This window comes from Anomalospiza imberbis, chromosome 5 (assembly GCF_031753505.1).
Source record: "Anomalospiza imberbis isolate Cuckoo-Finch-1a 21T00152 chromosome 5, ASM3175350v1, whole genome shotgun sequence".
Taxonomy (NCBI): domain Eukaryota; kingdom Metazoa; phylum Chordata; class Aves; order Passeriformes; family Viduidae; genus Anomalospiza; species Anomalospiza imberbis.
In genome coordinates, this window is record NC_089685.1 from 62403469 (window position 1) to 62674749 (window position 271281).

The 271281-nt window shown below is 49.0% G+C and overlaps 19 protein-coding genes and 1 long non-coding RNA gene across 31 annotated transcripts; 11 read left to right on the plus strand and 9 right to left on the minus strand.

The window, feature by feature from the left end:
• The first annotated feature begins 6245 nt into the window (after positions 1-6245).
• On the plus strand, positions 6246-13844 carry CSDC2 (cold shock domain containing C2). Of its 2 annotated transcripts, none has more exons than XM_068191385.1 (4): positions 6246-6459; positions 12630-12895; positions 13142-13264; positions 13522-13844. In XM_068191385.1, the coding sequence occupies exons 2-4, from the start codon at positions 12720-12722 to the stop codon at positions 13682-13684; spliced, it is 462 nt and encodes a 153-aa protein (XP_068047486.1). In that variant the 5' UTR covers positions 6246-6459; positions 12630-12719; the 3' UTR covers positions 13685-13844. The 2 variants fall into 2 exon arrangements, with proteins under 2 accessions (XP_068047486.1, XP_068047487.1); XM_068191386.1 differs by having other exon boundaries at positions 6292-6459; positions 12613-12895.
• Positions 13845-18413: 4569 nt separating this feature from the next.
• PMM1 (phosphomannomutase 1) lies at positions 18414-27007 on the minus strand. The gene is made up of 8 exons (XM_068191383.1): positions 26874-27007; positions 26660-26777; positions 25709-25785; positions 25450-25541; positions 23151-23250; positions 22275-22350; positions 19462-19577; positions 18414-18680 (listed from the first exon to the last, which is right to left on the minus strand). The coding sequence occupies exons 1-8, from the start codon at positions 26940-26942 to the stop codon at positions 18558-18560; spliced, it is 771 nt and encodes a 256-aa protein (XP_068047484.1). The 5' UTR covers positions 26943-27007; the 3' UTR covers positions 18414-18557.
• Positions 27008-32844: 5837 nt separating this feature from the next.
• On the minus strand, positions 32845-46417 carry DESI1 (desumoylating isopeptidase 1). The gene is made up of 6 exons (XM_068191384.1): positions 46129-46417; positions 37075-37096; positions 36094-36163; positions 35341-35450; positions 34465-34587; positions 32845-33296 (listed from the first exon to the last, which is right to left on the minus strand). Exons 1-6 carry the CDS (start codon positions 46400-46402, stop codon positions 33203-33205), a joined length of 693 nt encoding a protein of 230 aa, XP_068047485.1. The 5' UTR covers positions 46403-46417; the 3' UTR covers positions 32845-33202.
• A 620-nt stretch (positions 46418-47037) lies between these two features.
• On the plus strand, positions 47038-60220 carry XRCC6 (X-ray repair cross complementing 6). Of its 2 annotated transcripts, XM_068191402.1 has the most exons (12): positions 47038-47180; positions 47293-47402; positions 47505-47643; positions 49940-50194; positions 51063-51246; positions 52581-52767; positions 54001-54169; positions 55321-55482; positions 56383-56512; positions 57239-57339; positions 58855-58968; positions 59734-60220. In XM_068191402.1, exons 1-12 carry the CDS (start codon positions 47093-47095, stop codon positions 59928-59930), a joined length of 1836 nt encoding a protein of 611 aa, XP_068047503.1. In that variant the 5' UTR covers positions 47038-47092; the 3' UTR covers positions 59931-60220. The 2 variants fall into 2 exon arrangements, with proteins under 2 accessions (XP_068047503.1, XP_068047504.1); XM_068191403.1 differs by lacking the exon at positions 49940-50194.
• A 2984-nt stretch (positions 60221-63204) lies between these two features.
• Positions 63205-65091, minus strand: SNU13 (small nuclear ribonucleoprotein 13). Its single transcript, XM_068191427.1, has 3 exons — positions 64964-65091; positions 64053-64173; positions 63205-63488 (listed from the first exon to the last, which is right to left on the minus strand). Exons 1-3 carry the CDS (start codon positions 64964-64966, stop codon positions 63226-63228), a joined length of 387 nt encoding a protein of 128 aa, XP_068047528.1. The 5' UTR covers positions 64967-65091; the 3' UTR covers positions 63205-63225.
• A 7-nt stretch (positions 65092-65098) lies between these two features.
• On the plus strand, positions 65099-103980 carry MEI1 (meiotic double-stranded break formation protein 1). The gene is made up of 31 exons (XM_068191432.1): positions 65099-65223; positions 65477-65600; positions 68900-68950; positions 70747-70820; positions 71590-71695; positions 72247-72450; positions 73631-73761; positions 74250-74364; positions 75158-75274; positions 75789-75888; positions 78698-78832; positions 79365-79479; positions 80990-81108; positions 82118-82259; positions 83659-83770; positions 84417-84477; positions 85721-85818; positions 86495-86669; positions 86773-86920; positions 87477-87749; positions 90664-90829; positions 92835-92939; positions 94639-94749; positions 95311-95492; positions 97842-97923; positions 98379-98584; positions 99293-99374; positions 101377-101483; positions 102301-102432; positions 102600-102709; positions 103800-103980. The coding sequence occupies exons 1-31, from the start codon at positions 65116-65118 to the stop codon at positions 103843-103845; spliced, it is 3837 nt and encodes a 1278-aa protein (XP_068047533.1). The 5' UTR covers positions 65099-65115; the 3' UTR covers positions 103846-103980.
• CCDC134 (coiled-coil domain containing 134) lies at positions 103390-111454 on the plus strand. 3 transcript variants are annotated; one of them, XM_068191418.1, is made up of 7 exons: positions 103390-103443; positions 108484-108601; positions 109394-109515; positions 109722-109806; positions 110041-110222; positions 110465-110536; positions 110905-111454. In XM_068191418.1, the coding sequence occupies exons 1-7, from the start codon at positions 103405-103407 to the stop codon at positions 111028-111030; spliced, it is 744 nt and encodes a 247-aa protein (XP_068047519.1). In that variant the 5' UTR covers positions 103390-103404; the 3' UTR covers positions 111031-111454. The 3 variants fall into 3 exon arrangements, with proteins under 3 accessions (XP_068047519.1, XP_068047520.1, XP_068047522.1); XM_068191419.1 differs by lacking the exon at positions 103390-103443 and adding an exon at positions 104407-104484; XM_068191421.1 differs by lacking the exon at positions 103390-103443 and adding an exon at positions 105097-105121.
• A 1174-nt stretch (positions 111455-112628) lies between these two features.
• SREBF2 (sterol regulatory element binding transcription factor 2) lies at positions 112629-137547 on the plus strand. The gene is made up of 19 exons (XM_068191391.1): positions 112629-112820; positions 117094-117480; positions 118396-118568; positions 119695-119835; positions 121614-121835; positions 122940-123054; positions 123248-123429; positions 124199-124391; positions 125324-125505; positions 126185-126458; positions 126756-126925; positions 127144-127312; positions 127880-128000; positions 129515-129624; positions 130918-131050; positions 131560-131728; positions 132880-133065; positions 133949-134060; positions 134693-137547. Exons 1-19 carry the CDS (start codon positions 112739-112741, stop codon positions 134911-134913), a joined length of 3342 nt encoding a protein of 1113 aa, XP_068047492.1. The 5' UTR covers positions 112629-112738; the 3' UTR covers positions 134914-137547.
• A 1018-nt stretch (positions 137548-138565) lies between these two features.
• Positions 138566-148042, minus strand: SHISA8 (shisa family member 8). Its single transcript, XM_068191404.1, has 4 exons — positions 147047-148042; positions 139726-139850; positions 139480-139620; positions 138566-138956 (listed from the first exon to the last, which is right to left on the minus strand). The coding sequence occupies exons 1-4, from the start codon at positions 147592-147594 to the stop codon at positions 138643-138645; spliced, it is 1128 nt and encodes a 375-aa protein (XP_068047505.1). The 5' UTR covers positions 147595-148042; the 3' UTR covers positions 138566-138642.
• Positions 148043-167677: 19635 nt separating this feature from the next.
• Positions 167678-172509, minus strand: TNFRSF13C (TNF receptor superfamily member 13C). 2 transcript variants are annotated; one of them, XM_068191389.1, is made up of 3 exons: positions 172208-172509; positions 171636-171794; positions 167678-170076 (listed from the first exon to the last, which is right to left on the minus strand). In XM_068191389.1, the coding sequence occupies exons 1-3, from the start codon at positions 172350-172352 to the stop codon at positions 169763-169765; spliced, it is 618 nt and encodes a 205-aa protein (XP_068047490.1). In that variant the 5' UTR covers positions 172353-172509; the 3' UTR covers positions 167678-169762. The 2 variants fall into 2 exon arrangements, with proteins under 2 accessions (XP_068047490.1, XP_068047488.1); XM_068191387.1 differs by having other exon boundaries at positions 171636-171797; positions 172208-172500.
• Positions 171060-175639, plus strand: LOC137474638 (uncharacterized). Its single transcript, XR_010999441.1, has 2 exons — positions 171060-171763; positions 175300-175639. It is a non-coding gene; the product is annotated as an uncharacterized lncRNA (long non-coding RNA).
• Positions 175640-185202: 9563 nt separating this feature from the next.
• Positions 185203-191460, minus strand: CENPM (centromere protein M). Its single transcript, XM_068191426.1, has 6 exons — positions 191328-191460; positions 191055-191134; positions 188449-188547; positions 187323-187402; positions 186242-186333; positions 185203-185493 (listed from the first exon to the last, which is right to left on the minus strand). The coding sequence occupies exons 1-6, from the start codon at positions 191382-191384 to the stop codon at positions 185368-185370; spliced, it is 534 nt and encodes a 177-aa protein (XP_068047527.1). The 5' UTR covers positions 191385-191460; the 3' UTR covers positions 185203-185367.
• Positions 191461-198057: 6597 nt separating this feature from the next.
• Positions 198058-202608, plus strand: SMIM45 (small integral membrane protein 45). The gene is made up of 3 exons (XM_068191431.1): positions 198058-198600; positions 201112-201184; positions 201718-202608. Exon 3 carries the CDS (start codon positions 201720-201722, stop codon positions 201924-201926), a length of 207 nt encoding a protein of 68 aa, XP_068047532.1. The 5' UTR covers positions 198058-198600; positions 201112-201184; positions 201718-201719; the 3' UTR covers positions 201927-202608.
• Positions 202609-204239: 1631 nt separating this feature from the next.
• SEPTIN3 (septin 3) lies at positions 204240-218709 on the plus strand. Of its 7 annotated transcripts, none has more exons than XM_068191411.1 (10): positions 204240-204400; positions 212978-213169; positions 213419-213547; positions 214276-214357; positions 214714-214851; positions 215216-215333; positions 215785-215880; positions 216709-216808; positions 217290-217341; positions 218570-218709. In XM_068191411.1, the coding sequence occupies exons 2-10, from the start codon at positions 213007-213009 to the stop codon at positions 218703-218705; spliced, it is 1014 nt and encodes a 337-aa protein (XP_068047512.1). In that variant the 5' UTR covers positions 204240-204400; positions 212978-213006; the 3' UTR covers positions 218706-218709. The 7 variants fall into 7 exon arrangements, with proteins under 7 accessions (XP_068047512.1, XP_068047511.1, XP_068047508.1 ...); XM_068191410.1 differs by lacking the exon at positions 204240-204400 and adding an exon at positions 205197-205385; XM_068191407.1 differs by lacking the exon at positions 204240-204400 and adding an exon at positions 206084-206213 and having other exon boundaries at positions 216712-216808.
• Positions 218710-221878: 3169 nt separating this feature from the next.
• WBP2NL (WBP2 N-terminal like) lies at positions 221879-231734 on the plus strand. Its single transcript, XM_068191422.1, has 8 exons — positions 221879-222025; positions 224993-225101; positions 225646-225781; positions 227228-227320; positions 228114-228332; positions 228736-228855; positions 229191-229267; positions 230150-231734. Exons 1-8 carry the CDS (start codon positions 221967-221969, stop codon positions 230195-230197), a joined length of 861 nt encoding a protein of 286 aa, XP_068047523.1. The 5' UTR covers positions 221879-221966; the 3' UTR covers positions 230198-231734.
• A 667-nt stretch (positions 231735-232401) lies between these two features.
• On the minus strand, positions 232402-237484 carry NAGA (alpha-N-acetylgalactosaminidase). Its single transcript, XM_068191423.1, has 8 exons — positions 237306-237484; positions 236766-236940; positions 236445-236622; positions 236072-236166; positions 235235-235396; positions 234561-234758; positions 234201-234344; positions 232402-233941 (listed from the first exon to the last, which is right to left on the minus strand). The coding sequence occupies exons 1-8, from the start codon at positions 237467-237469 to the stop codon at positions 233759-233761; spliced, it is 1299 nt and encodes a 432-aa protein (XP_068047524.1). The 5' UTR covers positions 237470-237484; the 3' UTR covers positions 232402-233758.
• Positions 237485-238049: 565 nt separating this feature from the next.
• PHETA2 (PH domain containing endocytic trafficking adaptor 2) lies at positions 238050-242118 on the plus strand. The gene is made up of 3 exons (XM_068191390.1): positions 238050-238079; positions 239017-239113; positions 239656-242118. Exon 3 carries the CDS (start codon positions 239664-239666, stop codon positions 240471-240473), a length of 810 nt encoding a protein of 269 aa, XP_068047491.1. The 5' UTR covers positions 238050-238079; positions 239017-239113; positions 239656-239663; the 3' UTR covers positions 240474-242118.
• Positions 242119-245468: 3350 nt separating this feature from the next.
• Positions 245469-248207, plus strand: SMDT1 (single-pass membrane protein with aspartate rich tail 1). The gene is made up of 3 exons (XM_068191430.1): positions 245469-245683; positions 246419-246559; positions 247924-248207. Exons 1-2 carry the CDS (start codon positions 245528-245530, stop codon positions 246554-246556), a joined length of 294 nt encoding a protein of 97 aa, XP_068047531.1. The 5' UTR covers positions 245469-245527; the 3' UTR covers positions 246557-246559; positions 247924-248207.
• A 1231-nt stretch (positions 248208-249438) lies between these two features.
• NDUFA6 (NADH:ubiquinone oxidoreductase subunit A6) lies at positions 249439-252062 on the minus strand. Its single transcript, XM_068191428.1, has 3 exons — positions 251895-252062; positions 251590-251705; positions 249439-250384 (listed from the first exon to the last, which is right to left on the minus strand). The coding sequence occupies exons 1-3, from the start codon at positions 252019-252021 to the stop codon at positions 250253-250255; spliced, it is 375 nt and encodes a 124-aa protein (XP_068047529.1). The 5' UTR covers positions 252022-252062; the 3' UTR covers positions 249439-250252.
• Positions 252063-253623: 1561 nt separating this feature from the next.
• CYP2D6 (cytochrome P450 family 2 subfamily D member 6) lies at positions 253624-262593 on the minus strand. The gene is made up of 9 exons (XM_068191433.1): positions 262185-262593; positions 259686-259857; positions 258839-258991; positions 258075-258235; positions 257782-257955; positions 255869-256010; positions 255118-255305; positions 253971-254112; positions 253624-253837 (listed from the first exon to the last, which is right to left on the minus strand). Exons 1-9 carry the CDS (start codon positions 262395-262397, stop codon positions 253659-253661), a joined length of 1524 nt encoding a protein of 507 aa, XP_068047534.1. The 5' UTR covers positions 262398-262593; the 3' UTR covers positions 253624-253658.
• Positions 262594-271281: the final 8688 nt, after the last annotated feature.

Sequence of the window (271281 nt, forward strand, 5' to 3'; positions counted from 1 at the left end):
GGACAATTAAAGAGACAATAACAGCAAAAAGTTACAGCCCGGGCTGGGTACCTCTCTCTGGACAAAAGTGAGCCAGGAGAAGGACCCCGATAAAAGAGAATTCCCTCCTTAAGAGGGGTAACCTGTTGCATACACAAATCACTTCATGAATATGCATATTTTTATTTAAAACAAGAAATTCGTCCGGTACTTGTTGAGGAATTCCTGTTAATCCCAGGCGCCTTGAAGTCTAAATCGAGTTTGGAGAAGTTCGGTTTTTTGTTGATAAAGAAAGCCATAAATTCCTTTCCTCTGGAAGATTTAGGGGTTTTTGTAATTGTTATCTCTGTGTGCAGAATTTCTTGATTATCTTCTCCTTCTCTTGAGCAAAAAGAATACCACACACACATATTTTCTATTTTAACTACTAAAGCTTAATTTCAATTACAAAACTACATTTACTATATTATTAAAATGTTACTACAGCATAACTTTCCAACCTAGCATAATACATATAGTAAATATCTGTGTAGAGCCATATAATATGCATTTTTCACATGGGCCAACCTCCCTGCTCAAGCAGGGTTGATAAATAACACAGAGAATAGAAATTTTCAGAGAATTTTCAATCTTCTGCGTGTCCTATGTAGATAAAGAATGCCTGCTTTCTAATGCTTCCGATTGTGTTGTGTTATAAACGCCAGTCACTTGGTTTTTTAAATTTTAGAAGTTTAATAATAATAAAATAGTTATAAAAATAGTAATGCAATTAGAGTAATGAAAATTTAGAGTTAGGACAATTACAAGACAATAAAAAGCAAAGAATTACGGACGTCCGGATGCTCTCGGGCACTTAAGCCCGATAAGCATGCCTTGTGAACAAAGGAATAACCTTTAAAAGCAGTAGCCTGTTGCATATTCATACATCTCATACATGATGCATAAATTGCTTGCAAATTAAGAACTTTTCTGGTTTTTGTCAACTTCTTCCCCTTAATCCTGGTGGTTCCATAAAGACGGAGGGAAGGTGGAAGAATGTTTGTCTTTTCCGATAAGGAGGCAGTAATTCTTTATGGGCCCCCATCATTGTCATCTCTGTGTGAAGAGTTTCTTCATTATCTCATCTCTTGCTTGAGCTAGTAAAAAAAACCCCACATACATAGGTTCTATTTTAACTACAAAACTACATTTACCATACGATTAAAATGTTAATACAGCACTTCTAATCAATATAACATAATACATACAGTATTCAATTTAATATTTGCGAAAAGCCAATCATAAAATATGCATTTTTCACATGTTGGAAAGTGTTTTCCAGCCATTTTGGTATGGTGTTCATCCCAAAGCACGTGGCACAGGATTGCATCCAGAGGGTTCCTGCGCTCTCTCTCCAGTGAGGGACACTCCACAGCCTCTCTGGGCAATCTGTTCCAGTGGCCGGGCACCTGCACAGTGAAACCGTCCTTCTTCGCGCGCGGGTGGAACTTCTTGTGCACCTGTTTCTGCCCCGCTGCTTGCTGCGCTATTGCTTGGCACCGCCGGGAAGAGCCTGGCTCCGACCTCTTGGCGCCCTTCATGTACTGATACACAGCGAAGAGGGCCCCTCGCAGTCTTCCCAAGCCTGAACAGGCCCAGCTCCCTCAGCCTTTCCTCGGAAGAAAGGAGCTCCAGTCCCCCGATTATCCTCGTTGCCTTCTGCTGGACCCGCTGCAGGAGCTCCATGTCTCTCTTGCACTCAGGAGCCCAAAGATGAAAGTCTCTGCCAATTCTTCAGCTGTTTGCCCACATCTCCAGCAAACCTGGGTGGGTTTATAATCCTCTTTGCACCTGGAAGTCCCTCACAGCTGTGTTTGCCCAATGCTTAGGTCAAGGTTCTTTTCAGGGACAAACTGCCACCATACAGAGCTGGAATAATTTGTGAGTGTTAATTGCCAAAGAGAAACCAACCCCCATTGTAGAATTTTTGAGGCCTCAGTGTGTTCTGCAGTGAGGGAATCAGTGTGAGGGAGAAGCAGCACGAGGGATGGCAGAAAACAAGGGGGTGTGCTAATGTCTAAGGTTTGTCAGGGAAAATGAAAGGAGGTTGTTTGAAGTGTGCTTAAAAAAAGATCCGCCAGGAAAACCAAACATCCCTGGCTGACGGTGAAAACTGCACTGTCAGCATCACGGCTTTGATGCTAGGGCTAAGTGTGTCACCCCCCACGCTCCCCAGCAGCGCGTGGTGGGACAGTAACGAGCAGTTTAGGTAAGAAATCATTAAATGTCGAGCTCTCTGGGAAAGGGAGGGGGAAACAAGGTTGGAAATACCCTGGTTAGGCCTCATTAAGAAGGTACCTGTCTTGGATAAGGAAGTGTTGATTTCTTCTCAATTACTCTGTTTCATCAGGGTCTATTAGATTGTGGGGATGTTGTTTTTTTTTAAATAAACGTGGCCGGTCTGCCCATGTTTGGCATGTTAGTATTAAATTGTGGGCCCAGAAACAAGATTTCCCATGTCACCTGGGAAGAGCAGCATTTTTCTTGGAGCAGCATCTACTGTCTCAGCAAGGAGCTTTGCTGCTAGCACAGCAGACACCACTCTATCAGAACACCTCAACCCAAATCCCCAGTGTTTCTTGTTTTTCTTGTCCTACTTCAGGGAGCTTTACAAAGGCTCCTTTCTCCTGCACTCCAGTCACGGCTGTGCTAATCTCAGCACAGCACAGTTTTGCTGGCACACATGCTGCATCCCTTGCTGTTCTGTCCTGGCCTCATGTAGGTCTGGCAATGCAAGGTTTGACCTTTACCTAGTCCAGCTTTTGCAGGTGTCTGTAGCTACTTTGCTCAGAAGAGCAAATTGTTCTCAAGCCTGTCCTGAGAGCAGGGGAAGAAATAGCTTTGGTATCGTACAAGGAGAGAGAACTTAGGCACTGTTAGTTTTGGCAAGGTGATCACTCTGGATGCTTGTATAAGAACTGCAGGGTTAAGTAGGGGCATGAGCTCAGGGAATAGTAGACGGAAATACCTGGGAGAATATGGGAGATGGAGAGAAGTGGATTTGGACAGAGTTATATCATGCTTCTATCAGTATATCATGCTTCTATATCAGCATTTCTAACCCATTCTTGAGCTAATATTTTCCATGCTTCCAATAGCCGTGCCCCATTGGAGGCTTTTGGGTGCCCAATACAAAGCAGTCACATCTCCCTTTAGCCTTATCCGAAGCCCCCCAAAAACAGCTGTGTGGGCAGCAGGTCTGCAAGGCCTTGCTTCATGCTGTCTTGGGTCCTATGAGTGAGGTCTTTCATGTGCTACGAAGTGCTTGACAGCAAGCAAGATGTGCAGAATCTCTCTGCTATATCAGTTCTGTGATTGCCAACAAGGACTGAATGCTGTGGGCCATTCCTCAGTAAGGACAATAACATTCCTCTTCTCTGTGCAGCTGTGTGTTTTGCTGAAACTTGCAGGTACTTTGATTTCATGCTGGGGAAACTGAATTGAAATGTGTGCAGAGAAAGCTGGTGATGGCAGTTGGATGAGCTTCACTGCCTCTGGTACCAGGCTACAATCACCCCAGAGCCGAGTCGGGATGTCAGTGTTTCACCCTCCACCAGTAACATCCCAGGCTGTGGAAAATGATTTCCAGTCTCACTTTCTCACTTTCTTCAGGTAGCCCCTCCCCAATCCCAAGTGGTGCATGCCTGGGCTGTCTACACATGACAGATGTTGCTCTGTTCCCACCAAGGTTTTCTCCCTGGAGGAATTCCATATTTCGTAAGTGCTGTCTTCAATGTAGAAATATAAACAAAAGCCAACTTATGCTCTGTAAAATATGGTAATGGTAGTGCTCAGAGTTACACCATATTTATTGTTGCTGCTGAAGTGTCTTGCTGTTGGAGATGATGTGAACAGCTTTGTTTTGCTGAGTTGTCTCCTCCCAGTAGTACTGACATGGTGAATACCCAGAAATCCACAATGCCTGTACATACCCTTTTACACAAAGCCATAACGCCTCTAGACTCTCTCTCAGCAGTATTGGAGCTTTTCCAGTATTTCAGAGCATGGTTCTCAGTTGCTGGGTTGGTTTGTTTTTGTTTTTGGTTTTTTTTTTTAAGCTTTAGCTGCTGGAATCCAGGGGTTGCAGAAGAGCTTTTCTGTCCCTCAGAGAAAATACCAGACATTTCTCATTCTCTTGATTGTACCGGAAAACTGGAAAATAATATTTGAAGTTACCTGAAGGATTGGAACCTTTGACAAAAATGAAAGGAGACCCCAAATTACTTGGTTTAAGATCTCCTCTGTCCCCACATGCCCATGGCTCTTGGAGAAAACTGGCTCAGGGATGCTAGGGGAGGTGAGTGGTAATTTGCATCTCAACAGTTCTAGCCCTTCTTTGATTGACTCCAAAGGAATTATATATCTTCTCACATAAAAAGTCCTCCTCGCTCCTGCCTTTGTTTCCATCTCTGCAGGCATCTCTGGCACCCCCACTCCCACTCTCTGTTTGATCAAAGCTTCCCCTCTTCTCCTTTTATCATTTTAAAGCATGCCTGCTTTAGACTCTCTGCCTTCTCCGCTGCAGCACATGCCCAGAGTCACCTTGCGGCCAAATGTACTTCAAGTTCCTGTGCATTTTCCATCAGGAGCCTTTATGTGGGAGAGCCAAAGTTGTCCCTCAAGAAAGGAGAAGCCATGTCAGGAGAAACTCAGAGGGGAGACTGAGAGCTGGCTGGGGCCTCCTCCCCTTCTTTTGCAAAGTTCTGAAGAGTAGACTGGAGAGGTAAGACTTGTGGTGTCTGTAGGGTATGAATGTGGCTCCTCTTCTGTCCTGGAAAAGTACTTGAAAAGCCACAAAGAGAGCGTGATGGACAATGGCAGAACCCACTGGGACTTGAGTTTCAGTGCTTCTTGGTGGCCTTGCCATGGGCTGTTCTCTTCTGCTCATAGAGCTTTTTTCTGCATTATAATTCATTGACAGGAGAGAGACAAGTGCTTTGTGATCTCATCCCTCTGTCAAAGCCCTTGGGACAGCCCCATATCAACACTCAGGACTGGAATGGATGGATGGATGGATGGAGGGATGGATGGATGGATGGATATAGCCAGGTGGAGCAGTTGTAACCCTCTCTCCTGACTCTGTGCCATGCCTCATGGTTCCCACACAACTTGTGCACCACCGTGCAGCCCTGAGGGTTGTTTCTGGAACAGGTCTATTTGGCATAACCATGTTCAGCTACTTAGAATGTATCAAGGAAAGAGTTTAAGGAAACAAAAGCAACCCGCAGCCACCCCATGTCACAGGATGCCCATAACAGCTCCCTGCAGCACTGATACTGCACCATGGTTGTTTGGGGTTGTTGTAAATTTTATTCCAGGATTACAGAGATTTGCTTGGTAAAGTGCTGATATTGACTGCCTTTCTACTCCAAATGAGGCTGTGGTATCATCTAAATCCCCCCTGAGTTATGCCTAACCAGCCTGTTCATACCAGCCTCCAGTGATGGAGACCCTGATGCTTGGCCAGGCAATCTACTTGAGTAATTAACTGTCTGTTCTGTTAGAAAGTGTTTCCTAATGTCTAACATCAATCTTACTCTTTGTAATTTAAACCCCATTACTGCTCGCCCTATTCCCCAATGGAATCAGCAAACGATTCTGCCCTTGTCCCACTGCCCTACACCCCGACTGAAAAAGTCTCAGGCCAATTTAGGGCACGGCCTCTGCCCGCAGAGGTGGCTCCCCTCAACACGGTCAGACAAGCACAGGGGAAAAGAGAAAGGAAAGATCTTTTGGCACAGTGCACTGACAGAAATGAGACCCTTAGAAAGCACCCGGGTTTGTGATTGCTCGCTGTGAGCCCGGAGGGAATGGGGCAGTAACATGGGTTTGTGGCATGTGACTCCTGTTCTCTCCTGCTGCACCGGCGGTGACTGTAGTACCCAGGGGTGCTTGGGCAGGCAGGAAGAGAGGCTGCAGGCACCAGTGAGACTTGGGGTGACAGGGGACAGATTTCACCCATTGTGAGGGACCCTGTCTGCATCCCTGCCTGCAGTGCACCCCACCTTGCTGTCCCTACAGCCTGTGGGGCTGCCCCACTGCGTCCGGCTGTGCCACCGATGTGCGTCACTTTGCGCAACCGGGGCGATGCAGCCCCCCGGGGCCGACCCTCGTCACCTCCGGCCCCCCATACAGACTTTCTCCTTTAAGCCTAGCTAGCTCAGAAATGACCAGGCTGATCCCTCCCACCTGCCCGCTCCCCCTGGCCCGGCCCTGACGTCAGGGAAGGCGTGCGGATGCGTGTGTGTTCGAGGCGCACATCATCCACACATCAGATAGCGCAGCTCCATCAGCCGGCAGGCAGCCAGCCGAGAAAGCCCCCCGGAGCCGGGCTGCAGGCGAGACCGCTGCTCCTCGCAAGGTAGCGGAGGAGCGTCCGGCCCCTCCGAGCACCGATGCTCTGCAGAGCGCAGCTCCAGGGAGCCCGTCGCTGCTAAGGAGGTGAGTAAGGGGAGGCACAATGGGCATGCAGCGCGCCAGGGCTATTGTATCTGGAGATTGGACTTCGCGGACCACCTTTTTCTTTGAAACCTGCTTTTTCCTTTTGACGGTGGAGAGGTGCGAGGATGAAGCGAGACTTCCCTCCGGTTTGGTTATTCCCCACCAGCCTCAGGAACAATAACTCCCCTGGGGGTGGCGGCGGCAATGTTGCACGTCTGCTTTAGCTTGGGGGCAAATAATCCAGGGCTTTGCCACGGAGGGCTGAGCTCAACTGGGATCCAGCTCTCGGATTGCCGGGTGAGCGGGAGGCAATTTGTGAAAAATCTGACTTATTAAAGTAGGCTGATAGTGATAGGGGCTGGAATTGGGATTTCTTTGGACTGGCTGCACTGTTCCTGCCGATGGCAAGTTAGATCCACAAAGGAGGAAGGAAGGACACAGACGAAGATGTCTGTGCCATGTCTTTGAACAGATGATATGCTAATTAAAAAAATAAAAACCATCAAAAGAAAGTAAACAAATCTCACAAATTTCGTATTTGGGAGTGATGATTATGCATACGTGCTTAAAAGGTAAATCAAGCCTCCATGATGGTTTCTCCCTTTGCTTCTCCTTTGCATTTGTCAGCCTGCTTGCTTTCCCTCATGGCCTCTCTGAGAGCTGGGCAGCCCAGCCCTGACTAAGGGAGCTTTTTATAATCAATCCATAAAGGTGACATTCATATTTTAGCGCTAAGCAGGCTGTATCGTAGGTGAGACTATCTCAGCAAAGATCTCTGGAGTTGGGAGTGTGATTGGCTTAGCTGGGGAGGCGATGCTGTCAGTGTGCATTGCCCAAAAACTGCCTAGTTTTATTTTTCCTATAGTAATTTGTCTCATCAAAGGGGTTTGTAATAAGCAGGGTAGGTGAGAAAATTGCTTTGCTTGGTATTTTAACTCTTAACATGATCTGGTGACCAAAAACGGGAGACGGGGGAGCTGAGAGGCTTTCATTAGCATCAGACAGAGACAGCATTTATAAAAAACTGCCAGACACCAAGGCTGTGAGCCTTCTCCGAGGAAGGAAGGATGGAGAAACATAGCCCAGCCAGCGTTGCAGCGGCCCTGCTCGCAGAAACCCCTGCCTGGAGCCATCGTGGTTCCCCAGCTGGTTCCTGCCCTTCATGGCAGCCCCCTGGGATCTCTGCTGGCCACCGTGTTGTTGTTGGGTCCCTCGGCAGGTGAATATGCCCAGCAGCCAAAAAATTGGATATTTCGTTTTGCATTGATCTCTGGGGACACGCTCGTGTCTGGAGGGGTGTAGTTCTTCTCTGTTTTAGCCTGTGTCTAGACAAGCTAAGTCTGGGGGGGGGCATCAGCCTCCCCAAGAATGGCAGCGGGCCAGAGCATTGCTTTCTGTGCTCCACGGGGTGAGGAGATGGCTGCTGGCAGCTGGCTGTGGAGACGGGGTGTCTTTTTGACAGAGACCTTTTTTTTCTACTGGAGCAGGTTTAGAGGGGTAGTAAACCTGACTCCTGAACTGAGGGCACTGGCAGTCACAAGGGATGGAGGAAACGTGATGGAGAGTGGCATGGAAGAGCCCGTGCAGGAGATTGCTGCAAAAGGCAGCAGAGGGAAAATAACCCCCAGCTCCTTGGCTGGGCCGGGGGAAGCACTGGCACTCGGGAGAGCCGAGTGTGGTGGCAGGCAGCATCCGAGCTGGGGATTTACAAAGAGAAGCGGCGCCGTGAAAGGGAATTACCCATAAAGGCGACGGTCTGGCCAGCCGAGGGGTCACGTCCAGAGCCGGAGCGTGAGGGCCGCCAGCAAAGCGGCCACCCATCCGCCAATCCATCCTGGGCATCCCGGGGGCTCCAGCGGATGGCAAGGAGCACAAAGAAACGCCGCACGGGAGGGCCGACTCTCCGAGGGCGATTAAGCTAATTAAATATGTATTCCCCCGCCCGGGGAGGGAGCGTGAGGGGTTTTTTTTTCCGCTGCCACTAATGAACGGGGAGTGGCAGACAGAGACTGCTGCCTCTTCAAAAGGCTCTTTCCCCCCTTCTAGGGGGCCTTGAAAGGCTGTTTAGTTAAACAAGGTCACAGCCAGCACCCAAGTCAATGTGTTTGGCTTTAAAGAAGGGGAGAGAGACAGTGATTTTATTTGATAAACCGCAGACCTTTCAGTCGCTGCTGATGAATGGGGTACTTGGATCTCGAGATAAAAGCTGATGTGTCTAGTGCCTGTCTGCCTTAATTGGCCTGGGTTTCCTGCCTCCGCCTGCAAGGGCTCCTGACTGTCAGCTCCGCTTGTTCAGGAGCCTAGCCTCCAAAAAATATGAAAGCAAAGCTGATTTCTGCTGCCAAAGAAGACCCTGTCACCAGAGGGCTCTGGGGTTTGGCTTTGAGATTTTTTTTTGGGGGGGGGAGGAGAGAAGGTGGACTGGGAAGGAGGTGTTTTTTATAAAGAGCATCCTTTCAGGAAGCCCTGGGCTTGCAGCCACTTGCCTCCTTGCCTCGGAGGACTGTCACCCCAGGAGACCCTCGGAGCAAAGCCACCAAGAGGAGACACGGAGGAGCGAGGTGGAGGTCCAGCACTGGCAGTGGAGGGTGGTTACTCTCGAAAGGCTTCCCATGCCCCGCGGCAGAGCCGGGCTGCTGCACTCTCTCCACTTGCTTCCTCAAGTGACCCGGATTTCGTCTCTGCACTGTATACATGCGTGGGGTGGACAGAGTGTCGTGGGGTGGTGTCAGCCAGGCCGGGAGAGACCTGAGGTGGGAAGAGATGCTCTCATCCTCAGCAGAGATTACTGTGACCACAGGAGATTGAGGAGAGGGTGAAAATGTCTATCGTGCTGAGGTACTCCCTCCTTGTCTCCTGCTGGGGCTGCATTGTGGAGAAATGACTGGGGAGAGGATGGTGGGGTGGAGAGCAGGGAGGGAAGGAGGACAGCAGAGGTTTTCCCTGATGTGCGCCTGGGCAGGGAGGGGAGGAGACAATGGGGAAGATATGCTTGTGTCCCCACTCTTCTTTCAGCCTGCTTTTGCCCTGAGTTTAGTTTCCTCCGTCCCTTTGTTTGCAGCAGGGATTTAAATGAAGTGGGAGGTAGGATACAGCCCTGGAGTCCCCCATGTGCCAAAGCTCCTACGCCGCCTCAGCTTCACCAGCACTGCCAAAGCCAAGAATTCAGCTGCTGGGCACCAAGGCTGACCAACAAATCTGGGATGCTTGATCCACATCCTGAAGAGGGAATGACTGCTGCTGGCTGAGTGAGATGGCCTTGGCCTGGCTCCAGGACAGGGATCTCTGCTCCAGCCCCTTCTCCCAGCAGGAGATAGAGCAGGCAGCTCCGTGAAATGTCCAGGCAGTGCATCTGCTAAGGATGGGGATCCTACAGCCTTGCTGTGCCCTGTCCCAGTGTTTATCCCAGTGAGCTGCCACCCTACACTAGTGCTGCCCTCCAACATCCCCATGGGCCATCCAGAGAGCCCTCAGGGTGCCTGTGGGGGAATGCATCTCACTTTTTCTCCCACAAGGAGCAAGCTCAGCTCCTGGGGGCAAACAGCAGCCCAGGAGGGCACCCTCTGCTGCTCCCTCAGCTCTCAGGAGCAGACTGCCTGCCTCCGCAGCAGTGCCCAGCATTCTCTCATTCTTCACCATCATTCGTCCCCCAAAACAGGGAGCCTTCCAGGGCACCTGGGCCTGGGCTGGTCCCACAGGTGAACCTGGGGCAAACCCATTCTTGATTGCTACTTCACCAGTGCACACTGTTTTGTCCCTGCAAGCTCCCCCTCCTGCACGCTCCCTTATTTTAATTTTGCCTCTGGGAAACTTCCATTTTTCCAGCCCCTTGTGGATGCCAACCAACTCCTTCAGCATACTAATAGTTTGGTCCAAGCATCCCTATTCAGGTTAAATACCCTCCATTGTCCCTAAACTGGTGGGGGGATGGAAAGGCCTCCTCTGTCAGAGAAAGCCGCACAGAGGAGGTGCACCATGGTGAGGCCATTTTCATAGTGACAGCCTCATGATGTAGCAGAGAACTGAGGACCATTTCCCTCAAATCATCCCACTCCTCCAATCCTAACACCTCCTGGGAAGGTGACAAACCCTGCAGAAATGCATGGGGATCACACCACTTTTTGCTGCCCTAAAGTGGCCAGACTGCTCACCAGCACAGGCAGGGTGGTCAAATGGGGGCACAGATGGGAGCTGTGAAGCAGTTTGGTATCTGGTCTGGCTTTGGGGTGTCTCGCTTGAATGCTCCCTGAGCCTTGGTGAGCTCCTTAGGCATGGAGGAAGGAGATGTGAGCCTGAGAATGGGAATAGGAGAAGGAGATGCTGAGCCAGGGTTTGGGGGAAATAGATGCTGAACCTGGGCATGGAAGCAGAAGCTGAGCAGCCCCTGTGTGGGGTGGAATGGGAGCAAAGGCAGATGTGCTCGCTCCAGTTGCTGCATGGAGGAGAGGAGCCATTGAAGCACAAGAAGGGGTTTGGTGTGGGGGTTGGTGGGGAGCCAGCAAAGGGAAAGACGGTTTGGAGGGGTTTGCAGCCACAACTGAAGTTGTCTCAGAGGGCTGGAGGAACGTGGTGGCTTCTGCCTTGGAGTAGGACTCTAGTGTGGCCCTTACTGCCTGGGCCTGGGGGTGAAGCTCTGCAGGGCTGAGCAGGGCTGAGAGGGGGTAGCTGTTAGGAAGCTGAGGCCCATATGGGCAGCATCCCATGGCAGAATCCAAGCTGGACTGGCAGCCGTGGGGGCCCAGTGGCAGGCACAGCTCCTGGCAGAGGAAGAAGGTGAAGGTGGGTGAGGGGAACAGGAATTGCCTGGTCCCTCCTTGACACTTCAGCTGCTCTAGAAATCTTTTCCCATGTCCTTGGTGCCTGCTAATTTCAGAGTGGAGGTGACCCCCTTTTGCGCATCCCCCCAGGGCCTTCGTGTCTCAAAAGGCCATGGTGAGTCAGAAAAGAAATTAAATATTCTCTGTGTTTCCTGTTTCCTGGTGTGTGCAGGTGTTGTCCCAAAAGATGCTGCATGCCCCAGTGGGGTGGAAAAGGGCTAATGGGGTTGCTGGGGAAGGGGATGGGATACATGGAATATTGGGCTGCTCAGCTCCAGGTGATGGAAACTCCTGAGCCTGAGGAGCAATGGAAATGGATGAGCCCCCACCCAGTGCACCCAAAGAGAGGTGCCCTCAAGCAACCACTGGTGTGGGGCACGCTGGGACAGAGGCACCAGCGTCAGATGCAGCAGCTGATTGGAATAAAAATCAATAGAGCAAGAGCAAGGCCTTTCTGAGCAAGTGGCAGCAGTGCTGATCACACATCAGAGCATCTGGGAGACTTAAAAATGCACAGCCCCTCCCATTTCATGCTGGGGTGCTTCAGCAAGGACAAGAGTGTCCACAATTGTGATTGCTCCGTCTGCAGGGTTTCTGTACCTTAGGGCTTTAACTCCTTGAGAATGGCATGATGCCTTCAGAAGCTGGAGCCTGATGATGGCAGCAGTAGGAGGTTGTGCTTGTGTAGTGGCTGGACTGAGGTGCCTGAGGGGCATGAGGGTTGCTGGCAGCCTCATTACAGTCTCCTGGTGTTCTTTCTTTCTGTAGGAATGTGCCTGGATGGACAGCAGCTGCTGGCTGGGGTTGGGGTTGTGTCCTAATTCCAGTGGGGCTGAAGCAACCTCCTGTGCTGAGAAGACCTCAGACCTCTGACCTTGATGTACTGACCTGTTGTCTCAGCCTTTTTTCTTCACTTTTAAAATCAGAAATCTCAGGATGGGGCAAGTTCTCAGGGTCTGGGACTGGAGGCCCAGGCACGCTGGCACTGCATGGGCATCCTTCCCAAAATGGTCCCTGCCTGTGGCAGCCCATGCTCCATGCTTCTTTTTTCCAGGGTGTGCTTTTTAGTGACTTCATCTCAAATATGTGGGATTATCCTGGCAATTGAAAGGTTGAACAAACCAGGTTTTTCCCTTGGGATTGATTTTCTGGAACATCCCAGGTGACTCCAAGCTGGGACAGGCTTCCTGGGGCAATTCCCAGTGCTGGGGGCTGGTGTCCAACACTGAAGGCTGGCAGCATGTGGGAGCTCCCTGCTCCCACAAATGGGAGCCGAGGGACAATTCCTGGCAGCAAATTGTGCCAAAAGCCTCACAGAAGGCCCTGTAACCCCCAGCCCCTTTTGCTCCCCAGGTCATCAGCAGTAGGCCCACACGCCTGGGCATCATTTCTCCTGCTGCCCACCCGCCCGATCCCAAAACGGAGGAGCCCACCGACCCCACCATGTCATCGGACCCCAGCGCCCCACCAGCAGTGCCACCCCTGCACTCCCCCAAGTCGCCGGTGTGGCCCACCTTCCCCTTCCAGCGGGAGGGTAGCCGCATCTGGGAGCGGAGCAACCTCCTGCTACGGGACCTGCCCAGCCCCCTCCCCACCAAGAGGACCAGGACCTACTCTGCGTAAGTACCTGGCAGGTTTGGGAATGTCCACTTGAGCCATGGTCACCTGCAGTGCCTGCAGAACCCTTTGCACCTGGTGCACTTTGCCACCGGGGTGCCCAGCATCGCTGCACACCCCTGCCCAGGGTGCTGTGGGGGAGTACCATGCACTCAGCCTGGAACTGTCGTGTTCATAGCAAAAATCTCTCCCTGTGCCTCCACCTGGGCAAGTGCCACCAGTGAAAATTCTTCATTTTCCTCCTGTAGGACAGCGCGTGCCTCTGCTGGCCCCATCTTCAAGGGCGTCTGCAAGCAGTTCTCTCGCTCCCAGGGCCACGGGTTTATCACCCCAGAGAATGGCACTGAGGACATTTTCGTGCATGTGTCTGAGTAAGTCCCAGGACTGTGCAGTGCTGCAAGACCCCAGGGAAGCCATGCCATCAGCATGGAGCTGGAGACCTGTGGGCTGGGGTCTCCATGGGGTGGACATGGGTCTCTGCTTGTCCTGTACCCTCCGTCACCAGTGGGTTTTCTTTTCCAAGGCACAACTGGTGGGTCAGGTGCCTTCCTTCATTCTGGGTAGTTTGGGGCAGGGGTCCATCTCTTGGCTGCACTAGCACCACTACCTCTCCTTTCCTCTCCTGCAGCATCGAGGGAGAGTACGTCCCAGTGGAGGGGGATGAGGTGACGTACAAGGTCTGCCCCATTCCTCCCAAGAACCAGAAGTTCCAGGCAGTGGAGGTGGTCCTCACCAACCTGGCGCCTCACACGAAGCACGAGACATGGTCTGGCCAGATCATCGGCTCCTAGGCGCCCAGGGGGGCCGCCAGCCACTCAGCCCCACGGAGCAAGCCTGCCCAGCCGCTCACAAGGGGTGTGGGGGGAGCCGAGGCGGTGGCGGGGCTGGGGCTGCCCCCAAACATGCAGGCGTTTGCGTTCAGTGTCTTTTATAAGGTTATGGTTTCCTTTCTCTGTGTGTGTTTGTAAGTGTCTGTCGAGGGGGACAGGGGAAGCAGAGCCCTCCCTGACTATCCCCCAGCTCCAGGGGCAGCACCGAGCCCCATGTTCCATTCCTTGCTCCGGAGGCCATGGGGAATAGAGGAACCAGTCCTATGCCCCAGCCCTCCAGCTCTACTGGGCTGAAGCAGGTGCTGAGAGCAGGAGGGGGTGGGGAGAGGCTGGGTGGCTCAGCTCACCCTCCTGAACTCCACTCTGGTAATATGGGCACCCCACTCAGTCCACAGTGGGACAGCAGCAGTGGGACATGCCCTGGTGCAGGGACAAAACAGGGTGCTGTGGGGTGGCATATCACTGTGCGGGGTCTGGGTGGCTGAGACCCATCCCCATTGCTGGCAGCTCACAGCACCCACCTGAGCCACATCCCTCCATCACAAGATCTCAGGTCAGCGGTGCCACGGGGAGGTGACTGGTTTACAGAAAGCAAAAATTTGATTTTAAGAGACAGACAGGTGCTGGCAGGTCACCCGGGACACTCGCTGCTGTGCCTGAGGGGCTGCACCTGGGCATGGGGCACTTGGCACCTCTGTGCTCCCCGCTGCTGCTAGGCAGTAATGCACTTTTCTTGGCTCAGTGCTGACATGGTTTTGGGGAGACAGACACTTTCTCCTCCTTCTCTTGCCCCCCGGCCCCCTGGGGACCCCCTTCCCACGCGTGTATGTGTGTGTGTGTGTGTGCATGTCTGTAGCTTGCTGGGGCGGTGAGGGGCTGAGGGGTCTGAGCAGCCTAAGCAATGGGGCGAGCACAGCCACCTCCTCCCCAGCCCCTCGGTGTAGGCAGGGTCTTGTATACAAAGCACAAACTTTGGTTTTGGTCTTTTCTGCCATACCCTGGCCAGGTGGGCTCCCACAGCCCCAGGGAGGGACAGGGCAGAGGGCACTGGGACAGGGACAACATGCACTGGGCTGCTCTTGAGCTCAGCCCAGGGAAACACTGCTCATGCTCCAGGAATTACCAGCATCTTAAGGGGTTCAAAGCAGGGTTGGGGACAGTGGGGTGCCACCGGATCCCCCCGGAGCAGGGCAGGAGGGGATAGGCAGCTCCTAGAACACCATGCCAGCAGGAGCTGCTGGCACTGCTGGTGCTCAGCATGGATGGAAAGGGGTGTTTGCCACCTTTTTCGCTGCCTCTGTTGGCGACAGGGCTAAGTGGGGAAAGGAGCAGAGCAAGTCTGGTGCCACGCAGGACAGCTGGGCCCTGTGGATTTGGGAGGACCATCCATGCTGGTGTGGGGATTACCCCAGGACCCTCCAGCCCATCTCACTGCCAACCCAAAGCCTGGCTCTCCCAGAGGCTGTGGCAACTCTGGCTCAGGCTCCAGGCATCCCCAGGACATGCAGTCAGCTTGGCCAAGGCAAACTGCTGGATTTTTTTTTTTTTTTTGAAATAAACTAAAACCCTAGACTTGTTGGTGTTTTTACAAACTCTGGTGTGGTTCCCGCCTGTCTTGACCATGTGTCAACCTTTGTAACATTGGCAATAAACCATTAAAAGTGACTTTCCCATGAGCCCTGCCCATCCCGGCTCTTTGTCCTGTGTGCATGTGTCACAGTGACTCTCTCAGATAAAGTACCTGGAGCACCCAGGAATTTATCCAGACATCAGAAAGGACTCACCCACAGTATGTCCCTGAGGGGGCTGGAGATGCTCCACACTGTGGGCCTGGGACAGGAGGCTGCTGCTCACTCTGAGGGGTGACCAGGAGTGGGGCTGGTCCCCCATTGCTGTGGGGACTTTGAAGTGTGCCTTGCATGTTGTCTGGCTGCCTTTCACCCAGCACAGCCCAGCATAAAGCACACACTGCCTCCAGCTGCTGCGTGTTGTGGCTTTAATAGGACTGATTTTAATTTTTTCATATACATATCTACGTATTTAAATATATTTCTCATTTAACAGTTGTCATCAGCCAGACAGGAGCTGCCCATCTCACACTGATACGGATCCATACACCAAGACAGTCCCAGGCGTGGGGCCTGCCACGTCTGCTTGCTCACATCCTTGGGAGAAACCCCCACTTACGCTGTGGGCACTCACCATGAGAGGAGCATCATGGCAAAGGGGTCTCAGGGACAGGCAGGAAATGCCTTTCACTTCAAAGGTGCAAGTCACCTCAGTCCCCAAGGCCACCAGAGTGTCCCACACTGTCAGGGCCAGACCCTGCTCTTCACTCATCACCAAGCTCACTAGAGGTCCTGCTGGCTATGAATAGACTCACAGGAAAAATAAACTCCCCAAGACTCACACATAACCTGATCCACAGTGAAACAGAGAGGAAGGAATCACAAAACACAATTCCTCCATGAAGGTTGCAGTGGAGGGCCGAAACACGTGACCTGTGAAAAGGGTATCCTGCAAACAAGCTTCTCCAACAGGTCCTCTTCTCCCACACAGAAATCATCCCTGGGTAGAAAGAGGAATTTGTGGATTTGCTGAGGATTTCTGGATGCTGGGCAGACTGCTGTGCTCATGCAAATGTGCTGCATCAGAGATCTGATGTGTTGTAGCTAAGAGGTGCAGTCAGGTGAAGGAGACAGCACCTCACCAGCACTGGTCATGCAGTATCCCTGCTCCTGTGGCCAGGCAGCAGTGCCAAGGGCCACCAGGGACTCTGCCCATGGCAATGTGGGAGCCATGCCCTGGGTCTAAAAGCACCAGTGTCTTTCGCCTGACGAGGATGGTGGTGCCTTGCCTAGGTGGTGGTAGCCAGCTGAGAAACTCCTCTCTGCAGTCCAGCTGCCAGTGGAAAATGGAGAGCCACGATGAGGAAACTAGGAACAGGGGAGAGAAAACGGGACCAAGAGATGGGGCAGTGCCATAACCAGCAGGGATGGGGTGAGAAAGTTTCCTGGAGAACAATGAGGGAGGGTTTGCAGAAACCTCCAACATTCTCCAAGTCCACAAACACCAGATCTGTGTACCTTGGGGAGCTACAAGCAGGACATCTCCAGGGAGGGGATCCCTGAACTCCTTTTGAGCACCAAGTTGTGACAAGTGTCACCATTGTGGCCACACACCACAATGCCACTGCTGGGAATAAAAGGACAATGTGAGGGAGAAGGTCAAAGGCTGAAGGAGAGATGTGGGTTTGCAACCCACAAAGATCCAGGGAGAGGAACAGGACATAGGACAATTGCACTGGACATCCTGTCTCCCTAAAGGTGAGCTTGTAAACTGGGTGTGTGGGATGAGATGGGGGGAAGAGCAAGCTTGGAGGGCACTGCTGAGCAGGTATGTCCAGTAGCTCTATGAAGCAGGTGTTTCAGGTCAACTGATGTTGACCCCTGCTTAAAATGCCGCTGGCAGCAGGATGGAAAGCTGAGCACTGGGGAGGGAAGAGGACTTGGTCTGTTATGAATGCCCTGGGTAAGGTTTTATAAGGACACATTTCTCTTATGAGGACTGTGGGAGCTGGGACTGTTTAGTCCAGAGAAGAGACGACTGCGGGAGGATCTCATTAATGCATATAAACATCTCAAAGGCAGATGCCAAGAGGATGGTGCCAGATTCTCTCTGGTGGTGCCTACCGACAGGATGATGAGCAATGGCCATAAACTAAAACACGAGGCTCCACTTCAACGTGAGGAAGAACTTCTTTACATTGAGGGTGGCAGAGCACTGGAACAGGCTGCCCAGGGAGAGTGGGGAGTCTCCCTTTCTGAAGACATTCAAAACCCACCTGGACACATTCCCGTCACCTGCTCAAGGTGACCCTGCCTTGGCAGGAGGGTTGGACTAGATGATTTCCAGAGGACCCTTGCAACCCTAACAATTCTGTGATTCTGTGATGCCCAGTGGATACATTAGTGGGAAGACCACTGGAAATCCTTCTACCCCAAACTGTTCCATAGCATGAAGTGCCAGGATTCTCCAGCTGTGCCATGCAAGGTCTGACTTGAAAACAGGGAATAATATAGAAAATAAACCCTAGGTGTTTTTTGTAAGCTAAAGAGAAGAATTGGTTTCTTTATGCACCTGAGCAAAGCTCAGAGCAGCAGCTCAGCCATGTTAAAGCTTTTGTTCCCAGGTCATCTGCAGGGAGGGACTGGCACACTGTGGCACTGATGGGAAGGACACGGGGACCTCTCCATTAGAAAGCACAACAGTGCAACAAAGCTGGGATCTCAGCTACTCCTTCCTACCACAGGCTTGGAGCAAACAGCCTTCCTGGCCTCCTGCCTCAGAGCAGTTCTGGTGAATGCCTTGAGCCTCAGCAGCCCCAGCCTCTCTGGCCAAAGTGCAAGGGGGAGAGGAAGGTGAGCCACACGTTCCCTCGTGCACAAGTGTTACGAGAAAGTGCGTGGAAAAGGAGAGAAGAGCAGAGGAGAGGAGAGGGAGTGCAGGATGTACATGCACTCACTCTTTGGCCCTTTCAAATGCTTTCTGACCACAAAAGCATCTGCATCACTGCCCACCACAGCTGAACTGTCAAGAGAGAAGTTTCCCTGGAGGCGACGAGGGTCTGGTGACCCCCAGACACACACGGGGAACACTGAGGGGCTGCTCAGCCAAGGCCCCCTCCTGCCACCCACCCACACTCACGTGTTACATCCTGACCAGTTCTGTCAAGTGTTTTTTTGGTCTACCCTGAGCAGATTCCTCAAATGAAGGTGCTTTTCCTGGTGAGGGGAGGGAGTGGGACTGGGGCAGGGCTGCAGGAACTGGGCAGTCAGCACTCATTTGCTCTTTCTGGAAAGAAGATTTCACGGCATCGCTGGACTGTGTCCTGGGGGGACTGGACACTGTGTCCTACAGTGCGGGGATCATCATAGATTTCATAATCGTTCCCTCCCTGCAGGGGAATAGAAAATAGTGACAGCATTAGCAGGGTCTTGCCAGAACAACCTCATCCATGAATCCACATTTTGCTCTGTCCCATGGGAAGCTGGGCTGGGAGCCAGAGGCTGGGCAGGCAGGGACTTGGTGGGCAGGGGCAGGCAAAGCTTTGCTGGCCCATGGGGGCAGAAGAGGCTGGGCTGGGAGCTCTGCTCCCTCCCTCTTGTCTCCCTCTTCAGTGCCAGGGGAGGACCATAGAAAAGATGGGAAAGGTCCCAGATCGGCAAAGCTTGTCCAGGAGCCTGGGTTAACCCCTGCCCTGCCTGTGGAGGGGCTAGCAGAAGGTGGGATGGGCACATTTGGGGAGCAGGGGCTGCCAGCATCTGGGAAGAGCTGAGTGGATTACCAAGCTTACCTACAGCAGTAAGGAAGCATCATCCTCCACTGCTCTAAAGGGAAAGTGAAGCTAATCCTGCTGTTGAGGAGTCCTCTCCTAAGTGCTGGGGGCTTGTGTTCAGGGTCATGCAGGCCACAGCAGTGGCTGCTGCCCTCCTGAGGCTGCTGGGGCAAGGGAAGCAATGCGGAGGTGGACCTGCTTTCCAGCATAGTGAATCCAGGGTGATTTCCTCACGAGCCAGCAGAGCCATCACGAGAGCATCGCAAACCCACAGCACAGGGCAGCATCTTCCCCCCTCACACCACTAAAGGTCTGTGTTGGCACCAGTGGGACCATGGGACCCATGACGGAGCAGCAGGAGAGAAAGCAGCCAAGTGTGGGGAGAGTGGGGCGTACTCACGGGGGTTGTCTCGTTCCCAAAGAAGTGGATGGTGTCAAATCTCTCGTCATCGAGCACATTGAGGCAGTAGCGCTTGTCCCAGCCCTCTGGGAAGACGTCAAAGCTGATCATGCCACCTGCCAGGAGAAGAGAGGGCATCAGGCAATGTTGCGGGGAGCTGGACGTCTGGGGAGAGCCCCCACCCCAAAGAGCAGCCATAAACACCAGCTCTGCCTTGGTGTTCCTCTTGGCACATGGCTAGGGTAGTGGCAGAGGCTGTTCCTATGGCAACAGGCTGCAGTGACATCAGCATGGCTGGGGTGACATTAGCACAGCTTCCCTGAAGGCAAGCAGGAACCAGAGGGTTCTTCTCACAAAAGGCATCTTTTGGGGGGAGATTTTGGGTCACGCCTTGCAGATATCACCAGCACGTTCTGTGTCCCAACAGGGGACTATGACCTTGGAGACCGGCACCAAACTCTCTCCTAGGCTCCTGCTAGACATCACTGGCCCTTCTAAAACCACTCTTCTGATGCTCCTTAACTGTGCAGGGACTGGGGTCTCCTGCATGCTCTCTCTGCACACTGATCAAGGACCAAGGACCTTGCCATGGAGGTACCACCAACCCGCTGACATAATCAGGGCACGACCCTGACCTGTGACCTCTTGAGACAAGAGTTTAGTGAGGGTTGCCAACATCTGGAGAGGCACCAAGTCACATGTGACCAACATACAGTGGCAAGGGAGCTTTCCCAGAGAACATGTATATGGACATGGACACCCACAGCCACCAAGGGTTAACAAACTTCCCAGCCCTTGCTCTTACACCAGGCAGAATTTACCCCAGCACTTTGCTGCTTTTTGGGGGTGCTTGGAGGCAGCACCTTCCCCATCCTCTCAAGTGCCACACTGTGTCCAAAGGCTGCAGAGAGACCCTTGTCCCAGCACAAAGACAGGAGACATGCTCTTCCCAAAATAAAGCCTGCAACTTAGGGCACATGTATGCTTAGGTCTCAGTCAGAGCCAGAGGTACAGGGATTTCAGCCGGTATGTGTGACCTCCTGCCAGTCAGCTTGTCTTCTCCAGGCAACCTACTGGAATATCCATGAGAAATCCTGGAGTTTCACACTCTCCTTAAATGATAATCCTACCTCTCTAAGGAAGAGAGTGAGTAGACAGATAATCACAGGGTCAGTTCCTGCTGAAGAAGAGGCACTGATACCCCAGGTTGCTCAAACATGCAAGTCCTGATGCCATGCACCTTCCCTTCCCAGCTGTTTGCAGTGTCCCTGTTGGTTTGGGGATCCTGAACCAAGCCCCCTTGGAGCCTGAGAAGATGGGGATGGAGCCTATATATCCACCTTGCAGCAGAGAAACTGGACAGGGCACTGTGATAAGGATGGGAGCAAGTGCCCTATGAGCTCAGGGGAGGCTTGCAGCAGGATCCAGCAACAGAGCAGGAGTTAAACTTGGTGACATCCTCTTTTTTTGCATCCAAAGCCATTTACCTGTGAAAACCACTGCTTTTCATTGCATTCTAGCCCTCAAAACAGAGCTGGGCAGCAGGAAGGGGCTCCTGACGTCAGCTGGAGCAGGTAAGAAATCAAAGGGTATTGAGGTGGTGTGAACCAGACAGCACTGTTACTCCCCTAGGTAGAGCAGGGACCTAGGGGTCTGCAGGGAGACCTCCCACCACCTCTGGGCCTTGAATCCTCCACAGCCAGAAGGCACATGGAGCCAGCCTGGCAGAAGAGTTAAGTTTCTGCGTGCCCTTTTTTCAGATGCTTGACCTGAGACACCCCACATTTTCTTTGTGGAAGAGCGAGGGGCCCACAGCTCCCCTTCATGTTTTTATACAACAGGCCTGGGCTCTTTGTGGCAGCTTCCCAAAGCCCAAGGAGAAAGGCCCATTGTCCAGCTCTCACACCCCGTGCCTGAGGGCACACAGCAGCAGGGACCTTGTCTTTCTCTGCTCTGACAAACGGTGTGTGCCAGTGCTGTGGGGAGCGCAGGATGCCTCTGGCAGGATGCTGAAGGCAAGCGAAGGCTCTGAGAGAAAAGCTCCTGGAGGATCAGAGGGCCTGGGGTGTCACCCACTGCCTCAGCCTCACCACCCCCTTGCCCTTTGGCTGGGCTGCCACATGGAACCTTCTTATCTCACACCCCTGAAGAGGATCCTCTTCCAGCATCACCCCCACAACTTACACACCCTCACATTTTTCTCCCTGTCCTGGCCAGACACCCGGGATTGCTCAAGCCCCTCCTTCAGCTCTGTACCTTTGGTAAGCTGGCTGTCAGAACCATCCCAAGAAGCGGCCCTACAAAAAAAAGCCCATGGCAGGGAGCTGCAATCTCCCTCCTTGTCAGCTCTCCCTCCAGGAAGAAAGATGTTTCCCTTGCAGCTAACTGTCACAAGAAAACCCCAGAGCCAAGACATGCATTAGTCTCCTGTCCCATTCCTAGAGAAGAGTGTTTGTGCCTGGGGCTGTGCTGGCTGCTCTCCTGCTGATGTTTGAGCCAGAACAGATCCATTGGGCAGCAGTGGGCTCCACTAGCTGAGATTAAGGCAGGGATAATGTCACAGGATGGAAACCTGTCTGTCTGGCCGATTCCCAGGGAGGGAAGCCTGCAGCACGGCTTATTCTCTGCATGGATGCAGACGTCATGGATGCAAACGTGACTCCCCTGTGGCAGCTCTCCAGGACTAAAATCCACTTCTGTTCTTCCCAGGGTTTCCAGACACTCAGAGGGAACAGCTGGGGTTCCTGCTCCCTTTCACAGAATTTTATGGGAAACATGATAAAGGCAAAGCCAAGGAAGCCCTCCCTGCTCACCTCGAGAGAAACGCAAGCCTTTGCCAGCAAATTCCCTCTGCAAGGCTGCCACAAACTTCTCCCGTATCCGCTCTTTCTGTGGAGGATAAGGAGGAAAGGGAAGAAAAGAGGGTTGGAATAATGAGATGTTGACAATCTCTCAGAAACCAGCATAACCTGTCTGCTGGGCAACTCTGCTCCCTCCCCACCTGCACTGGGCCCCGGTGCCATGCCATTTAGCCAGCTTCCACCAGTCCTGCCCAGTGTTCAAGCAGGCCACCAGCTCACTCCACCAGGAGGAGCAGATCCCAGATCTTCCTTGGCAATGAAATGCAACTGCTTCAGTTTCCCACAGCCCAGTTCATAACCCAAAGCCTTCAGTTTTGCTTAAAAAGTCTTGCAAAGACCAGCTGGTCCCTCAACCCCAAGAAAGCTTCCCCAGGCAGAAACTGGTATGAGCATGGGCCAAATCTTCTAGAGACCTGCCCAGCAGATCTGCCATGGCCCTCCCAATTTGGAAAGCCCATTAGTTCCAGCTCTGTTTGGGCTGGGGAAGTGGGAGAGAGAATACAGCTGCTGGACCATCTTTGGACACTGTAAATGAGGAAACACGCTGTTAATAACTGCCTCATTCCCTGGGGCTCTCCCACAGCACAGGGGATCCTGCTGGCCACCCCCTTGCATTGGTGCTCCCTAATGAAATCAAGTTTCTTCCATTCATCTGTATCTTCCCTTGGGCTTCCTGGCTCCCAGTCCTGCCTCCCCCTTGTTGCATATGCACAGCTTGAAGCTGAACCTCCCTTCTACTTGGGAAGGGTGGGGAGGACGTAAGACCTGAGATCTGGGGTCGTGCAAAACCAGCCAAGGGGAGGATGAGCCCAGGTCTGGCCCTTGTACCTTGTCCAGCTCGGAGAACTCAATTCGCTCCTCTGGAGTGCAGCTCCGACCAATGGGGGAGATGTTCAACATTCCATTGCGAAACTCAATGAAGGTCCCTCTGTGGGTGGGCAAAGGCACAAGGTTACTGGGGCAGGGAGAGAAAAACAACCTTTCCAGGAGAATGGCTGCTTAGTGAGGCTCTGCAAGAACATGCAGGAGGAGAGAAGCCATGCCCACTCCTGAGTGCTTCACAACAGGCACCGATCAGGCACCAACAACTGCTTAAGGTCCCAGGGAGCTCCAAGTTTTATAAAAAGAGACTGTGGGAGAAGAGAAATAAACAGTCCCTCTGTGCCCTGGGGATAGGCTGGAAGCAACGAGCTTAGGGGAGATGACAGATAACATTTTCTCATGTTGTGATAACTGCAAGGACAGCTATTGCCTGGCCTGGACCAGCTGCCTGATGAGGCTGTGGCACCTCTACCCCATGAGGCTCTTAAGAAATGCTGTGTGGGCTGGGTGAAGCTGGCAGTACCTTGGGGCAGTGGGATGGCCCAGGTCATTAACTCCAGCAGCAGGCTGAGGAGCAATCAGGGCCTCCTCAAGGGACACAAATCAGGGTCTTTGTATCTCCCTCCTGACCCCTGCACCTTTGACTGCAGCTCTTATCTAAGCCTGCACAGACAGGATCCAGTTCCTGCTTGCCACCCTCACCTTGTGCTGGGGTCACTTCTCGGCCACTTCCTCAGTGGGGTGGTTGAAAGCACTGAGCTGGCAGAAAACTGCTCCTTTCTTTTGTCTCTGGTAAAAACCCAGCTACTTCTGTTTGCTTATCGAGGGGTCAGACAGCTACACTAGCACTGGTGGGGCAGAAACAACAGGGGATGGCAGCCCTGCCAGTGTGAAAATTCATTGAAATTCTTGTGCTGGAGAGGGAGATCCCCTCCTGTGTCCAGCTGAAGACCCCTGAGCTTATTGTCCCTCCCAGCCCTGCCTGCTCTTTCTCTGTGATAAAGTGCTTACCACCCTGAGTCTGGAGGAAAAGCTCTCCCCCTCCTCTTTGGGGGAGAGGAACACAGTGAGGAACATCATGGAATGGACACACAGGCAGCCATGCCTGCAGCATCTCTGCGGCACCGTGGGTTTGGTGGCTCATACCCCAGGCCAGGACTCACGAGATGTGGGTTAAAGTCCTTGCTTTGCTAGAAATCCCATAAGGCTAAATCCACAGAGCTACTTGTGAGCTGAAACGCCACCAAGGCTGTTGGGTAACCAGACAGCAATGAGGCAACCAAACAGCCTTGGGGGTTCTGGGTCCCAGCCCGTGCTTTCCGGGGCCTGTTCTGCCAGCAGTCCTGTTGCAAGGAGCCACCCTAGCCCCCATCACTGGTCCTTGTACTGCCACATGGTGACTCATATCAAACAACTAATCTGGATCACAGTTTAGCAACTTCTACCAGATTAATTTCACCTGCTTGTGTTCACTGTACAAACACAGGGGGAGAGCAGGAAAAAAATCAGCCATGGCAAGGAGAGGGCAGAGCTGCTGCTCCCAAAAGCCCTGGGTGGCTCACGTGTTCTTGAAACTGTGGTCTGAGGTGAGGTTTGACCCTGCAACCCGTCTGGTTTAACTGCAGGCTGCCTCTGAAAAAGGCCCTCCTGCTCCCCCCTTCCACCTCCATGCCATCAGTTCTTGCTCTCTCTTTCTGTGCTAACAGAGTGAGCTGATCCAGTGGAAGACTACCTTCTCTTGTCCTGGTAGTGGCCTGGTCTTCCTTCAGCAGAGGTGTACCAACCTAGCTCACCCTCTGGCTGCTGGATCTCAAGGGGAAGAGCAGAGAGGAACACAGGGTAGGGAGCAGAGCAGGGCCAGCCAGCAGCACTGGGTTAGAAACAGTGTGAAAACGTGTGCTCAGGGGCTGGACTTCCCATCTTAAGATCCATTGTTTGCCTGCTTGGAAACATATCCTACCAGTGAAGCCTGATGCCCTGACCAGTAACAAGCTGGTACCATTGTCCTAAATGAGATACACACGGTGGTTGCACCCTGCTTCCCAGGGAGGAAAATTCAAGGGGCAAAAGAGCAGGCATTATGCTAAAACATAGCGCAGACTCTTCAGAGCAAACACACTCCTCCGTTATTTGACCAAGGTGCCCAGCTCAGGGAGACAGTGATCCTACACAGTGCCTCTGGATGCTAAGATAAAACCTGAAGCAAGACAAGCTCTGTAGATCAGCTCTTTTTAGGAGAGATCTGGAGCTCAGCTCCAGAGAAATCAGTGTAATGACTTGTACTTGTATATGCTTGAGCCATTACCGTTTCTTGGGCAGCTTCAGCAGCGCCATATAGTTGAGACAGAAGTTGATCAGATCCTGCAGCAGCTCCTCCCCCAAGTGGTCCTGAATGGCCTGCAGAAAGAGAAGGACAAGTGACGATGCTTGACTTCCCATGAAGCCCACCTGGAAGAGGTATCAACTGGGGAGAAGAAGCTGCTCATCTGCCTGGGTAGGGCAGGCGCTGCTCCCCACGGTGCACAGGGCAGGAGAGCCATGGCTGCAAAGGGAGCTGAACTTACCTGTTTGGAGACCAGCTGCCCATTCTTGTATTGCACTGTGCCGTTCTCTGCGAAGACGTAGTCAAACTTATTAATAACTAAGAGGGGAAGAAAAAAAGAGGAAACATTACTACTGCCAGGGAAAAGGGGCAAAAGGGACTGGGATCAGGACTGAGTGAGCCATCTTCTTGCTTCCTTAGTACTGTGCTTTCCACAGCTCCTGTGCTCTGCAAAGGGCCACTGGCCATCCTACGCTCATTGCTTTCCGCAAAGTGGATGAGGAGATTATCTTCTGCTCACGGGTGGGGAGGTGACGCATGCAGGGGGAAACAACCTGACTGAGGTCACGGGCTGAATCAGTTGCAGGACGAAGATAAAGGCTCACAAATGTTTGGCTTTCAACTACATAGGCGCTACTCCACTCTCTGCTGTGCCCTCCCCACTGCCAGGCTGCTGGGGTGGTGTGGTTACTGGTTATCTAACTCCAGCTGCCCCTGAAACCCAGACACGCAGCACTGGCGACTCAGCAATCCTCAGCCGGGAATTTCTCGGCCTCCCTCCACTAACGAAGTGGGAGGCAGAGCTTGGAGCCCAGTGGCGCTCGTCATCCATGCCGGAGAAGGAGAACACGGTGGGGGAGGCAGGCGCTGCCCCCTTGCCCTCCCACTCCTTACTCTACCCCATGCGCCCACTGGAACGTGACGAGGAACCCGCGGGGACCCCGCCGCGGAGCAGCAGGCAGGCGAAAATTGCCGGTGAGGCGTGAAGCTGTCAGAGCTCTGAGGCAGCTCGTACAAAACTGACGCTGGAGCCGGCAGCGTGGATTGGAGCATCCCCGCCTGCCCTCCACAGACCGGGGGAGGGAGCCAAGCAGCAGCTCCCGTCTGGGCACGGCCAGCCACCCCAAGGGCAGCCTTGGGGTTGGATTTAGGGCACAGGTGACCCCCGGGAGACCTCGTCCGCCGCGCTCACCTTCGTCCCCTTCCCCCAGCTGCTCGGCTATCTTGGCATAGTCGGAGCCTCCCACCACGCCGATGTGCACCCTCTCCCGCAGCTCCCGCAGGAACGCGTCCACCTCCGGCTCGATTTTCTGGCGGGGAAGCAGCGGGTGAGGCCGCAGCCGGCGGGACGAGCTCCGCCTCGCTGGCCTCGCCCCCCAGAGCCCCGCGCCCCCGCGCCTCGCTACCTGCCGGGCCGGCGTCAGGGTCCCGTCCACGTCGAAGAGACAGAGCACCCGACCCCGCGCCGCCGCCATCCCGCCCGGGCTCTGCGGGCGGGGGGCGGGACCGCGGGAGCTGATGGCGGCCGCCCGCCCTCCGGGGCCGCACGGGCGGGACGTGCCGCGGTGCCGGGCACCCCTCGTCTGCTTCCCCGCGTCTCCATGGCCCTTACAAGGATACACTAAGGCGCGCGTCTTGAACAGCTTCCCCGCTTCGGCTGCTAAAGCGTTTTAGAGCCTGGAGTTTGGGGGAGGGTGCATGTGTGGAGCGTCTCTTCACACTCGCTGTGGCTACTGCAGTGCCCCCCGGAATTGAGGGGCTGTGCGTCTGCACGGTGCTACCTGGTAACTTCAGCTCCTCTGAGGGCTCCTCTGTCCTAGTGAAGGGGACGGGAGCAGCACGCACTTTCCTATTCAGTACCTTTCCTAGTCATTGCTTTTCCAATGGGATGCTGTTAATATTTTCACTGGGGAAGCGAAGATACCCTCTGCACAAAGCCAGTAGCTTTTGCTTTGACCTGCATTTGCCCCACGAGTCATTTAGGATTTAATTAGACCATCTGCCCAGATCATATTCATACGGTGCTGTATTATGCTGGCCTGATGCAGACAGCCGGCTCCATACCCCTCCTCCTCCTCTCCCCACCCCCTGAACTCCATCTCTTAGAATAATTCCTGAATTATTTTCCTAAATCAAAACTAGCCTATGTGGAACATCCATTGCTTTCTGCTCAAAAGTTAGCTTGCATTCTCTCCCCCAACAGTGCTCACTGAGCTGAGCTAGACTGGAACTAGGGAGAGATTTATTCTTCTATTACGTCTCTTTGGTTTTTGCCTCTGTATGATTTGCCCCAGGATATTATGGAACCCCTTTTCCCGCTTCTCTACCAGATTCCTCTCAAAAGGAAGCATTCAGGTGGCTTCACAGATTCTGTTTTTTTCTCTTTCGTGGTTTGTGATTTTCCTGCTCCCGCTCAGTGGCAGGGGTATGTACAGAAACAATGTTAATAATTCACCTCTGTGCCATTACCTCCCAAAATATCCTTAGCTACTTTCTGGGGGGAGACATTCGTTGAGTCCATCAGGACAGCTATTTCCATATTGTTTCTATGAGCTGCCCCACAACACAGCGAGTCAGGAAGTCTTGGATGGATATTACATGTGTTACTCACCCCAGCACTGATATTTCTGTAGAATCTGGATCAGACCCTGGTTATGGGCTACCACCTCTGGAAAGGTGGACTCTTTTCTCAGATGCAGGGAAGCTCCCAGAACAGTTTCTTAGCACCCAGCTACTTTGTATGCAGTTGGGTGCATACAAAGTTTTGAGTTGAGTTTAGGGTTATGCTCATTTATAGGACTTGTCGAGGTGTGGTTACACATTTATCATCAGTTTATGTGTGGACACTTACTCCAGAATAGGAATCCATCCAAGTGTGCCTACCATGGCATGCCGACGGGTGAGTAGAGATGCCTTCCTGGATTTGGGTGCTTGAGTGCCAGAAGCCAAGGAACTGTTCTTCCATGCAGCACAGCCGTGAGCTAACGCCCAGAACTCTCAAAGGACAGCTGTGGAGTCAGACACACCGTAACCTCCTGGGGTTTCAGGAATGCAAACCTTTATTTTTCATAAACCATGACATGGTATGAGGAGGACACTTCCCATATCTGGGTGGAAGCAGTATGGAGTTAGAAAACCAATTGTAGCAGCACTGGGTTCTGCTGTAGCCCAAGCTTCTCCATGGTCTTGTCTCCTGGCTGCTCCTACCTGCAGCTTTCTTGTCTGGGAGAGATCTCCCTCATGCCTCTTGCACTGACATTACTATGTGCATCCCAGGAGCGGGAGCTGCTTTCCCCAGGCTCAGGTGCATCCCTGTGCTGCAAGGCAGCAGTGCCACCTCGGGGCACTTTCCAGAATTGGGAGGTCTGCTAAAATAATGGGACAGCGTTCACATTTTCACACTCCTGCAGTACTATCGGGTTTATGCTACCCAGGAGAACTTCCTGAAACATGAATTATCTGCTGTGCTTTCTCAGCTTGTCATGCTGCTTTAGGGAGTCTCTTCATGTCCAAATGCCTCTCCCAGGAAGCATCTTGTCAGCCATTTGCTATCAGCTGATGAGGACCTGGGACAATCTGGTTTCCCTGGCAGCATAAATGTGCCTTGTGCTGAAGTGCACAGCTGTCCACAGCTGTGGCTGTTCCCTCAGCCGGGATAGCTCTGAGAACAGGGCCACCATGGCTGTTCTGGTTATTTAATACTTTGCACTCCAACCACTCCTGATACATTCACTTGATTTCCACTCAGATAGCCAGCAGCTGTTGTCAGGAATAAAATCTCTTTTACCAGCAGGAAAGGCCAGGAAATTTTGTTTGAAGTTTAGAAGGCAAGCAACTGTGAGCACTGGCTTACGCTCTGTCTAGAGCTGCCGTTAAGGTCAAGTTTTCCTTTTAGTTTTAAAATTTAATAAAAAAAACCCCAAAAAACCAGTTTCCAGGTATTTTCTGTGGGGCCAGTATGGGGCTTGGTAGCAAACCAGCACCACATCTGAAGAACACAGCCAAAATAACCACAATCACACATCTCTGTTACAATCCCCTTCTGTTACAAGAGCTCTTCTGTACTGCGCTGATACAGACTGTTACACAAAGAGCAAACTGTGTGGTTTATCATTTGGATGCCAACAATAAGCACACAGAAGGATGAACCAAGCAGAATGAATTTCTTCCCCAGAGGGAGATATTTTAGGCAGTGCTATATAATCCTCCCCAATATCCCCTCTGGAGCTCCAGAGGAACCCAGTCATGAAGTCTACTTCTTACTCTACTGCTTTTTTCTGTTTTTTTTTCTCTTTTGAAAGTAGCATCAAGGCAGTCAGGAAAATGCTTTTTTTCCATGTTAAAACTCTGTTTGGCCTCTTCTTCAAAAGCAGACATTAGACATTTCATACTTGTAGACTTAGATGACCAAGGATTGAACAAAACCTGTCCTGACATAACATCTTCATTCACCTCATCCAAGCTGTGTCAAGCTGCAGGAGTATGGTTTCAAGTACCAGGGTACTTACAGAAGAAAAGATTCCCCAGACTTAAATAAGGGTATTGCCTTTGGCCGGTTCGAACAAAAGACAGATGCCACCACTACTTTCAGTAGCAGCACCTGGCACAAACTGCTTGGACAATTTCTCATGCTGCACTTCCCAGGTGGGACCAGAGTGAAGATAATGACTTCTGATCAACTGCACTGGCTGGGCAGCTGTGTGGGCACATGCATTCAATCAGAAAAATGTGTTGTATTTATTTTTATTGTAATAGAAAAAAACCCACAAGTAAATCAAAACATCACTTTCCGCCAAAAGACATTATTAACATTTTCTAAATGGCATGGGGAAACCTCAGCAATACAAGACAGAATAGTAAGTGTGGCCAAAAGGGTTCTGTTCCCTTTCAGGATTTCAGTTTCCCTGCCTCTTTGTCCATCAGCTGACTGAAGTTCATCACCTATATACATTTACATACACTTCTCAGTCTAGTTTGTTTTCAGCTGGGTGGAACGTTGAGGGCACCGTCCTGCAATTTACACATAACAAACTTTGGAGAAAACAGGTTTCCTAAGAGTCCTACAGGGTACAGGGGTCTCATTACCCAGTAAGACCAAACAAAGAGGATTCTCTCTTACAGTTCTTTTACCACGAAACACAAGAATAGGTCCCAAGCCCAGGAGCTCTTTGACTATTGCAAACAACATACGGCTGAGTGAAATTTTACCCAGTGAGCTTAAAGAAGGAGCATTATCTCTGCAAAGGGCTCTGCTCAGGAGGGGAAAAGGCAGATTGCAAAATGCATGAGGTGAATGTCTTCCTCTTCTTTCCTGCCCCAAGAGGATGCAAAAAGTCCTGAAGTAGGCAGCCAAGCAGCAACTAGGCTCAGGACATCCAAAGTGGTGGACATAAAGGGCATATCCTCATTGTTTAAGTGTGTAGAGCAGAAACCATGGCACCAGTGCTTCCATCACAGGCAGCTGTGCCTGAAGTGGTAGTTTGCTGAAAGGCAAGCATGCACAGCTGCGCTGCTTGCAGGTACCAAATGAGCACACCAGGATGTTGGGCTGCACTGTGTCAGCTTGAGTGTACCTGCTCAACTGAGGAAGCTCCAAGATCTCTAACGTGATCTATAGCATTTTGTGGCACAGTCGTGTGTGTATTAAGATGAAAGGCTGGTTACTCTTTACAAACATGTATAGAAGACTGGAGATAATACATACACTAGACAGGAAAACTAAGCTATGGCTTAGCAAAACCAAACACCAATCCTTCCTCCAGGAGCATCAAAAGGCATTCATAACTGACTTTCATAGACCATTCTCTGTAAACAGGTCATTTGGAGGGGAAAGACTGAAAGCTTTTGTATAAAGCCATCTGCAGGAACTGCTACAGTTATCTCCAAGTCCAGTCCATCAAATGAAATGCTTAAGGAGAAGCTGATGGCACAAGCTGAGAAGGAAAAGGAAAAGAAGCATCTGGGCTGCAGGGACCACTGCTGTGCACTGAGAGCAGGTAAACATGAAACAGCAGAATGGCCTGATAGTACCCTATTCCCAACTGTGCACTGGCTCCACAAGGTGCAGGACAACAGAGTATTAGACAGTGACAAAACTGCAGTTTTCCTCTATTCCAACCCTTCAAAAATATGAACTGTTATAGTCCACACAGAGTAACAGTGTGAGAAATTTATCAATCTGCATTATTCTGGGAGAAAGAACCCAGCAGAGGAAAGACATCTCCTTTAGGTATATAAGAAGTTTCCAGTGCAAGAAGTTTGAGATGCAGGACTGAACTTGCAGCAATACTTTTCACAACAAAGCACTGGACAAAGAGCTGTACATTTGCATAGATGCTTTTCTGGCAGCATCTGGGATGTGCAATCCCCACTTACAGAGCATCAGCAGTGTTCTGGGGTTTGTCTGATGTCTTTCTTATATTCCTTCCTAAATGTAACTGCTACAAAATTGTTCAGGAAAATAGTGTATATATATACATGAAAAGAAAACATTGTGCCTATTTTTACATTCTCCTGTTCTTTCCCACTGCAAGTAAATGCAAAGCTCTAAAAATCTTAAACTAGAAGATGCAGTATTGCTAGAATCAAAGGTTAATCTAAGCACAGGACTGCTTCTGCATGTAACCCAGGAAACTCAGTTGTTCCACACAAAAGCTTAATTTTATTCTTCCTCATTTTCTTTACATTAGGGGAGACCTAGCACTTTTTTCTCTTAAGGAGAGCCCTGATGTGTTTGACTACTTTAGAAAGGGCAGCACTTTGTTGGAACTCCGACTGTGTCTGCAATTAGATATTGAAGGCAGATTTGGTCCAACTGGTATTATCATGTAGTTGCCATGCTACTCCTGCCTTACTGTACCGTAACTCTGGCTTTGCAAGGGAAAAAAAAAAAACAAAAAACAAGAAAACAGTTCTTATGCATTAACAAGGTTCTGTCTATCTGCCGATAAGCTTACGTGTGAGAAAAGGAAACATTTCACTTCATTTTATTTTCGCCTGAAATTTGTCTCTACCACTTCTGCTCATGAGATTCTCTTCTTTCAGCTGGTTCTTTCCCATAACTCTTGGATCTTGCATTACAAGGCTCTTGGTAACCTTCAGCTCCGGTTCCCTCCCACCACAGCAAGTCCCACTGAATTTCAGCTTCTGAGTGTGACACTGACACATGGTTCAGCTTCATCACCTTTCCCATACACCTGTGCCACTGCAAATATTCTGATCAGATGAGTTCAGCTCTTCCCTTGAGCAAATGTCAGTGAAATATGCAGACTAATCCTGGGACACCTTCACTTCCTAGGCTACCAATACTTGCTCTGTTTTTTTTTGCTAGACTTCAGCAAATACCCCCATAATAGAGGCAGTGATAAGACAGAGATGCAAGTCTGCAAGGGATGGCCAGGACATCCCCTTATTTACTTCAAGTTGTGTAATGGGCTGTTGAATGCTCATGGAATGAATTTCCACTTACCAGCACAGGAGTTACATAGAAAGTGTCAGCCTACTTGGACAAGAAAGCCTTTATAAATTAGTATAATGCTATTAGAAATTATGGCAATATTTTTGGTAGCATTGTCTTACATGCACCCTGATAAATTCTCTCCCCAGGAAATTTTAAAACTTGTCTTTTAACTTCTTTAGAGTTAATTCTCATGAGAAATTATAAAATAGAAATCTGGTAGATTCATGTTTAAAAAGGAAGACGCCTGGTGAGGCTGGACACACTGGGTCACTCCTGTTAGCTCTGTCCATTATGTCTGCTGAAGGTATTTCCTCCAGGTGGTTGGATCTGGATGGAGTCCAGGAGGGGCCTTAAAGCTTGTCCAAAAGGTCTGAGAAGGTAAAGAAATAAACATCTCAAATAGTTTACTTGGTTGACAACTCCCATTTACCACTGAAGTGCACTCACTTCCTAGAGCACAGTCAAACCAACATTCTAGAAGCAAATTTGAAGAAAAGGCTTCTACTACAAACTAAAGCAAACTAATTTAACACATTAGTTTACTGTTCAATAACTAAGAAACTTAAACAAGATTTTATATCATATAATCATCAGATAAGGTAGTTCTGAGTCCTAACATGCCTAGACTGCTAATGTAACACTGTCTGAAACCAGCTCTCAGTAATTCATTCTACTTAAATGTGCAAACAATATCCCTCTTATGCAACTGCAGTGTTCCATTAAGTACATCAATATTGAGGCCTGCCAAAAGAATAGCCTCTAGCTTACTTAAAAGACAATGGTTCAACACTCTCAGAATAATTTCTGTTGCAATCTGTAGCACCTGGCTTGTCTTTCAGTAAGACTCACTCTGTTACAGACTTTATCTGATTTTCAGAGATCTGAAGTGTTAAGTGTCCAGGGTAGAAGACCCATGTCTCACAAATAATGTGCTATACTACTGTTATAGAAGTAAGACCTAAATGATGGAGCTCACATCATCCTACTTGGGATCCTCACTAGCTGAGAGTTAAAAAAAAAACCCAAACAAAAACAACATCTGAATTATCAAGCAGGAAATTCTTCATTTCCTTTTTTTCATATCCTCTTTTTCCACTCAATCCTAGCTTTAAAACTGCAGCATTAATTTAAAATTGTATCTCCCCTGCCTCTTCACAAGCAAACTGACACCTCTGCAATTATGGTGCTTAGAGAAATTACTTTTAACAGATACTGGTTGTCTAAGAGGGGAAAAAAAACCCTTGTACTGTTTTCTGAAACTTTCTAAGCTTGTCTGGTCACATATAAGAGACCATCACAAAATAGCTAGTTTAAGTTAAAGGCAGAAAAACATCCTTCTCCTCTCTTCTTTGGAACACCAGTGCCAGTTAGCACTTGTCATACAGTGTTGCAAGTGTTGATGTAAAGACAATTGCATCCTCTCCTTAATCTTATGCTGGTTCTCAGATAGATCCATCAGAAACTGGTACTGCTGGCTCTGTCAAATGTTTAAGCATTAGCATGAAGCAGCTACAGAGAGGAGGGGCATCCATACTCACGTGGCAAGAACTTCAGATGGAAGGTCAGTGATATAGGAAGGGATTTTTTTTCCTGTCAGAAATTGTGCCACTTCATTACTGAAGGTGTTGCAGTTATGTTCAAAGAGGTTATAAGACTCTCCTCTGTGCCACAGAAAAGAAATTGAAACAAAAAAACCCACAAATTCAGCAATAAATCATACAAGCAGAAAAAAAAAACTTATACCCTTAATGAAGAACGTCTTACATTAGCACTTCCACCCTCCACCCCAAAGAATTCTAAGGCAAATAGGTAAAATACAGACATCGATGCACCCTTAAATTCAATTGAATCAGAGTGGAAAATGACATCTCTCCACATCCCTGACTTTAATGTAACCATTTTTGGAAGAATAGGTGAGGTTAGGTTTCTTCAATTAAAACCACGGTAGCAGTAATGAGAAATCACAGGAATTATTGACTCTGAAAGACAGCCAGAACACTAAATGTTGTGGTTTCCTACTCTTGTAAGAAGCAGAGTAGACTCTTTTAACAGTCAAGACCTCGCTTCTACTCATGTGAAAATTGGCAGCTTTACTACAGTGACTACCTATGACTCACAGGGCAAACTGCTATTTACTGAGAGATTTCATTTTCCCTGATGATTCTCTCAAAAACATTTCAGGCATTATTCAATTTTACAAAAAAACAGTGCTAAAGACTTCCCAGAAGAATGCTTTCCCAGCCTAGAAGGTAGCTCCTTGTGTGTACTGGTGCATCAGTCCAGTCCATATTTGAAGAGGACCAAATGAGAGAGTAAGCAGACAGAAGCTCTGTGGGCTGGATTGGTTTTGTAATACCTTCCTCCATTCTGCACCTTTTTGATATACAGGTTTTCCAGTACAGGCTGCTACTTACCGGAATGCAGATTCCCCCAGAGAGGAAAGGTATTCCAGAAAAATTTCTTCAGTGACTTCAGTGTTCCCCAGATCAACAACTGTGTCCGGAGGGCCAAGAAGTGTCCCTCCCTGTAAAAATGAACAGCCAGAAGATACTGTCAAATGATCAGGCTGAATTCTCTTGGAGGACTCTATTGAATAAAGCTACTCTGGTTCATTCAGGCACAAAAGAAGGAACTTTTGGTATGTTTATCAAGCAAAAAGCCCTGCTGGCCTCCCTTGTTTTGCACTCAAGAGAACAAGAAGGAACACGAAACTTCCATTTCAGCTGGTAAATTTGGCTCTTTGGGCTGAAAGCTTTAAGCTATGGCAAAATTCTGCTTTAGAAGCATGGCCCATCCATTTAACCTCTCTAAGAACAGAAAGGTCTGAGAAAACATCATGGTTTGGGGCTCTTTTTCACTCTTAAAAAGTCTGCATGTAACACTTAATGATACAGAATTGGACAAGGTGTCACTCTGGCAAAGCAGTTGCAAAAGGTGTTCTGGATAGATAGACTGTACCAGAAGAAGCAACCCCCAACCTGGATTGAGTTGGGCTTAAACCCACTGTCCATGCTCCCTTTACCCTCAGTACCCTGGGAAACCATGAAAAGCAGCTGGCTTCAGCATCTGTCTGAATTTAGAAGTCTTTTGCTGCTTTTCTAAAAGACAGTAACACAAGCAATTCTGATCAGGTAACCTTACAAAAAATTATCAGAGTATTAACTTACAGGTGCACAGCTGGAGATACCTCCACTGCCATAGAAAAATTCATCCTTATGGACTATTATGGAGGTGTGCCTGCCACAGAGAACAAAAAAAAAAAATTGAAATAAAGGAAAAAAGTAAATAGCCTAGCACATAAATAACTGATAAATTTATGAGCTCAAGGGCATAATGAAGGGAATAACTGAAAGAAAAGGTCAGTGTATTTCTGTGAGTGGGAACAGGATTTGCTGGGACATGAATGGATATGGAAGCAATGATTATCAAGCCTACTGTAATTCTGTAAGCAGTTAGGAAAGAACAGGTTTAGGTAAGAGCCCAGGCATGAACCTCTCTCAGCATACGGGCTGAGGGTGAGGTCAGCCCTCAGAGACAGAATTAGCCCTCCTACCACACTGACAGAGACATTTCACTGGCTGAGAAGCTGGTCAGACAGTCACTGGAGATGGATCAGAGGAGAGGAAAATGGATAGACAAGGGTTTAGGGGTTTTCTTACCTCTAAAAAAAACCCTACACAAGCGCTCTTTGTGTGATATCAAAATTCTTGGTATGCATTATAGAAAATTAAGAGTTTTTTTTGTGACTGAATGTAGATACTGCTCTTATATGACAGAAGACTTGATCCTGTAATACCTTCTTCCCACCTACTCTTTTACTATCATGTTTAGTCATGGCAGGAATTATAAGACAAAGTGCTTGGGACGAGGACACCATCTTACCCTTGAAAAAGTACACAGTTGCACAAAAACCCAGCTACTAACAATGCCATTTTCCATGGGGTCCACTGAGCTTGAACAGAGTGGTTTAAATGGCACCTGACTGTACCTCATATTACTGCCAATCTATATTCAGGAACAAAAAGTGCCTTGGTCTCTCTTCCATCACAAAATGTTCTTAAGCTCTGAAGGATATGTAACTGCATATTGAAAATACTTCCTACATCAGTGTTTTACCCACATAATGCAATTTAAATCTAGTCACTTACCAGATGCCATCCAGCTGTTTCCCTGTATGCAGAGAAAAGAAGAGTTATTAGCAATGTATTTTCCAGATTTCAGCCTACTTTCCGTCAGTCACTCAGGAACCATGCTTATTATTTCACCATGACAGCAACACCAAAGACTTAATCCAGAGTTGCTTCTAAAAAATCCAGAATATCTTCCAAATTAACTACTCAAACCACACATCCTTTGTACCTCTTCCCTCCTGGCAGGCAGAGCTAGCAATGCCATCCTATCCTGCTGGTGCTTACCAGCAGGATAGGATGGCATTTCTTAGGTGTTTTTCTACAGACCAAGAAAGAAAATATTTTCCTAAAATAAGAGTCTTCAATCAGGAGCAGAAGAGTTGAATTTGACAGATCTCATAACTGCAGGCAGCTAGCTAGCAGAATGTATTCAGTTCTCTTTTTCAGTAACTGATGAGAGGTCTGACTTAAACATATGACCAGTGGTGGTAGCCTCTATAATGTATTCCACCATTTCCTCCTTTCCTTCCCTCCCCCTGCCCTTAAAAATGAGTTTAAGTGGGAATGGAGGTAGAAAAGTACAGCACTGAAATTTACACAAGTTACAAAGCTGTGTGTTTTCCAGAACACAGCAGCGAAGACTTGCTTCAGGCACCACTACACTGATAATATAATTGGGTCTCAGAGAAAAGGTCCCTTTTAAAATGTGTTTCCACTTCCCTAGAAGCAGGAGACCTAAACCTCTCTGTTGTTCATGGCAGGACCTCAAGATTAAACTTCTTTCTAAAAGGTCATCAGCTTTTACTGACCTAGGCTCAATTATTTTATCTATCATAAATGAAAGGCTTGGTCCCTGGTATCCTCCCTTTGGGAGCTTGTAGGGAGCCAGTGCATGTTGTGGGAGATGTGCTATAATTTTATTTCCTGAACAAGGTGCATAACCCCCAAAAAACAGATTTAGAACAGAAAAACTGCGTGCATACCAACATTTGGTACTCTCCGAACCCAAGCGCTAGTCCGAGTATTCCTCTGCCACAAGAAAAAGCAAAACATTTTTTTCCACTCAGGACTGAAGCAAAATAGGTACCTGCTTCAGCAAGGGTCATGGAAGAGCAGAGGCAAGGAAAAGGCTGTTGTGACCATAGAGACATCAGCTGAAGTGAGCACACTTTGTTTTGAAGTAGGTGGACTGATCTGTCACTCCTGTGGGTCACAGCCAGGTAGCAACCACATTCCCTGTCAACCCATCGCACAGAAACGTAGGCTTGGAGTAGGATGAAGGCCAAGAGAGAGTGAGTGGCAATAATGACAGAACCAGAACACTGTGTCGCAGTATCTTAGAAGCATCTGCTGGCCCTTTGGCATGTCTCACTGCTGTGCTTCATGATCCTTTGGCCTTTGTTCCACATGCTCCCCATGAGAGGTTTCACCTCACACTCTATAGAGCCGCAAGCTCTGCAGCCCACTGGCCCTGCAGGCTCAGCACCACAGGTAGCACTGGCCTCCAGTTGGCTCGACCCTTTGGCTTTGCCCAGTTAGCGTTCTGTCTATCTGTTAACTAATTATTACACATTTGCTCATGATAAATAACTTTTTCACTAGAAATGTGAACTTTATGCTTCAGACCAGAGAAACAAACCATTTCAAAGGCAGCACGTATTAGAATTGAGCCTGTTCTTTGCATGCTAAATTGAAAGAGAACATCTTAGTATTTACTTTCACACACACCTGCAGCAAACAATAACAAAAGACTTTCCAGAGAGTTCCCACTTTGTACCTAGATTCTGTATGCAGGTGAAAGAGCTACGGTAGATACTGACAATGTCACGGATACTGCCAGGACCTGCTCGTGCAATTACAGCACCTACCTGAAAAGATCACTGCAGCAAAGGCTACACAATGGGCTGCTCTAGCAAGGCTGCAGCCCACAGCTCAAGGGAAGTGACTCTGTCCTCCAGTTTGACACTTGTGAGATGACATCTAGAGTGCTGTGTCCACTTTTGGATCCCCACAATATAAAAGATACTGACATGCCAGGCTGGAGCACTTACTGTACTGAAGAAGAGCTGAGAAAACTGGTGTGTTCATCCTCAAGAAGAGAAAGCCAAGAGTCTGTATTCCTGCCTACAAGTACTCAACAGGTATGGATGAAAGGGGACCCTTGCTCTACTCAGATATGCACAGTGAAAGGCAACAGGTGCTAGCTGGAAAATGGGAAATTCACAATTCAGTAGGAAGCAGGGAAAACATTTATCATGAAGGTGGTCAAACACTGGAGCAGGAGTCCAGAAAGCATATGGGATTTCAGTCCTTGAAGATACTTAGAACTCTGCTGTCCAGGGCCCTGAAGAATTTGCTCTTGTTGGCTCTACCTTAAGCAGGACTTTTAGAGGTCACTTTTCACCAAAGTAATTTTCTGACTGTACATACAAAACCCAAGGAGAATTCAGGAACTGAACTTTGCTTTGGACTGCAGTCCAATCTTTACTGCTACTCATGAAGTCTGTAGCAGTCCAAAGGCAGCAACTGCTAGGGCAGTAACAGAACAGGTTTTGGCAAGTGAAGCTGCCTATCTTCACAAGGCAGGTCTGTCTGCTGCTGCTCAGCTCAGTCAGTTTGTGCCAACACTGATTTGAAAATCTTAATGATGCTGCAGATCCACTATTTTTTCTTGGCTCCTAGAAGTCGTTAACCAAGCTGGCATTGTGGAAAACACACACCAGATCTGCAGCACTGCTGACAATAAGGCATCTGTGGTAGCTCTCCAGGCTGCTGCAGACAAAATATAATCCCTTTCTTCCACTGATGGACTGTTTCTGGTAAGAGGCAGTGCAGTGACAACACTGCTGGGGGAATCCCATGCCTAAGAAACCTGCCATTATTGGCCACAAATGCATCACTCAGAGACATCCAAGACTGAGAACCTTTGCTAAGCTGCTGCAGTACCCCATGCTTCACAGCCGGCTGTTGTCATTTCAACTCAAACTGAGCCACAGAGGAATAAATCAATGGCCACCAGTTTCTGAGGAACGCAGGCAGCTCCCTTTCCTGCTGCTCAGCAAGAATCTCAGTGTTGCTTGTCTGTCATGTAAGAGGTTATGTACAGACAGTCATGGACACAATCATCTTCCTCCTGAAGTTTTGCCTCTGATGGGGACCTTCCTCTATGACTCTTCTTGCCCTTTCTCCCAGACTCAGACACTGCACAGAACAGGTGACAGCTCACCACCACTGCCACCCCTGATAAGCTCAAGTAGAGCAATCAGGGCAGCCTGCACTAAGGAGTTATGTTTTGCCTTCTGCTCGGCATTGCTCACTACACAGAAAATATTTTGCCCAGAGCCTCTGAAGGCTTGATACACACAAGAGCCCCAACAGCATGACCAAGTAAGACTACAGCATTGCTGTGAGTGCTAAGACACAAGTTGTATTCAGGCCTTGCAGCAACACTTTCCAATAAAGCTGCTTCTGGCAGCACTGTCCAGCTTGAAAGCCAGAAGCCTACCATGAACCTCCCCAAATAATCCTAGAGCGCAACAGAGCTGACATCCCATAGTCAATTGAGTGGACTGTAAGAAGGGATTGCAAATACTATCCAGGATACTGGCAGGTATCATCATGTTTCCTGTTCTTTCACTCCTTGCCCAACACTCCAAACTCCTGTGGTCACTGAAATGTGGGAAGAATGGTGTGCTGGTACAGCCACCAAAACCAAGCCATTTACTCATAACCTGAGGCTGTCTATATACTATATAGAGATTCTCCAGGAATTTCCATCGGAGATGCAAAAGCCCTTGCAGCATTAAATTGCAGGCATTACACTTCACTCAGTATCTACAGTAAAGCTAATCCAAAGGATGCACATGCTCATAATGCAGAACAGGAATGTCCTGATGGGATGATGCTCTTTTGGACCCTTACTGTATCTGAAGGGAGGGTTATCAAGAGGATGGATACAGGACCTTCTCAGTGGTGACAAGCAATAGGACCAGAGGCAATGGGCAGAAATTGATGCACAGGAAGAGCCACCTGAACATGAGGAGAACTTCTTTACTGTACAGGTGATGATGACACACTGGAATCATTGCCCAAAGAGGTTGTGGAGTTTCTCTCACTGAAGATACTCAGGAACCATCTGGACACAATCCTGTGTAATGTGCCTGAGATGACCCTCCCTGTGCAGGGAGGTTGGACCAGATAACCCACTGTGGTCCCTTCAAACCTTACCTCTACTGTGATTTTGTTACCCAGGCAAAACAGGGAAACATCAAGATGCTAACTAGTTTAAATATTTCAAGGGTCAGGGGCTGTTGAACAGGAAAGGTCATTGCAAATTTAGACGTACACATTCAATCACACAACATTTACTGCAAATGGCCAGGCTATCAGGTATCAACTCTCCCAGAGAAACTGCCCATGTGCCAGCTCAGCCTGAAGTAAATGTGAAGCAAATCAGCTTAGTTTGATCTGCATCCATTCCAAACTAATGCAAGTCAAGGTACCTTGTTTTTGTCAGAGACCGTGGACATGAAAAGCTACCGTATTATATTTGTGAGAGTTTAGGGGGATGGCCTGTCAGTCTTTGGAAACATGATCACCATGGTTTTTGAGTGGTTTTTTGCTTGTTTTTGTTTGGGGATGGTTTTGTTTGTTTATTTAATTTTTATTTTTCCCTTGATGATGTGCTTCTGTGGTTCTTTCCTGAAAGTACTCACTAGAACCTGGGGGGAGATGCCAGTTCAGCATAAATCTGTGTGCCTAAGCATCTCAAAGATTCGATTTGTTTCAGTAAGGCAGAGTATCATCTAGCAAGTAAACAAGTTTTTATATTTGCTGTTTTATTTTCTTTACAACATTCATAGCTCAAATACTTTAATGGTGTTTACATGAGCCAGAAACCTATGAGAAAAATAGAACATAAACAATTCCAGGACCCTCAGCTTAGTCACAGGAACATGGAGAATGAAGTAGTTAGGTTCCTCTAAAATCAATTCAGGAGACTGCAATTGTTTAGACAGAGGAGTATTTTGAAAGAAGAAGCAAGCCCATATAATTTTAGAATACAATCAAAGTGGATTACTTCCATGCTTAGATTTTTCTGGAAGGCCAAGCACAAGGGAGATTAGATGCTCACCAATCTTTTTTATCATCACAGTAATTTATTAATCTTGAGGGCCAAACAATGTTGATTATTCCTGTGCATTGTAAATATCAAATGAAAGTGGCATTTGTATATTAATCTAAATTATTATACTGAAGGGCAGAAGAGTTCTGAGACATAAGGGAAGGAACTGTCTGTGCAGATGGGCACTTAGTTTACCCCATGCAGAGTTTAGTCCATCCAACCCTCAGTGCAAGATCTACGCCTGTTTTTGAACTGTAAAGAAAAAATAGGAAGCTCAGTATTAACTGAGCTTTAACAAGGTATCTATGCTCTGCAATGGATATGCAAACTCCAGAAGACCATAAAAGACTCGAAAAAAAGCAGCGAACTGGTCTTCTGTGGAATCGGAAGTAATACAATTTGGTCAACGAAAATGGGCGTTTCTAGCAGTGCACTGCTTTGCATATTGTTGTAATTTCCCTAGGACAATCCATTAAGATTCCTGCCTTTTTTGAATTGAAAATTTCTCTAATTAGGCAAGCACTTAGTCAAGCACTTTCTTGTGTGTGCTACCCAGCGTGCTCAACCAAAGCAAAAAAACCCAAAAAAAACCCAAAAAAACAAAAAACCACCTAACGGAGAGGGAGGAGCCTGCTTCAATTCCCTTCTCCTTGAGGTGCCTAGAGAGGCCCAGAAGTAGGCTATACTGGGGGAGGGTAATGCACACCATTTTCATGAAATCCCCAGCAAATGCTGGGAGCAAAGAGCTGATAGAATATCATGCTGAAGCAATTCAAAACTGCTCAGAACAGATGGAGCAGAAGCAGAGAAATGTGCTGGCCTGGGAAAACGGAACCAAGCAGAAGGCACCTCCTTTCAGCAGTTACCTTTCGCTCCAATTCCCTCTGGGCTGTTAAGTCCCTCCAGCTGAATGCACCACTTAAAAATTTCAACCAAAACTTACTCCCAGTCCACTCAACGTTAATTTATACTACACTGAGCCAAAGCTACCGTGGTTAACCAAGCTCCCAGCTCACTCTGTGAGTCACAAAAGCAATAACCTCAGTTACAAGACAGGAGAACTTTGAGCTGGTAGATATATTTCTTTAAGCCTATGATGCAATAGGATTTTAATCTTCCTTAAAGACTTCTCTTCCTTTGGACGTGTATTTCAAAATCAGCACTGCAAGCTGAACTATTCTGTTTTTCCTCTTTACCCTCCGCAGAATCAGGTGGATTATGTTTTCTGTCTTGGCAACAGAAATCTTACTGCATTCAGGTCAACATTTCTTATTATTGTAATATGTATTTGAACAGACAAATGCAGTCACAGACTGAGAGTGGGGGAGAGAAGAGCAACAGCAGCTATTGAGAAGATGCAATGTAAAGCAACATAAAAATTAAATGTGCTGCTTCTGATACCAAAGGCGACTGACCTACAATTTTTGGTCATGTATACTTCAGAACAGAAAGAGTCACTAAATTAAAGAAAGCTTACAGAAATGTAAGAAGAATAAAAGCAGTCTGGGTATAAAAAGAGTAAACTTCCCAAGAAAAACAAAGACTGTCCAAGGGACAAGACTCCCTGAAGGCTGTGCTGACATAGTCCGCAGTACCTCTGGACCCTATAGCACAACAGAAGACACAGCACAGTGAGGCTGTCGCAGTGGTCAGTCTCCTAGGACAGGATTCATCCCCCTTTGGCCAGGGGACCCGAGCTGCTGTTTTCAAGCCTAACAGAAATTGTTTTAAGCACAATCAATTACTGTATTTATTTTTTTCTTTCTAAAACAATGTATTTCGATTTAGGCAATATTACCGGATTATCACTCAAAGCAAAAGCACCTTTTCAAACTTGGCATTGATGAAAAGAATACTCTTAAGTAGAGATGCCAAGCGTAAATCCTTTAAGAAATGCCTTCCTCTTTAATTTCTGTGACTTTCCCTGATAACCTACAGTTTATGAACATCACTAAGGAAAGAATTGATATTGACCAACTGAGAGTTGATATACAGAGAAATAAAAAGAGGTTTTTTGTTGTTCTTCAGGGAAAAAAGGGTCTATGCATGAGGTAAGAGGAGTGTTCTCTCGATCACTTGGCTCCTGGGGAGGTTTCCAAAATCATCTGAAACAGAGCTGAGTGTGAATGCACAGAAGACACAACTTGAAGGAAGGAAGGAAGGAAGGAAGGAAGGAAGGAAGGAAGGAAGGAAGGAAGGAAGGAAGGAAGGAAGAATGATTTGTTTTATGGACAATCATGTCACAGGATCCACACAATCTCAAATGTTCTGCAGTCTGCACTGTCACTGTGACCACGCGGGCCTATTTGGCCACATTCCATTAACACATCTGAACACAGTTACCAGCGAGCAGCACTTCCCCTACTACCCAGAAGTGTTCAGGTTTTTAAGCTTTCCTTTTCACTGCTCAGATTCCCAAAATTTACAACCTAACTATATATAACAAGCACAAAGTTTTCAAGTTGTTGTCTGAATAGATTAGAAAGCATCAAAATTAAATCATGCTATGTATTTTTATGTGGAAATTCAGAAAGCTACAAGATCCCAAGACTGACTTTGTAGGTAAGAAGGGAGCTAAAAACGCCTTTGCTTGATCTATGTGAAGATTGGCATGGAGATGATTATAGTGGCAACCTATCTCTATTACAGTCTTTGCCTGGACTAATACTTTGAAATAAGAGTAGTTAAATTCTACTCAACTCAAACACAGGTAAATCATGCACCCATGTAATCTCAAGATTTATAACTCTTAGCACATGATAAAACATGGCTATTTCACCTGATAGGTGAACAGCTACTTCCCTAAGGGCTACAACAGAAGCAATTCTGACCACATAAAAAGTTTTGAGGTTATCCAGTGCAGGAAACACACATCTCCCGAAGTGGTTGCTGCTAAATGACTAACAGAACACAACACACGTGATCTCTGTACTATTTTATTCTCAACTTTGCAAACCTATCATTGACCTGCATGAAACCTCAGACTAAGAATTGTTTGGACTTTGATTTTAAGCTTGCAGAAAATCAGAGAATCTCCTCGTAGGGCAGATGAGCAAAGTGACTGCCAACAAACTGTAAAACAAGATTACACAAAGCCATCTGTTCAGACACTGAGTCTGTTGAGAAGTCTCATCCCACACAGACTGCTGGTCTGACACAGGTCAGAATCTACTCATAACAGGTATAAATCACTCTCTTGTTGCATTCCTAATTCATGCTTCCAAAACTTTAAGCAAAACCTGTTTCCTTTCCATCCCAAGTTTCGGGTTCGGTTGGAAACGCACACAATCTCGACGAGACATACAGCAGACTTCTACAAACTCTGTGAAGGAGAGGGAGGATGGCTGCACATCACCAGCCCAGCCCCCGACCTCGCCACAACATGGAGCCGTTCGAACTCCATAACCTTGTAAACAGCAGGCGCCTTTCTTCAGCTCAGCTTTCCGGCCGCGGCACCACAGCAGCCGGGGAGTCGGGAGCTGAGCTGTCCCTCCCTTCAGGGGCCAAGGAACACTTTGAATGTGCCGTTAGTAAATACCACCCGCGCAGCGGCAACGGGCGGGTGGGGAAAAGAGGCTGGACTCGGAGCAGCTGGATCTGCCGCACTGACAAAGCTCGTCCCGAAGACAGCGGCGTCAGGAATGCCGCAGCCAAACCCCGCTGTGTGCCTAAGCACCGAGCCCCCGAGGCAAGCCCCGCACATCCCAAGCCGCGCTGCACCCGCCGGACGCCGCCGGCGCCCGGCGCGCCCTCAGGGAGCCTTCCCCGGCGGGCCGCTCCCTCAGGAGAACCATACCGGGCGGGGATCGCCACCCTCGGGGCAGGAGGCGGCGACTTCGGCCCCGTTTTCCGGCGCGGCAAAGCCGGGCCCCGGTGGTCGGTGGCGGAACGCCATCCCCCGGAAGGCGGCGGCCGGGGCGCCCCCGGGTCCCCCGCCGTGCTCTTACCCAGCATGAGGTGGCTGAGGCGCCGGGCCATGCCCTTGGACAGGTCGTACACATAGAGCTTCACGGGGTGCAAAGCCAGCGGCTCCTCCATGGGGGCGCGGGCGCGGCCGCCGGGCGGCAGCCGGAGCCCCTGCAGACTAGACTGAACGGCCCTTCCCTCCGGGAGATGGAGGGGAACGGGAAGAAAGGGCGGCCCCGGTGCCGGTCCCCAGCGCAGCGGCACCAGCCGTGAGGTGACAGACGGGGAGGAAGCGGCGACGCTGCCCAGGCGCATGCGCGGCCGCTGCGCGCCTGCCGGGCCGCCCCGTCACTGCGCGACAGCGCCGGGAGCGGAGCCACAGTTGGGGGCGGGGACGGACAAGGCCCGCGGTCATTGGCTGAGGCTCGGAGCCGCGAGGAGCTCGTGAGAGGCTCCCGCCCTTCGCCGCCCCGCTGCAGCCAATCCGCGCGGGAAGGAAGGGGCGGTTGTCCCGGGAGGGGCGGGGCGCGGCGCAGTTCCGCTCTCGCCATTGGTCAGAGTTGTTGCGGGGGCGGGGCGATCCGGCGAGGGCCTTGGCTGAGCGTGAGCGGGGCCGTGCGGGCCGGGCGCTGCGGCCGGCGCGGCACCCCCGAGCCCCTCCGGCACCGGCACCGGCACCGGCACCCCCGAGCCTCACCGGCACCGGCACCCCCGAGCCCCTCCGGCACCGGCACCCCCGAGCCCCTCCGGCACCGGCACCGGCACCCCCGAGCCCCTCCGGCACCGGCACCGGCACCCCCGAGCCCCTCCGGCACCGGCAGCGGCACCCCCGAGCCCCTCCGGCACCGGCAGCGGCACCCCCGAGCCTCTCCGGCAGCGGCACCCCCGAGCCCCTCCGGCACCGGCAGCGGCACCCCCGAGCCCCTCCGGCACCCCCGAGCCCCTCCGGCACCCCCGAGCCCCTCCGGCACCCCCGAGCTCCTCCGGCACCGGCACCCCCGAGCCATGGCGGGGTGGGGGTCGTTCTACCGGGGCGAGGGGCTGCAGGAGGAGGAGGAGCAGCAGGAAGAGGAGGAAGGGTCGGACGCGGTCGGTAAGGTTCCTCCGCCCCCTCACGGAGGGCAGATCGGGGCCCACTGCCTGCTTTCCAGGCTCCACGGGCGGCGAAGGGGCCGGTGCTAAAAGTGTTTCCCCCCGTTCCGTAGCGGACCAGAGGGTTTCGGGCCGGGACAGCCTCATCTTCTTGGTGGATGCCTCCAAGGCCATGTTCGAGTCCGACGGAGAGGCAGAGACTCCTTTCGACATGACCATCCAGGTAGGGATGGATAAACTGCTAATGGCTAAGGCAAGACGTTCACACACGCTCCTTTCTGAAAACTATTTTCTTGTAATTTTGACCTGGGTGCGTTTTTTTCAGTGCATCCGGAGTGTGTATACCAGCAAAATTATCAGCAGTGACAGGGACCTGTTAAGTGTTGTGTTCTATGGTACAGAAAACAACAAGAATTCGGCAGATTTCAAGCACATTTATGTTCTCCAGGAGCTGGACAATCCAGGTAAAGGGGTATGAAGGTTGTGTAAAAAGAGGGAGTAAGGAAATTGGTGTACTAGCATTGTCAATAATTCATCTCTATAAAATCAGAGAGCTATCAGATAAGTTCTTCTTACTGAAATCTACTGTTGGCGGTGGGGATAGATTTAGATATTTATTGAATGCTTAGAAAATTTATGAGAACCTAGCGTTTTCTCTTAGTGTTGGTTCAGATCCTTTTCTATGCCTTTTCTTATATTTTAATGTGGTGGCTTCACTTGCTGTCTGCTAAACCATAGAGTATCTCATCAGAACTCTTGAATGTCCATCAGAGAAGTGTGTATCCGTGTTAAGGCACCGTGGATTCCAGCTGATGGAGAATATCACTGAATGGCTGAGATTGGATTTTGGAGGTCATCTTGTCCAGCCCTCCTGTTCAAGCACTGTCAGCAGGAACAGGTGGTTCAATATGGTAGCCCGTTTGGAGTGTTCCAGCTCTTATTTCCATAATAAGTTCTGCAATTCTTGAATTTTGCTCTTTCATTTTCTTAAGAGTGCATACCATCTGCTTGATAATAAGTGCTGGTTGCTGAATTGGAAAGGCAGTAGAAGTGCAAAGAATACATGCTAGTGGTGACAGATTGTCTGACAGTTGAGAGTTTTCTGGGGGAATTTTGTCTACAACTTTTCATAGCAGCCTTTATCTCTGATGATGTTTGATTTCATTTTCTTTAGTAGGGGTTGCTGGTTTAACGACACAGGGGCTTCTCCTGAAATAATTGCATCTTGTCCTATTTTCAGAATTTATTACAATAGAGACCTGATAGGACTGTCTTAGGTTCTTCTCCCTTTTCTGGCAGACAGTGCCTTATAGGTCTTGATTTTTTTCATTTTCCTCTTTCTTCCCTGCTTGTCCTTTCTCCCATGTTAGAGGCAGTAGCCTTGCCATGAGGATAAAAACAGCACAGGTGAAAGGTGGGTGTTCTGATGCCTTGTGAGGCTGCCTGGAACAGAGGCTAGATGGTGTTAAAGGAATAAAGTAGGTATTTATTAAAAGGCCTTCAAAGTATACAGCTGGGGCAGTACAAGAGCCTGGCTGTGGCTCCACCCAAGATGGATGCCTGATCACGAGGTTTCACACTTTTATGAGTTTTGGTCCATTTACAAATTGGGGTCAATTGTCCAATTTCAGCTTCAGGTTACCAAGTCCCATCCTCCTGGATGGCTCTCCTCAGTTTGCTGTTGCTCACAATTTTTGGGCCTGAAGCTGCAGTAGTGTCCTTGGTTCTCAGGCTGGAAAGGATTGTTTTGTCTACCTGCCCTGTGAAGAGAACTTGCTAACACTTTATATGAAAGTACCAATGTAGTACAGAAGCTAGAAAATATGAAAGCTAAAACTTAAGGCATCAGTTCAAAAGGAGCATAATTGTGTATTTGCTGCTCCTGGAGAGCAGTCCTAGGGATAAGGAAGAGATGCTATAGGTGATTATTATGGAGTACGTAATTATGAACATTTACATTCAAGGACAGATGAGGAGATGAAAATAAAATAGTAGAGGGAGAGGAAAACATTTTCAAATGAAATTTTGTAAGTGCTATAGAGCTTAAGTGAAGGACAAAGGAAGAAGCTCTGCAGAATGTAGTGGCTGAAAAATGAAAGCTTGTCTCCCACTGTAATGAGGTGAAAACAGAACCTGCTGTTAAACAGGTGGGAAAAGGAGTCCTAGCTGGGTTGAAGTAATCCTCAGAGCTGCAACAAGGCTGTGGACACCTGACCTGAATGTTGCTGTTCTCAGCGTGGTGATGTGTGGGCTTCATCTCACCTCTGTGTGGATTCTCTCTGATACGAGGGGCGAGGAAGGAGGAGGAGGAGCTCTCCACCTTCCCAGCATGCTGTGGAGATGCAGGATGCATTTCAGACTCCTCTCTTTTCTGTAGTGGTGCAGCAGTCTGCTGGGCCTCTGCAGCAGGTGCAGTTTGCTGCCTTTGCTGCTGAGCACTTGGCATTCAGTGCAGGAGGTTTGCAATACTTTGATCCCTGTCATTTTCCCTTCCCCACAGAAAGAGCCCATATTGGTGCCAGGGCATTTTGTGTCCTCTTGCCCTAGCAAGTGCTTTCTGTGCTAACTGGCTTGTGATATTGCAGATGTTAGGGCGTGCTGGACAATTTTGTCAGCCAGGTGTTGGAAGGACGCTGCCACAGCGGTACTTGGGAGCATTCCTTGGATGTCAGCTGCAAGGGACCCCCGGTACATACTTAGAAGAGCTCGTGGTACTTCTGTCAGTATTTCTAACGCCTGTGAATGCTGTTGCCCCTCCAGGTGCGAAGCGTGTTCTAGAGCTGGACCAATACAGGGGAGACGAAGGACGGGCACTTTTCCGGGAGACCTTTGGCCACAGCGCTGACTATTCCCTGGGTGAAGCGCTCTGGGCCTGCTCGAACCTCTTCAGTGACGTCCGAGTCAGGCTGAGCCATAAGAGGATCATGCTCTTCACCAACGAGGATGACCCTCATGCCAACGACAGTGCTAAAGCCAAGCTGGCCAGGACCAGAGCTGGTGATCTGAGAGATACAGGTCATTATTTCCACTTTTAATTTTAGACACAATAAACGTGGTGAATCTTTGCAGCAGATGTTACCTGCATTGCTGGTTTGTGATGGAAAAAGATGTAAAATCATCAGAACTGGGGAATGTTCCTGAAAGTTTCTAAACCAGAAATTTAGTATCTAATCTAAATTAGAATTTAAGTTTTCTGATCTGGTATCCAGTAGCTAGCACTTGTTTTCTAGGATCACCTTCTAGTTTGATAGCATAAATGGGGACATGACAGGGCCAAGAACATAAACTTTTTTTTGTTATTGTACCATTTTTCAGGAAGGGAATAATAACACCAAGTTAACACAAAAAGAAAACTACTTTAATGGTTCCATTTTGAATTAGCTGAAGGACATCAGCCCGAGTTGAGAGAGTAGATAGCATTAGCTCATCTGTGTAGCTGAGGTAACCAGTGTTTTTGGAATTCAGGAGATGTCCTGGATCTAGAAGCTGTGAGGCTTCCTTAATCCATTAGCCCCTGTAACTAAACGAAAGGGGTTTTCTGAATTTGTACTCCCCTCTATGCCTGAGGTAAGATTATATTTTATAGGAGCTTATCAGAGCCATTTCATATTCAATGCTGTCCAGATTCTTAATTAGAGAGGAAACATTTTCTATTCAGCATTGTTTTGACTGAAGTTAAAGAATGTGTTTTGCCTCTTGCCCTAGAATCGCCCCTTTCTCCCGAATATTTCACATCTGGTACAGATGACAATTTGGAGCTTATTCTCACTTAAATTATTTGTGTAGATAGAGAAATCTGAGAGTGCAGAGATACGTGCTGATGCACGTATCAAAGAAAAAAGCAGTTTCTTATCCTGCTCTTTATCTCTTCCATTGTTTCTAGGTATCATCTTGGACTTGATGCACTTGAAGAAGCCTGGAGGGTTTGATGTCTCTCTGTTCTACAGGGATATTATAAATGTAGCAGAGGATGAGGACCTTGGGATCCATTCTAAAGAGTCAGAGAAACTGGAACATCTCATGAAGAAAGTACGAGCAAAGGAGACAAAGAAACGGGCTTTAGTCAGGTTTGTGCCTACTTATGATACATCATTCAGCAGGGGCACCTGATGTTATTTTCAGACTTGATCTCATTTTCCTCTTCTGGAATGATTGGTCTTTAAAGGCATCGGGACTTACATTCCTCAATCTTAATTCTTTAGTCCAAGATTGGTGTTTCTTCTGTAGCTTCCAAGGATATTTGTGGATGAGAAGAGCAGAGTGGACCTCTTTTTTCTTCTGTGTGATGTATCCTGTATTGAGCTTGGCCAGAAATTATAATTTGTTAAAAAAATTACATAATTGCCAAGTACTTACCTAAAAAGCTGCAACATAAAAAATTGTTTATAGTGAAATCTGATTGAAATTAGGCTTTTCTTGCCAATATTAACGTTAAAAAAAAACATTTGAATGTGAATGCTAGGTATTTTTTCCTGTTATTAATAGTTATATGTTGCCAGTCTGTCTAGGTACTTGGCATGGATTCACTCAGCCTTGATATTTCTAATCTCCTACTAAAAGATTAGAGATACTTAAGAGAGATTACAGGGATCTTGACAAAGCAGATAGGAAGTATTTTTGGAACCACATGCTCCGTAACAGTTGTTTTTTTAGGAAGTGAGTTCATAGCAGAATGGTGTGGAAGCACAGTAAGGGAATGATCTTCACGACCTAATGTTTTTTTTTTCCAATAAATATTTATAAAGTATCCCAACCAGAGCTGTTGTCACTGGCATTCTTGCTTTTACTTGCAGCTTTATTTTCTTTTCTGGCAATGTTCCTCAAGTTTTCTAATAGCTGGGGAGGAAGAATCCCATACCAGTGATACCTTTTACAAGAGAGGAAGTAGCATTTGTAGTAACTCACTGTTCTGCTCTCATAATTTGATGATTACTTCTAGTTTTAAACTTTTGCATCTATTTTTTTTCTCTACTGATTTATATTTTTTCTTAAATCTTGGTATTGTTTGTCTTAGTGGTTTTTTTGGGGGAGAATTTTGCCTTCTGTGCAAACAGCTGTGAGAATTCATGGACATTACAATAAGCATAATTGGAGTACCCAAATGGGGACTTGTCCTGTGCTCTGTTTGAGCATAGCTGCCCTTCAGTGAAAAAAAGGTCAAAGAAATATGGTAAATTACTTGTGTTTAGATAACTTTTTGATGAGAAATGATGATGTTGCAAGAATATTTTTATTGAAGTGAGATTATGACTCAAGTGATAGTATGTTTCCAAAGATATATGTGATTTTGGGGGAGGAGAACAGGAGAAGGTCAAAGGAAATAACTTACATGAGGAGGTGATTTTCTTCTGCAGAAGTGATTTTTCAGCAATCTCAAGTCTGTATCTGCTTTTTTACACAGGCTAAATCTGCATCTGGGCAAAGATGTGGCGCTTTCTGTTGGTGTTTACAACCTTATTCAAAAAGCTTATAAACCACTTCCAGTGAAGCTTTATCGGGAAACGAACGAACCAGTTAAAATCAAAACAAGGATGTTTAGTGGAAAAACAGGCAGCTTGCTCCTGTCCAGTGACACTAAAAGGGCTCAGGTAACATATTGATTATGTGCCTGCTTTTTCTTGTCTCTGTGATGTGTGAGGGAGATGCCAATTCCCTTGCTGCTTTTGTTTGTATTGCACTTTCGGGATGAGCTACAGAAATATTTGCATCTCTATGCACCTGGGGACAGGCTGGTTGTGTTGTGAGCTCTGCAGGGTGAGAATGGGTTGTCACCCTGGCTTGACTGCCATAGGAAGGCATAGCTGCTGTTGGGAATGCTGTCAGGAACACAGGTCATTTCTTTCTGTAAGGCAGGATGAGGTTGTCAGAGCCTGACCTTGAGTGACCCTCTGCCGTTGCTGCTGCTGTCAACTTTTGATTCCTTAGGAACAGATTTGGTCCATTTTGTTAAACATACAAGTGTGAATCACAGCAGAGTTGGAGCTATTTTCCAAACAAAAGACATGTTACCTTTGGAGGTTTTTGTAGAAATTTTTCTTTGTTTTGCCTTCCTGCTTGATAGTTTGGCTGATGTGAATTGAGTGTCACATCGTGATCAGGCACAGCTTTATTTCAGAACAGGTTATGTAGTTGCTAGGTATACTGTCACAAGTGTGCTTTGTGTCTTCTTCCATGTTAATAGCTCTTAAAAGTTGTTGTCTTAAAATGAAGTATTTAGTCTATTTATAGTGGATATTATTTTCTTGAAATAAAGTATAGAAGATAAACAGAAAGCTGAGCATTAAACCCTGATGTCTACCTTCAGCTGGACTATAATAGGGTTTTGATTTTGTGATGCATGAATAGTGCTACAGAAACATTGTTTCTCAGTCTCTGTTTCTGTCAGGAGCAGGTAGCTGACACATATCTGCTGAAATAAGTTTATAATTGGACAGGACCTCTGAAAAAGTCTGGTACAACCCAGCCCAGAGCAAGACTCACAAAACCAGATCAGGTTGTTCAGGGCTTTTTTGGGACAGCTCTGAAGAACTCCAGAGTTGAGATGTGACAGCCTCTCTGTATCAGGGCTTAGCCATTTTCTTAGAAAAGTGCATTTTGCTTATGTTCAGGTAGAACTTCCCTTGGGATAATGGTCACAGACTGTCACTTGCCATTTCATTGTGCACTACTCGTGAGGGTTTACACTGTCTTGTCTATAACCTTCTTTAAAGTGGTGGAACAGAGCAATTGCATCCTCTTCCTGCACTTCCTGCCCTGTCCTGCCTCCTGTTCCTCTTTTTTTCAATGCTGGCAGCCCTGTCATCTGCTCTTCCCTCGTTTAGACATATGGAAACCGTCAGATTGTGCTGGAGAAAGAGGAGACGGAAGAATTAAAACAGTTTGATTCTCCAGGTCTGTTTCTGATTGGCTTCAAACCACTTTCAATGCTAAAACAGCACCACCATATCAGGCGCTCCCAGTTCATCTATCCTGAGGAGTCCCTGGTGAGAGGTAAGCAAAGATGGCAAGAGAAGATTTATCACCTTGCATTAGTGTAACCTGCTGATTCATTGTGTGTTTGAGTGAGGATCATTGAGTGTAAAAGCTTTGTCTAACTTAAAAACTTGCTAATGTTAAGAAGAACTGTATTAACTTTTATTGCCCCTCTCAGTTGCAGATATTTCTTGTTTTCTTCTATAGCAGAACAGCCAATTGTGCTTCATGTTTATCCATCATGACAAAGCAGCAAATTTAACCATGCAGATGTAGTCACAAAGTATTTGCTTTAGCCATTCATGAAAGTGAAGGATCCTAGTACCTGACAAGAAGGTAAAGATGATTTGAAAAGCCCAAACAAAACCAAGCAACAACAACAACAAAAAAGAAAAACCTAAATCCCAAACCAGGGGAGATAATTGCTGGTTTTAAGTCCATATCAGCTAGGAGTGGAAACATGATACTCAGGAAGTATAGTTGAATTAACAGCGCTTTATAGGCTTGTAAAGAGAGAAGGCAAGGACATTTAGAACTGCTACTTTTTGCCTTTTTATAGGTATACATACGTATGTTCATCTAGAAATATATCCCAATCTGCAGTAGTAAGAAAAAACCTTTAGCTCCTCGGTCTAGCAGTGGATAAAGAGGGCTGAGTTATGACCAAAGGCTTTGCAGTGTCTGACGAAAGAAGAACCCTAATGCTTGCTTCTCTAACTGCAGTTTCCTGGCTCAACCACATTATTTGTATGTCAGTCTTTCCCTGACCACCGTGTCTGGTGAAATATACCTGAGACAAACATGTGTCTCAGGAAGAGTACTGAAGTCTGAATTCTTAGTGTGTTACTTCCACAAAAGGTCTGTGATCTGCTTCTATTATGATGTCCCACCACACAAAACTAGACTTTGTAGAAAAAATTTCACAGTATTTGGTTGCTCAGATGGTAGTGATTTCACTTCTTCCACCAGAGCTCTCACTGCTGGTCAGGAGAGACTCTCTAACATCGTCCATTTTGAGTCTTCTCCCTTCCAAAATCTGCTTTTTACCTCCACAATAATGGAAGCATTTTGAAGAAGTCACAGATTTTGAAACCTGTGATATGTAGGCTTATATTCCAGAACAAAGGAGCAAAGCTGTCAGTCTGACCAATCCAGTGTTTCCTTTGCAGGGAGTACAACGCTGTTTAATGCCCTATTGATAAAGTGCTTGGAGAGGGCAATGATGATGCTGTGCAGATACACCCCTCGCCGGAACGTCCCTCCTCGCTTTGTGGCCCTGGTTCCCCAGGAGGAAGAGCTGGATGAGCAGAAAGTGCAGATAGCCCCTCCAGGTATGGGAAGAGATGCCACCTTTCCTTGTAGGATTGCATGTAGTCAGTGTAATGGCGTCCTGTATTGAGGGAAAATATTTGTAGTGCAACCCTCCCTTAAAACTAGGGAAAATGCTTTCCAACGTTCCTTTTCTTCAGTTTTGTCAGTGTAAGCATCTGATGTTGAATCTATTTGTAAAGCCCCAGTCGCATCAGTGCTTGCTCAGGTATGACCTGGCTAGAGTGTTTTCCCTGCCTTCTGCCTCTTTTTAGCAGATTCAAATAACTGATATAGAAATGAAAAGCCTTTTTTCATGTTTGAAGACTAGACAGAATGTCTTTTCTTGAATTATGTTGTATCCTTGAATAGATTGTAAAGTATTAAATAATCTCACATAAAGTGAGCCTCATGCCATGTCAGACGAGTGGGGAATGATTAGGGAGCAGATTCTTGCTGTTTTGCATTTTCTCACTTTAAGTGCAAAAACATCCTCTGGGAGAATGTAAAGTTGGGAAGTAACAGTGCTTGTGTACTAAGTAATGTATTTCAGAATAATGTGTCAGAATAACTTAATTTTCAAAGAAATCTTTTTCAAGCGCAGCCCCAGTAAGAGGTGGGAGAGATGGACTAGTTGATGTCCTGCATATAAAGCAAGTAATTGGTATCCAACTCATAGCTATGAATTTAGTCTGAATGTCTTTCACAAAGCCAATAGAGATGTTGGTTACAAACACTGAGATTGGGATTGAGCGTCGTGCTGTAGGCACTTGGAACTATAAGGGATTGCTGTTGTTAACAACAAAACACGAAGTTAGTTTGGAGTCATCAGACCTCAATAATAACCATCTTAGTTTTTCTATAAATTATTTTGAGACCATGCTTCTGTGTAACTGTTGTCTTCCTCCCTCTCTTCTGTATAGGTTTCCACATGATTTTTCTACCCTACGCAGATGACAAACGTAATGTTGATTTTACAGAAAATGTGCCAGCCAGCCAAGAGCAGGTAGACAAAATGAAGGAAATAATTCAGAAGCTGCGGTTCAAATACAGGTACCTGGAGATAAATAGGGTGCAGGGGGTGGCATGGGGAAGAATGCACAACCATTGCTCGCTCCGTTGCACATGTTGTTCAGTTGTGGTGTTCCTGAGATCAGATTTTCATGTATTTTGATAGAAATTGCTTCTCTTTGCAGTAGCTTTGTCCAAACTTTATTCTTAATCATTCTGGATACCCAGGCACCACAATGCTTTATGTAGCACGTTCTGGAGTTCTTTGTAGAATTGCTCTTGTTCTCCGGGCTGTTGTCGTTTGTTGCAGAGGTATCACATTTTATTGTGGTTCTGCCACTCTACAGCAGATCACACCCAGATCATTTAAATTAGAGCACTTTAGAAAGAAGAGTTAGGCCTTTTTTCATTATAAATAAATAAATAATAATGCAATAAATGCTATGAAGTACTTTCATGGGAGATTTTTTTCCTAGATAGGTGGAAGCCACCATAACTGTACATAAAGTATAATACCACTATCTCCTTTTGCTTCATACAGCTTTCTGACTCTCAGACAGCATTCTGATGTGGGTGCTGCGTGACAGGAACTATCCTGTCATGCAGGATTCAGCAGGTAAACTGCAAAGAGGAAAAGCAGTTCTGATGAGATGCATTGTTGTGTGGGAAAGAGCGAAGTTTTATTCTGACATAAGTTGGTGGTAGATCTTAAGTGTTTTGTCTGTCTTCTTGGCAGCATGCATTGACATTTTGGGGGGTTCTTGACAGGGCTGACAGCTTTGAGAACCCAGTTTTGCAGCAGCACTTCAGGAATTTGGAGGCTTTGGCGCTGGATATGACGGAACCAGAACAAGCTGAGGATCTTACAAGTGAGAGCTATTGGCGGGTGTGAAGGGAGGCAGGGTAGGGGACTCGTGACTCTGTTATAAATATGTGCTACTACAAACCCTAATGTATTTTAAGAAATATTTCAATTGTGTGGAGTTTCACTATGTAGGATTCTGGATGTGTCCCTTCTGAAATACTGAAACCTTATTTTCTATTGCTGTCACTTTTAAGGTAAAGGAAAAAAATGCTCATTTTACCATCCAAAATTAAAATTGAATCACCTCTTTCCTATGGTGAGAAATGTTTTCTCTGAAATTCCTCTCTTCAAGATTCTCATTAATATTTCAGTGTGATAAATGGGCCAAATGAAGAGAATTATTCTGCTGGGGGCAGTGCTGCCACCTGCTGACTGGGAGATTTTATGTGTCGGTGCCTTGTGTAACCACAGAGTGCGTCAGGAGCGAAGGGACCGCAGTGGGTCATGGGGTCCAGCCCCCCTGCTCAAGCAGGGTTATCCTACAGCACATTGCACAGCATAAGTTCCAGGTAGTTCTGCAATTATTTCTCCTGCGAGGGATACTCTGCAGCCTCTGTGGGTGACCTGTTTCAGTGCTCAGTCACCTTCCCAGTAAAGTTCTTCCTCATGTTCAGATGGCTCTTCCTGTGCTTCAGTTTCTGCTCATTGCCTCTTGTCCTGTTTCTTGGCACCACTGGGAGCCTGGCACTATACTCTTGACACCCTCCCTTCAGATACTTAGATGAGGTTCCCCTCTCTGTCATCTCTTCCGGAGGCTGAACAGTTCCTTCAGACTTTCCTCATAAGGAAGCTGTTCCACTCCTTTAATCATCTTTGTTGTCCTCTGCTGGACCCATTCCAGGAGCTCCATATCTCTCTTGTATTAGGGAGCCCAGAACCTGGACACGGCATTCCAGATGTCCAAACTCTTGATATTACCAAGAGCTGTAAATTTCTCATTTGGGAGTATCGTAACACAAGTATTTGCATTTTTGCATGCTTGCAGGACACTTGTGGACTAGTTATTACAGAAGCACCGTTGTGTCTGGTGATGTTGTGGAAAAATAGTCAGACTTGTTAGCACCAATGCAGCTTTAGGAGGCAGGTGTTCTTTATTACAGTACTGGATGCATGAGGGGATATTTCCACCAAAATCGTGCATCTCTAGAACAGAAAAAGCTGTTTATATAGGTTTTCTCAGAAGAAACATACACGTGGGTAATCATTTCCCCAAAATCATTAACATGTGTCCCGGTGGTCTCTCTGGTGGTTGTAGTGCTTGATGAACTGGTGTTACATCCCAATACAGAGTGAAGTTGGCATACCTAAGCTAGTTCATATTTTGTGAGTCCCTTCTTGGTGAATATTTAACATGATCCTACAAAATATTGTGTGGTTCCATACACTAGTGGTTTTGTAGAATGAGCATTGTATTTTTACCACCAGGTGAGCTGATAGTTCATCTGGCAATAGGGATGGCCTTGTAGATTTCCTTGTGATCACACTGTTTCTGAGAAGGCAAATTTTTATCTTTTGCCAGTGCCAAAGTCTGAACAGATGAGCCACAGGCTGGGCAACCTGGTGGACGAGTTTAAGCAGCTGGTTTATCCCCCTGACTACAATCCTGATGGGAAGGCTGTAAAGCGAAAACAAGGTAAGTAATGGTGGTGCAAACACAGAATATAATGTCTTTATTCTGTTTAGAAGCTTCTGTGTTTTCAGTTTGTCTCATAGTTTAAAGAAGCTGCTAGTGCAGCAACTGCCGATCTCCACAATGAGGTACTACATCCAGTATTGATTCTTAGAGAGTAGAGAATATTGGTATCCAGTTGGAGAGTTGCTGGTGTGACAAACTGCAGAGTGAAGTATAGGAAGTAATGTGGGTAAATGACTGCAGAATATATATGTATTATATATGTACCATTTTAGCAACTTTCTGTTCTACAACAGAATAGTAAAATCACACTTTCAGTTTGTGTTGGTGAGACTTCTATACATGGACTGTTTAGCAAGTCCAAGATGGGCATCTTAAGGGCTAAATGTGTAAGCAATGCTGAAGTCCACGTGTAATTTGGGAGTCTATGAAATACTGCATAAAATGAGTGTCAGTTAGCTGAGCTCCCTGTGGAATCATTGCATTCTGCTGTCTCAACGAGAATTCCTTAAGTTTCATTTGGAGGCTGATGTTTGCATCAGAACACAAAGTTTCATACTTGAGTTAAGATCACTCCTATCAATGAAATACTGCATGAGTTACATGGTGGTGCCTGTTTGTTAAAAGAAAACATGAAAACTAGGTCTGCGAGTATGTAGCTGGTAGAGCACCATGTGCTAATGGCCATTAACTATGGTGGGTATAAGAAACATTGATGTCTTTCTAATTTTTTAAATCCTTGTGATCTAAAATGTATCTTTCTAGCTTCTGATGATCAAACTGAGAAGAGGCCCAAGGTAGAAGTCTCAAAAGATGAGCTGTGGAATCATGTCCAGAAGGGCACTCTGGGCAAGCTCACTGTACCTGTCCTGAAGGATGCATGTAGGTTTTTGGAGCTGAGGTGTGGAAGCAAGAAGCAGGAGCTCGTGGATGCTTTAACCAAATACTTTAATGAGTGCTAAGCTGGAGAGGAAGGCCCTGGTTTACTTCTGTCTGCTTAGAATCTTGATTGTCTTAAGTGGGTGCTGTGTCTATTGAATCTTGCTAGGGAAGAGATGGCAACTAAATGTTGCTCTGTCTAGCAGTGGAGAAACTTTTTACTTTGTTGTGAAACATCTCTGCAAAGTTGGATTCTGTTGACAGAAGCTAAAGGCAGAATTAAATTGCTTGTGAACTCAGGTCACCCACTGCACATGGACAGAGTTGTGCCTTTCTGGTTTCTTAATAAAAGCTTGGACCTTTTCCTTTGCAACACTGACTATGCTGTCTCTGCGTCATAAAGATAGCAGAATTCAGTTCAGGGTAAGGAAACACAATGATCTGTGTTAATGGCACCACATGAATTCAAGCAGCAGATTGAGTCTGTGTCGTAACAGAGGGTATAAATATGTATTATTCTCCAAAACTGCCAGTATCAGTACTAGTAATCAAACTGGGTTCTTTTCTGCCATCACTGTTACAAATACTACCAGCAGATCTTAAAAGAAAAAAAAAATCATTATTGGGAAGTAATATCCAATCCCTTGGGCAAAAAGCGGGCACTTAACAAATCTGCACACACAAGTCTTCCATTTTTAAATGGTAATAGCAGAAGCTGCTTTAAAAATGGAAAACAAATTGTGTTCCCTGGAAGGCTGCAAGCATTTATCCCAATTAAATTACTGAGATGGCATAGAGGTTTTCCACCTTTCTAAGTAAATATGAGTCAGACTATTGTGCAGGCTTCTGTACTCAAATATGTGCTTTTAAAATAGAATAGCAAGGTATGGAGAGAGCCCTTGTTACATAGAGTATTTTTACTTTCTTAGTCATACTTATGAAGGCTGCAGCTGGGTGTTTTGGGTTATAGACTTCCATCCCTGGCATGGCCCACCTGTCATGCAGTGCAAGATGACTAAAACCAATAAAGAGTTATTGCTTTTGCTTTAGGAAATTACTAATTGTTTAGTGAAAATCTTAACTTTCTACGGGACACAAACACTGGATACCTGAGGTGTCCATTTCAGTCTGCATAGTGTTTTTAGTGTCCAGAGCTTCCTGTGTGTGGCTCACCAACTGTCCTCTGACCAGTCTGTAGTGTGGCACGTGTGGAGCCAGCTGTGACCACCCTTCTGGCACTGTGCCTGTCCTAGCTGTGCCAGCACGCTGCTCACTTCTACCTCCACAATTCCTCCAGAGAGCAGCTAGCCTGCACTGAGCTCTGCAGTACTGAAACTACATTACCTGTTATACTTCCAGTCAGCCTGGATTAGTTATTTTTAATAAAGATTTGCCTAAGCACTCAATCTATTTTGCCCTTGGGCAAGGAAGTTACTGTAAATGCTTGTCTTAGCAAGGCTTGAAGAGTGGAATAGTGAGGCTATCGTGTCTGTAATTCTCTGAATTGAATTCTGCAAATACCCTTGTTAATTTCTCTCTTGGCTTGCTAACCCTCAGGCACACTATGTTCCAGGCTTTGGATGATTGTGGCATGTTTGTTCTAGGTTATTTAGATCTGCCTCCTGTTTTTTCTGTTTTTTTGTTTTTTTTTTGTTTTTTTTTTTGTTCTTTTTAATAGCAGGCTATCACATTAAGCAGAAGTTTAAAAGGGCTGGTGATGGAGTGCTTCAGAGCAGAAAAAGACAGTTTTGCTTGCTCAAGTATCCTTTATTTCTGCTCCTTGTGTGCTTTCTCTTACATCATCAGTCTTGGTACAACAGGGCAAATCCTTGGCAAAGCTGTAGTTCTAATGTAGTTCTACACACAACTAGCTCAACAGTCAGCATCAGTAGAAGGGAACAGGAGCCCTTCTAAACCTCATACAAATAAAAGGATTCTGAAGTATTTGTATCAAGTTCACCTCAGCAAGGATTGCTGGTATCAGCCATTTACAAAAATAGACAAACATGATGTCTTAAATTTTTCATGAGCTCACTTCATCTGCTTGGGATGTACTTATGAAAGGTATGAAGTTAGTGCTTCTGTGGAAACATTACAGGAGAATTTATTTTCCATTCTGCTGTTGCACCTAATGGAGTTTCCATGCTATTTTGCTTTGGCATCTGGCATTAGAAAACAAATTTGATATTCCAACACAGGGGTTTAAACTTAACCAATCAGAGCAGAAGTGCATTTATTATACAATATGTATTTAACTACAACTAGGTCCATAAAACCACCACTAATCCAGACTGCTGTTGGTGCTCCATGTTCTTTTTCCAGGACATGACATAATACAGCATTCTCTTCTTGAGACACACATTAATTTATCTGAAAAATTACTTGTTCTCTGTTTCCTTGGCCATGACTTAAAAGGGTTCATCTTCAGTCAGGTGACTAGAGTGCAGTAGTAGCTAAAAAGCATGGCACTTTTTATAATTAACAGCCAGATGTAGGGTACTCGTCATCCACAACAGGCTGCTCTCTGCCCTGTGTTTTGTACTTCACTTCTCTAGGAATCCCAACCTCAGTGGTAACAGTCCATGCAAAGGAAACTGAAGAACTAATTACTGCACTGCAATAGCCTTTAGGCAACCTGTGAGCAGTTTAGCTTTACAAGCAGAAACACTCCAGAGAGTTGCAAACACTTCACCAAGGGAATGACAATTCTATTTAGCTTTGCAGCATTTTTATTTCTTCTTAAAAAGTCAGTATTTAAAAATAATCCAGTTAAGAGAGTTCCCCTTGTCTACTGCCACAAGTTTTCTGCTCCCAGTGCATCTCTTACAGAAGAAGTCTCTTGTCTGGTTTCAAGACCAAGGGCTGTGCTGATCTCCCTCCATCTGCTGCTACACAGTAGCTGCTGCCTACCTTACATCTGCCTGTGCTGCTCCATCACTGACTCCAGCAGCCTGAACACAGGGAACCTTTTCCTCAGTAGCCTAAACCATTCAGAAACAGAGCTACTTATACCTGCTGGAGGCTCAAGCTTAGCAACACAGAGAAAGCTGACGGGTGGGTTAAAAAAGCCCTGAGCAGGCAGACAGGAAGACAAGAGGGGGACTTTTTTTTCTGTCCTTCTTTTAAACATAAAACAGGAAACACAGTTGTACAGTCACTTTTCAAGAAGTAATAGTATGAGAATGAATGTGTTGGAGTGGAATAACAGAAAAGCGGGGGGATAGGAGGCGGAAACACTAAGAATTAAGCCATTATTAAACAAAAATGTGGCATTTTGAAATGAAACATTGATATCAAAACTATCATCTCAACTGAAGCTAAACATTAATTTCCCCTAAGTTGCACTTTCCTATTTCACACACACACACTCATGGGCACTTAGACCAACAGTCTTTCTATAGCTTGCTGTACAGACTGGATCTGAGGCTTTAGCTGTGATCCCTCCTTGATGGTGATGGAGCAGGCGATGACAGGCCGGGAAACGCCGCATGCCCGGCCCAGGGCTTGCTTGGAGCGCACAAACACGTAAGGTACGTTCTTGTCCTCGCAGAGAAGAGGGAGGTGCAGGATGATCTCCAAGGGCTCCGCATCTGCTGCCATCACAATGAACTCTGCTATCCCTCTGTTCAGTGTTTTGGTGGCTGTAAAAGAAACTCGAGTCAGTCTAGGTCTTTCTGGAAAGCACATCTAATGTAAAACGACTTCAGGAGATGCTGAAAGTGGCATCAGTGGGAAGAAGATCTAGTATATGGGGCTTGAGTTTTAAGAGATTACTGAATTTATATCCTTAGGAATTGTGGGTTTTTAACAAGTTTGACTATGTGAAGTCTCAAGCAAGTGTGAAGGGAGGTTGTGAGCAGGTTGCACTAGAGTTACCTTCAAACCGAAATCTTTTATGGTTCTGAACTGGTTAGGCATCTGGTAAGCCTACTGCCACACCAATGACACATGCATGATTACAAACCAAGCACCAGGAACGGTTTGGGAATCTACCAGAATTGCATATAAATGTCAAAAAGATTACAGTTTAGTTCTGTCCCTGAATATTGTTAAAACAGGAGGAAGAGAAAGGAGACACACACCTGCAATAGCCAGATCTATATAAAATGAGTGATTCACAGCTACAGAGAAAAGACAATGTCTACCCATGGCATCTCTCAAAATCCTTGTGACTTGTAGCACACTTTTCAACATACAAGTCTCACCTTCATTGGCTCCCTTGCGTAGCTGCTTATAGTTGCAGGATTGCTGCACAAGATCCAGCAGCGTTTTGGTGAGCTGTGCATCAGCCAGTGGGTAAGCTTTGGGATTCACTTCTGCCTCACTCTAAAGGAAAAAGTAGAGAATATTACAATAGGAGCAAAGGAGGCTTTGATCCGATCAACACTGCTCAGGCATCATGTCCACCACATACACCGATTTCTGAAGTCGTGTCTAATCTGCTCTGCCCATACAGAAGAAACACCATTGCATTTTACTCCTAAAAGAGTAAGGATTCTTCTTGTATCAAAGTAAAGGGGAAAGTAAGAAAGATATGCTTTACATCAAAGTAAAGAGTGTATCTACTCACAATCTACACCTTACAAACCTGCAGCAGTGCACTTATGGGGCAGTCTTCGGGCGTTTTATACCACAAAGACTAGACAAAATGAAACACTTCAGTGCACCTTAACAGTGCAAATTACCCGACTAACAGATGTTTTGAAGAAATCACCAGAAGAGCACGCATCGGGGTTATTTCTGCAAACCACAAGTAACAAGCGTTAACACGGGCAGCGGGGTGGCACAGCAGCGAGGTCACAAGCGGTGTTAGCGACTGGCGCTGGCCGAACCGCGGCCTCTCCGGCTCCCAGCACGGCGTGGGGGTCACCCCAGACACCCGGTCCCCCATTATCGGGTGAGCCCAGGACCGCCAGCCCCCCGGGCCTCCCGCCCCGCAAGCGGGGCACCCCCGCCCGCCCGCACGGCCTCCACGTGCTGCCCGCCGCGCAGCCGGAGGGCGGCCTCCCTCTGTCCCGGGCTGGTAGGAGTAGGCAGGAGGAAGAAGAGTAAGAAGAGGAGAAGAAGGAAGAGGAGGAGGAGGAGGAGGAGGAGACCGGGGCCCGACGCCACTCACCATGGCCGCGGCGCGGTCGCTGCTGTCGGCCCGAGCGCGCCGTGAGGGAAGAGGCGGGAGCGCCGCTGCGGCCGCCGGAAGGGAGGCGGTGCCGGGGCGGAGCCGCCAGCACCGCGGGGCGCGGAGCCGCACGGCAGCCCCGGCGGCGGCCGATGGCGGCGGTGCCGTGCGGCGGTCACGGGCCGCGCTGGGCGCTGCCGCTCCGCCCGCCGCTCTGCCTCGCCTGCGCCGTGGAGACCCTGGGCGACGGCAGCGCCTCGGTGCGCAGCGCCTGCCCCGCCGTCCCTTCCCGTGCGCGGCTGGGCCGCGGAGCCCCCTCCCAGCGGACCCCGCCCCGCCGGCTGGGCTTCTGCTCTGCGGCGCTCAGTTCGGGTCCGGGTGCCGAGGCGGCAGGGCTGGCCGAGGGCCACACCGGCCGGGCCCCGGAGCCTAGTGGCCCTTTTGCGCTCAGGGTGGTGGGAGCAGCGCGGGGCTCGGGCCAGGGCCTGACGGGCTGCTGTGTTTGATCCCTAGCTGGTGCGCAGGAAGCATGTCCTGTCCCGTCTCCAGGATGCCCTGGCCTGGCAGACGCTGCCAGTCGTCCAGCTGCTGGCCCCAGACGAAAGGGTGTGCATGCATTTGATAGGAACTCTCTTTGGTAAGAGCTTTGCTGAGGCCTGGTGCAGCAGCGGGGAAGAGGTGGTTACCTTTTGTTGAATACATGTGAAGCTTCCCCACATTTGAAGCCAAAAAAAAAGAGCAAAAGAACATTGAGGTGCCTACCTCCATCCTTCCGCGGTTCTGTTGTGTAATTACTCCCTGCAGAAAACTGCCTGTCGCTGATTTAGAATAGGTTTATTAATTTTCTCTTTCCCCAAGGTGCAGGCTTGGCATGTTCATAAAGCTCTTACGATATTTCAAAGTATCTTGATGTATCTCTAAAGTCCTTCTGGAGAATAGGGAGTGCCTGATATTTTGCTTTTCCCTGAATGCTCTTCATTCTGGTCTCATGCCTCCGGAGTTATATGGAGATTCATACAGAAATTAAAGTGTGAGCTTAAAAAGGTGTTGCAGGATTTAATATTGAATGTGCAAACCACAAATCTATGTAGTAGGATTTTTTTACACCATCACTTTACATTTGTAGAAGTCTTTGTGGCTGTACAATTAAAACCTGCTTTCTGCTGAGTCAGCCTCAGCAAAATAGTGTTCAGCAGGATGTCAGAGAGTGTCTTTCCAGTAAGTCTCTGTGATCTTGAACTTCTCTTGGTGGTTTCTGTTTGCATAGCAGGGAAATGTCTTTGAAATGTCTAAAATCTTGATGGAGAAGAAATAATGGAATTGAAAGACAGAGAGTAGAAATAAGAGTGCCTTCAAAGTACAAATACACCAGATTCCTTCAATTCCACCATCTCATTTGCACATCACAGATAATTCTTGTTCTTTGGGGAAAAGTAACCTACAAGACCCTATCCCTGCCTTGACACACTGAATTGTTCAAATAGTTGATTGCCCATAAATTGTGTTGGGCATGTTTTGGAAGCAGCTTTGATAGAAACATAACTTTATGCAGTTTTTATTATTTTAATTGCACAATTTTTTTAATAGTGTGTGCACACATAATCCTTCAGAGTAGTGGAAAAAGTGGTGATTGTGGTCTATTGAACCCTGCACTGGCTGGTCCTAACACAAAATACCTCAGAAGACAGGGATGCTGTGCTTGCATTTCAATGCTCTTGTCTGCTTTAATAATTCTCTAAGAAGAAAATTCTCTTTAAGATTGGGTAGTTTGAGGACAGCTTTGGGTTGTACTGTGTGGGAGGATGGATTGTAGGAGAATAGAGGTACTGCTGAAGGCAATCTTACCCCTGAGGAGCTGCAGCTGTACTAATTACCAAAGAGCAGGAACAGCCTTGCCTTCAATAGGTCACAGCTGTGTCCATAAGGATGAGTGTTATAAAAGAATGGGTTAGGGGCTTGAGAAAGCATTGGAGTCAGTCTGCTGTGAGGAGTAAGGGTCAGGTTAGTATGTGCTGCTGGGGACAGAAAGGGTCAGGTGTGTGTGTTAGGGCCAGGAAGGGTTAGTATGTGCTGCTGGGGACAGAAAGGGTCAGGTGTGTGTGTTAGGGACAGAAAGGGTCAGGTGTGTGTGTTAGGGACAGGAAGGGTCATGTTAGTATGTGCTGCTGGGGACAGAAAGGGTCAGGTGTGTGTGTTAGGGACAGGAAGGGTCAGGTTAGTATGTGCTGCTGGGGACAGAAAGGGTCAGGTGTGTGTGTTAGGGACAGAAAGGGTTAGTATGTGCTGCTGGGGACAGAAAGGGTCAGGTGTGTGTGTTAGGGACAGGAAGGGTTAGTATGTGCTGCTGGGGACAGAAAGGGTCAGGTGTGTGTGTTAGGGACAGGAAGGGTTAGTATGTGCTGCTGGGGACAGAAAGGGTCAGGTGTGTGTGTTAGGGACAGGAAGGGTCATGTTAGTATGTGCTGCTGGGGACAGAAAGGGTCAGGTGTGTGTGTTAGGGACAGGAAGAAGTCAGGCAGCCTTGTGGAAGAAAGAGAAAAGGAGTCAGTGTTGTGAGGAGCTGCCCGTGAGCACTCACAGAGAGAAGGTAAGAAAGTCTTACAGTAAGATAATAAACTAACAGTGACAGTCAGTTCCCATCCACCATGGGTTGGAACAGTGACAGTCAGTTCCCATCCACCATGGGTTGGTGCCAAGCACCGATGCCAACAATTGGTGGCCCATATGGGGATGGATCCTGATAGTACTGTACTTGGCCTAACTCTTAGAGCAGTTGGAATCCCAGTCTAAGCATGAGGCTACAAACACTGACATGTTTATTTTCAGTAGAGCTTCGATGAATCAAGGATCACTTGGTGCACTTAAGAGTGCAAGGGGGACCTCCCCAGAATTTTGAGCAGTGCTGTGAAGGATGTATTAATAGTGAGTTCAGGAAAATAGATTTGGAGAGGGAATATTGGAATAAGCACAGGCAGAAAAAAGAGTGTTAAGAGAAGTGGAGTGTTACTTATGAAGTGGTGTGTTTCAGATAAGCCTGAATTTCATGCAGTTGATATTGTAATGTTCAGTAATGCTGTGTATAAATTTTTTCTAAAGAGTTACTAAGGATTGGGCAGATGAGGCATGAAATAAGTAACTTTTTCACTTGTCATTACATTGCTTTAGTTGGTCAAAATTCTGAGACATCATGGAGCCTTCAGAGGGGAGGTAGTTTGATTGGATGTATTGGAACAAGTGATTTAGTGTGGCAGAAGTGGGGGTCCAAACCATATGCCTGATGTTATAGGTTGGAAGGGGGTGGGAGGTGGAGTTTCTTGTTTGCTGGGGTGTAGTAGAGTGAGACAGTGCTTTATTTCGATATATCTAGTCTTGTATTCTCATTCTAAAATTAACTCATGAAGTGATGCCTTCAGGTTCAATTTAATGTTGTAATCGTTTCCAGATGATTTAAACATGGTGTTCAGGTTTGGTTTCAGGGTTTTCAGTACTGTGGAGGGAGAAGACTGTTCATAGTAACTGGTAAGAATGGAGGACACAAAGAACAAAACTCCCAGCTGGGCTTTGACTTCCGTCATTCCGGGGTGTTGTTTCAGCTGTGTAATACTGGATACACCCAGTGAGATGTGGTGCTGGCAGCAGTTACATATTCCCTGCCATAGGTGGAGCCATTGACTTCAACTATAATGCGCATAAAAAATTTGTAAGAGAACCGAGTGTCTCGTGTCCCTGTGTCCTGCTTATGGAGGCACCTTCTGCAATACTCCTGGACAGTATCCACCCTTGTCTGACAAAGTTAGGCTCGTGTTATGTGAAGCAGAGAGAACACAACAGTTCGCAAAAAAAAAAAAAATCAACTAATTTTAACAAGAACGAATTACAGCACTGGTGATCAGAAGCAGGAGTGAGTTCCATGACATGTTGTGGTTTGTCTTGTAGGGATGTTGCATTCTGTGGAAGACAGCAGTGCCCTGAACCTACTAGTTGAAGGTGAGAGACAAATGCCACATCTCAGTTACTGGTAGTTTGTGAAGGGGTGAATCTGTCTTGTCTGATACCTATAGTGAGATGCTCAGCTTTGACACAGCTTCAGTGGGGATGACCATCACTATCCATGTAAAAAAAAAAAAAAAAAAAAAAAAGTGGTCTCCTCCAATACTGGGGGGCAGGGGAGTGCATGCATCTTTAAATATTTAACATTTCTCTGACATGTTCTGTGTGTGTTATGAGTTTAATATCAGATGGGTGACAGTGCCTCAACTTAGGCATCTTTGGACCTGACCAAATTGTCAAAGCAAATGGAAGTCTATGGGACCTACTGCTTTCTGTATAGGCTGTAGATTCCTCTTCCTGAGCAGTCTCTCATTTAAAGCTGAAGGAAATGTCTGCAGGGCTGACAAAGGAATCTCTGCAGTCCACTTAACCCTGGGCACCTCTGCTGAGTCTAGAGATATCAGCAGTGCAATGATGCATTTCATGACAAGCCATGAAAGAGCTATTACAAACTTCTTCCAGCAGGATTTTAGTTTCCAGGCACTTGCTTGAAATGGGGTTGAAAAATGGAGAAGTATTTGTCATGTTACTAGTCTGTTGAGAGATGGATGCTCTCTAACAGAGCAATTTTAAATTAGGGTTGCCCAAGTCTTGAAAGTGTTCTAAGTTTCTGAGAGTTTGGGGCAAGAAAGGGCTATTAAACCATCTGTAAATTACGTCTCAGACATGCTTCTGCCGAGATGCATAGCTCTGTAGCTGAAGCAGGTCTAGTAATGCCTTGGACAAACCAAGAAATGGTGAACGCAAAAGGCTCTGGTATTTTTTTTTTTAGAATGCTTTCCTAGGATACAAATCAAAAGTGTAGGTTTTCCAAATGAGTCATGCCATGACAGCAAGCTGAATTGAAGACAGCCTTATGTGTGCACAGTGTCTCAGTGAAGGGGCTCTTGCCAAAATTTTATCAGCTGAACATTCATGTGCCACTTCTAGAAGTACTGGAAGAGGAACTTTGCTTCCTGCAACTGGCCTGCTGGTGTATGTGTGGAGGCACAGGCAGCCTGCCAGCAGCAGGCAACTCCCTTGTGATTTTGTTAGGGGAACCCCAGGTGATGTGTTGCCAGTGCCTGGAAAACATAATTTCTTGCTGATTCTTCTTATTAGTACAGAGCTGGCAGAGTTCTTACAGTAATAACAGCACTTGCTTGGGGCTGAGGAGGTGAACAGCACCACTCGGTGACTGGTGCCTTGCTTTCTGGTAAGGTGTATGGGACATCGGCAGTGGGGAGGAATGGCTGATAGACTCCACTTATCTTAGGGACAGTAGCAGCTGAAGGAGGAACTCTTGAGTGTGAATCTAAGGATCCTCAGCAGTTTCAGTTCTGATCTCTTCTTCGGAAGGATGCATTTTGAAAGGCCACTTTTCATACAGCAGGAAGCCTGGTCTATTCAATTACCATAATTTTGAATGCTTTTAAGCTAGTTTTTTTTTCCCCCTTCCTTTCCTGATTCCTTATGTTTACTTCCTGTCCTGAGGCTCAGTTTGTTGCGTGCACCTCATTTCCATGCATGGTTTGTAGTGCAGCTGAAGCAGGATTGCTGGAATGAGGCTTGAGAGCTTGAGCTGGGCTATCAGAAGTAATAGTGCTGGGAATGCTGCTGTAACCCTGCTCTCTCAGCATGTCTCTGCTCATTTCATTTCTAAGCTCTCTGCTCACTGGTCTGCTAAAGCCCCATGGAAGATGGATTGTGAGTTCTCTTTTGTGTATGTTACTGATCCTGTTTTTTCTGCCTAGTTCTGGTGAGGCTTGTTGTGGAGCTGAAGTCAGAACAGTACTTATACTTCATTTTGGATGAAAGTCAGAAGGAGGTCAGTGAAGATGAGTTCTCTTCCCCTTCCTTCCAGTCTTTCAGAGGTTGAGGAATGAGTGGCTCTGCAAGACTGGGATGTAGTAGTGGGATCACAGAATCACTGAATGGTTTGGGTTGGAAGGAACCTTAATAATCATCTAATTCCAAGCCTCCTGGCATGGGCAGGGACACCTTCCACTAGACCAGGTTGCTCAAAACCCCATCCAACCTGACCTTGGATGTCCTAATGCCAGTTCCCCACCTGTGATGTTGGCAGTGTTAGTTTTTACCGTGGAGTTTTTATATTGTTCTCATGATACCTTGCAGCCATAGGGCTTCATGATATTCTTATGAAGCTGTGTGGTTTCCTCAGATACTTTTTTTTTTTCCTACTTTAATTTCAGTTATATGAGGAGCTTTCCTAGCCTGTGCTATGGGCTCTCACTCTCTTCGTTCCTAAGTTTATAATGGTCCCAAGGGGTACAAAAAAAGGGAAGTAGCAAAAGTGGTGAGAAATTAATCTGCTCATGTAAGAGGTGGAGGGGGAAAGAGGAAAAGGAATAACAAGCAAGCAATTCCTTGAATTCATTTCAAGACATTTTGGAGACTTAGTGTGGTATTTGGGATTTTCCTGTGGTTTATCTCAAGTGGTGAAGAGGGCCCATCTTTGGAAAAGATCCTGTTCTGGAAGATGATGCATCACCGAGAACTTGCTGGTTTGGGTGCATTTCTGCTTTTGGACCGTGTTCTCATCAGTGAAACATTGTCCTTTTCTGTCTCCTCTACAGCTGTGTAAAGCAACTACCATGAGAAGCAGCTTGCCCACGTTTTCTCTCTTGGGCAAGCTGGCAGATGCCATCCCAGGCTTTGCTGAAATACTGGTGGTAAAGCACAGTGAGTAGTATGTCATGTCCCACTGTCACCCACTGATGGGTGGTATTCGCAGCCCTAGTATGCATGCATGCATGCATGCACTCCCCTGTCCCCCAGACGAGTTCATGAAGGTCATGCAAGAAGCCTGTCCAGAAGTCAGAGTGGCATTCAGACCTCCTGGGATACAGGTCAGAACCTTCATAGCAGCTTGTTACCATGCTTTTAGCCAGGCAAAAGCAGCCTCTGTGAGCTGGGGTTGTGGGTCTGCCTCACAGGCAACATACGTTTGGGTTTTTTTATCTTGATCCAGTGCTTGGGGGTCTGGTGAGCCAGCTGAACTGTTTGTGGAGGGAGCGGGGATGATGTATCTTCATATGGTGAACAGTGGGCTTTGCTAGCTGTGTATTACTGTACTTCTGCTCAGAGAGACAGATAGTGCTGAGTACATCACCTGATGGTAGCATTCATTGACCTGCATACACCAGTCTGTCCAGTAGGCTTTTGAAAGTTTTCAAGGGAAAGAGGTTGGTGCTTTTAAAATGTCAGTGAATGTTTGCTGTTCCTGTTCCTAGATAATTTAGTGGATCATCTGCTGATGGGCTTGACATACCCAAATGAAGGTATAAAGGCTGCTGTCTGCTACTTGTATGGCAAGCTGTACTCCTCTCCTGTTGGCACAGAACGGCTCTCGGGACACTTTGAAGAAAGGCTGTGTGGTGTCTTCTTGAATACTCTGGGGTGTGCACAGACAAAGGAGCTGCAGATTAATTGTTTGGGTAAGACATTGCTGAGAGAAAGTGCAAGGGAAGGCTTAGAATGAGGAAGAAATCCTTGGCTGATTTAGATGATCTAATGTGGGTTGTTCCATGGAGGATTTTTATGCTGGTTGTCCAAAGCCATCAGTCCTTTCTGTTGCTCCAGTGAAGTGGCCCAGACCTGCTGCTGAGCACCCCCAGGCCCTGTTGTTCTCTGATGCCTCACATTTGCCCAGCACTGACTAATCTTAAGTCTCTTCCAAGCTTATGCTATGGCCTGATTATCTCTCAAAATGTCTGAATGCAAATACTGTGCATGGGCAGGTGGGTTTTGTAGAGCAGTGGGATAGAGTGTAAAAAATACAGTCTTTAGATATGGAGCATCATGTTAATTAGATATAGAGTTAATGTGGAACAGGCACTTTCTTGCAGTTATCCTTCCAACTACATGTTTCAGCTGTTGCTGGGGAGCACAATTTCAGCCTTTCTGACATCACTTGTTTGTAAACCACCCAGGGAATTCATTTTTCTAGAAGGAGGCAAGCAGGAACTGGATTGCTCCTCAGCTTATCTACTCAACTACTAGAAATAGATTATTATTCCTTTGAAAGTAGAATTCTGTAGCTCAGATGATACCCCTGTGAATTTGTACTGATGATTTTTATCATTACCTGTAGCAGTGATCTATACTGTTGTGCTGAGGGAGTTTTTTTGAAGTGTGGGTATCCTTTAGCTGAACACAGCTGTGTCTGTAAGAGCCTGTGAAAATAGAAGGGAAAGATAAATGCTTGTTCTCTAGGAGGTGTTCTAGAGAAAATGTCTTGTCATCGGGGGTAACTGACTGCTTGGAGAAGAATGCAGGTCAAGAGCTCTCCCAAGGAACAGTTTAAGGTGTGGTTACTAACAGAAGATAATGCAAGTAGGGAGCTCCTGAGATGCACCCATGTACATATGCAACTCTGAGAAGGAACAGAGAGCAGATCAGACCAGCAAAGCGTATCAGCAGCAAGGGGTTGCAAGACATGGGGGTCATGGCAGTATGTGGGGACACAGTGGGAAGAAGCTCCCTAAATTGGAGGTCAGGCCCTCCAGGAGAGGGGTTGAAGTTGACAACAAGTCTTAGTCTGTAAATAGTTGTGTGTTAATATAATGCTCACTGTGCTGCTCAGTATGGTGCTCATTCTTGCTCTTCCTTTTGCAGGTTTGCTAAAGGAGCTGTTGAAATCTGACCATTTTGTATCTGTTTTTATGAATAATTTAAAGACAGAGGAGGAGTCTGAGAACCCTGACTTCTTAGAAGGGGAAAATCCACTGCCACTTGTTCTCAAAAAGGTGATTGCTGAAGTAGTGGTGAATTGTTGGTACACATAAATAATTTGCTGGCCTGTAATGAACCTTTATCTAAGGCACTGTATATATAAAAAACCAGAGTGTTCTGTTACCAGCACCAGCAATAGAGGCTGCACTGAGAAATGGGGATACCTCTGTTCATCACCTTCTTGTTCATTCCTGCATCCTGGAATGGGAAAAATTTTACTCCTGGCCTTACTCACTTACACTTGAGGTCTGATACAGCAGATGCAGCACCAGCATGACTAAACCTGGGGGCAGAACTATTCTTACTCATGATCTACTCTGTTGTAGTTCTCATGTGCTTTTTTGAGTCTCTTTGGTTCAGTGTTTTATCTTACCTTAGCAGGTTTAATCTGTGAAATAAATGCCGAGAGACCTTAATTTTTTTTAAATTTTAAAAAGTAGAACAAGCTGTTTCATACTCACAGTTGACTTCCTTTCTCCTTTTGACTTTTACTTCCCAACAGCTCTTGTTGACCAGAGATGAGATGTTACAGGCAGCAAGTTCTCACTGTATGGCTGCAGTGCTGGTTCACTCTCCTAGCAGATATGCTCCTGCTTTTATCCATGCAGATGTCCCAGGTGAACAAATGCAGTAGCATCTTATTTTTCATTCCCTGGTATCAAAGCTGCCCCTGGCTGTTTAGTTTAGGAGCCAGGCTGGCTCCATGAAATCCACTGGTGGCATAATGTGGTGGCCATTTTATACCAGGTGATTTTAGGAGTAGAAGGGGAGAGTATGTTTTCAAGTGAAAGCTTAGAAGCTGGTGTCACCAGGCAGAATGGAGTTTCCACAGAGAGAATTTGGCCAAGTACTTGAGGTCAAGGTCCTTCTTGCAGGACCTTAGATACAAGTTTAAACAAACTGGGTTCCATCTCATTCCACTAAATATTGTATGTTTGCTCCGATTTTGGTCTAGGATTTAGCTTTAGAATGCACCTATGGGAGATGGTTTGTTATTTCTCTGTAATCCCAAAAGACAGAAATACTTTCCTGATATAAATTCTTTGGGAGATGTAGAAGTCATGAGGAAAAAAAGGTCACTGCATCATTGGTAAAGCTTGCTTTGTGGCTTTTCATTTGTGCCAAAGGCTAGATCCACAATTCAGCTCCTTCCTACTGAGTTTGTGCTGAGAAAATGCCTGCCCATGGGTCTCTTCTCTCCAGTCACCTCTTTTTGAAGACTAGCATACCCCTGAGCATCTACTGTGTTCTCCATTCCTGCCATTTCATAGTGCAGCCGTTCTCTCTGTGGCTGTTGCTATGTTTCCTCGTTTACTCCTCCTTCCTCTGCTCTGTTCTAGGAGCAGCTGTGCCATGCTGTGAGCAGCCTGCCTCTTACCAGGGTGACCTTGTTTGTGTGTGTGTTTGCAGAGTTCCTCTTTGAGTGTCTCTTGTGCAAAAGTGAAATCCTCATCTGGTCAGTGTACTGCTGCCTGCTCCTCCTGACTGAAGAGCGCCTTTTCTTCTCCAAGTGTCACACGGTCTATGGTGAGTCATCAACCTTTCTGGCAGAGTGACTGCAGTAATTCTTGTGCCTCTAGCCGAATTCCAGCACTTTACACACAATCACAATTTCCAGTCAGGATGGATAAAGGATTGAAAATAAGTACCTATCAGACATGTTTGTGATGTCCAACATAGCTTGAATTTATAGTGTCATTGTCCTAATGAGTTTCTGATGAGCACTAATTCATTATAATAACCAGTTATCATGATTGACATTCTCTGAGTTACTATTAAGTCTTTCTTTGGGTGTGCCAAGAGTAGATTTAGGAAGAATGGTTAAATTCCTTGTGTTCTTTGGGACTTATCTCCAGCAGTGAAGGTTGAGGCGTGTTATGAGGGAGCTGAATGAACATTCAACAGTTGTGGACAGTTGTTTCTGTCATTAGCTCAGAAGAAGAATTGTTCAAATCTTTCTTCCTTTAAAAATTAATTTTGCTTCCATTCTGCAATCTGGAATGTTAAAAGCCTCCCTGTGACTTCTCTTGAACGTGTACAGGCATTGAATCTCTGGTGAGGAGTCTCCAAGGTGTTCTGCTGCTGAACAATGTGGAGTTGCACAAACAAGGGCTCCTGCTCTTCACTGAAATACTGAAACGGTAAGGGAGTATCCTGTCAGAAGTTCTACTGAGTTTGGTACCCCAGAATGGATACTGTGGGGCTTTTGCTTTTAAGATTTTCTTCCAAGACCAGGTATCTACACACAAGAGTTTTTGTGTTGAAAATATGGTGCTGAACAAACTCATCTCTTTTATTATTGCAAAGAAGGGCCTGATGGTTGTTTCTGAGCCTCCCAGCTTGTCCTGTTTGTGCTTACATCTACCACTAAATCTTCCTCTTCCTGCTTGCTTGCCAGTCAGGGAGGTGAAATCTCTTTTCAGCTGTACACAGAGCAGGAGAGAAGGCCAGGAAGGTCCAGGCATATGTGAGCAGGCCAGCTCCTGCTAAGTGTACCTCCATGACAAAACAAAGCATGCAAATTCCATGGCCTCTGGTCTTCCATCATCATCTGAGCTAAATTCAAACTGCAAAAACAAATTCTGGGCTGAAATATTAATGTCTTCTGTCACTTTTTTCCTCTTGTTTTCTGCTAAGAAACAATATACACTGGCTTGTTTTTCTTCTGTGCTTCCTGTTCTTGCCTCTATGATCTTGTTCCTATCCTGTCACACTAGTGACAGTCTCATTTTTGCTGCTTAGATCTCCCAAGAGAGCCCTTGAGCAGAATTTTGGAAATGTCATAGTCAATTTTGTAGCAAGTGGAAGGGTAAAAAGGAGAAGAAAAAGTAACAATGCCAGAACAGTGTTGTGATGCCAGTGTGGGATCTGTCAAAAAGAGAAACCAGGATGTGGGGAATACTAATTAAAGCATTTATGCTTGTAAAACAAAGAGAACACTCTGTGCAGTTGCTCTAATTTTCTCGCACACCCATTCTGTTTCTCTGAGCTTTGCCTTAGGAATCACATTTTGTTTAAAATTTATCTCATAGTGGGGAAAGGCATCTTGTGCTGGAACCTCTCATCTTGGTTTTATCTTGCAGCTGGATTCTCTTTTCCAAGTGAGCCACACATTCTGGTGAGGTCCACGCAGGACATACTGCTCCCCTTGGCAGTATGTCAGGAATGTGGGGTAGCTCTCCCTGGAGCGACCCTTGTCTCTGCCAGCATAATCAAAGTGTCAGGTGCAGATTGGGGCCCCAAGATGAGAGGTTGCAGGAAGCTGGTAGAGTGCTGCCCTTCACTGTCATTGCAGGCCCCCAGCCAGGTAATAATTAGCTGATCAATCACTTTAGTATACTCTAGTTATTGAGAAACCCATTGCTTTTATAGACAGTTACAATACAGGTGGACCTAATTGGTTCTCAAGTCCAAACACCATTGCCATTGACCTATTAAGAAATCACCATTTGGTAGACAAATCTCCATAACACATTCCACATGTTCACAACAACAGGGGCAGCAAGTGAAGATAAGAGTTGTTTCTCATTCTTTTCTCTGATCTTATCATGGCCTTTCCCAGAAAGGCCTGGGAAAGTTGTCGGAAGCTCTCTGTGGCCAGAGAGCTGCTGCCACACTTCACACTATTCCCCCAGGCCCTGAAGATATCACAGTGCACCATCTTGAAAGTGGGTTTGTGCGTCTTGAATGAGTCGGCAATACTCCTCCATCCCTTCTTCCCTGTATGAGTCAGTGAAGACTTTTCTTCTTGATGTGTTTTACTTCAGATGTCAGAGATTAAAGAAAGGAAATACAGAGGATTCATAGAATTACCCAATGTGAGTAGAAGCAACTTGGAGGTTCAGTGTATCCCCTGTGGCTTGGCTCCAGATGCTTGAGTTCCACAAGTCTTTTTCCTTGCCATGCCCACCTCGCAGCTTTTTCTCACAGCAGAATGTGAGGTGGCTGTGAAGCTGGGTTCCATCCCACTGAGTGACTAAAAAGAGTGGTTCTTCTTCTCTTCCCTTTTTGCCATGTAACTGGGCTACTAGTGTAATTTCTACTGAAGTTCACTTTGCTTTCCCATTTGTGCATGAGAGCATGTGCTCTTGGCTTTTAGTCAGGCACGACTGTGAAAATGGAATAACAGGGAATAGTTCTGGCTCCCAAATCTGGCTCCTGTCATGCTGTGCTGCTTTTCTTGCTTCACTTTGGAGGGACCCTCTGGCAGGCTGTTTGTGCCTCTGGTCTGCATGTAGCTGCCTGTCTTCCCCCTGCCCTCCCAACTATACCTGACTTGCCAGGAGCCAAATGAGCACACTCTGCCATTTACACAGCTCTGTCCAATAATGGGATTAATGGCCTGCTGTCCCTCCATGCTCTCATGCTGAGGTGTTGGGCCAAAGATGACCAAAATCCTCACTGTTGAGAAGGATTGTCAAAACAGTTGGATTATGTTTATTGTCCTGATCACTTTTTGAGTTTGTGAAGGTTCCTGTCCTGACAGCATCTGATGATAGGAGTGCTGTGAGAGAAGCTATTCTCGTGGCATTATCCTTATTCTAGGATGGTGATGTTTGATTGTATACTTAAATATAAGTTCCTAGATGAACTCGTAAGTGCCAGAGGAGTTGGCTTCAACATAGTCCTAGGCACAGAGATCACTATATTTTGCAAAGCTTGTTTTTCTTGTGCTTTTCATTACAATGTTCTGGTCTAGTCACACAGTTATCCGGGCTGTGGATGTTTTATCATGGTAGTGCTTTAGACTGGCTGAAATTTCCTCTTTATAGCAAGCCCTCTACCTGCTCAAGTGTGAGAGTACTTCCTGGAGAGCAGCTGGCTCTCAATACTGAAAAACATGGCTGCAATCTCATGGCTTAGCTGTCCATTTGCTGAAATGAGGGAAGGGTACTACAGTTACCTCACTCTGATAACATTTTCTTTGCTTACTTTGTTTCATCTTCACAGGCAACCAGTGGAAATCAAATTATTCACAAACAGAGGTGTTTGTATAGAAGCCATTGATGTTTTGATGGAGACAGTGAACTGCCCAGTGCTGGAGGTGGCGGTGGAGGCTGTGAAAGCTGTGGCTGCTTTCCTGAGGTAGGCAGGAATGTATTTGCAGACTTTTCTTCAGATAGATCTGTTGATAGCATCTTGGGCTTTGCAGTTCCCCTGTGGCTGTGTGGGTGAACATGCTCTGCAGTGGGACTTGTGGCTGAGGCAGGCGTGGGTACAGCAGAGCCAGCTTTCCACCCACCTCAGGAAAGCTGCCAGAGCAATGAAGCTGTGGCAGTGCAGCAAGGACCTAGAGTTCCAGGCAGGCTTGTACAGCAGTTGCTGTGGCTTTGTCACTCTGTGCCCTGTCCAGATTGATAAGAATAATAAACACAAGACTCTGGACAGTCATGGGCTTCCTGACTGTAGTGGGAGCAGACAGAGCACTGAGGGTGTGTTTGGGCTTATGTGTGGGTGAAGGCGCTATTCAGATATTGTGACCTTGCTATGCTCTGCTGGAGAGAAGTGGCAGTGGCATATTTCCATCAGAAGAGCAGTTATTTCTGATGGTGTTGCCTTCCTAGTGGAATGTCCCCTGCAGGGACTGTGCATCTTGTCTTTGTCTTCACTTGTTAAGGAAGGACCATCTGAGCTCCCCTCCAGTCCCATATGAAGAACTGCAGAAACTTCTGGAGGCAGTGCTGAAGCGATGTGCTGACCTTTCCCCGCCACAGAGTAGTAAGAGGCATGCAGTAAGTCAAAAGTTCTTGCTTATTGGTAGGAATGAGCAGGACAGGGATGATCTTCCTAGGACACTATGTGGATGTTTTATATATGTTCCATCCCCTTGCTTACATCCCCTGTGGCTGTTTGGTTCTCTGCTATTTCTTTTGATCCTCTTGCCTCGAGATGGTACCAGACTTTATAGCAGATGAAAATGGATGCTGGTGAATGATAGCTTTCTAAATCAGTGAAGTTTTGTGGGGCACTACTTGAGCATGTTACTCTGTGTCCAGTATTTCAAAGTAATTTGAACTTCCCTTTCTTCCCACCTCCACCTTTTAGGCTGCATTGGTTAATCTGTTTTTTCAGCAATGAACGTTTCTTGTTCTACATTCAGACCAAGAGTGTCATACATGCATGCAATGTGATCCCTCAGCAAGGGAGTTGTTAGCCACTATTTGAACTGTAAATCCTTTGCTGTTCTTGGCACCTGTAGTTAGTGTGGTGTGCTGCTGGGACCTCTGCACTGCTGAGAAGAGCCCCAGGTACAGATGGCTAACAAAAAGACAAGGACTGAGCCTTCTTGCTGTGCACTTAGAGCCATGTCGGTTTAGATTGCATACTAGTAGTGAGAAGAACACCTCAATGCTCAAAGGAGTAGCAGAATTCCAAATTCATGATGAACTATTTTTAGATCCAAGTTCTGTGCTATCAGATAGTGGCCTTCTCTGCCTGAAGAAGGCAGAAGTGCTTTCTGTCCCTTAGGCAGATGTTGGCCAGTCAGTTTGCACACACACAGAGCTAGGTGTCCCTTTCAGAAGAAGGAGCTTCACAGGAAGGAAATTGGATAGTGAGGATATGCAGGCTGTGTTTGAAGGGAGAAAAGGGGAAATGATGCGACCTCTGACAAGGTATCTCAGCATGAAATGGAGAAGGAGTTCTGAACTGCCAGGCACCAATGTGTAGCTGTGCCCTCCTCTGGTATTATGGAGAAGATCATCACAACAGGTTAAGGCTTAAAGGCAGATTTTGAGTTCCAAGTTGTTCCCAATTTGGGCAAATGATTAACTCTGACGCTTCAGTTGGCTTCTGGCTTAACTCAGTGGGATGCTGTGTGGGAACAAGAATTAGTACATGGATAGCTGCTTAAAACTCTGAGCCAAAGTAGAAGAACTTCTAAGATTTCATTGCTAAGCAAGGAGAAGTATTCTGTGTTGTCTGAGGAGTATTTGGAAGGGAAAAAAAAAAGCTCTGGTAACTGAAATGCTTAAAACTCAAATCAAATCATGGTTATACAAACTCTAAAGACAGGGCAGTGCAGAATTAATGGCTCTGTAACTCTGGCCTCCCTAGGAAGAGCACACAAGCTGTTTTACTCTGCCCTCTCTGAGGAAAGCATGGTTGTAAAAAAAAATTGTTGTGTGAAGGAGTGAAGTGAAATCTGTTGTTTCTCCTGCTGCTGGTATCAGAGGAAAATGTTTTTTTTTTTTTTTTTTTTCTGAAAGGGGACATAAAATTAAGACTTCTCTCCTTTAACAGGGTGATCTCCTATTCTCAGTGTCTCAGAGTCACCTGGCAAACACAAATCTTGGTAGAGTTCCTCAGAGACAGGGTCAGTTCTTGCTCAGTACCCTGGAGAGTTTCAGAAATGCTTGCAGGTGAGGACAAGTCAGGAAGGTGGGTGGGTGGTATGTATCCATGTCTGTCCATTCTTCTGTCCTTATGACTATGTTCCTCCACCCATCCCCACCACAGAAATACCACAGGTGAGTTCAGTGCATAGCACTGGTCAGTGAAACAGCAGAGTCAGGGGTATGTATTAAGAGTGAAAATTTTGTGACACCTGGATGTGTCTCCCATGAAATTTGTCTGGGACCTATCAGTTTATTTAATGACTTGGGGCTTTGAGAGACTGCTTGAAAATTCACCAAAACTGCTGATAATGGAAGAACTATTGGAAGGTATGTGTGAAACCAGATTCTTATGCTATGTGGTGTCGCTGCCAGAGGGGATTAACCATTTAACAAATGTCTGTCTGCTCCAGATGCTGGCCTTGGATTTGCTCGTGTCTGTGACCTGTTACTGGAAGTGGGTTTATAGGCACCAACTTTACCTCTTGCTGAATCAGAGCTATCTGGCACCCTTAGCTGCACATCAGACAGTGGCAGGATCAGGTTTTAGGATTTTCTAGCCAAATTAGTTTTTGCCTTGCATCACTTGGGTTGGCTGAGATAATTCAGTCAGAATCAGACAAGTCTTTCTGCACGGACCCAGAGTCTTGGGGTTGTATTAGAGAGCACGCATGGATTTTATATCGGCTAAATGGTCCCTTGGCAGATTTTCACAAGGTTTACTGTACTGTGCATCAGGCACCGTGGTATGGCTGAAAACCAGTCTTGCCACACCAGAGCTTCCCACAGCACATGCTTTCTTCACAGAAACTAAGTCTTCCTTTCCCAATGTGTACTGTTACACAATTTTGATGACTTTTAATAGCTTCGCTCCAGAGGTAACTGAGTGTGGTCGCCAGATTCCTCTGTTTCCAACTGATTGAGTGTTTGTGGGTCCTTTATGGTGGAAATTGTGATTGAAATGTAGTATCTCCTGGCTTCCTTTACGGAGTGAGGAGGTTTCCTCTTTTCTCTGTTATCCACTGTGTGTTTGTAGGTTAGCAGTGGAATTCCAGGATGACTTCATGGCCCAGGAGAATGCTTTCACTGCCCCAAACTCTGAGAGCAAAGACACGCTAAGCAACTTCTCTGAGTTCCTGTTGAGGATTTGTGACAGTCTCTGCATCCCCATGGTCATGGTAGGATTTCCTTTGAACTTGGTCTGTTCCATGGGTACCCGGAAAGGTGCTTTCAAGCACCAAGAGTGGGTTACACAAATGTTTTTTGGGGAAGAGGGCATGTCAAGTAAAATGAGAACAACTGTGGCATTTGCCACTTTTCTACAGCCAAATATGGAATTACATTCTTAGGGCAAAAGGTAGTGTATGCTCTCAGAGGGTGCTGAAATTCATGATGTTTCCATGTGGATGTCATTGTCCTTCTTCTGACTGTGCAATCCCATAGCCTACCTACCATGCTGCGGGATCCATTGCAGCTCCGGATGTGTCAGAAAATGAAGTGGAAATGCCTGAACTGTTGTTTCCCCTCCTGCCACTTTTTCAAAACTTGCCAGTGTCCCAGACAGCTGCCATGGTTTACACCTGCAATTTCATTTCTATGCTTCTTTCCAGGAGGTACTGATGAGGCTGCCCAGTCTGCATGGGCAGTACTAGGCATTGTGCCTCAGTAAGGCATGTGACATGATTTTAAAAGTACCTGTGGAGACTCATGACTGCTTTAGTGCTCCATACAGGCCTTGTCCCTAAGATACTTCAAGCAGAATTGTCAGAACAATGGGACTTTTGTTGTGGTTCCTAACATTTAGTGAAGTTTGCCTGTGCTTTGTGACAGGTACAGGTGTGTGAATTCTTGCAGTTGTTAGGAGCCTGGAGATGTTTTGATTGGTGTTTTTCTGACTAGTCTCTTGGTAGGCAGCTGCAGTGGCACTGCTGTTCTCTTCCCTGACAGGAGGGTGCAGTGAATGTCCAGTTTGGCAAAGCTGGAGTCAGTGTGCTGTCTCTTGCTCATTGAACTTGGGTAAAAATTAATGGACCATGAGAAAATTGTCCAGTGACCTTCAACAAGAGTGAGTTGAGTCATTCTGTTCTAAACAGTTCAGGGCTGGATTCTGTGGAGAGCTCAAGTGCCTGTGTTTGCCACTGCTCAGTGAAACACTGAAGCACAGGTGTTAAGTGCTCGTCAAGTCAGCTGCACTTAAACATATGTCCTGTGTTGTATAGGAGAATTGGCCATCTGACCTGTAAAAGCAGTAACTTGCAGGGCAATGTGGGCAGTAGTGTCAGTCACTGTGCATTAAGGCCTAACTGGTTGCCTGCTGGAATCCAGGAGAAGTTTCTTGTCTGGTGCGATGTCTTGCAGAGTTACCAGCACAGCTCGTAGCGCTAGTAGGGGGGTGTTAGTTGCATTCCAAGTGCTCTGTGAGCCTGCTCTGCTGCCAGGTATTTTGGTAAAAGAACTGCTACTCCATTTGTTTGGATTTAGAAACCTGACTTTCTGGGCAGGCAGGAGGCTGGAAGGAAGCTGCTGCCTTCAGTGTTCATAGCAACTTGTGCACCTGATGTATTCGTCTTTCCACAGAGCTATCTGGAAAGGGCTGTCAGCCCGTCAGTGACGGAGGTTTTCATCTCAACACTCAATACCCTCTTTACAGTGGTGCCAAGCATGCGGAATAAGTTCTCCAAGAAGCTGGGTACGAGGGTATTGTGGGATCATGTTCTCTGTGCTCTCAACTGGTAGAACTTGCTGCTACTGCATATTACTGAGGCAATGAGCCTAACATTTGGACTTTATGTGGAGGATTCTATTACAAATTTATGAGTAAGAATAGAGTGCATAGTCATGTTCAGCAGGATGGAAAAGTTATTTGTCTAGCAATGATGATGGTACAGGTTTTATTTCAGATAAGAATGTTGTGTCAGCTTTATCCTTCCCTCTGGAATAATTCAAAATTGAATTGGCTGTTCCTGTAGACAGGGATTATGCTGGAATTGTTGGTAGGATTTTACTATGTAGAAATCCTAGTTTAGTCTATGTATGCCTTATTCTTCACACATCAGAGAGGTGATGTAGACAATTCCTCTGTTCTAAACATGTGAAACCGGCAAATCCTTACTTCTCCTCCTGAGAAAACAAATGAATCTCGGATACTCTCCTCACACCCAAACTTGGAGTAGTTTACTTTCTGACAGGCAGCCTGATATATGTATTCTTAGGTGGCCTGCCCTCTTCACCAGGCTTATATGGAGATGTGTGCGGGTGGTTATGGGACCTGCCTACTCTTTTTCTTATCATACATGTGCTGTGCTCCTTTGACATCTGTCGTGCTTTCTGTCTAGCATCTTCGTCCTTCATCCGACTGACACTGGAGGTCAAGGCCAGATTTTGCTCCGTACAGAGGTATTGTGATGTGTGTGTTCTAAGTGAGCCAAGAATTTCCCGATGGGAAAGTAGATCATGCCTTATCCAATATACCTGATTAGGCAAGACGAGAGGCTGAAAGACTCAAGAATGGTTGTGTCTTACTGAAAAATGTAAATGGTTACTGACAATGGAAGAGCTTGGTGTGGGAGAAGGAAGAAGCAGTTTGGAAGGGGGCAGATGGATTTACGCAGCATTGTGGGAATTCTGTGCTCTGTCATGAGTTTCACAGATAGAGATAAAGCAGCCTGACTTTGGAGTAGTCAGATTAGTGGGAGTTCTGGAAAGACATATCAGTAGCATCAGTTCCATCTGAGCTCTGGCTTCCTAAGCCTTTGCTACCACTGCTGTTGTTCCTCGTGGTGTGATAATATATTAGAAATGGGGGGAACGAGGATAACTTGATTAGCAGACATTGCAAAAGATCTCCTGTGGTAGAGGCTATGATTTCTAGGTTGAGGAGTATTTGAGGAGGTTCTCTGGGGGTCTGCAGAGATGTTTTATCCCCTCTATCTGGTGACTGTACCTCATTAAAAAAGTAAACAAAACACACAGCACTCCTAGTCCAGTTTACTAGTGTGGAACTTCGAGTGGGGGTATTTGTACCTGTGACTGGTGTGTGGTGGGCATGGTCTAGATTTCTGAATAGAGCACTGTGCTGCGCCGAGGATGGTGTGTTACAGATGTCTGCTTTTGTCCTATTCCGCAAGGAAATGGTTGGAGAGAGAGATATACCTGGAAACAGTTGTTATCGCCCTTTTAGTTAGTATTTTGGCATTCTTCACTGTTCATCCCTGGCCATGTCATTGCTAAAAAATCAAAGTGTTGTTTGCCAGGGGAATCATGTATGGTGAGCTACCCTTAAATACCTCGTGTTCTCTGCAGTGTTAGGGGTCCTGTCCTTACAGGACTCCCAGTGTAGACAAGGTGTGATGGTTGGGAGAGTACCTCACTGTATTCACACTGGCCCAAGTTATGAAAATGTTCAGTGTTGTTACTGCACACACCCACCACATCTGTGAGCTGACAGTCCATTGGGAACTCATAATTTTCCTGGAAGCCTAGGTTGGCTCCTAGAGTCTTCTTGTGAATGGGGCAGGTGCTTGTATGTGATCATTCAGTAAAATGAGGTTCTGGCAGACAGTGTGTTCTGGCAGATAAAAGTAGTAGGAAGATAATATTTCTAGCCTCCTTTACTGTGTCTTTCTGCTCTTCTTCACAGTAGTCCTGTCCTGAATCACACCTGTTCCAGCTTCCTCTGCAGCTTATGCCTGAACCTTTACTCAGCCACAGAGAAGATGAGAACTTCTTCTCAAGAGGGCAAGTTTGGGGAAAGAAAAAGATTGCTTCATTTAGTTTGAGGCAATGCCACCCTCTGTTTAGGCAACAGGTGGAAAAAACATTAGAAAAGGACAAAGGAGAAGGGAAGGGAGGACACACATAGCTTGATTGAGAGATTTTTTTTTTTTTCTCCAGCTTGTTTTTAAGCTGGTCAGCACAGAAAACACTCAGTGCCTTTTGGAGAGTTTGGGACCCTACCTCAAGGAATGCATTTCATCTGTCTATGGTTTTGTTTACATGGGGACATTTATCAGCACAGCTGTGCATGCTTAATTGAAACAAAATTACTTGCCACAGTGAAGTGGCATAACTGCAGATTAAGGTAATTTTTTCCCTCTGGTGTACTCTATAAAGCTTTCCTGTCTATACCGTAACTTTGCATAATCAATAAGTCCCAAACAAATGAGATAAAAGTTTCTACATCAGAAAAGCCACTTTTCCCATTAGCAGTGGTTGGTCACCATACAGGCAGCATCAGCAAAGGGCTCGGAATCTCAAACAGAAGTGTCTTTTCATCCTTAAAGCCAGCTCTGTTAAATCAGGTCTCACACCACTACTGATGCCAAATCAGAGGTGTGCTTGGTGTATGCAGACTGTGGAGCTGTTCCATAGACATTGCTGATCATTTCCTGCCTGCTTCTGTTTTTATTTCTAGAGGAGGAGATGTCTGAGCTCCTGCAGAAAGGTCTGCCTCAGTTAAACTACACCATTGCTGAAAGCCTTCTCCTCCTGTCTGAAACCCCTGAGCCGTTCTTTTTGGATCAGTCTCTTTGCAGCCACCAGCACTGTTTCATACTACTCTTATACTTCGCCTATACCTTCGGGGACAGGTGAGCCAAGACTTATACAAAGCAAGTGGCCATGACATACCATGTGTTGGTGGGTAAAGCATATTTGTTATTACTGTTTCCACTCCAATCTCCTTCAATGCAGGTTTGTTCCAGATGCAGAATTATTTCTAGCTGTAAGAAATTTTCTCCTGTCAGCACAGGACCATGGAGACTGTCCCCCCCCACAAATACTCAGAGCTGCACTTTACCTCCTTGCTGTCTGTCAGGACAAAGGCAAAGCCCTGGACATGGTAAAAGATTTCATTCCTAATTCTTGGAGCCTTTTTGTTGAAACTAAGGTTTCTCCCCACTCGCATCAACCTTCTTGTAGAATGTATTTTGGCATAGGTGGTGAGCAGTGAATGAGTGAAGACTGTGCAGTGCATCTACACTCTGGAAAGTTAACTATGAAAATCCAGAGGGGAATATAGATTTGACAGAATTAACTTGTGCATGTGTGGGAAGTGTTACTGCGTTGGATAGGCTGTGAATTCACATAGAGAATATAATAAATTTCATAGCTCAGTCTCCCAAACACATCTCCAGCCTCTGCAGCAAGCTTTCTAGTGTTCCCATATGGCTTTTTGCTGCTGCAGAGTTTTGAGCTCTGTATAAAGCCTAAAGGTTTCTTAGCTTTTGTGATGCAAAAGGACTTCACAAAATGATGTTTAACTGATATGTTTGATTGTCTGCTGAAAAGGCAGTGTGACTGTTTCTTGCAGTAAAGTCTCATCACTTCAGGTGTTTTATATTCAGTGTTAGTGATTATTTTGTTCTCTGTCTCACTTCTCCTTTCCTCCTTACCAGAGGTCTTTGTCTACAATAAGAAGGATCCTGGATAATCTCCCAGATCTGAGCTTGGTCTATGTCCATTGTCCTCTCCTGCTAAAATTCTTCCTGCGCTACCCTGAACTCATGGGGAGATTTGGACACCAAGTCCTCCAACTTTGGTTTTCCTGGGAAGACTGCAAGCAGACTGAGGCTGAAGAAGCTGATTTTGGCTCATCTGATCAGCTGAACAGTGCTAACCCATTGCTTCCCATTCTGAAGAGCAATTCCAGCATTTTGCTTATTTTACTGGTATGTGGCTTTCATAAGGACAGGCTGCTTTCTTGGCCCTGATTTTGGGGGCTTTTTGGTTCTTAAAGCTTTTAGTGGTGTTATGAAACCAAGGATTTTGATAGAAGGCGCCATGTGTGTATACGCAGACTTCCACCTGCCAGGGAAGCCTTATGTGGAAAATGGGACCTTGTATGTGTGTTCTCTCTTTCTCTATTGTCCATGTACTGTGACAGGAAGGGATCCTCTGAGAGCTGGCTGGACAGGGAGCTGAAGAGTTATGCTGGTGTATGTCATGAAAAATCCTATTCCTTCCTCTATCCACATACACAGCCGGGTACTTCAGATTCTTCAGTGCCAGCCTTTGAAGAAGCTGTGTTGCAAATTTGAGAGCAAAGCTTTGCTACTCGCAGATGAGAAGGGTATAACGAACAAGAACTTTGAAAAAGCAGTGTAAAGAGAACAGATCTTGAGGGCACAGCTTTCTGTTTGAGGCTTTCATTTTGTCTCATTTTAACTGGAGACTCTTGTCAGAGAATTTTGAAGTACTCTTGAGTTTTCAGGACTGCAAATAACATGTTTTATTGCTCTTAAAAGATAAAATAAAAGTCTTGTGACAGGAAAAATTAATCAGTGCAGGAGAGAAAGGGACCTTGAAGTAGCAGGCTAGTGTGTTTGCCTTTAGCTGGTGTAATGAGCTCTGTTAACCCATGTAATCATGACACAGTTGTGTCCTGATGGCTGCTTAGAGGCCTTTTCTCACTTCCACTGTTGCCTTCCTGTCACCCCTCCCCATCAGTGGCCTCTTGTCCCATGGCTGTTGAGCCAGTCACATAATAAATAATTGCTAACTTTTCCATAGAAGAACATGAGATTTGCCTGTCAGGGCAAAACCTAACAGCTGTGGTATTTCTTCTCCAGTCTGTCAGAGAAATTAAAACTAACTACCATTGAGAAGGCAAACCAATGTCAGCAGATGGTGAAGAAGTAAGAGGAAGCAAGGCTTGACTATGAGTGCGCATCCATTTGGCATTACAGAACATGTTTGTTCTAAGAGGCTATAGCTGAATTTTAATATCTAATGTTACTGAAATGACTGCCAGGAGAGCTCTCCCATAGGGCAGTTCTTTCACAATAGGGATGATATTGCGGAGTAGGTAACAACATCCTGGCATTTGATACCATTGCAGAGCATTAGTAAAAGTGAGCAATGAGTTTACACATCAGGACAAATTAAGGAAGTGAGGTGTCCCATGAGGCTTGTACCTTTGGCAGTAGTTTTGAAACTTATCACTCAATAAACTGAAGCAGGTCTGTCAATAAGCAAAACATAAACAATGTCTCTGCTGTAGTAAGTCACAGGCTTGGACAAATCACCTTTCAGTTGTGGAAGAGCATAATCAATCCGAATTTAGATGGACTAATAAAACAGTGCAATATGCAGGGATAAATATACTGTCAGATATAAAGAAAACTTACGAGATGAATAACCTAAGCCTCAGAATGCACTAGTGGAGTGGAAAGGCCTCTGCATGGTACAGTGAAACAAAAATGAATGTCCTTCCAAGGATGACTTCTTTGCTTATCTGTTTTAAACAATTGCCTGGATTAGATATAACAGATGCTAGTGACTTCATCTGAGACCTTGAGCTTCTGGGTAGGAAGGAACGGATTAACGCAATGGTGTGTTTGCCAGGACCAGAAAGGCTGTGGCCATAGGTTCATGTTATTTTGTGCTGTGTGTTCATCGGGATGCAAGTATAGTCATGATGACATCCTGTCCAACTTGCCTTCTCCATGTTCCGTGTCTGAGGTGCTCTCTCAGAGAACAGAGATGTTTGATTATGTTCCCGAATGTCATATGAAGCAGATCTGTATCAGCAGAGATGATTGTGCAGACATCTCCCTGCCCTTTATGTATGAAAGTCTCTGCTAGAGGCAGGAATTTGGCTCAGAACTAGAGAGCTTTTTATGGCACAGCCAGCCTGTTTTTACTTTATTTGCTTTCCTTGGGTATGGGGTCCCACAGCCATTTTCTCTGCATCATTGAAGTCTGGATGCTTTGCTGCTGTGTGATAGGGGAAGGCAGCTGGGAGAGGCAGCAAGCTGTCAAGGCAGGCTGTAGGCTCAGTTGCTGAGACCAGTTTCTTGTTTACCTCTTCAACTCTGTTGCAATCCAGTAGCCAGGACTACTGCAGGAAGAGAGGAAAGGTAGTGCTGACCTAATATGTGTTGAGATGGTCATATTATGCCAACGCTACCAGGCATTTTCTGTCTGATATTTATGCAACTGCCTCTGTACATGCTGTGCAAGTGAATTTAATGTTATGTACCTCAACATGAAGACTATGCCCCAGTTAAGCCTACTGGCTGTGGGATTCAGCTCAGAGACTCCAGACAGAGCCCTGTGGTCAAGAGGCAAGCTTGTGAGCTGTGTACGTGACTCTCCCCTTTCCTGTGATTGATTGCTTGCCCAGCTTACATATGTTTCATGCAGTTTAGTTATGCTACTACTGCACATACAAGGCTGCCGGCCTTTTGAAAGTTAGGAGCTATGGACAGACTCATAAGCTTGATGTTAGACAAGCATCTTTAATATGCAAGCTGATTTTTCAAAAAACAAGGAGAGCAGAGGTGCCAGAGATTCTGCTCTCTTGTTTAGGTCTCCCTTGTCTAAAACTGTTACCTTAAATGTATGTTACCCTTACACTTACAGAGCCAAATCATTCTTTAAATGGGATTTTACTCAGAGGTGCCTAACAGACATGAGTCCTTCTGCTTTATTCAGTTCTCTGTTTAATTAGGACATACTTAATCTTAATGGTGCTTTATTAGGCTGTTTCCCAAGGCACCAGATTAGCATAATGGTATTAAATAGTGGTGGCTTCTGCCTAATCAGGGTAGAAAGGTAATGTGTTTGTTTCTTCCTTTGGAGGACCTGGTCTGCTCAAGCTCTGTGGAAGTGGCTTGGAAGGTGTTGATGACTCTAAGGACCTTTCTGGAAAAAAATGAGGATGTCCTTGTCTGCGATCTGCTTCGGAGCCGATTTTTACAGATTCTGCAGCAGCTTCTGGTAGAGAGCAGCTCAGCCACCCTACAAGGTGACCTCACCTCTGACTTGGTCTTGCTGTAAGATCAACTAGCTGTAGGGACACAGTCTGGGATAAAGTGGTTTTGGACTGCTGATGTAGCTTCAGTACTTAGCTGCATGAGGAAACTTATGGACAGAGCTGTACTAGTTTAGTCCCCCTTTTCAGAGATTCATTTTGAAGCGAGAGCCTTTTTTCTCATTTAGGTTGTTCTGGCTTCAAGCTGTGATTGTTAAACCAAGGCAAGGTTCTTGTATACTGCTGTCAGTGTTGAAATGGAGAGCTGTGCTGGTAAATTTTCCTCCTTGAATAGGGGCCCAAGTGGTAGCTGAAAGACATCCTCCTTTTTGCCTCTTTATGTGAAACAGCTGGATGTGCCTGAGTATACACAGTTCCCAGGACACAGAAACTAGGAGCAAGGATTGAATCATTCATGATATTGATCCCCAAACAGGGACTGTGGTATCACCTGGTCTTAAAACTCTGTTAAATCTCTCAAATGGACCAAGGCTGTGACTGGGGAAATCCCTGTTTTCTTTACTAGCTGTATCTGTGATGTTGTCCCACTAAGAAAGGTGTTGTGCAAACCAGTCTGTGAGCTTGAACTGAAAGAGGGAGCAGTGCTAGGATGTCCTTGGCTCCTTTAGGATTGGGAGTTAGCACAACTTTTACTTATTCCTGAGAGGGCCACTGATGCTTTTAACAGCTTTGCTCTGTTTCAAGTGTTTTGTTGTGCAGCAGTTGGGATGGAGGCAACAAGAAGGAAAGTGGTTTTGCCTTACCTCCACCAAAGTCAGTAGGCTAGAGGAGGGGCATTGAAAGCAGGAGCATGGTATAGCATGAGGCTACAAGATCTGCTAGATCTGATCTTGTTTGGAGTTGTGCACATTTGAACTTGTGTGTCCTTCTGCTCCTGATCTAGGGGTGCCAGGAGCTGTGGGGAGGCAAAGTATCCATTTCCTATAGGGAGTCAGACCTAGTCCTCCAAACCACTGGTGATGGAGGTAGGACACTGAGCTATAGGAGCTTTTGCAAGATCTGAGCCCTTCTGCTGCTGCTAATATGTGTACCTCTTCTTTGTATTGCATCTTGAACTTGTTAAGTGACATCCTGGCAACCCATCCAGAAAGTCAAACACCACATGTGCTCTGGAGACAGACTTTTCCTTTTCTCCCAGCACACTGACAGCTCTCTGTGAGGCCTGGGGTAGTTAAGTCCAGTCCTGCATCCCTATTCAAACAGTAGCCTGATTTTAGACAAGGAAGAGGCCCAACAGTGGGACTCCATCAGGAATATGTTAACATTAAAGACAGCCATAAATGCTTTCTCCTCAAAACAGAGGACTCTTGAGCCTTTGTGGAAATGTTCACTGGAAGTGATAGTTGCTTGCTGTAGGTTTGGCTGTGTACAATACAAAATCCTTACCCCTTTACAGCACTGCAAAAAAGTTAATAGTAGAGGAAGGATTGCCATGGAGTGTTGGTCTAAGTAGCCCCATTTTCCTTACATATAGGCCTGCTGTGTGGGGTTCTCGCTTCTGTCTCTGCCCTTCCCTGTGGGATAGAATGGACAGCATTTTTCCAGCCTCACAAGATGGAGGCAAACAAATGCTGTGCAGCTGGGCTGCTGTCAAAAGTGTAACAGTGATGGTCAAGTGGGCAGGAAGGGAGCAGTCTAGAAAAGGGCTAATGACTTCTAGTTTATTAGCAGTATCATTTTCAAAGTGTGAGGAACACACTCCCTACGTAGCTCATGATGGGTGTGAGTAACCATAGCATTTTTTTCCCCTCTTCTTTAGTTGCTCCTAAAATGGTGTTGGCAGGATTCAGGTGTGACTCCGGCCAAGCCAGAGTGACAGAAAGGGGACGTGATCAGAGGGATTTGTAGAGATGAGAATAAAGTTGGGGCTGTGTGTGTGTCCTTATTCTGGAGCCAGAAAATCAACAATTCCTGGCACACTTTAAGGTACAACAGTTTGGAGTTTACTGACAAGCTAAGCTGTCTCTGCCCTTCTTAGCTAACAGGAACCTGCCTATTTTGCTGAGCCTTCTTTTCCTGGTGCAGCTGCGGAGCAAGGGCACAAGGGAGCTGGACAGCACAGACTTCAAGCTGCTTCACCAGGGTGAGTATGTGCATCCATCTTCTCCCACGGAAGTGTTTGTTAATTGTTCCTTAATAGGATTAGGGGCTTGCTCTTTGTCTTTTGAGAGAAGATTGACCTTGCATTATATTAATGGTTGCTTTGAGATGCTTTCTTAGCCAGAGCCTTGTAAAGAGTTGTGGTAACTAATTCAGTTAACAAGACCCAGGTTCTCTTCCTCTTGCTTTTACAATACTTTTTTTTTTCTTTTTTCTTGTCTGAAACCTCACAAGGTGGCCAAAGTATTCCCCTGACCATGACATGATTTCAGGGTCAGTGACTGTTGTTGGTTTGGCACATGACTGCATGGCTGGTGTGCTTCCTGAATCATCCTTTCCTGTCTGTTCTTGCTATAACAGTCTTGTGGGATTGAGGCCACAGTCTTGTCCTGTTAATCAGCTATCGGGAACCAGCAGTCTAGTGAAACTGGGCTTTCCTTGGAATGTGAATCCAGAGTATACGGCCCCCAACCATCTGCAGGGTTTGCCCACTCCACCCCAAAGACAGAAGAGCAGGCTGTGTTTGTTTACCATACCATAACCTGCTACCTTGTCTGGTGATCCTTACTTGGTGACTTCTGTCTTCTTACTTGGCTATTGGAGGTTCATACAGGCTGTGAAAAAAGAACAGATACTAGGCTGAAAATTCAGCTCATCCATCCTCTCATCTCTTCCCTGCTCTGACAAATTGGTTTCTCCAGCAGACTTTGAAGGACTATCCCCTTCAATTTGAAATGTTTCATACCTCAGGGCTACCCTTGTTGCCCTTGTAAAGAAGCAACATTTCTCAGACATTCATTAGCTGAGGGAACTGGGGGTGTGGAAGAACCACGGCCTCTTGATCCCAGCCTTTTTAGCTGCTGTGATTTTAGAACACAGCTCAGCTTCTCCCAGGAGTAGTCACAAGCCTCTTTTGCTCTTGCTTTCTGCTTTGATTTTTTTCTGCACAACTCTTTCCCTACCTCAGCCACCCTGTTTATTCCCCACGTGGCCTCCAGACTGTGTTCTTGAGGGGTGGATGTGCAAGACCCTCTTCTCTAATGAGGCCTCTTAGATGGAAGGGCCGTGTTGGTGCATGTTTTTTGAGAATTGCTTACTCAAATTTTAAGCTCTCCAAATGATCTCCGATGGCAATTTTGCTGAGCCCTGCAGTCCTGGATTTCCCTCCCTAACTCTTATTAAACGTTGTTGCTAAGTATTTGGTGGTTACAACAAATATGACATTTTACTCCTAGTGTGAGCAAAGTTGGTGAGAGTGGAGGAGCACAGCTCTCCATGGCTTTCCCCAGTCTGGTCACCATGGGAGACCGTCACATCGTTGTTTATGCTTGTTCTAGTACTAGAATCAAGCTCACACTGTAGAAACAGATAACTCACACTGCAGCTTTTTTCACTGTGGAAACAGATCACCTAAAGTCCATTGCTCTTGGATTCGTTACTGCCTGATGTGATATATGCACTCTCATATACCATTTTCAATTCCCCTGTCCACCTCTGCACTCATCCTCCACTGCACTGTCCTCTCTACAGCAAACTCTAGAGCAGGTGCCTGTTGCGTTGTCTGTGCCATGCTCTGTTTATTTTCACTTTGTCTGAATTCCCTCGCCACTGACTGACTTTTCATTTGCTGAGCTGCTCTGTTAAGTTGGTGTCCTTGTTAACACCTGTTCTTCTGTTTCCAGTCTGTAATCTCTGTGGGAAATGCAAGCCAAGAGACACTGACCTCCTGCAGCCATCCCTGAATTTTCTGTACTGGAGCCTTCATCAGACAACACCTTGCAGTCAACAGAGAGGTGAGGGAAGATTGTATTGATTGCGAAGTTAATTTCAGTGAGGTTGTAGCTTGACAATCAGTCTGTATTCTAACTGTCTTAGCACCTAAGGTGGATGTTTCCCCGTCCAGACACAGCATTATAATTAAAAACCATTTCATACTTTGGATGAGATTATTTTAGGTTGAGGAGTTTGGTTTGGTTTTGCTGCCTTCTGATGATTCAAGAATTGGCTGCTGAAAGACAGAATCACTGTGTTTTTCTTGTTCATTAACACAGCAATGGGCCTTTTATGCCCAGCTTGAAATATCCTGGTATTGTCATAGTTCAAAAAAATTAAACAATACTAGGGAAAAGCTCTAACTGACTTTCCTACTGTGTTGTTAGCTGATTAGCTGGCTGAGCAGTTGCTTCTGCTCTGGGAGGTGAATACCAGTAGCTGGACAGCCTCACTCAGATGAGCTGTGGCAGCTGGGCTACCTTGCTGAAGCAGGGGTGTGCTCTGCACTTCTGTTATGCTTGTCAAGCTGGTTTAACCTGTGCCATCCCATCACCCTCTCTGATTATGTTTCTCTCATGCAGCAGTGGCTGTGCTGCTCTCCAATGTGTCCTTGCTAGAACTTCTGCAGAAGGTTTTGGAATGCACCTGGCTGTGGTCCCCTCCTTCCAGACCTGCCTGCCTGTCATCTGAGGATGCCTTGCTGTGCTCTGGATGGCTGTTGGTGGCATCCCTTTTGCTTTATCAGCATCACTACAATACTGAGGTTAGAACCACTCTAGCGTTCAGAGTCAGCACATGGATAAACCTTAATAATAAATGTGTGTGTGTATATATATTTATGAAAGTATTTTGCTTTGGCCTGTAATCTGATTGTGTTGATTTCTCTTTTGTTGTTGTCCACAAGTTATTCCCTGCTGCACCTCTCCAGCAGGACTGGAAGCTAGCGTGTCCCTGAAGGTCTGAGACACGAATCATTCAAGAGTTAAAGAAGGGCGCAAATCCTGTGGGGAGAAGTGCATACCCAGCCTTCCTGATCCAAATCACTTACTTCTTCAGGACAGAGCCAAATAGATTTTAAAATCTTTCTCAAGGGAAGACTGGGGTTGAAAGGCACAGCTCCCCTGTTGTGAACTGGTTTTTTGTTACTGAAATGATCAATAGTGGAAATAGAACCTATTATTGGCAAGTAAGTGTTCAATATTAGCAAGCTCTTACAAATGTGGGCAGCTGTCATTGTATTTGAAGCTTTGCAGTCCAATAAGACATCTAAGCTGGCGTTGTCAGCTATTAATGGAATTATAACTTTGCAGGAAGCATTTTCCAGTGCCAATACAAAGGAAAATGTTTCCTTTTGAAGTATCTACCCAGACCTCTCTTGATCCGGAGTTAGAGAGTATGTCATTAATTGTGAGCTCTGCTCTTGGAGTTATGCCCAGCAGAGTGTGGTGTTTGGGAGTTGGTACACTTGTTTACAGATGATAAAATCACATTAAGGACATGGATGCATGAGGACAGAAAAGCAAGAGTTGGATTTCTAATGCTGAAGGAAGATGATTTCCAGAAGAGCAGCCCAGACCAAGTCTGCACCCATTACTTTGTCAGCCTGGAACCTCTGCTTAGGGCTTAGAGCATGACACTTGTACAGACTGTCAGCTGTGGGAATGTAGCCTGGCCCTGCTCTGTGAGCTGCTAAGTACAGCCTGCCCTCTCACTTTCTAAGTCAGGGCTGTGTCTGGTGCTGTGCCAGTCCCAAATGTTGTTCTAGTGTCAAATGTCAAGTATTGAGCTTCATCTTCTGGGAGTGATGCTCTCAGCTCGTATTGATCCTTGAAGTGCAATTATTTAGCAGCTTATAAGCATGTTGCTTGGTTTTATCAATACCACTGGCTTGATGTGCTATGATATACAACTCAGAAATGTTTTTGCATCAGAGATGAGGACAGAAACTGCAGATACAGCTGGGAAGTGGAAATAGTTCAAGACTGCTTCAGTGTTTCTAATCTTCAGCATTTCTAATTGTCAGTGTTTCTACTGTTGAAGGGGAAGAAGCATAAGAGTCACTTCTTTTGCTTCCTTCTGCTGTTCAGTGTAGCTAGAGCTGCACAAAGCATCTTGGAGACTCTCATAAGAGCACCTTTGTGGCTGTGAATGTAAGCTGATGATGGGCTGTCTCCCTGAGTCTGCAGTTTTTTCGAGAACAGTGGCTTCAAGAAATGGCCACATTCATCTCAAGCTGATGGTAATAGTGAGGATTTGTCTGGCCATAGCTAACTTACATTTTAACTGTGTTACTGCTGCTGGCTTTACCCTGTGAATAAAGAGAGCTCATGGATGGCAGGCTATCAGAGGCTTTGGCTTGTCAGTTCTAATATAAGTAGCCACTGCCACTGTGTTGCAGGAGCTACTCCTAGTTCTCTGTGGAATATTTCTCTCTTCAGAGAGTATTTAAAGGAAACAGCCCTGTGATCCTTATGCCTGCCTTCCCATATCAACTCTCTGGCTTGTTGAAGAGTTTGAACTCGTCTGGTGTTCTCTGAGGCTTCATGCCCTTGCTCTTGAATGGCTGTTCTGTGAAGGAAAGAATGTATTGCAGATTTCCCTCTCAAGCCCACGGTTCGTATTTCACTTAGTTCCCAAGTCCCTTAACCCCTCTGCCACTTTCACCCATGCAATGGTTCCTATCCCTGGGCTCTTGGCAGGCCCCAGCTCCAGCAGGCAAGGATGGCTTCTGGCCACTACTGGTTTTTGTCTGCTGGGCTCCTCAGTCTTGCTGCCTGGCTCTGTGGCTAAGGTAGAGCCACCTTGGTGGTGGCTATTTCTGCCACTTCATGTGCTTGGCAGGCTGACAGCCACGTGCCAGAGGTCCTGCAGGAAGTAGTGAGAACAAATCTGTGGTTTGGAAGCTGTGCAGCTCAGGCTAGTGGTGAGTGAAACATGAGGGTCCAATGATGTAACTCTCCCTTCTGTGTCAGCCTTCTGAAACCCTGTTGCTGTTCCCTTGGTTTTCAGTGGTCATCATAGCGTACTGTCTAAGAACTAGAAGTACATAATGGAGCTTTCTATCTGCTCCAAACCAGCACCACTTCTTCTCTTCTATTTAATTCTCTTCTAGGTTCACCAGACACTCTCTGTAGACCTTACAGAAGTCCTGAATGCAGTCATCTTCAGGAATAAGAAGCCAATCCTGCTGATAGGTATTTTGCATCTGTTTGGGGGATTTGTCTGGAAGCAGCCACTAGTACCATGATACAAGCAACAAGGGAGAACTGGTGACTATGGAATGAGATGGGGTGCTGGAGGGAATCTGGAAACTTTGGTCCATGTGACTTGGTAAATGTGTAACTGCTGGTGAGAAGGGGCAAAAGGGAAGTTCTGTAGTTCTTCTATGTTTGCACAGATCTTCTTTGGAGGTTGGTAGTGACATCTGGAACTGACTGTGAACTGTGTTCGTGTCTCCGGGAAGGAGAACAAAGAAACTCATGTTGCCATTCCTGTTTACAGCTGTCAACAGCTGCCAGACAACTCTGGTGGGCTATTAAGCTCACATTTTGTCTCATCACCCTCTCCCATGCTATTGTACAGGCACCAACACACAGGGTAGAGCAGAGAAAAACACTGACGCACACTAATAAGCATCTTCCCTGTCTAGTGAGCATCATGCAGTTCCTGAGAGCTGTTCTGCGACAGAACTTCTCCTCCTCCCTGCTGGTGATTGTTGGCCAAAACACAGCCCCAAGTGCTACTCAACCACAGCCATCATCACTGCAGGACAGTGCCTTGCGCCCTCTTGCCATACAGCAGGTCTTCTCGCTTGTTGTCAGTCTGCAGAACCTTCTGGTCCATGTCCAGTTGCAGGTATATAAAATATGGCTTTTGGAACAACAGTAGTGCTGGGCTTGAAGCAGGAGCATTAACCTGAGGCGAAACCACCCTGCTGCAGAATCAAAGGGGCTGCCTGCTTTTTTTCTCTTCTCCCTGCATTTTCCACCCCTTATAGACCTGTGTTGAGGAGGAGGGAAAATGCTCTTGCTGCAGCACAGTGCAGTGAGAAAGAAGGTAAATCAAGCTATGCGGTGCTCCCTGCTGCTCAACTGGGTAGCTGAAATTCTGTGTACTAATGACAATTTCTGTCTTCCCATCTCTTTCTCTGCAGGGATGCCACATCCATAGGGACAGATATGGGAAATGTATAACAAATCCCAGTCCATCCCCCATGCCCCTGACAAGGCGCTTTTGGGGGTAGTGAGTGCATCAGCATACATTTAACTTGTTCAAGTGATGCTGGGCTCCAGGGGTAGTACATGAGTTTGTTTTACTCTTAAGCTGTGTTGGGCTCCTATCTTTATTCTTTGGAGGCTGTTACTTATTATTTTTAGTCTCAAAAGAAGTAGTGGTACCTCTGTCTGGCTCCTTGATGTGACAGATAATTTGCAGCACACTGCATTCCTTGAAGGATATGAAAGGTGTTATTTTCCTGTGCTGCATACTCTTCTCATCCTGACCCTTCATGAAATTTCCTCTTGCAATAGCTGTAGACTTTTTTTTTTTTTCTTGCTATTCCAGAAAGACTTGCTGCTCTCTCAGGCAGTGGTTGCCTGCCTAGAAACCTTAGTGGAATACCTGTGTGTGAAGAACCAGGATGTTGGTAAAGTCTTCATGCTCTTTCTTCTCCTAGTTCCCCTCCTGCAGGGATTTTGAACTCTTTGTTCTCTGTCCAGTAGCACTCTAGAGAAAATGCATAATCAGTTTATGCCAAACGAGAAAAAATATTTGGGTGCCTAAAGTTAATATTGTGCTTTGTGGGAATGAGATCACAGTGCCTGGCTCCCCTGCAGGCATGAACCTTCACTTTGGCTCTGGACACCAGGGTGCTTTCTAAAAGGCAAAAAGTAGTTCTCCAACTCTGTAAGAAGGAAAGGTTTGGGAATGGAGGGAGTATAGGAATCATCTTTGACCTTCAGGCCAATTGTATCAAACCTTTAGACCGTAAGCATATGGGAGGGAGGATCTGAACATGATGTGTCTTACAAAAGGACAGTGTTGGTCATAGTTTGGCCTTGAAGGAAAGGAAGGGAGATCAGGATACTAGGCAGCCTTAGGGAATGGAAGATGGAAATTCTGGATTTCCAGGGGTGAATTCTGACCTTGGTTCCCAGAGTGCATGTCAGACCTAAGATATACCATGTTTTCAGTATAATGTAATATGGCTGCGTTGTACAGCTGGGGGGAGGAATAGACCCTTCTGCTTATTGTCAGCCTCCTGCCATGAAGTCCAGGTGCTGGCTCTGTTCTTAAACCAGAAAGTTCTCTGTACCCTGACCTGTTCACTGCAGTTGTTTAAACACTAATAGAGAAGGGAATGGAGTGAATGAACACCAGGTAAAAGGTACACTGGTGGGAGAGAGGAAGTGGTTGGATAAAGATGTAATACTGCAGATGAATGACAGCCAGTAGCTGAAGGGAGGCTATTAAAAGGCTGAATAAAAAAAAAAAAAGTTATGGGGAGGCTCTGCTGATTTGGGATTTAACTAATGAAATGCTGCTGCAGCAACAGCTGAACCTGTCACTTTGGCTGCTGTGGTGCTGAAGTTCATAACAGCAATAACAAGAGTCTCCTTATTCCAAGCAGAATGATGGTCATAGGTTTATTTGGCTTAAAGATGCAAGAAGACTGGAAAGAGTCTGTCCTGGACTCTGCCTTTAGGAGTTGACTCACTTGAGGCTTTCTAAAACCCTCTTTTGGTCCAGAGATGTTTCCAAATGTGCCGAGCAGGCTCGTGCACAGGGCAGGTACTTTCTCATTTTCCCCAGATGAAAGATATCCCCAAAATATTTGACATTATTTTTCAGTGTTGTTTTCCTATAGAAAAGATTCTTGTAGTGGCAATAGGGAGGTTATGTGACTGCCAGTGCAAAAGAGACCTTTTCAACACTCTGGTGAGTTGCTATAGTATAACAAGTTATATCAGCTGATTTATTTGTCCATCTCGTGCTCCTAACCTGTAATAACTACATGGTAATAACATTTTAATTTCATCATTCAGTGAAAGACTTCATGCCATCATAGCCTTATGGTGTTACCTAATACATGTTATGTTATCGTGTATGTTCTTTAGTAAGAACATTTCCTCTACTCACTGCATTGCTACCATCAGCCTGCCTGGTCTCCATAGTCCACTGTCTCATGCAGATCCAGCCTTAGTTTGTTCAGCTTCTGTTACAGGGCTCTCTTCATTACCCAAAGGGTATTCTGCAGCTAAATAAAAACTGAGGTTAGGAGAGTTGTCCTCATGTTGAAGCTGGAGGGTATTATTTTTAAAACCCCAGGCTAAAGATATTCTCTCACTGTTTTATGACATATACCCCAGGAGAAGGTTTCTCTTCCTGTACCAGCACAGAGATGGACAATATGTATTTTCTGCTTTGAAAAGCTATTAAGCTTTTGTCCTCTTGACTGAACTCTTGCCCAGAGAGTGACAGATTATAAAGCAAGTAAGAGCAGTGCAAAATATCTCCTTAGTGGTTCACAGCGTGGGGTCTAGGAGAGAAAACTTGGGGTCAGTATTGAAGACTGTCCTTAGCTGGGTTCAGCCTGTCACTTTGGCAGTTTTACAGCTGTCTTTGATTGGCTTCTCCTTCTCTTCCAGCTCTGCACGTTGCTTCGCAGCCGTGGCACCGATTCCTGCTCTTCACACTACTCAGCGGGGGCCAGAAGTCCTTTCTGCAGCCAGAAGTTCTCAGGCTGATGACTTTGGTGAGCAGCAGAAGGCTGGGCTGTTCCCCATCTTTCCCAATATGTTGGTACAATGCACATAGGCTGGTTATTGGTAGTTAATCTGCTATGCAGCACAGTCCTGATACTGCTGTGGCTTTGCCTGGGACTGTATTCCTGCCCTATATTAGTAGTGATACTTGCAAGTGAACTTCCACACCCTGCAGAAACTGGCTGCTGTTAGTGAGCATCTCCCGTTCTTCTGGTGTTGGTAACATTTATTTATATCATCTAGGATCCCTGGGGAGGAGAGGGGAAACTTGCAGAGAACGTGCAACTGCTGTTACCAGTCAGGGAGCAAGTCGGCTGCTTGGCATCGCAGCTTGTCTCCCATCTTGACCTTACAGACCTGACTTTTCAGGGCAGGGAGTTAGTGCAATATTCTACCCTGCTGTATGTGGGGTCTGTGGGCTAGAGGGGGAATGTGATCATACCCAGCAGAAATACTGAAGATACAGCCCTCATGGCAGTGAATGAGAGGGAGTTATGAAAGTGAATGTTCCCCCTCGGAATATAACATGGGTCTGTGAGTATTTGCTGTTCTTATTTCAGTTTTAAAAGGTTACCTCATTTATTTTAGTTCCTTCCCAGCTTAAACCAAAACAAGTCTGGCTATAAATCAGAGCACCATCAACATAGATACTTGTACTGGTTTTATTAGAGGTGGTAAAAAAATCAGGCTTGTGGTTACGGTGCTGCAGTAATGGTGCACAGAAGAGGTCTTTGCAAGTGACGAGTCACTGTTGCGCTCTGTGGGTCTTCCACTATTTAATGTCTCTATTTTTTTCCTTTGTTCAAGTTTGTGAGATATCAGAGCAGCAATATTATTTCTCAAAAAGAAATTAGCCAGATTATTCAGGAGGCAGCAGAAGCCAACATAGCAGAGCTGCCTGAGGCCACGTCTCATGCTCTTCACCTCTTTCTTTCTCAGGTAAGAGAGCAGTGACTGCTTAGGAAAACAGGAAAGGAATCTCCAGGTGTTTGCTTTGGCCTTTGAAGATCTCATTGGGCTGTGTGGAGATGAGGGAGGGAGTAGAAGGAACAAGCCAAGCAGTTTTATGTTGTTCTGGAAAGCATTCTTTTTTTCTGACCCCTCAGATTCAGAATAGTCATTACCAGGTGGAGCCAGAACAGTCAGGGATCATTCCGACCTTGCTGGATCGCCTCTTGGGACAGAGGACCACGTGTGTAAAGCATCAGGACATTGTGTATCCTTTGATAGCTAATGTGTGTGGCAGGTGTAACAGAGGTAGAAGGGATACTAAATGTGCTGCTCCTTCTCTTGTTCCAGCTGAAGGCAAACAAAATTGAAAACCTCTGAGTGGTTTCTACACTTGGCTAACTGTGGGATGAAAGACTTCGTCATATCCTAATCTGAGAAGACATCTTGGAAATGAGGAGACAATTGGGATTAAAGAAGGCTCTGTGTGCTGGGCTTGCATTCATCTATAAAGCAGAGGTGGTCTGATGAAAGGGTAGCAGGCTTGGGAGCCTCTGACTTCAAAGCAGTAACAATCCCTGTATTGATTTCCCTGGAGGATGAGCAATGAGTTAATCTCTGTTTGCATGCCATCTAGTGCCGGTATGCCCATGAAGTAGTGAAAACGCAAATATGACTCAGGCACTTTGCAAGTGCACAGAGCATTTGGGAACGACTGAGTGGAATTAGCGGATTTTATTCTGTTTGAGCCTAGAGTCTGCCACTGCAAACTAAATCCTCTTCTCTGGCAATGGAGGCAGAGGCCACTCCCACATGGCTTGTGGAGAAAGAGGGAACCTGATGCCGTATTTGTTTTTTTCTCAAACTTTTTTTTGCCTTCCTGTTTTCATCACACTGCATTGCCTCAGATGTGTAGCAGTGATGGAAGTGGCTGTGGCAGTCATTTCCTGTGGGTGTGGGGACATGCTTCACTGTAGGGCACTGTCATCAGCCACGTGTAGGGTACGTGGTGGGTGAGGTGTTTGTCCTGTCAGGAGTAGCTTGATTTAATCTATTAAGAAACCTTCAGATTTTGGTGGTTAGGAAGGATCTTAGATGCACTTGAAGTGCAGCAGTGGGGCTATGTAAATAAGATAGTCATGGACACGGAAGACAAAATCCTCTGGTCAAAATGGAGCTTTGACTTTTCTTCAGGTTTACCGACACTGATGTTTCTCACATATGTTGGGAGTGGGGTTCCATGGCGTGGGGAGGGTTGGTTTAGTAATGAAAACTTCCTGTCAGTGATATGTCAAATGTGGGAATTCCCATAGTGTGCATGCCTTTCCTTTGGTTTCTACTCATGCTGTCAATGACAGATGTCTGGGAAGTGTGGCAGTGTCCCTCTCACACATTGGAGATTGAAATGAGAAGATACAGTGCAAAGAGCAGAGGAACAAAGCAAGAATGTAGCAGGATGCCCCATCCTGCCATTCATCCCAGTGAGTAGTAGGGAGAAGATGGACAAAAGAAGTTACTTGTTGCTCATTTTGAGAAACAGGTTTGTTGAAATTAAAAAGTTCTGTTACTGAAACGGCTCAGTTTCCCCTTCTGTGGGATAAGGCTTGGTTGATGCCCTTCATCCATCAAAATATAGACCTGCCTGGGGAAACGATGTAGTACAGGGATGCTGTGGAAGAGGTGCTCTGCTCACTCCCCTTGGCTCATGGGGCTGCGGGATGGCCCCTTTGCTCTGGGCTGGAAGGGGCAGCGGGGAGTCAGCCAGGATCCCGGGGGAAGCAGATACACTACGTGTCTCGTAGGGATGAGGAGGCTTCCTCCAGGTCACGAGTGACCCCTTCGCCTACAGCCCCAGCCGCCGCTGTGCGGAGCCGCCGCTCCAGACCCTCCAAGTGCCTGCCGGTGCGTGGCCGCGGCGGGGCGGGGCGGGGGCTCAGGAAGTGACACGGCGGGGCGGAGCGGCGAAGCGGCGGTGGCAGCAGCAGCAGCAGCAGCATGGCAGCGCGGCGGGCGTGAGCGCCGGCCTCGGCACCCGGCCCGCAGGTGGGGGACCGGCCGCGCCGCCCGGGAGCCATCCCCGCCCCGGGAGTCCCAGCGGGGCCGTGGGGGGAGCTGCCCGGCCCTGGCGGGGCAGGAGGGAATGGCGGGAGCAGCCCTGGAGCCGCTCCGGGGGCACCGGGGTACGGGGTGGAGGTGGCCGGTGCTCCCCGAGCGACACCCGGGAGGGGCCCCCCATCCCGGGCAAGCGGGATGGCCGATGAGCGGGGCGGGCAGTGCGGCCCCGGAGCGCGTCTCTGGACCCTGGCTTGAAGGGCTGTGTCCGACGGGCTCTGCCTGCCTTCGCCGCCTGCTCGTCCCGCGCTGGAGCCGCGGGAGGAGCGGACCGTCCCCCCCGAGGGTTCGCGTCCTGCCGTGTGACGCCTGCTAGGTCCGCTTGACACGGCTCCGGGTGGGTTTCCCGCAGCGCGGCCGGGGTAGGTTCGGCTGGTCCCCTGTCCACCGTCCCTGTGTGATTGCCTTTACCTTCAGCGGAGCTTGCAGGAGAATCCTCATCTCCTGTGCCAGCGGCCGTCCGAGCCCCTCAGGGAGCTTCTTGAACCCCTCCGACACGAGGGTGGGCTGGAATGGACCCATTCCTGCTGGAAATCACAGCAGGAAATCGGGGCTGCCAAACCGTGTGGTACGCGAGCTTCTGGGCTTAGTGGTTAGGAGACTTTGGAGACGAGCAGGTGTAAATGGCCAGTACTATTTCAACTGAAGCAGCTGGTCCTGTAAGCCCCATATAGATATGTCCTTCTAGAGGAGTCTGAGCAGAGGTGTTTGATTTCTGAAGCTTTTGGTTCATCTGTAACAAAAGATTAATCCTCATCTGGTTATTGGAGGAGCACCTCGGGAATGGATTAATGGGGCAGGGAGTTTTCATTCCTTGTTTTGCCACAGCATGCTCCTGGTGAAGGATGATGATTTCCCCCCTACATTTCAGTGCCTGCAGAGGGGGAAGTCGGGGGGTCATGCAAAAGTTTCTCCTGAGAACCAAATCACTGCAGCGTGGCTCTGCCTTGCAAGCTCATTAAGTGAGTAAATCTCAGGGATGCTTGGTTCAGATGGGGCTCCTACAGGAAAATTTATAAAGTGATTGAAAACATTTTAATGGGAAATACTAACCATCTATTACATGGCATCTGTTGTCATATCTTTGGAAAAACACATCTAAATTAAGAGGTTGATAGACAGTGAGACAGACTGGTGGGTTTGCTGCTGAAACAGCCAGCTGGCCAGGGCTGCAAGGCAATGTTGGTGGAAACTCCTTTCCATCTGTAGCATCAGGCCAGGCCCTGGTTCCTTGGACTGCTCTGGGAGAGTCAGGCAGAGCTGTCTGGGCAGAAATCAATTCAGGGAGGAGCAGGGAGGGAAGACAGGAGCAGCTCTACAGTGTTTGTGTCTCATCTCATCCCTCAGCGGGTGTGAAGACATAAGGGAGAGTTTGTGGGGAAGAACATCTGCAAGGAGCTTTGCCGTCTCTGCCGTTACATAGTGCGGCCTGGAGAGGAAGCAGTGTCCTCTGCTGTTAAAATGGGGTGGAATTGCTAGGGCAGTGAAAGGAAATAAATCTGAGGTGGTCCCACATGGCATCAGCGGCCCCACGTTCCTTGTGGGTGAGAGAAACAATTGGGCCTGGCTTCATTTTCACCGGCATATTTCAACCCTGATGGACAATGGCAAATAAATAGCTCTGATGTGAGAATGAGTGCCAGCAGATAGGGTGAAAAGGTGATGGGCTTCCAGTATGGTGTGGTTCTCCAGTCCTCTACTTCTGACCTGTCCCATGGGACAATCTTTAGGGCTGGTGTAGGAGGATCTGAATACATTTGCATTGAAAACATTGACCTTCCCTACCCCAGCATCTGCTCTTGTGTCTCTGAAGAAGCCCATCGCTGTTGCGAGACTCGGAAGCAGCCAGGCAGGCTGGTGGCCCTTGTGCTGCAACAGCTGGTTGGTCAGCAGCTGCTTCGGCCAAGAGCTGTGCTTTGCTCTGCTGCTGCCTGGAACAGGGTTTTTTGCAGCTAATCTTCCCCCTTGTTGCACTTGTGGAGCATCCTACGGCCACCCAACTCCAGTGTTGGAAATGGGGGATACTGCAGCCCCTGTCCTAACCAGGCATGCTGGGACTGCCGCAGGCACCATGGCAGAGCTGTTGTGAGCAGTGTTTCTGCTCTTTGCCTTCCAGCCTGGTCTGGAGGCCACTGGCTACCTTCAGTTTCTCTTTCCAGTTCTCTATGAGCATGGCAAATAGCCAGCCAATCCTTACAGTGGTATGTGTGATCCGAGGGGCAAACAAGAGCTGGGTCCCAGGGCGGTTGCTCTTTCTGCTTTTGCTTTGCTGCACTTCCTCCTCCCTGAGAGCCGGGGAGGTAGTGAGCAGCTGGGGGGCTCTGCAGAGGGGAGACCTGCACCACCTCGCTGAGCCAGGCCCTGGGTCCTTGGGTCATGGTTTTTGGCAGGGTGAAGCAGTCTCTTGGGAGCTGACCAGGCTGGTAGGTCCAACAGAACATCTGTTTGCCTGGGCTGGAGAATTTTCTTTACAGCCTTTGCTTGTTGGTGTGCTTTGTGGCATTCAGGATGGCTGGAATATGACTTAAGCCTCACAGTGGGAAGTGGGGACAGACCCCAAACCTGGCATGGGGATTTGTGCTGCTGTCCTGGCTCTGCACCATGTTGCTGAGCCCACACCAGGGGCAGCCATGTCTTGATCAATAATGCTGGTTGTATTTACTCAGGTCTGTTCCTTTATAGTCTGTTTCTTTTACAAAGCACAGCAGCAAAATATTTCATAGGGTTTCCCATGTTTGTCTGACACTGTTCCCCTGCTTTTGCCAGGGGTGTGAAGATGCTTGGCTTGGCCTTGGCAGGAGGTACTGCTGCATGCTGCTGATCCTTGCAGGGCTGGGACAACTGCTGGTGCTGCCTGCTTTGCCTCTTTCATGGGCTTGGAATTGAAGAAATTGTATTTGTTTAAAAAAAGAAAAGCAAAAAGAAAAGAAGTTTGTTTCAGTGTTAGGGCATTACAGAGACAGGTTTGGCTGGGCAGGCAAACTCGGACTCAAGAGGGCAGTGGGTCATAGGGTGAGGTCAGCTCTGGTGGCCTTACACATCTGCCTTTCCTTCGGGAGCAGGAGGTGGCTCAGATGCCTCTGAAGAAGCTGTTGCTTCTGTAATTGCCAGTGGCCTGTGCTCAGCTCCCTGCAAACCTTGTGCCTGAGGACAGACCACCCTGAGTTCTTCTGCCTGGGGACTGAGCTGTTGCTCTTCTTTTCCAGGTATAGACTGTCCAAGAGGATCCTCATTCTCAAGGACCTTTTCCTCCAGCCATTGACTTTGTCTGAGGGACCTTTGTGGTCAGGAGCAGCTCTGCCCAAGAGCATCCCTGCAAAGCCTCAGATGCTGCCTGGGAAGGGACTTGTTTGGAGGGAGGGGGAGGTTATCACCAGGTCACTCAACTGTGGTTTTTTGGTGTGGGACCCATAGGTGGCACCCAGCTTGTAGTGAAGGAAAGGGTCCAGGTACCAATACCCCAAGTGGTGAGGGGAGGTCGCTGAACTGGTTGCACTGGGACTTGAAGGAGAGATGGACTTCAACTCCTCATTGATCCTTCTCTTCCTCCCAGATTTGCTGTTGTGGTTGTTGGGCTGCTCTGCCTCACCAACCCAGCAGAAACCTAGCTGTTATTTTTGGAAGAAGGGGTAGGACTTAAATTTTCTGTTGTGTCAGTGCTGGGTCAGATGCCTAGGGCTGGCAGTGCAGGCAGGTAAAGAGGGGAGACCTGGGCTTCACTTGCAGGGGGGAACAAGCTGGCTGCAGCATCACCATGTGGCTCTGCTCTGGCCACTGTATCCCTCAGACCCCTCATGGGAACAAGGGAGAGGTGGGCAAGGACCCTGGTGCCAAGAGCAGTGTGCCATCGGTTCCATGTGGCTTGTGTGACTTCTCATTTTGCTAAGTCTCCTCACTGATCGTGGGTTTTGTTGGTCTGTTTTCTTCCAGGCTGCAGCGGCCAACATGGATTTTCTCATCATCTGCCCCTTTCTACTGGCCTTGCTGCTGTCCCAAGGCAGCTTCACAGACCTGGAGAAACAGAGAGTAGACTCTGGCTTGGAAATCTGTATCCTCTGCAGCCTACCACTCGTGAACACGTATGCACTAGTGGCTACGGAGGCTGGAGGGAGCACATGCACAGGGAAGGGGTCAGAGACCATAGAAAGGGGCACAAGGAAGTGGAAAAGAGAGGATCCGGAAGCACTGGGAAGTTGCTGCTTTGTCCTTCTGTAGACGGGCTTTAGCCAAGCTCCTCGGCTTGCTAACCGAGTGCCTGGCTTGGTGCAGGAGCAGAAATGGCAGTGATGCCTGGTGATCTTTCTGCTCCTTTGTGCACATTTCCCAGTCTGCTCTTGGAAGAGGTATGGCCAGCCAGAAGGCAGAGCACGCCTGTGCGTCTCAGTGCTTTGGGGTCACCAACTGGGATGGTGGAAGAGGACTCCTCTGCTTGTGGCATTTAGTCTCCTCTGTGCCACAGGCACTTTTTGCCTGTGAGGAGGTGAGCTAATGCAAGCTCTTTTTAGCGCACATCCCCTGGTGAACAGGCAAAGTATGAAAAAATGAGTATGTGGAGACCCATGGGGAAGGTGGCAGTTCATGTTCTTCCTCCAGCCCATCAGCCAGAGCATAGACTGGCAAGTAGAAAGCTCCCCACAAGGTCTCAGCATTGTTAAGGGCCCTGCTGGGATGGTTGGGCAAGGGGTTCACTGGAAATCTGTCTTTCATCCTGGCTCGGGTACTGCCCCTCAGACACCTCATGGAGAACTGGGGGGCCTGGGATGGTGCCAGAGGCTCTGTGGAGTGAGGGGAGCAGCAGTGTGGTGGGAGAGTGTCAACAGTGCCCTTGACAGTGGTGCAGATAAGAAGCTGTTTGAGGTGAAGCGCAAGGACCAGATGAATGCTCTGAAGAACTTGATTGAGCTCAATGACGTCAACCAGCAGTACAAAATCATTGACATCATGCTCAAGGGACTCTTCAAAGTAAGCCACAGTGCAGGCTGCACTCTGAGCCCACATGGGTGGGCAGAAATGGGAAGGGTTGGGGGCTTCTGTGCAGTGTGTGGCAGCTGAGCTTTTGGACCTGAAGGGAGGATGCCATGGGGTTTCAAAGTGGGGCAGCTGTGGCAGCACCTCCAGGGTGCAGGGCAAGGCTGGCAGGACAGAGCAGTAACCAAGGTCTTTGGCAGGTGCTGGAGGACTCTCGTGCTGTCCTTATTGCTGCTGATGTGCCTCCTGATGGGCCCTTCCCTCAGGATGAGAAGATAAAGGATGGTATGTCCTCTCTAGTTTTTACCCCTCTCCTTCTTCGGGTGCTCTGGTGCACCACAGACATTGTTCCTAGGACCAGTGCTGGGGTAGGTACAAAACCCCTGTGTATCCAGACCAGAGTTGGGCTGGTCTCTGTCTGTTGGGGACCCTATTGCTGCCTCTCTGACCACTTCCTGCTGGGGAGCCTATTGCTTTGCCCTCGGCCTCTGCTGATGGAGCTGGTGGCTGTCCCCACAGCATACTCTCATGTGGTGGAGAACACTGCCTTCTTCGGGGACGTCGTCCTGCGCTTCCCCAAGATTGTGCACCACTACTTCGACCGCAACTCCAACTGGAACAGCCTCATCCGCTGGGGCATCGGCTTCTGCAACCTGACGGGTGTGTTCGAGCAGGGACCCCACTCCCAGGTCCTGCGGCTGGTATGGCTCTTTGTTCCCCCTGCCGTGACCCCTCTCTGCTGCTAGGCTGGGGAGGTGAGGGTTTTGGGGAAAAGGGAAGGCAGGGGCCCCCCATGTCTGGGGGCTGTCCTTGAGCTGAGGGATGGGGGAAGAGCATAGAGCATAGATGGGACTGGTGGGAGAGCAGGTGACGCTGGTCACACAGTTGAGGGATGCAAGCGGGAGGCACCACTCCCCAGTGAGGTCTCCCTTTTGCTCTGCAGATGGCTCAGGAGCTAGGAATCAGTGAGAAATCTCCCGATTACCGCAATCCCTTTAAAACGGACCAGTCAGAGGTAAGATGGCAATGCTGCCAGCTTGTCTCCTGGGCTTCCCCATCCGTGTTGCAGCTCCAGGCAGCTGGCTGGGGAACGGAATGGGTGGCTTGTGGGAAATGGCCAAAAGCCCCTGTCACTGAATAAGTATGGCTGAAACACAAACACTGAATTCCCCATCTGTGCTCTACTTTGGGCACTTGGTGCCCTCTGCTACCTTCTGTGGCCACCTGCGTCGTGGTTGGGCTCTGTTTGCCTCGTGCTGCACCTGTGCTCAATGCTCCCTGGACTGTGAGGCTTGTGCACTGGCTTTGGGGGGTTTGGAGGGGTTGTGCCTCTGGGAGGCTGCGGGCGCTCCCCTATGCTGACCCCTTGCTGTCAACCCACAGTTTTTCCCCAGTGCTGACACCTTTCAGAAGGCGCTGCGGGATGAGGAGAAGAGGAGGAAGAAGGAAGAAAAGCGGAAGGAGATCCGCAAGGGCCCACGCATCTCCCGCTCACAGTCGGAGCTGTAGCGCGCTGGAACTTGTGCCTTGCAGTGGGGGGTGACACCACTGGGACACAGAGTGACTTGCTTCCTTTTCGGCAGCTTTGGGCCGGTGCCTGGCTGTTCCCTTTCCATTTGTGCTGTGGGTTTTGTTTTGTTGCCTTTTGTTTTTGTTCAGTGGAGGTTGCGTGGTGGTGCTGGTTGCCCCAAAGGGGCTAAACTGGGATACCCCTTCCATAGAGGCAAAGCACAGACAGGACAACACTGGAGCTATCCCCTGGTCAGGGTGTTGCTGCCTGTGGGGGAAGCAGGGTGTGGGGGACACATCTCTGGTGGAGCCCAGGGCTCCCTCCTCACTGCAGCACACCCCACGCTGAAGGTGCCTCCTCCAACACGGGTGGGCTGGGCCGTGCGTCACACGAAACAGCCTCGTGAGCAATGCTGCTTCTCTCAGTTTTGCTTTTTGTTTAGTTAAACGGGTGATCTCATTGGCACCCCCCAGTGGGTTCTACCTGGTCTCTGCACAGCTGCTACCTCTGCCAGATGAGACCTTCCCTTTTCCCAGCGTCTGTTTCACCGAGCAGCGTGCGTTTCATTGTCCAGACAGAGTTGAAGATGCCGATGGCAGCTGTTCCTGGCTGATGGCATCTTGGGGCCACTGCAGGTCCCACAGAGGTTCCCATGGAGAGGCAAATGCCCGGTGACTTTTAGGACAGGAGGAATTTTGGTACTTGCCCTCTTTGTAGCCAGTGGGTGGCTGTAGTGCAAGCAAGGCTGATGCTGAAGATGCTGGGGGACTAGCCCTGAGCCACTGCGAGCCTGTCCTGCAGCCCATGCCCCATCCCTTCTACATGAGTCCCCAATGCCCCTTGTCAGAGGGCAGCCAGACGAGGGCATGTGCCCATAGCAGGGCCAAAGTAGGGAGGGAGACAACCTGAGGGGCTGGCCCAGGACCCGACACAGCCACCCTGTGATTCCTTAGCTGTGCTGATGGCCTCGCACCAGAGCAGGCTGTCGCTTCCCCAAGGAGCCGCTTCTCTGTGTCAGGCTGGCAGCATCACAGCCTTTGAGGAAAGGGAAACGTCCTGGATTTTTTAACAGCAGAGCCAAGTCCCTCCATTGAGGGGAGGGGGCGGCAATGGGCGCATGTGGTTTTTCTTGAATAAAATTGACTTTATTATTTTTTTTTTAAGTAGAAGAATCCTGGCTCTTGCTCCCGTTCCTGGTGGGAGCGGGTGTATGCCAGAAGGCGTCGAGGCTGGCCCCTCAGGAGGCGAGGGTCCGTGGGCGCTGCGGAGGGAAGGACAAACCCCATGCTCTCTCTATCTACCGCCGCCTTGCAGCTGGCCTTTCCGCCGCGCATCCTGGCGGCATCCTGGGGCGCGGGCCTTGCCCCGGCCGCGTTTCCCGTGGGCGGCGGCGGGAGGGCGGCGTCGCTGCCGCTCCCACGCGCGGTGCTGCCCCGCCCCTCATGAATATTCAGCGCGCGGGGGCGGGGCTGGCTATGCTAATCGCAGCTGCTGATCGCTGACGCGCCATCACCCCACGCGCCGCCGCGGCCGCCGATTGGCCGGGGCCGACCTGGTCTCATTGACAACAAACCGCGGGGGGCGCGCGCGCCGGGGCCGCGGGGGCGGGGCCGCGGGCCGGCCCAAGATGGCGCGGGGTCGGCGGCGCCCGCCGGCAGCGGCAGCAGCCTCCGCTTGAGCGCCCGGGGCGGCGGCGCGCCCTGCGCGATGGAGGGCGGCGAGCTGGCCGCCGAGAGCATGGACACCCTGACTGAGCTGGGCGACGAGCTCACCCTGGGCGACATCGACGGTAGGAGCCGCGGGAAGGAGCGGGGGGTGGGGTGGAGACGGCGCGCGTGGGCTCCCCACGCGTGTTAGGGGGAGCGCTCCGGTCTCCCCGCGCGGGCCCGCGGCTGCCTGGGCTAGGAGGCGTGGGTGGGTACCCGGTCCTTGGATCGTGCTTCTGGAGCGCTCAGGGTGGGGGCGCTTCCCACGCGGTACGGGCTGCCACGCGCGCGGGGGGGAGCGGGCGTCCCGCGTCTCGGGTGGGCACAGGCGGGGGAGCGGAGCGCGTCCCGCCGGGCAGCGCTCGCCTGGCGAGCGGCCACGCGTGTCTCTCCTGTCAGGGGAGCGCTTCTGAGCGACTTCCGTGGGGCTGCCGCACGCCTGGAGCGGAGGCCGTAGCCGCAGGAAGGCGGTGGGGATGCGGGGGTCCGAGCTGCCGAGCCCACCCTTCCACCGGTGGCCGGCGCGGGAAGGGGTCGGGGAAAGCGCTCCCCTGCTCCTGCCGCGGATCCACGGGGCAAGCGGCGCTGCCCACGTTCCCCTCGTGTTTCCTCGTGGGTGTTTTAAAGTAGGTGCTAAACGATGGCTGAAGCCGTGCCTCCACTAGTGCTCGTGGGAGGCCGGGCCTCCAAGCCCTCCTGCATCGAAACAGCTCTAGCTGCTTAAATTTCCCGTTTTCCCTGTCATCCTCAAACTTCACTGCATCGCTGGCACAGCCCAGACCTGTGAGAAACCCCCTGTTTTCCACCCAAGTGCAGCAAGATGAAGCGCCTGCGTGTGACGCCTATTTCATGTATATTTTTGGCGACGCCAGTCAGCTCCTGAAAACCCCATTTAAAATGTCATTTCTCAGTGTGGTCTGTGCTGTAGGCTGGTGGATATGAGCTCCTGCCTTAGCTCACTGCTTTGCTGGGCTGTAATCCCAAACAGAGCTCAGTTTTGGGGATATCCAAAATATCCTTGTTTAGCATCTGGGAGATAAAATTTTACCAGTACTTTTAGGTCTTTCACCACATAGCTTGGGGCAAAATTTATACTCCTTCTTTTCTTTAGTTATAGAAGAAGAATGTGCCTTATGTGAGAGTGCAATGGGCTTGGTTATTGCTCATAAAGTTTGATAGTGCACATTGAAGGCGGTGTTTGCTGTTGTTTGAGCTCTACGTAATAAGTTCTCAGGTTCCATACGGAAACTGAGACGATGAACCCAGCAATGGCTCTGAACTGAGGTGTGATTCAGAGCGATGAGTGACTTAGGAAAACAAGCTTCATTTTCCTCCCCACCTCCAGGGGTGGATTTTCCTGGGGAAGGCAGGGGGAAGATAAGTGACAATCCTGCTTTTTTTGTGCATCAGCATGGATTCATCTCAGGGTTTGAGATTTTGCAAGGATTTTCATTTTACTTTTAAGTCATCCTGTGGATGTTCCTCTCCTGTTTAGACAGTGGGGGCTCCTTACTGCCTGTTGCATGGATTTTGATTTTTTTGTGGCAGATATGCTCTGGGATGTCAGCGCTCACTGGGTTCATACTTCAAGACAGGGCAAAAGCGTGGCCAGGGAGCCCCAGTGCTGAGCCCAAAGGCTCTGCCTCTTGCCCCAGCACAAGCTCCTTCACCAGCCATGAGTATCTTCTGCTGGCAGGGCACTGCTGGGTAACATCGGAGTACGAGGACTGAGTCCGTGGGAGGTTGAAGCACATCAGGTTCAGGACAGAGAGGTTGTTTCTGTTGAGGTTGGGATCTCTGCTGCTTTCTTTTTCTCAGAGCACAGCACCTCCAGGAGTGTGAGGAAGAGCAGCCTCTGTGCTGGAGAGCTGAGCCGCTGCCTGGGAAAGGCAGCTGAAGCCCAGCCTTGCCTTTCTGCCAGGTATTCAGGCCCTGGGCTTATGAAAACAGCAGAAGCCCTTGGTGGGCTCAGTTTTGGTTTTGTAATACCTTGTTGACATTTTTTAGCCTTGGGTTGGGCTGGGATTTTTTTTCTGTAGTAAGGTCACTCTGCTTTAGGGCCTGAGACCTAGATACCTCTCCAGCACAGAGGGTGCAGGTGCTTTGGTGACACCAGGTTTATCAGTGATGGCTCCAGAAGCACCTGAGGTTTCTCACAGTCAGTGTAGATATTCTGCTTTCTGCGTAGGCAAAGGTGTTTTACAAAGCAGAGATTTAGATTTTGGATGTTGGCTGTTTCTCTTGATTATCATTTTTTTGTGTGGTGTTATTAGGAAAGCTCTTGAGCCCTTTAAAAGAGGTGGGTTTTAATTAAGACTGCTAGACTTCCTGGCAGTCTTAAGTCTTAAAAATTAAGCTTTAGACTTTTTGCATTTAGTCAAAGTTAAGTCTGTCACAATTTTTGAGAGCAGGAGTCGTTTTCTAAGTAATCTATTAAGTCTGCTGCATTGAACACAACATTCCTTAAAACACAATGCTTGAAATTATGTTCTTATGCTGGAATTTACTCTTCCAGAGCAAATCTTATCTGATTTATGTTTATTCCCTACTTGCAGTTGTGCTGTCTGATAGTTAAATAGCAATACCATTAAATGCAGAGTTCAGGAAGTAGTCTGGATTATCAGTTTTTTCACAGTGAGGGTTCTTTGGGATGGTCTTAGTTGAAGTCAGTTGGAATGTGAAGAGCTGTTTAATATCCATCTAGATGTTGATCTTGAAACAGTCCTCTTTGTTCTGCTAGTGTTTTGTGAAAGCCAGTTAAGGCAATGCATTAAAAAAATAAATCTTTCATTCCTCTAGTGAAGAACGGAGACAAGGGTTTGGTCCAGATGTTCCCCAAGGGTGGCTGCTGCCTCATGCTGGGGGAGCTGTGCGTCCCCCCCTGGCATCAGGTTGTGAACTGGTCAGGAGGACTCATCTCCTCCCAGGCTCCTCCCTCCAACAGACTCTAGTTCTTGAGAGCAGTGATTGTGGCCAGTGCTTAAATGTGTGTCAGGGTGTGGAAGGATTGCTATCCAAAGGGAAAAGTAGAAGTGTCACAGAAATGTGTCAAAACGTGTGTTGAGGGAGCAAGAGGCTTGCAGGAGGATTCATCCCTTTGCTCTGTTTCAGACAGAGGAGTGTCAGACAAATTAATTGGATAATGTGTGGGTGGCATTTCAAAGAGCTGAGCAAATTAATAGTCCTCTTATTGCTGGGGCAAAATCCATGGAAGCTTCTTGTCAAAAGTTCGCTGCTTCAAATCTACTTCATAAATCACAGCAGCGACATCCTTTGGGGTCTGTGAATGAGAAAGGTCCTGGTGTAAGAAGCCCTTTGCTGTATTTTTTCTTATAAATCAGAAATCTATTTTTTGCTTCCTAAACCCGTATTTATTATTTTGTTATAATCTCTCCTTGGTTTGTGGGTCCCCTCTTTTCCTGTTTCCAGAAAAAAATATATAGGACTTTCAGAAAACCATGGAAGAGCCAGTGCCACAGGGGCAGGCCGTGGGGTGGGGAAGAATGTCTGATTCCTCATGCCACTGCCTGCACATAGATCAGGGAAAACATTCGTATGCTTAAAGTATTAAATTGGATTAGATGGAGGGAAGAGGAAGTTCTGCTTATGAACAATGGTATCTTGGTTGTGAAGTGTTCACCTCTAGGGGGAAGGCCTATGGTGTTGCAGTGGGAGCTTCTTGATGTAAGTTCATAAAATCCTGGAGACGGTGGGATGGAGAAAACCTGTTCTCCAGTGATTGCGGGCAGAAAACCAACAGAAAAAGTTATTCTGATGTTTTAAACACACGCATGGATTTATCATGGCACAGTTTTATAAAGTGGTGTTCCCTTTTGTGGTTTTTCCCCAATTTTTGTTATGCTTGTAAGTAAAAGAAAGAGAAGATGAATTCTTATTCTGTCTCTTCCTTTTCCAGATACTCCTTGGGACAGTACAGATAGGGGACTTGAAAGCTCCCAAAAGTTGGGTGGGGAGAATGGTTAAGTGCTGGACTTGTGGAGGTGCTTGGTTTCTTCCTTCTGCAAGGGTTAGACTGAAGGAGTGATGGAACAAGACTCTTAATATTTTAGATATGTATTGGAGATGGCTTTAAGGTCTAGTCTGTGTTTGGATCTTGTTGTCTGGAAAAGTGTTGTAGGAGGGTCTTGGTTTTCGCCCTAAACAGCAGCAGCAGTGCTTTGCTGCTGGCCACCGGTCTCTTTGGTGGTGTTGCATTGGTGTGATGTTCTCTGAAGGTTTTGAAGGACCCAGAGCTTCCTTCTGTGCACACACACCATAATTCTGTGGTGTAAATGGCAGGTGTCAAAGCATGCAGGTGATGAAATAGTGTTGAACAAATTTTCTTCTGTTTTACAGAGATGCTGCAGTTTGTCAGCAACCAGGCAGGAGACTTTCCAGACCTGTTTTCGGATCCCTTGTGCAGCACCTTCCAGGGCAGCGGCAGCAGTGGCAGCAGCAGCAGGACCCTGGAGCCGCAGTTGCAGCGGCCCTACAGCCAGGTGCAGCTCCAAACCTTCCCGGCACCCCCTGCATCCCCCCAGCTCCAGAGCCTGCCGGTGAAAGCAGCGCAGACGACGCCTCCAGTCCCTCCACGCTCAGCCCCTGTCCTGCAGCCGCGGCCCTCGGTGCAGCCTCAGCTCCAGCAGCAGGCCGTCATGATCACGCCAACGTTCAGCTCTGCTCCCCAGACCAGGATTATCCAGCAGCCAGTCATCTACCAGAATGCAGCCACAAGCTTCCAAGGTAGTGCTTGCAGTGTTCAGGCTACAGGTGTGCCTGGTGCACATGAGATTCTAGGATGCTCAGGCTGTGGATGTGCCTGGTGTACTTGCAGTAAATGGCATCAGTGTACAAACTCCAAGTGCATCGTCAGCCGTGACAAGCCTGATGATCCTTTTCTTGTGGTGCTGCCTGGGGAGTGTCCCTTCTCCTACCTGCATGGCTTTGGAGTTGGGGAGCTTGAGATATTGCCAGGAATGAGATTTAAAGTGTTCTTGTGCGATCTCTTACCATAATTGTTTTCTTGCTCTTCTCCTCTGGACTGGCCTTTTGCCCTATGGCTCTTGGGAGGCTTGAGAAAATATGTCTTAAAACGTTTTTGACTATCCTGTCCTCCCACTGATGGGTGCACTGGGCAGATCCAGTCTGTCCCACACAGCAGTCTGGAATGAAAGCACATTTTGTCTGCCAAACTCTGGAGCTCAGTACTTGCACTAAGCAGAGACACCTGTAGGAATATTTAGCAGTCTTCCTTTGTGACTGCTGGATGACTTGATCCTCTTCAATAGGCTTTGATTCTTTACATGACAGATAGGATCCTACGGTCCACCAAGACCAGGGGGAGTGGGAAAGTGCAGGTTGGATGTCCTGTATAATGCCACTGAAGCAGAGTCCTGTGCTATCAGACTAAAGGGTTTTCGCTCTATTGTCTCTTAGCTGATCCTCTCTGCCTCCTGGAAAGCTGCTATTCTAGGTGCAGTGCCCTGTTGCAGAAGGCACCAAAGCAGCTGGAAGTTTCCCAACATGTGGGATGTGTTAGATGAATGCTGCCTACTAAGAAGCAGTGGGAAGAAGAGGAGTGATTCTAGAAGCATTTCCAGGCTCCAGGAGGGAGGTGTGTGTCTCTCGACCATTTCTGACATCTCTTCTGCTTTTCAGTTCTCCAGCCTCAGGTCCAGAGCTTGGTGACATCCTCCCAGGTTCAGCCGGTGACGATCCAGCAGACGGTGCAGGCCCAGCGAGTGCTGACGCAGGCTGCCAACGGCACCATCCAGACCTTAACGCCAGCCACGGTCCAGACTGTTGCTGCACCACAGGTTCAGCAAGTTCCAGTAAGTAAAAATGCGGCATGATGGGGGGATCCAGCAGAACAAGAAAGTGCTTTCATGGGTCTGGTCCCCTGGCTTGCCTGGGGAGAAGTGGCGAAGCTGTAGGGCTGGCGATCCTGGCTGGGATTGCTTCTGCACAAATGTGAGAAAACCTGAGAGGTTTTAGCCAGCCTGTGTCCCAGAAGCATTTTACTTCATGCAGGTCATGTGTGAGAGTCCCTTTTGTGAGATGTGAGCTGACTTCTGGCCAATGCTCAGCAACTGTTTTCCGTAAAACAGTAATTAAATGCAGTCTAAATTTATTTTATAACTTGGTACTGCCAAACCCAGTCGGAAGCTTTACTTGAACAGGCTTTCTTTGACTTCCGCCTTCTTTGCACTTCCATCACCTCTACCACATCTTATAAGGACTGGTTGATACTGGAATGTGTTCTTTTAATTCTTCTGTAATTTTTTTATAGTTTTATTGTTTTACAGTGCCATGTGATTTTTTTTCACTCTTGTGCATCTTTGTGTTAAAGAAAAATGTTTGTCTGTGAGACTCAGTATGACAAAGTTGCTATGGTTCAGTTGTACTATGCCATCTCTGGTGTTCTCAGAGAGTCAACAAGGTATTTGAAAGAAATAAGAGCAAAATAACTTACAGTGGATTTTGATCTGCTTGATGTTAAAGGGTACAGATCCTTTCAGTGAAATTGCAGGGAGAAGCTACTATGGGTATTTTCCAAAGCAGACTGTCCTAGCTGTGTTAGACTGAATACTCAGACAGTTAATGTAGAGAGCTAATTATAGGTGTAACTGGAGAGGGGAAAGCTGCTTTTCCATCAGCTCTTTTGTGTTGTTATTTACTTGTTTACTTCTGGTGACTGGTTTGAAAACCACTGTCCTGGTGGTTCCTCTGTCCCACTCTATCCAGTGCTGTTCACACTGTCTCCTGCTCAGAGTTTGCATTGAGGCTGATGGAAAGCATCCAGGTGATGCAGGGTACAAGTCAAAGAAATACCTTGTTCTTTTGCCAACCACTGAGTTAAAGCTATTACAACTCGGTCAGTGCTTACCTCTGGCTACTGAGATCAGCAGGGAAATATGTGCCTGCTCTCCTCTTCACCTGTAACTCTTTTCAACCTAGGTTCTCGTCCAACCTCAGATCATAAAAACGGATTCCCTGGTCTTGACAACCCTGAAAACAGATGGCAACCCTGTCATGGCTGCAGTACAGAACCCAGCACTGACAGCACTCACTACTCCCATTCAGACCACAGCTCTGCAGGTACCCTATGGCTGTCCTTCCATCCCTCTCCTCACTGATATCCTTTCCTATTAACACAAGGAAGAGATTTGTGCTTCGGTATTCTGCAGTGGCACAGACAAGAAGGAGTTTTGAGGGCTGTTGTACACACGTCCAGGGCAAGTAATACCCTGTTTCTGTCAAGGGTAAACACACAGATTGTATTGTTTGGCTGCCTTCCCATGGCCAGTAAGCAAAGATCAAGGGCACATTTCTGTTTACCTTTTTCTGGTACTACGAGGAATACGGCCTAAATACTCAGTCTAGTTTTTAACTTGTAGCCAAAAGCTAACATACTCAGAGTACCTGTGGAACTTCCTTTTGCACATCAATAGTGTCTAACAGTAGTACATTAAATGTGACAACTAATTAAACTACTTTTCAGAGGGCATTTGCAGGGAGGATTTGTCATAATCATTGGAGGTGGCAATTGTGCTTCATGGCCTCCATTTCTAGTCAAGTCTTAGAAATTTATGCCCCCAAAGAAACATTTATTATGATCTTGTATGTTCTGAACAGATATCTTTGTATAAATATTTACTGGGGGAGATAAGCTTGTCAGTGTGGACCTAAATTTTGACTTGTTTTGCAATAGCATGGTAGGCTTCTTAGATACTTATTAGCAGCCGGGCTAAAATCTTCAATTAATCTGCTTGCTTTTAGATGACATTTTCACACAACTTGAGGCTTACGAGGTTGTGTCTGAGACATGTTTGATCACATCGATTTTAGGTGGATATTAGCCAAGGAAAGGTATAGGACTTAAATTCATTTATTTGTCAAGTTCCAGCTTGAAGTGAAACTGCATTAATTTCTGGTATCCCAATTAGAAGACTATTTCAGTCAAAATTGTTTCTGAAATTGCTCATTAGTAGTTTATTCTCATGGCTAGCTGCTCTAGGCTAGTTACTATGTTTTGTCTTCTGGCAGAAATAACTCTTACTCTCCATAGCTACTTGCTTCCCTGATCCTTGGTGTACTTCAGAGAACACATGTGCCTTTCTAAATCTTGCTTTGCTGAAATTTCTTTCATTACAGCTGTCCTAGGAGCCTGTCTGTGCAGCTGTTCTGGTGGGATTCATAATTTTTTATTTCTGAGTACATACTGCTTTAGTTTGCTTAGGTGGTCTGTCTTACATCTAGATGCCCAAGTTTGAGCTTTCCATTCTGCTGTATATCACTCATTAGTCTTAGTTCCTCATATTAAGGCGTTTTTATAGCTTATGGGTTGGGTTTTTGTTTTTTTTTTTCATTTAATGAAATTCAAATCAATTTGAACTGTGTTTCTCAAGCCAAAGGTTGTTTTTTCATAGTTGGATCCTTTCCAGCAGTGTTGTTACTTGTGTCATTGGAAGTAGTAGAGGCTGTTGCTGTTTTCATGACTATTTCTCCATAGGAAAGGTGGTTTTTGACACTTGGAGTGTAAAGATTGTAGGAACAAGGAGGAACTTTAGTCCCTTTATTTATTTAAGTGGATGAACAGAGCATAGTATTGGCAGAAGTGTTGATGTACTTGGAGAACAAGAGATGTTCCTATTCCACAGTGACCAGTGTGGGAGCCAGAGTGACAGATTTTTCCTGCGTTGCTGTGCCAATGTTTGTGCCAGCTAAGAAAGATGGAAGGAATTTGGCATCTCACACATTTTCTGAGCTGTACCAACTTTTCCCGCTTCCTTTTTGTTTACTCCTTCTTTTGCCATCATAAACTTTATCTAAATTGGCTGATTGCTCTTGACACTTGTTATGCATGGTCTTTGTAGACCCTTGTTGGGAGCAATGGGACCATTTTGACCACAATGCCGGTGATGGTGGGACAAGAAAAGGTGCCTATCAAACAAGTTCCTGGGGGTGTCAAGCAACCTGAACCACCTAAAGAAGGAGAGAGGAGAACAACTCACAACATCATTGAAAAGCGCTACCGGTCGTCCATAAATGACAAAATCATTGAGCTGAAGGACCTTGTCATGGGGACAGATGCCAAGGTAAAGATGGGAAATAAGTGCACATATGGTGTCATAAATACTTTGTCTTCAGGTGCTCATTTGCTCTACCAAATGAAGCATTTGGGCACATGCAGCTGTTAGTAGCATGCACATGGGGTAAGACTGGTGAGAATCACTTGCGCTCGATAATTGTATTCAGGAAGGGTCATCTGTAAAATATTCATTTTACTATGCTAGTGGTACTGTTTCCTGAAAATAATCTATACCTTATGCATTTGTTCTTATATTAATTAGGTCTAACTTAAAATAGGCCCTCTAGGTAGAATATCCAAGTAGGTGTTTTGGTAACTCTCCTAAACCACATCTTGCTTCAATTAAGTTTCCTTTTCCATGTGAGTGCAGTAAGGATGAGGGTTTACAGAGCTTTCCAATTTATTTCCTTTAGACACTGAGCTGTAAAAACTCCTGCTTGCTCAAATACTGCAAGCTTTGTTGCGCCACATATTCAGGGTTTGTTCCTACTTGCTTTACCTCATGCTGGTGAGGCAGGCAGTAGTATTCTTGGTACCTTCTGTGACTACTGAACAAATAATTGCACTAGTGAAGTCACCTCCTATTCCACTCCATTGGAAGTGGAAGCTTTTAAAAACATGGATAGTGTGCAGTGGCTTCGCAGTACTTTTGGCTTGTGTTTAGAAGATAAGCTTGCCCATTGCTGCTGGAAGCAAGGATTTGCATGGAGATGGCCAAGCGGGTAAGGCAAGGAGGGAACTACTTATCTTAGAATTTATCAGTGATCAGCATCTTGTTCTATCCCAGAATTGACCCACTTCATTTATAAACTGCAGTACTTTCAAAGGACTATTTCTGCCTGAAACCTAGGTGTGAACTCCATTGTTATTTTGATGTTAATCTGTTTCTCTTGTACTGTTTTTAAAAGATCTTAGAGAGACCTCATCCTTGTCTATCTTTGATACATTGCCCACAGAGCATGCTCTGCTAATGGATCCTTTGCAGCTGCTGAGAGGTCTTTTATACCTTTTTTCACCACATGATACAAAGGGTTGTGGTATTCCAACAGGCAAGAGTGATCCTTTGATACTCTTAATATAAACTGCTTTTTGTACATTCAATTCCTTACAGATGCACAAGTCTGGAGTCCTGAGAAAAGCCATTGACTACATTAAATACCTGCAGCAAGCTAACCATAAGCTGAGGCAGGAGAACATGGTTCTGAAGCTGGCTAACCAAAAAAACAGTAAGTTGTGGAGGCTCTGTAACAGATGGGAAGCAGTCAGCACGGATGTAGGATGTATCTTGCAGTTTCTTATTCTTCAGAGAGTTTGTATTGATAGTGATCACTGTTACTCCAGATGACTGAGCCAATCTGAGAGCCACTGACAGGAGTCAGGATGGAGACACATGTACATAATGCACTTTGATTTTTTCAGAGCTGTTGAAGGGCATTGACTTGAGCAGTCTGGTTGACAACGATGTAGACCTAAAGATTGATGACTTCAACCAGAATGTGCTGCTGATGTCTCCTCCAGCCTCTGATTCAGGATCTCAGGCTGGCTTCTCTCCCTATTCCATTGATTCAGAGCCAGGAAGCCCACTCCTTGATGATGCAAAGGTATGTGTGACTTTACCTGACAAATTCAAGCTATCTTCTTTAGGATATTTAAGAGCCAGAATTTAAATTCTTCTTATTCTCAAGAGTGGAACCAGCAGACATCTGGCAAGCAGATTTGTAGGGCTTAGAGATCCTCTGTAAGGATGAGGAAGGTGCATGTGTGTGTATTATCTTTCTTTAAATTATTGAGACTATTTTCTGAGTTGTATTACCCGAGCCCTACCTTTGTTGCTGGAAGAACTTGTGCTTATCCTTCAGCCCCTGTACAGTCTTTGTGGACTTAGAGTGCATTTTCATTGCCCAAGTAGCCCATGGTTTTCCAGGGTATGTATGTCAAGTGAGTAAAGCAGGAGAACTTGGAAATGGATGATGACATCAGTTGTGGTTTATGAGACCATAAGTAATCAGAGTAACAAAAAGATGTTAGCTGTCTTTGACTTAGGGGTTTTTTTGTGGATATCACAGAAGTGGGTTTTCTGGGAGATCCTCAAAAGAGTAAGGGCAGCAAAGGTTAATCCTAGCCTAACCCAGGGATGCAGTTACAGTTAATACCTAAAATGACTGGACACAGAAGGAAGTTGAAGGCAGTCAAATATTTCAGCCTTATCTTACTAAGCTAAGAAAAGCTTTACTGAACTCCTTGCTCATCCTTGCTTGTTCTGTTTCTGCTTATTCCCTACCCCTTCCTTAGGATAAACATTTTTTGTGCTCCAGAATGGTAAGCATCGTGTTTTTTCTCCTTTTTCTCTCCATTCCTAATCCCTTGAAGGTTAAAGATGAGCCTGACTCCCCTCCTGCGGCACTTGGTATGGTGGATCGCTCTCGAATACTCCTCTGTGCTCTCACATTCCTTTGCCTTTCCTTCAATCCACTGACCTCCCTCCTGGACGCCCGAGGAAGCCCCGAGTCCGACAGCCTGGTGCGCCATGGCTCCGGCAGGAACGTGCTGACCATTGAGTCAGGTAAAGAGCTAGCATAGTTTGGGCCACAGAGGTTGTCCAGCCGTACATGGTGTCCCTTAAAGCCAGCTGCGAAGGCTGCCAGTCACAAAGTGGACGGTCGCTGTGGTTCAGCAGGATGGGTTTGTCTGTTCAGGGAGTTTTACAACCTTTGTTTAATGGGTGGGGAGGGCAGTAACTGCAGGGCAGGGCATGGAAGGAGAGCCAGCTTGGATATGGCTCCAGTTCACATCCAGTATTCTTCTTGCATAAAACCAGCTATGGCTCGGCATGGTGAGGTTGAGGTGGCACCTATTTGTAGCCCAGCAGCTTAGGCTTTTGGCATAGACCCTTGAAAAGTAGTTCAGGGTGTAAGGGGTGTCCTCCTTTCCTCACCAGTCTTGGAGGCATGTTCACTTTGCATTTGTTTTTAAGGTAACTGACTGATTTTTGTCACTTAATCATAAAGTATTACTACACTGTTGCTATGGAGTCTTGCAACTGGGCTTGTTGATAAACTCATTCCATAAAATTCACAGTTAAAAGTACAGTTTAGGAGAGGCTGGGGGATGCTCTAGGCATGCAGTTGTTTTCTTGACTATGGTTCCTCAGTGTCACTTTGCAAATTTAACTAGGATTGGAAAATGATACTGGAGTATTGAGTACCTGTGGGTGTGTCTTACAGAAAAATCAGAAGACAGCTCTTGGAAAACTAAGTGCTGATTCGTTTTTTTGTACATCAGTCTTGCAAAAATAATAATTTGGTTGGGAATGTTGAGGGTTGGAGTTTGGATGAAGAGGTGTTGTTATAGGTGTTTCCTGTTTGAATTGCACTCGTTGCATTAAACACGTGGCAAGCATAGCAAGACATCCTTCAGAGTCCGCACTCATTGTGTTGCCAGGCTTTTGGTGTCCAGGTTAGAGTTTAACTTTCCTTTTTGGGATATCCATTGTAGATGCAGCTGGTTGGTTCGGCTGGGTGATGCCCACCCTAATCCTGTGGCTTGTGAATGGAGTGATTGTACTGAGTGTGTTTATAAAGCTCCTTGTGCACGGAGAGCCGGTGACCCGTCTGCACTCAAGGTCCTCGGTCACCTTCTGGAGGCACCGCAAGCAAGCAGACCTGGATTTGGCACGGGTAAAGTTGACTCATTGTTTTGCATCAAATGCATCTTTTAGCTGGGATTGTGGGTAAATGTTTCCCAGTGAGGCAGTGGCATGGCACTTGCAAGATACTGTATTCCTTGAGTGGATCATCCTGTGTGATTTCTGAGAAGATGTTGCCAGGTTGTTCTGAGCAGATTACTGTCCTACTCAGCCTAAGTTCGTGAGGAATGGACGGAGTGGAAGAGGCTCCTAATTTCTGTCCTTGTTGCTAGCTACTGCACCTTGTATTAGTTTTTGGCAGCAACATCTTGGGTTTTGTCCAGAATCTGGCCTCTGCTGTGTCTGTCTGCTGTCCTCCAGCCTCTTGGAAGTCCTCTTTATTGTTGAGGAAACATTATATTATAATACTATATTATAACATTATATACAACATATTGTTGAGGGAAATTTCCATGGTGTTTGACAAGGCAGGAAGCTCTTTTCATCTAGTGCTGATGTGTCTCACAGGGAGTACAGGATCAGAACCATGTGTAGAAAGTATATTTAGGGACAGATTTCAAGCTGGTTTTCAGTTTCTATGTTAATGTCCTTCTGCTAAAGTTCTTGTCCTGACTTGCGCGTCAGTTTGTCTTGCTCCCAGTGCCAAGATGGTCCCAAAGTGTCTCTGATAGTGATTTTTGTTGCTGAACCTTTCGTTGTGTTATTTGCAGGGTGATTTTGCTGCAGCTGCGTCAAACCTGCAGACTTGCCTGTCAGTGCTCGGACGAGCACTGCCAGCTTCCCGCCTGGACTTGGCCTGCAGCCTGTCCTGGAATGTGATCCGCTATAGCCTGCAGAAGCTGGCACTGGTGCGGTGGCTGCTGAAGAGGACTTCTCATCAGTGGCGGGCAAGGGAGGCCACTGCAGGATTTGAGGATGAGGCCAAGACCAGCGCTCGGGATGCAGCCCTGGCGTATCACAAGCTCCATCAGCTCCACATAACAGGTGGGAGCAGAAGTGGCAGATCTGCTGTCTGGTTTTCCTGAATGAAGAGACTCTGCTGATCCTGGAGCATACAGGGAGAGCACTACAGCCTCTCTACTCTGGGAGGGCTGCTGTTAGAAATTAGCCTGACAAATTTTAGGAGCCACTTAGTAAAACACAGGTTCATGCAATAAAAGAACTTCATATCAACAGGTTCTTGCTGTTTCTTTAGGATAGTAGTCCTGCAAATTGTGGTAGTATTTAATAGCTGGTATTACTGATTAAAAATTAACACTTTTCTTTCTCCTGCTGGTACAGGTAAACTTCCCTCCAGCTCAGCTTACTCAGGCTTGCACATGGCATTGTGTGCTGTGAATCTGGCTGAGTGTGCAGAAGAAAAAATCCCACCCAGCACAATGGCAGAAATTCACCTGACAGCTGCAGTTGGCTTGAAAACCCGCTGTGGAGGCAAGCTTGGTTTCCTGGCGGTGAGTTGTGTTATCTTCCCTGATCATACCCTCAAGCAGAGATCTAGGAAAGCCTGGAAGCTGGCATTGCTGTATCTTGGAGAGGGCATCTACTAGCACTACAATTATCATATGACCTGCAATTATGATATGAGCTGTAATTACGATACGATCTTTGCCTTGGTGGTGCTGTTCTTTCCTTAGGTACTGTTCTCAATCTTGTCCTCTCCTTTCACCAGAGCTACTTTCTCAGCCAGGCTCAAAGCCTGTGCAGCTCGGAACGAAGTGCCATTCCTGACTCATTGCGTTGGCTGTGCCACCCCCTGGGACAAAAGTTTTTTGTGGAGCGAAGCTGGATGGTGAAGTCTGCTGCAAAGGAGAGCCTGTACTGCACACAAAGGAATCCCGGTGAGAGCTGTTCATTTCCCAAGTGTGTGGCATCCCAGCACTTTGAGGCAGTCTTTCCACTCTTGTCTGGGACAAAAGCGGGTGTCACGTTTGAGAGTGTGTCCTTTTATCCCCACCCTGCTTGTGGTTCTGATAGCTGAGAGGACACGAGCTGCTGAGACATCTCCTCAGCCTGCAGGTTCTGGCTTGCCTCCCTTTGTATCCTGTGCTGTGTCACACTGTCTCTTTATCTGCTGGAACACAACCCAAAGGTGGCCCTGAATGTCTGGGGAGTGACTTTGGGGTGACCAAGGTTTATCCTCTGCAGAGCAGTGTTGACACTGTGTTGCTGAGGGGCTGAAGTGCCAGAGGGATCTTTGGCCAAAGGCTGCAGCTTCAAAAGGGGATTGAAAGGATAAAAAAGCCCTAAAACTTAGTCTCTAAATCATTCCATTAGTTTCTTGAGAATTTTCCTTCACCATTCTTCCTCGTGCTCTTTCCTTCATTTTGATTCTTCTTTCTGAGTGTATTGGGAGGTGTCTAGGGCGATATGCAAGTTAAATTGTTTGGTCTGTCCTTCTCCTCTAGCGGATCCCATTGCACAAGTCCATCAGGCGTTCTGTGAGAACCTGCTGGAGCGAGCAGTGGATTCACTTGTGAAGCCTCAGACTAGGAAAGAGGTAGCAGGACAAGAGGAGGAGGAGTCGTGGTGAGTATGTGTGGCCCACTGGGCACTGCTGGCCACAGCAGCAGGCTCTGAGGCAGAGCTCATAACCACTGACCAAGTGCTGTAGGGCAAGCTGCTTGGTCAGTCCTTGTTAAAGGCTTGGAATGACAATGCTAGTCTGACCACCACAGTTTATTATAGCAGAGCAAGCTCTGCCTCTTTGTACTAAAACCTCTCAAGTCAAAGGTGAACCTGGGAGTGGTGGGGATTTCTGGTGTTAGCTGGGATAATACTGGTTGATTGCTCAACTTAAATGGATGGCACTTTCTCTGCTGAGACAAAGTTTAATGTTCAGGAGGACTAAAATTAGTGTGTACCTACCTCTTCTATAGTCCAGGGCTTTTAGAGCGTGAAGGTCTGGCAGGTCAGAGAATGAGCCCACCAGCTTGCCACTTTGTGCATGAGTGTTCTTCTGACGGAGTGTGACATCTACCTGCAGTAAAAAACCAAACAGACGTGTGGCAAGAGGAGGAAAGATGATGTTGAACATAATTGTCATTGTGTCTAAGCTCTTTGACCAAATGCAAGGAGAAAATAGGTGGGAAACAGCAGCTTTTTGTACTGAACCATGTCCAGCTTTCTCCTGGAATCCACAGGAAGCAGGAACCCAGCCTTTGCTAGTAATTTAGCACTGTTTCTTGCTGATCTCCAGATATGTTGGTGCCAGGCAAATACTGCATACATATATGGGAAGCTCTGTAAGGATCCTGTCCACAGAAAGTGTGGGTAAAAGCCTCAGATGGGAAGATAATCCAGTTTCCCTACCTGTGAAGGAAAAATACTCTATAGCTTTGGGTTTTTTTCCCAATCTCGTCTGTTTCCTGGCAGAGAAGGAGCAACAGTTTGGTTTAATTGCTCACGAACAGTTGCTGCTGTTGAGAGAATGTAGCAGGATTTGTGTAAGGGAGGTGGATTTTATAATACCCCGTGTATTGTCACTATACTTGTGGGAGTCCTGTCTCCTCATGGAAAGGACTAGATCTAGTACAAGAGCAAACTTTTTTGTCTCACTCTGGGGGTGGGAGCTCAAGATCTTCATCTATAGCATGTCCCACTTAAATTAGGTCATTGCTGCATATGCTATTTTCTCTGACCAATGCTGAGAACGTGCTGTCACTTCCATTCTTACATATTTACATATATGTAAATAGTCAAAGAAGTGTAGTTCAGCCTCATTTGGAGGCAGTGAGTGAAAAGGAGCCTATAATTAACTTGTAACATATGTCTATGTTTGAGGTGAGACACGAGGTTATATCTAGTTCTGTGCTGGTGGTCATGAAAGGGGAGGTGTGAAGCTGTTCCTCTCGGAGCATTGCTCTGCACTTCTAATCATGGCGCGGTCTCTTCAGTCCACCGGTGTTGTGTTAACTTGTAGAGCTTGAACTTTCTGTAGGCTTAATGGACCAGCACTGTTAAAACATGACTTGTGAACAAGAAGTGCCTTGGTATCTTCTGTTTGACAGCATAGCAAAGATCCGCCCTGTTCCTTGTTTCAGTGAATTCTCAGGTGCCATGGAGTACCTGAAATTGCTCAACTCATTCTTGGACTCAATGGGAAGTGGAGCCCCACCCTTTGCCAGCAATTCTGTACTCAAGTCTGCCCTGGGTAAGTCTAGCAGAGCTGAAGCTCTTTCAGATGCAGGATCTACTGCCAATACAAATTCCCTCTCCCTACCACCTCTCAAACTCTAGTTTGAGAGGAGAAATGCAGTCCTTGGAGTGAGGCCTGATTGCATGCCAGTGTGGTACCACAGCTCAGACTGGAAGAAAGTGATTAAGAGGCTCATAAATCTGGCTCTGGGTTGTAATGCTGAATGCCCAGCCAGGGACTGCTGCTATGTGTATTGTTGGGCAATATTTTATTTCCAGTCTGAACCCTGTGCCCTCGCCTGAGAGCTTGCTCCTAGCAATGCAAAGGGGGAGGAAGGGTGGAGCATAAAAACAAACATAGCAGCATTGCAGTTGAAGTACAGGAGTGTTTTTTTCCATTTAATTACCTATTGAACTGGGTTGCCCCCACTTGCACGGTGGCTGTCAGATATATATTCCTCAATCTCCAGAGACCTGCAGCCTCTGCTGTAAGCAAGCTCTGGGCATATATTGGGAGGGCTTGTTTCAGTCCCTTGGTGTATATTTAGTGGGACAGCAAAGGCTGCAGAATCCCACTGAGCCATGTGCTCATGTGGGCTGGGTTGGTAACAGGCTGCTGGAGTATTTGTTTAGCTTGATGTTGGCACAGACAGCACCTGGCAGCTCACTGGGATCCTGGTGCAGCTTTAGACACAGACTAACTGCTGTACCTAAAATGTATAGAGAAAACATAGTAGGAAAACTAAATAATTATTTTTTTAAAGGGAAGGGAAGTCTGTGCTTGGGTCAGTATTGCCATAGAATTGAAAAGCAGGTAAGAGTAGCAGAACATAGGTCCTTTTGCCCTAAGCAAGCTTTGGGAAGTTTTTGAGAGGATGTTAAATAATGAAGGAAATTCTATAGGGAACCCAGTGTACTGTCTTGTCACTGTGGTGATCGGTGCCAGTCATGAGTGTATATAAGAGTGGAGTTGTTATTTTGGGGTGGTGAGTGCAGATCATTGTCAGGAAGGAAGTCAACAAATTTCTAGACAAGATGGTGGGATAGTGGACAAGATACAAACATGCCATCCAAAACTCTGCTTGCAGTCAGATGTAGGGTGTTTGCATGCTGCCAAGTTCCTTTGTGTTCTTGCAGCACATTTCAGCATTCACATGGGTGGCCGAGTTGCCATGGGATCAGTTTGGGCTCATTAGCATCAATCCCAGCAGAAGGCACTGGCAAGGGCCTGTGGTACCTATCCACTTCTCCAAGTGTGAGGGAGCCAGGTGCGCTCTCTGGGGCCGCAGCCACCGGTTCTGTTTTGCAGGTCCCGACGTGGTGTGCCGGTGGTGGTCAGCAGCCGTGGCTATGGCAATTGCTTGGCTCAGAGGGGATGATGCAGCTGTGAGGTCACATTTTGCAGAAGTGGAGCGCATGCCAAAGTCCCTGGAGATGTCAGAGTGCGTAGGCCTCATACACTTTTCAAACTGCTACTCCCTTCTAAATGGGGTGACTCCTTCCCCTAATGCTGTCCTGTAGAGTCACACCTACCTGTGCTCTGGAGCTACAGGTTCTCTTGTGCTCTGCAAGTGCCGGTGTGCTCAGTAGTTAATGTGTAGGTCAAGGCTTGCAGACTGATAGTAAAGCTGTGGACTGGAAGTCACAGTCATAGTTGCTTCTTTAGGGATGTCTTTTGGCTTTGTTCTAATTGCACAGTCTCCCACCTTCTAAAATCAACCAAAACTCATGTGACGATGGAAAGGATGCTGTCACCATCTCAGTTCTTTTGCACTAAAGAATCGTTGCCAGCTTTCTCTCATTTCTCTGTTCTGTCTGTGTAGGTGAGAAACAATTGCCATCTTTTTTCTGTCTAAGGAGTGATGATATCTCTTGAAGGTGGGAGAGTGAAAGCCGATGCTGTAGCAGCGTGACATGGTATTGCTTGAAAGCAACCTGCTTTCTCTTTCAGGAATGCCCTGGTGAAAGCTACCTTCTACATGTGTAAAGCTATGCAGGCCTCTCTGTCTGGGAAGGCAGATGGACAGCAGAGCTCCCTGGGTCACTGTGAGAGGGCCAGCAGTCACTTGTGGAACAGCCTCAACATGAGCAGTGGCATGTCCAGCACTGTCCTCAACAATGTAAGCATTGTAAGCCCTGGGATAACACATGGTCTGTCTTGGTTGTAAGGTTGGTCTTGCTGCAGGTGTGTCACTTCTCTGTTGTAGCTGCATTCTCCATTCACTCTGTGTATCATGGGATTAGAGGGGAGGCTTCTTCCCTATCCTTGAAAAAGGCATTGCCATTGTTCTGTTTCTGCTGTATGGGAGAATAGAGCTGCAAGTACAGTGTCGTCTCCCTGGGCACGGTGTCAGCTCTTGCTCCTCTTGTGCCAGTAGCTGTCACCCCTTTCTGGTGCTTTGAGCAGTTTGAATTTGGCCCTGCATAGATGAAAAGTATCAATCTCTCTCCTCCAGGTCAAGTTGGTGATACCTGTAGAAAAGGACATCACTTGGTCTTGTTTCAGGCTACACTTTTTGAATGTTTGAATGCTCTGACACAGAAGTGTGACTATGCTGTGCTACTCCCCCTATGTGTGGGGCTTGTTTCTCTTCTTTCCAGGATTACGTAAAACTGGAGCTTCCCTCCATGGCATATGGGACGTGGTTCTGGTCCCTTTCGTCGTTGCTGGGTGGCAGCTGTAGTGCATTGTAGTTGCATTGCATGTTGTGGCAGTGACTGTGCAATGTTTCTGCAGTGCAGTACAGAGGCACTCTCCGTTCAGCAGCACAGGCAGAGAGCCCTCCCAGAGCCGGGAGCGGTGCTAGGGGGCAGCAGCAGATGGGGAAAAGAGGTTTGGCAGCCACTGTGGGCTGTGCTAAGACTGCCTCTTTTTTCTCTGCAGGTGGCACGGCTGTCTTTGCTGTTTCCCACTAGTTAGCGTCACTTTTTGGGCAGGAAAACCTCTGCAGGAGACTGTGTTTCTGTGGGATCAGTTTGTATTTGTTAGCATTGATCCCAGTGAAAGGTGCAGGCAAGGGCATGTAACATTGATGCAATGTGCCCTTGGCACGTTTCCTTATCTTGGTTGAGAGATGCCACTTGGGCAAAATGCAAAGGCCTGCTCCTTTTGGTGCATTGTGGTAGGGTGACACAGCGGGGAGGGCAGGGGAGCCCCCCAGGTGGGCAGGAGGTGCTGTGGCTGCCTTCCCACCAGCAGCTATGTAGCTTGTTACTCGCCCAATGCTACGTGTTACTAAAAGTATGTGCCTGGGCATCTTGCCTCTTGCAGATGATCCAGCTGCTGGCCTGTGACTTGCTGCTCTCCCTCCGCACCAGCCTGTGGCAGAAGCAGGCGAACGCCAGCCAGGCGCTGGGTGAGACCTACCACGCGTCAGCCCCCGAGCTGACGGGCTTCCAGCGCGACCTCGGTAGCCTGCGCAAGCTGGCCCACAGCTTCAGACCCGCCTACCGCAAGGTGATGGCTCGCCTCTCCTGCCTGCTCCACCTCCAGCTTATCTGGAGCCCTTCCTGGGGTGATGGGAGGCTGGTGCCCTTGGAAACATAGGGTGCATTAGAGCTTGTGTCGTTTGAATTCTTGGGGTGGGATGCTCTTCCACTACCAGCCTCCGTACTTTCTCTTGGTGGGTGATGAGGGAGGCTCCTGTGGGAGTTCAGTGCATGTGGGGAAGTATCCACTTTAGTTTCTGCATAGAAAACCATCAGCACGTGTGTATTGCCAAATACCATGGCATCCTGTCTATTAAGGTGGCTTCAGACTGGGTCTAAACCTCTGGGGAGTGTGGAAGGAAGCTTCCTCAGCCGTGTTGGCTCTGCTGAGTAGCTGAAGGGTCAAATGCCTTCTGCATCTGTAGAGCCTCAGGTGCTTTTCTTGGCATTTCCCCACTTCTCTTCAGTTCATCTAATTTTAAGCCTCTGTAGAGGAAGTAGAGTCTAATACTTGGACATGAGAGTTGTCCTGGTGTTGTCAAACTCTAGATTTCAAAGTTTGATGCTGTTACCAAAGCACTGCACTAGCAGCATAGGTTGAGAATCCTGGACCACAGTGACAAAGTTTGCTTTTGGATTTTTCTACCCTGTTCCCTGCTCTCAATCCTCCCCTTTCCAGGCCACTCACAGTTAGGTGTCAATTTTTTTCCCCTTCCTCATGGTTGCCCTGACCTGCAAATTCCCCAGAGACAGGTGAAAAGATGAGGGAGGAGCGTGGAAATAGGTCTCTGTTTTTGTCAAGGTGTCAGTGCTCTGCTCTTGAAATGTGGTGTCTGTGGGATGACAGTTCAGCCACAGCATCGTCCCTCTGCCAGCCCACCTCTCATCTTCCATCCTACCTTTCCTTCCAGGTCTTCCTCCATGAGGCCACTGTGCGCCTGATGGCAGGTGCCAGCCCTACCCGCACCCACCAGCTGCTGGAGCACAGCTTGAGGAGGCGCACGCCCCAGAGCAGCAAACAAGGTCAGCCCTGGGGCCCAGGCAGTGACTCACTGCATGTGGGACTGGGAGGGGGCAGTGCTTGGGCAAGGTGTGGGGATATAGATACAACCTGCAATGTCTTCTGCTGTGTCAGGATAATGAGCTGCCGTCAGCCTGTGGCTCAAGGCAATGCTTCTGCCATATTCTCTACAAGCCAGCTAATGTGAGCTGCGAGCCCTGGGCTGGAGGTGAGGGCGAACAGACTGGAAAACATTTGCCTTCATGAAGCTACAAGTGCACAAAACTCGGCAGTCTGGGGTTTGGAGCAGTCAGTGCAAAGGCAGAAGCTGGGAATTCTAAAGGGAAGAGCCAAAAGATGAAGGATGTAAGGGAATGGGAAGCATGCATGCCAATGTTGGGATGAGCCCTAGGAAGTGAACTGAAAGGAACTGCCTCTGTAGAAGACAGGACTGACAGTTCCTACCTGACTCTAGCTTAGACTGTTCTCTGCTAGCCTAAAGGCCCTCAGGTGCCCCCTGCTCTTGGCTCAGCCAGGGGATGCCAGCCAGAGAAGCCTGTGCTCAGTGGTGGCAGTTGAGGGCCTGTGTGGTGGGGTTTTCTCATGCAGGTGGTAGCTCTGTTATGAGTTTTCTCTCTTCACTATTTCCCCATAGGTGAACTGGACACGTTGCCGGGCCAGAGGGAGCGAGCCACAGCCATCCTGTTGGCCTGTCGCCATCTCCCCCTCTCCTTCCTGTCCTCGCCGGGCCAGCGAGCAGTGCTGCTGGCCGAGGCTGCCCGCACCCTGGAGAAAGTGGGGGACAAGCGCTCCTGCAACGACTGCCAGCAGATGATCGTCAAGCTCAGTGGGGGCACGGCCATCGCTGCCTCCTAACACGGGCATGGGTTCCCTTTGTGCAAAGACAGCCTGGTTGAGCATCAGCCTGGACTTCCCTTCTGGACCTTAGAAAAAGTGCTAGGTTAGGGCTGTGCTGGTGGGATCAGGATGGGGTGGGAGAGGGAGGGAAGGGTTTTGGGTTTGATTTTTTCTAAACTTGCCCCAGGTTTAGCTTTACTAGCTTCCTTGCTTGTTCTCAGGCACTGCAGCAGGAATCTGTCTAGTTGTGGTTTTTGTCACTATGCCTGGGGCTGTTGAGAAGCGCAGCCCCGACACAAATCACCTGTCCCTGCTTGGGACAGAAGCCCACAAGCCCACGGCATAGAGAAGTGGCACATCCCGTGTCTGTCCTCAGGGGTATTTTGTTCCCTTTCTAAACACCTCTGCAGAAAGGAAATCTCTGGGGAGGGCAGAGGATCCATTCAAGCTTTGTCCCATGGGGCTGCTGGGGCCTAAGGCTCTTCCCAAAAGAGAGGGAAAGGCACCGGCTTTCCTTGAGTTGTGTGTCAGGAAACTGAAGCCCCCTAGACCCAACTTACCTAGGTGCTCTGGGAATATCGCTTGGGGCCAGTACTGCCTGGAAAATTTCTCTACAGTTTTTATACAGGTTTTTTTATAGGAATGTTTGTGGCTTTACAAAAACATGGGGGACAATGCAGCAGATTTCCCTTCCCTTCTGCTTCATGTGTCTTTTCCTGTGATAGCTGCCTCCAGTTTTCAGCAGGGGGTGGGTTTGTGGCAGACTGCAACAAGCAGAGCCTGGTAGACCTTGGCATCCCTGGTCATCTGGTGCTGGGTGGCAGCAGAGGTGGACATGCTGTGCCCTGCACTTAGCATGAAGGGTGAATGCTTCTCTGGTGCCTTTTTGTTGATGCAGAAACAATTTCTAGAAACAGTTTTTTTACGTTACTCAATTCCCAGTCCCAGAACTTGTCTTCAGGTGTTTCTCCTTACCTTCTCTAACTGCTCCACAGCTCCTACAGGATTTGGGAGGCCCTGGTTTAGGGTGCGAGTCCCCCAGCTTTGTTGCCGTTGCTATTCCAAGCAGTTTGACTTGCAGGTGTTGAATTGCCTGTGACTTTCCAGGAGTGGGAGGTGGATTTGGGACAGGGAAAGAACGGTTTGCCCTCTTTCTCTCTGCCTTTCCTGTTGCATCTCTCCAAAGAAGTGCAGAGTGGTTGCCCTCTCAGATGTGCATATGTGGAAACCAGCCTTTGGCAAGTGGGCATTGCTGTTCCTCCATGTGTACGGCCGGCATGTTCTCCATGTTGGCAGCTCGAAGCATTTAGATACAGGAAGCCATCCAAACCCATCCTGTCCCAATCAAGCCTGTACTGCCCACCTCCTTCAAACTTGGACTGTTTTGCAAGAAGCTTTTACATTTATCCAGCTCTTGCAGAGAGGCATGAGCTCCTTCAAAATGAGAGGAGAAAGGTAGGGGCTTGTGGTTTCCCTTTGCACAGGGTATTTTGGCATCTGGGAGGGACATTTCATGTGCTGCAGTGATTGAACACAGATAATGCTAGTCTTGGAGTTGCCCAGCTTCAAGGAGATGGAAACTGGGGCCAGGAGAAACCAGTCTCCCAGCAAAGCCTGTTCCCAGTGATTGTGGTCTGTAGCTGTCGACAAAAGCGTGGGGACCAGAAGGTGTTTTCCTACCTCCCCCACTTTATTTGGTGAATAGCTGGTGGACACTCAGCTGCAATAGCCAGTACTGTCCTACTGGCTGGGGTGTCCCTTGCTTCCTGGAGTCGGTGGTTGGAGGTGGAGCTCACTGAGGGGAAGAGGTTGCTCTCAAGATGGTCTGATCGGTGTAGGGGAACCTTCGGTGGCAGCAACTTAAGCTTTGAGCAGGTACCCTAAGTGTGCAGAACAGCTATTGATTTGTACACATTTTGATTGCTCATTGCCAAGTTCATGAGCTTATCAGTGATCCTGTTTTGGGGGGCAGACTGCCTCTTCCTGGATTTTTTTCCTCTTCTGTGGCTCTCATGCTGTCTTCCTTGTCATGGAGTATTTTTCCTAAAATACAGAAACTCCTCCTTGCCTGTGGCAACCTAAGTTACCTTGCATTTCTCCAGGTCTGCGTGCAGCACGTGGGCAGTTCTGTGCTTTAGTAAAATGGGAGGTAAGGCTTTGGGAAAGCAGTGATGCTGAGATTTCACTTTGTCACTAATGGTAGTCTGAGCCCTGGGGGCTGTGCCGCAGGGAGTACTGGCTGGGCCAGGAGCTGGGAGAAGCTGTTGGGCTGAAACCCAGGTAGTGAATAGCATGAAGCACCAAGGGTCCTAGCATGGCTGGTATGTCTCTGCCCCCTCCAGAGTGAGGGATCTCTGCTCTGTTTTTTTCTACACTGTTCAAAAATTTGCTGTCCATCTGTCCCTACAACTTTTTTTATGTGAGTGTGTGTGTATATACTGTAACTTTTTGGTTTGTGGGTGGGAGGAAATTGTTTTATGGATTATGTGAAGAAAGTCTATTTATCCACATGGAGTTCAGAGTAGGGATGCTTTGTGATATGAGGTGCAACTGGTGGTGGGGAAGTTCCCCAGGGAACATATCTGCTGTCTGAAAACCCTGTTCCAGGGCTTCTGAGCATCTGTTACCTAATAAAGACGAATGTTACCACCACCTCCCACCTGCCCTCTTTCTCTTAGCTTTATTCATCCCACCCAGCAGCTGCTCTTGAGCAGAGGTGAGCTTGAAAAGTCCTTTAGAGACATAAAACCTCACAGGCACCTCGTGAAGCTGTCAGTCCTGTGTCCGGATGACCTAGAGAACAGAGCTGTACCATTTGCAACGAAAGTCCCTTGGAGGAGCAAGTGTGGTGTCTCCATGCTCTTCTGGAAGCAGCTCAAGAGGATGATGGCTCGAGCAGAGCCAAGCAAGGTGGAGCTGGGCCAGAAGCTTGCAATTTTAGGAGCTTCTCTAGGGGAGGAAGGCTGTTACCTGACCTTGCTTTAGAACAATGTCCTTTTGCTCCATCTCTTTGTTTCTCTGTTCCCCCTGGTAAAACTCTGTCAGAACCATTAAACTTCAGACAGAGGAGTTCTGTTTTTGTGCAGCTGCTGGAAGGGTTTTGCAGCTGGCCCTGTAATCTGTGTTCCCACCATGTCCCCCATTGCGGGGGGTTCCCCAGGCCCTGTGGGGGAGTGGGCTTTGCGCCCTGCTGCCCCGGGGGAAGGTTTTGTGAGCAGTGTGAAGTTCCCCAGCCAATTCATGCCAAAGCCATACAGTTTAATGTGTTATTTATTGACAAGGTGGAGGCTGGGGCAGTGGGGAAGGGAGGAGGCCGGGGAGGGAAGGGGGCTGCTCGGGCTGTGCTGGCAGCATGGGGGCGGTGCTTTGAGTCAAGTGCTCTTCCCCGCACCTCGTCTGAGGAGCCAGGTGGCAGTGCCTGGCCCCAGCAGGAACTGTTCCCAGTCTGTCCAGCATCGGCCCCCATCCCCTGAGCAGGGTGCGACTCTGCCAGTGTGTCCCCGGCTCAGCTCTTCCGGACGTGGGCTGAGAACGCCTGAAACTTGTCCGGATGAGTCCCCAAGTGCCTCGTCGGTGGTGAAGCGCAGCTGGCAGTCCGCATCCCTGGGGCCAGGAAGGACGGCGCGTCTCCCGCCCTTGGCCAGCGTCGCAGTTGGTGTAAGTGCTGTGATGCTCTCCGGTGGGCTGCCCCCGGTGGCAGCAACTCCCGCGTGAGGGGGCAGCCCCTGTCCCCGATGGCACTGGCCGTCAGACAGTGACCTCGGTCTTGCTGTTGGTGGCGAGGTGCCGGGAGTGCTGCCCGTACAGCGAGGTGGAGGGGCCGAAGGCCTCGGGTGGCCCCTCAGGGCGCAGGGTGGCCAGGCCCGGCCGGCGGGGACCGCGATGGGGGGCCCCCTCCCAGCCCCCCGGGAAGGCCAGGCCCCCTGGCACCTTGGGGCCCTTGGCCTTGGGCAGGGGGCAGCCCTCGGCCAGCACGGGGGTCTCGGCTGGGAAGGTCAGTGTACTGGCGGGGGGTGGCTCCAGCCCCCCGAACCGCCTGTAGAAGTCCTCGGTGGCGCTCTCTGTGGGGACAGGCGTGCAGTGTCACCCCTCCAGGGACACCCCTTTCTGCTGGTACAGGGGGACCAGGGAGGGTGCAGTGGTGGAGATGGCTGGGATGGAGCTGTGGGAGGGATTCTGGGTGCTGGGGGATGTTGGCAATGAACTGGCCGGGCAGTGCTGTTGGGACATCCCGGGGAACTGATTGCTGGGCAGTGCAGTGTGTCCACGTGGATCCTGAACCCCGATGAGGTGGGCAGTGCTTCAGGTCTGTGTGGGATCCTGGGTGCTGGTTGACTGGGAAGTGCAGTGGATCTGTGGGGGACCCTGGGCACTGACTGGCTGGGCAGCACAGCTGGCTGGTGGAGTGGTGGAGGAGCTGCAGAGTTTCTGCTGTGAACAGCTGCCCCAGGAACACTGGAAACTGGGATGCTTGTCCTGCCTATGCCCTTTTGTGAGCCCTGTGCCCCTCCTCACCTGGTTTCTGGGGTCGATAGGGTGCATGCCCCCAGCCACCATCCCACCCCACACAGCAGCAGCACTCACCTCCAACCTTGAGGGTGGTGTAGGAAGTGTAGTCCGGGGCTGAGAGGGCCAGGCTGCTGGCCAGCGGCAGGCGCTTGCCATGGCTGTGTGGCCGCCCCAGTGAGGGGGCAATGGCCACCGCGTTGTTCAAGGGTGTCTTGTCTGGAGAGGCAGAGATGGGTGGGGGCTCAGCCATAGGCTGCACCCTCCCATTGCCTTTATTCACTCAAGGGAGCTTTTCTTTTCCCTACCACACCGGTGCCTTACCTGTGCTGTTTCTGGGGGGCCCCCGGGCCAGCCCCTCACTCAGCGGGACCTGCACACCCCCCATGAGGCTGTCCATGTTCTCAGAGGGGCTGTGGCCTGGCTGCTTCAGCAGATCTGTCAGTGTCCTGGAGAGGGGGTGGAGGGCTGTTAGAACAATATCCTGCTCCCCTGGCACCCCTAATTCGTCCCAGCCCTGAACTCCACTCTGAAGGCAGAGCCAGGCAGCCTGGGGCTAGGAAAGAGCCCCTGGGAGCAGTGCACCCAGAGTGCCCCCAGGCTTTTGCCGCCTGGGATAACAAGTCTAACAGCTAATTGGGATCTGGCTGGGGCTGAGCCCTCCCAGAGCCAGGAGCATCAATGGGTAAGAGTGGTGAGGGAGATGCATGGCTTGGAGCAGGCTGCAAGGGCATGATGAACTGAGACAGAGGAAACTGATCTGATGGAAGCTGGAGCAACACCTCTGGGATGCTCCCCTGGAGCGAGAGCCTGGTGGAACAGGGGAGAGGAAGCAACACCTCCACTCAAGTCCCTTCGAAACAGAGAAGACCCCAAGGAAGGGATTAGAGAGGCCACTTGCGCCCCTATGGGGAAGGAAATAAACTAGTGGCAGCCTCTGGCGCAGGCGCTGTGCATAACACCCTCCTTGTAAGTAACAGCATTAAACATTAAACACGATTACATAAGATAGAGCCCTATTTCGTTTAACATTCATGGACAGAGATTCTGCAGTCCCACCACAGCACGCTGGCAATGCCAGAGCGAGGCATGCTGGTGGTGCCAGAGCAGGGCACACTGGACATGCCAGAGTAGAGCATGCAGGCAATGCCAGAGTGGGGCACAGCAGCAGGGCACACTGGCAGTGCCAGAGCGGGATCACAATGGCAGTGTCAGAGCATGGCGTGCCAGCAATGTTTGAGCAAGGTACACCAATGCTGGTGGTGCCAGAAGAGGGTACAACAGCAGTGACAGAGGGAGCATGTTGGCAGTGCTGGAGCAGGACCTAGCCATGTGCCACTGCAGCCTTTGGCAGCAAGTCCCAGAACAGGATGGGATGCTCCTGCTGGCGCCGGGCTTTGTGATGAGAAGACACACCATTCCCCCTGCAGAGACCATGCCTGCATGACTGCAAGAGTGCAGGGGTGTCCACTCAGGGCTTTTTTGGCTCGCTAATCCCCAGCTCACTGTCAGCATGCCTTGCGCCTCGAAGGCTCTGGCTGGCTCACAGACACACACCGTGAGCTGACGGTTAGCAAATGGTTGGACGATAAAACAGCAGATTAAACTCAACATGCATAAATGCAAATTGGAGAGGAAGGGGGGAATAATCCTGACTTGATAGATGTGTCAGCTCATGGCACCAGAGTGCTCAAAAACCTAGCGAATGTGATGCTCAGAATTTCCAGGAAAAGCAGTGAGAACAAGGAAGAAAGCAATGAATTGTACCTGGGGGATGCTTATGCTTGTGAGGACCTGAGGGGAGCCTTTTCCTCCCAGTTTGGAATCAGTCAACATCAGAGGGCAGGGCAAGAGCACAGCTACAAGGAAGGGTCACTTGCCCTGTGGGTTAATTTCACATCATTCTTGGGAAGCTTTGTGTAACAATCCCTCTGGGATCACTTAATCTCCAGATGGGCCAAGAGAACCCTGATAGAGCTGAAGAAATTGAAAGGAGCGAGGAACAAACCCTGGCAGCTGACCAGCTGGAAGGCAGCTTGGCGGAAAAGGGCCTGGGGTTCCTGGTGGACACCGAGTTGACCATGAGCCAGCAGAGTGCCCTTGGGACAAAGGCGCTGAATGGTTCCCTGGTCTGCATTAGGCAAAGTGTTGCCAGCAGGTCGGAGGAAGGCAATCCTTCCTCTCTGCTCGGCACTGGTAAGGCCACACCTCTGGAGTGCTGGCTCCAGCTCAATACAGGAGAAGCATGGATGTTCTGGAGAGAATCCAGGGGAGGGACACAAAGATGGGACTGGACCATCTTTTATATGAGGAGAGGCTGAGAGAGCTGAGGCTGTTCAGCCTGGAGAAGTGAAGGTTTTGGGGGATCTTATCAATGTATGTGAGTATCTGAAGGGAGGGTGCAACAAGGACAGTGTCAAGCTGACAAGAGGTGACAGGTGCAAACAGAAAGAGGAAATACTGTTTAAACAGAAAAAACAACTTTTTTTTCCTGCAGGAGTGAAATGCTTGACCAGCCCCCCTGGGGAGACTGTGGCATCTCCATCCTGCAGCTATTCAAAACCTGCACCTTCCCAGGAACCTTCCTGCAACAGACTGACCCAACCAGGGTTCAGGCCATGGATGCTGCAGTCAGAGAATCTCTGGCCACAAGCCTAGGCGGGCAGTGGGCTGTGCCTAGGCAGGGCAGGGGGAGGCAAGTCCTCCGAGGCCATGGGTGTGGGCTGTCAACTCAGGGAGCTGCCGCCTGTCAACTCCCACCTTCCCTGGGGTGCACTGCTCACCCCTCCCCACTGGACGCTGCCTGCTCTTGAGTGTCCCCGGGGCCAGCGATCAAACAGGCTTGTTTCAACAGGAAGTTCAATGTGATTTGACCTATTTTTTAAATTATTTTTTCTTTTCCTCGGGTCTATTTATGAAGCTTGAGCAATCCTTTATCTATGACTTCTCTCCATATAAATCTGTCAATGCTCTTTCTCATAAATGTGCCCTCCGTGCTGACCGCTCGGGGCATGTGGACAGTAACGATTAGCAACAACGGCTCGAGCAGCAATTAATGAGCTGTTTTGCCAAGGTGAGAAGCACGCACGAGTCCCCAGCACCAACAACACTTGGATTCACCCTGCCCTTGCACCACGAGTAGTGCCACTGGCCAGGGCTGCCAGTAGGGCTCTCAAGGACTGCAGCCTTTCCCTGGCTCATCCCCAGGTGATGCAGTGCAGGGAAGGTGGACATGGAAGGTGACACTATGGAGGAGCTGTTGTCTCACTGAACATCACCTTGGGGGTTTTGAGCCTCAGTCTGGTCCTGTGGCTGGGGGGCTTGACGAAGGTCAAGCCACATCTCCCTAGGTCACCTGGTGGTCTGCAGCACCAAGATGGATCTGGAGTGCAGATGGAGGAAGAGAACACAGAGCAGATGTAGCTTTTGACCTGCACTGCTCATTTGCAAAAAGTCCTGATGAATGGAACTGCTGAGGCCTCCATCCACACTCTGGCCATGGATGCAGAGAACATAAGGCCATGTGTGCAGGTGGCTTGCCACCCAGCTTGCCTGAGCATTACCTGGGCGGGCATGCAGCTACCTCCATGGCAAGCCTAGTTCTGCTTAAGGGTGTGACAAAGATGCCCCAAACCAGCCTAGTGCAAGACCTGAGACCAAGCACAGGGGTAGACCCAGAAGCAATAATGATGAAGGCCAAGAGATCTTCACAGTAGAAGCCATGCATGAAGCACTCATTGCTCCTGATCCATCCCCAAGGGATGTGCTTGTGTGGGAGCAGGATGCTGACCTGGCATGGCAGCCCAGCTCAGGGCCTGACTCGCTTTTGGGAAGCCCAAGCCCTATACCTGGCAAGCCCAGCAGGAGAGAGTATGCAAGTCCTGGCAAGGGGGCAGGGAGTGATGGGGGGAAACAGGAGCACAGCCTCCAGGAGAGAGGAGAGATAACAAACTGATGGGGTGAAGTGACATTGCCATGAGCTGAGCCCTTGGTGGGGACACAGAAGGTGGCAGCCACTGGATGAGTGGAGTGATGAGGTTTGGAGCAGAGGTGCAGCATTGCAGGAGACACAGAGCACGCTGCAGCCACAGGTGAGCATCCCGGCTGCTCACACCACCTCTGCGCCCAGTGAGAGCCTCATCTTCACCTCCCGAGAGAGACATTTCCCACAGCTTATAGCATGTCTGCTCAGGGCAGGGCTGCCTATCCATGCAACTGAGCAGCACAGGCACTGTGGAACACCTGCCCAGTGGGGCTGGTACACTCAGGGATGCTCAGGAAGGCGTGGGGCTATCAAGGTGTCTTTGCAAAATGGAGTTGCAGTGGAGGGTATTGGAGTTTGGGCAAAGTGGAAATGAGCATCCCCAAACATTACGTTCAGTCTAGGGACAGATCTCCAGGTTTCCTTCCCTGCTGGAGCTGGATCCTCTTTCATCCCCCAGAGAGCCAGCATGTGCTAGCACACCATGCTGCCTGCAAACACTTTTTTTCGGTCTTCACCACGACCTGCTGCCATGGACATCAACTGCAGGTGTGGCCCTGGACTTGAGCATTGCCAGAGAAACACCCAGCACAGCTGGAGGTGCAGTGGGGCCAAGTTTGGGGACCCTGAATAGCACGGGGAGACCCAGGGAGTGAAAAGCCAGAGTTGAGCACTCACCTACTGCAGTTGCCCGTGCGCCTGCTCCTAACAGCTGTTTTGCACCTCTCCAGAATCCCCCCTACTCCCTAGGAGGCTGCTCCTTGCCCAGTTCTTCCCATAGGGTTGTTCACACCAGCTATAAGTTTGCAATTCCCACCCAGGAGGTTTTCTGGGAGAGGTCCGGGGCATGTGCTTGCTCTCAATGCACAGACAGATCCTGGAGGCCCCCAAGGACCCAACGTCCTCAGAGATCCGGGGACTGAATAAAAACACAGGCAGGTGTTCCTGACTCAACGCGGGGTTTGGCCAGGCTAAGCGAGTGCTGGGGACAGATGCCAAGCATGAGCCGAGCAGGAAGGAGAGGGGATTGCAGGAGCTGCCATAAGGCCCTGCAGGAAGAAGGCGGATGAGGACGGGAGGATAAACCAGGTAGCTGCAATCACTTGAGCACCCACTTCCCTGGGTGAACCAGCAGCCAAATCCATGAGGAGACAAAGACATGTTGGAGATGGCCAAGGTGTGGGAGTCTCAGGACAAGCTAGACACGGACTCCGGTGTCTCCATCAGAGGGGAGCTAATGGACTTTTTGCACCTGGTCGCTCTTCTTGGGGTTGAACCAGGACCAGAACAATGACAAACAACATCTGGAACTGCAGAAGTGGTTGACCTTACCCCCCCCCACGTGAGAAACCTGCAAGCAGCAGTGGTAGGAGCTGTCCAGGGCAGCACAGAATGCTCCCCAGGAGCAGAAAAACCCTGGCGGGAGGGAGGGACAGGAATGGAAATCAAGACAACCGTGCAACAGGGAGCTGGCCCAAGGCCATGATGCGGTGTCCAAGGAGCAAATGAGAAGCTTCTACCTGAGGCGCTAGGAGAAAGGCAAGGTGGCACTGCCCATGCCTTGGACCATACGTGGGTACAGTGGCAAGGCAGGTAGAAATAACCCTGCTGTCTCAGAGGCACCAAGACAAAGCATATTACCCCAGCTGCCCAGGCACAGTGGAATGGAGGTGACAGCATCCCTTTTTGGATGCTGATGCCATGTACCCAGCCTTTGGCACTCTCCATTGGCCCAGCACCTGGGAAGTCATGTCAGCCTGGTGTCTTGCCTGGTTCCTGGGGCTCTGCACCTGATGCAACACTCCTGCCCTGCCACAGCTTCCCAGTCACCATCCCTGTGGAACCAGAGCTGCTCACAACTTGCACAGAAGAGGGCAAGACTTCTAACTTCTGCAGTGATGGAGGTGCCCTTCTGATTTTGTCCCTCAAAGGTGGATGAAAAAAACTCGTCTTCTCCCAATCTGTATGCTAGTGCCCAAAAGATCTGTGGCTTTATGCAGAACAGGCACCTATCTCTCAAAACCCAGTGGGAAAATTCAGGCTTGCATGAGTTTGGGGGGGGGGGGACCAGGGAAAACACATGGCTCCAGCAGTGCAGAATTGAGGCTACCCAGCCCCTGGGTGAAAAACAGCCCCTGGTGAGTGGCAGCAATCCCGCCAGCATCTGGTGGTGGGAGAAGGCACTACCCAATGGCATGGGATGAGGACATGGGTCTGGGTGTCCCAGGGTCTGACCCCTCCCCGAGCACAGTATCTCCTTCCCAGGAGGTGGGGGGGATGACCAAAAAAAGACGCGGCGGCAGGCGAGTGGAAGGGGATCAGGAGGCTGGCGGAGGCTGTATTGATCCTGTCAAGGTGCCAGCACTTCCTCAGGCAACACGGGGGGAGGCATGGGCACATAGCAGCACACAGCCAGGCTCTCTGCCAAGGTGGGGGCACAGCATGGATCCCCCCCAAAACTGCCTCTTGTGTCTCAGGAGGGTCCTGTGACCCTCCTCCATGGCTCAGTATGACCCTCCTCCAACCAGGGATGATCAGCCTCTGCTCCCCTGGGTGGGTACAAGAAGTAGGATGGGTCTGGATTTGGGGTGCAGCACCCAGTGGCTGCATAAGTCCCAAATGGACAGGGGAAAAAGGGTGCTCCAGGGGAAGGAGAGTGTGTTGGTGCTGGGAGTTGCAATCAGGACGGTTTCCTGATCATCCCTATGAAATAATTTCGATCAGCCCTGCTTTTCCTTTTTTAAAAGCTAAAATTCCTTAACAAAATGTCATGAAAATGGGTTTTTCTCCAGGCTTGATGTCCTCACTGGGAAGATGCAAAGTAGAGCCCCAGAATGGGGAGAGAAGCATGTATTGGCAGCAGGAGGGAGAGGGGAAGATGCAGCAGCAGCCACAGCACCAGTACAGGAGTTGGGGGAGAGTCAGGGGCTCTCCAGTGACCTTCCCCCTGCCCAGTCCTGTGCTCAGCCCCAGGAGCAGGCTGAAAAGCAGGGGTTGGAGCCACAGGGCATGGACTCCAGGAAGAAGTTGCCCAACTTTCCACTGGAGGGTGTGCTCCAGGGGGTGTAAGAGTGTGGACGCCCCCTGCAAGGGCGGTGTCCCACGCTGGTGCACAGAGCAGACCCCAGGGCACACCCGTGCATGCGCATACACGTGTGTGTGCACACATGCACACAGAGTTGGCGCAGCAGCCACCGTGGAACTGTCATTGCCACCTCGTCTCCCCCAGCACTGCTAGCAAGGCTGAGATAAAGGGGACTGCAGTCCAGACCCGATCTCACCTTCCAGGTACACATTTGTTGGGGGGGGGGCGGCCCTGTCCTATAGCTCACGTCACCCACCCCACTGCCTGGTGAGCTGGCACTCCTGAGCCAGGGACATGCCTCCTCAAGAGACAGAGCCGGTCATTTTGAGAGGAAATGAGTGTACAACCACCCCTTCTCGTAGAGGCTGTCCTGGCTGCCAGCCCTCCGTACCAGGTTAGTGTGCTACAGCCAGCCCACCCCCTGGTGTTTCAGCATGCTGGACAGGGATTTTAGGGATCACCTCACCCTCTTGGCAGTCCCAAGGTGAAGCCAGGGCTCAGTCTACGCAATCGGCTAGGAACATGAGCTGCCACCCTTGGGGAGATGAAGCAGGGGAGGTGGGACTGGACCCCTTTACCTGGAGATGGTCATCTCTGTCTGGGGACCCTGTGCCTTCTCCAGGCCCAGCTTGGTGAAGATGCCCACCAGCACCATGATGGCCACCACACCACAGATGATGTAGACGATCATGTTGGTCTTGTCACGAGTGGGGTCCTCGGGGGTCTCATCCACCCGGGCAGGCGGCTGGCCCGTGTTGACCCAGTTGGGGGTGTCGTAGTTGGAGCAGCCACTCTGGTCCAGCCGCCCGGGCTTGAACTGGCAGCAGAAGCGGTACCCGCAGGTCCCGCAGCAGTACTGGTAGATGCCGGCGTTGCAGTTGAACGGCGGGTCCCACTGCCCCATCACGTCGTAGTACCCGCGGCAGCGGTCCCCCCCCGCTGGTGCCGCTCCGGTGGGCGCGGGGACCGTGGTCTCCGGCGGCGGAGCCTGGCTGCTGTTCCCGCTCTCCCCGGGCCCCCCGGTGCTGGGCTCGCCGCTCCACACCCGGCCCGGCTCCAGCAGCACCAGGCAGCAGATACCCACGACGTAGCTCGGCTCCATGCGCCCGCGGCTCCGGGGGGACATCTGGGCGAGGAGACGAGTTAGAGCCGCTCGCCCAGGACCGGCCGCATGGCCGCCGAAGAGCCCCGATGGAGGAGAAACGGGCTGGGGAGAAGGGGGGCGTAATGGAGGGAAGGCAAAAAAGGGTAGAAAAAAAGAAGTGGGTGAAAAATAAAAGTGCGAGGGGACGTACCCCCTCCCCGTTTCTCCTTAGATCGGCCGACAGGCAGAGATTCAGAGCAGGGGGCGAGACGGGCGGCATGAGAGAGCCGCCGCCTCCCGCCGGCCGGGGAGGGGACGCGGCGGCGGGCGGCGGGAGCGGGCGGGCGGGTCGGGCGCCGGCGGCCGCCCCATCCCCGCGCCTCTGCCCGCGCCTCCCGGCACCGCGCTCCGCCACGGAGACAGAGAGGAGAGAGAATGGAAAAGCAGCAAAAGCCCTTCGCACCAGGGCGGGAGGAGCGGGAGGAGCAGCAGGAGGAGGAGGAGGAGGAGTGCGGGGAAGAGGGGGAGGGAGCCAGCGCGGCCAGCGAGGCGCAGGGGGCTCGGCTCCCCCGCCGCCTGACAGCCTCCCGAGGAAACCGGAGAAGGTCCTTCACCGAGTCCTCTGCCAGGCTCCCCGCCGCCACCGGGCGGCAGGACGCCCGCCCTCCCCGTCGGGTAGCCGCCGCGGGCGGCCGGACACGCGTGGCACCAGTCCCGCGCTGCCCGCCTGCCCCCGAGCACCCCCAAGCCCCGCCGCGGCACCCCCACTCGCCCGGACGGGAGCTGCGGGGCCGCAGGCGGGCACTTAGTGGTACAGGAGAGATGTATGCTGGGGGAACAAAGCCCCCGGGGTGGTGGGGTGCCCTTCTGCAGTCCCTCAGCGAGGGGACACTTAGGGAAGGGGAGAGAGCAACAGTCCCAGTTCCTTGTGAACATCAGAGCATCCTCCAAGGGGAGCTGTCGACGGGGGGAGCTGTAGGATGGGCAAAGTGGGGCGCTACTGGGGCACCCCTAGAAAGTCATCCTCCGCAGAGTCGGGATGATTTTCAACCAGCCACTTGCTGGCCCTGTGTTTGGACTTCGAAGTTCAGACTCTCTAGGGAGTGTGCACCCACTGCTCTGGTGCCAGTCTGGTGCCACCCATAAAGGTGATATTCATCCTCACTGCCAGCTCCTCTTCCCAGAAGGGCATGATTTGCTTTTCCTGCTCTGGGGCCATTGTGATAAGAGCAGGATGGGGCAAACTGAGGGGCTGTCGGGCTCCTTGCCCAGCGCTAACACATTGCACAGCCTGTAACAAGGGCTGGGGTGAGGTGCAGTGACATATGGGAGCTGAGGCTGCAGCCTTATCACCTCCAGACAGACCTAAATCCTGTAGCAGGGAAGGTCAGCAAATCTGGCATCACCACTGTGTTTTTGGGCATATATGCCCTCCATGCCCTGTGAGAGAGAGGATGAATAATGTGTTGTTTTGTCTTGCCTGGTTTGTACTCTAACCGGGCGGATGTGGCTGCCCTTGGGCTGCATAGTGCTGGCACAGGAGACCCCAGCCCCCAGGCAAGTGGTGATATAAAAAGACATTATAATGATGGAGGTGGGATTAAACGGGTCGGGGAGGCTCACCTCCCTCTGGCAGATGCCTCCTTTAGGTCAGCACTGAAGCCCCATGGACCAGCCTGTCCTCAGGAGCCATGCCTTACCTGCCACACCACAGGGGGGAGGCTGAGACCTACATGGGATTAAATACTCCATCATCATCCTGCCTGTGCATCATGGCAATCTGATATTTCAGGCTGGAGCTTTGCACAAAAAGCTTCCCACCCCATCGAGGGTGAAACACTTGTATGGTTTTCTGGGGGATGGATTTAGAGGATAAAATATCCTTTCCCTATTCACCAAGCCTGAGCCCTCCAGGCCCCCGCTTGCTTCCCATCTGGAGTCTGGCAAAAGTCAAAGACATTGAAAGCATGGATGAGGAGAGCAGCTGGAGCCCGGGACGTGTCCATTGGTCCCAAGTGCCTCAGCCTAATAGAGATCCATTAGGTAAGGTAGCTTGTAGCCTCCAGAGCTTCCTGAAAGATATAAAAATCTAGTGAGGCGGAAAAGCCACACTTTCCCTGCATCTCGGAGGGCTCTCTGATGAAAGGCCCCATCGTCTGGAAGTTGCAGACATGGGGGTCGTTACCACTAACAGCCGAAAGCAGCATCGGCCTTGAGAGAAGCTGCACAAGCAAAGTTTGCGGCTGCCCAGGTAACGCCAGCAATCGTTTCCCCGGCACCGGCTGATCGCTCCCGACGTGTGTGCGAGCAGAGTCGCCCCGGGGCCCGGAGAGTTTAACAGACTGTTAACAGGCAGAGCGAAAAACTGGCCAAAATCGGGGAGTTTGCTGGAAAATGGTTGCCTGGCATGACCTGGGAAAACGGGAACGGTTTTAAGGCGAGGGGGGAGGGTGTTTAGTGAGTGTGAAGCAGCCGATTTAAAGGGTCTCTGGGAGCGAGAAGGAGGGAGGAAGAGCCGCTCGCAGGCGTTAGCTGTGTGCATCAACCCAAAAGGAAACCAAAGCTAAGGGCACGGTTCCGAGGAGAATCCGCCCGGCACGTCCCCGGCGCGCAGGGCCGGCCGGGGCTGGCTCCGTGCAGTGCTGGCACCAGGGGCTGCAGCCCGCAGCCCCGCTGAGCCGTCAGCTCATCTTTGTCAAATAAGTGACCCAGCCTCTAGCTGCATCCCCAAAGGGAGGGGGTTGTGAGAAGGAAATCCTGTAGCTCGGCACCTACACTCTCACATCACTGGGAAGCAGCGGCAGGACCCGCAGGAAAATTCAGGTCAGCAGGGACCTCCGGAGAAAAAGCAAATAACATGCTTGCAACATCCACGGACACTTCTAGGGACGGGGATTTGGGAGAAGAGCTCCGTTAGACTTTGACCACCAGCCTTGGAGGATGTCACAGAAATATTCCCTGTAGTGACAATGCCACCCGGACTACAGAAGGGTGTCTCTGCGCCTGCAGAAATAGGATATTCGGGCGGCTCAACACCGAGAGGGGAGGGATGCGCCGAGCACTGACACTGTAAACAGATTGTTTCTGGCAGGGCACGGTGATCTGGAGAAGATCCTCTCTGTCACAGCCAGAGAGCCCGACAGACCCAGATCCCCGCTGATCATGGGGGTGCAAGCCTAGCAGAGCTGCCAAGCTCTTGCCCGAGGAACAGGAGGAAGAGACAGCCATCACCATCATCAGTGTGAAGTAAAGCCCTTGAGAGCCTCCCTGAATGTGGGAGGATTTGGGGTGCAGTCAGCTCCTGAGAAAAGCTGGCAGGGGGTGTTTGGAGCACAAAGCTACCCAGCTGGCTCCCCCTCCCCCACTACCCGGGGAATCAGAGACACTTTCCCCTCCCAAAAAAAGTGATTTTTACCATGCAGGACTGAGCTGGACTCAGGGCCAAGGGGTGAATGAGGGAAAGGGTGCTGCTGTGGGATGGATGCCCCATCTCGAAGGGCTGTGCTGCAATAAGAGGGCTCCAGCACCTCATGTTTGTGTGCTGACGAGTGCTGCCAGAGTGTGTTTTGCTGTTTGCAAATCAGCAGCTAACACCCGACATCATCATCTAGGAAGAGGTGAAGGCGAAGGAAAGCTGTCAGGAAGAGCTTCCAGTATGCCTTGCAACACTGTCCCCTGCCTGGAGGCAGAGGAGAGGCATAGCTCCTGCCACTATCCCTGGGGGCACATGGGGCATGTGCATCTCCCCACACCTCCCACCATTCCCCAGGATACACCAGAGAAATCTGCTTCTCTCTGAAACTTTAGCTACTGAAGCTGGTTCTGTTCCAGCCAAGGCTAGAGCTAGGGAAGAGTCTCCCCTTGCCTTTGTCTCTGTGAGGGAAATTTCTTTGGCCATCAGCATGCTGTTTGTAAGTTATGAGTTTTCTCAGACCCATTGTCTAGGACTGGGACAAGTGACCCCTGGACTGTGATTAGGGATCCCTGGGGTCGAGTGCTGGGCTAGTGTGCAATAAGATGCTACTCCCCTCCTCACATTATCATAGGCTCAATGGATTAGCAGATCTTGAGCTGCTGGCATTCGAAAACTAAAGCAGGGGAAAGTTAAATGCACTGAGGGAGGCACAGAGATGAGGTGGCTGAGCCCAGAGCAACCACCATCCACCCTATTTCTATCGCAATGTGCACAAGGGTTTTATTCTCCTCCCTGTGCTTGATGCTCTGGCTGTAAAATGGCTGTAAAAGAACAACTGTGCCTCATAACGGCTTACAGAGAATACAGAAGCATATGTGCTTTACCATTACCATCATAACTGCAAACATTCAAAAGTTGAGATTTTATTCCAGCTTCCAGCTTCCCAAACATGACTGGATTCAAATCCAAATGACATCCAGAGGAATGAGGAGAAAATCAGCTCAAAGCAAAGGCTCATTTTTAATTTATGTCGCAGTATGGGCAAGCAGGATCTGGGCTGGAAGCCCGAGCTCCCTCAGCTGCCACTGTTAGAGGGCAGCCGTGCCTCCACATACAGCACAAAGGTCCATGAGCATCAGCTGTGACCCCCAGGCCCCCAGGCTGTCTGCATATGGACTTTGCATTTAGGATTAAATTGAGAGGCAGTGCTGGTAAATGCTCCCCCTTTGCAGACACTTGGTACTCATCAGCTCGCTAGCCCAGGGGTTTTGCTGGCACAGTCTGGAGGTTGTGTTTGGGATGGCAGAGTCTTTGCAGCCCCAATTACACTCATCTGAGCTTCAGTGCAGTCAGTGGGACGCTGAACCAAAACTGTCCCCTCACTGGTGCCTGCAGGCTGAGCAGGAGCACCCCAGCCTCAAACCTCCTTCTACGCTGGGCATGTGTGCCAGGTCCCTGCAGCTATCCTGGGTGGAGCCCGAGTACTTTCTCCTTTCCTCTTCAAAGTAAGTTTCTACCAGTTTTTCAAGCATTAAAAAGCCATATAAATACCTGGAAGCAGTAATGCATCGCTCAGCTTACTCAGCAGTGCAGTGGCATCTCTGGCTATGCGCCCTGTCTCCACCCCCTCTGCTCTCACCCCTGACCACCCCTCATGCAACATGCTGATTCACACCACAATCATTTAGGGCAAAACACACCCAAAGAGAGAAAGGATGACAGCAGCCATCGCAACGCAGGGCATCCTTAGGGCTCGGTGTAACAGCTGTGTGTGAAGGGGGTCCGCTGCTGGGAGGACGGGAGGCAGCGGAGCCAGCCCCGGGCTGCTTTAGGCAACTGTGGAGCAATAAAAACCAGACCGTGGCAGCAAAAGGGACCCAGTGTTTCCCCTCCTATGCTCCCACTCCTGAGGTGGTGGTGGCAGTGAGCTGCTGGGCTTTGCTGGGATAGGGGATTTAGGGTGCCTGTTCGGGTAGCTGAGGCAGGGTCTGCAGGAGGAGGCCATATGGCCGGCAGCAGCGTGCTGCGTGCTGTCCCGGCGTCAGACCGGCAGCAGCGGGCAGAGCCTCTCCTCGGGAAGGGCGGCCGTGCCAAGCACAGGCTCTGGCACAGGTGCCGGCCGGCTGCCAGGTACACTCAGGTGCTGCGGGCAGCTCAGAGCCCGCAGGGCAGCACGGCATGGCCAGTAGGGCAGGATGCCTCTGTGCAAACCAGCTGTCCCTCCTCATCTCCTCATCCCCTGGAAGCAGGAGACGTGTAGGGGCTCATGACCCCCACACAGCACAAGTTTGGGCCAGGTGGATGTAACTGTGCATGTGGTTGTGGCGGGGTATGACTGTTGATGAAATCTTTGCTTCTACAAGACCGACATTTTGACATGGAAACAGAGGATGACTGGTGGAACGTCGGCAGCAGGAGCACATCCATCTCCTCCTCTGCTATCTCTTCCCTGTGCAGGGGGACAGGCTCTACTAGCAGAGACTTGAAGGGGCTCAGCACACTCCTCCTCTCATGATAACTCTTTTCCAGCAAAGGCTGGCTCCACAAAAGCCTCCCAGTCCACTGGGCTCCTGCTCTTTTTTGAGATGCTAAGGGGAGAAGAACGGATGTGTCATGAGAAAGAAGAGCTTCAAGTAGATACCAGGGAAGGCTTGTGAGCAGAATGGGACAGGAAAGATCCTTAATTAAAACCAGGGAAGGGCAGGGAAGCCCAGAGAATCAGTTTTGCTTTTCCAATGGAAGAGAACAAGGGTGAGAAGGTAAAGAAAACACAGAGGTATGGATGTGCAATGCCCATGCACTGCCTCTGCACAGAGCAGTGTGCTGCCTTTGGGACCATCACTTTCCTCTGCCTGCTCTTCCACAGGCACGGGTATGTGCCAAGCTGCCTCTTCCCCTCTGTAGCAGCAAACTGCAGGCTCTCTGTGCCCTTGGCCTCCCAAGAGTATCCCAGGATGGATGTGCTTGCCCTTTGATGTCTCTTTTCACTGGATTACAGAGGAAGGAGAGGGCTTTGCTGTCAGAGGGCTGGCTGTGAGCAGAGCTCCCTTGCCTGCCGGGAGCCTGTGGGCTTTTGAGCCAGCTTCATTTTGGCATGATCCGCCTTTGCGAGTGAGACCTGCTGAAGATGGCCCAATCCTATTAGTGGCAGGGATTTGCTTCAGGTTTCCTACCATTACCCTGATGGCATTTTGTTGTGCAATAAGCCTCTGTCTTTTGGGAGACTAAAAATCAAGCATGCCACTTTCCCACACAGGAACTGTCCCCATGCCATGCCGGCAGCAGCCTCGCTGCAGCAATCAGGAGTCACCTTGGTGCTCCTACCAGAGATGTCATTTTCCTTCTGCCTCCCAAATCCCAGCCCAAGGACAGGACAGATGCCACCAGCAGCAGGGATTTAGGTGAAACAAGTCCTGTGTTTTCCACACAGGAAGAGCAAATTAGTGAATAGCTTTGAGACTAATACAAGGACAGTTGGTGGGTGCACCCACCAGTTCCCCCAAGGAGAACAAGGGACCAGGGCACACTGAAAACTCCTATGACCAGAGATGCAGGAGGATCCATGGCAAATCTTGGGGAAAAGAAGGGAAAAGGAAAAAGGCAAGATATTAGCTCCCAACAAATAATTTCTGAAGGTCTATGTGAGGTTTGCAAAGTGCTGAGGCTGGATGAGGGTCTCAGTAACTACCTGCAGCTCCACAAAGGACAGGGTAAGGGGGATAATATACAGTGAGGGGAATAGTAGTAAATTAAGCAGAACAGGAGAAAAACTGAAAATCCTGACAGAGAGATGTATGTGGCTATATACAGGCCTCAGACTGGAGCAAGAGAAGCACCATTAAAAACATGCCAAAAGCAGCAGAGAGGGATGAGGGTGGGGGATGTGACAGGTCTGCAGTCACTTCTGCAGCTGTCGGAGTGCGGCACCAGGGTGCAGGTGGAGGGGGCTGTGAAAACTCCTGTGAGTTGGCTGATACTGTGGGCAGGGAAGGCGTGTGACCAAGTGAGGAGAGCTCTGTTTAATTCTCCCAGGTACTAATCCTCACTCATCACTCCTCTTGGAAGACCAGTTCACAGTCTCATAGTTCTTGCAGAGGCAGATGTCCCTGATGTCCTCCAACTGGGGCTCTCACTGCTGGACATTCATCTCGACAAGCTGTGCAGTCGCCCTCTGGTGCTGCTCTTGGCCTCATCCTTTGCTTTCTGCCCCTCATGGTCTGTTTCAAGATGTACCATCAGCCTTTTGCAGTCAGAGAATGATGATGGCCCTGCCCTGGCTGGAGATGGGTTGTGGCTGCTGGAACAAGGGGGGTAAATGCAGGGATGTGGCAGCACCAATCATTTTTAAGGCGCTTTTTTTTCCCCCCCAATATTTGTAACAACCAGTGGAGGTAATTGCAAATATGAGGAGAAAAATAAACTCTTGGCATCCACCAGCAGCAGGTTTCTCCTCTACCAGTGGCAGCATGGAGAGCCCAGCAGGCTTGGGCCATGTCCAAATTAGGTGCAAAAACTCCCATCCACCATCTTTTTTAAGGATGGAGCAGCTGGCAGGCATGGGGTAGATGGTCCTGGCACCACTGGAAAAGGGAAGCCATGTGTTGAGCTGGGAGCTGGGAGAAGAGTTTGGCCAGAGGGCCCCTTCCCCAGGGTCCTGCCTGGGGCATGGGAAAAGGGAACCACACCCTGGGCAGAAACCCAGCTGGCTCAGGAAGCTGCTTCCCAGCCTGCCCCAGAGATTCCATGTTAGCACTGATGTGTCACTGAGCACAGCATGGCCAGAAAATCTCCCAGTTTCTGCTCCCTTGGCATCTAAGAGACTGAGACCAGACCCTGGGCCTCTGATTTTGGGAGGCAGGAAGGAAGCAGAGTGATAAAGATTTGCAAACATGGGAGCTCTTACCTCAGTTTGTCCCTCTTGAGTGAAGGCTGGAGCCCCTGTTTCATGGGGAAGACCGACAGCTCAAATCTGCTCTAGGTAAAATACTTCCAACACTTCAGGAGAAGGAGAACAGCCCAGACACTTGCACCATCCCACAGTCTGAAGGTAGTATGTGCATCAGAGATGCCAAATGGCTCTTTGGAGGTGCGGGGAAAGTTTTAGTATTGATCTCACATTTAGATGTTTAGCTCACATTTCCAGATTGTCCTTCAGCTCTGAATAGGAGCTTGCTGACTGTGTGGTGACAGTGGCCACCACCAGCCTGCCCTCATCAGGCAGCAGGGCCAGTGGGAGAAGGGGTGGCCGGGTTGGTGGCGGCAGGGAAATGTCATGCCTTGCTGAGCAACAGAATTGCTAAGACAAAAAAAGCTCGGTCTTGAAAATTAGCAACACCTGAGTGGCCCTTCTGCCGTCTTCCACATCATCGCCAGAGACAGTTCCCTGTTGCACCAGCTTTACCTCAGGGGACGGATGCCACTGCAGGCCATGCTGCCCTCACTGCCACTCTCATGCCACTTTCCCTCCCTGACCTGCCAGGCAGGCTCTGTGACTTCAGAAATCAAAGGTGCTGTAGCTCCAAAGGCCCTGCCAGGTTCCCCACCCACCAAAGTACCCATGGGGCTCTGCCTTCATCAGCAAGGTGTAGGTTTCTAGTCATTCTTCTCACAGAGAAAAGACTTGAAAAGGTAAAATGAGTGTAGCCTAGAGGCTCAAGAGCCTGAGATGAAATAAGAAAAGTTCCAAATCTTCACTTTCTTCCTTATTTCTGTTCTACTCTCACAATCTTTATGCTAGTTTTTGGCTTTCTGCAGGCCTGGCTCCTTCCCTGAGGTGCCTGAGGGTAACACTGTGCCAGAGCCCCCTGAAAGAGCTGCTGGTATTTTGGGAGGGCTTTATAGTCTCCTCCTGCAGCAAAGATCCTTTCTCCCACAGAGTGGGAGAGATGGGCTGCTGGCACCCACCCCACTCCCCCTGCATGTGTTGGGGGTCCCAGGCAGTCTGCCAGCCCCTCACTCTCCATCTGGCTCACACCAGGGTGAGCAATCCCTTCTGCACAGTGTGCCTGGAGCTGTGGCTCCTCTCTGGGACATTTCCCAATGAGCTGGTCCCCCTCCCTTCACCTCTTCCCCAGGGCAGCCAAGCTGCGTGGCTCTGTGCAAGTGCAGCAGGAGGACAGATCTGAGGAGACAGGAGGAGAATGAACTCCTTTAAATGTGATGGAGGCGACTGCCTGGTTCTGTCAGCCATTGCCCCCTCTGCCCCCCTCCTCTCCGCATCCAGCTTGTCTCCTGCTGTTTTTCTCTCTCTCTGGGTATAAGATGTCACAAGGATTAGGCCCAAATCTCCCTGGGTGGTGCACTCACCCCATGCTCATCTCTTGAGGTCACCTTGAAGTTGAGCACTGTCCCCTCTAAGCCGGGAGTTGGCCACAAAGGCGACTGCAGTGGAAATCTCACCCTTGAAACGCCGGGTGGGAGCAGATGTGAAGCTCTGTAGTCACCCTTCAGGAACAAACCATTTTAAATGGTTTAAATGGTGACCAGCTAGCATTGCTGCTGGAAGAGGGATCACTGCTCACAGAATCAGCTGGGCTGCACCAGCGCTCTGGGGCTGGAGCCAGGGGAGTGCTCAGGCAGAGCCCTGGTTCTAAACCCTTCAAGTTTTGCTACAGTTCCCAGGATGGTCACCAAATGGGAGTTTGTGAACCATGGTGCTGGCACAATGATCGCGAGGCGCAGATGTGTGAGGCAGTGAGCACCGGGAGTCACGGTAGTGGCTGGCACTGTCCAGGCAGATCACCGTGGTTTTGGGGTCATTCCTGTCAAATGATGTCATCCTGTGTTGCATCTGCTCCATGACCTTGCTGGCAGCAGATGCAAACCTTATGGACTCTCCTAGTGAACCTCATCTCCTTCCCAAAATGGCTCAGAAGGGCCATATCTGCCCCCAATGCCCCAAAGCCATACCTGCCACCCTGTACCCATGCATCTGGGGCATGTGAAATGAATGCAGTTTTCCTGCTGCCCCTTTCCCCTGCGCATCCATCCACCCCAACACACTGCCTCTGCCACCATCAGGGCAGCTACCTGCTTCTCCACTGTCCCAGGAGACAGCCCTTGTCCTGGCACACAGCAGCTCTGCAGTGGGGCTGCCTCACCACTGGCTTTTAATGAGGAGTTAATTGCAGCTGACACTGCCTGGGCCAGGAAGTTCTCTCCTGGGTCTCCAAAAACACTTGGACAGGATGGAGTGCAAGGGGAGGAAGAGTCAGTGCTGCCAGTAAATGTGCTCCAAGACAGACAGCGAGGGAGCAAGGGCTGTCGCATCTTTATTCCCTGTTGACCCATTTAAAGCAAGCACCGGTGACTAAGGGAGCTGGCAGGAGGATAAAAATACCTTCCACATGTTCACTAGGAGGCCAGGGACAGAAATAGGGGTGCCATCACCTCTCTGGTGAGTGGTTGGGGTCACACAGTGTTTTGCAATCTCAAAAGTGGAGTCTCCAGTGTCTCTCACAGCAAACACAACCACAGTGGGGTCTCCTCTGCTCAGAGCATCCTGTCACACACTGTCCCAAGAGTCAGCTCCCTGGCTCCCTTTCCTTTCTTGGGGCTGAAGCCATTAGAAAAAAACCAAGCAAACAAACAAGAAAAACCCCAAAAGCAGAGGTTCTCCCTTACTTCCAGCAAAAGGAGGAAAATATCACACAAGAAAATCTTCCCTGCGGACCTCAGCCATGCAGGTCATTGTATTTCTGCCGAAATATCTGTGTCACTGCACTGCTCACCCTGTTGGGGTCACATCCCTGTGGAGCTATGTCCCACTGCAGCCAGAGCAGACAAATCCTGGAGTTCTCCTCATGTCCCTGGCATGAGCTCCTCCAGACACTGCATTGCCACCTCATGGGAAAACACACATGATTTTCTGGGTTGGCAGCAGGGATCCAGTGCTGCCTTCCTGGTCCCTCCACACTGGCACACCTGAGAGCTTTCGCACTTGGAGTGGGCTCAGTACACAGTCTTTTTGCTAGCAAGATTCTGGAGACCAGCAACCACACCTGGTACTTTATTTGGTCTTCTTCAGGTCACACAGCTGCCTGCTGCTTTATTAAACCTTGAAAGACATCTTTTGCAGGCAGAAAAATATTGAATCAACCTGGTTTATTAGCAAACCAAAATGTCTTAAACCAAGCAAGTGGACTACAGCAGATATCCCATCCACCTGACTGCATTTAACAATTCAGCAAGGAAGAAGAACCCATGCAGGAGAGTGCTGTGCCCAGGCTCACAGAGGGCACCAGATCTCCTCACATGGGATAGCACAGAGAGGTGTCACAAGGAGGTATCAGCCACCTTCCCTACCTGATGGGTACAAAGCCCACTGGCCAGTCATGGGGACAAGGGTGGGTACGGGCCAGGCATGGGTTCAAACTTGCGGGGAGTGCTAATAATTTGTTCGTAAAAAGATGGGGGCTTGGAGTGAGTTACAGCAAAGAGCTGGCAAGTTCTGGCTTTCTCCCTCTTCACTCATCCCAAACTCCCTGTCAGGGATGGAGAAGGCTTGCAAAGCAGCAAGCAAACAAGAGTCTCTTGCCTGTGGGTTTCATGGACTGATATATCCCCAAAATCTGGGTGAGCATTAGCAGGAGACTGAATGTTGAGGCTGAGGTTTACGGACACCAGCCAGTTGCACAGCATACTGAGTGGGCAGCACCAGAACCCAAACACTGCTGTCCCTGAAGGACTTGCTTGCTGAATATATCCACCCAGATATATAAGTAGACTGTGTAGGGCAATGCCTTAATGCTAGTGAGGGTGTAAATTGGTCCCCTGTAGAGTTACAGTCATTGGAAGAAGCAGTATATGCTGAAATAGGCAGTCCTGCTTACTAAATCTGTAATTCCAGCTCTGGCTATATTTTCATCTTTCTAATAATATGTGCAAATATAGTAAGGATGAATCACAGGCTGCAGGCTTCAGGGTTTTTTTCCCATCCTTTCTCTGCAAATCCATCATGTGGGGGAGAGGGGCTGATGGAGAAAAGGAGCTCAGACCCAGGGGAGATCCTGTCCCAACCAAGCCTAAATTCATCCCCTTGTACATCTCTGTGCTGTCAATCCCAGCCAGGAGCAAGTGGTCCCTCCCACTCTGATTGCCTCTACCATTTCAACCCTGCAGTGTAACATTCCTGTCCAGGAACATTTCTTTCCCAGGACACTCCTGAATCATTCCCAAACCAGTGGACCCGTCCCGTCCCTGTCTGCATCCCAGGGCTCGTACATCCCCACATCTGGATTTGCCTGCTGGGAATTTATTGCTTTGTTGCAAGGACCTTTTGCAAATGTTAATGCTTTCCTTGCGCTGGAGAGCTCTTCGGCTGATCTGCCAGAACACATTTCACACGCTTCTCCTAAAATTATGCCCTTTGCTTTTCCCGGCGTTCAAGCTGAAGCAGAGCCCGGTGTGCCAGCGGCATGCAAGGAGAGCAGCGAGTCGGCCGTGCCGGGCTGCGGGGACAGCGGAGCGAGGGGTTAAGCACTGCCCAAGTGAGCGTTTGCCGCGTGCTGGCTCCCGGGCAGAGCGGGGACAGCAGGGGCCTGCGTGGACCCACAATGTTGCTTGGGCTTCGTGAGTGGAAGCTGGATCACAGGATCCCTTGAAGCAAGACAGGCTTCAACACTGCCCCTGTGGCAGCGCACATAAACCTGGCTTCAAAGCATGTCACAATTTAGGCATGGGCATTTTAGCTGCGGAGGGCTCTGGATTTGGGCTGAAAGCAAGGGATGAGCTAAAGATAAGCTCCTCTTAACACCTCCAAGGCCAGCAGTTCCCCCACAGTTTCTTTCTGCTGGAGCCCACCCATGCCGGGCTGTACGCACTCCCTGCGCAGCATTTAGCCATCTCCTGCATTGCCACTGCTGCTCTTTGTGCCAGGAGCAGGAAAACTGGATGTGCCCCAGCCGGTCCCTGCGGCTGAGGGAGCAGAGGGGACTGGCCATGATGTGAGAGGCAGCAGGTGGAGAGGTCAAGGAGATCTCTCCTGAGCATGGGGTCAGTGCTCGATTGGCTGCAGTGGACACTCACTGTCACAGAGAGGTGGTGTTTAGGGGGCTTTTTCACTGCTGCTCCTGTGGCCATTTGGCATCACAGCTGGAATGGGGCTCAGGTGGGCAGGGGAGTGCTGGGGCCTAGGGCTCCCAGCAGCCCTCTGGCACAATCTGCCCATGTAGATGAACATCCCTCTACACGCCCTGCATCCTCCCAATCCCCTCTATCTTCTTCATCCCTGTGTCTATTGTATTCCTCTGTGTGCTCTGCATCCCTCACCTCCGATGACATTCCTCACCTTCTACCACATCCCCCACATTGCTCTGCATCCCTCAAATGCTCCTGCATTCTTTCATCCCCTGCATCCCACCACAGTTTCTATAACTTCCCACATCCCCTACATCCCCCACATCCTCTGCATCACCTCATTCCACCACCCCAGAACATATGAGGCTTACAGGGAGCTTGCAATTACCTTAAACTGTAAATGAGGACATTTAGTGTTTGCCATCCACCAGTAGGGTTCCCCCCAAACATCCCTGTTGGGAATTGCCATGAGGGGATCCGGATTCTGTCCTGCCCCTGGCCATCCCCAGCCAAAGCTGGCTGTAAACAATTAGTCATGACTATCGTCTCTGTGGTTGGAGCTGCTTAAGTGCCTCTTAAATGACTCACTGGGGAATTTTTATTATATTTTTTAATAACTCATGGTGTCACTACAGGGCATGAAGTTTGCTTCGCTGAGTTTGTTTTCCTGTTCCCTTGCAGAGATAAATAATTGAGGAGCTGAAGAGCAAACCCAGAGAGACCACTCCTGGGAGTACACTGGGAAATGTGTCACCCCAGAAGCATTTATAGATTTAATTTTTATATTAGTGGTGAGGGACAGGAAGAAAGACAAAAGGGAATTTGTCAGGAGTGTATTAAGGGGGTAGGGGAGGCTGGGGCTGTGGCTCTGAAAGGGGCTTGGGAGGGAGTTAACAGGTCTCTCCTTCCCCTTCATCCCAATCCACTGCTCCAGTTCTTTCTGACTGTCCATGATGGGACTGTCCAGTGCAAAAATTATGCTCCCTCTCATTTGGAGAAGGAAGTGTTTTTATCAGCTCACACTGCAAATAAACTAGGGTCACCATCAAGGGAGGGCAGTGGTGGCCATGAGAGGCCAGCAAGGGTGACCAGCTGCAGCCTCCCTCGTGTGCTCATTCTTCTCCAGGGAAGGAGACTGGATCCCTTCTGCAAGGGTTGAGGTCCTTGTCACAGAATCACCGAATCAATGAGGTTGGAAAAGATCTCTGAGATCATTGAGTCCAACCTGTGACCGAACACCACCATGTCAGCCAGACCGTGGCACTGCGTGCCACATCCAGTCTTTCTTTAAACACCTCCAGGGATAGAGACTTCACCACCTGCCTGGGCAGCCCATTCCAATGCCTAATTACCTTTTTTTCTGAAGAAATTCCTTCTAATGTCCAACCTAAACTTCCTCTGGTGAAGCTTGTGTCCTCTTGTTCTGTTGCTGGTTGCCTGGGGGAAGAGACCGACCCTCACCTGGCCACAACTTTCTTTCAGGTATTTGAGGAGAGTGATCAGGTCACCCCTGAGCATTCTCCTCTCCAGTCTAAACAACCCCAGGTCCCTCAGCTGCTCCTCACAGGACTTGTGCTCCAGCCTCTTCTCCAGCTTCATTGCCCTTCTCTGGACACACTCCAGCATCTCAGTATCGTTTTTAAATTCAGGGGCCCAGAACTGGACACGGGACTCAAGCTATGGTCTAAACAGTGCCAAGTACAGGGGAAGAATCACTTCCCTAGTCCTGCTGGCCACACTATTCCTGATACAGACCAGGATGCCATTGGCCTTCTTGGCCACCTGGAAATCTGGATATTCAACCAGATGTCAATCAGTACCCCCAGGTCCCTTTCTGCCTGGCCACTGTCCAGCCACTCTGTCCCCAACCTGTAGTGCTACAGGGGGTTATCATGGCCAAAGTTCAGGACCCAGCACTTGGTCTTGTTAAACCTCATATTGTTGGATTCAGCCTCTCTATCCAGTCTGTCCATGTCCCTTTGCAGAGTCCTCCTACCCTCCAGCAGACCGACATTCCCTCCCAACTTGGTATCATCTGCAAATTTGCTAATGGGAAACTATTGGACATCACTGGAAATGCTAATGGAGAAGGCAAACCTTTTAGTTAAGGAAAACAGCTTTTTTTTATTATTATTATCCAAAAACTTTTGCAATGCTGCATTTAAATCACCAGTTTTAAAATTATCCTCACTTCACAAAGAATTAACAGCCTTACCAAATATTATTATTGTCACAGAATAAGAATGGCAATTATTTTTGGCGTAGGAGGAAGATGATCTTTTGTGTGTCACCCCTGCTATAAAACCCTATTTAAATTGCCATCCTGAGCTCAGTCTTGGCCACAGTTTTTGGCTGCAGGTGCCTTCATCCTGGAGTTTTGCCACTCCACAAAATGCCGGCACTTCTCAAATCAGGAAGCGACATCTGGGTAGTGGGACCTAGTCAGTCAGACTGCAAACCCCGTAGGGAAGGAAACGAGAAAGACATCTGCATCATTGAAACCTTACAGGACAGCAGAGAGTGTGTGTGGACGGGGGAAGATGGGGGAATCTCCTGAGAAATCCCACCTGTTTTTCCCTGCCTGCAGCCGTCCTCCCAACATGCCTCCCGTGGCTGTCACCCAAACCCCCACACCTGCCCACTGATCCAGGCTCAGAACAGCTCCTGTCAGCTGCCAGGGAGCTGTGGCCAGCTGACACTGGAGACAGCAGATGGATGACATGGGGCTCCGTCCCCACAGCACCCCACTGCTGGTGACTCCCTCCCTCTACACCCCTGTGGCTGCACCCTGGGCTCTCATCACAGCCCCATGCTCAGAAAAAGAGGGAAAAAAGAAGAAATAACATGAGGCAGGAGAGGGAGGGGAGGATGCAATGCAGCTTGGAGCAGGGCAGGCTGCATCGTGTGCTCTAGCTCTGGCACCAGCCACCTTGCTGCCCAGATGACCCTTTTGTGGGGGTCCAAAACTGGATCCTTACTTTTGGGGATCTTCCACATCCCGTGTCCACTTACACAGCCCTTTGGGAATGCCAGCTTCCCATCAGGAGGAGAGCCCTGCATTCCTTGGAGGTGTCCCTGGGAGTGAGGGGAGTCAGTCCCTGTCACAGCAGCACCTTGAAAGGAGTGCAGAGGCTCTCCCTGCACAATCTGCCTGTCACCACCAATCACTTCAGGTGTCACATGATGTTTGTGTCACTTGGCAAGGTTCTATTCGCCTCACTAGCTGTGACCAGATGAAGAATGGGTTTAAAATGACCCCATTTGATGTGGGAGAGGGGGAAGTTACCCCCCAAAGCCCAGGGGATGTGCAGGCTTGTCCTATGCCTGCCTTGGGCCTTTTCTTGGAGCATCCCCTGAATGAGGCCAGGCTGATGCCATAGTGCAGGGCTGAGCATCCTCCTCCATGAGGCCGAGCATCTTCCCTAACTAGCATAACCCTGTCCCTGCATCCCCAGGGTGCTCTGGGGGACGAAGGTCCTGGGCATCCTGAGAGCATTTGGGACAGCTGTTAAGGGGCAGGAAGGGGGTTTCCCTCACACCCCAGTATCATCTCTCTGCCCAGATGCAGCTGCAGTCTGGCAGGTAGCTCTGGAGGCAGGTAGCATCACCCCAGGACTCAGGTGGAAGGGGCTGTGTGAAAGGGTTTGGAGGGGGTTTTCTGTAGGTGGGGTTTCTCCAGGCAGGTAAAGCCGAGTGCATTGCAGTCCCTGTCCAGCTGCTCCGGTTGCTGACACCCAGTTTTGGGTGCTTCCTGGAAAACCCAGTGTAGTGTCTTCACTCCACAGTGATGGGGACAATGTGGGGCTGTCCCTTGGCCAACTCTTTCTGCCAGGAGAGCTTCTGTCTGCTCACCACAGCCGCTCAGGTGGTTTTGGGCTGTTCCCTCACTTTATACCCCTGGGAAGCTGCTCACTGATCACAGCCAGCAAAGCCGGGAGCTGTGGGGGTGGCCCCAGGGGAAAGCATCAGCCCACAAAAGCAGTGAGGAAATCCCCTCCGTGCCAGGTACCCAGGCAGGCACTGTGCCCCCTCCCACAGCTCCCTCGGCACTCTAAAATACCAGCAATTGCGTGTGTGTGTGTGTGTGTGTGTGTGTGTGTGTGTGCACGCAGATATGGTGTCTGAAAATGACCAGTGCAACACCTCTGCCTCTGCCTGATGTGCCTGTGCACCGCAGTGATCCTGACACTAAGCAAAGGAAAAGGAGGCTGATCGAAGCTGAGTGGAATTTTGGGGTTTTTTTTCCAATCTTTCTTTAAGTGCGAACACCATCTGTCTCCCCCAACTCCGTCAGCGCTTCCAGTCCCCAGGCAGCTTCGTTCTTCCTAATTACTGTCATTAGGCACTGGGTAGCAATTAGGGAGGGATGCTGATGAGCAGCATCAGGAAGGCTGTGGTCCCCTGACAGCATCGCACAGGGACCCGGCCAGCCCTTTCTCTCCGACCCTGGCCTTTTCCACCTGGGGAGCTTGGTGGGTAGCACAGTATTTTCCTTTTTGGCAGAGGCTGACAGGGAGGGGATGGAGAAGGGAGGTGCTGGCTGGCAGGTCCACATCCTGGAGAATGCTCAGAGAGGTCTGACACCAGTGGGAATGGGCTGCTCGGGGGAGCAGGACGATGGTCGAGGTGCTCAGTGCTGCTGGGGGATGGAGCAGCAGCTCTCTGTGCCTCTGGTTGCCCCACAGGTGTCCAGTCACCAGCAACCATTTCTCCTGGGCAGCCTAGAGGCCACGGTGATGGGCTGTGTGGTCGGACAGGGTGAGACCCAGATGTCACCCTTCCGTCTGGCACAAGTGGGGCTGGCCACAAGCCTGCCTGGCTCTCCCTGGCAGCCCTGGGGCACTGGCCCTGCCGTGCCGCTCCCTGCGGCGCTGCCGGCCGGTGTGTGGTGTCAGTGCCACCTCGTGGCAGGCGCCCCGGGACTGCTGACCTCTCTTCTCCTCCCACAGCCTCCCACTGGTGCTCCCCGAGGAGTTCAGGGGCACCCACGTGTCGCCGTGCCATGGCTGGCCCTGGGAAGTGACCAGTGGGAAAGGCTCCTGTGGGATGGGATGAGATCCATGTTCTGCAAGCAGACGATGGGGTGGCCCCACAGCCCCGCCCTTGCAGCAAGTGCGGGGATCAGAGGCTGCACCCAGAGACGCGGGGACCCTGTTGGACATTTGCCATCGGGGCATTACTTGGTGTATGGGATGAAACGGTGCCCACTTGCCCTGCCTGCCCTGCCTGCTGTCAAGGCCCCGCCCATGGAGGGGCAAGCTGGGTCTGCAGGGGCCTGGGGGTGGGGGAGGGCTTTAGGCTGGAGTACTTGGGCCTGTGCGTGAACTATCAGGAGACTGGACTGGTGGGTGAACCAGTAATGGGATTGGAAAGGAGCAAGTGAGGGAGGAAAGCCTCACTTTGAAGTCTGGGGAGCCTATGGGATTGAGAAGGGTTTGGCAGACATGACTGGTGGCTGCAGAAGACCCTTGGCCAGGTGTTACCTCTCCTCACACTGCCATGTTCTGTTGGCCAGCTGGCTCCTGCCTTTAGGACCATGGACAAAAACAAACCCATGTCGGTATGGACACCAAGGCTTCTTTCCTTTACCACCGGCATTTTTGGTGAGACTTGCAGGAACTCAAATATACTCATTACCTCCTCCAAAACAGGGTCAGTGGAGTTGAAATGTCTAGGGAGATACTGAGGTGATTTTGTAGCGAGGAGGGTTTTAGCCTCAATTGACTTTTCTTGCCCAGGGGTTTCCTCAGACTTTCCCCTGGCTCCCTCTGAAACCCCATGTCCCTGCAGCCAGATGAAGCCCAGCTTCACCAGCCTTTCTCGGCAGTTGTGCGGGCAGCGGGGTGAGTGCCAGGCTGAGGAGGAAGCACAGCTCCTGCCTCACAGAGGGAAGTGAGAAACTGCTGTGGAAAGTCAAAGACAGGCAACATCCCCACCTCATCCCCCCATAAAAAGACTTTCCCCAGACCTTGTCCTAATGGCCAGCTCCTGGCATGGCTGTGGGGAGATGCAGATGGCCAGGCTTGGCTGATTCTCGGCCATGGAGGTGGCCATATATAGGCAATGTGTTGATATTGCCACTGCCAGGGGAGCCTCTCCAACTCAAAGCCTTGCCGTACCCCAAGGACCATCATACTGGAGACCCCTAAAGCCAGGAAAATGGGGACCCCATTCAGATCTCTGAGCATGCACTGACAATGGATTCACTTTATTCTTTAATTTTTCTGCCATATTTTTCATCTCTATTCCCTTGGCTCTCCATGCAGACAAAATGGACAACCCTTTGCCCTGTACATAAGGATGGAGAAGCACATAGAGCAGGCTACAGATCCCTCCTGGGCAGATTAGGCAGAAGGGGAGCACTGCCCCACCACAGCTGGCAGTCGGGCAGACACGATGCAGGGAAGACACGTCACATGCCATAACAGAGAGGAGATCCAAGGGGCACTCACTGGTTGAGGAATACAGTGTGGATCCAATTGCCACTCTGCGTGCTGCAAATGCCAGTGGCATCCCATGTAGGGAGATGTCTGGCTTAAGCTCCAGCAGAAATGAGAAGAGAAGTCCTTACCTGAGCAGAAAGAGGAGCTTTTTCAATAGGATTTGTATGGGTGTTTCTTTTTCAAATTCCCAGATCATCTGGGGTGGGCAGTGCATCCACAGGACTGGGCTGCTGCTGTCACTGGGAGGGAAGTGGAGGTGGCTCCTGACAGCTCTGCTCCATTTCCATATCACCCCCATCTCCCCTGAAACAGGTTGCTCTGTCTCCCAGAGGCAATCCTTCTAGTGACAAAACATCTCCCGACCTGGCTTCGTCTCTTTTCCCCACTCCAGATAAAACAAAGGTCTTTTGAAGTTACTTCGCAGGGTTGGGTGCGGAGCATGAGGATGATGAGGAGATGTCTGATTCATGCTGTGGCAATACCCCCTCTGCAAAGGGCAGCATGGCTGTTGTGTGTAGCTGGGACACCAGCCTCTGAGCCTCCAGTTTCTGACACAGGTGTCTGGAGCCCCAGGAGAGAGTCACTGGGCATGTGGACCACCTCTTCCACCATCCTCAGCCCCAAGGCTGAGATGGGGACACATCCCATCCTGGATCATGTGGAGTGGAGGCTCAGTCAGATGAGGCTTCACCTCTGCCAGTCTGTTAAGGTCTGGGAGAGGAATCGTGGTAATTTTGGCCTTGGCACCTGTGGTTGCCCTTATGGGACAGATGCCATGAATCTGGCTGCAGTGCAGAGAGGGGAGAAGAGGGGTGGTCACCCTTCAACAATAGCATCTGTCCTTGCAGCCCCAGGGGGAACTCATGCTTGGGCAGGGAGTCACCTTCCCATCATCAGAGGGACATCCCCTCCACACAGTGCCTCCAGCTGACCCTACTGGGAATACTGGCACTCGGTGGCCCATTAGTGCCTGGTGTCAGCGCCCCTACACCTTGCTTGGCCAGCTCTGTTCAGTGTCCAAAACCTTCTGGACAAGGAAGCCACCTCATCTAAGGAAGAACAGACTAGAGATGGTGCTTCATGTAAAGAACCCTTCAAAGCACTTCTAAGTGACTAATCACCTTCTCCAGGGGCTTCTCACCCAACCAAGAGTCTCTGTTCAGCCAGGGGGCATCACCTGCTGTAATTACTCAGAATCAGCAATCCCACATGAATGAGTTCATTTCCCAAACAGAGCCCTTCCTGTGCAGAAAAGCCACTTACAGGCAGGTGAAGAAATCCATCTATGGGGAAATGCCTGGGATCAGCAATGCTGGCCAGCTCTGCCACACAGGCAAAGCCTTGAGGACAGTCTCATAAATTAAGTCATCTTGCCTACGCTCACATCACTCCCTGACTGCTTTTGTGCAGTGTGGAAGCATCCATCCCAAGTGACACACAGTATTTCTGCAGCGACAGTGAGCTGAAGTGACAGTTGTCTGGGGCTGTAATGGCACGTTCAGGGAGCTCCTCTGGACTAGCTGTCTCCACTGCCTGCCCCTGGTCCTCCCTAACTTCAGGGACTATAGGTCAGAGCAAGGACAGATTTTTTCCCCTCTTCACTGCCTGGGAATACAAACTTTTTTCCTATCCCCAGAGTACCTGGCTGTGGAGGAGGTTCCCATGAGTGCTGGTGGATGCCTGCCACTGTGTGAGAGAGCCCAGAGGGTGGAAAGACCTGGATATCACAGAATGCAGAAGACAGGGCAGCAGGACTGTAAATAGAGTAGATGCTGGGTGTGCCTTGCTTCATACGGCCTCAAGTCTCCTTTTATTGAGGTCAGTAGCAAAAATTGAGCGACTGCTGTGTGAGATTTGGTCCTAAAGTAACTCCCTGCTTCCTTTTCCCCTGCAGTTTCTGGCGTTCCCAACAATTACCCATCCATCAGGAGACATGTCCAGGCACAACAGCTACCTTGCAAATGGCACAGCAGTTGCTGCCACACTCCATCCTCACATGTTGTGTCTCCTCTGCCTCCTCCCAGTAGTTCAGCCATGGCAGCTGTCAACAGTTCATTGTAACTCAGCATGATCCACTTTGGCTTCCTCCAGCATTTACAGGTGTAACTTGGGACTCAGCACAGAAAGGACAGTCATCTAAAAAGGCTGATCTTGCTAAAGGCAAAACCTGGTCCTCACAGAGCTCATACCCATGGAAGGCTTCACTCATCCCAGGAACAGGCTGTCAGTGTCCACAGGGATTGGCCAGACCACTCCAGCTCCATTCCCCTTGCCCTCAGACTCTCTCCTCTCTGGCACAGTTCTGGGTGGTTTTGGTGGTGACCAGCGCTGTGGCCCCCAGCTCAGTGGCGGGCAGCGGGAAGCTGTGGTTGCATTCCTCAGTCCGGGGGCACACAGCAGAGAGCAGAACAATGTCGCCATCAGCATCGCCCTGGCAGCATGGCCTCTGCTTTGCCCTGGCTTTCCTGGGTGGCCCCGGCATCTTCAGGCTCCCGACAAGATGCAGGCATGGGGCTGGGTTCAGGGTACCATCTCCCTCTGGCATGGCAGAGTCCTGGCTGGGCAGGGGGCTGGCGATGTCTATGTTTTCTGGGAAGGGACAAGAAAAGGGGGTTACTGGGCTCATAGACTGGGGTCAGGCAGGTCCCAGGGAGACGGTCCTGTCCCTAGAGAAGAAGATGGATCTGGAACAGGAGGAGTCTGCAAGGTCCCCACATCTCTCCTGCTGCAGAATTTCTCCTGCTTATAACCAATGGGCTTTTCCTCCCCTAAAAGGCAAGAGGGAAGGGCCGAAACTTGCACTTCCACTTCGAGTCCTCTCCCTCAACCCTGCTGGCAGCAGAAGAGCCCAGCCCGTGGCAGCCTGCCCTCCCCGACTGCCTCTCACTTAAAAATAGACTTGTTTACACACTTCGAACGCAGGCGTGTGCCTCCAGCCCCAAGCCTCCTGCCACTTCCCACACATCCAGTGCCACAGCACTGGGTATGCTGTGGTGCAGCCTTGGGGGACATAGGGGATAGGGGATGTTGACCAGAGTATGCAACAGGAGACTGAGCCTCCAACGCTCTCCATAATGGCCAGATCTCTCTCACCACTGGATTTCTCCCTTCTCTTTCGCTTTTGGTATTTTTCCTAGGCATGTGCGTCATGGGCTGTCACAGAGCAGAAAGGCCCCGGGTAGTGTCCCCCTGGTCTGAGTCACCATCCGGCAGTGCCAGAAGCGTGCAGGCAAGCCAGGGCACAAGGACCAGCTGGTCCACTGTGGACACCCATCCGGGTGGTGGGGCAGTGGTGAGTGCCAGCATCCCTATGAGGCAGCCCTTCCTGGGGGTCCTGGGGAGCCATACCCCCTACCTTGGAATGGGGAGGGGTGAATCCAGGCAAGACCACTTCTGAGAAGATTGTTCAAGGCTGAATCAGTGCCAGTGCAGGGGCCTCCAAGGGAGGAAAGAGCCGCCCCAACAAAGTGGGCCATCATAGAGCACTGTGGCCTTACTCTCCTGGAAGTAACCTGATAGGAAAGGTTCAGCCCCATTCCTTGAACCCCAGCCCTAATTTTGAGGCAACTATCAATGAGGCTGGCCCTGACATCCCACTGGGGTCTTTGGGATGCATGTTGGAGGATGCTGGACATCCCAAGCACGAGAAGCAAGCGGGGCGGTCCACATAGGACCTCCACTGCAGTGCCACAGGGAGAGGCTGCCTCTGGAGCCATCCCCAGGTGTCCACCACTGCCCCCACTACTCCCACTCCATCCATGTTCCTCTGGCTAGTGGGGGAGAGGGCTCTCACCAGTGAGCTCACAAAGCTACTGCTCACCAGTGCTCTGTACGTGTCCCCTGTGGAGAGGGCATGGTGCCAGGACATGCTTTAAGCAAACAAAGGCACAGGGAGACCCAGCAAAGAGAGGGATGGCTCAGCAGGGTTGTGCTGGCAGTCAGGTACAGGCATAGGTTCCCAGGGAATGCAGGACACTGTCACTCAGGCAGTGATTCAGATGCCCCAAAATGCCATGGGATGCCTGTGGAGCTGATGTTGAGGTGGAGGAGCTAGCCTGGGCTGTGCCTCAGTGGAGCCAGCAGTAAGTGATCCCATCTACCCCAGGGCCCTCAGGGTGTTGTGAGAGGGAGAGGAAGAGGTCTCCTACCTTTGTCCTCTTCATTTGCTGCCTTCCTCTTTCTCCTCTGCTTTCCCTCCTTGCAGGCCAGGAAGACACAGATGGCAGCCAGAACCAGGATGAGCCCCACCACTACCGGGACCCCGAAGATCAGGAAGGTGCTGGTCACGGTGGGTGCCAGGGTAGGCTCTGCTGTGGGGTGAGATGCTGGTAGTGTCAGGAGGGGGAAAGCTGAAGGAGGAAAGAGGGCAGCAGCATTTTTCACTTGGCTGGCTGGCCTGGGGGCTGCGGTCGCAGGGAAGAAGTGTGGCACTTAACTGTGACCCACCTGCCACCAGCAACAAAATATCCCCCTGCTTGATGGGATCCCTAGGGTGGATCATCCGACTTCTCCCTACACCATGTTCCTCTCACTGGAACTGGCTCCCCTCTTCCCCTCTGCTTTAGGTGAAGGTGGTGCTCCATCCTCCATTGCCACCTCCATAGCCATTCTCAGGAGAAGGTGCCTTCCACTTGCCCACCCCTGAGGTGCCCCCAGCCTCCTTGGCCCACCACCACCCAGCCCTGGGGAGCTCAGACTGCAGCTGCCCTTGTCCCCTTACTTGTGTTGTCCTGGAACAGGTCGGAGCACTTGATGCATGACTTGGTCAGGGTATCGAAGCACTCGAAGGAGAGGCAGGAGGGGGAAATGGCAGCTTTTCCCGATGAGGACATGGCAGAGTGGGAGTGAGAGCCCAGCTCTTGCATGGCGTAGCAGTGACAGGGCCGCCGGAGTGTGAAATCGCAGCGCCCCAGGCCCCGTGGCAGAGGGAGATACAGTCTGTCAAGCTGCGTCGTCTCCCTTGGGGCTCGCAATCGCTGTGCTTGGCCTGGGGCGGATCTTCACCAGGGAGGAGGAGAGCAAGCAACCAAGCCCTACCCCTGCCTGCCTTTGCAATGTGCCCTCAAACTACCCCTCTCCTTCAAAATATGTTCCCAAAATCCCCACAGCCCCTTGTGTGCCTCAGCCACGCAGCACCTCTTACCCAGCCTGACCTCCTTGATCCTCGCTCCTCCCCTGCCCACCTGCATGTTGGCCCCAGCCCAGGCAATGTCCCCCAGCCTGCACCCTCCTTTGCTTACACTGAAAAGCCCCCTCGGCCTCCTCCAGTGTTTACAGGAGACTTTCCTATGCACAGATCTTTACAAGACTACATCCCAGGGGCACAGATCTGTCTTGGATTTAAAATGCAAAGGACCAGAGGAGAAAAGAGTGAAAGGGCACTGATGTTTCCCCTTTTAAAAGCTCCCACTGCCCCAAGGACACATCCTTCCAGTGACTGCTCTGCAAGCAGGCCAACTGTTGTATGTTCTTCATCCTTACTGATGTTGTTCTCCATCATCTTTCTTTCTCCATCCTCTCCAATGCAGACCTAGACCCGTGGCTCCTCAGTACCCTGTCTCATTCTCCCGGGTTCAGATCTGGTTCTGCTCAGTAAATGGGCAGTAAATGGGCAAAGCAGGTCACACCAAGCAAGCCTGGTCCTCAAACCACTGGAAGGGACTAAAAAAAGCCTTTAATAGTCTCAGGCATTCTTGATGAGGAGCAGGTGAAATGTTCCACCACCAATACCCACACATCAAAGCCTGATGCTTGAGACCTGAAGAGATGGATTTCAGTGCTGTAGGTGGATCTCTTCCATTCCTACTGAACAAAAGTCACATTTTCTTTTTCTTAACTCCATAGGAAAGAAAGGGGCCAGCTAGAGTTGTTGGCTGGCTCTCAGCTGAGGGAAGCAACACTAGTGATCTGCCCTACCCAGGAGATCCCTAATAGGGCTTTACTGCTGGAGTCATGTCCTTCCAACAGCTACAGTATCTGGACTCCTTCTAGTGAGGCCTCTACTGCCTACTGTCCTGGATCAAGGCTGGCAGGGGAGGAGGAAAAAATCCAAAGGGTGCTCTGGCTCAAGGTGATGGAGTACCAGGTGGCCCCACTTGGCAGCTGAGGTCCTCTGAGACAGGCCTGAGGACTTGGTTCCTGAATGTGCCTGCTCCTCACCAGTGACTGTTGGACAAGCTGAGCCCATAGGCTCCATATCCCACCTCCTGAAGTTCTGAGTAGGATGCAGGCACCAGCTCCCCATGCTAGATCTCAGCCCAAGTGCAGTTCTTTGGTACCCCATGCCCTGCAGGGGAGGAGCTGCCCTACAGCACATCTCCCTCCCTGCCAGCAGCATTTCCAGGGGATAGTTTGCATCATAGCAATGTCAAAGCAGCCCCAACACAATCTCATCCCCACCGTGGGCGCTGCAGGGCTCCAGGCAAGCCAAAGTCCCAAAAAAACCTGGTCACTGCCCACCAGTTCCAAACCTGCTGTGATTTCACTTCCCCTTCCAGCCAGTGTGCCCAGGCATTTGCTCCCTCACCCCTGTGCCATGCCAGCAGGAACGGCTGCTGGAGGGCTGTGGGCTGCACTGAGGGGCTGTGAGAGGCCGGCCATTCTTGTGCCTGTGGCTCAGCTATTCCCACTCCATTCTAGTCAAAATAAAACTCCCCAGTCGAGCGTGGGCATGGCAAGCACTTCCCTCTCTCAGCACAGCCCTGAGCCACAAATGGCACAGACAGCTCAGCACCCTCTGCCTCAATGCTTGCCGTGAGCAGGCTGTGCTCGCCCTGCTCCTACCTGCTGGGGGGCCTGGGTCAAACAGCAGCACATCTCTCCATATCCCACTTAACTGACCCTCCCTCTGCCTCTTGCACACCCCAGGTGAGGACCAGGGCTGGGGTGCAGGCATGGGAGTTGGAGAGTCAAGTGTCCAGCAGCGGCAAGGAATGGAAAGCTGTCATGCAGAGCCATGACCCACAGCAAGGGGAAAAATAAAAGCCAAGGCTCACTCCAGTTCACATCTGAGCTCCACAGTAGAGAGACCTGGCAAGGAGAGGGCACCTGGAATCTCCTACCTGGAACCCAGTAGGCAGCTCTCAGAAGCACAAGTGTAGGGTCTAGGGCCAAGAAAATACCTTGTCTTGTGGGCTGATGGGGCTGAGGACATGCATGTAGGCAGAGGATCCCCACAAAACCTCCGGTGCTCTGGCAGGATACATATCCCCAAACCACCTCCCTGCTCCAAAGGCTTTGCCATTCCTCTTGCCCTGGGGTGTTTCCACCTGCTAGTCTCCTTTTCCCAAAGAGGTATGTTTCTCCATCATTCCTGTTTGCCTTACCTCTCAAATGCCCCCACTGCACTTCCCCCATGTCAATCATCTCTCAGGGACCCCCAGCCCTTATTTCTGTGGGTCCCACCACAGGACTGTCACCATGCCCCTCTTCCTCCTGTCTCTCCTCCCTGCTTGGCTTAAAGTGCAGGGCAAGAAGTGGTTCCCAGCATCTGCTGTACCACACTTACAGATTAACTCTGTAAGCCCAGTCAAACATGCACACTGGGGAAAGCCCAAACAAGTAACCTACACAGTGCTTTCAACATGGAGGGCAAGATTTACATTAAAGCTCAGGAGCCGACAGATCCCATTTCAGTACATGGAAAGAAAACTTAAAGAAAACTTGAAATCCAGGCATGGCAACCGTCATGCCCTCCTGTGAATGAAGTGCTCCCAGGTCCTGTTACATGGAAGGAGATTGCAGCCTCATTGCTGCCACTGACATTACCCTATTCCCCCCCATTTTCTCATCTCTTTTTATCATGGTCTACAGGTCTTCCCTGCTCTTGTCCCACCTTGTCCACCTCCTCCTGGGCCAAGAAGATATGTTTAAATTTACACATGATAATGCTTTCTCAAGGAGAAAACCAGTGCTGACGACCCCAACAGCACTCACATGTGGGCCTGCTCATGGGCACAGCCCAGGTTCTGGGCATCAGTTGTCCCCCTTTTTGTCTCCCCCATCTTTGCCTCCCCTACCCTTCATAACTGTGGTTAATCCTTTTTGGAATAGCAAAAGTTAAAGCTTGGTGAGTAGTTCAAGCTGTTTGCATCTCAGAGCTGAATACGCTTGATAATCACACAAATGCATAATTAAAGAGCAGAAAAAATGACTCACTGGATAAGGAAATGCGCTTTTCTTATCTCTTCTGCAGAGAAACGAAAACCCCAGGAGCCTGGGTCTCTGGCTAAGTCCTTTTATTAAACAAATAAACCAGAAAAGATATCAAATGAGCGATTTAAGAATTACGTTTTCATCTCAGAGTCAGACAGCTCGATTTCCAGTGCCGTTTGCTCCTATCCCACACCTGGAGGGCTGGCTTTGGCCGAGGTCAGCTGAGATACCTGGGATCCCTGTGGGAGACAGGGCAGTGCTGGTGCTCCAGGAGCATGGAGGGTTGGCAGTGGCCCGTGAGGGCTCGTGCACACATGAGTGACTGGACTCGTGTGAGCAGTTCCTCTGGTGTCAGGGGTAGGTGAAGTGACTCACGCATGCATTTGCAAAACCGCGTGTAGCAGAAAATATCCCCCGAAAGTTCACCTTGTGCTCGTGCACACCGGAAACTCAAAGGCTTGTCGATCAGAGAAGCTGTGAGGTGTTTACTGAGCAGACCCAGTTACCTCAGGACAAACCTCTGGCAGGATGCACCCAACGCCTCGGGAACATCTTGGCACAGCCTGACACCTGCCCCGCATTCAGATGGTCCAGTAGAATGCCTTGGCTGGAGCCAACCCCCAAAGCCCATTCAGCACCTCATCCCAGCACCCCTTCCCCAACACTCCTTTGCTGGCTGGTGGGAAACATCCCTTCACAAAAAGTACCACTATGGCTATTAGGAGCAGATTTCTCACAGCTCCAGCATAAACCTTCTCCTTGGGATCCACCGGGATCCTTCCTAAAGCCAGGTGGGCTTACGGACAAAATCTGGGAAGATTTTATTAATAATATGGGAAACCAAAGGTTTCAAGGCATTCACAGTCACTCCAAACCCCAGATCCCTCTGTAGGTGCTCTGCTTCCTATCAAGAGGATTTGTGACACTGCTCAGCCACCTGCATGGGGTGTTTGGTGTGGGGCAGTGCACCACCCTGTTGAATGGAATTTATCTCCCTGCTCCTTGTTTATATGTCCCTGGAGCTCTGCTTGTTTGCAAGGCTGAAGAAAAAAGGGCAGATGTCCTTGCCTCCCTCTGCAAAGGGACCTTGATAATGCTGAACACTCAAATTAGGCTTCTCAGTGGGCTGCCTGTTGAAGAACCCTGTGGGGTTACAGAAGGGTGGGTCAACTCTTCCTGAGCTCAGACTCCCTCTGCCCATTCCCCCTCCCTGATCCATAGAGCCCAAGAGGGACACAGCAGCACAGAGGACATGGGAAAAACCTCCCTTGTCGGATCCAGCCCTGGAGGAGCTGAGCCCTTGATCTGCCATGGTGGGGAGGAGTGAGGGGTGTTTCCAGACGGTGTGCTGGATGCTTTTGCTGCTCTGCAGAGTGTGGGGGGGACTCAGCGAGGTTTGGGTCCCTGGCTCTTGCAAGCCCCCCCCACATCATGAGCAACACAGCGCGAACTGAGCCTGACTCTTCTGCCTGAATGTGAACAAACAGTACTCAAACACCCTGCCCACTCTGCCTTGCAGCAGGGATGCTGCCCCCACCCCCATCCTGAGGAGAAGTGGCATCTTGTCCCATGTCCCTCAGGCAACTGGGAGGGGGGCCAAGTGGCCCCCCAGTTTTGCCTGTGGCTGTTCATAGGGAGTGTTCACATACCGTGACAGGGCCAAGCAGCACCTCCAGCACCAAAACAGAAACCAGTGGCTGAGGGTGATGTGCTGCCACAGGAAAAACCTCAGAACAGGTGAGTTCAGCCAGATCACACATCCTTTATGCTAGGGCAGAAATCTCCCCTGTACTCACAGTGGGAAGCCCCATCACTGCACTCTGAAGGCATGAATCTCCAGCAGATGACTCCAGAGCCAAAAATCAAAGCCACACTTGCCCCAGTTCCTCTACAATATCCTCCAGCTTCCCACAGACCTTTAGGTTCAGCCTGCTCTAAAAAGCCAGAGTGATTTTACTTGCATAGGCTTGAGTGCAGAGTAATGTTAAGATTTTCCATGAGTGTATTAAGGATGCAATGTTACAAGAGAACTGACAGGTGGATTTGGCCTGTGCACCTCCTCTCCTGGCTGGTATCTGGGCACAATGCCTTGGCCATCCTATCAAAGTCCAGAGAAGAAACAGGAGTGCAACACACAGAGTAGGGAAGGAGATAAAGGGGAGGATGAAAAGCTGCTGCAGCTGCAGGGCTGAGGAGGTGGAGAGTGACTGCCAGCAGCCCTGTGCCGTATTCACCACCCCTGAGGATGCACTCCAAGGAACCTGTGGGCAATGTCCATTCATTCCCTTTCAAGGGGAGAGCCCTCCTCACAGCTCACAGGCATTCCCTCTGTAACAGCCACACCAGCTTCTGAGCCTTTGGGGCTTCAAAGGCTCTAGCTGCAGGAAGGATGAGTTGCTTTGGCACAGGCTGTCACAAGAAGGGAGATGCTGTGGGAAGTGAACGGTTCTGCCAAGGCAGGTGGGTATAATTCCACCTCCCAAGATCCCCTCTTCATTTCCTATCACAGTGTCAGCACCTATACGGGAGGTGTTGCCCTTTGCCACAGTCCCCAGGGAAGGCTGCCTGTCCATCCCCCTGGAAGATCTCCTAGCCACACAGGTCCCTTTCCCTTCCACACTGCACCCACAGCCCTGCAGAGGGCTAGACCACCAGAGGATGCAGGCAGGCTTCCGAGGGGCTGTGCAGCAACACAGCGTTTCCCATCAACCAGCCTAAAAATGCACATTAGAGGCTGAGGGCAGGAACAGCTTTATACCCCCTAATAATCTTGTCTCTAAGCTAGATAACTAGGACTGCAAATCCCTGGTGATAATCACAGCCGCCATGCCTGCAAGCTCTCCCCCAGACCATTCATCTGGCTTGATGATGCTTTAAAGAGACATCTAATGAGGATAATCTGATTCAAATCCCCTCCTGCTTTTGGGCAGCAGAGCAATTCAGGCCCCCTCAAACTCCTTCTTCCTCCATGACTGTCTTTATTTCCCCTTCGTATATGAATCACTGTGGGGTTTCCTTTGCTTTTTGCATTACTATTTTAAATCTTTGATATGACCACTGCAATCAAGATTCAGTCCCTTTAGAACCTAATTAACATGAAATCAGGCTCAGTTTTACTCATAGCCTTATAATGGGATGCTGGCCGCTGCTTCAGCTCTCACTTCGGGTGCAGGGAACATTGCAGCCTGCTTAAAAAATTCCCTCTTTACCTGATTCAATCAGAACCACTTACAGGAAATATACACACACATTTCAAGTTCAGCAAGAGAGTCAAGCTTTGGGAAGTGGGGAAGATCTCAATCACACTCAGCTTTCAGTACAGAGCAGATGGTGAACATTCCGACTCTATAATTTATAGGACACCATCACTATGTATTAGTCCTATACAGCGGCCGAGCTCAGCCAAACCATAGCTCATGCACACTCAGGGGGACTCTCACAGGTGATGCTCCACATGCAACCTGGGTAAGACCCAGGTTTTGAAGAAAGTACATGCTTCATGTTTCATCTCCTTTATAACACAGAGCAGAAGATGCACTGCAGCAGCCCTTGTCCCAGAGGGTCTTCCTCTTCCCCCTAGACTGGGCAAACGCTTCCCAGCCTGCAAACTTGTGTTTGAGCTAGGTCTGTATTACACAACATCTGCGTGCAAGCAACTCCCCTTCCCTTCCCTGCGAGCAGCTCACGCAGCAGCATGAGGGATGCAGGGCAGCCCAAGGCCAGGTGTAGGGGTTTGTTTGCGTTTCTTCAGGGCTGCCAAGCCATGCTGGCACATGCAGCATGCTGGGGCTCACAATGCCCAGGAGGGACGTGCATCACCACCGCAGCTCAATTTCAGCAGCACCTAAGCCTCCCTGCCCTGCCTTTCACCCAGACACATACACAATGGGTGCAGTGAAGGACCTGTAGGTCAGGAGGGGGAATTGCTCAGGGTGGCCAAGTTGGGTTGTAATGAAAAGGTAAAAAGGCAACCTCAAAGGGGTAAAAACTACCCCTCCAGTGCAAGGTGATGGCAGCTCCAGCCTTGTCTCTAAGGTTGCAGAGTTTTCAATCCCTTGCACAGCTAAAAAAAATCCTGGAGATAAGTGTGCAAGATTGAGCCTTTACAGGTGCCTGGTGTGCAGGCACAGAGTGACACTGTGCTATTCCAGGGCTTCCCCAGCTCCAGTGCCTTTGATCCTCTGCTGTTCAGCATAACAGCACGAGGCACTGAGTCACCCCTCAGTCCCACAGGGGAATGAGGATTAATTAGTTGATTCTAGCACCTGTCTTTAAAGAGAGATACTCCACCACCACATGAGCCATGGGTTGTTACTGAGCTGAGGCAAATGCAGCCCTGGCTTCATGTCTGTGATCTCTGGAAGAGCAAGAAAAAGAAACAGCAGTGGGGGGAAAAAAAAAGAATATTCACACTGGGGCAATGCCAATGCTGCTGTCAAAACTAGGAGAGTGGCCAGCACAGAGGTTCAGGAGAGCTTTGAGCTGACCAGTGCAGACAACGATAGTGCCTCAAGGACTGCCAGCCCTCAACAAACACCCTAGGTGTTCCAAGTCTGAGCACAGGGCAGGAGCAAGGCAGGCCCAGTCACAGCATGGCACTGTCACCTTGTCACTGCACGGTGAGCACATAGCAGGACCAGAGAGCTTTCATGTGAAGACATAAAAGCAATACTCCATACTGACAGAAAATGGGAAAAACCTCCTTAGCTTGTTTAATGCTGGCTGGGCTTTTTAATTTTTTTCCAGCATTCCTGAGCACAAGTGCTTCAGCTGGCCCTGGCACAGCTTGTTGTAGCACCAAGAGGGTGTTGGGATCCAGAGGCTAGAGCAGACCCTGCACACCAGGGCCATGTTTCCTAAGGGGAGGTGTTCTCTCTCGCTGTTTTTGTCCTTGCCCCACCTCGGTTCTCCTTCCCGTGACACACCGAGCCCACAGGGCTGTCGTAGCCAGCCCGCAGCTGCACCTGGGCCGGCGGCGAGGAGGCTGCCTGCACGTATGTAAAGCATGGGCTCTCTTTCACACACCGCTGACTTCCCTCGGCAAAGGAGGCAGCGGGGCACACGGGCACGCTGCCTTTCCTGGCTCCTCTCAGAATGCCCCAGCACACGGTAAGCTCCGGGGGAACGAGGGATGCGACATCGCGGCATGTGGCAGCTCTTGCAGAAGGAGCCTGTGGCAAAGGAAACGTGGCCCAGCGCGGGCCGGGAGCCCACGCTACTCAGCTGCCAAGGAGTCTGAGCGAGTCACGTCACTCCAGGGTCCCCCGTGCCCGACCTCTCTTGCACACCGGTTCTTCACAGCCAAGACAGCCCCTCCTGCACAGAGCTGACCCGAAGGGACGCCTTGCTGCCTAGTATCATCGTGCTGTATTAATATTTAACAGCGAGGAACAGATCCAGAGACTTTGATTTCCCCACTGGCCAATTCAAGGATAATTGAACTGTGCAGGGAATTTCAGCATTTCAGAGGGTGGTTTCGTTCCAGTTCACACCAAAACCTAACCATGCCGCAATGCCTTATGAGAAGGATTGCAGCCAGTTTCAGGCAGCCTCCCTGCAATGGAGTCAGGCACTTAGGTAGCACAAAACCAGCTGATCTCAGAAGGTGCCCAGCCAGCAGCCCTCACCTAACCCTCCCCCCAGAACTTAGGTAAAAGTCAAACTCTGCTAAAGAGGAAAAAAATTGTTTTTTCACAATGTTTCCACTCAATTCCAGATTTGCCACTCCAAAGTAATGTCAATTTGCCCTTGTTACAAACCCCCAGTGGAGGCAGATCCTGCTATAGAAGCAGAGCGAGTGAGGCACAGTGAATTTTCACTCGCATGCCCAGGGTCATGCAAGAAATCAGCCACAGAAGTGAAACGAATCCAGTGGTTTTGGCTCCTGCCTCTGGGCTGTACCAGCTATTGCCTTCTCTTGCATATAAATCACTTTTCTCCACCAGTGAAGGACAGCTGGCCACTGAATGGAAAGTGGCAGTGGTTCAGCAGCCCACAGCAACACTGCACATGGGCTTAGGGTGGGGAGTGGAGAACACTCAGAGTGCAGAGAAGACTGCCAGGGATCCAGGCCAGCTGAATGGAAACAGAGCAGCTGGAAAACAGCCAGTGCTCCTGCAAAATCAAGACAAGTTAAAAACCCCACAGGAGGAAGCCTCTTCCTTGCTTTTGGCGGCAGAGCAGAACTGACCTCTGCCACAGCTCTGGCAGACAGCTCAAGGCAGCAGAGCAGGAGTCCCTTCTTGTCCACCACTGCTGTGAACAGTGGTCATGATGAGAGCAACCAAGGAGCTCTTGCAGCTTGACCACAGCTGCTAGGCACCACTGCTGACCTAAGCCAGCTACTCCCTTCAAACTACAGGTCTTGGCAAGCAAAGACGTCCAGTTTTAACCAGTCCCCAAAGCAAATACCAGAGGTGGCCTTGAATCTAAAACTCTACCACCAGTTTCAAGGTTTGGAAGGGACAGATACAACCCCAGGGTTGGATTTATCTCTGATCTTTTTTCCAGGAACAGAGAGATCTTTTACTACGGGTGCCATTTCAGTACACAGACTTTCTCTCCCATTAATATAGACTGAACATATAATGTTTTATCATGCTTAAAAGTTGGTCTGATTTAACTGCTGGTGCAGCAGTTAGTCTTAGAAAACCTGGCACAGCAGAGAGCTGTAATCCCACCAGGTAATGCCAAGCAAGCTGATTTGTGCCGAAATCTCTCACAGGCCACCTTTGTGAGCTGTTTGGCTAGCAGGCTGAGGAGGCAAAATCTTCTTCAAAGGACTGGATTGAAAACGAAATCCTGTGGGTCATCCTGCCATAGCAGAGGAAACCATATTACAACCTCATTTAGTTCCAGCCCCAAAAAAAAGCACTGTGAGACCAGAGCTTACACCAGTGCAACTGATATGAGCTCTTCTATACTAATTAAACTGCTTTTATTCTAATTTTGCTGACATAACTGACAAACAGAAACACATCCACAAACTGAAACAGTCAAACCAGAGACGCTCACAGGTACTTTCACCACAGAGAGGGGGATTCCTCTTTGAAAATCTCCACAGGGATAGGGAACTGAAGCAAGAGAGAAGAGAAAGCAAGTAACTTCAAACTGTTTCTGTTAGTTTAGATTTCAGTCAGCTTGGCAAGCTCTTTCACGAGGTTTGAACACAACAGACCCTGAGTAACTAGCCTTAATTCAGCTTCAGGCCTTCCATGCCTCTGATCACAGTCTAAGTGCTACTTTCACAAGACCTTTATCAAACATTAGCCCTGGCTACTCCACCCAGATGAAAGATATCCTCAGCTGCCTTGTCTCCTCTGGTAGTAAGGGCAGTGTTATGGCCTGTCTAAACTAATAGCTGACAGCTCCTAGAGGTATTTACATAGTTGAAGATGTAGCTTTAGATGTGTCCCAACTACTTTGGGTTGTAAAACATGATGGACCTGAGACACAGTGTCATATTCTTAGATACGCTCCGCTTCCCCTGCCAGTTCTAGTAAATACTTTTTCCCCAAGAGTAAGAAAAATATTTGCCCCAAGGTGAAGGAAGATGCTGCTCTTAAGGAACTAGATTTTATTATGTACCAGCTGAGATTCAGCCACCTGTAGGAAGTAAAAACAGCATCTTTCTTCTTTGAAAGTAGTAGAAGGAAAGAAATACCACATCTGAAACACAACAGTGGAAAAAAACCCCTGCTTGAAGGTGCAGGAGTGGACAGTAGCACATGTGGGTTACTCCAAAGCATTCTGGGTGGACCAAAAAGAAGTTTCATTTTCACTAGTTAAAAAAGCACTCTGAAATTACTCTTGGGGCCAAAGGGATTTAACCTGAGTCTATGGGTTATTAGAGTGAACTGGAGAGCAACCTAGGAAAGGAAAAGTCTCCTTTCCTTATAGGAGTTGCAGAGGACACAAGAGTGGCTCATTTTATGCCACTTCCTTTCCTCCCACAGACTGCACCTGCACATCGAGAGCAAATCGAAACCAGCCTATTCTAAGCCATGGTCTCCTTTATTATGAGGGATTCAAAGCAAGAGCGGGGCTGAGACAGCATAACCAACACAGAAACTTGTTTCTCAGCATGATTTTCCCCTCTCTGGTGGCCAAGTCCTGGTTAGTACCTTCAGGATGGCAAAGCTAGCCGAAAGTAGGGCATGCCCATTAAACTTCCAATCCTCCTTACACAGCCACGACAGTTTGCACATGTCTTTCTCCTTTGGGTTTTAGCCAGAGTCCAGCCCTTTGGGGCATCATAACACAGCTGAATGGTTTAGCTCCTTTTGTTTCAGCTGACAAACACCCTAGCCCTCCCCCATCAGCAACAATACAACTGGAGCTGGGATTTGTGTGTCCTCTGAGCAAGGATACAGGCTTTGTGCCTTGCTGAGCTGTCTTTGCAAGGACTGCCAACACTCACAGCTGATTAAGCCTGCAGTGCTGCTTTCTGCTTTTCCTGCTCACAGACAGATGTCAGAAACAAGCTAACCGAAACAGTGCACACAGCTAGAGCTCTGCACCTCGGAACATTAAAGCAGACTATTAGGGATTAAATAAATTAAACCAGAGGGGAGCTTAACACATTCTCTCTAGGCTTCATTTCTACCTGGCATGCAGTTCTGGGTAAGAAACATCCCAGCGTTTCAAAAAGCACTATTCTGGCAGGTGGCTCAACTCATTGAACAGAAAGGGCTGTATTTGAAAAGCTTTTGCCACCACCACATGGTTGAAGCCACGAGTGCAACAAAACAACTAACTAGGAGTTAAGAGCTGCCAGCAAGGACCAGCCTGCCAGGGCAAACTGGGGCAAGCATTTGCAGGTTTTAGAGGCCGTGCCACATCACTAATAAAGAGCATACAACTATGACATATTACTTATTTTATTAAATTAGAACTCTCAAACATTAGGACTTGCAGTAAGCACAAGGCACAACTTACAGCTGGTCAGAACCTGTTAGTAAAGGGATTATACACAGCATATACCAAACCAGCCGAGGCAACCTGTTTTCTGTGTGCTGCTGTGGTCCTGGCTGCTGGGTTTCATCTCTGGTCAGCCCCAGAGGCTGCACTACTGGGGCTGTCTTTGGGCTTGACAGGTGGAGTCTTCTTCTTCAAGGATCTAAAAGAAAGCTAAAGTGCTGGATTGATGATCTTCTTTAGTCCCCTCCTTCCCTATTAGGTACCAGACATGAAAATAGTGAGTCCTTCACTGGGCAGATGCTCACACAGCTGGATCATTAACTGCCAAGTGCAATCTATCTAGAAGCTCTAGGCCAGCCTTCCTTTCCCATTCTTCTCTTGGTGGACAGACAAAATGTGGCAGCAAGGTTTCACGTTAGACTAAGGTGTTGCATTTCAACTGAAAGAAGGAGCCTGCTGCCTCTTCTCTGGTACTTTGGAGACAGTAGTCTGTTCTTCTAATATTCTCTCAGAAAAACATGTAGCTCCTGGCCACGGGCCAAGAGGAAAAAACTCAAACTTGATCATGAAATGGGATTCAGATGTAATAATGGATCGGAATCCCCAATTCAAACTCCCTCCTTATATGTTATCCACTGAACAGGAATCAAACTTTTATTGAGAGGTAAGCAACTAGGAACAGTTCTGGATGAGTGGTCATGACAAGTCAATCAAAAAAAAGCTTCCCAATGTGATTTCAACTGCAGCAGCTTGAATGCCGGATGTGAAAAAACCTGATGAATGTGTGTGAAGTATCACAATGAGAAGCTAATCATCATCAGACTTTCTCATCAGCGAGACAAAGGACAAGGCAGAAACTCCTGGTATGTGACCAGCACAGATTGCTAAAATTCGCACAAGTCGTTGAGCAGTAGCAACTCGAGTGCCTTCCAACTGGAAACAGAATGGAGAAATTATTTAATCAATAGAAAAGAAGAAAAGCAACAGCAAGCTTTGATAAAAGAAAGAACCAGAGCAGGCATCAAGTGGCTAGCTATAGAAAACCCCAAACAGGCCCATTTACTTCCCTAATGTTATGGAAGGTACAGTGTTGCCAGCTGGAAGTGCTGAAGGGCTTGCCAAAGGCACAGATTCTACCTGCTGGTAGGGAAGCAGTCTCTGAGCATGCAGTGACAAGTACACAGAAAAGTGAAGTATGCTGCTGCTGGATGCCAAACTCTCCCTCCAGCTTTTCAGACCAAGCAGGTAATTGGAAAGAGTGGCATATCAGATGGCAAAATCATCAGTGAAGCCACAAAGTTTGGCTGACACAAAACATTACATGGGCAAGGGAGTCACAGAGCAAATAACAGCTCAGGGGTTCCCAGGAAGAGAAAATGCAGCAAGGAACACGTGTACCAAGGCTTTGCATATCAGAGATGGTTTTTGTTAGCTTAGGCTTGGCTTCATGAAGTTTTGAAGTAGCACAGGAAGGACCAGATTACTAGAAGACTCATTTCAAGGACAGCCAGACTCCTGTACCTCTACTGTTCTTGTAGACAGTCTTGTCTCTGACACTTATGAAGGCCAACAGCATATGTATTTATTGTTACATGTATTTATTGCTAATATAATGATGTTTCTAACAATCACAGAGCAGTGGAATTCAGAAATCCCTTGAGATGTCAAAAAAGCACCTTACCTCCAGCTCACAGAATAGCATAGGACTGCAGTAGGCTTCTCCTAATTTACAGACAGCATTCATCTCAATGCTGCAAGCATTCATCCTGCCAACTAAAAAGACATTTTCCCACATTACAAGCCTCATAATCAGCAATCAGTGAAGAAAAGTTCTAGGAAATTCCACATCCACAGAACAATCCAGAGCTAATTTTTGGAGCACAATAGAAGGTAAGGCAACAGCGAGTAGTGCAAACAAAATTGTACAATTTTGGAAACAGAATTAGCACAGAAGTCTCATAATACTAACAGCAGGAATAGTACCACATCACTCTTCATGTAACATTAACATTCTGCATAAGGGATCAGCACACCATCAGCTTCCACTCACTTACCAAAAGTTCTCCTGAGTCATATGGTATCACAGAGTTGTCTGATCTCCAAGGAATTCACTTCGTCAAGAGAGCCATAACACAAGACAATGCTAAGACTCCTCTATTTCAGAATTAAGCCTCCTGACCCCCAAACTCTAGGGACACAGCACCTATATTCCAACACTGAGCAGTACAGTCTGGCCCCTCCAGTTCCTCAGAGCTGAAGCAGGGAGGGTACACAGGAAAGCACTGGGAGACAAAGTTTAGAGGCACAACATGGCCAGACAGTACACAGCAGTATGTATTAAAACTATACTTGATATTTTTGTAGCTCATCCATTTAGATTCACTTTATTACCACAGTATCATATGCTTCTCACTGCTCATTAAGATTATCATGAAATCAGATCTGCAGGAGCAGATAGACCAGTAGAGTGCCACACACACACACACACAAATCAATAATACAAACCATATTTAGGGATTAGGGACAGAGAAGAGAGGCCTGACTGGCAAAAATAAAAAGGAGAGAGCATGTGATCATGAGAGAACAGTGTTTTATCTAGGAAAATAATAAAAAAGGCAGAGGAGTTCAGAAATAATTTAAACAAAGTTGCAACAAAGCCACTGATTTCCTTTAGTTTGTTTCAAGTTAAGTCAGTGCCCTGTTTTAAGAAAACCAACAGTGAGTTGTGCTGCTTGAAGAGGAGGAAGAGGTGCCATACGTACCCCCAGTGACAAGAAAGCACACTTTCCCCAAGAAGAAGCTGGCATCCACATAAGCTAGGGAAGTTTCGACATTCTTCAAGCTGTCAGAAAAGTACAGACAATCCAGTTGGACAGGGAGGTTAAACCAGTGCAGCATAAGGAAAACAGGAATAATTTTCAGAAGCACAATTAGAGAAACAATGATGTTAACATCTGCTGATTTGTGAGCTTGCAAAGTTCTGCTTTATGCTAAAAGCATGACATCAGAGACCTCTGTAATACCCACAGCTGTTTAATAACCCATAACATATCCTTTCTACTCAAGACTCAACAGTTAGTTAGTTTGAACAGTGTCCTCCATGATTTACAGACACTAAGCATCTGAATTCATTAATATCCAATGAAACTTCAGCACCACTTTGGCTCTTTCAGGAAGCGCTTGCCCACACATTTCTGCAGCACCATCTGTGCTGTAAGTACGCAGCTGGGCCTGTCATTTTTGGTAAATGAGAGCCCAGGATCATCAGTCACAAGTTAAGTAAGCAATAAAATGCTGATTTCTGTGCCTTAGCAAGTCTTTACTTGTGGCCTGGGGAAACAAGTATAATTTCTACAAAGATGTAGAGCATAAGATGATAGAAAAGGGATCAATCCCTGCAGCCCTTTCTCTTTTGCCTAGAGATATCTGTAGTGCTGATCTATAGTGCTTGACCAGGAGTATCAGTGAACTGTGGACACAGACACAGCCACTTGCTGGTTATTGGGCAGCACGGCCCAGCACACATCAGACTTCTGCATGTTATAAAACTTCACAGCACCACCAGCACTTCCATGCAATTCTATAGACAGCCTCTTTCCAAAGCTCAGTTCGTTTTGTCACATATCCAGATCCAGAAATAAATTCTGCCTTCTCTGCTATGGCAACTTAGTGCACAACAGGCATGTTATTGGACAGAGCAACTCAGTCCTAATCCACTGCAGGAGGCCAGAAAGCCACTGTATATATATTACTGAGTTCTTCCACCACAGCAAGTCTTGGGATTGAAATCCACTATTCAGCAATTCCAATATAGTAAAAATACAGATTTAGCCATCAAAACAAGAAAGAATATTAGTCCCCCCTCTCATCTTTTTTCCCTTCTCTTACCTGTACTTGCTCTTGATGTCAATCATAAACACAATCAGATCTATCCTGGGTCGAAGATGATCCCTCTCTGAGGGTAAGGGGAGGGATGCAGCAAGGTGACTGAAAGATAACAAATTTGCCAGTTTAACCAACTAGCTTGGCAAGACAGTACCCACTTACCCATAATCACCCAACCACTGCAGCTCACCCTGTAGCAACTTACCAGGAAGCCTGCTAATTACTAAATACGTGGGCATTGAAGAGGCACTGTGATTGTTTAAGTGGTACTCTCATATCTCAGGCCCACTCATAGTTGCTGACAGGCACAATGGTAATTGCTAGACAAGGCTGGTTATAATGCGACGCTTATTAGAGCATAACAAGTCTCACAGAAACATTTTCTCTGTGCAGATCTCTATGGCAAGTCATTTCATTTAATTGTTACAAAGAGTCCTTTCTAACAAAGCGAACTCCAATTCTTAACAGGAATATTTTGCTGTAAAGTTTCATCACTGCATTTCTGTCACATTCCAGAGATACTGCTCATATGCTCACACAGGACAGGTGACCTTTCCAGGTACAGAACAACCTGAAACCACAAATTTGTCCCTAGAACAGCTTTACAGATGAAGTTATAACTCAAAAAGAGCCTCTATTATATCATTACCCTCCATTTTAACCCTTTTACTATGTCAGAAGCTACCAGGTTAGCTTAGGCATCCTTCAACATGGTACCACTGCTAATTAGAGCTGTTGGAAGAAATACAGGGTGGGGATTTTTGCATCTCTGCCCACTAAAAAAGCCAAACAACCACAAACAACTAACAACAACAAAACCCAAACAAGTGTACCAACAAAAAATTCAACTCTAAAAGGTTTCAGCAGTACATAACTGGATCTTCCATGGGGAAGAACATTATCAGTACCGCATTTTTGGAAGATCACCTTAATTTAAACTGGGCAAACAAACATCCCAAACATTCAGTCACTCTCACAATCCAGTTCCTTTCTGGAAGCCAAGGAAGAAACATTGATTCTGGTCTTCTTGGGGGAATATTACTTCTAGTATTTCAGTCTCAAGGACTTAACAGTTTTCTGCAGCAGCCACAGACCATGGCACACATTCCCTTCTTTTAATCCTATGTAGTTTGTAGTTTTGTTTGCTAGTCTCCAAATAAAGGTATCTTGTTTCTTCTGTTTATGGAAGATACGATTTAACAAAAACATTCTGAAACGAACACAAGAGATGAGCAAAGTGAGCTTGAAAGACACACTGCTTATTAATAGAAACAAAAAGCAGCTTATTAGTTTAAGGTGAAATTTAGGGAGACTCTTTGATGAAAGTATCAGATCACCTTGGGGGAAAGAAAAGGGACCCAGAAAAGCACTGCATTGTTTGGAATTCTGTTATATTTAAACCAACAGGACTAGATGATGACAACAGTCTCTAGATATGCAGTGCCAGCAATAAGAGACACAAAAAACCCAAGCCCTGTAACTCTTCGCCCAAGAGCTGTTCCGGACAGGTAGACCTGCCAGATTAGATATCAGATTTGTTTGTAATGTGTACAATCCCAGAGTAACACAGTGGGGGAAAGAACCCCACTGGCTTTGCTTTCCTAGCAATGTGTACACAGGGATGTATCTTACTGTGTAGCATGAGCACACAATTCTGTGCCTTTGGGCAGTTACCCAGCTGTACTACCAGCAGCCATCTAGTTATGGCATGCCACAGCTCAGCAGAGGCTGCAGGTTTCACATAGAAAATGGGGTAATTCATTTACTATTAGCACAGATATCCAAGATGCCACAATCAGAGCACTACAGTCACTCTAATTAGCCAGCAGAACATTAGCTTGGGTTGCTTTTACTGCATAGCCATGGATTACAGCAGAGAAATAACACAAACACCTTCTGAAGAGCTGACTAAACTCATTTGGTCTTGGCAAAAGAGCTGTCAAGGACATTTTATTGTAAAAAGTTGGTTAATCAAGCTCTTAAGACAGGACATGTCACATGGCTAAAGCTGAAATCCCGAGTGCATCTCGAGGAGGAAAAGCACGTGTGCATACAAACCAGAAAACAGCTACAGAGAGCCTCCAAAGCAATGGACATCTTTAAGAAACACTTGCTCTCCTGCAAGTACTTGAAGCATTGTACCTGCCCCATTTTGTCCCAGAATGTTTAATTTCTGTCTCTCAGGCGGGGGAAAAAATGTGTTGCTCTCACACCTTTCCAATTTAGTAATCAAACATCTGTGCAATATGCAAAAGGCAAGGGTACGTGCATTGTGAACACGAACGTGGGAAATGCTTCCCCCCCTTTCCGTTTCCAAGCATGCCCAAACTGCCTGCCCTGAGGACAGAGGGGTTCCCCCGCTGCAGATGCGGTCACATCTGGGCAGTGGTGCTCTCTAGCGTTCGCAAGAGCGAAGTCTCGCTCCGAACCGCGTGCTCTACAGCTGCGACTCCTGCCACGGGGGCGGAACCTGCGCTTTTAACCAATTTCAGTGCATCAGGAATCTGAAGCGGAAGCTTTCCGCGAATTCGCGTCCCAGCCGCTGGTTTGCGCCTCTTGGACCGGCTGGCAGCGGGCCCCGTCCGGGCCCGGGGCCGCCCCCCACTCACATGTTGATGCTGAAGTCCCTCTTCTCCTGCAGGATCGCCTCCGCCAGCTTCTGCTGCAGCGCCTCGTCCGAGCCCACGAGCTGCGGGCAGAGGCGACAGCGCGGTCAGCACGGCGCGCGCCCGGCCGCACGTTTGCACAGCGGCCCCGGACAGCGGCGGAGGGCACGGGACAGGCGGGCGCCCGCAGCGGAGCGGAGCGGGGCCGCGCCGGGGACAGGGGCGGAGAAGGGGACGGCGGGGCCGGCCGCGGAGCGGCGCCACCGCCGGGCCTACCAGGAGGACGCCGGCGTTGAGCGTCGGGAGTTTGTCGAAGGGCCGCAGCACCGACATCTCCGCGGGAGACGGCGCCAGCCGCCCGCCGCCCGCCGGAATTCAAACGCAGTCGCGTTCCGCCTTGCGCTGACGTCACGGCGCGGCCGGGGCGGGGCGGGGCGGGGCTGGCGGCTCGGGCGCCGTTAGCGGCGGGCGGCAGGGGGCGCTGCGGGGCTGGCGGCCATCGCCTCACGGGCTAGCCCGGCTCGGCAGGGACGCTGGGATCGTCGCGTCCAGCTCCTGGACCTGCACTGGAGTCACAGCACGGGCCCCAGGAGCCCCAGGGGTCACAGCACGGGCCCCAGGAGCCCCAGGGGTCACACCATGCGCCTGGCAGCGTCGTCCAAACGCTTCTTGAACTCTGTCAGGCTTGGTGCTGTCACCACGTCCCTGGGGCGCCTGTTGCCGTGCCTGACCATCATCTGGGTGAAGAAACTTTTTCTAATATCCAACCTAAATCTCCCCTGATTCTGCTTCGGGCCATTGTTCTGGGTCTTTTTGCTGGTTGCCAGAGCGACCAGTGCCTGCCCCTGCACTTTCCCTCAGGAGGGAGTTGCGGACTGCAGTGATGCAGGGGTACAGCATGGGACCCCTCTGAGCACTCAGGTACCACACTGCGTGACAGATCACCAAGGACAGCCGATCACCATACAACCCTGCAAAGCAACACTATTCCTGTGGCATCCAGATAGCCCAGGGATCAGTTCGGCCTGAGGCACCCACAGGCAATACTGGAGGGTTGCTGAGAGGAGGATACTGGCCTTGCCTTGGCTGTGCAGGGGGATCATGAACGACCTTTAGCTTCTGACAAGCAGGGCCCTTTCTCCAGGGCTGTGCTGCTCCCTGACCCTTGCCGTGAGCTGTTGCCCATTTGTTTACTCAAGCCAACAACAGCACAGGCTTCAGTAAAATTCCACTGTCTCCTTACATTGCAATTTATAATGTGAACTAATACAGGGAATCATAGACTCGTTCGATTGAGAAGACTTCTAAAATCATCAAGTCCAACCATTAACCCAACACTGCCATGTTCAAAACAGCCATGTCCCCACTTGCCACACCTTTTCAAACACTTCAGGGATGGTAACTCCAACACATGCTTGGCCAGCCTGTTCCACTTCCTGACCACCCTTTCAGTGCAGCAATGTTTCCTAATATCTGGTGGAAACCACCCTCGGAGCAACTTGAGACTGTTTCCTCTTCCTGCTTGTTACTTGGGAATAGAGACTAACCCCCACCTGGCTACAGCCTCCCTTCGGGGAGCTGTAGAGAGCGATAAGGCCTCCCCTGAGCCTTGTTTTTTCCAGGCTAAACAACCCCAGCTCCCTCAGCTGCTCCTCATAACACTTGCACTCTGGACATTTCATCAGCTCCTTCTCTGCCCTTCTATGGACATGCTCCAGCACCCCAATGTCTTTCTTGTAGTGAGGGCCTCAAAACTGAATACAGGATTTGAGTTGTGATCTCACCAGTACCAAGTACGAGGGAAAAATGTTAACACAGTTAATACACTTCCATACTGTAAAGACTGCTTGATAACATAGCTAGGGAAGGGAATTACCCTAACACTGTGTGGCAGTAGCAACTGGCTTTGCACACTCAATTATTCTGTGTGAGGTTTTGTGGCAGCTCCAGCAGGCTCGACCTCCATGCTGCCCCCCTCACCCCCCAGTCTGGTCAGCCTCTCCCCAGCCCAGTGCTCCCTTGCTCATGATACAGGCAGGAAGGGGCATGGGCAGAAGCACTGCAGTAACAGAGACAGGCTCAGTTTTTCTCATCCTGAGGTCAGTGCAGGAGGATGACGTGCAGTTACGTAAAACCTCAGGGGTCCAGTGGACCTCAGTGGCCTGTGGTCCACATTGCTGCATCTCCTGATCTTTGCCTCAACCCTGAGTTTGGCTCCACCTTAGTGTGGAAGGTGGTCCAGAGCCCAATCTGCTGCCTGGTGGTGCTTGCTCTCCCTGCCCTTTCAACCAGGCTACCTCCACATGGCAGGAGATGTGCCAGGGGAGAAAGAAGGCTGCAGGAGAACGAAGACACATCTGCCTCTCTGCAACAATCTGGAGAGGGGAGGCAAAGGGGAGAGAGACAGGGTTAACGCAAGCTGACATCACATGGCCACTGTGGCGTTTTTGATCTTGACAAAGGCAGACGGTTTTCCTCATTGCTAGCATGAGACAAATTACAGGTGAAGCAGAAGAGATTACAAGATATTTCTGTCTGTTTTTGAGTTTGGTGGGGGGAAGGGAGGATGAATTCAGGGCAGACATGTCCTAAGATGGAAGACAAGCAGATGCAATAAGTAACAAGAGCCGGCTCATCTGGGGGGATGCAGGGAGCAAATAGAACAATGTTCCTTTTGGGCTGCTGAAGGTGTGGAAAGATGTTTAAAGCTCTGGCACCCACCTAAAAGGTGTTTGTCCTCCTGTTGCCTGCTCTCTGGCCCCACTGACCTGGGTGGCTTTAGTGTCTGGTCAGGGACATGCTTGCTGTGCCGTGCTGCTGCAGGCTTCCATCTTCTCACCATGCTGGTGTCTGTTGACATTCAGCGGATCCATATGAGCTACCACTCATCCCACAGTTAGAAAATTATTTTTCATGGTAGAGGACATTGTAAGGAAGTGGAGACTCAGGTTGGCAATGTGCCTGCAGCTCTTGCCTAGATCTGTAGGTTGGCAAGGAGAGGAGGGGAGAGAGATGAGATGTGGTTGGTGTTGGAAGTCAGGGTGTATTTTACATATCCTTGTATGACCATGTCAGGTTGTTTGACCTCTTGCTGCCCCAGTTCCAGTTTGCAAAGTGGGGAGTAATGAGTTGATCTCTGCTTCTGAGTGGTGCAGGAGAGGTGAGATGGGTGTCAGTACACTGGCCCAGCATATAAGCAGAAGGGACAAGAGCAGGGCATGATAAGAAAGGAGAGAGCTCCTGATTTTACTCTGTGGGCCATTGTACATTGCTCTGGTAGCACAAACCATTCCACGAATGGGTAGAAGCGTATTGCAGTCAATGTGAAGATGTTCCGATGCTGCCAAAAAAACAGAGTTGACATCAGCAAGACTTGGCCTGGCCATCATGAGTGCTCCCTTGGAATGGGGCAGCAGCTCCTGCAGTAGGACTGCACCAGCCAGTACAAAAAATGTTAAAAAGCACACCTCGTCCTCATGTATCCATGGCCAATTTGCTGTATGATTCATCCAGTGGCTGCATCTCAAGGTATTTTCTCTCTGATTTCTCCCTTGATTCTCTCTAAGCAGCAAGACGAGCAAAGGAGACAGGCTTTGGAGATGGTCTAGAGAGGAGCACTGACCCCAGTGTGGTCCCAGTTGTCTCAGCAATGGCTCCCAGGTCCTGACAGCCCCATTCAGTATGAGTTCTATGAGATGTCACCTACTCATGCATTACTGGCTCCAGGCTGGCTTCTCGCCATCCCTCCCGGGAAGCCTGTGAAATAGAGCTCATGTGTATTTGATTGTACTTGTTCTCTCACTAATAGACAAAAATTATATCATTTGCAGCAAGTGCAGATTATTAGAGAAATTAATGACATTTTCACATATGTTGCTGGCAACATCTGCTTCCTCTGGCAAAGGCTCTTCACAGCTATTTTTAGACCCAAAGTAAATCAGTTTTTTTTTATTCTGCTCTTTAATTTAACTCACTATACAAATTTCCATAGTTTTTGATCAACTCGGCAAAGCTTCTCTAATGGGTTTTCTTTTTTGAAGATGCAGTAGCACCCAGGAGGTGGGTTAGTCTGCTTTCCCACCAGACTATCCCCAGCTGATGCCCTGCCCATGCATCCCATATGCCTTCTGCATCCTGCAGCAGCTCCCTCACCTCCAGCAGCTGAGCAGGGAAGCATTTCTGTGACCCTTGCTGAAGTTTTGTCCTCTAGTGCAGATGTTGAGGAAGGCAAGTTTGATAAACTCCATCATCTCCCATGCTTCTACCTACATCGGGAGAGTAATATTGGGAGATTGGTGTTGCTTTAAAGACAGGCTTGACCTGGGTCTGGTCATCTCAGAAGATGCTGATAAAAGGATAAAGGACACTGAAGAACAGTGAAAAAACTTGTTAAGAAAGACTGGAATAACACTTAACCAGGCCTGGGATTAAGCTGAGCTCAGTACATGGTTTATGCTGTGATTTATGGACATGCTACAAGCAGGAAGTATGTGCCTGAGGTTGCCTGACCATCTCCTTTTTTTCCAGCCAAGCCTTTTGTCTTTGAGAAGGGTTTCATGATTTCTGCTCTGGCTGGGTGGCCCTAACATCCAACCTGACCCCATGTTCGCCTTCATCATGCAGGTGAATTTGTGGTTGCCCAGAGATACGGAGGGAGTCAGAGGTTTGGTGATAGGCAGGTGTCCTGGGATGAATGGCTTTGAGGGGCTCAGTCTGTGCACAGACATTCAGAGGCTTCCTCCAAGCCAGGTGAAGGGGGCTGGAAGGCCCCAAGGCGCCAGGCAGAATGATATGCACAAGCTTATGCCTGGAAGACCTGAGTGGCACACAGCAGCCTCATCTGAGGTGGAAGCTGAACTGCAGCTGAACGTGTTTCCATGCAGACTGAGCTGCACTGGCACATCAATGCCTGGAGCTGTCTCGCGGCTTTAGCTCTTGTTGGAAACCAAAGGATGTGACAGCACCTGAGAGCCCGGTCACAGGCAGCAAGCAGATGTGTCAGAGGCACAGGGTCTTCAAGCGTGTCCCAGCTCCAGCAGCACAAAGCCCCATGGTTTTTTTTCTTGCTGTGTCCAAGGGTGCTTCAGACTCATGTGGGGGGAATTCCTGTTTGAAGCAAGAGAGGCTGCCACATCGTGACCTTGCCCACTGCTGTGGTGGTGGCTGCAGAAAGATGTGATCACCATTCCTTGTCACGTCCTCCCAGTGTTTGAATGGCAGGAAAGTGAGCCAGAGGAAAAAACGACCTCGTGAGTCAAAACCCTCGCTGTTCTGGGCTTTTGGCTGCACGAGCAGCACACTGGCATTAAGCCCAAGCTTAAATCTGGGAATAAGTTGAAGACTGGCAAATACACACTGGCTCTTATGTGCCCCTGAGGTGACCTAGAACTGAGAGTTGGAACAGTTGGCTAGGGAAAATGGGAGGAGCTTACACGTTGTGGCATGAATATACCTGGCCTGGCAGGCTCTCCTGAGTGCCTGCAGCTTCACCTCTGACCAGTCACTTGGATAAATGAATAGTCTCCTACATTGTGCCAGCAACCACTGACCTCCCTCTCATTTTCTTTGCACACCTGGAAAGCGGTTTTCCTTTTGCCCTCTCAAATGGACTGTCTTTGCCTCCCTAAAGGTTTGCTATGAGGATGCATTAAAAATATCCTTCCAAAGTTATTTTTAAAAATCTTTTTCTCCAAAGCACAGGTTTCTCTACCAGTATGGTCAAAGCTGTGGGGCTTGTGAAGCAAGCCCTGCAGTGGGATTAGTGAAGCAGTAACTGTGCTGATGGTCAAGGTGTCCTGTCCAAATTTCACTGAGGTTAAAATTAAGGCACAATTGCAGGCTCCACTCTGGCAATCATCCGGAGTGCCCACCTTACTGGGACAAACCAAGAAGCAGTTGTCTAAACTTAATGGATCTCATCCTCCATGCAGATATCCTGCTAGGTACAGAGGGCTTGCAAAGCCTATACTCAGTGCTTCTAAGCTGTTATGAAGTTACATCAAGAAGAAGTGAGGCTGAGGAAGACCAAAAGAGGATGAAGAGGAAATCACAGCGCATACCAGTCAGGTCCCACGGCTCCATCACAGCCTCATCTCTGCACTGGTGGATGAAACCCTGGCACAGACCAGGTGACAGACCCTTTCCATGCATTACCCTTTGAGATGGCAGGCGTGCATGGGCTCTGTCACCATCCACAGCTTGGCTTGGAGAGAGGATGAACTCCTTTGTGCCTGAAATACAACCTACTGGGAATTAAGACCTCAAATCTCACAGCTCCTGGAGTGTAGCAGACACAAATTCAGGCCTCATACATTTCAGTGGATACTATTAATCTGGAAACCTTTACAATAACCCACTGTGGCACATCTGCAGGGCTGTAAGTGTCAAAAACTAAGTGGGTGGAGCTGGACAGCACAGGCAGGAGAGCAGGCAGTTTTTCGGGCTGGAGCCAGTTTGATTTTGCTAAAACTCTTTTGTGTTAAACAATTTCTGGGTCATGGTGAAAATTTCCCTTTGTTAAAAAAAAAAAAAAAAAAAAAACACAAAAAAAAAAACCACACCCAAACCAAACAACAAAACAACCTCAATATCAAAAATCAAACCAGTTTGCATGTTCCCATGTTTGTGCTGCTGTAAAGCTGAAAATGTTTTAACAAAACATCTCTTGTCAGCCACATCAATGACAGAACTAGGTAAGGATTCAGGAAAAAGGTATTTCACTGAAAGCAAGAATAGTACTTCAGACAGCATTTTTTTTCTGTTTCCTGACAGAAGATTCTTTTGGTCAAAGTGTTGATTGTTTTAATTTTACATAAAAGCCCTGAAGGGACAACTAACCCCCCTTTGCCTCTAACCCCCCTCTCTCTCTCTCTCTGCCTCCCACCCACTGATGAAGAACCACCAGCCCCCAGTCCTTGGGCTGCACATACCGGTAAATCTGTGGAGCCTGAACAATCTGTCCATCTCCATCAGCTCGAGCTCACACACCTGCGCCCCAGCATTTCTCGTCCTCCGGGGCTGCAGCCGGGCTGCGGATGATGCGAGAGGAGAGAGAGCACCCCGCGGCCAGCTCCCTCGTGGCTCTGACCCGGGTACCATGTGCGGGGGAGCTGGGGATGCTCGTTGCCATAGCGACCGCTGCTAAAATACTCCCCCTCCCCGCGCCGGGATGCAGCCCGTTGCAGACAGTCGTTCTTGCGTTTGTGGGGGAAGGCCGGCGGTGGGGTGCCCCGGGGAGGCCGGAGCGGGGCTGACATTGCCGGGGAGGCGGTAGGGGAAGCCCCCGGGTGTCCCGTTGGGCAAAGAGGCCACGCTGCTGGCTGCCTGTCCTTCCTCCGTCCGCCGCGGCTGCTCCCGCCATCCCTCCCTGCCTGCCTGCCTCCCGCCCATCCGCGCCTGTCGCCTCCCGCTGTCACCCAGCTCTCCCGGCGCGGGGTCCCTTCTCCCTGGCACTGCCTGGCCGGGAAAGGAGCCTGACTCATCCCGGCTGGGACCCGGCAGATGCCGGAGGGAGCAGTCTCATCCCGCCGCCCTGCACCCGTGGAAGAAGGTAGGTGACAGGTGTCAGGGCATGTAGCGGTGCTTGTTGGGGATGCGGTGCATGGGAGAAAGGTCATGTCTGGGACCCCAGTTATCGGCCGCTCTGTGCCCCAAGCTGCAGCCTTGCCCCAGGGTGCCCTGGGGGTCTGGGGGAATCTCCTGCGGTCGAGGTGAGCCCACGGCTTGTAGCACTGCAAAATGAGTTGTGCTCCCAGCCATGCGCACGGGAGGGTTCTGGACCCAAATTCTCCTGTAGGCTGCTCCCAGCCTCCCCCAAGCAGTTTCTGCCCTGCCACTGACAACGTGGCCCCTGGGGCTGCTGTCAGAAGTGTACCCACAGCACCTCGGGGGCAGTGGGAGGTGGCATAGGGAATCCACGGGTGACATTGAAGGCAAGAGGCTGGAGTGAGATGCAGCACGAGTTTAAAAGGGGTCAGACAGCTTATTTATATAAGACATGGTTTTGGATGGAAGACCAAAGACTCTTTTGTGTGTTTGGGGGGATGTGGATGTCCCACTGCAAAATGAGGTGCTGAAGATCAACCGGTCCAGCAAGGTTAAGGTACATTTTATATCTGCAGAACTGCTCCAGAAAGCTGACATTTTTAAATGAAACCCCCTCTTCTCAGTATTTGCAGCCAAAATCTGCTCACTTGCCTGACAAAAGCAAGTTGCTTCTCCAGGCCAGCCCTGCAGAGGCTGGAGGGGGGGCTCTGACCCCTCATCCAGGGCTAGGCTTGGCCATGATGAGGACCCTTCATTGAGGGGGCGGGGATGGGTGAGCAGCATGGGGACACAGCAGGATAGGGCTGCATAGCAAGTAGACTGAAGAATAGGTTACTGGCGAGGAGCTAGGAAATGCTGGCTCTACTAGTGATGGAGGAAGGATGAATTGGGAAGTGTGTAGGGCTGCTTTTTATTGCAGTGCTTTTTTGGATGGCAGCTTCACTCACACATTTAGAAAGTGATGATCAGGGAAGGGAATGAGGTTATTGGCTTTCCTCCCATCAGCCTAGGAGGTCCAAGCTGAACTCACCTTCACGGTGTCCCTAATCCTGCCCATTGCTGTTGCCAGCCAGGGACAGATACTAGCTGCAGATGCAAACCCCCTCTGAAAAAGGGGTTTGCAGCAGCCTGAGACCCCCAGGATGTCTGCAGATGCAACTGGGGGGTGAAGGGGGTACAAAGGAGCTCTTCTGCAGAGCAAGTAGGAAAGCTGTGCTGAGGGGTTTCTGGCCCAGAGTTCAGACCCAGTTCCTGTTGCAGAAGGGGTTCGTGCCTAATTCCTTACACGGTCCCCTAAGGTGCGTTAAAGGAAGGCCCACAGCTCCTCACAACACCTCTGTGATGTTGTTGCAAGTTATGGTGGGAGCTTTCCTCAGGAGCTGCTCACCTGAGGAAGGCACAGGCAGCCATGAAGAGGCAGCAGCAGTGCCCAGATCAGATCCATGCCAATAAGTGGGAGGAAATCAGGCATTTTCTGCAGTTTCTTGCTTCTGGTAATAAGAATTGCAGCTTGTTTCAGATCTTACCCTGTGACAAAAAACTTACTGTTAAAGGCCCTCCTGGGACAAGAGGTATCCAGAAGATAAATGCTGCTGGGCACATTGGAAACAACTGATGGCTGTGGTATTTAAAAAAAAAAAAAAAAAAAAGCCTAGCCCCTGGTGTGGAAAAGGCATCAACCTTATGGGCCAGGAGCAGGGAAGAGGATGGAAATGCTCAGATCTATCCCCAGCCTCCTCTTAACCCGCCCTGTGCAAGGAATTTGGGGATATATAGTTATTGCAGAGGGATGACTTGGGCAATGGTCAGATGTGACAGCTTTCATCTGTCTGGAAAAACAGGAGTTTGATGTGGGTGCACTTCATTGTGTCCCCACTGAAGTCAGTGGGCATTTTGTCACTCCCACCAAGGGTGAGGGTTATGGAAAGCCCTCTTTCAGGACTGCATTTTTTTGTGCCTGAGTCTGGCACCACTGTGCTCTCCCAAGCGTGAGGGTGCCAGGTTTAATCCACCAAAGCCTTTAACAAGCAGCACATTTGCAGTGCAAAACCCAGAAGATCTGGTGCCTGGTGAAGTCGTAGCTGTGCTTTTTGTGCGGGATGCTTTTTGATCCCCTTTTCTGTCCCTGCATGATCCACACCTTGGCTGTCATTTTGGTGCAGAGCAAGCAGCAGAGCTGAACAGGCTGGGCACCTTTGCAGGTTGCAGTGTGGGTTTCTGTCTCCCTCCCAAAGGGTGGAGATAAGGGATGGGATCAAATGTGATGCCATTACAGATTTAAATGGCCCTAAGTTAGGGTGCATGCCCTAAGCATGGCATCAGCAGGGCCATAACGGTGGGGAGAGAATGTGCCAGGGAACCAGCAGGTTATGGGGCTGGGACCCCACTTTTCACCCCTCCAGAAATATTCAGCCCTTACATCTGGACAAGGAGATGTTTGCTCCTTCCTGCTCTCCCATTTTTAGCACTGGGCCAGCAGCAATCACACAGTGTGGTGTTGTTTTGTGTTCCCCAGGGCAACGCTCCTCCGGACTCACCGTGCACCTGGCTGGCCAGGGGTTCTTGGCAAGGCAGATCGGCTGCTCCTGGTGAGTGTCCCCCTTGCACGGTGGCTGGTGTGGTGGAGGGATCTCAGGTCTGCTCACAGACTGGTGCTGAACCAAGGACCCTGAGCTCTGGCAAAGCAGGACCTGAAATAGGGGTGCAGTAAGGGAGGGCTCAGTTCTGAGCCAGACCAGCTCAGACTGGGAATTCAAAGGGGTAATGGAATGTCAGGGGAAGCAGATTTTTCCCTCAAGCAGGAGGTGAGAAGCAGCTGTATTTACCCACTGCCTACCTTTAATCACTGGCAGCAGGGTTGGGGGCGAGCAAGCTCAAGCCCCTCTGTGGGGAGGGAGTAGGATTGACACTCTGTGCAGAGGTCCCAGCAATGACATCAAAAGCATTGGCCTCTCCCAGTGGATGAGGTGCCTTCATGTGCAATCAAGCATGAATCAGGTGCAGCAGGGCTGTGAGGAGGAATTGGGCACTGCTGTTGAGGCAGATGTCTTGTGATCAGTCTTGGTGGAGGTGTGTTTTGGGTGCTCCCACTGCATGAGCTTTCTCTCCTTTTCTCTGGCAGCCATGCCCCACTTCTTGGATTGGTTTGTGCCTGTGTATTTGATGATCTCCATTCTCATCCTGGTGGGCTTTGGAGCTTGCATTTACTACTTTGAACCAGGACTCCAGGAAGCCCATAAGTGGCGAACACAGAGGCCAATCATGGAGCGAGACCTTCGGAAGACACTGATGATTCGAGACAACCTGGCCTTTGGGGTGCCTGAGGTCTGACAAGCTGCTCATCACAGCCAGAGGAATCTCTCCCGGGTAGGCAGCAGACCACAAGCCTCACTAGGGATTGCAGTCCTGCCCTGGTAAAAGTGGGGCTGGTCATCACTTTGCTCTCTGCTGATCTGGGTCTCGTACTCATCACTCACCATTCTGCCCCTTTGATTCTTAGTCAAGATTTGTTTGGCTGGGCTTCCCATGTGCTCACAGATCTTCAGCCAGTCAAGGACTTCTGCTCCTTCCCATGGCCAAGACTGACGAGCCACTCAAATGAAATATCCCTTGTTAATCACTTGAGTTTGAGCTGCCTCGCATCTTGACAGGATCTTCAGTAGGAAAGGCACCAGGTTTTGCAAAACTATATAGAACCTTGTACTCCTATTCCCTAGGTTAAATCTAACACTGTCTGTCTAAGTCCAAGGGGTATTTTGGGGAAAATAAATGGGGTTTCAATACAAATTGTTGCTTCAGCTGAGCACTTCCCAGCACCACTCTTGATGCTAGGATGGTGAGCTTGCTGAAGCTCTGTGCAGAGGGACCAAGGGCTCAGTGAGCCTCAGAGACTGAACGCCTTTATCCTTGCTAAATGCACACCCCTTCTGTGTTTGTTTGGGAGATGGAGAGCATCCATCCCTACATCCATTCCAGACACACCACACTGAAATTAAAGGTCTTTATTAAAGAGGTTGGTTCGAGTCCTGTGTCAAGCTGAGAATGTTCTGCAGCTCTCCATGCAGGGTGCTGCCAGACTTACCACATCAGCCCCTCCTGATCTGCCTGACCTTCTGCTCCTCTGTCATGGAGGAAGATGGGATAGTCTGTGAAGCTACTTGCACTTGTTCAGTCTCTTGCACTGCAGAGCCCTACAGCTTGGATAGCCTCTCTTTCTTAACTGTTTCCCAATGAAAGCTGTGAAGCATCCCTCAGCCCTTTTTTCCCCTGCATGTTTCTGACAAGGAACATTGAGCCTGCTATCTAAATAGGCCCATTGTACACCTTTGCTTTCTGGACCCAAGCCGTATAATGTGGGTCTGGCACAAAATCCCATGTTTATAGACTTTCTGCCCTGTCACAGGCATGACCAGCCACCAAAGTGCTGTATGAAGCTGTAACACTGGGGCTGAGAGGGATATCCCCATCCTCTCTCTCCCTGACAGCCCAGTGCAACGCCCAGTGTGTACAGGGAGGTTTGAGAGAGCAAGGAGCCTGTGGCAGAAGGCTGTGTCTCCTTGCCTCCTACCCCAACATGCACCCTCTGCATGCATGTAGGTGCAATGGTGCTACCTGTGAATGCTCTGGACACAGAGGGAATCTGCCTGTCCCACTCCTGCATATCCCAGGTATGTTAGCTGGTGCCACCATCCTATGTGCACGTGTCTGTGCATCCTGTGCCAGCCAGTATATTGGCAACTCATATTTCCAGTGTCCTTCCATTGTTATGGCTCTGTGCTCTAGTCCCCAGTGGCTCCTTTCAGCAGCAGGGGGTCCCCAGGCCATCTGTGAAGATCTGCCACAGCTCCTGGCTTGTGTCACTCAGCCTCACCTCTGAACCTGGGAGCAGGAAGTTTTCTCCTCCATTCTCAAAGAAAGAAGGAGAGTTCATTGGGCTGCTGTGAGTGATTTGTACGGGGAAATGCAGTGAATGGGATTACTCCTGTACCCAAAGTTTTACTTGCCCTGGCAAGCAAAGGCTCAAAGCACAGGTGCAGCCTGAAAGTTGGTAATTCTTTGGGGATTCAAGTTAATTTTTAGCTCTAAGGAATAGATCAGAACATCCTGCAGATATCCTGGATCTTCCTGGGACATTTCATCTACCAGACTGCAATTGCATTACCATTCTTTTCCACACCAAAACCAGGCACACTGGCAGGAGCTTTCTGGCTCTGTTTCAGACAGAGGACAAGTCAAGTGTCCTTTCATTCAGCCAAGTAACAGAGACTGTGATGCAAGTACCCTAATTGGGGAGTCTCACTCAGCAGGGAAATGCAGTGAATAGGATTACTGCTGTGCCCAGAGTTATACTTGCCCAGGCAAGCAAAGACTCAAAAGAGCAGGAGTAGTCTGAAACAGATACATTTTTGTGACTTGGGGCTGTGAAATGGAAATGACCAGGGGCTGGGTTGCATGGCATGATGTGCCACCCTCGGCTGCATGGCTCACATTCCCTGCCCTCTGGTACATCACAGCCATATCTTCAAACACCAGCTGGGAAACCTGCTTCCTCCCCTCAACTCCCTGATCGGTGGGATTGCCCCGTAAACAGACACAGCTGAGCTGTGGGGTAGCATAAAAGCTCCACTGGAGCTGGGGGGCTTGGGGCAGTCAGGAAGAAGTTAAGCTGTAGGAAGGGGGCCTGCCCTTATGAGGGTCCCCTCTCTCCTGCTCTGTGTTCTCTTCTGTGTGCTGCTGTGCCTGTGTTGAGCTCCACACTGCCCATGACTCAACGCAGAAACTGAGCAAAAGAAGACAGCAACCAGGTGAGGGCTGGGTTAGAGAGAAACTAATTGTTCATCTCCTCTGGCTTACTTGTGCTGTTTAGTCCTGATGCAATCATCATTAAGCAGGTATTTTCCATGGCTATGAAGGACTTTATTGTCAGCAGTGTCAAAGGCTTCACCAGTGGAAGTGTGTGACAAACTGTGTGGTTGATGCTTTGTTTTTCTGTTGCTCCCCCTGGGAGCTGCCTCCCTCTAGCACTGGGCAGGCAGCGAGGAGCAATCTGCAGTGAGGTTTCCTTTACAAGAGGGTAGGTCTCCATCCACCTGGCTCCTGTACCAGCTACACTGTTGGGCTATCTGGGAATAATTAATGGCAAATGCTGCCTGAAAACTGTGATGGTTTCTCCTCTGTGGGATCTGTGCAGCCAGAAAGACCTCAGGGAAGAAGGAAATAGTCACAGATACTGAATTAAACTGCATAAAGAATCAGAGAAGGTTCTTAATGCTGGAAATACTACAAGTATCAAGTTGGTTTTTTTTCATGTTTTCTGTCTCTTTGCCCTTAAGGAAGCAGAGAACTTGCACTGTCCTGAGCTCTGCCTTCCACCAGCATTCCAAATGACTTGATGTGGGCCATTGGATAGTGATTCCTCTTCCACTTCCCTCAGCCCTGGTCCCCTGAAATTATGCAATCATTGTCCATGCCACACTGTAGGTGCTGTGGGTGCCTCTCTCCCTTTTCTTTGCTCCCACTTACCCAACAAACCATTCATATTCTCATCCCATCCCACCAACACACCTTTCTTCTTTCCTCCTTGTTTGTTGTGTTACCCTTCAAAGTCTCTTAGAGGAAGGTGAATTGTGGCAAGCTGAATCCCTCTTGACCCTGAAAATGCCACAAAGCTGGCAAAATTAAGAAACAATCATAATAATCATGATAATGAAGAAGCAAAAGGAAATCAGAATAAGGGAATGAAGCATCAACTTGGACGAACACCCAACAAGTGACCACTGAACTAGCGCAGTGGGATATAAATTGTTGCACTCGAATATGCCATTTGGGGTGGGGGGAGGGAGGGAAACTGAGAGGAAGGGAAAGCATTTCAAAAATTCAGATATTTTTTTATTTCTTTTTAATCACACCCAGTGTCCTTGGAAGCAGGCAGCACAGGCCTGACCTGGCAGGTCTGCATCACTCCTCCATCTCCTGCCATAGGACCAGAGCACAGGGTCATGTTGCGGGGCTGCTGGTGGCAGAGGTCAGGAAGATGCCGGGCAAGGGCAGGAGTGGCCATGGCACCCAGCGTGGGAGCGAGCCATGCGGGCCACAAGAGCCCCATTGTCCCAGCTGGAGGCGGGCTGGCCGGACAGGGCTGGAGGTGGGGGCTCAAGCATGTGAATGACAGCAGCCCCGGGGAGCCCTGCACCCCGAGACACCGCAGCCCTGACAGCAGGGACAGCCTGGGACCCCGGCCCCTGCCCTGCACCTCTGCTTCCATCCCACAGCCGACCGCCATGGAGGAGGAGATGGCCCTGCATCGCAGCTGCCTGTCCGCCCCAGGGAGCCCCAGCGGCCCCAGCCGCATGCCGGGCCCCTCACGGCGGCGGGACAGCCCCCTCGCTGTCGCTGCCCCCACGAAGCGGAGCTGCCTCTCGGTCACCCTGCGCCGGGCGGCCGGGGCCGGCGGCGGGCTCCCCTGGGAGCGGCTGCGGGCCACGGCCCCTGTCACCCCAATCCCTCCGCGGCCCCGGCCCGTGGCGGCCGAGGGGCCCCCGCGACACGGCAGCTCTGACGGGGCCGAGGCCACCCCGGTGGCGAAGATGGGGCTGTCCTGCGCCCCACCACGCTCCGGTGGGTCTCCGCTGACGGGATGGGATGGGCTGGGCGGAGGGAGGGAGGAAGGCACCAAGGCGTCCCTTGGCGATGACATGGAGCCCAGCATGGGGCAGGACCCTTCAGAAGAGGTAGGGTGATGAGAGGGAGGAGAGGGGCTTCCTCCCCTTGGAGTGATTTCCTCTTGACCCACACCAGAATTATGGGTGGACAATAGCTGGTGGGAGGATAGCCCGTGTGTTTGTGAGCCTGGCAGCCAGCAGGGAGACGGGCAGCTGTAGTTGCCATGTCAGGACACTTTCTGAATGCTGGAATGCCTGTCTGTTTGTTGGAAACCAGTCTGTCCACTGCCCAGCCTAGCCCGGGGTAACTGCTGACAATTACTTCTAAATGTTCCTGTAACCTGCGGTGGGTGCAGTTTTTGTCCCAGAGCACTGCAAAAAGAGGAACCCCAAGCCCTTGCCAAGTCTGCCAGGCATCCCACAGCCAGGCCTCCACCCAGGGGGTTTGTCTTGTGGTGGAGGAACACATGGTGCTCCTGTTATCCCACTGACTGGAGGGTCAGAGCATTCCCAGATGTTGGTGCCCCAGCACAGCATGACAGGAACACAGTGCCTGTTGGAGCCAGGGCTCACAGATGTAGGAGAAGGAAATGCAAAGCAGGGAAAGGGCATCCCCATCCAAAGATGCAAGCAGCCAGAGGCATCCACACAGCTCTCCAGGCACAGGCACATCCACAGGGCACATGGAGGTGCCTGCCAGAGCACAAGGGGATGTGACCTGTGTACCCCAACGTGGTGTAAGTGGGAGGACGTGTCCGTGCTCGCCAGATGCAGGCACACACATGTTTGTACACACATGTTTGTACACACATGTTTGTACACACATGTTTGTACACACATGACGCAGAGGGGACAGCGCTGGCTCTGCCGCTGTGCCTTGGGCTGACAGCCAGGAATCATGGTGCTGGAGGAGAAAAGGTTTCTCATACCTTCACAGCCAAGCTGGAGGGCAAATCGCTTTTGATGAACCAACACATTCTCAATTTCCTCCCTCTGGGAAAGCAGGAGGTTTTGCAATCCCCTGATCCTACGAAATACCTAGGGGCAAAGAGCACCGATTCTCAGCCCCGCCGGAACTAAGCTGTCAAGGGTTAAATATGCCCCTCCCTAAACAAGCAGAGATGCTGAAAAGGCTGGGGAATTGGGAGGGAAAAAGGCAAGAAAAGGCCTGTGGGGTGTGGGTATGCAATGGGGGACCCATCGGCAGCGGCCCCTCCAACCCCGAGGCCATGCCCCCCCCGCAAGTCAGGGAAGCTGGCGGGGGCCTGGGATGGAGCCGGGGGAGGTGCGCGGGGGGAGATTTTGCGGAGATGTTTAATATTCAGGTCACATGACGATGGCAGCAGGAGCAGCACCAGCATCCCCGCTCTGCTGAAATAGCCACTGGAGAAGGAAGGGAAGGAGAAAGGGGGAGAAGAGGACACAGGGAAGAAAGACAAAGGTAAAAGCAAGTGGAGCTTTGTAGCTCACCGTGCCGCTTCATCAGCGTCAGGCTAGAAAAGTGGGGGGAGATCCACTCCCTTGAGAGAGGATTCGGAGACAAAGGAAGCTTCATGTTCAAAGGTAGGATGCTCCGGGCTTGGCAGGGCTGGCCAACGCCAGAGGGACACCGCTGGGGCTTTTTGCGCAGGCATCCTCTGCCGTACCCACACGCTGCCCAGCTCTGGGCATGGGGGAGGGATAACCCCCGAGGGCAGTGGGGGAAATCGGTCCTGGCTTTGTCTTTGGTTTTTTTTTTCCTTTTGGTGGCAGCAGTCTTGTATGAAGAAGAATGAGCAGGGCTGGTTGTGGTGCTGGTGCGGAGTAGCTAGTGCCAGGCACTGCTTTGAAAGGAAGGGATAATCCAGCTGGGGAGTGCCCACAAACTCCTCAGCACCTGGCTTGTCCCTTGCCAGTGGCGGGCAGTGGGGATGTCCTGTGCCTCTCCCTGGGCATCTGCACAGGAGCCAGCAGGCATGCGAGCAGGGGCACAGGCAGCTGTGGTGGTGTGGCTACCATGGTCCAGGGGTGCTCGGCATCCCCTCGCCTTGTGATACAGCTGTGCCACCCAGGGGGTGAACTGGGACATGGGACAAGGAATGTACAGCTGGAGAGCAGCACCAAGGGCATGGCTGGGGCTGGGGTGGCTGGGCTGGGCATGTGCCCAGCTCCTTCACCTCCAGCTTCTGCATCTCCAGAGAGGCTTCAGCACATGCTGCCCTAGATTTCACTGCAGCTGGGCTCTTGCCCAAGCCCTTTACAGAGTGCTGAGGAGAAGAAAGGTTGCTGTCGGGAAGGCTGCAGCAGCCCAGAGGATTGGGATGATCTTCAAGCCAGGCAAAATGATCTGGTAAGAAGAATGGTTCGGTTCTGTACTCTGAGGTCAGGCAGTACATCCAGCAGGGCTCAGCCATTGCTCTGCCCATCTGAAAGAAATGCCCTGGGGTCATCATAGGAAATGAGAAGGGAAAGGTATTTTTTTAGTGGAGAGATGCTCAGTCCAGCACCTCTGCAGATCTGAAGCAAGGAGCAGGTCCTGATGCCCATGAGCTCCAGGGAGCCTGTACTACTGAAGCAGCTGCTTGCTTTCTTTCCTAGGAACCTGGCATCCTGGCCCCTTTGAGGGCCTGCTTCTATCAGCCACCTTCAGGTTTTGAACTCATCCCTCCTCCCTGTTCCATATGTACAGGGAGTGGGACTGTGGGTCCAGGACCGTATGGGTGGAAGGGGCTGGGGTGAGATGTGTTTGAGGATCGCTGCCTCCAGCTGCAGAGGGACAACCTCGTGCTACACTGGAGGAGAGCTGCAGCGAGGCCATCCATGTGTTATGTGGGGGTTAAATAGCTTTTCCTTGCTGGAAGCTGGTTTGTGGTGAGCACTGTTTGCAGCTCTCCCTCCCTCTTGCCAGACAAAGGATGGGAAGGCAGGGGGAGGGGATGCAACTGTATCTGGGTTATCAGGACATAGTAGATGTTGGTCCCCACTATCTGAGCCCCCAAGGGACCTGCAGGGCCACCTCTGTCCCCACACAGGTCCTGCAAACATCAGAGCATGAAGGGTGAGCTGCAGTAGTGGTGTCTGCTGCTGGCCACATATACCGGCCTTCCAGGAAGAGGTTCTGGGGTGGATCAATGGGTGTCAGAAGCAGGAGCTAGCTGGGACCATGGGGACCTCTCTGGGCACTCATTCTGGTTCTTCCTGTCCCTGCCTCAAAAGCTGTGCCTTCCCTTGGTCCGGTCACATGGAGCATCTCCTGGGAGCCAGATATTATTCCCTAAGTGCCCAGCCCAGGACCCCCTCATACCGGATCTGGGCAGCAGGGAGGTATCACCAGCTACAGCCCTCTTAAATGAGCTTCTCTTAGCACAGAGAACAAAGCAGCAGGGAAAAGGGAGGCCTTGCAAACAGCAGGTGTAAGTGATTAACCTTGGCTAGCCCTCTATTCATGATCAGCCATACTGGCTGTAGTGCCCTCTTGTGCATTCATTACAGGGGACAGCTGCGAGGGCTACGGGATGTGCCCAGGACACAGAATGCCACCCCTTGACCAGCCGCTCAGTGTGCTCAGGAGCCTTCCTAGCACCATTAGCTTTAGTGCACATAAAACAGAGCCACTCCCAGGAGAGCAGGCAGGCATGCTTCTTGTCTCAGGGTGCCTCTTACAGCTCCGGTCCTGGTTTTGCACACCCCAGCAGGCTGTTCCTCAGCTGGCTCCTTGAATTAATCTGTGGGAGGCAAAAGGTGAAAAGTCATATGCAGAAAGATGAGCCCTGGGAAAATTTCTGCAAAATGGGGGCTTCCCTGCCTGAGGCTGTATGGGAAGGAACCCCACAAAGAGAAGAAGGCAAGTGGACTAGAGGAGAAAAGCAGGTGGCTTACCCTGACACCTAGAATGTTCTGATACAAAATCCAGGAAATATATTTAAGGAGACTTTGGGAGATCTTTTCTCCTGGTCTCGGGGTTTTCTATAGCTGCCCAAGAATCTGAATCTGAAATGTCTGCCCTAGTCACTGCAAGCTCCTGGCTCCAACAGTGAAGCTTGCAAAGGAATGGTCTTGTATTATGATGTCCTCAGCAGTTAGCAACATCTCCTGGCTCTGGGCAAGGCTTTCCTTGGTGAGACTGAGGGATGAGTTATGAACCTCTTAGTGAGCCTTGAGGCTGACGGCAACTTCCCTCCTTCCTCCTCCCTGTGTAAGAACAAGCATTGAAGGAATAAAGGAGAGGGTAACAGATGCATTGAGGAGAAGCTACCACCCAGGCAGTGAAAGGGTCACAGCCCACATGGACCATGTTCTGCACCCATCCCATGCAGCTGCTCAGCTAGGCTTTCTTCCTGTCTTGACCTGTTCCCTTCCACCTCTGGAGTTTATTTGCCCTCATTTCTCCAGTAGCCAAGTGCCTCACTGGGCCCACAGCCCCCTGTCCCTAATTCCCTCATCATTCCATTTCTCTCTCTCTTCTCCCACTCTTAGGGCTAGGTAGGACCCCAGCAGGGCTGTGTGGGGTGTATATAGAGAACGCTGCAGCAGCATAAGGGGCAAGGCACAGCCACACAACCAAGACACAGGTGCTGTGGGCAGCCTGGGACAGGATGAGTGAAGGGTAGGGTGCAGGAGAACTGGCTGGCCTTGGCCCCCTGTGCTGTACCAGAGAGATGGGCTTTCCTGGCTCACATCAGCTTTGATAAATCTGAAAAAAGACAATGGGAGCCTCAAGGGATGCTTCATCAGCAGGAAGGGCACATAGTAGTTGTGATGGGTGTGAGAGAGAATTGCAGCTGAGAAGCACTTGGCGTGGCAGGCTGCCTCCTCCAGCAGCTGCCTGGCAGTGTGAGGTGCTCCAAATTGCCAGTTTGACTCAAGTCAATGGTCCATCTTGTGCTCTGGTTCCCCCAGGGTGCTGCTGGCTGCTTCAGGAGAGGGTGATGATAGTCCAGGGTGCCTTCACTCGGTGGAGAAATGCAGGAGGGGGGCCATCCTCTCACTGACCTCTCCTGTGTGGGCAAGGTGGAACAGAGGTGGCACAAGAGCCTTCAGATGTTACCCACAGTGCTGTACGTAAGTGGCTGTGCTACCATCGTCTCACACAGGGGAAACTCCTCCCAGTTTAATATAAAAGACTTCCCAAGCAGTGGAAAGGAGCTGGGTGGAGACACCATTGTCCCTGCAAAGATCTTTCCTTAGCCCTTCCACAGGATCTTTCTAAGGAAAGATGATAGTGGGCACATGATAGTGGGATATTACAGCTTATAAAAAATGTAACATCTTCACTGTGTAGAGCAGCCCTTGTGTCAGCACTGGAGCTTTTATGTGGCAGTGCCAGGCAGACTCCCCGTTCAGCCATCAAGCCTGCTCCCTAACCATGTCCTTGAGCAAAATCTCTCTGACCTCTTCTCAGTCTGTCTCTGCCTGTCTTGACTAAGGTGTCACAGGGACCCCAGATTGGTGCTATCAATCTCACCAGACCAGTGACTTCTGAATCATTTTCCTTGTGAAGAGGGGCATATGTCACCACCAAATGGCAGTTGCCTGCCTAGCTGCTCATGTCCTTTTCTGCTGCCAGTGGATTCTGATAAGTGGTGAAAAAAACTCTGCCAAAATGGTGGAAAGGGATAATTTATGTAAGATACTTGAACTGAAGTGGCATACAAAACAAATGAAGTACTTACCAAGCAAGAATGCATTCTGTCTGTCCTGGAAAAATAACTCTCTAATGAGACAAAGCATAGGGAGTCAAGTAATTAGAGTGGGAGAACCTCTAGTTTGCAGCTGGCTTGTATATGAAAGGTATTTGATTCCTATCCCCTTCATCTTCCTTTCCAGATTCATCCCTCACGTCTGCCTTCCTCACCAATTAGAGCTTTTCTTCCATGCCCTGTCCTTTCCCAACCTCTGCTTCTTCCCAGCGGGTGGGAGCTACTCACTAATGAGACAGAGATAAATGGATGAGGTCTGCCCCTAGCAATGTGTGCCATCACCCAAAAAAGCGTCAGGGAGGCTGGAATGCCCTCGGGGTTTTCTTTTTACACGATTGTTTTACATGGAAGAAGTGAGGAAGCAGAGATGAGAGAGGGAAAGAGGCAGATAATTACTTTTCTGATCATGATGATTAGTTTCTTGAGTATGACAAAAACCATTGGTCTGTGGGAGGCATGCACAGAGATCATGGCCGTGCTTTCACTTCCACCACTGTCTTCCTCTGAGGAACTCAGCCTGTGCACCACAGCCAGTAATGCAGCCACCCCTGGCAAGGGCCAACATGCAAGTCCTCATGATACATCCCAAACTCTGTTTCAATGCCAGGACTTGACACATAATTTTTTGAAGTCTGTTCCATTGCAAATTTTATGGTGAACTTGGAGGGGCAAAACACTGGTGATCCTGTTGAGAACTGGGAGACAAAAATAAGGAGACACACCCAGAGCTTTGGATGCCTGATTATCAGCCCAGCCAGCCTTGCTGCCCCTGCTCCTGCTGTTTGGAGGTAGCCATCAATACACTGCATTCTCAATGAACCCCACTTCACCTTCTCATCTGGAGTGGGACATAGAAGAGTGTGCTAGAAACTCAGGTAGATGTTGCTCCATGATGAGCCTTACCACTAAAATCTTGACCTTCAGTTATTCTCAATAGCCCTTGAAAAGGCTGATCAATGCTGCACTCTGCCCCTGTGACAGGTCAGCAAGGAGGCTGTTGTTACACCTCAGTGATGATTTTTCAATCTTTGTCCCCATGCAGGACCAGTGGAGAGCAAAAACGAAGCAGCCATGTCTGAGCTGGTCCCAGAGCCGCGACAAAAGCCAGTCGTACCAATGAAGCCCATGGGCATCAACGCCAGCTTGCTGGGCTACATCGGTATCGACACCATAATTGAGCAGATGCGCAAGAAAACCATGAAGACAGGTTTTGACTTCAACATCATGGTTGTAGGTAGGCAGAGACCAGCTGAGAAACTGGGAACCGTGGCCAGGGACTGTCCTCTGAAGCCAGGTGGGAGAGCAAGCCCTGTGGGGAGGGCATGAGGGCACAGATAGAAGTTGCTCTGAGGGAAATCAGAGCCTGAACAAGGCAAGGAGACACCTCCAGCCCCTTCCCCTGCCAGCCTGGCTCTGTTCCTTGGGCCTGCTATCATCACCAGGCTGTGGCAAATGTCACAAGCTTCCTCTCTGCAATCCTCAGGTCAGAGCGGACTGGGAAAGTCAACACTGGTAAACACCCTCTTCAAATCCCAGGTGAGCCGCAAATCTTCAGGCTGGAACCGGGAGGAGAAGATCCCCAAGACAGTGGAGATCAAAGCTATTGGGCACGGTAAGAGCCAGGCTGCTGGGGTGGAAGCAATACTGACGCCTCAGCATAGTCTTGCAGAAGATCCCAGCAGTCTACGCAAATAGTTCTTTGGTATTAGGCAGCCCTTTCTCCCATAGGAAGCTAAAGGGCAGTTTTAGATGGCCTCAGAGACAGACAAGACTTTTCTTAAACTGGGATGCCCCTGATGCCACAGCCAAAAGTGAGGGGTAGACAAATAGATTTCATCACCGAAGAGATTAGTCTGCAGTTGTGGATTAAGCCTTGCCATAAGTCATTTTCATCTGCAGTTACATTTAATGAGCTACACAAGTTGCATTGTTGGGTCCCATCCCAAGCCTGGTAGTGCACAGCTCCTCACAAAGCATCAGCACAACTCCTACAGTGGTGCAGGGTAATGAGCATTATCTCAGATCCAGGATGATGCGTTAGAGGGGAGAAGTTGTGTTAGGGTAGGTACTACCTTTGGGCCACAGACTGAGCACAAATCCATTTTCCTTTGGCAGAGTGTTGTAAGGTGGCTTTTGTGTAGATATTACCAAAATTTGGGGTCAGACATGGAAACGAGGGTCATAACTGTTGAGGCATGACACAAGCTGGTCTGATTATGCTTGCTGGGCAGGGATGAGGGCAGAGCTCTCTTGTTCCCCTCTGTGTGGGACACAAAGACATGTTTCATGAGAGAGCAAGTCCCCAGGGAGGAGTATGATTGTTTGCAATTTCTCCCCCAGTCATTGAAGAAGGTGGTGTCAAAATGAAGCTGACAGTGATTGACACACCAGGGTTTGGGGACCAGATCAACAATGAGAACTGGTGAGTTTTACAAGATCAAAGCCTTGTGTCCCAGAAAGGGCTGAAGTTAAGATGGTATATAAGTGATTGTAATCTGCTTGGCCCTTGAAAGCATCTGGGATATTGTTGCACTCGGGGGCTGATCATGGGGCCGTGGGACGGTGAAACCATGGGTCTATGTGTGTGATAGGGGTATGCACATATTACATGGTGAGTGTACAGAAACTCTTAATAATCTGTGCTGATGGCAAGATGTTTCAGGTGGATTTTTTTTTTTAATGCCTGAGACTGCTCTGCCATCAGAGCTGGGAACACTGTAGGCAGGAACACGAGGAGATTTGTACCTGTCTATTCATCTCTTTCTCCCACTTCAACAGCTGGGAGCCTATTGAGAAATACATCAACGAGCAATATGAAAAGTTTTTGAAAGAGGAGGTGAATATTGCAAGGAAGAAACGAATTCCAGACACACGCGTGCACTGCTGCCTCTACTTCATCTCCCCTACGGGACACTCGTATGTACACAGTCCCTTGTCCTTTCTCCAGCCCTTGATACCTCTGTGCCAGATATATACCCTACACTGCTGCACCTCAGACATGGATCCAGGGATCCTGCCAGCAGGACTGGGCACTGTTTAGCTTAACTCTGGGAGATGTGGGGCTTGAAAGGGTCTAAGATTACAAGAGGGGAGAAATGCCACTGTGTTTTTTGGGAGAGGGCAGAATGGATGGGAAGAAGGAGATGAGAACATGGTGGCAGCAAGCAGGGTATGTACAAGGGAGGGTTCACTGGTGCCCTGATGCTTGGACGGTCATTAGGATTAAAGGCGAGGAAGGTAAGAAGTGACCCCTTCCATCTTGTTCCTTCTTGGGCTGCAGCTTGCGGCCTTTGGACCTGGAGTTCATGAAACATCTCAGCAAGGTAGTGAACATCATCCCAGTTATTGCTAAGGCTGACACCATGACCTTGGAGGAGAAAACCGAATTCAAACAAAGAGTGAGTATCTCCTCTTCTGGATGGGATCCTTCCCTGCCCTGGCTTGGAGACGGGAGAAATGAGTTGTATCCTTCTTTCTGGGATTGCAGTGCAATTGCACACCCCCAGGGTGTGCACAGAGTCCAATGCTGGGTTGGTGGGTTAAGTCCTAAAGATGCAGCTGTTTATATCTCTGAGGGCATCTGTTAGAGAAGGAAGAAATGTGTGTATCCTTGTGACATCTTGTGATATGTTCTGTCATGGGAACCGGAGAGCCAGACAAGTAACTGAGGTTGGGAAGAAAGACTCATCATTGCTCCCTTGTGTCCTCACTTTACTGTGCACTTCCTTGGGACAATCCCTCCAGCTTCTGCCCACTGGAAGGATGTCCCAGATGTGTTTGCCTGGCCTTGCCAACTGCCTTCCCTTCAGGTTTGTGCTGCTTTGTGCTCCAAAATGTCTCTCTGATTAGGTGCGCAAGGAGCTAGAAGTAAATGGGATCGAGTTTTATCCCCAGAAAGAATTTGATGAGGACTTGGAGGATAAAACAGAGAACGACAAAATCAGGGTAGGAAACATTTTATTGTGGGAGGGGAAGGGTGGATGAGGAGAGCACCACATTTTGTTCTGCACTTCAGCATCATTACCCTCACACATAAGAAATAAACTGCTTTTTAATCTCTATTCCTGTGGTAATTGCAGTCTCTTTCCAGGGATATCTGTAAAGCAGAGTAAACCTAGGAAAATCTGCACAGCCCTATGGATCACAGTCTCCTGCACTCTGTGCTCTGGAAACACAGAGTTTCTCCCTGTGTTTAGAGATCTGAGTCCCCAGTAGCCTCATCTACTGTTCTACTTCCCAGGAAAGCTGCACACTTACTCCATTTCTGGCTTTTCTCAGTACAATCTCAGCCATTAAACTTTATGAATGTTCATGTGGCTTATGGGGAAGGATTATTTGAGTCCCATCATTCTATTGTAAAAAACTACAAATATGGTGAGAAATATTCACCTTGAACTATCTATATGAGCAGCTCTGGGCTGACAGACCCTCTGTTGGTTATGCTAAGGTACTTCTTCTCTGGTCATCCCCCTCAGAAATGCTGGAGGTAGGTGCAGAAAAGCTCTGCCCCAGCTCTGGAGCCCTTGGCACTGCTGTAAGCTACCCACTAAGCTTGTTGGGGTGCAAGGACACCTGGAAAGCAAGAGTCCATAATTCTAAGGATAGCACTGAGGGGTGAAAAGGACAACCAGTGAAGTTTTGCTCTGGAGAATCTCTCCACTTGGAGAAGGCCTTGTGTTTGTTGAGCTCAGAGGTGGAAAGGTGGATGGGGAACCATGGTGGTGCTGGTCTCTGGAATGGGTTCAATGGATCTTTCCACGTGTCTCTCCCCAGCAGGAAAGCATGCCCTTTGCAGTAGTGGGCAGTGACAAGGAGTACCAAGTGAATGGCAAAAGAGTCCTGGGCAGGAAAACACCTTGGGGAATCATTGAAGGTAAAAAACCTCTTGCTTATGGGAGCTGAAAGTATTGTCTGCAGATCACAGTAATAGACAAGAGTCCAGATAGCATGACCTGTGGCTACCTTCCCATCCCATTTGTGACAAACTGCTTGAAACCAAGCAAAAGGAGAATTCTCAAATAGCTTTGCCAGGAGGGAACAGCCATGGTCAATATGGTGCCACTGTCACCACCTGGCAGAAGCTGGAGCCACTCTGAACACCATGGTGTGTGAAGCTAAGCTCCTGAGGTTGCCTTGGTTTTCAAATGAAAATTCATGTGTGACTGCTTAGCATCTCTTAGTGTGTCTCCTCAATGCTCGATAGTGTGGCATTCAGACAGCTGTCTGTCCTTTCTGAAGTATGCAAGCTCTTCCCACTTGGAACCTGCCCCCATGGCAGTGACTTTCCCATGCTCTATAACCACAAAGGGGCTGTTGAAAAAATCAAACGTAACAATTGATTGCTTTCTTTTCAGTGGAAAACCTCAATCACTGTGAATTTGCCCTACTTCGAGATTTTGTCATCAGGTAAGGTCATGGTCACGCACCAGTTTGCTCTTGACAAGCTGGGAGTCTTCCCGAGAGCCAGTCAGAATGAAACAGCCCCTACTAAAAGGGAAATAAAGTAAATTTCAGGCAGTAAAAGCTTATGTGGTGTAGGGTTGGATTGAGTTAAAGGGTAGATATTCTAGTGCCTCTCTTAGTGACATGACCACTGTGTCAGGTAGGTGCTAGTTTTCATGTATGAGCTGCATGCCTGGAGAAAAGAAGGATACTACCACCCTCTCAAGGCTGCAAAAACTTCCATTAAGGGAGTTTAAAAAAATTCCATTAAGGTTGCAAAGACTTTTATTTGCTGCTGACAACAGGGCAGTAATAAAGAGGCCATACTACATCCTAGACTGTATTTCCTTCCAGGTTGAATGATGTGCTGGAACATATGAGCTAGAAGCAAAAAGCTTCATATTTCATTAGCTTTCATTGTCCTGTCTTATTTCTACTCTGTTTCATGAAGTTGCCTCAGCACAAATTCTGCAGGAGAGCTGTAGATCCAGGGTCATCTCTGTTCCCTATAAAAACAGCACAAAAAATAAGAAGATAGCAGAAACACAGTTCAAAACCAAAGCCTGTGGCTCATATGATGCTATTGAGACATTTGGCCAGGTACAATGCTTTGACATCACCCTACTTTCCTCTTTTTGTTTTGTAATACCTTCTGCAGCAGAGGTGCTTTTCCAAAGTCTTTCAGTAAAAACATGCTACCCAAATGATCATCACAAAGCCTATAACAATCCAAGCCCCCAGGCTGTGTATGGAGGTTAGAGATGATGCTCACAGCAGTGTTCTGCAGCTTATGATCTGCAGTGAACCTGATACACCTCCTGATGCTTCCTTGCCTCACCGCTGCTTCAGATAAGCCCCAGTCTGCTCTGACACACCAGGATGGCCAGTGGCTGTGCCAGTGGCACAGGTGAGAGAAGGGCGGGGCACTGGCAAGCACAGCCAGGAATTTCAGTCCATGTCCTGCATCCTGCCTGTGTGTTCTCAAATGCTGATACTCTAGCTCTCGGTTGTGTATGATGGCACCCATGCTATCCACCCATACAGAAAGAGGGTTAACAATAATTAGCTAAACTGACTGACTGAAAAATCTTCCATTTATTTTGGGGAATAAAATTATCATCAGAAGGATAATACTTACTGTGCTGATATTTGCTATCATATCCTCTTTCCCAACCCACTTTGTCCCCTGCAGGACCCACCTTCAGGACCTAAAAGAAGTGACCCACAACATCCACTATGAGACCTACAGGGCCAAACGGCTGAATGACAATGGAGGGCTGCCCCCCATGACTGTCGAGACAGAGGAAAACCACGAAAGTAACCTGTGAAAGACCCTCCCCCTCCACAGTCACCTGGTGACTCTGGATAGACAACCCACCCCTGCTACCCTTGACTCAACCATGGGCCTGTCTCTGAAGCATGTGGCACATCCTCCGTGGGAGTGAGAGGATGCAAGTGTGAGTGCGTGCGGGCGTGCATGTGCCTCCCTGTGTGCCAGAGAGGGACAAGGGCATCTTCCCCGTCCTTCCCAGAGTGTCCCCATTCTCGGTTTGGTTTTTGCACAGTGGACTGTCCATCAGCTTCCTTTCTCTCGTTTCTGTGTCTCAGCTCTGTATCTTGCCTGGGGGAAATAGTGTTGTGGGGGAAGGATTTCTAGGGGCATGGATTTTGGAGGGGGGGGCAGTGTGGGGCATGCTGTAGTCCTTTTTTTATCACTTGGAGACATGGCAAGGAGAGACTCTGGGAGAGATGGTGGAGTCAATGCATGCGTGTTTCAAGAGATGTCAGCAGAGGTTTCTCTTGGCTCTTCCATGGGTGTAAAGGCAGCTGGTTGGTCTGAGGGCATGGTGGCCTGGCATTTTATCCCCTTTTCTTGCTGTGGCTTTCCAAGGGGAAATGGCAGCTTGGAACAGGGTAGATGAGAGAAGACTGGCACGTTTTGTGTTTCAGAGCAAGTGACTGGTGGGAAGAGACAGTTCTTGGCCTGTAGCATCTGTTTGAGAAGCATCAAAGTACTTGGGGAAAATGGATATATTTTCCAAAATAAGCAAAACCCAGGGGGAAAGAATGTGTTCCTGCTGCAGAGGGTGCATTTGCCCTGGCCAGCACGAAGGTCGAAAGCCATGCTTGTGTCACAGGCATTCCACTCTGTGCAGATCAGACCAATCTGTGCTGGGTCACCCCAGCTCATGGAGTCAGCCCATGCCCCTGCAGTGGTCTCTCTCCACCAGCACTGAGCAGGTCCTGGCCAAACCCTTCCCCACAAGATGGCCCCTCGGCTGTGCGAGCACTGGGAAGACAGTGCCACAGGGGTTCCCTGCTGGGACCCTCCCCGAGGGACAGCTCCACTTGGCATAGCACCTTGGGCATCTTGGAGGAGTGCAAACAGCCATGGATTGAGAAGCACTGGGCCAGGCTGGGGGCACAAGAGATACCTCTTCCTCATTCTCCTCATTGAAATGGCTGCATTTGCTACTGTAGCAGTGCTGTTCCTCTGCTCTGTTACTGTCCCATGTCCTCCTCCACTCCTGTGCTTTTGTCCTCATTCCCTTTTAGCCCTCCATAGCTTTCTTCCTTCCTTTCTTTCCCTGTCCCACTTTCTCTGTTTTTTATCCTTTAAGTCTCTCCTTCATTTCTCCAAGTACTTGAATATTCCTCTTCTCCAGGCTGTTTCCTCCCTCTCCCAAGCTCTCATACCTTCTGAACAATGTGCTTTTGTGTCCTGCTGAGAAGCTGTTGTTTTACCTTTCCCTGGAGGGGATGGGGAGGGAAGGCAAGGACCTGTGAGCAAAAAGACGCCAGCTTCACTGAAGACCACATGCTTGTGTCTAGCTGGTGTGTCAGCCATTTTCTGGCTGTCCCTGAGCGAGGTCGAAAGTGTCAGGACTGTCAGGGCAGAAGGAAGGAGAGGAGAAGACCAGAGATTGGCCAGAGGTTGGCAGTGTCTGCCTGTCCCTGCATTTCATGTGGCTGGCAGGGGCTGTCCCCTCCAGGGGAGTTGCCAGCCACACTTAAAGCACACATGTGGAATGTCATGGCCTGGCACGGCAGCACCACGAGCAAGGGGAAGTGCGGGGTCTTGGGATGGGGGTTGGAAAGGCTGGCACTGGAGGGAGGAAGAAGAAAACAGCAAATGAGCAGCAGAGGAGGACTCAAGTCAAACTTGATGTTGGTTGATGGAGCTGTACGGGGGCCAGGGCTGGCAATAGGGTTGTCCAAGCCTTAGCAGAATTGTCAGGAGCGTACGTCCATCTTGTGGCTTTCTCTGGTGCTGTCACTGCAAAGCAAAGGGTCTCTTCACTCTCATTCCCACCTGTCCACACAAATCAGCCGTTCTCAGCACCACTAGGACGTGAGGGCCGTACCAGCACTTCCTAGTCCTTTCACCACCCACGTTCACAGCTCCTGGTGTTCCTGTGTGCAATGTGTGCGTCCCCCTGCACCAAGTCTCCTCAGTCCTGCAGGGAACAGGAGCCTTGTCACTGGTGCCAGCAGCCATACCATCGACCCTTGCAGAAACCATCCTGCCACGCTGCCACCCATCCTGCCACACAGCCGGCCCTCCTCAGCCCAAGGACATCAAAGACATGAACCTCAGCACAGACACTGCCAGGGCTCTGCTTCTTCACTGCACTGAAGCTCGAAGCCACGTCCCATCACCTTCACCCTGGGCTACAGAACAGTAATATTTATGACTTCTGGGCCCAGCCAAGGGTTAGGGCAGAGACACAATGCTGCTCTGCTTAAAGAAAGCAAAGCAGACCCATGCAATACAAGAGAGAGACTTTCCTTTGCCTGTAATGTGGGTTTTAAGGACAAGGTTTTGTGTTTTGCTCTGTAGGTTTAGGAATTTTTATTTCTTTGTAATAATGTGGTTTTTACACCCTGCCCTGTACTTTCTTGTCGGATCATAGACTACTTCTAAAGGATCCATAAAAGCTTGCTAAGAAAAACAAGCTCAGGTACTCCTCACTGCCATCTGCTCATGCCAATATTCTACTAACATCCCGTGTACCTACCAGGAAGTCTACAGACGGCAAATACAAAAAAAAAAAAATCCCACGTGGCATGACAACGGGACATACTATTGGGAAGAAGTGGCTGTGAATGGATAAGCTGGGAAAAGTCTGGACTGAGCACCACCAGCTGACTTCCAGGACGACCACAGCAAGTCAGCTGTCCCCTGAGATATCCCGAGTGATATTGCAGAGGGGAAGAGTCTGAACCTTACACCAGAGATGCCCACTCAGCTCTTCAGCAGATAAGCCGTTCGCCAGAAAAACTTTGCTAAGCACGGCAAATCCTGGACAACTTCCACCGAGGCAACCACGGCAGCGAACAGGCGTGGTTGCACCGAGCAGAGAGAGCCAGAGGAGCGAGCAGGGCTGCGCGTAGGCACCAGTGTCTGTGGTTCGTTGTGCGGCCGGGCGCAGCCGCCCCTCGCAGCGGCCATTAAAGCAGCCGAGCGCCGCCGCGCTTCCGCCTCTCTCCCTCTCGCTTCCGCCGCGCGCGCGCCGCGGGGGGCGGGGCCGGGCCGCGTGTGACGTCACTGCCGTCGCCGGGTCAGGGGCGGGGCCGGCGGGGCAAAGATGGCGCTGAACAGGAACCACTCGCAGGAGGGCGGTGTCGTCATCCCCAATGCCGAGAGGTACCGCGGGGCCGGGCGGGTGCTCCTCGCCCCCTGTCCCCTCTTCAGGGCCGGGACGGCGGGGCCCGGTGGCGGGAGGTTCCCGCTGGAGCGACCCCCGGTTCCTGCCCGGCCGCGCAGGCCCGGCTCGGCCCGGGCTCTGCGTTGCTGAAGGGCTCCCTGGCAGGGTGGGGACGGGCTGGGGCGGGCAGTGGGGAGCAAGCTTGTCTGGAGTCCGTAGAGCTGCCCCGTCCTCACCGCGGAAGCTCGGGGGCCCTTAAAGCCGCTCCATCGGGCGTCCTGGGTGAAGACTGTGGCTGACATCGCTTGTTAAAGTCAAGGAATTGGGGCTTTTTTAGGGTCACGCACTTAGTGACGCCAGAGAGGCAGAGACTGCTTGAGGCAGGAGTCTTGATCACTTGAATTCGTAAGCAAGGAACTGGAATTCAAAGTTCCTCTGCGCGGAGAAGCATCTCTCCATGGAAGCACAGCCGGCTGCTCAGCGCCCCGAGCAGGGATTGACAGACCAGCTTAACAGACTTGGGCTTCAGTGCAGTCGTGTTTGGGTGCTCCCAGCATCCTGGCTAGGGAAACGTAGAAACCCGAGGCCCAGTAAAATATCGAAGTAAAAGGATCAAAGGAGTTGGGTTTGGGTCTGGTGATCAATAGGAAAATTACACTCGAAAAATATGCTCCATCTTGTGTTGAGTTTGGAGCTGACCTCTAATACTTCAGTCAGGAAGGTCCTCTGACATGTTGAGCTCGTGCCAGTTTAAAGGAGTTTTCTCTGTCCTTTGAATCCTGGGCTGCACCAAAAGCAGTGGCCAGATGGTCAGGGGAGGTGATTTTACGTCTGTATTCCACTCTGGTGTGACCTTACCTGCAGTGCTGCATCCAGCTGTGGGGTCCCCAACATAAGAAGGACATTAAACTGTTGGAGCAAGTCCAGAGGCCGCCATGAAGTTGGTAAGAGGAATGAAGCACTTCCTCTATGAAGACAAGCTGAGAATGTTGGGGCTGTTCAGCCTGGAGAAGAGAAGGTTGTGTGAAGACCTCATTGCAGCCTTCCAGTATCTGAACAGGATCTACAGGGAAGGCACAGAGGGACTCTTTGTCAGGAGCTGCAGTGCTAGGACAAGGAGTAATGGGTACAAGCTGAAAGAAGGGAAATTTAGGCTAAACATTAGGAAGAAATTCTTTACTCTGAGGGTGGTGAGGCACTGGAAGGGGTTGCCCAGATGAGCTGTGGGTGCCTCAGCCTGGGCAGTGTTCAGAGCTGGACTGGATAATGCCTTGAGCAAACTGATCTAGTGGAAGGTGGCCATGGCAGGGAGGTTGGGACCAGGTAATCTTTAAGATCCCTTCCAAGCCTTAACATTGGCTTGAGATCATAAAACCATACATTCTTTGAGGTGCTGCTCAGTCACACGTGAGGGCAGTGTGGCTCCACGGGGTGCACAGCCTCCTGTGACAGCCCTGGACAGGCATGCAGGTGCAGACCGGTTCAGCAGCCTCGTTACTCTCTGTGGTGGTGGCTGCGTGTTATTCGCTTGTGCGAGTAGCTGCAAAGCAGTAAACATTACAATGACTGCATAGGAATTCTTTCCAGTGAGGTAAAAATACGTGAAATGCTGCTACAAGACGTGACTGGGGGAGTGCTCTGTAAAGTTGGTTGTATTTAGCTTAGCATATATGTTTCCCCCTTGCATTTTGGAAATGGAAAAAAGCTTTGCTGTCTCGTAAATCTGTCCCTTCCAGCCAGTCTGAGAATCTCCATCTAGCTCAGCTATGAAGTAGTGTCCCAGTAGAATTTCTTGGTCAGGTTGTTTTTTCTCATCAAAGCTAGACTTTTCACTAGTCTTCATTCTTGGGTAGCTGCATTTTTCATATACATCTACAACATTCTTCTCTAAAGAGCAAACTACCTGAGACTATAGGGTATTTGGTTGTTTTTCCATATGGTGGCCCTGAAGATTCCTCCCTTCCCCAAATAATTGCACAGTTTCCTGACTTTATTTGACTTCTACAGTATGCTGAGCAGAATTCATAAGGATTATTTTAGATCCAGCCGGTTCAGGTTTGTGTTGGTTTGGGGTTTTGTCACTTTGTTTTTCATGCTCTTGAACCATAAAACACCTTGGAGTCTTCTGCCACTGTAACACACTGAAGGTTTATCACCCTCGAGGTTCTTTTGTTTATTCTGCAGATTTTCTTACTATGTGGTATGTTTAGATCTGCACAGTAGACTCAGTGAGATGCTTTTTCAAGATGACTAATTTTTTTCTGAAATTATATTTCATTTTTCATGCAGCTCTATACCCCTGACCCTGCAGTGTTCACAATTCTCATCTGGGTTTGTGTCACTAGGAAACTCTGCTCATGTTCCCATAGATATCCAATAATATCTTTTTTTGCTGACTTTGCTGACTCATTGCTTCATTTCTTAACTTGGTACTGTTTACTACAAAAGCTGCTTAAGTCACGTGAGGCAGGGTGAGCAGTGCGGGTTTCAGTGCAGCCACTTCCTCAGTTAGCACAGTGGGTGTGGTGTCACGGCAGTGCTATTTTCCAGTGCAGTGGACTTGATTTGAGCATGGACTGGGGAGAGAGGATTGCTCTGAGAATACACCTTGGCGCATCAAGGGGATGGTTCTGACAGCTCAGCCCTTTCTGTGCCCTGATCTTTGGGCTGAGGGTCTTTGTGTGTAGAGTGGAATTCCTCAGTCTGACACCTTTGGGGATAGAAACCCCCCTGTATATTAAAGGTGCCCTTGTTGAAGGAGGGGCTTGTCTCAGATGAGAGGATGAATTCTTCCAGTCCGCATAAATCATCCCTCTCTGTTTGAAGTCAAAATGGCGGGGCCCACAGCAGAACTTCGGGATAATATTCAGAGTTTTGCTGTGCTATTCCCTTCCCTGTGTGGTGAGGGTATGTGTCAGAGCTGTTACCAAGTTTGTCTCTCCAATCTGTCTGATTTCTTTCTGCAGTGTCCTTAAACAGTGCAAAGATGTGGAGCTGTCCTTCAGTGACGTGACAGGCAAGCCTGAAATCTTCAAAGGCACCAAGAAAGGAATGCTGTATCTCACCCCTTACAGGGTAAGTCTGATGCCAGGAGGGTTGCATCTTTCTCAAGGGATCTTGTAAACTTTAAACCAGAAACCTAGTTGATGACAGAAGAAGGGATTTTTGTTGTGGAAGGGACCACTGACAGCACTACGTAGAAGGAAAGGTGGAAATGGGATAGTTCATACCTATGTCATGATCCCAGTCACCTACAAAGGCACATGCAGCCCTGGAAATCACTGTCTAGATAATATATTTCATGTAATGTGTCAGTCAATGATACTTCCTCTGCAGACTCTCATAGATTATCCTTAAAAAGCAGAACAGTAAAGCTCTGTAAATGTGCCGGTGTGTTTTAAGTGGTTTATTATTTTGGAATATACATGCCTCAGGTGAGTGAGCCATGTGCCATCAAATCTGTTTGGGATCCCCAGTGTTAAAGCTGTGAAATAATTTAATGCTCACTCGTACTAGAGGTTAAGTTACCCTCTTTTTGGATGCTGATACAATGAGACCTCCATCATGACTCTCTCTATTGAATTCAAGTAATTCAGAAGCATTCCCTACTGTCTTGCAGGTGATCTTTGTGTCCAAGGGCAAGGACCCTATGCTGTCCTTCATGATGCCATTCTATTTGGTGAAAGGATGCTCGATCGAGCAACCTGTTTTCTCTGCCAATTACATCAAAGGACAGATCCAGGCTGAGGCTGGAGGTACGTGCCAGTGCTTTGTAGACTGAACTCTTCCAAGCATCACAAGGCCATTTTTGCTGAACACCAGACCAGTTTATGTGCGCAGGAATGGCAGAGTAGCTGTGGTGGTATAGCTGGTGTGTCCACACTGGGCTAACTCCCCTCTCCTGCGCTTTAGGGCACTGCTGCCGTGTTACTTCCTGCCCGCAGGCCAGGGACTGACTTGCCCAGGATGACTTTTATGTAATTCTTTAACTTCTGTCTTGCTTTTGTGTATCATGTTTACTCACTTTCCCAATGTGCTTGTTTTTCTCCTTCCTTTGACCTGAAAGGGTGGGTAAGTGGCCAAGGCACCAGTCCATGCTATTGATAAACAGAATTAGAATTAACAACCAATTCTGGTTTTTGGGAAGTCAGGAGCCCCTTGGGTATGGTTTGCATGGATCTGGGAGTCTGCTGTCCGTCATTGATTTAGCTTTGATCCCAATTTGATAATGAAGCCACAGTAACACTTCAAAGAGGTGTTTATGACCAAAGATGGGGAATTGCAAAAGATAAACAGGGATTGGAAACATGGCTTTTGGTTCAAATTTCTTCCCTCTTCAGCCCTTTCATGTGTATTTTCATAGCATCTAAAGTGTTTATTCTTTTTGTTTTCTGTTTGTAACAATATCTTAAAGTGACTGGGTCATCTGGATTGTGGATCAGCCCACTTTCTTGGGCTGCAGCCATACTAGGACAGTGATTTTATAGAGGTGAATCTCCAAAGGAATGACTTTATCCATGATGGACTCTTCTGATATTATACTTTATTTCTAGTTTGTCCCCAAGAGACTATCTCTCTTGATATGGATTTAATTGTTAGACAAGGAAAACCACCAAAACTCAAAGCACCTTCCACCCAAAAAAAACACCGAATCCCAAAAAGCCCTAGGAAAGCAAAGCACTCTTACTTGCCTTGCAAGACATTGCCTACTTGATTCTTTTTCCCCTGAGAAATTGCTGTTATACCTCAGCATTTAATAATCTGTCTGAGCTTCTGTGTGTCAGTGAGATTAAAGATGTTGCATTTTATTTAAATCCTAGCTTGAGTTGCAGATCCTGATCTGTAGTTCACTGAGGATATCAATAAAACTTCATCTGAGGGCTTTCACTTAATATCCTCAGTGAAATAAATGCTCCATCTTTACACTGTTCTTTATTAGGTTCCATTAAACCTTTCAGGAAAGAACAAAATAGCCTTGTATTCAGAGTAGGCTGCTTCTACATGACTATACCTTTCAAAGGGTAAAAAAATAAATTCCTGATCGTCTTGAGATATTATTTTGGGGGATGTCTGATAGCAGTGTCATGACTCTTTCTTCCTGGCAATAAGATGCTAAATAGTTTTGAAATAAAGAAGAAAAAAAATAGTTGAAGTATAAACAATTTTGCTGTCTTGGATTCAATTCTAATTCTCTCTCCTAGGTGGCTGGGAAGGGCAGGGGACATTTAAACTGACTTTCAACAGTGGAGGAGCCATTGAGTTTGGACAGCTGATGCTGAAAGCTGCTTCTAGTGGTAAGGGATTTTCAGATCCCGTGGTTCCCCCATGGCTGGCTGAGCTAGTAAGCAAATTGTGCCCGATCTGAACTTCATGGGAAGGGGGGTACCCTAGGCCCTCTTCCACAGCAAAGTTTTTTTTTTTCTTTCCAGGGGAACTTTTGGTTTCCCTTTCAATCCTTTTTCTTTATTTCATCTTAGTGCTTTGTGCAGTCAGAATGTTCTGGGGTTTGGGCTTCTGAGATGGACCACTTTTTTCTACAGAACCTTATTTCTACTGGAAAAAAATTGAAATATGTGATGGTGAAAATTGCTTCACTTAGCTGCTTCTCTCAGCTCAGTTCTAAAATAGTGCAGTAAGATGGGGAAAGCTAACATGCACATTTGGAGAGGAGAAAATAGGTTTTAAAAAACAATTTATTTTTAAAATTTTCAAATGGAGGAACAAGAACTTTTTTTCCTGATAAAGTTTTGGGTTTTTTTTAAATGTGTGTTTTAAAATGTACTTGTTTTCAGAACGAAAGTATATTAAAAAATGAAAACACACTGTACTGCTACTTGCTTTAGAATGTTTTTTTCTTCAAACAGTGGGAGCTCTGTGGTGGGACGGGGACCTGTGAGGTTGTATTTTTGCAGCTGGTTTCCTTCAGCACTCTGTGACTAATGTTTCTTAGGCACAGTACTATGCCAGGACTATATAGTGAATCTACATAAGGGGAAACAGTTCTGCATTAACAGGACTATTTATATTTTATTCTCTACATTTAGTTTTAAGAAAAGATGTCTGGCTTACTAAACATGTATTCCTTAGCTTCCAGTGGCGTTCCTCTGCAGAACCCTGGCTATGGATACACCCCTTTTCCCGGAGGATATGCACCCGCCCCGCCTGCCCCCGGGGGCTACTCACCTGTTCCGGGAGGCTACGCTGCCCCTCCGCCCCCAAGCGGACCTTATCCCTATGCACCACCTCCAGTGAATGCCTACGGACCCGCTCCACAGCCCACGGCATATCCGTACGGCCAGACTCCAGGTTCGGAAGTTGTGTAATGACGACTGTGTCTGATGTTAGCTGTGAAGAAATGACAGTGCTGTGGTGAGGGTTACTGTGAGGGTTGCTGTAGTTTTGTCTCCGTCAAGGATCCTTGTCCTTGCAGAAAGCTGTCACATGCTATTGATCACACCCATGTGTCGCTATAGTTCTAGCTACATGAAAATGTGGTTTGCAAATTGTGCTGCTGCTTGGTAGAGAATTACTGCCTGCTGACATGACAGGCTTTAGCAAATTATCAAATCTCTGCTGTCTGCATCCCTGCCAAGCCTGGAGAGCTTCCCTTACCACTGCTCTCGTCCCCAGCTAATGTACTGTCAGGCCTGTGAGCTCTCTGTCCCATGGTCTGTGGTCCAAAGCATCAGCCTGGTGTTGTCTTTTTCAGGTATTTACCCACCACTTCCAAACATGAACCCCGTGTACATGCCACCTCCACCACCCTACTCTGGGGCTCCTCCTGCAGGACCCTCAGCTCCCCCAGCCTGGGTGAGCCCAGGAATGCCAGGTAAATGGGATTGGGCAGTTGCCAGGGGCTGGGTGCAAATGGTACCTGGGGTCTTGGGCTGAGGGTGGCATGGGCACAGCATGGCGTGGAGAAGCTGTTGTTGCAAGAGCTCCAAGTCTTCTGTAGGGAGCTGCTCTGCCTTGCCCTGCACAGCTTGTGGTCAGCCCTAGCCACCTTTCCTGAGCTGCTCTGAGTTCTAACCCAGCTTGCTGCAGTTCCTCTTGGCTCCTCGGACCTTTGTTGCCTCCTTGGAAGAGGTGAAGCTGGGGAGAAGGCTCTGGGGCTAGGGCCATTACCTCAGATATTTAAGGTGGCTTCTTTTCCTTCCTTTCCAGGAGGCAGTAAGGCCATGGAAGCAGCTTCCAGTGCATATTACAACCCTGCCAACCCACACAACGTGTACATGCCCATGGTGAGTACCATGCCTGGTCTTCATGTGCCTACTCCCTCCTCTGTCACTAGCAGAGATGGTGCTTTGCTTTCTTACAAAGTCTAGTGTACCTTCATGTTGAACATGCCCAGAGTATGCATTTCTGTGGGAGGGAGGCTCCCATGAGGAAGACTGGTGAATTTTTCAGTTAGCAAAGGAGGAAGGCCTTAAGATTGATCCATTAACAGCCATTTACTTCCTGTCTTATTCCTAAAGGCATAACAGACTTGCATGGGCACAGAGAAAACACAGAGCTCTCTGCATCCATTGGGCCTGAAAATGAGGAGAGTTAAAGAAGAATAGGTCATTTAAGGACGATGGCATGTGGGTTTCTGTTTTGCTTTCTTTCTGGGCTGCATGGAGACAGGGAGGTCTCATACTGTTCAGTCAGTGGCAGCCAGTAGGTTGTCTGTAGCCTCCATCTGGTACGTGGCAGTCTGGCTGTGCCCCTCACTGCCTTGCTTGGCTCTGGCAAGCTGGAGACTGATGGAGCAGCAAAGCTGGCGCTCAGCCCAGGGTTTGCTGTCTGCTGGGTCAGAGCTATGAGCTTCAACAGGGACAAAGCCCTGGAAGGGAAGGGAGAATGGCATTTAAAACAGATTAAATGATCCATTTGCAGTAGACCGTGTTACCTGGTTTTGAGGGGACTTTTCCTAGAAATGTTACGGAGACAGCATGAGTCATGGAACATAGCTGATACTACAGAGGAATGGTGTGATGAAATGACAGCTTAAACCACAGAACTTGGTTCTGTCTGTAGCTCACCACAGGGCACTCATTTCTGGTGAGCCAAGCCTGGCAATGCCTGGGAAGAGCTGGTCATAAAACAAGCATGGTTGTTGACTCTACTGTATCTCTTTCCAGGATCAGCCACCTCCTTATGCACCTCCTGAGGATAAGAAGAACAACTAGCAGAAGGAAATTGCAGCCAGCCTCCCACATTCTCTCTCTCTGAAGACAACTTGGCTGTTAGTCCCCCTCAAGTTAGCATATCTCTAGATCTCTCTTTCTCTACAGTAGATATAGTGCTGGGCAGCTGAGCACCTGCCCTCATTAAACATTGAGTCAGTGGCAATACAAGGCAGGACAACACTTTCCTACTTACTTGCTTTATCTCGTGGGGTCGAAGGATTAACCTTTTGCCCTGCCATTGGCTTGAGGAGAGAGATGGACTTATTAAACACTATCACATGACTAATCTAGGACTAAAATATGAAGGCTCTGGGATCTTGTTGGAGTAAAACAACTTGGAATGCCAAACTTTTGACTTCTGAAGCACCATCCAGGAGGAAAGGTGTAGAGAGCTAAGAGGTTCCATGCACAGATCCTCTGGTGCCCTATAAAGGAGTTAAATTTCCTTAAATTCTAGGGCAGTTCAGTGTGAGATGGGACTTTGGAAATCCTGTATTGTTTTGGAAGTGTGTGGCATTCTGGACTAACAGTTGAGGGGTCGTGACCTTAGGAAGTGCAAAGAGATGCTGAAGCATTTGGCTACCCAAGAGGGAAAGGGATGGGTCCCAATCAGCCATTGAATAGAGAAGCAAACAAAGCCATTGAATAGAGAAGCAAACAAAGGTGTGCCTCAGGGCAGTGAGCTCATGGACTGGCAGGCCTGAGGATCAGTCTGTCTTTTCCCTGTCCAAGCAGGCCCCATATCTGTGCAATGATCCTGTGTCAAGCAGCGTTCCTCAAGCATAATGGAGTCAAGTGAGCATAATGGAGTCAAGCACTGCACAGGAGGCTGCCTGCCTTGGAGCAAAATATGTTACATAGGCAGATGACCTGGCACAAGCCTTGTCAGGAGACAAGTCCTGCAGCCCTGGCTCCCTCTGCTGAGCAAACTTGTGCTGTGTGCTACCTCCACAGGGGAGAACTGGCCTTCATCTTTTCCTTCAGCTGCTGGAGCCAGGCTGTGTGTGCCCACACCTGAGCAGCATGGGCAGGTGGGCACTGTAATGCCAGAGCTGGTTGTTTACAGGTGCAGTGCCCTTGGCTGGGAACTGCTGTCTGGGTGGGAGTTACTAATGCTTGGCTCTCTTGCAGAGACTCTGGCTGCTCAGCCACAACCTTTCCTTTTTCCTTAGGACATAGTGCATTAAAACCTGAAGAAAGTCTTTAGTCTGGAGGAGACCTTTGTGATCCTTTACATATAGGGTGACTGTACTTCTTCCTACAGCCTCCCTACCTTCACAAGGAGGGGGAAGGAGTGTTTTCCCTCTTACTTCCCTGTATGGCAGGGCTCTCCTGCAAGTCAGGTTTGCACAGCTTAAAAGTATGAATTCCTAAAGCAGTTCCACGTGGGGGGAAGTAAGTTTCCTTATCTATAGACACTTTTTCTGACTTAAGAGATATTCTAACAACTCTGTATTTAAAAAAAAAATCAACCATGAATGTTTGTAACTTTTTGAATTGCACTTTAATAAAGGAGTGTTGATATCTTTATTTGCCAGTTCAGTGTTTTGTGTGTTTGTTGTGTTGACCTTAATTCTTGCATACTGCACAGAAGGCTGGAATGATCTACAAACACTGCTGCTGTTCCCTTGGGTCACCTATGGGTCAGTACATCTCTCTCTCTGGTATGTGGCTAAGCTGGACCTGGAATCAAGTAACTGGGGGGAGTGAAGAAGGTGGGGCTTATCCCCTTGCTGCCTGGAAGGCTGGCTAGTGCCTGTGGTTATGCCCAGGTATCCAGAAGTGGCACATATTCATGTCCCATCACTGCATGTAGCAGGGGCCATGTTACCACACTGCTATTCATCTCAGCTGCATTCATAGCACCTCTTCTATGTACATTACACCAGAGGAGGGGCCTTTACAGTCTTTGAAAGAAACTCCTCACCAGCAATTTTTTTCCAGCAATGGAAAAATAAATCTATAATAAGGAAAATGGCACTTGGCTATAGACTGTAAAATCTGCTTCCACTTGTACCAAGGAATGTTGCTGCCCTGCTGAATATGAGCTAACTACTGGAAATCCATTTCCTACTCTGCATCAGTCCAGTTTCTGACAGGAAACCAGTTCTGTTTCCTAGCATAGTTGCTCCTGTTTTGAGGTAATGGCCCTGTAATCCTACATTAACCAAGCAGCTATAGCTAGCAACACATGAGACAGAGTCTATGATCTACTTCCCTTTATTTCAATCAATTTGTCTCAATCACTCCCCAAGAAAAAAGCCAGCTTCTTGTTTTGTTAGCAAGTCCTCCCTTACTAGAACTGCAAGCATTGTGTTCAGTATCTTGACCTTGCACCTCAAAGAAAGTTTCTAGAAAGGTCCAGAATCAACCATTTGGTCCTTCAGGAACCAGTGTGGACAGATGACCAGGAACCCTCCCACAGCTGAATAGGAATAGAGAATTTTTTTTTTCCTAATCCAGTCTGAGGCTTAGTCTTGTCACCTAGAACTCTTCCATGGGTAGTCTGCTCTATGAAGGTGAAGCAGTTGAGGGCTTTAGAGTGTCCTGACACTCACTTTTAGTTTATTAGTGTAGGCTCCTCCTCAGGATAGAGCTGTGAATGCAAAAGCCCTTGGGAGAAGAAGCCTTTCCCTGAGACTCCCTGAGTTTTCAGCCTGCTGAAGTAGGATCTGACCCTCCTTTTATCAGAAATTTTCTTCTAGAGAAAGAAGGATGCAACTTTCAGCTTGGAGGCACCTGTGACCAGCTCCCAACCCAAAAGACCACCTCACCTGAGTATCAGCATCTTCCTGCCAGCACTCCTACAAAACATGCTGTGACTCTGCGGTTTTTGGTGTGTACCACAGCACAGCTCCTGGGGTCATGCATGGCTCATGGAGATGTTTGCTGTGCTGTAAACTTCTACCAGAGGGGCTTTAATACAATGCTAGCACGCACACTGGGGTGCAGTAGTGCTGCAAGCAAAACCTCACTGCACAGGGCCATTATGCCTGCGAGAGCTCTTGGTCCTGGTGGGGATACATGGGAGGGATGCAGCCCAGCTGACAGTTCCTTATTCTAAACCAAGCTGATTATAGCAAAAGAAAGAAAGTGACCAAGTCTGATCCGTGAGGTTAATGCCATCACACACCTCGGGGGTGAGGCTGGGGAAAAAGGGAAAAGGGGATGTCACAGCCCCAGGAGATACTAAAGCACCCAAAACCTTTTTACAGGTGTAGTTCAAACACCCTCTGCAGCAGCCAGTAGTACCCAGCTCAAAGCAATGATGTTGTCAGGTGTCAGAGCTGACAAACTTCAGTAGTGGCAGACTCTGCTTGTATGGCATCTTCCACAGGAGGATCTCAAAAGGCTTCACAATCACCGAGGCACGATGCTCTGCACACCCTTAGGCAGTGGGTAACAAGATTTCCTGGTTTACGCAGATGGAGCAGACATTGTCAGGCTGGTACCAGGGGATGGTCACTGCCCAGCATTGCTGGGCTCAGCAGCAAAAGGCACTTGTGCAGTGAAGAACCACATGCTTTGGGGTCTCACAGCTCACCCTGGCACTGGGCCCTGTCACAGAAAGGCTGGGCGGTAACCCTCACCAGGGGCTTGCTGTCTGCCAACGTGCCAGGGTTGTACCGGGAGTGCCATGGGACGGAGATACCACATCACCACCCCCGAGGGGTTAATAACGACTGAGAAGTTATCTGCTGTTTTTAAGGTTCCAATGATCTTCCCGACATACACATCTTGTACCTGAAAGAGAGAGATGGAGCTACCAGCAATTCCAGACCTTTCATCTTGGGGTCCAGCTGTGGTCACAGACATGGAATAGTGGGAAAGGGCACAGCAGTGGGCAACAGAAGAGTGACCCAGTGGGCAGCTGCTACTTGATCCCAGAGGTATGGAGTGAGAGTACTCCCTCTCACCTCCCCAGAACACACAGAGATAAGGGAAGAGGGGGATCCATGTGCCATGGGACTGCCCTGCTCTGCAGCGTGTCACTGGGGCTCACCTCATACACAGCATTCTCAGGGAAGTGGAGCTTGGCCAGGCTGGTGGTGTAGCGGAAGGGCATATCTGTCCTCTGGCTGAAGAACACAAGGGCGCTGGCAGCCTGGGACAGTGGGCGCAGAAACACCTCGATGTGGGATTTCTCCTAGGGGTGGGGATAGGTGGGTGAGGCAGAGTTGCTAGGAGCAGTGTAACTTCTGACTTTGCCCTGTGGGGCTGCTACACCAGCAGGCCCACAACTCCCACAGCTCTCTTGTTCCTGTTTCTCTGCATCACTTCCCCCTCCCTCCTTATTTTGATGCTCTGTGCTACTTCTGTCTGCTCTGTCTGCAGATGCTTCTGCATCTGCTTTCCCCCTAACCTTGACAATCCTGCGCCCCTGGATTCCCAGGGGATCCTGGTTGATCTGGATCATCAGGCGGTTCTGCAGGATCTCCTTGGCCCTGGGGGAGATGGTGCGGAGATCCGTGGACATGAGGAGCGGAGCTGCCATCACTGTCCACAAAGCCATTTGGGAGCGTGACTGCTCGTAACTAAGGCCGAAGTTTCCAATGATGAGCTGGAGGGGAGACAGTGAAAAGATGGAAGAAGCAGAAAAAGGTTAGAAACTCGTCTGCTTGTCACCCGTGGTGATGCTGCTTCCTGATGGGAGGGAATGCCCAAGGGAAACCTCACACACTTTTGCTTCCCCTTAAGTAGTCCACCACTGCCATCGGGAGATCTCATCCCTGCTAGCAACATACACTCAAATGCACTCATTAACACCCTTTGTTTCACCACCATTTGCCCTCAGGCTGTGCAGGGAAGGACAAGAACACCTGAAGAACTTGAGAGGTAAATTCAAGTGGTGAAGGGTTCATGGCAACCACTGTGGTTTTTCCCACAGCTTAGCCAAGGGCAACACCAGCTTTGCCTCTGCAAAACAGGTTGCTCCTGGAGCTCTTTCTTTGCCCTGCCCCTAGAAGAGGATCCCCGGAGATGCCCTGGAGATCCTCATCCCCAGACAGGGTCAAAGCACCCATCACCCAGCCGCACCATGTCCGGATCATTCCAGTGACCGGGGCCAGCTGCTGGCTGCAGCACATCCTGGTTTGTGAAGAACCAGTCCACGATGGAAAGTACACTGTCCCAGGAGTCCTGGATGTCATCATAGTTACGCCACAGGTTGCAGATCTCTGCCAGGATGGTGTAGTTCACCTGAGAAGGAGAACAGTGTCAGGCAGGAGAGGAAAAAGAACTGTTCTGCAAGGTGGGGCAGACAGGGGCAGCACTGTTGAATTGTTGAGAGCTGCACTGTCCAGCAAGTATGTAAAAGACAGAGGAATCTGGAGAAGGGCAAGGAGGGAAGGGTGAGGAGGCAAGACAGAGTCATATCCCACTATGTCTGGGTACACCCCAGTACTACAGGATGTCTGGCAAAACAACCAGAGAGGCCATGGGGAAATCTGATAACCTATCAGCTACAAGAATGAGAGCAGCTCAGGACTGACTCAAAAAGTGAAAGCGGAAACACGTGAAAGCAACCAATTCTCAAGAAATATATACTAGGAAGATTATCCTATTTGAAGCACTGAAACCAGACAGGACTGTCTCACAAGAAGACTGTCAGGACGAACCCCACACCATCTGATTAGGGTGGAGAGGGTACACTCCAGAGCCTTCTTCCCACAAACTCCCATCACCTAGCCGTATTGGGACCCCCAAGCATCCCTGGGTGCTTGGCAGGAAGGCCACATTACCTCTGGGACCTGCAGCACCATCCAGGGGTGAAAAATTAAGTGGGGTGTAACACTCTGCTACTGGTGCTCCAGCAAGAGCTCCTCCAGGGCACAGGGGACATGGGAACTTGCCAAAAGAGAGGAAAACCCATACCTTGGGGGGAAGACCCCCCTGATATGCTGGCCAGCTGCAGGAGTAGACAATGGGGCGGCCTGTGGCGTTCAAGGCCCTCGCCATTTCTGGGTATCCTTAGGGAGAGAAGATGACAACCAGTGAAGGGAGTGGCTGGCAGCAGCCCATGTCCCAGTAGCAGCCTTTGTCCCAGCCCACCCAGCAAGGGGAATACCAGTCTAGCCTGGCTCCCTTGCTTACACCAGCTCCAGGGCACACAGACTCCTGCCTCTTTTCCCAACAGTTGCAATAGGAGGCACAAGGGAAGAACTGGCTGCCCAGTGTTGCTGCAGAGGGCCAGCTGCCCCATCCCAAGCAGTGGGGAGAGGAATGCCAGAGGCTGGTGAACTTTTACCCTTTGCCTGCTCCTCTGCAGACGAGTAGCACCCATCCAGCTTCAGCATGTCCACACCCCACGCTGCAAAGGTCTGGGCATCCTGCTTCACATTTTCCAACATGGTGCCTGGGTAGCCCCCACAGGTGAAGATGCCCAGGTCACCATAAATGCCCAGCTTCAGACCCCTGGCATGGACCTGTGAGGAGAACAGAGCTGCAAGGAGCAAATGAAGGGAATCCAGGGTGTCTCCCAGGTACCAGCATTCTCTTTTCCTTCCCAGCTGTCCCACCATACTGGCATGGGGACAGAGATCCCCGGTGGCACCCAGCAGGCACTCACATAGTCAGCCAGAGCCTTAATTCCACTGGGGAATCTCTTGGGGTCGGGAACCAGCTGTCCGGCCGCATCCCGCTGCTTGGCAGCCCAGCAGTCATCAATGTTGATGTACTCGTAGCCCAGCTCCCTCCAGCCATCCTCTGCCAGCCGGTCTGCCATCTCCAAGAAGAGCCGTTCGCTGTGGATTGAGGAGGCACGGCAGGCTGAGACCCTGCGACCCTTGTGCCTCAGCAGGTGAGGTAGGCAGAGGGATGTGGGGGTTAACTGGGGGCTCTGGAGGGCTGCTCCGAGCCATAGGAGGGTCTCCAGCGCTCCCATTTAAATCCTATTCGTCTTTATTGACCTCACCGAGGGGGAAGCGTTTCCCCGACTGCCTGAAAAGCCTGCCCATATCCTTCAGCTCTGCGGGCTCTTCGGCCCAGCACCGGGGCGTCTGAGCCTCCCGCCTCCCATGCACCATCCACCCCGGGGTCCCAGGGACGCAGACGGTGCCAGAGCCATCCCGCTCCTCAGGTTCGACCTGACCGCGCCCCATCCACTGACCTGATGCAGTTGCGGGGATCCGCCTGGCAGTCCACGTTGCAGCGGAACCTCTCCCAGGACATCCAGCCCATGGGGGGAGTGCGCGCCAGCCCGTTCTCCAGGGCCACGGAGGGCAGCGCCAGGGCCAGGGCCAGGACCAGCCCGCTCACCGCCACCGCCTCCATCGCTGCCGCCGCGGCACAGGGCGGCTCGCCGGGCCCGGCCCCGCTCACGTGATGCCGTCTGCATCAGCTGACGGACTGACGGACTGACGGACTGACGGACTGACGGACTGACGGACTGACTGACTGACTGCCCACGCCCGCCGCCCGCCCGCCGCCGCCGGTACTGCAGCCCTGGGCCGTGCCAGTGCATTAATACCGCTCCCGCAGCTGCACCCTGTCCGTGCTGCACCCCACTGCTGCTGCACCCCGTAGCCGGTGCCCGTCAGCACTGCGCCCAGCCCGTACTGCACCCCATTGCAGCACCCCGTAGCCGGCACCCTGTCACCGCCGCCCCTGTGCCTGCTGCACCCCAACAGTGACTCTGGGAGCCGAGGGTTTAGGTTCCCCCCCAGGTTGCGACCCTGCAGAGGTGTCGGGCTGAGGGAAGGGGTGCGGGAGGACGCGGCCCTGCTCCGGCCGCGGTGTCCCCGGCCCCCCCTCTCCCCCCTGGCCGCCGGCGGGGCGGTGCTGCCGGCGCGGCGGGACGGCCCCGGCGGCCGTAAGGAGCCTTCCCCCGCCCGGCCGCGGCAGGGCCGGGCTGCCCCGCACCGCCGAGCAGCAGCGGCCGGAGGTGAGCCGGGCCGGGCAGGGGCCGGGGTCCCGCCGTCGCAGGGGAGGCGCTGGGCAAGGGCCGGGCGGCGGCGGGGCGGGAGCGGCCGCGGGGCCGCGGGGGTCGCAGGCAGGCGACGAGCTCACACACGGAGGGGCGCAGGCACACACACAGACACGCACAGGCCTGCGCCCGCACACAAAGACACAGAGCCCAGCACGGCACACGTGGGACCCCCACAGCCCCCTCGCGTCAGGGCCGGCCTGGGCCGCCCCTGCTCTCCGCAGCCCGAGTTTGCCCGGCTGGAAGCTCCCCAGGGCAGAGCACCTCCAGGGAGCAGCCTTTCCTTGTGTCTGATCGGGGTCTTGGGCATTTTTCAACTGGCGTCCGTGCCCCCATGTCCTCAGCTGTGCCCCACAAGCCCTTTTGGGAGAGAAGGGCTCCAGGAGGGATTCTGGAAGTTGCTCAGCAGTGGGGAGCTCCTAGCATCCAGGTCTGTCCTGGGAGTGGTGGCTGTGGTTTGTTTTCTGCATATTTCTGTGTGTAGAGTTTTAGCGGTTGGAAATCCTTTGGTAATTGAACATTCCACAAAGGTTGTGCTTGCTCTGTCCTTCAAGGCTCTGTCCTCCTTGACTTGCTGAGTCGCCTGCCAAAGGGCCTCCACAAATGGGGCAGTGACAGCTTCTGCAAAACATTTCTTTTTTTCCATTAATAAACCCAAAACAAACACAGGAGCTAGAAAACAAACCCACAGGAGCACTGGCCTGAGCTGGGATAGGGCTCAGGCTTTGAAGCAAGTGCATGTTCCCCCAGTTTTGGTATCCCACTTTCCAGTGCAGCTTGCCTGCACTGAGGAGCCTGGATTTCTGAGGTGGGAGTGACGCAGCTCTTAGCTTTGTCAGTCCCAAACTGTTCTGGTTCTTAACTCCTTCTTCTTCATTCTTTTCCTCCAACAAAGGATGGTGCCCATCACGCTGAAGCCTGGGACACCCTCAGCTTGGAAGCAGCCTGGCCAAGGAAGACAGCGAGGGTTTGCAGTCTGACCTGCACAGCTGGTACGGCACCTAGCACCCCACTGCTGGGGAACCTGCTGGAGCTGGGAGTTCTGCTGCCAGGAGGGCTGGTGGGTGTGGGTGGTCCTGCATGGAGACAGGGAGCAGGGAAAGGGGACAGAAATTTAAGTTCCAGAGCCCTTGGGTCTGAAACACTCTCCTTATCCTGCCTTCTAATAGAGAGCAAAATGAGTGCCTTGCAGGCAGAGAGGCAAATTTCTTTGATGCGCCCCATTAAAAACCAGCAAAGTAGGTCACTTGTGGAATAAGAAATGAAACAGTGGTGTTGGCGTTCGCAGGGAAGGCAGGTGTCTGGGTGGTGAGGCTCTGGTAGTGACCTCCTCTGTGCAGCAGTGAGAAACCAGTCTGCCCTTTGTAGGGGTACCTGCGGGGTTAGACACTGTCCTGTGTCAGTGGCTGCTGGAGTAGGGGCTGCAGGAGTGGCTGCTTTTCCCTGGGAGCAGGATCTGGCCTCTTCTGGTGGGGCCAGTGACATGCTCCTCACACCAAGATGACCTCTTCCCCCTCTCTTCCTCTGCTCCTAGGTGGGGCGATGAAGCTGAATGAGCGGAGCGTGGCCCACTACGCCACCTGCGACTCGCCTGCCGACCACACCGGCTTTCTGCGCAAGCGGGTGGAGCGGCACCACCACCATGCCCACCACCATGGCACCTCCTATCAGCGCCGCTGGTTCGTCCTCAAGGGCAACCTCCTCTTCTACTTTGAGGAGCGGGAGAGCCGGGAGCCCGTGGGACTGGTGGTCCTGGAGGGCTGCACCGTGGAGCTGTGCGAGGCCGCTGAGGAGTTTGCCTTTGCCATCCGCTTTGATGACGCTGGTGCCAGGGCTTATGTGCTGGTGGCTGACGGGCAGGCTGCCATGGAGGCCTGGGTGAAGGCACTCTCACGGGCCAGCTTCGACTACATGCGGCTGGTGGTAAGGGAGCTGGAGAAGCAGCTGGAAGAGGCCTGCAAGAGCTTGGCCGCTTGCCGTAAGTCTCCACAGAGGTCCTCCTCTGGCAGGAAGAGGCATCTCTCCAACCCTGCCTTGCAGCCTCTCCAGGAGAAGCCCACTACCCTGGAGAATGGCTACTCCACATGGAGTAGTGGTGGATGTGTTGCCGGAGGAGCCACCTGCACTGACCATGAAGGGGGGCAAACAAAGCCCCCGCCCCTGCCTCCACGCCGGCGCTCGGCCGCCAGCAGTGCCACAGGATCCCCGGCACCTGGCCTCTCACCAGCCATGCTGGAGAGCCCAGTGCCACCGGAAACCATCTGCTTCTCCAAGCTGCACAACTGGTATGGGCAGGAGATTGCAGTGCTGAGACGGGAGTGGCAGGAGAGGCAGAAGAGGGGACACCCGTGACTGGGGGCACAGGACACAAGTCACTGGCCAGCTGATGCCCAGCAGCCTGTTCCGCTTGCAGGAAGAGTGAAGTGAGGGACGCTGCTTGCCCCCTGCCCTCATGAGTGGCTGAGTGTGCGACGTATGTATGCTTCACTTGGGAGGGACTCAAATCTCCTCTGAACCTCACAATTAACTTCTATGAGGCTTTATACAGCCAGAGAGTGTGTAATACCAGGGGAGCCACCTTTGCTTAAACTCTCTGCTGGAAATAGGAGCTGCCCAAATCAGCACATATGCAATGAACCTCAGCCAACAGGCCTGGCCATTTGCTGTCCTGACATGGTGGATGCTCTGGGTGTTTCATCCCCTACCTCTGCTTCACCACTTTTTTTTTTGTTTTGTTTTGTTTCTCAGTGTGGAAGTTTGCTTTTGGTCAGTGCTTATTACTGTCTGTGGTCTTCTGCCAAAGTCCTTCTGCCTTTGTTCTTTTGCAGCAGATAAGGCTGGGCTCTTATGAAGTGCCTCTGACAGGCCACTGGCCCCGGCGCATGCCTCCAGCCTTGTGCCTCTCTCACTACAGGACATGCAAGCCACTGCAGCTGTTGCTGGCCCAGCAGCTGGGGCTTTTGCATTGGTTTTTTACTGTGATCTGCACTAACCCTTCTTTCAGCTAAATCCTTCAGGATGTGGATATCATGGTCTTGCAACTATCTCTTTGTGTGCTCATACTCAACAGCAAGCTTGAAATGGAGACACAGAACTTGGCCTGAAGCCACGGCAAGGACACCAGAAGCTCCCCAGGGCTAATCTGGACTCTGTAAAGCAGTAACCAAGCTTGCTAATATCTCTGGCTCAAGGTTTCCCTGTTCCTATACAGGGATGCTAAAGACTCTTTGCCTGGGCAGGTGTAAATTTCTCAGCCTTTGCTTAGACCACAGCCCCTTCAAAGTGCCATACAGGGCTCAGTCAGCTCATCGGGCTGCTTGCCCAAGAGGGTGTCCAGAGCCACACTCCTGCAGGGCCTCTCAGTGTTGTGGCTCTGCCCAACTCCTGGCAGTGCTGTGCAGTTGGAGGAGAGGCTTTGAAGGGTGGGGAGGGAGAGAGGCCTGGTCTCAGGAGGAGAAGTGAAGGTGTGGGAGTGAGTTATGGGTGTTGGCAGTGTCTGAGCTTGCCTCTCCGGTGTTAAAGCCATGTCGCTGCCTTCTATCAAGTCTGCACCTGGTCTGCGGCGCTTCCCTCTGATTTCGTGTCAGCATTGCTTGGCTGATCTCTGCAGCACATCCTGTCCTCCCAGCGGGCTGGGAGGGCAGCAGGGAGGGCATGCCTGTCACCTCACTGTGGAAACAGTCTTGTTCATCAGTAGGTCAGAAACCTTGGCCACAAAGCACACGGTACAAGCAGGTGGGTGCCAAGTCCAGGGACTAGAACACCCTTGGGATGGGGTTTAAAAATCTCCCTTATCTAGTTGCATGCTTCCCATCTAAAAACATTAAACCTGTTTTTATTTTCCTTTTTTTTTTTTTTTAAGAGCTTTGCTAGGAAAGCAAAAGCCCATTTCAGATCATGACTGGCTGGAACCTTTCTGGACTTAAACGCACTCAGCTTCCTACTTTACAACAGCCTGTAGAGATAGCCAATGCAGAAATCAAATTAATTCTATTAACTCTTGGTGCCTTTTAAACATGTCTCTGGTAGTTTTTGATGATGAGCTTCCAGCCTCCTGTCTATTTATGGCTTGATGGTACATTAGAGGAAATCAGATCTTAAATTAGATCTTACAAATTACTTTGGTCAGTGAGAATGTAACCTTCACTTGTGAGTAACACAATCCAGGCCTCTCCAGTTTGTGGTTGTATTACTTCACAGTAAGGGTCTTCAAGTTTGGGAGGATTATTTTTGTTCAGCTTTTGTGAAAACAGTTCAGAAAAATCGGGAGCAGGTGGCCATGGGGCAATGCCCTGGCTTCATCAGCAGCTTAGCTGGTTGGACATAGGGGCCATTTGTGTCTCCCTACCCTGCTGCTTGAAGAGTTCAGTACTGCAGCATTCCTGGCTGCAAATGTGTCCCTTTTCCCATGCCAGGACAGCAGCAGCAGGGGATTGCACTACCTGGTGACTCCTTGCTCTGAGCATGGGTATTTTGGCACCAAGGTCAAATTTGTCAAGCATTTTCCTGTGGTTATTTTTTAAAATGTAATACAAAGAGATTATTCCTGATGTCTCAGATTAACATAAAGCAGTATGAAAGACTCAATTTCCAAAACAAATCAAAATGTAGTGGCAGTTCCTACATGAGACCCAAGAATTGGGAGTGACTTGAAAGGGAAGATAAATTAACAAAGCCAGTTCTGTCAGAACTGAAACTGAGACAGTATTATTCATTTAAGGGCAGTTTCACTTTTAAGAAGTTTAGTGTGTTTTAATAAGCCAGGATTGTGCTTGTAGCACTGCTGAAGAGCTTATATTTAATGCTTTAATCTGTCCCATTCAAATGGCACAATTTCCATGCTACCTACCTTTGCTTAGCCCATATCCCAACTAAATCCCACATCCTGCAAATGAGGCACTGCGCTCTGCTTTCCATCTGATCGTGTTTAGAGTAATTTTGCGTTTTATTCTGCAGTGCTGACAAGAAAATGGCTGAATCCTGATCCACATTTATGCTCAGCGCAGCCATCCATGCCTGGGCCTTTGCTAGGTCTCCAGAGCACTGCGTGACTTTGGATGTACTTGATCAGGGTTTCCTCACCATCCCACTGTTGTAGCAGCCGTGTTGGAGCCTTGCCCAAATCTGTATGGGAGTACAGGTTTTTTAATGACCACTGCCACTTGCTTCATTAGGTAGGAAGCACCTGAGTCCTGCGCTGCCTCCTCAGAGATGGAGGCTGTCAAGCCAGCCCAGCTGAATTGGTTGTGCTGGCAGTGCCTTTGAAGCAGCCTCCAGGCAGGAGGTCAGGATTTCAGCTTCCTGAGGTCGAGCCTTCAGCTGGCTAATGGAGCAGCCTGTGTGTCATTCTGCAGGCAGAGATTCTTACAGGAAAGGCAGAGTTTTCACTGCACATAAAACAAGCAGCAAAATAACACTGATTGCTACCCAGGGGTTTTCTCCAGTCGTTCAGATTTGGACTGTTTCACCTCCTGCCTCCAGTTTCCCTTTTTATTTTTAAAAATAGAGAATGTCTATCTAGACAGGTTCCTAGGCAAAGGGGGAGCTGAACACTGAAGTTGAATGTGTACTTTTCTTAAAGTACTGAAGTAAGATCCTTTTCCTAAGGGTTTTCTTTAGTGCACAAGTGATGAGAGGAAGGTGCTAAAATTTAAAAGAAATTGAAAGAGGAAGGGCAGTTTTGACATGGCCTTTGTGAGCTGTGCCGGGAAGGGCTCCCCATCCTGCTAAAATAGTTGATTAAATACTTACATTTTTCTGAGGCTGGCATTTCAGATTTGAGCCCATGATATATAATTTTTGCACTTTTTTTTTTTTTTTTTTTTTTTGGTAAAGCTGTGCTGTTTTCCACTGAGTCCAGGTGAAGAGTAACCTGAAGGTTTTACCCTGGCCACTCTTAGCCATGTGGCGGACAATCATGACCGAGATCGGACATTTTGTGTTACAGTAGCTTCTGCACTAATAGTGCCTGGGGGAGCTACCCCTCAATGTTTCCTTTTCCCGCTGCCTTTGCAGAGGAGCTGGAAAAACAGCTCCACTGAAATGCACGGGGGCATTTGTCACCAGCAGCACCAAACTCGTGTTCTCTCCGCACAATAGCCTGGAAAACACTACGAGCGACTCCTGCCTTTCCAGGTGCTTCTCTTTTAGGTAGGGCTTGTTCCTTTTTGTAGGAGATGGTTTTGCATGCGCCTGTTTTACACGCAGAACTTGTACTATACATTGCATTACACTGCTGACAGTTTGTTTTACACGCAGAACTTGTACTATACATTGCATTACACTGCTGACAGTTTGTTTTACACGCAGAACTTGTACTATACATTGCATTACACTGCTGACAGTTTGTTTTACACGCAGAACTTGTACTATACATTGCATTACACTGTTTAGTTTGTTTTACACGCAGAACTTGTACTATACATTGCATTACACTGTTTACAGTTTGTTTTACACGCAGAACTTGTACTATACATTGCATTACACTGCTGACAGTTTGTTTTACACGCAGAACTTGTACTATACATTGCATTACACTGCTGACAGTTTGTTTTACACGCAGAACTTATACTATACATTGCATTACACTGTTTACAGTTTGTTTTACACGCAGAACTTGTACTATACATTGCATTACACTGCTGACAGTTTGTTTTACACGCAGAACTTGTACTATACATTGCATTACACTGCTGACAGTTTGTTTTACACGCAGAACTTGTACTATACATTGCATTACACTGTTTACAGTTTGTTTTACACGCAGAACTTGTACTATACATTGCATTACACTGTTTAGTTTGTTTTACACGCAGAACTTGTACTATACATTGCATTACACTGTTGACTGTTTTACACGCAGAACTTGTACTATACATTGCATTACACTGTTTAGTTTGTTTTACACGCAGAACTTGTACTATACATTGCATTACACTGCTGACAGTTTGTTTTACACGCAGAACTTGTACTATACATTGCATTACACTGCTGACAGTTTGTTTTACACGCAGAACTTGTACTATACATTGCATTACACTGCTGACAGTTTGTTTTACACGCGGAACTTGTATTACGCATCCCATTACACTGTTTAGAGTTTGTATTTTATGCCGCGAAGCCGAATAAACCGGTTTGATTCGTAGCCCGTGCGCTGTTAATGGAGCCGTGCAGCCCCCTGGCTGTCTGCAGGGCCTGGCCATTCCCGCCCAGCCCGGTTCTCCCCTTATCGGGAGGCGGCCCGGGCGCTCTCCCGCTCCGTCCCCCGGGGGCACCGAGAAACGCCCCCAGAGCCGGGGGCGCGGTCTCGCCCCGCGCATGCGCCGTGCCGACACCGCAGCCTTGCACAAGCCTCGCGAGATCCTAGGTGACGCCTGGGCTGGGCCGGGGCTCGGGGCACCGGGACGATGGCAGCGGCAGCCGGGCGGCTCCTGGCGGCCACCCTGGCTCGCTCGGGGCGTGCGGGCTGGGGCGAGCCGGGCCGGACCCCGGCCGTGCCGCTGGTGCCCTCCCGGGGCGCCACCGTCACCCGCAGCGGCGCCATTTTGCCCAAGCCGGTTAAGGTGAGTGAGGGGCGAGCGGGCGGGGGCGGCAGCAACGGGCGGCAGCGGTGGCCAATGGGTGCAGGCGCAGCTGGTGTGGGCGGGGCGGTAGGGTGAGTGACAGTGCCTGGGACCAATGGGCGGGGAGCTGCGGGCGGGGATGCGGAAGCGCTCGGCAGCGGGAGGGAGACGGGAGCGGCCCCCCGAGCGTGCGGAGCTCGTGTCCCCCGCGTCCCCCCGAGCGTGCGGGGCTCGTGTCCCCCGCGTCCCCCCGAGCGTGCGGGGTTCGTGTCCCCCGCGTCCCCCCGAGCGTGCGGGGCTCGTGTCCCCCGCGTCCCCCCGAGCGAGGCAGCGCCGCCACCTAAGGGGGAGAGCAGTACCCGCCTCCGCACCGCCCTTTGTCACCGGCGACCGCCATCCCCTCCCTAAGCCTCGGCTGTTCCCTGCCCCGGGCTGCCCACTCGCTGGTGCGGGAGTGTTTGTAACACTGTACTGCGGTAACGAAGCGCGGTGCGCTGACCGGGGCTTGGCACTAGGGAGGCAGATCATTCTGCGGGCCGCTGACCGGGGCTTGGCACTAGGGACGCAGATCATTCTGCGGGCCGCTGACCGGGGCTTGGCACTAGGGACGCAGATCATTCTGCGGGCCGCTGACCGGGCCCTCCGCGTGCCTGTGGAGCCGAGAGTGCGCCAGTTCGGCCAACGTGCGACTTGCTTGGATGTAAAGATCCGCTTTTTACAATCGACTCCTTGCAGACGCCCTTCGGCCTCCTCAGAGTGTTCAGCGTCGTGATCCCTTTCCTGTATGTTGGTACTCAGATCAGTAAGAACTTTGCAGCCTTACTTGAAGAACATGATATCTTTGTCCCAGAGGATGACGATGACGATGATTAAAGGGTACGTCATTAACTACTCCAGCAATCTAATTATTTCTGCTTCCCGTTTGGCTTAGGGCAGGGAGGAGAATCTCACAGAAGGAAATACAGCCAGCAACAGCTTAAAAGATATACTTGCAGTTTAACACATGGTCATGGATATGCCTTTGGCTATGAACTTTTTTGTTTTGTACCAGAGTAGGCCAGACTGGTATCTGTGCAATCTCCACGCCATGCATTTCTTAGAGACTGGAAAAAGTGATGGTGTTTTAGATCTTGCCAGCTGAATCAGAAATAAAATGTAGTCAATGAGGGTCTATACTGCAGACAACAGAGAGACTTCAGTGCTCCTGTGTTACACATCCAAAGAAGGACGACAGAGCTGCTCAGGGGTCTGAAGCACACATGTTATGAGTGGCTGCGGGAGCTAGGGCTGTTTAGCCTGGTGAAAAGAAAGCTCAGGGGAGAGCTTATCACTCTCTACAACTACCTGAAAGGAGGCTGCAGCCAGGTAGGGTTCAGTCTCTTTACCCACTTAACAAGCAACAGGACAAGAGCAAATAGCCTCGGGCTGTGCTAGGGGAGGTTTAGACTGGGTATTAGGAAACATTTCTTCAGGGAAAGGGTTGTCCAACATTGCAGCAGGCTGCCCAGGGAAGTGGTGGAGTCACACGCCCTGGAGGTATTAAAACGAGGTGCAGATGAGGCACTTCAGGACATGGTTTAGCGGTGGTGGACGTGGCAGTACTGGGTTAACAATTGGGACTCCATGAACTTGAAGGTCTTTTCCAAGCTAAATGATTCCATGATTTTGTTCTACTTGTTTACCTGTTTAAAAGTCTTCTCCTAACTCAAAGAATGACTCTTTTAAAACAGAATCATGTACTGTCTGAAATTCTGATATAGGTGAACAATTTAAGAGCATTCTGGAACCCATCAGAACAAACTGTCTGCTCGGTGTTACAACACTGATCTCTGGAGTAGTTGAACCATTCAGACTCATTGCAGAAAGGAAGAATGGAAATAATTCACCTTTATCTGCACTGTGCTACACTTTCTACCATCTTCTATTATTCTGTTTAGCTTGTTCTTGTGTAAAGATTTGAGTTTGGGTGTTATTTGATTTTTTATAGAACAAAGAAACTGTTTGAGAGAAGTTGTTGTAAATAATGTAGATTTATAGTCAGTTTGGTGGATGTATTCCAGTTGATAAGGGGTTTTCCAGCATGCACTATGCAGCTAAAAGCCAAGACTTAAAAGATTGCAAAGTCTGCACTGGCCTGTTGGAAACTCCCTTTATGTAAACCCCATCTTGTGTAGTTTTGGGAGGAGGATGCAGACCGCAGCTCATAGTGTATCTGTAACAGCTTGTTTTTCTATTTGCAGCACTGGAACAGAGGAACAGAAGGGAGAAAGCCATTGACAAAACAATGGTTCCAACATCTGTCACCTGTGTTTTGTCCTTCCTAAAGGGGACAGGGGGCTTTGTATCCCCTTTTGCCAGTGAGTGTCCTGCACATCTCTGTATGCTGCAAATCTGTAGATCAGGGTTGAAGGAAGTGCTTGACAGGCCCTGTGTCCTTGCACACACATGCTCACCTCATCAAAGACTGCTTGGGATGCTTTTAATTAGCAACATGGGAAACAATTAAAGAGATTGACATGTGCAACTTTGGTCCTCTGGGTTTTTTTTTTCTGTCTTAACCTTTCTATCTCTGTATGTCTGTTCCAGTAGGGAGGCTCTCCTCATGTTTATTTTCTCTTTTGAGTCCTTTCAGTAACTCAGTACTGATCTACAGGACATGTGGAATCCTTGGGGAAGCAGCAGCCCCGCAACACAGCCCTGTTAAAGAGTGGAGTGCACACTGACAATAGCACTGTTCAACAACCTAGCAGCTGTATCTGATGGGCACTGTGGCCTTAACTTCACCTCACTGAAGATGAAAGACAGTATTATCATCAAAGAGTTAAAACTCTGAGCGGCTTTGGTAAAAGATTGAGATCACAAGTTGCAAATGAATTTGCTCATGTGCTTTATAGCATTTAATCTGAACACTGGCTCCAAGTATCTAATATTTCCTAGGTAGTTCAGTATTTCCTTCTGAAAGGAAGTAAATAAATTCTGAAATAAGTAAGTAATTTGTGAAGTAAGTAAATTCTGAAATACCCTAAGGTATTTGTTTTCTTCACTGTATGAACTTCAACTCCTTTTTTCATAAAAGTATTTGCTATTGCACTTAAATCCTTGTATCATAGACTTAAAAGTTCTTCTTTGCTGTTATGGCACAGGAAGAGTATCTTTAGTCAGCAGACCAGCTGTTTTCTCAAAATGAAACCTTGAGAGGGTGGTCAGTTATTTCTTATTCTTAAGCCAGCACTGCCCCAGTGTCTCATGGTTTCTGGTCGCTAGATCTGGCCTCCTGAGTGCTCACTTCTTCCTTCCTTATTGGTGTTGCTGTTGAATAGGGAGCAGTGTATAGTTCCAGCAGCACATTCGTTCTCTTAGTCTTTGGCACAGCTTTTAAGGTTTGCTCAATAACTCTCTAGCTTGGCTACTGAGAGAAAAAGGAGCCTGTAATCTGAGTAACCCCAAGAGCTGTAGCTAAAGGCAGCTGTCAGGTTCTTGAATCACTTGGTATCTGAGGTGGCCCCTCCTTGCCCAAAGCCACCTGAGAAAGCAGTTGTTCCAGTTTATCTGCTCTTGGGAGCCAAACATGTACTTCTGTTTTATATGCTACCAAAATCCTTTTCACCGCTTTGTCCCACAGTCCCTCCTGGGCCCCTCCTGACTTCGTCAACCCTGTCCTTAAAAACATGCCAACCCTGGAGCCCCGAGGTACCTATGTACACATCCCTGAGGAGTGCTGTGTTACAGCCTCATGGAGAAGAAAGCCCCAGTACTTAGAGGATAAAAAGATGTTTATTTAGGCTGGGAAAAAAAGAAGCTTGAGCATACTACAAACATCCAGTGCTGGTCACATCTGGAAGAGCTCCAGCACTGAGTTACTTGCTGAAAACCTGTTATCTGGTGGAAGAATAAATTGTCCTTATCCCTCTCAAAAGGGAAATAATTATTCCTGATTCAGTGGATGAGGTGATGGTAGGACACCATCTCGTGCTAGGTTTCAGAAGCTCTTACAGAGCCTTCCTATTCTAGAAAACAGTACAAACCCCCTTTTTACAGATAATTTCATTTTACAGCAGAGAAATGGACTCTGCTGATGTTTTAATGCACAAGGATTTATTTGCCTACTGGATTTTATATTTTCTCTGTGAGAAATGAAGGAGACTAATAAAAAACACAAGGCCAGCAAAGTCACAGGATGAAATTGCAAGACACTGCATGAATACACATGTCCCTCAAGCACAAGAATATTTCTGTGAGTACAGTGGCTTTTCTGAAGGGCTACCCTTTACCTCACAGAGCTAACATCTACAGATGGGGCCATAAGCACAAAGACCCACAGACAGGCTGTGCTGTGGTTATTCAGCAGATACCCCAGGGCAAGTGATGGGATAAATGCCATCCACTGAAAATACACACTGGCAAAACTAGGAAATTACAGCTCTTCAAACAGATTATCACTTGCACATGCTCTGGATTCACCTAGTCATTAGGCTTCCAAGATACTAGAGAATCTCTTGGTACGGATTTTTTTTTAATATTGTATAGAACTTTATTTGTAATATAAGGCAGGAAGACATAGTCAGTTTCTCAGGGATTGTGGCCCGCATAGAATTTGGACAGAAAGTCTTTAGGTTGCGGGGTTTCCGTCTCGTGGAAGTACCTCATGATGTGAGTCCTCTGCTTCCAGACATGAATGGTTTCTTGAAGCTCCATTTTTCCCTGCACACACACAAAAGAATTTTAGACTAGTTGGCAGTTAGAGCCCAAGTCTAATCATGCAGTACTGTGAAATGATTCAAAACTTATTTGAATGAACTTTAAAACACCTCCGAAAATAATAGCTGCATCAACAGTTCTGTACTCCTAGAGCCTGCATGCATCACCTGCACTGTGACACAAATATACTGTTCCTGCCTTGGGACTTATGTGGATTTCTCTGCAGCACAGCTTCCCAGCCCTGTGAAACAGGCAACGGACTCTGTCCCCCTCTTAAAACCTACTTTGTTTCTCTCCTGACCAGCACCTCCCATAAAATTCTACACAACATTGCTAACTTTCGAGCACCTCTACTGAACTTGGGTAAACAGCAACACTTTAGCTGTAAAATAACTGCTGCCAAGTGCTTTGCACCAGTATCACTGCCACCGAGACGTGCAAATTCGTCACTATTTCATCCTTTTGTACCGGTTTTATAGGATGGTAGCACAGAGCAAAATGAGACTGCCTGGAATTGTCACCGGCCATACTATCTAGGATTCTGTTTCCGTATTTTTTCATCATGTAAAGACAGAGTAATTGTCTTGAAATGCAAGAAACTAAACAGGTGAGCATGGCAGTCCTTGGTTGGAAGCTTTCTAATGCATTAGAACTGCAGAGATCAGTTACTGTTGCTCAGACACCTCTTGAAGCCTGCTGTGCTGATGATTGCTTTGAAGCAGACAGGTCTCTCAGGCCTGTAACACCACCAGACGTGTTACAGATTTGGAGTGTTCTGCCACCCAAAACCAGCTTCCCACCAAGTATTGACACTGCAATATATGTTTCAGAATCAGTGAAGAAAACCATTTTCCAATCCAATGAAGTACAGTAGAGGGTAGAAAGTTTGTTTTTAATAGTAAACTAGTGAGCAGCGCCTATTTTCCCTTTGATTGCTGTTGTTAAAAAGAAGACAAGCAAGCAAGGAACAAAAATAAGGAACAAACTTAGTATTTTAATTGCCGCTGTGCTTGACATACACTTGCTGAATTCTAAAGCCACCTGATCCCTTATCAGCAGGTTTGCTGACACAGATATTACCAATCCCACTGCAAGAGACAACCGCTCCAGAGACAAGCTGGTAAAAGTTGTCCCTCTCCTCCATCACACTCACCACCAATCATCCACATTCTCTGCAGCTTCAACAAATCAGAAGTAACTGTGTGTACCTTAATAACCAGCATGTCTATCACGCGTGGATCCGTAACGTGGGCGTTCTTCATGAACATCTCCCGCACCTTGTTCCGCCCCTGCTTCACCGTGATGTCCAGCTGGTACAGGTGCACTAAGAGAAACACAACACCTACTGCGGTCATCCACGTCGCTCTGCACTTGTTCCACCGGCAACGTGCAACTCAACCCGAAAAATCGCTACGCTGTCACTCGTTCACGCGATGCCCGCCGGCTTCACCAATGTCATTAAGGCCGTTCCGACCTTGAGCCCTGGCGGCAGGCCCCGCCATCCCTCACCCACCCGTGTTGGGCACCTCGCGGTACCAGGCCCGGTACAGCTCCCTGACGCGCCGCTTCGCCTCGCCCAGGTCCCGGCTGAAGATCGGCTTCACGGCGGCCGACACCACTGCCTTGCCCGCCACCGCCATCTTGATGCCGCCGCCACCTTCCCCGCCGCCCGCGGGAACGCCCAGGGCACGGCAACTTCCCCTATTGGCCGGCTGAGCTGCCACTCCAGCCTCCCGGGCCGGCCGCCTCCCACCCGATTGGTCGGAAGAAACGCCAATCACCCAATCACCGCGCTGCAAGGGTGGAGCGGCTGCTGGGCGGGCCCCGCCCCCGAAGGGCCCCGCCCCCTGCGGCCGTTGGCCCTCAGAGCGCGCTGCGCCCTCAGGCCGGGGCGGCGGCCGGGGTCGGAGCGAGCCCTTTGTTCCCCGTGCTCCCGAAAGGCCGCGGGCGGCCGCTGATCGGTCGCAGAACTGGATTTTCTCTCGGTACACTCCTGCATGCTAGAAAAGACACTCTCTACTCTAGCTATACCCACGTTTTTATCCAGATACACGAGTGCCGGGACCTCTCCAAAGTTAAGTTCTCTCTAAACACACTTGGGTATGTGCTGGCCCCTATAAATCCGCACACATGCAGGTCGGTATCATTGAACGGACCAGAGGAGTAACACTGAAATGATCCTGAAAGACTCAGGTGCTGGGTGGGAGGAGAGACATCTCAGGTGAGTAGCAGGAGCACAGCAGGACTGAGGCAACCACAAACAGGAGGGGGGAGAAAGAAGGTTTCACATCACTTTTATTCTTTCAAGTTATTTTGTAGTCGAAAAGCATAAATGTGAAAATGTGTAGTTCCTGATGAAGTTCGAATCTTAATTATGTTAATAAGTGTTTGCATAATTCAATAGCTTTCATAGCTTCCAAAATTACTATTACATAAAATTACTACTGCACACGTGCACTCAATTTCAGATATTTTCTTTTTTTTTTAGTGTTGGTTATACATAGGAGCTCCTTCGTGCTACTGTCTCTTTAGATGTGGTAAAGGAACTAATGCTAATTTAAACATCAACATACCTTTGCATCTTGCAAAACAATTTGTCAGGAATATTGCAGGAAGAAAGAGAAAGGTAGCTCTGAAATCTATGGCCATACAGTTTCAAACAGTGTAACTCCATCCCTTTGAGAATTCCAAACCTGCCGAAGAGGTGACTTTATGTAATGCCAAAAATAAAAAAAAAGTTTTAATTAGAAGAGATAGTAAATCTAAACACCAGGATTTCTCTTTAAATGTATTTATCGACATTTCTGTATTTCACAAATGACCTTCTTCTGTGGCTGAAACACCATATGGATTATTTATGTACTCCTTGGTATTTACTCCTACTGGAGGCATAGTGTGACATAAGGGTTATCAGGATTAAAACTTACTTTCTTTGATGCTATAAATTAAGACAATGCAGTATTTGTTCAACCTACAGAAGTGTGTAATAAACAGGAAGGAATGAAGGGGACATGTATGTCTTGGACAGTAAGATTTTCCAGAAGTACTACTCTGAAACTACATTTTAATGTCACCTTGCTGTTGAAGCTGAAGCTCTCTTGTTTGATTCAAGAACCACAACTAGAATTAAGCTCAAAAAGATATTGCCCTAGATCCTTACTTTACACGGATGTAAAGACTTGAGATCGAACGTGGCATGATCCTGCCTAGACCTGTAATGTTTCTGACAGAGTTTGGGGGGGTGGTGATCTGTGAGAGAAAGGAGAGTGGTGTGTACCTATCTTGGGAGAGCTCGCAACAGGTATGGGTGTGGAGACCTCGTGAGTGCAAAGTGACCGTCCACCCGCGGCCTGGGCTGGTCCTCAGGGAGCACGAAAGTGAATTTCTGCAGGAGAGTGGTGAAGAAGAGAAAGAGCTCCATCCTGGCCAGCTGTTCTCCTGGACAGGCACGGCGACCTGCAAGAGAGGGAAGAGGAAGTGTCTGCCAAAGAGGGCAATAATCGATGCTGGAATTGCCGCGGGGTGGGGGGAGCAGATCACCCTCCTGCTGTGCTTCTGACTTGCAGCTGGATCCTCCCCTCAGATTTACCTGCTGAGAAGGGCAGGAAGGCCTCTGGTTTCACAAACTGCCCCTTTGCATCCAGGAAGTGTTCGGGGTAAAACTCGTTTGGTTTCTCCCAGATTGTTTCATCCTTCAGCACGGAAGACAAGTTGGTGATGACTGTCGTCCCCTGCACTCCCCCACAAGAGGAAACAACTTAGTGAGAACAGCAGCATTATCTTGGCACAGTGGGACAGTGCTGGTCCCTCTTTAGACCGTGTCTGCCAACTAATAGCACCCATTTCCACTTCTGCATCTTATTTGAAGCAGAGGTAAAGCAGGGCCCTTTTCCAATGGCAGACGGTGCTTGCTCTACACTCCGAAGCATCTGAACTTTCGCAATTTATAGCCTTACAAAGGCTGTTGCATGCAAGCGCCAATTTCACGGTTACACAGTGGAAACAGCCTCTGCTTCTCAGATCCTCCTGGACTTGTTTTATAGCTGCAGAGAAAAAGCTGACTGACAGACTTCAAAGCCCAGCTCTCGCAGGGACCATGGAAAATGGCAAAGCTTTCCTTTTTCACATGTCAAGGTTTTAAACCAGAGGAGATACCTACCACACAGCTACAAAAAACAAACAAACAAACAAATAAAAAAAAAAAAAAAAAAAACAACAACAAAAAAAAAAAAAAAAAAACAAAAACAAAAAAACAACAAAACAAAAAACCCCACAACTTAAAAAAAAAATTCCCAGGCTTGAATTCTGCCACTCCTGCCAGGATAGCTGCTTGTCACAGCGAAACTGGTCTGAATGCCAATGGCATTTGGGTAGCTTCAGAGGCTAGAATTTAACTACTACCATCTCAGGAAAGACAGTAAGCTGGTGTTGAGTGCCTCCAGAAAGCCTGTTAGGCTTCTAACTGGCAGTGAATATCACAGCTCATCAAGAGGAAAGGAAACCTTTGCACTGAGCTGCCACTGCATTGCGTTCCCATACAACACGTGTAAGCCCAGAACACAGATATGACCATCTGCCTGAATTTAACATTTCAAAATGTCCTATTTTAGTGCTCAACAGTGACTGTAATGGGGGCTGGAAGTGCAACACTGCAGGGTTAGATGGGATCATCCCCACCCCATGCCTGGCATCTGCAAAAGGAGAGGCTGCTGTATAACTTATCTGGTCACAGTCACCTTGGGAATGAAGAAGCCTTGCAACTCTGTGTCCCGGTACGTCATGTGAGGTAGCCCAACAGGAACAATGTCCCCATAGCGTTGCACTTCATGGATCACAGCATTAGTGTAAGGCATGCTAGCTTGGTCCTTCATGGTGGGGGGTCTCTCTCTGCCAATCACTCTATCTATCTCTGCCTGGACCTTACCTGAAAGCAGAAGAGATAAAGAATTAGAAGATCCTTAGAGAACCAGAAGCGGCTGGTACAAGCTGAAAGAAGACTGGCTGCATGAGATTGTAGGCACTGTGTGAGAACAGGACAAGTAGAGACAGAAAAAGAAACCAGACAGGAAGGCCTTTTTCAATTGACAGGTAACTCTGTATAACTGTTCTTTGCTCATAGCATTTTTAATAAAGGCCTTGCCACTTGACACGCTACCTTACCCCCCCTTCTCTGCAGCTTGAAGGGTACCTGGTCAAGCAGCATTAGAGAATTTAAACCAACCAGTATCTATTCCAAATAGTGGAAGAGGGTACACTGACCACAGCCAATCCCCAGGTGAAGCCCTCAAAATGAAGGTAAGAGCGAACCTGCCCTTCAAACTCCAATCTTTTTATCATGGCTACCCCCTCCAGCTGTTTGGGACGTGTTTCTCCTGTTTTTCTGCTAGACTGGCAATCACCAAAGCTGTTCCTCTTTGCGAAATCCTTGTGGAAAAATGAGCCTTGAAGGGAAGAGGCTACACTTCTGTAAGTAAGTTTCTGACTTACTCTGTATTTCTGGGTGGAGAAGCATATACAGTAATGCCCAGCGGAGAGTGGTGGAGGTGGTCTCAGAGCCAGCTGTAAACAAGTCCATGGTCACCATACGAAGGTTGCTGTAGTGGAAACCATTCTCTTCAGCTGCCTTACCCTGTGGAGAGCAAAAAAGTGGGTGATTTGAGCTGGGGTATTTGCTGGGCAAGAAGACCACTGCCCGGAGAAGTGCTGAGAAGCACTAGATCCATCTTTTAGCATGTGTTCCTGTTTTTAATTGCAAGAGTAGAGCACAGCACAAGCAACAGTCTGAGCATGACTGATTTACTTTGTAACCCTGTTATGTCCTGTATTTGAAGGTCCTCAACCACCTCCAATATACGCAGAGAAGAATGCTACTCCTGCCTTCAGGAGAGAAGTAAACACCTTTTGCTTTCAGCTCAGACAGACAGCAGGTCTTTGCCACTCACTGTAACATCTTCCCTCAAACAGTTACCCAGGTTTGATCAGATGATAAAAGCCACAGAGAGGAGGCTGCATTGATGTGGCAAATGAAAAATTAGCATGATTTTAAGGAGATTATTTCTAGCTGTGAATTACAGATTCTCTCTATTCCTGCCATGGTACTTTCTTACTATTGAATTAAAAAAAAAAAAATCAGGGTTATCAGGTTAAAGGATTATTGCTGCCTATTAAGTCTGCAACACCATTTTCAGCAAAACTGGTCTCTCATCCAAATGCTAATTGAGCTCAAATTTGTTAGCATATGAGATATGGCAAACTCTCTGCATGAGTTTGTCTGCTTGTCTTTTCTAATCCTCTTTATACGTCCTTTTCCTAGGGATTAGCTTCTGTTAAGTTATTCTGTATATTTAGATGCTGTTGTAATATGGATAGCAATTAATAATGCATTTAAGACTCAACTGTTATTCTAGTAAAAGATCTCAGAGAAGGGAGTTTGGGACTGACCTGACCAAAGTTAATTCAGTTATCAGACTGGCTTATCAGGTGATGTTAGTGAACAGAAGAGAGATGTGACAAGAGGCAGCACCCACCCCTAGGCTGTACTGCTCACTGCAGAGTAGTGGGTCACGTTGCTCTGCCCATGGGCTGGAGTTGCCTGACCCCCACAGCATGGCAGGGTTTGTCATACAGAGCAGCAGTCCAGGCTGAGGACTTGGATGGTGGAAGTAATTTGCAAGCAGAATTTGCTAATATTGCTCATCTAGCACTTGAAATTTAGTGAATCCATGTGCAGAAACATATGGCAGTTGGATGGGCTGACCCAAGAATCTTTGATTTTATACTGTGTGCCTGACTGAATTCAAGGAAAGACTCCTTTTAATTTCAGTGAAGTTCAGATTTAGCCTTCCTCTGATATCTAGCAAACTAGTTCTTAGCGAGCAATTCAAAAATATATATCCCAAAGGAGACACTAGTTTCAAATCATAACTTGGTTTAAAGGCAGGCTGCGGATGGGGCAATGACACCAAAAAGTCAATCTGTTGCTCCAGTTTTGTGACTGATTTTGAGGCATCAGCCATTGAGGCACTGACATTACACAGAATCTTGCATGCCGACTTCTTCCCTGGTGCAAACTTAGGACATTTAGTGAATTCTCAATCATTGCCTTTTAAAAGCCTTCATATTTTTGTAGGCTGAAAAGAAGGAAGTTCCTAGATTCTGAAGGAAATGTAAAAGCTGAAAATGGAAACAAGAACATCAGCAGATAATATGGTGTCTCAAGACAACAAAAGAGGTTACGACATGAAGAATACCTTTCTTCTCAAGATACAAAGTGGAATGAAAAAGTAGGAAATTAGATGGTAAGAGGTTTTGTGCAGATCTAGGAGGAAAGTCAGCTTCACAAGCTTGAGCAGGCAAAGAAATTACTTCTGACCCTGGAGGGTCTGCTAGTGTCACCCTACCTTCTCCATTTCCTTTAAAAACACATCTGTGATATCTCGGGTGTAAGCAGGGTCCCAGGTCTTCATATGCTTATCTAAGACCACATCTATGAAGTCCATTAACTCCTTTTGTGCTCGAAAGATTTTCTGTGGCACTCCAGGGATGCGCACCAAAATGGGCACCACGTTAAGAAGCTGGGGTGTGAGAATCAGAGAGAGTGAGAGAAGATATTACATGATGCAAAAAAAGAAAAATGGGGAAAACACAATTCTCTCAAGCAATAGAGGGCAGATTCTTACAGCTTGTGGTTTACCTGAGGCAGGAATCCAGTTTCTTCATTCAAGGATTTTTGAAATAACTGTGACAGCTTCTTGAATGTCTCATCACCATAGTCAAAACGGTCTCCAAAGACAATGTTGCAGATCATGTTGCAGACAGCATTATTTATGAGAACATGTATATCAAAAGATTTACCTGAAAATGGAAATGGAGACCAAGCCATGAAGCTCAGCAATACCAAACTGCTGGACTTCATCTGTAAACAATGAGAATACTCAAATGTCACCTTGATGACACCAGGAGAAAAAGCCCCCAGAGCATCACACTAGGAAGTGAAGATCATCTCATTCTTACTAATATTTAGTTGCTCTATGTTTAAAGAAGAAATCTCCCAAGAAAAACTGAGCTGCAGGGTTTTTCTGTGACTTGACTGGTAATGCTTTGTTCTGTGTCTCGACGACAGGCTGTGAACTCTCAGCTGCACTTTTATTGCATGTGATAATATCAATATGTTCCACTAAACTTCATAAAGTAGAGTTACTGAGCTCTGGGAGTAATTCTATTTTACCTCTCTATTTCTAATTTCCTATTTGTTTACTGTTTCAAAGGGATTAGTGTTACGGCAGCCCCACTTTGTAAAGCCAAATTGGCTCCAAGGAGGGCACATAGACTAGAAACACTGCATCTGTATGAGAAGAGAGCACTGCATGCAGACAGGAGTGGCTGTAGTATTACTTCTCTCTGCATCACTGTATTGCCTTCTTCTGTCATGTCCCCATCCCTGTGGATGTCACAAACCTTCTTCAGACTTGATTTCAGAACAAAGAAATCCAGCTTCCTCTACCACTCGCTCTTCCAGGGATTTCTTTCCCATCCCAAAGTTCCTCAGTGTAGAGAGCGTGAATCTCCTTAGCTCCTTCCAGACGTGCCCGTATCTTGCTACAACAATCCCTGGAATTGTGGATGAGCAAGAAATGTCAGATATCTCACTTGTACATCAAGTGAATTTTGCTAGAGAACAGCAGTCATGAGTCTGGAGGTACAGGTCTGTATGGATAGATTAAACAGCCTGACCTTATGCAGCTTGTTCAGTCAGCAATTCTGAAATGGATCACTGCACCTTCTAATGCCTGTGCATGGCTGGCAAAGGTGCAGGGGGATTCAATGGGAGCAACAAGGGCTGCTAAGGATTCAGCAAACCATTCAGCATTGTTCCACCAGCTTGTGCCACCACACAGGAGTTGAGGTTGTAATGTGGGCAGGATGCAGGAAAATACTCTATCTTGAATGAAAGTCCCCATATTTTTTTGTAACTACATACATGTAACATTTTGCATAAGCATTTTGTCTTACATAAGCACCATAAGCACTAATTTGTGGGTGTTTGGAGCTGGCAGAAAAGTTGTACCACTTACGGTGTCCTTACACAGCTGAAGAAGTGTGTGCTTGCTGGAGCTATACTACAACCACTAAAGGCAGCCCCCATTTAATCAAATCCAAGTTTGTTGCTACCAGAGAGTGCCAGACATACAAGGAGGTTGACCAGGGGGACACACAAAGGCGTACCACACTGAGAAAATCTTGCCTCTACCCAATCCTTCTCATGCTAGTGCCATCAAGGAATGTCCATTTTCATGGGACTTGCCTTCAGAATTCTTTCCATAGCCCATGTGCTCGTATATTGGAAAGTGCGGCCGGTCAGCAAAGTCCTCTGATTTGTGGACCAGGGCTTCCTTCACTGTTTCATACCCATTCAGCACTACCAGGTTGGTCCAGCAGTTCTGGAGACTGAAGATGTTTCCAAACTTCTTCTGGAGCTGCCAAGATAAAAAATCATGTTCCTGAAAATGAGCTGAGTGCAACATCAGAAATATCACCATATCCTTCCTTAGGGCATTTACTACTGAGTGAACTTAGAGGTACTTTTATTCAGGGATCTTCAGCTGATCTTTGATCTTGATCTTTGCAGTGCAACAACTCCAAACAGTGCCAAGCAGCAGCTGTAGCAGGGATCAATGCCCCTTAGGTGGAAAAATTTAGAATACGCCTATCCTGGCCAAACTGTTGTCATGAACATTGTGTAACTACTTTTAATTTTGTCAAGAACCTTTTTTGGGATTTTTAAAGACTGCATGCTCGATAATGAATTATTTCCTAATGTTTCTATTTATTTTGATCTGAAAGACTAAGTAAGTTCTGAATTAGTCTACTTCTGCTGAAGGAAATAATAAAGTGATATGTAATTTCTATTAAAAGATGCATTTGTACCTAAAGATCTACCCAGAGCCAGGTTTCCAGAAACATGGTTGGGAAAGGCAATTCTACACTGGAGTTTCAGGTCAACTTTCTCCCCAAAAGGAGTGTACACATCTAGTATGACTGGTAACTGGCACACACCCTACATCTGCTGTGATCTGTAAGACTCATAAAGCTGAATCAGGATGGCTGCACAGGTAATCCTGTCAGCCATACACTCACCATGGGAGCTGGCCATGGAGCAAAGACTTCTCCAGGTAGACAAACCCTTTAACGGGACATGGACTCCTGGGAAGGCATGTCAAAGCTCCCCTGTTAGTCAGGAACACTGAGCAAAGCCCAGAAGCACATTGTTTAAAGACAGTGCAATAGTAGCAATACCCCACAGGTTTTTTGACTTTTATTTCAAGTCCTTTTTTTTGTTTTGTTTTGTTTAAAACATAAGATTTTTTTATTTCTGCACTGTAGCATTGCAAAGAATTGAACTACTTAATACTGTATTTGCAGTAGGGTTGAAAAGGGAATTAGTACTTCACTGGCACTAGAATTACATAATTAAAAATGATTACTGGTCAAGATTGTGGTTAGCATGATCCTGATGTGATATGATTTGAAAATGGTAAGCTTTTGGACTACATGCAAGCAAATAATACAAATGCTGTATTTAGTTTCTCTACTTGGCAGGTTTTGGACAGGCAGCTGAACAGCACTGTCCTAGAAAAGAGTCTTTTAGAGTTTGCAAGCTGAAGCACAAAACACCCTGGTTTATCTGCTGCAGGCTGTGAAAGCCCTGCCTTCCCTTTGAGAAAAGCTATGGCCAGATTTTGAATAGGAAAGCTACTGAGATTTTGGGCATTGCTGCAGGGGCAAATTCCACAAGCTGGTCTCTTTAACTGAAACTGTCACATGCCTGCAGGCATGCTTCAGTAACTCGCAGGGAAGCCTGCCATTCCTGCAGCCACATTCCCAGCCCACAGATATTTGTTTGTCTTCCCTTGTTTGTACAACCCCCTGCTCCTTTGCCTCCAAGCCTGCCCAGATGTCAGGCTGGAGCCAGCTCTACAGCAGCACCTTTCACTGGGGGCACAGCAGTGATCTCTCCCTGAGCTCATCCAGAGAAGGGGAGATAGAGGTTGGGAAGTGTTGGTGCGTGATTCTCTCTTTGTCTGGGCAGGCAAGGTCAGTGTCCTTGAGCAGTGACTTGCTTCATCTTGGACTTTGGAGAGAGCATTGCCCCTCAGCTTTGTGCAAAGGTAGTGATACTGAAGTTGGCCAAAAATAAACTTTCTAACATAATTTGAAGTATTGTTAAGCAAGTATGCATTATTGTAGCACTGGACTCCTCTTATAGAATGAGTGTAATGAAATACCCTTTACAACCGGGTATTTATTCCACCATGATCATACATATTTATTGCAGCGTGCTTCCCAGCTACTACATAAACATCACTTTTCCTAGGACTTACCTGCATGCATCTGCCTCCTACTGGAAGTCCTTTCATGGACCTAGAGGGTCACTGAAAGGTGTCTCTAGGAGTCATACTCGCTGAGTGCTTCAGTATTACATGTGACCTTTCCTTGAACTTTTTCTTTGGTCATGTGCTCGTTTCTTGTAACATAACTTGCCAAAACACCCGCTATATTCCTCATTATCTGTTTATCTAGTTTCTAGCTTTACCATCCTGTGTGCATACTTTTACATTCTTTTATCTTTTTTTTTTTTTTTTTTTGCTAGTTAGTCTTAAAGCTCTATCTAGCAACTTCAGGGGAAACAGAAATTGCTGTTCTCTGTGTTATGTATCTGTAGCTGATGCCAGGGTGTGACCCACCCCTCCTGGGCCCACGGTGGATTGTATGTGGAGTGTTTTGTTCAGGGGCTGCCACTCACCTGGCCGAAGGAGTGGTGGGGGTTGTGGAAGTCAATGGAGAACATGGTCCCAATGAATGGCAGCGAGGCTGGGCCTGGTGGGTAACGGCTCCACTTCTTTCTGCGCTTCATGAAGTCCAGCAGTAAAGTAAACACTGTAAGAAAAACTCCCAGTATAGAGATGTTGGTCCAGATGGATGACAGCTGGGACCCCAGCCACAGGAGCAATGCCATTTTGTAGCCTGTCTACTCCTTCCTCTTTTGACCCAAGACTGTCACTGCCACCTTTTGCCTTTCCTCTTCTCCTCTCTCTCACTTTCTTGCCCTGACAGCTGCCCCCTTCTCCTTGCTTCCTCCTTTTCCCCACACTGCCTTTTTCTGCTCCTCCTCTCTCCCTGCACTGGCTGGCTTTTGATTGTGAAACTTGGTTCTATCTATAAACTCCTCCTCTGCTCGGTTCAGCCTTAGGGGAGTGGTGACGAGGGTCATCCCTCCTCCTCCCCCTCTTCTTCCTCCAAGGCGGGAGCTCAGAGACCTCTGTTGCTGCTAAAAGGGGCAGCTGGTGCTAACAATGCCCTCAGTGGGGCAGGGCTGGGTGAGCCCTGGGTGTTTGGGTGCCTTCTTTCACAGGAAGGCAAAGTTCACAAGCAACCAGTCTTGCTGCATTCTCATGGGGCGATTTGGAAAAAGGTTGATTAAATGTGTGTCACCTTCTTGTTAGTACAGGCAAGTCAAGGAAGAAGCAGCTCCTAAACACAGATCATATAGGTTTATGTTTGCAGGCTAAGGATAGGTTCTGTTGGAAGTTGAGGAAGTTCAGGTTAGCTCAAACATTCCCTCACAGAAAGCACTTGCTACAGAATTTAGCTTAAAACAGTCCCCTAAAATTTTAAAAATAATTAGTATTTCTAGAATTAAAAATTTTTATCAAACTCCAAGTGTCAGTCAGCACAATGATCTCAGCTTTTGTAGAACACAGCTCAGCTATAAGGAAGAAGTCACATGTATTACAAGATGCCTCAAATATCCAGCCTTTGGGGCAGCAGTAATGCCAACACAATTATGGAGTAGTCAAAGTATTTCCTAAAGCAGCACAGCTGTGTGCTCCTGGCATCCCTGCCATCGGAAATCAATAAACCTTGCTCTCAGGACAGTCAGCTCGAGATAAAAAGAAGCAGTAAACCCATCACAGCGTGAGCTGTGATCTCAGTGTGATCAGAGGAAAAACTCCTAATGGAACAGTTGCTGCAGCAGTGATAGAGAGCTCAGGCTGCAAGGCAATGCACCTGCAAATGCTGTGCAAGCAGTGCTGGTGTGCAGCCAGGGCCTCAAGTGCCCTTTCCCCTGCCAGGGGAGGCACCTCCATGCTCATCATCTGTGTTGACCTTACCTCGCTGGATTCTCCACAGCAGAATCCTGTTTTGAAAGCATCATCACTCAGGGTTCAGGGTTTGTCTCAAGTAGTTTTAAACAAACATGTAGAATGGGAAACAACTGGGGGAATTACCAGCTCCCACACCACTGCAGAATTGTGATTTCTTCTGAGTTACACAGACATGCCGGGGTGGTTCACACACTTGGAGAGCTGCCACAATGGGCACAGTGTCTTCAGGAAGAAGAGGCTGGAAACAGTAAGGAGTGGTTTTGTGCTGTGCAGAGGAGTGCCCAGAACTTGGCCATGGGAGAGGTGATGGGCCATCACCTGTGTGCCTGTGGAGAAGGAGAAGGTGGCAAAGCGCTATGGGCAGTGCTGTGCCAGGCACTCACTACAGACTTCTTGGGAAAGGAGAGAAAGTCAATAGAGCCATCCCACACAATCACAGGCCTTAGGGCTAACTCACAGTGTGCTTTAACTGAAGGGCTGCATGGTCAGGCACAATCTGGGAGGTTTCTTGAGTGTGCTCAAGACAGCTTCATAACACAGGTGATTGAAAAGACAACAGGAGGAGATGCTGTGCTGGGTTTGCTGTTCACAAAGTAGGAAGCCTTGGATCAGGATATGATGGTCAAGGATGAATTTGCCTGCAGCGACCATGAAACTGTGAAATACTAAATCCTGCAAGAAATCAGCAGTACACACAGCATTACTGCCCTTACCTGCAGGAGAGCAGGTTTCATTTCATCCAGGGATATCCTTTGCAGGATCCCAAAAGGAGCTGCCCTGAAGAGTGAAGGGGCTCAGGAGAGCTGGTTGTTCTTCGAGAGCAAACTCCTCAGAGCATGAGATCAGTGTGTCTCATTTATTTCCTGGGCACCACAAAGCCTTTAACACCATTTTCTACAGTAACCTTTTGGCTAAATCCATGAAATACAGACTGGCAGGGTAGCTGATAAAGTGGGTGGATGATTGTTCATATTGTGGGGCTGAAAGAAGTGGGATCAACAGTACAGAGTTCAGCTGGTGGATGATCACCAGTGACGTCCCTTAGGTGTTTATACTGGGGCTGATAAAGTTTAGGTTATTAACAATGTGGCTGATGGGACAGAGAGCATTCTTGGCAGGTCTGGCCTGGGAGAGCTGCCAGAGCTGAACTTTGTGGTGTAACCTGGGGGTTTGTTGGCTTTTGAGTACCCTCCACGTTTCAAACAGCTCTAGTGTGAGGTCTCAGGAGACGGAGCTGCAACAGTTCCCTACGCAGTGGGCTGGCTTGAGCAGGAGATGGCTGAATGATAAAAGGTGATCAAGAGCTTCCTCTCACATTGATTTTCATGATGCATGCATTCAGATGACAGAGAAAAGATGGAAAATGTGGTCCAAAGAATGTCAATGGACATTTCCTCATTACCTCACCAGTAAAAGGATGTTATCGTGCCTGTTTCGCTTTATTTTGAGCTCGACCTTTATGAACTTCAGCTGAAAAATATCCACCTAGGTCCTTTCAGTTTTGCTTACCTTGGCTAGAGCCAAAGGCTGTTGGACTCCCGTCATTCACCTGTGGGCTCTAACAAGGATGGTTGATGAGAATTCAGGAAGTGGATTTAATTCTAATGAACATCACCCTTCTGATGGAAGGCCACCAGAATAGGAACGCTCCAGCTACTCTGCTTCCATGGCTCAGCCTTGACATAAAGTGACAAAGCTGCAACCTGAGAAATGAATTAGCTTAAGGAAAAAAACCCTACACTGACACTGACTTTCCAATTGACATCTTTCCAAAAGGTGACTTGGTAAAAGATCCTTTCCTGCAGACTTGACAGCTCCTCCACTTTTGGCTAGTAGCATGGATGGCCAGTCCTGCAAAGAAGTGGAACAACTGCTATAGCTTCATAATTTCAAAAGAACAGTTTTCAAGGCCAGCAAAGAAACAATAGACAACAAATCTCTTTCTGACAGAGAGAAAGAGAAAAGGGTGATTATTCTTCTGAAGAATGAAAGATGTTCATTTGCATTTCTTTTCAATAAAATAATATTTTGAGCAATTTTCAAGTCAAGGAAAAAACCCTCCAAATCCATACATATTAATTTTAGCTAACTGCTGTCCGGCTGTGCTGGCTGCATGTCTTTGTGCACAGTCAATTTAGAGATTGTGGAGGCCAGTGGGTGAACAGGGAAAGAGTTTACAATTCTCCCCTGGAAGAAAAAAAAAACCCTCAGGCCATAACCTCACTGTTAGGGTGAGGCAAAAGGCTTCTCCCAGCATGCCTTGCTGTGACATGCAGATTCAATGTATCCCATTGGCTCTTCCCCCTCACTCCACATCTTGTGCCCTCATCCCATTGGCCCTGGTGTTCTGCTGTGCCCCTCACAATCCCTATCTAACCCCTGCTTTCCCTGCCACCGTGGCTTTTTGTCCCTGGACCCCTTCGAGGAAGAAGCTCAATAAAGGCTCTCCTTGGAACCCCATACAAAGACCCCATCTCTCCTTCTGAGTCGCCCAGATCACAGAAGAGCTGAAATCACCTGGCCTAGGCAGACGTGCCTGTGCCCCCAAGGTGTCTTTTTCAAGACACTTCTTCAGGAAGGCCACAGGCACTCTGAACAACACCCGCCGCAACAAGAGAGGAGCTAAGTGGAATTACAGAAGCTGCATGCAGACATCACCATTCTTTGAGTGTAGACACTGAAATACAAACAGAAAGGCAGCTTTAAGAAAAAACTTATTAATGTTGCGAAACAAAGCATGCAGAAGCAAGGTAATGCAGGAGTTGCCTTTTTTTTCTTTTTTAAGGCAATTTTAGTTGAGCCTTTTTGTCCATATTGTCCATAAGATCATATTTAATTACAATTACATGCTATATTTCCTTTTTGAAGGACCCTCTCTTTATTCAGTGCACAGAATAGATGATGATCATTTACTAATCTGTTTTTAATTACAGCATTTGTCTTCAAAGTCTATTTTGCCACCTACTGTTCACACCCTGCCCATAAAGGTGGTTTAGATGGGCTTTTCCAGAGTGGTCATCAGTGCCTGTATGGGTGAGGAGCAGGTAGCCATTTGTCTCCAAAGCATCCCTCTGAGATGCCACAAATGGAGGCAAATTACCTTCTAAGTGTTGGAACCGGGAGTAAAAGTCTAGAAGGTGCCACACACAGCTGTCCGTGGCACATGCCCAGCTCCCAGCTGAGGCTGCAAGCAGCTTCTGCAGATCTTCCTGCAGGATCACAGCTTTGGCACCCTGGACATGGAGGTCACAGGTTAGTGCCTGTTTATGAAACTTGCTGTTTCAGTAATTATCCAGCATCACATACTTCTCTCTCCACAACACTGGGGTGAAACCCTTCTAATAGCCAAAGGAATGCTTCTCCTTCCCTCCCTCTTTGCTTCAAGTCTGGAGCCAACCAGGAAGCACTGGTTACATAACATGAATATTTCCATAAGCTTTCAGAAATTTTTCAGAAATCCCAGCAGGCTGCTTTCTCCTTAACACCTCAGATGTAGATGGACACAAACCTCAGCAATTTTTCATTCTGGAGGAGCAAAGCCTCTTGGAACAACATTGGTTAGTGTGAAGCCTGCTGCTCTCATTCCCTGGCTATTCATCTCCCAGGCTACAGCAAAGCTGGGGCTGGTAAAGATCCCAGAAACCTGTCCTCTTTGGTGGCCTCTTCTAAGGCAAAAAACCACATGGTCTCCCACCTAGTCCCAGACTTTTTTCCTGATCCTTCCTCCACCTCCTTTTTCCAGCAACACAATCTCTCCTTTGCCTGTTATGCCTTCACTCAGATGGCTTCCCCCCACCCTTTTGGTGTTGGAAGGGGCAAGGGGTGCATGGCAGAGACCAGCTTCACACTTGTCATTTGCCCTTAGCAGCCCCTGGCAGCCAGCAATAACCGCCACCTGCTCCACTCAGACATCTTGGGGGAATTTTAGATGAAAAACTGAGAGCTCTATCAGGTGCACGCAAACTGGGTTTTCAAGTGCTTGTAGCCTAGCCAAGTTTGAGCACTGTTTTAGAGAGCTGGTGCAATGTGTCTTCCTAACAGAAAGCTGCCTCCTGCCAAATTTTGCATGTAATGCTTCAAAGCATTAAACTGAGAAAGGGAAATAGCACCAGAAATTTCTCTAATGGGTTAGGAGAAGGTCAGATAAACAATGGATTTTGTCAGCTGTTAAAAAGGCATGAAAAAAACTTTTGGCTGAATGTTCCCAAACAAATTTAGCCTGAAGCACAACCCCAACTCTGGAAATTTTAGTCTCAGCTGGTTCATTGTGACTTTCTTTGCCTTCAGATGGGGGTTTTAAACGTTAGAAATACTTCTACAGCCTTAAGATGGACTGTGCTAACAGCTTGCTCATAATAAAGCAGTCAGCAGAACTGAAATAGCCAAGTCTTTCATAGTTACTGTTACTATGACTTAATGCCAGCCTTCCCACATTGCAAAGAAATCTGTTCTTCAGGCTTTTCTTCCTTAAATTCCCCATGGCTTCCTACCCTTTTTCCTATATCAATCACACCAGTTCACTTCTCACCCAAGTGAGTTGTAGTTGAACTTTACTTCTTTCACCCTCCCTGCCCATACCATTACCCCTTATGCCATCCCAACGCCATACACGTTCCGTGCCCTGCAGGAGCAATGACTCTGAACTTGGTACCAATAGCAATGCATGTCTTATGCCCCATCTTTCACCTCAGAGAGACAACTCTGTGCTAGAAGATGTCAAAGAGATGGGCTCCGGCGATGCTGTGAGCAGTTTGGCAGAGTGAGCTGTGCAGTTGCTGCAAGCATCAACATCTGGATGAATAAAGCAGCCACTGAGATGAAGTCAACCCTAGAAAAGCCTTGGACAGTAAGGGCTGAAAAATCAAACTGATGAGAGCAGAATGGCTTTATTTTGACTTGACATTTCACAGAGCTTGAGGACTGAGCTCACACGTACATGTAACACTGCTCAGCAATGGCTTCACCAGCTCAGCAAGCCCAAAGCTGTGGTTATGGGCCCTAACCACAGCATCTTCATCATGTTAACTGGGGTTTAGCAGAGATCAAAGCAAGCTGGCTTGGTTTTAATTGCCAAATTCAGGTTCTCTCACGGGCTAAAATGTTCCCACTGTTACTTCAATCTGAGTTAGCCAAACAGAGCTCAGCATGTGCAATTTCTAAGCCCAGTGCAGGGAGGTAATGAATCAAGGTGCTGCTTTGCACAGTCTGTGGCTCCAGCACTGGTCCAAAATGCCTCCTGAAGATTCCATTAAACCTCTGTGATGTGTCTGAGCTCTGGGAAGATGCCTGCTCATTCGGAAAATGACTGGCAGCAGTTGCCTTGACTCACACTCTCTTGTGAAACTGTCAGAAAAACATGGCTTACGCCCCCGATACCATAGGCTGTTGATTTCTTTCAGCTGCTGGTTTTGGTTTCCTGCTTTTTAAATTTCTCAGGAGCTGTGAATCTCTATTCTTTTCATTTTTGGTTTAATACTGATACCTTGGGGTTTTTCTTTGCTGTAATGAGAGCATCCTGGGGAATTTTGTTCACAGCTACTGGCTAAAACCCTGTTATTAACTCTTTTTCCATAAGAGATGCATTTAAAACCATCCAGGAAAACTCATCCTATTTTCCTAAAGTGTGAGAACAATGAACACCTTTAGAAATAATGGTGTAATTATATCCATGTTTTGGAAGCCAGACAGACAAAAGCATCTTGGTTTAGTTTCTGACATTGAGTTGCCCTATGTCACTGAGCTATGATGCTGCCCAGTTAATAATAATTTCATTTGCTTATATTTTCCTAAACTTCTTGAGTTGGAGATGCCCTGGTTGTGATTTGTGCATATTTCAATTGTGTCATTTAGTACCAGAATATAGTGAGCTTTTAACAGCTTTCTAATCTATAAATTTGTACACGAAGCCTACAAATTCATGTATGTAATGGAAAATGCAGACAGCAATATAAAACATGTTTTGGAAACCAGCAGATTGCTGTTGGAACATGCTTTCTCTGAGACCTGGATCAATACAGAATGCATTTTAAGATTCTTTTTTCTGTGTTTTCTATGGCTTCAATTAGCATGGCAGAAACAATTTCCTATTCCATGAATGTGATCCTGTATGACTCTTCTGTTTAAGGGTTCTGAAGTTGCCAGGAGAACAACATGGACTTGCTAGGGCACAGAGCTGGGCTTTCTCATAACTGTCTGGGAAATATTGAATACCTGGTTTAAATATTCGTATTTTGTAAGGAAAGAGCACAGTGTATCCCAGCACTAACTTTCCCACAGCAATGTTCATGAACCCAACATGCAGAAGATGGAAAAAGGCTAATACTTCTGCCATATACATTTCTGGGACCATGGACAGGAGAGAGTGGATGTTCTGTCAGATAATTTTCCTGGTTTTAGGATTTTCTGTGCACTCAGATACTGTAAGGATAAATGTAACTACATTTCTCCAAACATTAGATTATATAGGTGATTTATATGTCCATCCTCAAATGGAAGGTATCATAACTTAGCAATGCTGAAATGTTTTTCCAGTAAAGCTGTTATTTAATAAATTGTTCTTCTGTTTAAACTTTTCAAGCAAATACTTGAGACTAGCTTCCAGTTAAATTCTTCTAGTTTTGCTGTTTTTACTCAGTGCTTTATCTATTAGAAGTAATGACACTCTGCTTTTAAGATTTTTTTTCCTAAGTACAATCTGAAGTGTAATATAAATATAAGGAGTCTGTCTTGTCTCATAGTGGCTTAATACACTTAATTTCGTTTTAGAAAACATTGCAGTTTGAGAATGGAATAACATTTGCCATTCTGTATCCATGTGACTAAACAAAGGAATGTTACATGAAATGTCTTGTGGCAGGTTCAATAGACCCCCAAGCGGAAGTTGGGTGCAGATATCAAAAGTTTTAAGTCTGGAGGCATAAATGATTATCTGCTTACCAGGTAAGCATATACTTGGTTCTCCACTGTACTTTTATTATTTTGTTTTTTACTGTCTCAGATTCCAGAGTCTCTGAATGTTAATATGGACAAAGTAATTTTGATAATTATTTCATGCTTGGTCTGTTCAATATCTAGAGACCAGACTTCACTGTATTTCACTCCCACGGCCTGCATTGGCCGGATATTGGGTAAATTTACAGTTTCACAAATGAGGGCTTGTTATCCAAAGAACCCTTAACACGGGCTACAGTCATGCTCTTTCTTGTTCTCCCTGACTGTCTCTGTGCCTTTTCAGTTCTTGAAAGAGTGGCAAAGCAAAATGGTGGGAAAATGTGCTGTACCTCTACGATTATGGCATTTGGTGGGGAAATCAAAGCTTCCTTCAATCAGAAGAGGAACTTGAACCTGTATATTCCACTTTGTGGACAGTTTTAGGGGCATAAAGAGAAGGGGAGAAAACAATAAAAGAAAAGGCTCTCTAAAAGGAAAGAATAAGCTGTGCTCTGTTCTTTAAAAGAATTGGGCTAGAAGGAGCCTCTGTTTCCCAGCAGGCAGAGATATTTTCTGTCAAGTATGGGTGACTCAGCTAAGCTGGGAAACAGCTGCTGGCTGGCTATCATTTCTTTTTTGCTCTGTATGCTTCATGGCTTGAAGTCTATTTGGAATTATGGGACTGCTCCATGAACCCTGTGTGTCGCAAGACTCCTAGCATAGAAATTAAATGTGTAACTTTTAGGTTTCTAAATCAATTATTGGATATAACTCAGAAAGTATGTACTTGAAAAGGGAGCTAAT

Bases quoted from the DNA above. Each gene is read 5' to 3' on its own strand.
- CSDC2 (XM_068191385.1), top strand. From the start codon at position 12,720: ATGTCATCGGACCCCAGCGCCCCACCAGCAGTGCCACCCCTGCACTCC. The intron at 12,896-13,141 runs GTAAGTACCTGG...TTCCTCCTGTAG, and splicing joins AGGACCAGGACCTACTCTGC to GACAGCGCGTGCCTCTGCTG. The intron at 13,265-13,521 runs GTAAGTCCCAGG...CCTCTCCTGCAG, and splicing joins ATTTTCGTGCATGTGTCTGA to CATCGAGGGAGAGTACGTCC.
- PMM1 (XM_068191383.1), bottom strand. From the start codon at position 26,942: ATGGCGGCGGCGCGGGGTCGGGTGCTCTGTCTCTTCGACGTGGACGGG. The intron at 26,778-26,873 runs GTAGCGAGGCGC...CTTCCCCGCCAG, and splicing joins CCCTGACGCCGGCCCGGCAG to AAAATCGAGCCGGAGGTGGA. The intron at 19,578-22,274 runs GTGAGCAGGGAG...TTCTCCTGGCAG, and splicing joins AGGCTTGCGTTTCTCTCGAG to GTGGCATGATCAGCTTTGAC.
- DESI1 (XM_068191384.1), bottom strand. From the start codon at position 46,402: ATGCGCCTGGGCAGCGTCGCCGCTTCCTCCCCGTCTGTCACCTCACGG. The intron at 35,451-36,093 runs GTAAGTTAATAC...TCATTTTTACAG, and splicing joins GTATCTCCAGCTGTGCACCT to GGAGGGACACTTCTTGGCCC. The intron at 33,297-34,464 runs GTGAGTATGGAT...TTACCTTCTCAG, and splicing joins CCATCTGAAGTTCTTGCCAC to ACCTTTTGGACAAGCTTTAA.
- XRCC6 (XM_068191402.1), top strand. From the start codon at position 47,093: ATGGCGGGGTGGGGGTCGTTCTACCGGGGCGAGGGGCTGCAGGAGGAG. The intron at 47,644-49,939 runs GTAAAGGGGTAT...TTGCCCCTCCAG, and splicing joins CCAGGAGCTGGACAATCCAG to GTGCGAAGCGTGTTCTAGAG. The intron at 56,513-57,238 runs GTACCTGGAGAT...GGTTCTTGACAG, and splicing joins AAGCTGCGGTTCAAATACAG to GGCTGACAGCTTTGAGAACC.
- SNU13 (XM_068191427.1), bottom strand. The intron at 63,489-64,052 runs GTGAGACTTGTA...TTTCTTTTACAG, and splicing joins ACGCAAGGGAGCCAATGAAG to CCACCAAAACACTGAACAGA.
- MEI1 (XM_068191432.1), top strand. From the start codon at position 65,116: ATGGCGGCGGTGCCGTGCGGCGGTCACGGGCCGCGCTGGGCGCTGCCG. The intron at 65,601-68,899 runs GTAAGAGCTTTG...TTTGTCTTGTAG, and splicing joins TTTGATAGGAACTCTCTTTG to GGATGTTGCATTCTGTGGAA. The intron at 92,940-94,638 runs GTGAGTATGTGC...TTCTGTTTCCAG, and splicing joins CTTCAAGCTGCTTCACCAGG to TCTGTAATCTCTGTGGGAAA.
- CCDC134 (XM_068191418.1), top strand. From the start codon at position 103,405: ATGCTTCACTGTAGGGCACTGTCATCAGCCACGTGTAGG. The intron at 110,223-110,464 runs GTATGGCTCTTT...TTTGCTCTGCAG, and splicing joins ACTCCCAGGTCCTGCGGCTG to ATGGCTCAGGAGCTAGGAAT. The intron at 110,537-110,904 runs GTAAGATGGCAA...GTCAACCCACAG, and splicing joins TTAAAACGGACCAGTCAGAG to TTTTTCCCCAGTGCTGACAC.
- SREBF2 (XM_068191391.1), top strand. From the start codon at position 112,739: ATGGAGGGCGGCGAGCTGGCCGCCGAGAGCATGGACACCCTGACTGAG. The intron at 126,459-126,755 runs GTGGGAGCAGAA...CTGCTGGTACAG, and splicing joins CCATCAGCTCCACATAACAG to GTAAACTTCCCTCCAGCTCA. The intron at 131,051-131,559 runs GTGCGTAGGCCT...TTTCTCTTTCAG, and splicing joins AAGTCCCTGGAGATGTCAGA to GAATGCCCTGGTGAAAGCTA.
- SHISA8 (XM_068191404.1), bottom strand. From the start codon at position 147,594: ATGTCCCCCCGGAGCCGCGGGCGCATGGAGCCGAGCTACGTCGTGGGT. The intron at 139,851-147,046 runs GTAAAGGGGTCC...CCCCCTCTCCAG, and splicing joins ACAGAGATGACCATCTCCAG to GACACTGACAGATCTGCTGA. The intron at 139,621-139,725 runs GTAAGGCACCGG...CTGCCTCTCCAG, and splicing joins GCCCCCCAGAAACAGCACAG to ACAAGACACCCTTGAACAAC.
- TNFRSF13C (XM_068191387.1), bottom strand. From the start codon at position 172,352: ATGCAAGAGCTGGGCTCTCACTCCCACTCTGCCATGTCCTCATCGGGA. The intron at 171,798-172,207 runs GTAAGGGGACAA...CTCACCCCACAG, and splicing joins CCTGTTCCAGGACAACACAA to CAGAGCCTACCCTGGCACCC. The intron at 170,077-171,635 runs GTAGGAGACCTC...GTCCCTTCCCAG, and splicing joins AGCAAATGAAGAGGACAAAG to AAAACATAGACATCGCCAGC.
- CENPM (XM_068191426.1), bottom strand. From the start codon at position 191,384: ATGTCGGTGCTGCGGCCCTTCGACAAACTCCCGACGCTCAACGCCGGC. The intron at 187,403-188,448 runs GTAAGAGAAGGG...CTTTTCTGACAG, and splicing joins GACATCAAGAGCAAGTACAG to CTTGAAGAATGTCGAAACTT. The intron at 185,494-186,241 runs GTAAGGTGCTTT...TTCTGTTTCCAG, and splicing joins TGCTATTCTGTGAGCTGGAG to TTGGAAGGCACTCGAGTTGC.
- SMIM45 (XM_068191431.1), top strand. From the start codon at position 201,720: ATGCCCCACTTCTTGGATTGGTTTGTGCCTGTGTATTTGATGATCTCC.
- SEPTIN3 (XM_068191406.1), top strand. From the start codon at position 206,183: ATGGGGCTGTCCTGCGCCCCACCACGCTCCG. The intron at 214,852-215,215 runs GTATGTACACAG...CTTGGGCTGCAG, and splicing joins ATCTCCCCTACGGGACACTC to CTTGCGGCCTTTGGACCTGG. The intron at 215,334-215,784 runs GTGAGTATCTCC...CTCTCTGATTAG, and splicing joins AAACCGAATTCAAACAAAGA to GTGCGCAAGGAGCTAGAAGT.
- WBP2NL (XM_068191422.1), top strand. From the start codon at position 221,967: ATGGCGCTGAACAGGAACCACTCGCAGGAGGGCGGTGTCGTCATCCCC. The intron at 222,026-224,992 runs GTACCGCGGGGC...TTCTTTCTGCAG, and splicing joins GTCATCCCCAATGCCGAGAG to TGTCCTTAAACAGTGCAAAG. The intron at 229,268-230,149 runs GTGAGTACCATG...ATCTCTTTCCAG, and splicing joins ACAACGTGTACATGCCCATG to GATCAGCCACCTCCTTATGC.
- NAGA (XM_068191423.1), bottom strand. From the start codon at position 237,469: ATGGAGGCGGTGGCGGTGAGCGGGCTGGTCCTGGCCCTGGCCCTGGCG. The intron at 236,941-237,305 runs GTCAGTGGATGG...CTCAATCCACAG, and splicing joins GATCCCCGCAACTGCATCAG to CGAACGGCTCTTCTTGGAGA. The intron at 235,397-236,071 runs GTATGGGTTTTC...TCTCCTTCTCAG, and splicing joins AGGGGGGTCTTCCCCCCAAG to GTGAACTACACCATCCTGGC.
- PHETA2 (XM_068191390.1), top strand. From the start codon at position 239,664: ATGAAGCTGAATGAGCGGAGCGTGGCCCACTACGCCACCTGCGACTCG.
- SMDT1 (XM_068191430.1), top strand. From the start codon at position 245,528: ATGGCAGCGGCAGCCGGGCGGCTCCTGGCGGCCACCCTGGCTCGCTCG. The intron at 245,684-246,418 runs GTGAGTGAGGGG...GACTCCTTGCAG, and splicing joins TTTTGCCCAAGCCGGTTAAG to ACGCCCTTCGGCCTCCTCAG.
- NDUFA6 (XM_068191428.1), bottom strand. From the start codon at position 252,021: ATGGCGGTGGCGGGCAAGGCAGTGGTGTCGGCCGCCGTGAAGCCGATC. The intron at 251,706-251,894 runs GTGGGTGAGGGA...TGTTTCTCTTAG, and splicing joins CCGCGAGGTGCCCAACACGG to TGCACCTGTACCAGCTGGAC. The intron at 250,385-251,589 runs GTACACACAGTT...GTGTGTGTGCAG, and splicing joins TAGACATGCTGGTTATTAAG to GGAAAAATGGAGCTTCAAGA.
- CYP2D6 (XM_068191433.1), bottom strand. From the start codon at position 262,397: ATGGCATTGCTCCTGTGGCTGGGGTCCCAGCTGTCATCCATCTGGACC. The intron at 259,858-262,184 runs GTGAGTGGCAGC...TTATCTTGGCAG, and splicing joins CCCACCACTCCTTCGGCCAG to CTCCAGAAGAAGTTTGGAAA. The intron at 258,992-259,685 runs GCAAGTCCCATG...CCACAATTCCAG, and splicing joins CTATGGAAAGAATTCTGAAG to GGATTGTTGTAGCAAGATAC.